The 218,078-nt window shown below is 47.3% G+C and overlaps 4 protein-coding genes across 19 annotated transcripts; 1 reads left to right on the top strand and 3 right to left on the bottom strand.

Annotated features, from left to right (window-relative positions):
- Positions 1–6,279: 6,279 nt before the first annotated feature.
- Positions 6,280–21,023, bottom strand: Naa40 (N-alpha-acetyltransferase 40, NatD catalytic subunit). 2 transcript variants are annotated; one of them, XM_052762038.1, is made up of 8 exons: positions 20,833–21,019; positions 14,947–15,042; positions 13,936–13,988; positions 10,644–10,739; positions 10,402–10,560; positions 10,153–10,236; positions 8,932–9,009; positions 6,280–8,690 (listed from the first exon to the last, which is right to left on the bottom strand). In XM_052762038.1, exons 1-8 carry the CDS (start codon positions 20,947–20,949, stop codon positions 8,549–8,551), a joined length of 825 nt encoding a protein of 274 aa, XP_052617998.1. In that variant the 5' UTR covers positions 20,950–21,019; the 3' UTR covers positions 6,280–8,548. The 2 variants fall into 2 exon arrangements, with proteins under 2 accessions (XP_052617998.1, XP_052617999.1); XM_052762039.1 differs by lacking the exon at positions 10,402–10,560 and having other exon boundaries at positions 20,833–21,023.
- A 27,640-nt stretch (positions 21,024–48,663) lies between these two features.
- Rcor2 (REST corepressor 2) lies at positions 48,664–56,004 on the top strand. Of its 2 annotated transcripts, XM_052713982.1 has the most exons (12): positions 48,666–49,151; positions 49,818–49,874; positions 50,147–50,227; positions 50,469–50,521; positions 50,610–50,771; positions 50,884–51,008; positions 51,097–51,166; positions 51,246–51,461; positions 52,819–52,896; positions 53,979–54,036; positions 54,168–54,397; positions 54,496–56,004. In XM_052713982.1, exons 1-12 carry the CDS (start codon positions 49,025–49,027, stop codon positions 54,808–54,810), a joined length of 1,572 nt encoding a protein of 523 aa, XP_052569942.1. In that variant the 5' UTR covers positions 48,666–49,024; the 3' UTR covers positions 54,811–56,004. The 2 variants fall into 2 exon arrangements, with proteins under 2 accessions (XP_052569943.1, XP_052569942.1); XM_052713983.1 differs by lacking the exon at positions 49,818–49,874 and having other exon boundaries at positions 48,664–49,151.
- On the bottom strand, positions 55,558–124,829 carry Mark2 (microtubule affinity regulating kinase 2). 13 transcript variants are annotated; one of them, XM_052713969.1, is made up of 21 exons: positions 124,416–124,829; positions 111,706–111,770; positions 70,584–70,763; positions 70,298–70,351; positions 67,547–67,595; positions 67,205–67,270; positions 67,014–67,084; positions 66,751–66,807; positions 65,884–66,120; positions 65,105–65,224; positions 64,900–64,999; positions 64,706–64,818; positions 63,549–63,681; positions 63,147–63,319; positions 62,847–62,944; positions 61,923–62,084; positions 61,142–61,399; positions 60,167–60,193; positions 59,276–59,443; positions 58,214–58,258; positions 55,558–57,619 (listed from the first exon to the last, which is right to left on the bottom strand). In XM_052713969.1, the coding sequence occupies exons 3-21, from the start codon at positions 70,716–70,718 to the stop codon at positions 57,259–57,261; spliced, it is 2,427 nt and encodes an 808-aa protein (XP_052569929.1). In that variant the 5' UTR covers positions 70,719–70,763; positions 111,706–111,770; positions 124,416–124,829; the 3' UTR covers positions 55,558–57,258. The 13 variants fall into 13 exon arrangements, with proteins under 13 accessions (XP_052569929.1, XP_052569928.1, XP_052569930.1 ...); XM_052713968.1 differs by lacking the exon at positions 111,706–111,770 and having other exon boundaries at positions 124,416–124,828; XM_052713970.1 differs by lacking the exons at positions 111,706–111,770; positions 124,416–124,829 and adding an exon at positions 90,393–90,525.
- A 33,019-nt stretch (positions 124,830–157,848) lies between these two features.
- Spindoc (spindlin interactor and repressor of chromatin binding) lies at positions 157,849–176,450 on the bottom strand. 2 transcript variants are annotated; one of them, XM_052713985.1, is made up of 6 exons: positions 176,152–176,450; positions 164,816–165,145; positions 164,591–164,740; positions 164,329–164,454; positions 163,963–164,163; positions 157,849–158,588 (listed from the first exon to the last, which is right to left on the bottom strand). In XM_052713985.1, exons 1-6 carry the CDS (start codon positions 176,279–176,281, stop codon positions 158,494–158,496), a joined length of 1,032 nt encoding a protein of 343 aa, XP_052569945.1. In that variant the 5' UTR covers positions 176,282–176,450; the 3' UTR covers positions 157,849–158,493. The 2 variants fall into 2 exon arrangements, with proteins under 2 accessions (XP_052569945.1, XP_052569944.1); XM_052713984.1 differs by having other exon boundaries at positions 157,852–158,626; positions 176,152–176,449.
- Positions 176,451–218,078: the final 41,628 nt, after the last annotated feature.

Genomic DNA, 218,078 nt, shown 5'->3' with positions numbered 1-218,078 from the left:
GTTGGGTGCGTCCTGGGGGCCACGTGGGGCCGACACGTTCATCCGACTTGACGAAGCGGCAGACGCTGTCCGGATTCCCGGGGAATCCTTTCCTCACGTGGCAGGGGCCCCCGCTTCTGTGGCTGACGAGCCAAGGAGCGGCTTGTGCCCGGGATCCGTCCTTGGCCTTGGGGACGCCTGGGGCCTTGGCTCCGGATCAAGTTTGTTTTTTTATCTTTTTTATTTTTCTGCCTCTCCGCTGCAGACATGGGAAACAAGGCTTCCAACCCTGTTAGTCCTTCCTCTCCGTTAGGCTGTCTTGTTGAAGCTTTAAAACCTCTTAGTTTAATGCCTTACATAAAGATTCCTAAGATAACTCGTCTATGTTCTAAAAAATGGCCAAAGTATGCTTTAGAAAACAACAAAAAATGGCCGCCGAGCGGCTCCTTAGATCCCGATATTTTACGGGAATTATCTAATTACTGTCAGCGCTCAGGCAGATGGAAAGAGTTGCCCTGTGTTATAGCATTTTTTCTTTCTCAGTGCTAAACCGTCTCTTCTGGATTCCTTCTCTCCTGCTCATATGCTCCTGGCTATGCCTGAACCGGAGGATTCTCTGACTCCGGAATCTCTGACTCTAGATCCTGCTAACGAACCTCCACCTATTCGACCTCCAGCTCCAACTCCTAGAACAACTGTTCCTTCTGCTCCCCTTCCAGATTCTTCTTCTAAAGCTGCTCCTTCCTCGGCAGCGGCCGGTTCCAAAGGCCCTGCCCTGGCTCCAAACTTCACTCCTCCTACCACCCGCTCTCGGGCTGCTAAATTGCCAGATTCCAGCCATCCAAAACCTTCCACTGTTCTCCCTTTGGGAGAGGTGGCTGGTGTGGATGGACTGATTAAAGTTCATGTTCCATTCTCTCTAGCAGAACTCTCTCAGATAGAAAGTAAGCTGGGTTCTTATACTTCTAATTCTGCTGCCTTTATTAAACAGTTTCAATATATAACTCAATCTTATAGTCTCACCTTTCATGATATATTCATGATACTTTCTAATAACTTACTTCCTGAGGAGCGCAGGCGGGTTTGAGAGCAGGCTAGGATTCACGCAGACGAAATTCATCAAACTAACCTCTCACACCCTCCAGGAACTGAGGCGGTTCCTGACCGAGAGCCACACTGGGATTATAACACCCAGGGTGGCTGTCTAGCCAGAGATAGGTTTATTACCTGTCTCCTGACAGGTCTCTGTAAGGCTGCCCTAAAACCAGTAAACTATGAAAAACTAAAAATGGTTATTCAAGATAAGGATGAAAATCCATCTCATTTCCTAGAGCGGCTCACCAAGGCTCTACTTCAGTTCACTAGCTTAGACCCAGAGAGCCCTGAGGGCAGGCAGCTGCTAATAACCCAGTTTGTCTCACAGAGCTTCCCTAACATTAGGGATAAACTTAAACGTTTGGAGAACGGCCCTCTGACTCCACAGGCAGATGTGCTGGTGATAGCGTTTAAGGTGTTCCATGGTAGAGATGAAAAAGCCCATAAAAGGAGCTGCCAGATGCTGGCAAGCACTGCCCGACCGGCTCCCCGAAAGCCATCTGGTCCCTGCTTCAAGTGTGGGAGAGAAGGCCATTGGGCCCAGGCTTGCACCACCGGCCCATGAAGGGCACCGACAAAGCCTTGTCCAAAGTGTTGCCGAAAGGGTCACTGGTCAGCTGACTGTCCTAATGTCCCAAGCGACATAGGAATGCCAGATGAAGATCACCCTCCAGCTGACTTTGTAGGCTTGGCTTACAGTGAGGACTGCTGCTGCCTGGTTTCCGCCCCGGCCACTCCCATCTCACACAGGGAACCTAGGGTAATTATAAAGGTCAATGGGTGACCCATCTCGTTCCTTTTGGACACCGGAGCTACCTACTCTGTCCTGAGAGAGTTTTGGAGGCCCACCTCTCCTGCTCGTCTCCCTATTGTCGGGGTTGGGGACAGCCTTATCTACCTCATCAGACACCACCACTCAGTTGCATTTTCAGAGGCATCCCTCTCACACACACATTCTTAGAGGTGCCAAGCTGCCCTGTACCTTTAATGGGGAGGGATCTTCTAGCTAAGGTAGGAGTGTCCATTTCTTTCGCTCCACACATTCGCCTCATCCCAGACGCGCCAGCAGCTCCTTTACTTCTCCTCCTAGCCACTCACTCTCCTGACTCTAACAATTCCTTTCCCCTACCAGTCTCTCAGGTAGACACAGTCTCTCAGGTAGACACACAGAGCCGGAGGCAAAAAGGACCATCAAAAATATCCAGGCGCCTTTTCTATGTCAACAGTATCTTGTCAAACAGAAGGTTCTTAGCCACAGCACGGAGGGTTCCCAGCCACAGCACGGATGGACAGCCGCAGAACGAGGGGACGGCAGAACTTCATTCCAGGACCTGCCCACCAACATCCCAGGACTTCACAAGATACCCTCTCATCCCCCTGCCCCCCAAGAGCCAACCAACGCCCACTATTCAGCTGGAAGCAGTCTTTGAGAGAAACGTCGCCCCCATACCCAGGCAACCACAATTTTTTTCTTTTTTAAAAAAGGAAGAGTCAGGGATGAAAGGTTTACAACACGCCCCCACGGTCGGGCGTGTTCTCATATGCCCAACAGACACTTCCACCTAGCCAGTTCCAGGTCAGGATAGCCATTTCCGGGTCAGGGCATCTCGCGTGACTAAGATCCGTGACGTTCCATTGGCTACGTAGGCGCGCAACGTGGCCATGTGATCTACGCGCTTGCGTGTAGTAGTGACGCTGATCTGTCCACGCCCAGCCTTTAAAATCCAGCGCCATGTTCCCGGTTTCTTCTTCTTCTTCCTCCTTCTTCTCCACACACGTGCTTCCCGCAGGCCTGTTCACTCTCTGTCCCTTTTAATAAAACTCTTGTTAGCGGATTCTGTCGTGTTTCGTGACATTTCCTTGCAGGGTAAGAACACAACGCAGCCGAAAAACTAACAAGGTGGATCTCTGTGAGTAAAAGGCCAGCCTGGTCTACAGAGGGAGTTCTAGACCAGAAAAGCTACATAGTGAGAGGTGTCTCAAATAACACTGATAACAACCTCGAGTCTACATACAGTTTTACCATTGATTGAAGACAAGGAAGAACTGGAACTACAGCTCAAGTCAGATGACAGTACAGCATGCACAAAGGCAGCCCTGGATTCTGTTCCCCAGCATTGTATCAACCTGACTTGGTGGTCCAACCTTGTAATCCCAGCATTTGGGAGGCAAAAGGAAGGAGAATCAGAAATTCAAGGTCATCCTTGACTATCAAGTTTCCAACCAAATAGGGACTTTGGATGGGTATCCTCCTTTTGTTTTTTGAAATTGTCCCCCACCCCCCAGACAGGGTTTCTCTGTGTAGTTTTGGTGCCTGTCCTGGAACTCACTCTGTAGACCAGACTGGCCTCGAACTCACAGGGATCCACCTGCCTCTGCCTCCCGAGTGCTGGGATTAAAGGCGTGTGCCACCACCGCCTGGCTTGTTTCTGTTTTTTGAGACATGGTTTCTCTGTATAACAGCCCTAGCTGTCCTGGAACTCGATTTGTAGACCAGGTTGGCCTTGAACTCAGAGCTCTACCTGTCTTTGCCTCCCTGGGATTAAAAGGCATGCGCCACCATGCCCAGCTGCTGCTTTTTTGAAGTTTTTGAGACAAGGTCTTACTATGTGGATGACTAAGCTAGCATCCAATTGACAGCAATCCTTCTGCCTCTGCCACCCAAGTGCTGGGGTGGATGACAGGAATACACACATTAGGCTTTGTCATTGTTAGTTATTGTTTTGTTTAATACAGGATCTCACTCTTGCAGTCCTGATTGGCCTGGAACTCCCTGCGTAGCCTAGGCTGGTCTCAGACTTGTGGTAGTCCTCCTGCTTCAGCCTCCCTGAGTGCTGGGATTTCAGGCATGAGCCATGTCCAGCTACAGAAATCCCTGTATTACTTTCCTAGCTGTGACCAAGGTAACTTAAGACTGAGTTTATTTGGGCTTACTGTTCCAGAGGGTTAAAAGCCATGATGGGCTGGGCGGTGGTGGCGCATGCCTTTAATCCCAGCACTCGGGAGGCAGAGTCAGGCGGATCTCTGAGTTCGAGGCCAGCCTGATCTACAGAGTGAGATCCAGGACAGGCTCCAAAAGCTACGCAGAGAAACCCTGTCTTGAAAGAAAAAGAAGAAAAAAAAAAAAAAAAGCCATGATGGTGTAGAGGAGCACGCAGAGGCATGGTGGCTGGAGCAAGAAGCTGAGCTTACATCTTGATCCCCAAGCACAAAGGAGAGAGCCAGAAATAGAATGGTGCCTGGCTTTGAAGCTCAAAAGCTCAAAGCCTGCCCCCCATGACACAATTCTTTCAGCAAGGCCACACTTCCTAAATGTACCCAAACAGCACCACCAACTGGGAACCAAGTATTCAAACTTCTGAGTCTATGGGGAACATTCTCATTGAAACCCTCTCACCCTCTAGTACTCTGGGTAATTTGTGCTGCCTGCAAGGATAAGGAGCACCATTCCTTACCTGTGATTGCCCAACAAGCTGACTGTTGGGGCCCTTCCTCACTGTGATAAGGGTTAAAAGGCCCTTACCTGAGATCCTGCCTCTGGTTCAAGGGCCCAAGCTGTTTCTACCACACCCCCTTCCCTGTACAGGACACTAGGAAGAGATGCCAGACCTTGAGAATGGGCAGGGGATCTGGTCCCTAGCTCTGATAGCCACTTCATACCTCTACTCTGCATGTCTGGTGGATAGACATCGACCAGAATGACTAGTGGCCATCTCAACTGGCCCAAGATACCACTGGACAGTCTGGAGAATCACCAGGCGTCCTTTACTGCAGTTTATAAAAGGCATGGGCCCAGCAAATGCAGAGGCCAATGTCACGGAAAAGTGCCTTTGCTCTTCCTGCCCTCAGTCACCTCCCAAAGCACCTGACCTGGAGCTGCTAAGGAACTCGAGCTGGCTCTAGTCTTCTCTTAGCCTGAATGGTACAGACACTGAACCCTAGGGCTGGCAGGAGGGGTGCCTGCAGGAAGCTTGCCGAAAGAGCTGATCGGTCTTTAGAATCCTACTCTGGCTTTCACTGAAGATGAGGGTAGCTGGGCCTTCCTACATCTACAGGAAACGGATTCCCTAGGCAGTGACAGCAGGAGACACCCGGATGGTTTCAGGATATACCCAATATGGGGCCAAACAATAGCCTGGCAAAATCCAGAAGGTGGAGGACAGGGTTTGGCTCACTGTTAGGAAGAGCTGGTCTAGGAACCTAAGCAGGCAAACAGGGCAGAGTGGGGCAAGGGACAGTGTCTCAGGGTCCTGGAGGAGTGTTTGCTCTTCCTGGGGAACAGCTATTGGGTGGAGCAATGAGGTGTCAACGCAGAGGGGCCAACAGTGTCTGCTCCTGCACCTGCAGGCACAGCTGTCTGGCTGGCACCCTAGGATCCAAAAGAAAGATGCTAGTGCAGCCATCTGGGACTTGGAAGCAGGGGACCCTGACAGTTAACCCCTTCAGGCCTGCAATGGTGATAAAAATCACCATCCTCACATGGAACAGTGCTTCCAGCTTTGAGAGCAATCACAGGGCAGGCACTACAGTTCTCTTCAGTGTGAGCTGGACCCCAGCCATACCCTTCCCCTGGTGTGAGCAGGTGTACCCAGTATCCTCTGGACCCTTAGTGTGGACTCCAGATCTGTCTGGGACCCCAGTGACTTTTTTTTCACCTACCACCACACCTGACCAAGAGTATGAAGACAGTCCCTCCTCTGTCCACAGGAAGTTCTTCTGAGCTCCAATTCCCCAGACCACCTCCTGCCTCTGAGCCTGTGCCTGGCAGGAGCCCAGCCTAGGTAACAAGCTACGGAACTCTACCAGTCATGCTGCAGAGGTCTGACCCATTCTTTAGGCCTTTTTGTCTGAGGAGACTTCAGAGTCCTTGTTGAAGACTGATGAGGAATACTCTGAGTATTGTAGTAAACACAGGGACAAAATTCATCCTTCAACTCACACAGGGGACTGAATTCATGTCTGGGTGTTGATGTCCAGAGTCACAGTGCTTGGCTCAGGGCCTGCTCCAGGATGCCAAGCAGACAGTATTTTGAACATCCCTGACCTCACCCTGCAGCTTCTGGGACAAACACATGCACTTGGGCTCCACTTGCCCAAGGCTTCCTTTTCAGGAAGGGCGTGGGGTTGGTACAACCACGTGCCTCCCAAAGCCAATGCCTGACACCCACTGCCCATGGCACCCAGCATCTGGATACCATCCCAGCATCTGAACAAAGTGTCTTTTATTAATGACGTACAAATAAAACTGATACAAAGAGAGATGTTTCCCCCCTTTGATTCCAGTGATAAGTTCTAGGAAAAAATATATAAAACAAGAAATTTATCTTCCAACTTTCTGCTAAAAGACAAAAAAACCCAAAAAACCTCCAGAAAGTGTTAAAAAGAACCATACACATTTAACAGCAACAAAAATAACCTGAAATGGGATAGGTTCACTAAAACAAAACAAAAACCTTTAAAAACATTTTAATGTGTCCTGAACAAAAACCAAGAGCCTGGTACAGCAGGCTAGACCTTCTGTTTCTCAAAATCATGAGGAGGGTGGAAGATGAAGTATGCCTGATAAATCATTGGGCTCAACACCCACAGGAGATCTGCTGGTCTTGGCCACCATCCCTCTGGTCCAGTGAGATCCTGAAGGGCCCTTTGGGATGTGGCCTGCAGAGGGTGAGGAGCAGGGCAGGCACTACGCACCATGAGAGCCCTGGTGCCAGGTGTCCAGTGACTGGAGACAAGACACTCAATTCACCTCACATGGGGCTTATACTGGGGGTTCCTTTTGGTCCCCCTAAGTGGGAGGTATCAGAAATTCATGATCTAAGACAGATGAGGATCAGGAGTAACTCTTCCAAGCATGTCCATGTTTCATGATTCTTGGAAGGAGCCTACCAATCCCCTCTGGGCAGCTTCAACTCTCACCAGGGGTACAGCCCCAGAATCTAGTAGGCCAGGCAAAGGTAGACCTATTCCAGTGTAAAGCTGCAAGGCCCTCTGCAAGGCAAGGCTGACAGGGCTGAGAACAGCACGGGGTGCTCAAGAGGACAGATCATGGCAAAAAAGGTCCCTCCATGCCCAGGCTACCGCGCAAGCAAGGATCTGGTTGAGAGGCGACTGCTCTGGGGAGACTTGCCAGGACAGCCAGGCAGGCAGGCATCAGGGGTGAGGTGAGCGGACTGAGGTCAGGAAGAGTCTCAGAGCAATCACAGGTAAGCTCTCTGTCATGTCCCAAGGCAGACCTCAGGGCGGCAACGGGGAAGTGGCAGGTGTGTGTTCCTAGGTGAGGATTTGGTTTTGCTTCCTTGGAAGAACATGGCCCAGAGGTCAGGATGAGTTCAAGTTCTAAGCCTGCATCTCTTCATCCTCTGAAGAGGAAGGCCTTCTGGCTCCGGCCTGCCACTGTAGGGTGACACCAGTAACAGAAAAGCAGCTGTGAGCCACTGAAAGGCATTCCTGATGTATCCTAGTGGGGCCAGGACAGTGGCACAAGTGCCTCACTGAGGCAGTGAGGGACAGGGCTAGGGAAAACAGGCTAAGGGGCCTGCTGCTGGCTGGGGCTCCTCAAACTGGGGGGGGGGGGTGTAACCCCCCTCCAGAGAGCTATCAGCACCAAGAGGAGGAGGAAATGGTAGACAATACCAGGAAGGAGGGGTCCATCTGGGGGAGAAGAGGGGCTCCCTGATGTTACTCCCCTTGAGACTAAGAACAGAGGTATCTGGGCTGAAGTCAGAAGTGTGAGAACAGGCAGGACTGTGACTTCCTTCTTGAGTAAAAAGGCTGAGTCAAGATCAGGAGAAATGCAGCAAAATCCAAAGGCCCAGAGACGCCGCATCCCTTCGGCAAACACAGAAGAGACTGACAGACCGCTCTTCCTGGTCTTCTCTGTCACACTGACAGTGATGGAGACACAGTCTCCCCCCTGAGACTCCACCCTGTGGCGCTCTGAGGACACGGAACGAACCCCTGCATCTTGGCATCAAAGAGCTACATGGTCTCCAGGAGAGTACTTGGTTCCCAGAGTAAAAATGTCCAAGGGCTGTTGTGTACCCAGATCTGCATTCAATCCTTTCTGGGGACCGGAAGACTTCAGGTCTTTCACAAAAGTGGGTATAAACATTCCATTTGTCCATATGGAGCATGGTGTGGGGCCCTGTCAGGAATCCAGCTGCAGACAAGTGGGGAACCTTCCATTTTAGGGGCCCAAGAGCTAATCAAGGAGGCAGCCACTGAACAAGGGTGGGCTCAGTGGCCAACCGATCACCCTTCTCACAGCACCCTCTCCCTCTGTGTTCCCTCCTAGCACTCTGCTTTTCCAGGAGGGGGTGGAAAAGCAGCAGGGGTCACTGCTCCCCAGGGTACGCTGGCTCATGCAGGGCTAAGACACCCACAGCTCCAGGGGTACCTGGCAAGTGGCTTAAGACCAGGGAAGAGGACAGGCCTAAGGAGAGTGACTTCACTTGCAAGTGGTTCTGGGAGTTCAGTGGCAACAACCACCACAGTGCCCGCCTGTGTGGGAATGCTGACTGTCCCCAAACTTGGTCCTCCGGCTCAGTATCTCGTAGGAGCAGTCCTCCCCACAGCAACCAGACATGCTAGGGGAAGAGTCATCGATTTCAAACCTGCAACACAGACAGGAGAAAGTGTTGGCTGCTGGCTTTGCTCCCAAGCTGCCAACTTCTACAGCAGTTCTGTGACCTGTGGAACAGGCACAGGGACCAAGTCAAAGGACACTGGCACACCATCTCGCAAACCCCAATCCCCAAACCACCAATGTATCGGGAGGAGGAGAAGCAGGCACCTGGGAACCAGCAGAGGGAGTACCCTAACCACCCAAGACCACACCAGAGCCTTGCTCCTTACTGCAGTGCCTCTCGGAAGAACTGATAGGCGCCATGATTGTGTTTAAATACAGTTAGCATCACCTTCTTCATCTGTGTGCTGAAAGAGAGCATCTTTTAGAAACAGAATCAAGGGGCTAGAGGGATGGCTCAGCAGTGAAGAACACTTCCGCTCTTCCAGAGGACCAGAGTTCATTTTCCAGCCGCAGGGTGGCTCACACCCACCCTCCTTCAACTCAAGATCCAGAGTATTCTGGCCTCTTCAGGCAATGCACTCACATGGCAGACATGCATATACACAATAAAGATATGTAAAATGAAATAAATATATATTTGTTTGTTTGATTTTTAAATGTATGAGTGCTCTAGCTGCATGTATGCCTTTATGCCAGAAGAGGGCATCAGATCCCACTAGAGAGGGTTGTGAGCTACCATGTGGTTGCTGGGAATTGAACTGAGGACCCCTGGATGAGCAGCCAGTGAGTCATCTCTGATGACTCTGAGCCATCTCTCCAGCCCCAAAGATATATCTTAAACAAACAAACAAACACACACACACACACACACACACACACACACACACACACACACACACACACACACACACACACGGTTTGGAGAAACATCTCAGGAGTTAGAAACACTGGTTGTTTTAATCTTTAGCCCTGACACAGTGGTGCATAGCCATCTGCAACCCTAGTTCCAAGGAATCTGATGCCCTCCTCAGGCCTTCAAAGGTACCAAGCACAAACACGGTACATACACACACACACAGGAAAAACACCCATACCCTCATAAAAATGAAAAACAAGCTGGAAGCCAGCGTTAGTGGTGCACGCCTTTAATCCCAGTACTTGGGAGGCAGAGGCAGGGGGATCTCTTTGAGTTCCAGGAGAGCCAGGGCTACCCAGAGAAACCCTGTCTCCAACAACAACAACAAAGCTCATCAACAAAACAACACGGAACAGAGCCTAAGTCAGGCCTCCTCTCTCTCTCCCTTCTGTCCTGCAGCCCCTCCTCCAGCCTGCAGAGGTCCTGGGAACCTGGGCACTGAGACCCTCCCACCACTGCAGGTCGTCAGTGCCCCAGTGTCAGGGATCTGCCCTATTTGCTCTCTAACCCGGAGCCACAGCAAAGCAGGGTCAGCCTTCTGACAGGGTCTGGATGCCCCTTCCTCCAAGAAAGCCCATGGTCAGAGGCTTCCTTGGTGCAGCTCTTTCCCCAGCTCTGCAGCCGCCCTTACCTGTTGGCCATGAGCTGCAGGATCTGAATGAGGAACTTCCCTAGGCCTTTCCGCCGTACCTTGCTTTCCAACTGCACTTCGTAGCTAACAAAGAAAGCGGAGGAGTGAGTGCACACGACGGTGCCCGAGAGAGGGTCCAGGTCCACAGCAGGAGTCTGCAGCTCCCAGGTAGCCCTCAGATCCAGACAGGCTCAGTGGGCTCTGCCACTTGGTCTCCTCCCTCTACCCACGTTAAGTCTCGATTCCTACCAGTACAGGACTTCATCCCCGCACTCCACATCAAATCGGAAGTGAGAAAAGGCAACTGGGATGGAACTGTTTTCCCAAGCAATGAGGTACCAGGCTCGGTCATCAGTCATTTCCTCCCGTTTCTCTCGGTCCTTCCAGCCCCACTCACTTTGCTCATACCTGAGGAGTTGGGGCAATCAGGACGGGGACCTTGGAAGAAAGTCACTGGGGTGCAGGGCTGCCCTCAGTGGGGCCATGCTTACATAGTCTGCATATTGGTTTTGGTGAGGTCGAAGGCCCAATCCACAGTGGCTGGCTCCAATCCAGATACTCGTTTACATTCAATGGAGACATTCAACCTGAGAAGCAGACAGAAGGCATCAGGCCTAGGGTTCTCATCAGGACACTGCTATTCTTCCCTGGAAGAATAGGGAGGCATGCCAGTCTCAGACACCCTAGAGTGAAAAGCCAAGTTTTCCAGACCTAGGATTAACAACTGTCATCACATGGCCACCACCCTGCCTCAGGGCCCATTTCCTGCCTCACCTGTAGTGTCTTTATCAGACTCACTCTGTCAACTGCTCTCCTTCTCGGCTACCTCTCTGCTTTCCCCTACCTGCTCAGTCTCCATTTCTAATAATTACCAGAAACACTCTGCTCCCTAGCTGTTTGTAGGCACTAGTCCTGCTAACTGTAGCTTTGCCCCTCCTCTCACTGGGCTCTCACAGGACCAGGCCTCTCTTAGCTACCTATCATTCCTTCACAGCAGCTGAGTGAGCTGGCCTTTCTAGAAGAGCCCTCACCCAGCCCAGTCCCACTGGCCTCTTCCTCCTGACACCCAGTGGGGACTGAGAGCTGGTTACACAGGCGGAATAGTGTATAAATCACTGCTCTAGGCACTAAGGTCCCTCTTTCCAATGAGATGGAGGGGAACTAGTCTGAAAACTCAAGCTTTTACAGAAGAAAAAACAAAAAACAAAAGAAGATCAGTTGCTGCTCTTCCAAGACCTGAGTTTGGCACTCAGCACCCACATCAGGCCATTCACAATGGCTTGTAACTGGAGCTCCGGAGTCAGTCTGGTACCCTGATCTCAGGACACTTGCATACATACCAACATACATACATACAATTGAAAATACAATGAAACAAATACTTAGTTATTTCACACTGAGTGGGGGGGGGGGCACACCTTTAGTCTCAGTACTCAGGAGGCAGAGACAGACAGATCTGACAGTCCGAATCCGTTTGGTCTACATAGCAAGCTAGTTCTGGCCATCCGAGGCTATATTGTGAGACCCTGTCTTGAAACACACACAAAAAAGGTTTGAGTGTATGTGTGGTGTGTATGAGTGAAGACTCACACAGAGGTCAGAGGGCAATTTTAGGAAACAAGTTTTCTTCTTCTCCGATGGGATATCTGGGGATCAGACTCAGGTCATCGAGTTTGTGTGGCAAGCACTTACCTGCAGAACCAGCTCATCAGCCTTTTTGTTTGTTTGGAAACAGGCTTCCTCTGTGTAGCTCTGGCTGTCCTGAAATTTACTATATAGACCAGGCTGGCCTTGAACTCAAGCAATAAGCCTGCCTCTGCCTCTTGAGTACCCGAATTAAAGGAATGCACCATCACCCCCAGGCAGTCCTTTTTTTTCAGATACAGGGTCTCACTATGTACCTCAGACTAACTTTGGATTCATGAGTCTTCTGTTTTAGTCTCCCAACTACTAAAGCGATAGGCACTCCCGTCTAAAATTAAGCCTTTAAGAACTCCCACATCAGCATCTCTCAGGAGCCTTTGACACAATCTTCCCAATGGAAGTTCCCACTGAAATCCACCGCCATCTCTGCTGAATGGCAAGATCTTAACCTCCTGCCTTGGAAGAGCCTTTCTTCACAAGAACCAACATGTTAGAACCATCCAAATCCAGCTCTGTACCTCTTGGCTAGAAAATACCCAAAGTCCAGGCCACTGTGATCTGCATTCTTTTATTTTTTTGGTTTTATGAGCCAGGGTCTCTCCATGAAGTTCAGGCTGGCCTTGAATCAGTATGCAACCCTCAAACTCATGGGAAGCCTCCCCGTGTCAGCTTCTCAAGTGCTATCGCAGGCAGGCATGTTGAAGAAAGATCACAGCTACAGGAACCATATGAAAAAACAAGGCACTAAAACAGTCGAGCCTGCTGGTGTGGCCTGCTTCAGAGCAGGTTCAGATTTCTGGAAGTCAATAGAAGCCCAGCACGTGAAAACACTAAGAAAAATCACAGAAGCGATCCCTAAACCATGCCATGACTTCCCAGAAATGGAATAACAAAGCTGCTACAAGAACTGTCACATGTCAGATCCCAGATGGGAAGAGGTAAGAGTAAGTGAATTGATTCATGATTGCCACATAGCTATAAAAGGCCATAAGGCTTCTGGAATCTACACAGCCGTCCCTCTCCTCCTCGTTTACTTTCTACCTGGGTATTAGCTCATCTTAGCACACCTCTTAAACTCTAGCATTACCCTATTTGACAGGCAAGAAACCAAGGCTTACAGTGCATGAGTGGCTTATTCCAGGGGCATAATGCAAAGTCCAGCCACTCTTCACCATAATGGAGAAACTGTAGCCTCTGACCTTCCTGAAGCAAGCCAGCACAGTACAAAAACACCACTCAGGAAGAGACAGGGGAAGAGTCTGCAACCCAGAAGCAAATGTCAGCTGGAACAGCAGTCACGACAGCCATAGTTACCATCAGCAGGCTCCATGGACCAGCGCTTTGGACCTAACCCTTCTAACTCCTCCTCCGAAGGAAGGAAGGAAGGAAGGAAGGGAGCATTAGACCCCGATCTTTTTCTCTCTTCTCTTTTACTCTCTGTTTTCAGTGTCTTACTGTATAGCCTAGGCTGGTCTCAAACTCATGATCCTTTTGCCTCTCCAAGCCAAGTTTTTAGAACCATTATAAAACTGAGGTAAGACAGGCTAAGTGATTACATACTGTATACTCAAGGAAAAAACACTTAATTGGGAATTAAAAGCTCCTTCGGATGTGAGGGCATACTCCATAAACTCAGAAACCTCATTCAAACTTTTGGGGCCTCAATTTCCCAATCATAAAATGGGACAGTAGGCCAACAAGTTTCCAAGTTTCATCTTATTCTTTTTTTTTGTTGTTTTGTTTTTTTGAGACAGGGTTTCTCTGTGTAGCTCTGGCTGTCCTAGAAACTAGCTCTGTAGACCAGGCTGGCCTTGAACTCACAGAGATCTGCCTGCCTCTGTCTCCCAAGTGCTGGGATTAAAGGCGTACACCACCACTGTCTGGCTTTACTTGATTCTTTGAACAGAGAAAATTGTAAGTCCTAAAGGGCTATCAGTCCTCACCTGTGCAACCTCAATGACACATAATCTTTGCACACCTACCAATTCCTACATCATTTTAACCGGGAGACAAAACCAATAGAAGGTAACCAGCCAGTTGTTACCTTTTCATAATGGAGGAAAACATGCAAGACTCTGGAGGAGTGAACGCCCAAGGACCCCCAGAAAATAATTATTAGGAATGCTAAGCACAACTCACCCATTGCGGTCATACTTCTTGAAGACTGGGAACGCCTCCAGAGGGTCTCCAAGCTGTGGAGAGAAAGCAGACAGAGATGAAGGAAGACACTGGTGAGGAGACCATGATGTCAGCTTTATGTGGTGGAAGAGAAGGGACACCACTAGCCTGTGGCATAATACCTGCCCTGTGTAGCTATCCCAGGAAAGAGGTCGCTGATCTGCTTGAGTGCTTCAGGAACAAGACTGCCAACTAACTATAACCTGTCCATCACCCCGGATAGAAAAGCACGGCCTTGAAGGGCATCCTTCAGAGGCACAGCTCTCTACCAAGATGGAGATTAATAAAAAGTGACCTAGTGGGTTGGAGAGATGGCTCAGGGGTTAAGAGTGTTTACTGCACTTCCAGAGGGCCTGAGTTCATTTCCTAACACCCATATAGGGCAGCTTACAACTTCCAGTAACACCAGCTCCAGGGGACTTTAAAGCTTCTGCCCCCCATGGACACCCACACTCATGGGCACCCACCCTCAACAAAATTAGGTTTAAAAGCAATGTGAAATATCGCATGAGGCAGGAAGGCCACCAAGGCCAAACCCTTTGCTCAGACTGAAAGCTCCCAGGCCCCCAGGAGCCGACTCCCAGCTGCTGCTTCTCTGACTATAGCCCCAGGACAAGGCCTCTGAAGCCTTAGGTAAAGCAGAGCTTATAGCACCCGGGGGTAGCCAGGAACCTCTGAAAGAAGGAAGGGTTAAGAACAACATGTGCTGTGTCTCATGAGGGAGATTTCCTCACCCAAAAGCAAACTAGCAAAAAATCTTCCCCAGTTGCATATCAGGAAGACCCGTAGACACTTCACACTCCCCACCCCACCCCCGCCCCGCCCCCATCTGAGCCAAGCACAGCCCTCCTCCCAACTCTGCCTGGGCATAGGCTGGTGTGTACAGTGCCACAGATCTGCCACTGGGTGGCGCCAAGAAGTCAAATAAAAAACCAAGCTAAAGTTGAGGGTAGAAGTGAGAAGGCGAGTTACCCTGTTGGCAGCATCCACTTTCGCACAGACAGCATCCATGGCTGCTCGCTCCTCCAACCGCTTCTGTTTCTTCTCCTTGGCCTTGCTGGACTTTCTCTGCCAACAAGGAAAACACCACCACTTGAAGGGCTGTGGCTAAGCCCCCAGAGGAACCCAAGGGGCCTTGTACCCCTTGACCTGGCCCTGCAACAGGAAACCTGGGTGTGTGGCCCAGCAGGGAACACTGTTCCCTCATGGTCCTGAGGTCAAAGTGGAGAGGTAGGGATCATTAGACTTCTTAGCTTCCTTCCAGGAAGAGCACTCATCTAGCTGTGTGATCCTGGGGAGTGACGACCATCCTGCAGCCTGTTGGCCCAGCATCCACTTTCAGGAACATTTAGGGGAGCTTTCTGGGATGTGAGGTGGCCCCAGACCACTGTCCCTTTATATCTTCTGACTCCAAGAGACACAGCCCTGTGGACTCAGGATCATATGCACATGAGGGCCAGGGCACATTGGCTTCAAGACACAGTACAGAGTCACTTCTGGAAGCTCTGCCCAGCAAAGGCCAACAAGTGGCAGGCACACCACGCACCTGTTGATGACAAAGCTGGACTGAAGGCCTCATGGGTTCACCTCAGGGCAAAGGTGCCACATGGTCAGCAAGACCAAGCTGCAGGGCCATGACAGCAGAGACAAGCAAAGGCAAGCTGTCCTTACCTGCATCTTCACCAGACCCTATTGGAAGGCTAATGTGGGCTTTCTCAAAACCCCTCCTCCATGGAGGGCAGCAGGGGAAGAGGGTGGTCTCATACTGTAGCTCAGGCAGGTCTCCAACTCAACAGTAATCGTCCTGCTTCAGTCTCCCAAGTCTAGGATTATAGGTGTAAGCCATGGCCCCAGCTTCTCATCAAAGGTGCTTGCTCCTCTTTCCCTGCCAGATCCTAGAACAAAAGAGCCTCATGCCCTCGACTGAGAGTAAGGCTTCCAATACCTGCCTGGTGCTGTCACTAGGGCTACAGAAAGGTGCTTACTGACAGCTCTTGTTCACCCTCCAGGGAGGACCTGGCACCCCTATCTCCTGACTCCAGCCCTACCTCTCCTACAGCTCACTGCAAAGAGGTCAAACAACATCAATGCCAATGTGACCATGGCACTGCCTGGCCCTAGGACAGGGCACTAAACAATCCACATTCACATGAATTGAAAACCAGCTGTTACACAGCTGGGCAAGTTCCAAAGCATAACTTCAGCCTGGTTGTTCTAAGAAACAACATTGCTTAACTCTTGCTTAGCAACCAGAAGGTGAAAGAATTAGACACAGAACTCATAAGATTCTTCTGGCAGGCAAAATGCCAAAGTGCCAGCACCATCTACTACTTCCCAGTAGTATGCCAGGAGCCAGGCTAGCTCTCATGTCTCACCTCCACTGAGAAAGGCATATAAAGAGTAGAGCAGAATTTTGCCTTCGTGGTGCTGGGGGTGGAACTCAGGGCCTTGTGCATGTCAGGCCAGTGATCTAACACCTAGCTACACCCCCAAACCGAGGCTGTCTTCACAGACATGCCAAAGGGAACAGAAGTGGCCCCTCTCCCAGACAGGCTTTCCAGTATTCATTTTTCCTCTGGGAATCTGGGCTTCAGGACAACACTGAAATTTGTTAACAAAAGACTTTCACAGAATACATGGTTCAAGGCTCAGAGTGGAAACCATCACTTACCTCTACCCATTAACAAACTGAGGCTCAAGGGAACATGACTCATGCACAGTTCCCCAGGGGTCAGGGGCCAGGCCACAGACGCAGTGTCTGTGCAGCAGGCCACCTGTCTCCCAGGGGCAGAAGCACATCTAGACTTCAACTCAGTCACCAAACAAAGACCTTCTCATATCCCTGCAGAGATAAAGCTCGAGGCCTCAGGTGCTCTCAGGCAACCACTCAGCAACTCATGTCTTGATGCCTATCTAGCTGGGAATGGATCTCCAACGGTGCCACCTCACACCCTACCTCCACGCTAAGGCAGGAACAAGGAAAAGGGAAAGGACAGACAAAAGTCTCCAGAGCTTCCCATCTATCAGACCAGGCTATGCCCCACCTACCACCCCGAATGACCATCTGAACATCTCCAGGGAGACTGGGATGCAACATACCTTCACCTTCACAGCAGAGAGAAGGCCCTTCTCCACCCTGCCAAGCCAACAGATTGTCAAACACAGTGTGGGGCGGGAGTAAAGGTGCTGGAAGGCAAGTGTGACTCCCAGGCCCCTAAAAGCATGAAACCCAGATTCCCTCCACAGCACCTCATTTCTGAACGTACGTAGTTCCTAAGACTTGTTATGCAGGCTGACTGGTGAGCCAGGCAACCCTCAAATTGAGGCCCAAGGCTGCCACCGAAGACTGAGATAATGAAAAGACCCCTTAAGCACTTGGCTGCCGGCACAGAGTGAGAGGTGGAGGCAGGCTGTAGCAGGCTGGGCCACACAGGCAGGGGCTCTCCCTCAGCCCCAGCAAGCACCAGTTAGAGTGGTCTCCCACTGTTCCAATTAGCTTCACTGCAGCCTCGTGGAGGTAAGGCTGTCCTGCAGGGACGAGGGAAACCTTGCCTAATTAAAATGGGAAATAAGCACAGTGAACAGTAAAGCTCATTGTGGTTAAGTGTCTTTCCCAAGGGAGCTTTATATAATAAAAAGAGTGGGATTTTGAGTCAAGAGACCTGGATTTGATTCTCAGCTCTTTCACTTGATAGCTGTGACTTTAGGCATGTTACCTAAAATCCTTTTGGTAGTTATTCAATTTGTCAAAACCTCAGTCTCCTCAACCATAGACTGGAGCTGCTATATAGATAAAATGGTCCTATACATCAGACAGTCTCCTTCTGACTGTACCTGTGCTAGGACCCACCCTCCTTCATGACAAGGAACTGCGTTACACTGAGCTGTACCTCCAGCTTTAGAAACGGTTTGTTTACAGGAACCACTACGCTGGACACTCTGCTAGTGCATTTGGGGGAGGGGGTGGCAGTAGGAACAGGATCTCCTATAGCCCAGGTTGGTCCCTAACTTGCTATGTAACTAAGGCTGACCCTGAACTTCTGCTCCTCCTGCCTCTACTTCCTGAGTGCTGGAGTTACAGGCTTCTGTCACTTCACCCAGTTTATATGGTACTAGGATCAAAGCCAGCACTTCATGCATGGTAGGCAGGCACTCTACACACAGCTAAGTATCCCTAGTCCCCTGCCACTGCTTTTCCAAAGAGCACGTGTTTGACAGCTCAGCTCTGACAAGAAACCTGAGGCTTAGAGAAGCTACTAACTCAAGTCATAGAGCCAGCAGAGTTCTGAGAGGTCTTATCAACTTCCCTTGGACTCAGCTCCACCAGGCAGGGGTGGATCTACTTTACTTACCAGTGTATGCAGCCAGTGCTCACAAACAGGACATCCAAGATTCAAATTTAGGCTCGAACTGTAAAGTGTAAGTCCCTCCCACGACATCCCATGTAGCTGTTTATGCTATGTAAATACTGCTTTCACTGGGTAGCTGCAGATCTCATCTCCCTTTACTACTCTGGTTAAAGCAGTAACTCTACACAGTTCTAAGAGGCCCAGGAATCACGAAGAGAAATGAGAAAACAAAACAAAGCAAAAAACAGCAACACCACACACAAGCGGCTGCTTCCGGAGATTTAGCATCGCTTAGATTTCGGTGCCAATGCTTCTGTCCAGCTGGTTTTGGCGATGAGAGAGAGATCTAACATCTAACTCAAATGGATGAGTAGCAGCTGGTGCACAAGAACCTTGGAGAAGCTGGCGGCGGCGGCGGCACATGTCTGTAATCCCAGCACTCGGGAGGCAGAGGCAGGAGGATCTCTGAGTTCGAGGCCAGCCTGGTCTACAGAGTGAGTTCCAGGACAGTCAAGGATACAGAGAGAAACCCTGTCTCAAGGGAAAAAAGAAAGAACCTTGGAGAGGTGCTCCACCTGGTGTGGCTCTCACTTAGCCTGGGGTAAAAAAGCAGGGTACTACCTCCTGTGGGAATGGGGGTATGAGGGCGGGGCCTGATGAGAGTAATCGGAGGGCTGCAGATCTGAGCCAGTGAGGCAATTCAAGTCTCTGCTGCTTTTTCAGGCCAGCAGGCACTCGGAAGGAGGCTGTTGTGAGAAACATCTCCAAAGTATGAGCAATAGAGTGGGACCCAAAAGAAGCAAAGTCTGCAGTGTATCTGGGTCCTACTACTTCATGCCACCAATGAGGAAGTAGAGAAACTGAGGCACGTTTCCCTTCTTGCTGAGGGCTTAGTCTGCAATGGCTGATTCTGGGCAAAGCATTAGTAATACTAAAAACTTGAATTTCATTTAGTTTCAACAACAGCTGGGGCCTAGGATCACTTACTAAAATCTAAGTTAAATATGCCAAGGTCTCTAAGCTTGATTTTCTTTATATTAGGTAACAGCAGTAAAAATTACTGCCTGAACTATGACAAATGCTTTGGGAGTATTTTTTTTTTCAATGCTGGAGATTGAACTCAGGGCCTCACCTATGCTAAGCACACACTCTACTACAGTTATATAACCCCAGACCCCCAAGGTTTGTTTTGACATGGATTCCCAAAAAGTGTTTTGACACAGGTTAGATTATTTTCATCTAATAAGCTGATTTGTTTGTGAAAAAAGAAAAAAAAAAAACTAGGTTAGTGACAGTAGGGACAAACCCAAGGGGATAAAAATAGCACCAATCTATTTTAGATCACTAAAGTGAGTTTGAGAATATAAGCAAAATAGCAGCCCGGCTTCTAAGGCGCCTAGCGGGCTATTCACATCCATTATCTTGTTTAATTTTCACCACTGTCCTAAGAGGGAGGTCATGTGCATCACACAGATGCAGAGAATGCGATCAAGAAAGGCCTCATCACTGCCAGTGTCATGCCGCTGGCCCCTGAAGATGGGGCTGCCACTGAGTCATCCGGTTCCAAAGTCAGGACTCCCTAAAGGTGCTGCAAATACCACAGAACCCTAATAAGCCAGGATCAGGAAGGGCCGGTTACATTTTTAGGAGTGTGAACTCAAATACGAGAGACTGTTTTTGCCCAACCCTAGATCTGCACATTCCAGGAAAGGCCACGGAAATGCATCTTCTTACTGCCAGCGCTTAACAGGTGGTTACTATGCATCCTGGCCGGGGCCATCACCAGTGGCTCCATCCTCCCTGCTCATCCGTACGTACACCTCCACCCTCTCTCCCGTTGCAAGCCACCTGCAGTGACTTGACTAAGAACAATCTAACCCTTCTAAGACCCACTTTACTGCAGCCAGGGGCTGAACCGGCAGGCCTCTGTGGGAAGGAAGACTATATTTTATCAGGAGCAAGAGGAAGCTGGTAACGACGGTTCAAGAGTGTAGCGGAACAGGCTGGGCTGAGGCTTGAGCAGCGGGAAGCAGATTCCACTGGGGGCTCCGGAGACGCGGGATGGGGTCCAGCGCCCAAGCCATTGTAAGTGTGACCTTGGCCGTGCGCCTTCTTGTCTCCTGGCCTCAGTTTCCTACAAGTCTGGATTGCAGGAAACCGCTGGGGACCCTGACAGCCAGATGATGAGTGACCTCAAGGAGCAAGAGGCTAACCTCAGGGACGCAAAGGGGCTTGGGTGTGGGGAGACCCACAAGGAGGTCAGAAAGGAAGGAAGGGGCAGGAGGGGCGCGGGGCGCGGGGGGCGGGAGGGAGAAGGGGACTCCAAGAGGATTCCTGGGCTAGGCTCAACCCTGGGGGGCCCTTACAACAGGCTCTGGTCAAGTGGGGGTCGGGGGTTACGTGAGGCTGGAGGGGGTCAGGGTCACGTGAGGGGGATTCAAGAAACAATGAGGACGCGGAGGATGAAGGGCAGCTGTGTACTTCCCATTACTTCTCCAGCCTCACTTACCCCCATGGTTGCGGCGGCGGCGGCGGCGACCCTCGGCTCCTCCTCGCACTTGCCGGTAGGGAGGCGGCAACGGCGGCGGCCCGGCGACAGCGGAGCGGCGGGCCGCGCACTGCGCATGCGCGTCACGGATCCCCCGCGCGTCCGAGCGGGCCCCGCGCCGGCGCAGAACCGGACAGGGGTGGGCGGCGAGCGCGAAGGCGCGCAGGTGGAGCGGTCGCCGTGCGCGCGGAGGGCCTGAGACCAGAAAGGCGGGAGGCGCGGCGGAGCGTCGCGCTAGGAATGACGCGCACGCCCCGGTCCCGCCCCTTCTCCAGGGCGCGTCTGTAGCTATGGAAACGACCACGCGGAGCAGAAGGGCGCGCGCTGGCCTGGAGCCGCGCGCCTCGTAGAGGTTCCGCGGGCGCTGGCGCGGGCCGCCTTCGCGGGCGCGCGGGCACAGTTAAGTCTCTGCAGGCGTTCCGCTTTCTAGAAGCTGACCCTCGGCATTGCATGCGTTTTCTAACCAGTCCTACTATACTCATTCATCCTGCTCTACATGCATTCACACATCATTAACGTGCACCTATACTGTGCTGAACCCAGAGGACACAGAAGTCACTGCAGTCCTATTTCTGTTTAAAGGGAAAATGGGCGTGCAACTACTGTGTAAGAGTTGTCTAAAAGGCTGCTGTTAAAATAAGAACCCCGGATGTCCTCGGTCGTATTCATTTCAGTCTGTGCAAACTCCTGGGGAGTGTGACCTCCGCATAACCTTGCATAGGAATCATCTGGGGAGATGGGGCAGTTTGCAAACCCCTGAGACTAACCCAGGAATCTAGGGTAGGAACGAATCAGAGATTTAGCTTTCTTGTGATTTTTGTTTTGCTTGGTTTGGGTGTCCCCCACTTCCCCCGGCTTACCCGCCGCCGCCTCATACTGAGGGTTAAATCCAGGGCTAGGAGAGTTCTGTCACTGAGCTACAACCCCCACTCCAGAGTCTTCACTGATACACAAAATTAGAGAGGCAGCGCTCCAGACTTAAACTTCATGGATTTTTCAGATTTTAATCGTTATCCTACGTTTATTGCTCAGGGCTAAGTTGTAGCCCTGGCAACCTTCAGTGAATGCCTACTGCACCGTAGACACTGTTCTAGGCAGCAAAGAAAAGAATGCCAAGCCAGGTGTTGTAGCTCACACCTCTAATCCTAGCACTGTGGAAACAGAGCGGGGGTGGATCCCTGGAAGTTTGAGGCCATATTGGTCTATATAACAAATTTCAGTCCAGCCAGAGTTACTTGATGAAACTGTCCCCAGAAAAGAAAAAGGGGATGAAAAGGTAAGAGAAGGAAGGGATGGCTCAGCGGTTAAGACCACTGGCTGCTCTTCCAGAAGACCGGACTTCACTTCCCAGCACCCAACATGTTGGCTCACAGTTGTCTGTAAGTCCAGTTACAGGATCTGACGCCCTCTTCTGGTTTACACGGACACTGCATGCACGTGGTGCATAGAAATATATTAAGGCAAACACATAACATAGAATTTAAAAAAAGCCGGGCCGGGCGGTGGTGGCGCACGCCTTTAATCCCAGCACTCGGGAGGTAGAGGCAGGCGGATCTCTGTGAGTTCGAGGCCAGCCTGGTCTACAGCGCGAGATCCAGGAAAGGCGCAAAGCTACACAGAGAAACCCTGTCTCGAAAAACCAAAAAAAAAAAAAAAAAAAAAAAAGCCGGGCGGTGGTGGCGCACGCCTTTAATCCCAGCACTCCGGGGGCAGAGGCAGAGGCAGGCGGATCTCTGTGAGTTCAAGGCCAGCCTGGTCTACAAAGTGAGTTCCAGGAAAGGCGCAAAGCTACACAGAGAAACCCTGTCTCGAAAAACCATAATAATAATAATAATAATAATAATAATAAATAAAATTTCAAAAACTTTAATGAGAAAGAAAGAGAAGGAAGGAAAAAGTACAAAACAGGAAAGACACTGTTGGTATTTTCTAGAAAGGAGATAATAAACCAATTAAACAAATAATCTACACAGAACATTATGTGACCTAGATTTCATGAAGGGGAATAAAGCATGTCAGGAAAGGGCAGAGTTTATAGTTAAAACTAGGATGCTTGGGGAGGGCATCATGAGGTGGTAGTTGAGCTAAGATATATATATCATCCTATAACTAGCACTCGGGAGGCAGAGGCAGGCGGATCTTTGTGAGTTCAAGGCCAGTCTGGGCTACCAAGTGAGTTCCAGGAAAGGCACAAAGCCACACAGAGAAACCCTGTCTCGAAAAACCAACCCCCCCAAAAAAAAGAAAAAAACAAAGAAAAACAAAAAGACCTGCACCACCATGACCCAGCCAGAAATTCTATTTTTAATATTATTTAAAACCATCAAGAGAATGTAGGAAAATGAATGAATCTCCAGCCAGCTCCTTACCTGGAGGCCAGGAAATGTGTTGCTGATGGTCACTTGCTAGCACTCTGGGGGCCGGACTGGGAGAGGGGGCTAAGGTATGGGTGGGTAGAGAGGACATCTGGGTTAACTCTTGGAGGACAAGGCAGGAGTCCAACAGGAAAACCTGGAGGAGGGAGGCAATAGAGGCTCCAGTCAACTTCCTGCCAGGCTTTTCTCTTCTCCTTCCCTGCATCCATTGTCATGGTCTGCTCTCTGTCCCAACTCAGCCACCATGTCCCTTCTGCTACCTTGCTACACCCTCTCCCAGGCTTCTGGAGTTTTCTTGCTTTTGGTTTTTTACAGTATTGGGTATTGAAGCCGGAGCATCATTGAATTGCCTTTGAGCTATGTCCCCAGTCCTAAAGCAAGGAGTCTAGACAAACCCACCCCCACCAAGCCACCTGAGAAGACCAACACCCTATTATTGTCCCCAAGGCAGCATTCTCCTGGATGTCTTTAAATGCTGGCCCTTTCCTTGTTCAGGGCTTCCTAGGTCCTGGGTCTGGCCAAAGCCTGCCTTAGAGTCACGAGCAGCCAGGCTTTAAGCCCACTCTCTGCTGCTTACTGGCTTTGTTTCTTAACATTTCTCATTTCTTTTTTTTCTTTCCCCTTTTGGTTTTTCAAGACAGGGCTTCTCTGTGTAGCCCTGGCTTTCCTACTCATTCTGTAGACCAGGCTGGCCAGGCTGGCCAGGCTATCCTCCAACTCAGAGATCTACCTGCCTCTGCCTCCGGAGAGCTGGGATTAAAGTTGTGCACCACCACTGCCTGGCAGTTACTTAACATTTCTTTGGTTTGTTTGTTTGGTTTGTTTTGTTTGGAGACAGGGTCTCTCTGTGTAGCTTTGCGCCTTTCCTGGAACTCACTTTGCAGACCAGGCTGGCCTTGAACTCACAGAGATCCACCTGGCTCTGCCTCTCAAGTGCTGGGATTAAAGGCGTGCGCCACTGCCACCCCGGCTACTTATCCTAAGCCTCTGTTTCCTTGTTTGTGAAAAGGACCACTGAAAGCAACCCTCTTCTTCCAGAGGTGGTCGTGAGGCTTAACTGGACAGCCGCAGGTCTGGCAGGGGAAGGCCCCTCCTCCTCCCCGGCAAACACCTCCCATTTTGAGGACGCTTTCTATGAATACCTCATTCACCATTCCGCTAGGGTTGAAGAAACCCTTCTCCATTCTTTCTCTCTGACTTCACAGACAGGACTTTAATCCCTGGTCTCCCCCATGTCTGGAGTGTGTCTGGCCACTCTTCCCACCTGCCCCCTGGATAATCACACTCTTTTTTTTTTCCCCCCTTGACACAGGGTCTCGTGTAGTCCAAACTGGCCTCAAATTTGCTATAGAGCTCAGGCTGGCTTTGAACCTCTGATCTTGCTGCCTCTACCTCTCAGGTGCTGGGACTTCAGGGTGAGCCAGCACACCTGAAGTCCCCCCTCTTCTTCCTCTCCTATCCTCTAACGCAGCCATTCCTCCAAATGTCTACAGCCCTCAGGCACTCGGTCATTCTCCTACTTAGTACTGTCTTCTGGTCCCAAGAACTAGAGAGGCAAGGGTGTGTGTGTGTGTGTGTATCTGTCTGTCTGTCTGTCTGTCTGTGTGTCTGTGTGTGACAGGAACCCCTCTTCCTGGAGGTACAGTGTGGAAGGAGAGTCATCATACAGTTATCAGGGGAGAGTCTCCCAACTTCCCAGGGAGAATCTGATTTTAGCTTCCTCACCTCTACACCCTGGGCTTCATCTCTGAACATACTAGTTTTCCTCAACTCTGCTCCTCCCTGCCTCCCACTCTGCAAGTTTTTCGGAAAAGCCACTCTCCTTTCTGTTTGCATCCCACCCGCTCCCACGCAGACTGGGCCAGTGAGCTTCCGGCATCCCCTCTTCTCGTGCCCACGGGAGGTTTACCAACTCCAGCTGAGATGCTCTTGTCATTCTGGCCCTTTCCACAACATCTGCCTCTATTATTCACTCTCTTTCTCCTTCACTCCAGTAACATGCACATCCCTGTTTTTGTGAGGTGAACATCTGGCTGGATCAGTTAAAAGCCTGTTAGGGAAGCTGCCTGCGCATGCCTGTAATCCCAGATGAGGAAAATGAAGCGAGAGAAGGGTGAATTCTAGCACTGAGGTGCACAGTGAAATCTTGTCTTTCATATCTAGTCCTGTCTTCATACCACGGGTCAGCGTCACGGCCCCTTTTTGTTTTGGCTTAGTTTGGGTACTAGGGTTTGAACTCAGGACCTCATGCATGCTAGACAAGGGCTCTACCATTGACCTACATTCCATGACCTCTTCCTGAATTCTGGATTTTATGCTGTACTCTCTGTCAGAAAGCCTTTTTTTCTCCTCTTTTGGTCCACCGTCTCTCATTTGCATGGATGACCTGGGTACCCTGCTGAGGGCTCCCACCACCCTTTCCATTTTCTCTATTGTCTATACATCTACCCTTGTTTTGGAAACAGGGTTTCACATAGCCCAGGTTGCCCCCAAATCTATTATGTAGCTGAGAATGAGCTTTAATTCTTTGTTTGTTTGTTTTATTTTGCTTTTTATGTACGTGGAAGTTATGCCTGTATGTTTATATGTCTGGTGATGGAGAAAGCCAGAAGAGAACTCATCATATAGCCTGGAACTGGAGTTACAGGTGACTGTGGGACGCCATGTCAGTGCTGCGAATTGGACCCAGGTCCTTTGGAAGAGCAGCTGGTGCTCTAAACTGCTGAGCCATCTCTCCAGCGTCAACCTTGAACTCTTGATCCCCCTGACTCTGCCTCCCAAATGTTGGGATTACAGGAGTGTGCCACCATTATGCAGGGCTGGCGGTCACATGCAGGCTTTCCTGCTTGCTCAGCAATTGCTCTCCCTTCTCAGCCACATTCCCAGGCTCTTCCATCCCTCTGCTGGCTCCCTGCAGCTGGGGATTGTACTTTTCTCTGCTGTGGCTGTTAGGACAGCAGATTCTATACACAAATTCCAGCTTCCCACTTATCTGACACTGAACTAGGTACCCAGTTCAATGCAATTTCAGAGAGATGTTTCAGATGCTAAGGTCGGCACCTCTGTCAGGTCAGCTGTACCTCAGGGATCCAACTGGTCCTTAGCAGACAGCAGGTGCTCAGTAAATTTCAATAGGAAGAGTGGTAGCAAGCGTAGGTGCTGTTGTGGGTCACCCAGGAGGGAGCAAACTTCTTAGATGAGGGGATACCTGAGCCAAAGCAGGGGGAGATATTAGGTCCCGGCATCAACTATCCCTTCCATGGTGATGCATCCTGTGGTAACCTGAGCTGGGTTCTCTCAGGTGCTATGGCCCAGGCCTAACCCTCTGGTACCTGTGAATGTGACCTTGTTTGGAAATAGGGCCTTTGCAGATTGTCATGATCTAGGCTTTTCTCTCTTGAGTTTATGAATTAAGATGGTCTCCAGTGTGGGACTTTTAAGGGGAAGAGCCAAGGGTAGGGTAATTAGGCCATGGGAGGCACTGTCTGGAAGAAATCAAGTCAGTTCTCTTGGGACCCAAGTTAGTTACTGCTTGTGTGTTGTTATGAAAGAGCAAGGATGACCCCAAGCTGGTCTCCCTGGCTTCCTGTCTTGACATGTGACTCTCCTCGAACAAGTCCCATGACCCTCATCAGAGGCCAAGTCAATGAAGCTACTGATCGTAGACTTTCAGCCTCTATATTAGTTAACTTTGGTCATTGTAACCAATGTACCCAACAGAAACAGCTTAAGGGAAGGTGACTTGATTGGTTCGTGAATTCAGAGGGTTCAGTACAAGATCCCTTATCCCATGTGCATGATCCAAACATGGTGGTGTAAGCATGTGGAGAGGCTGTTGTTTACTTACCTCTTGGAAGACAGGATTTAGAGAGAGGGGCAAGCATGAGGCCAGGTCAAGATATCTCCCCAGGGACACTAGAGGAAGTGATGACTTCCTCTAAGTAGATGCTACTTCCCACTGTCCACCACCTCCTAATAATTCCAGCATATGAGTCTTATCCCTTCATGAAGTCAAAGTGATCGAGATACCTTCATAGGTCAGGCGGTGGTGGCGCATACCTTTAATCCCAGCACTTGGGAGGCAGAGGCAGGTGGATCTCTGTGAGTTCAAGGCCAGCCTGGTCTACATAGTGAATACAGCCAGGACTACACAGTGAAACCCTGTCTCAGGAAAAAAACCAAAAACAAACAAAACCCTTCATAGACATATCTAAAGGAATACTCCATTAATTTTCCAGCTATTTCTTTCTTTTGAAAAATTTCTTCTCCTCCTCCTTCTGTCTTCTTCTTGTTTTTTTTTTTTTTTTTTTTTTTTTTTTGTTTTTTTGTTTTTCGAGACAGGGTTTCTCTGTGTAGCTTTGCGCCTTTCCTGGAACTCACTTGGTAGCCCAGGCTGGCCTCGAACTCACAGAGATCCGCCTGGCTCTGCCTCCCGAGTGCTGGGATTAAAGGCGTGCGCCACCACCGCCCGGCTTCTTCTTGTTTTTGAGACAGGGTCTCACTATATAGCCTTCACTGGCCTCCAACTCTGTAGACCAGGCTGGCCTCAAACTCACAAAGACCCGCCTGCCTGCCTCTGCCTCCTAAGTATTGGGACTAAAGGTGTGTACCACCATGCCCGGCCCCATGGTCTGTCTGTCTTTCTTTCCTTTTTTTTGTTTTTGTTTTTTGTTTATTTGTCTGTTTTTCAAGACAGGGTTTCTCTGTGTAGCTTTGGAGCCTGTCCTGGAACTCGCTCTGTAGACCAGGCTGGCCTCGAACTCACAGAGATCCTCCTGCCTCTACCTCCCGAGTGCTGGGACTAAAGGTGTGTGCCACCACAGCCTAGCTCCCTTGGTATTTTGCAGGGTGTTTACCCACAAACCCCACAGCTCCCCAGAGTTTTCTTGAGTGCGAGCAGCAGGAAATATTAGATAGAAGGATTTAGATTGTAGAGATAAACCGATAGAAAATACAGGATAGCCTCGAGAGGGCCTGGAACCTATTCCAACGGGCCCTGACTGTCTCTGCCCCAGGGTATTTATAGAAACGCCAAGGGGTGGAGCAAAAGACCTCCCCCCAGCATAGCCAAGTGCAGACCACCTCAGACACCTGCACTCAGACCTGTGGTCCAATCATCCTCTCTATGCGGACCTGCTGGGTAAAGCCACGAGGAACCTGAGAACAGGCTCCCACAGTATTTCTTAATCCAATTAAACTGACAACCGACTCTGGACGGACAGCGAGGGAGCCTGAACGAGACTGACCTAGGCCCTCTGCATGTGTGTGATAGTTGTGTAGCTTGGTCTGTTTGTGGGGCTCCTAGCAGTGGGATCAGGACCTGTCCTTGGTGCTTGAGCTGGCTTTTGGGAACCCAATGCCCATGCTGGGTTGCCTCGCCCAACCTTGATGCAGAGGGAGGAGCTTGGTCCTGCCTCAGCCTGATGTGGCATGCTTTGTTGACGCCCATGGGAGGCTTGTTTCTTTCTGAATGGAGACTGAGAAGTGGATGGGAGTAAAAGGGAAGTGGAAGGAGGGAACAGGAGAAGAGGAGGGCGGGAAAACTGTGGTCGTGTGTAAAATAAACGAAAAATTAAATAAATAAATGAATAAATAAATAGATACATTGACAATCACAATTAACCAGCACAGTTTCCATCCCCAGTGCCGTAAACAAACAAATACAGCCTCCTTTAAGTATGAACTAAATAAACTTTACAAAACACCAGCCAACAATAAGAAGAAAAAAAGTAACAACCTACCTCCACTAAACAGTAAATGGACAACTATATAGATGTGATTAAGAATCTTGGAGGTGGGCAGGCGTTGGTGGTACATGCCTCTAATCCCAGCCCTCAGAGGAGGCAGAGGCAGGCGGATCTCTGTAAGTATGAGGCCAACCTGGTCTACAGAGCGAGATCCAGGAAAGGCGCCAAAGCTGCACAGAGAAATCCTGTCTCAAAAAACAACAACAACAAAAAAAAAACCTTTCCCCTTCTTCCTGCTCCTGCCTTTGAGGTAGATTCACTCCCAGTCAGATCAGAGGACAGCTTCGGTGTCTACTCTGTTCTGTATTTGTGAGTGTATTTCCTCAATTTATATCTTTTTTTTTTTAAAGATTTATTTATTGTGTATACAATGTTCTGTCTCCATGTATCCCTGCAGGCCAGAAGAGGGCACCAGATCTCATTACAGATGGTTGTGAGCCACTATGTGGTTGCTGGGAATTGAACTCAAGACCTCTAGAAGAGCAGTCAGTGCTCTTAACCTCTGAGCCATCTCTCCAGCCCCAATTTATATCTTAATAAATCCCTATTACCCATTAAAAAAAATCTTGGGGGCTCGGGCGGCGGTGGCACACACCTTTAATCCCACACACTCGGGATGCAGAGGCAGGCAGATCTCTGTGAGTTCGAGACCACTGGTCTACAGAGCGAGATCCAGGACAGGCACCAAAACTACATGGAGAAACCCTGTCTTGAAACCCCTCCCCCCAAAAAAAAGAATCCTGGGGCACTGGAGAGATGGCTTAGTGGTTGAGTGGGCTGGAGAGATGGCTCAGCAGTTAAGGTCACTGACTGCTCATCCAGAGGACCCAGGTTCAATTCCCAGCAACGACCTGGCAGCTCCAAGATCTGATACCCTCACACAGACATACATGCAGGCAAAACACCAATGCACATAAAATAAATAAATAAATACATAAATAAACAGAATCTTGAGCTATGGGGCTGGGCAGTCATGGTGCACGCCCTTAATCCCAGCACTCGGGAGGCAGAGGCAGGCGGATCTCTGTGAGTTCTAGACCAGCCTAGTCTACAGAGTGAGTTCCAGGACAAGCACCAAAGCTACACAGAGAAACACTGTCTCAAAAAAAACAAAAAACAAAAAAACAACAAAACAAACAAACAAACAAAAAAGGCTTTTAGTCCTAACCCTCAGGAGGCAGAGGCAGGTGGATCTCTGTAAGTCTGAGGCCAGCCTGTCTATATAGTAAGTTCCAGAACAGCCGAGCTACATAAAAAGATCCTGTCTTTAAGAAAGGAAGGAAGAGCCGGGCGGTGGTGGCGCACACCTTTAATCCCAGCACTCGGGAGGCAGAGCCAGGCGGATCTCTGTGAGTTCGAGGCCAGCCTGGTCTCCAAAGCGAGTTCCAGGAAAGGCGCAAAGCTACACAGAGAAACCCTGTCTCGAAAAACCAAAAAAAAAAAAAAAAAAAAAAAAAAAGGAAGGAAGAAAAGGAAAACAATTTTTTAAAAAAGTACTCGTTCTTCCAGATGACCCAATATCTGTTCCCAGCACGCAAACCAGACAGCTCACTTCCACATGTGACTCCAGCTCCAGGGGATCTGACACCTTCTGGCTTCTGCAGCTACTTACACACACACACACACACACACACACACACACACACACACACACACACACACCCCAAATAAAAAGTAAATCTTCGCCGGGTGGTGGTGGCGCACGCCTTTAATCCCAGCACTCGGGAGGCAGAGCCAGGCGGATCTCTGTGAGTTCGAGGCCAGCCTGGTCTCCAAAGCGAGTTCCAGGAAAGGCGCAAAGCTACACAGAGAAACCCTGTCTCGAAAAACCAAAAAAAAAAAAAAAAAAAAGTAAATCTTTAGGTGCTGGAGAGATGGCTTAGCAGTTACAAGCACATAACATAAAAACAAATTTTGGGGACTGGAGAGAGAGATGTCTCAGTATTAAGAGCACTCAGCTCTTCTAAAGAGCCCAGGTTCAAGTTCCAGCACCCACATGTCAGCTCACAACCATATAACTCCAGTTCCACAGGACCTGACACCTTCTTCTGCTCCCATGGGCACCAGACACATGCCTGGTGCACTGATATACATTTGGGTAAAATGCTCATACACATAAAGAATAAAATAGTAACAAATTAATTTTTAAAAAAGGCAGAGACAAGACTGAAACCATGCAGTTTCCAGCCTGGAGACACCAAAGAGAAAGTACAGAGCAGGCCCTTCCTCATCACCTCCCAGAGGAACCAACCTTGCCCACACCTTGACTTTGGTCTTCTGGCCTTTACAAGCACTGGGAGAACATTAATAGCTATTGTGTCTGGTTTGTGGAACATTGCCCACATGAATTAATAAACTCCAGAGCTGTTTCCTAAGCTCAATTGTAAGATTCTCCTCCCTGGTCCCCGGCCTCCAGAAACCCTTCTAGTTCCAGATATCACATCTAGCCTGTGGCCGCCAGCCACTTAGGTAGCCCCAGTGCCACACAGAGTCTAGTGTTCCTGCCTTTACAGTCCCCTCCTGCACTGGATGGTAAAATCTTGCAGAAATGATGGCATGAGGTCCCTGAGATCAGCTTCCCTAGGGGAGCCAGCCTCCACATTCCAGCTCTAGAAAGCATCTCTGGTCATGTAGGTCTGGGTGCTAACTGTCCAAGAAGGGTGAAGAGCTTACGTCACAGGGGAACACAGCTGGACAGCTGAGGGACCACACTGGAGTGTGAGGAATAACTGAAAGTGTCCAGTTATTCCTCACACTTTCCAATGACTGAAGCCCTGGCCAACATTTTGATCTCGTGGAAGATCCCAAGTCATGACTACTCAGTTGAAACTGTTCGTGGAAGCCAAACGTGGTAACTGTGGTGGTTTTAATGAAAAGTCTTGGCGTTTGAACACTTGGTCCCAAATGGTGCTGTTTAGGAGAGGTTTTGGTGGTGGGATCTTGCTGGAGGAAGCCTGTCACTGGGTGCAGATTTTAAGAACTAAAGGCTTCACCCTACTTCCCGTTTGCTCTCTCTGCTTCATGCTTGTCGTTCGAGACACGGACTCTCAGCTGCCTACTCCCTACCTTTATGGCTGCTGCTTGCTCCATGCCTCTCCACAGTGATGGACTCTTATCCCTCTGGAACCATAAGCCCAAATAAAGGCTTTCTTCTATAATTCTTGGCCATGGTGTTTTTGTTTGTATGTGGGGTAGGGTGGGGTGGGGTGTTTTACCTGTGTGTAATCTGTCCACTACCTGCTTGCCTGGTGCCAGACAAGGCCAGAAGAAAGCATCGGGTCCCTCGTGACTTGGGTTACAGATGGGGCTGCAAACCATTATGTGGGTACAGGGAAATGGTCCCTCTCTTCTGGAAGAGCCATTAGTGCCCTTCACTGCTGAGTCATTGCTCCAGTCCCAGCCATGGTGTTTTAGGACATCACCGGAAAAGCAACTGATACAGCCTCACATACCTGGGAGGTGGAGGATCAGGAGTTCAAAGTCAATCTCTGTTGTGCAGAGTGTGAGGCCAGCCTGGCTGCATGACACGCTGTCTCGAGAGTCAGAACCAAGGACTGGCGAGGTGGCTCAGAGGGCAAAAGTGTTTGTGCAGCAAGCCTGATGACCCAAGGTTGATCGCAGAGCCCACAATGGGAAGAGAGAACCAACTCCGGGAAGTTGTCGGCTGACCTCCATGTTCATCCTGTAGCCCACACGCACACATCTCTCTCAAACACAAAAAAAAATAATTAAAGAGCTGGGGAAGGGGGGAGGCATACACACCAGGATTTGAGCCGGGTGGTGGTGGCGCACGCCTTTAATCCCAACACTCGGGAGGCAGAGGCAGGCAGAGCCTCTGTGAGTTCAAGGCCAGCCTGGTCTACAGAGCGAGTTCCAGGAGAGCCAGGGCTACACAGAGAAACCCTGACTCAAAAACAAAACAAAACAAACAAATAAATAAATAAAACAAAATCTGTCTCTGCTTTTTCCTGAGAAAAACTTAGGATACTTACACACACACACACACACACACACACACACACACACACACAATTAAAAATAAAATCTGCTGGGTGGTGGTGGTGTATGCCTTTAATCCTGGCACACGGCAGAGGCAGGTGGATCTTTTGAGTTCGAGGCCAGCCTGGTCTATAGAGGGAGTTCTACAGGAAGAGTTCCAGGACAGCCAAGGCTACATAGAGAAACGTCTTGAAAAGAAAAAAAAAGTTCAGGCCAGGCTGGCATCATAGTGAGACCCTGTGTCGACATAAGGAAGTAGGGCTAGAGAGATGGCACAGCCGTTAAGAGCACTGACAGCTCTCCCAGAGGCCTGGGGTTGGGTTCCCAGGACCCACATGATGGATCACAACCATCTGTGACTCCAGTCCCAGAGAAGGTCAAGCCCTCTCCTGGCCTTTGTGGTCACTGTGTGTACTAGGTGCACAGGTGTACAGGCAGGCCGGACTCTCAAGCACACAAAATAAATCAATCAATAAGTAGGAAGAGGGCTGGGGAAGAAATTCAGCGATAGATCACTAGCCTATCTATCCTGTGCAAGGCCCTCTCTTCCATCCTCAGGGAGTTAATTCCCTGATGTTCTCAACTGCAAGTTCCTCAGGCCCTGCCCCTGGCTCTAGAATGCTAAAGGAGGCGATAAGTAGCAGCTGGATTCCAGGACAGCAGTCTGCATGGCCTCGGGAAGATGTTACATTGTCAGGAGTCATGTGTTAGTCACTCTTTGTCACTGTGACAAAATACTGGGGGAAACAAGTTAAGCAAGGAGGATTTGTTTGGGCTCATGGTGTTACAGGTCTCTTTACGATTGGCTGGCGCCATGGCTTTTAGGCTTTGGTGAGAACATCGCCGCAGCGGCAGTGGTGGGGGAATGAACATGCTCATCTCCTGGTGATTAGGAAGAAGGGAGGGGAGAGGGGAAGAGGAGGAAGGGAATGAATGAAAGCCAGGGACAAAGTATATCCAATTAGGCCCGTGCCAGTGACGTCCTCCCTCCACCCTAGCCCCACATCTTAACACCGAGCTCAGCTGAGAGCTCAGCAGTGGGGTCACCATCCCTGCCCCAACAGGCTCTCAGTGGCAGCGGCTGGGACAAAGCCTTCAGCACAGAAATCTTTTGGGAGATACTTTATATGGTAACTATAACAACTGTGCAGTGTTTATCTAGTCTATACTTCCTTTTCGTGGGTGGAAACCAAGGCTAGAAAGAGGGGCAGCCACTTCCCAAGGTGAGCCGGGAGGGAGAGGTCCTGGTTTGAGACCCTTTAACTTTTTAAAATTATGCCATCATTTATTTATTTATTTATTTGATGTATTTGAGGCAGGGTCTCACTGTGTAGCCCAGGCTGGCCTGGAACTCACAGAGATCCATATGCCTCTGCCAAGTGCTAGGATTAAAGGTGTGCACCACCACACTCGGTGTCCTGCACCTTTTGCTAAAAGTTCAGTTTAGTATTGCTTTCTGTTTGTGTGTGTGTGTCTAGATATGCCACAGTACACATGTGGCAATCATGCGGTAACTTTGGAATTGGGTCTCCTTTCACTGGGATACCAAAGGTCCAACCCAGATTGTAAGGCATGTATGGCACGAGTTTTTACCCCTGAGCAGTCTCAGAAGCACAGCGTCTCCTGTATCCTAGGCTGGCTTCAAAGTTACTATGTAACAAAGGATGACCTTGAACTCCTGGATGCCCCTGCCTCCCCCTCGGGAGTCCTAGAATGGTTTATTTAGTTCTGTGTCCAGTTAACTCTGTGTAGAGACTATCCCCCTTTGCATTGGTTTGCTAGGTTGGCTAACAAAAGCCAAGCAGCACAGGCCGGGGGCTTAAACCACAGTCCAATGTCGTCCAGTTCTCGGATGTGAAGTCAGGGCACTGTAAAAAGAGGCACCGCACTGCCCCTCTCCTTGGGTCCTAGGGGAATGTGATCATGTCACATAGTGTGTTCCTTGTATGGCTTGGCTGAGTCCTACCACCACCACCACCCTTAGAAATTATCTGTCTGTCTGTCTGTCTGTCTATTCACCTATCTATCCATCCATCCATCTATCCATCTGTCCATCTGTGTGTTAGGGGGGCATGTGCCACAGTGTAAGTTTGGAGGTCAGAGGAGAGCTTGGGTCTCTCCTTCCACTATTGGGACTCTGGGAATTTAATTTAGGTTGTCAGACTTTTTTTTTTTTTTAATTTATTTATTTATTATGTATACAGTGTATATCCCTTCAGGCCAGAAGAGGGAGCCAGATCTCATTACAGATGGTTGTGAGCCACCATGTGGTTGCTGGGAATTGAATTCAGGATCTCTGGAAGAGCAGCCAGTGCTCTTAACCCCTGAGCCATCTCTCCAGCCCCGGAAATTTTCTTGATTGATGGATGTGGGGGAGCCTAGCCCAGTATGGTAGAACCACCCCGGGGCTAGTGGTCTTGGGTTGTATAAGAAAGCAGGTTGACCAAGCCATGAAGGGAAAAGCAATAACCAACGTTCCTCCATGGCCTCTGTTGCAGTTCCTGCCTCTAGGCTCCTGCTTTGAGTTCCTGCCCTGACTCTCCTAGTGATGGGGCATGACCTGAGAGTGGTGAAATGAAATAAGCCCTTTCCTCCCTCCGGTCATGTTTTTATCACAACAGAGCCTAACGAGGACAGTAGCATATGTCCATAATCCCAACCCTTATGAGGTTAAGGCTAGAGGACTGGAAATGCCTCAAAAGAACAGCAGACTCTGGGCTGGAGAGATGGTTCAAAGGTTAAGAACACTGGTTGTTCTTCCAGAGGTCCTGAGTTCAATTCCCAGCAACCACATGGTGGCTCACAGCCATCTGTAATGAGATCTGGCGCCCTCTTTTGACCCGAATGCATACATGTAGGCAGAACACTGTATACATAATAAAATAAATCTTTTTTTTCTCTTCTTTTTTTTTAATTAATTAATTAATTTTTTATTTAATGTCAAATGCTGTTTATTGAAGGAGGGAAGAGGTCTTAAATACAGGCTTACAGCACAATGGGAGAACCCTGGAGGGCAGAAGTTTGCTACCATGTTTTACAATCTTGCATCTAAGCTGTTAACGCCCATTATGCAGGATACACAGACAAGGAACTTCCCTTAAGCGTTCAGGAGGGTAGAACCTGGCAGGGAATTAGCATAGGGAGGATATCAAGGTCACGGTCAGCAAGCAAGGCAACAGTTACCCAAAACGGGGGGGCCAGGGACCTACAGGTCCCCCTTTTACTAAAAAATGAGCTTCTGACTTAGGTTGCATGGGACGTCAGCAGGTCACCTTACCCGTCATGGAGACACCTGACCAGGCCACACAGGCGCTCTGTCTTAGGTTGGTGAGCTCCCCCCAGGCATTACCCGTCTCTGAATACTCATTATCATACAGGCTCAATCGTGTGTGAGCTGCAGAATTAACTGCTGCCAAAGATCTCAAAGTGGCACTGGGCTTGCAATCTGTGTGTTCGACACAGAAAAGACCAACAGAGGTCCTATCCCACCCATAGCCAGTAGGCTAAAGGCAACTGAGCCATTCATTCCCTTCCTTAACGAGCTTTACTGCAAATTGGAGTCCTTGTAAGATGGTATCCTAAAAGCAAATGGAACTTGAGTTTATAAATTTATAATTTTCAAAGCCAATCGAGATGTATATAACTACTGAATTAAATTTATCATGCCCAATAGAATGAAAGATTAACTAACTGTGGTAGCTACTTTTGCTGACAGCGTCTCCAGTGTGCTAGCTGTGGTAAGCAATTATGAAATGGCAATCCCAGAAAAGTAGCAGCGGTGGCCGCCACTGCTATAACAGCAACAACGGCAGCAGCAATGTCAAATTCTCTTCTGGAGCATGTGGGCATCCACTGGTATGAATACAACTCCAGGAACATGAACCGCCAAGGCCCATTTTTCTTGATCCCAGCACAACTTAAGCTTCTGATCCTCAGGCATACATGTAGGCAGAACACTGTATACATTATAAAATAAATCTTTTAAAAAAAACAAACCGCCGGGCGGTGGTGGCGCACGCCTTTAATCCCAGCACTCGGGAGGCAGAGCCAGGCGGATCTCTGTGAGTTCGAGGCCAGCCTGGTCTCCAAAGCGAGTTCCAGGAAAGGCGCAAAGCTACACAGAGAAACCCTGTCTCGAAAAACCAAAAAAAAAAAAAAAAACCAAAAAAACAGCAGACTCACTCTCCTCACTCTCGCCCCTCCTGGGAAAGACAGGGTTTCTCTGTGTAGCCCTGGCTGTCCTGGAACTCATGCTCCAGGCTGGTCTCCAACTAAGAGATCTACCTGCCCCTGCCTCCCAATTGCTGGAATAAAAGACGTTCTCCATCACACCCGGCTGGAGGATACTGTTTGTTTGTTTTTGGTTTTTCAAGACAGTGTTTCTCTGTGTAACAGCTCTGGTTGTCCTGGAATTCACTCTGTAGACCAGGCTGGCCTCAAATTCACAGGGATCCACTTGCCTCTACCTCCTGAGTGCTGGGATTAAAGGCCGGCATCACCATGACCAGCTTGAATTCTTAATTCTCCTACCTCCAAATCCTAGGATTACAATAGTGTGCCTGGTTTTATACGGTGATAGAGATCAAGCTTTGGACTTTATGCGCATCAGACAAACTCTCATCAATGGAACTAAAATAACTAGCCCCAACACCAGAGTTTTGGAAGGAACCCATTTAAGCCATAGTCGGGAGGAAGCGTGGTTACTGGGGGATCAGCAACACTGCCCATGCCCACACCTGAGACAGTCCCTGCAATTCTGCCTGTCTGTTGGTTGTAGTGTGGTTGGGAAAAGGTTGGAGACAGTCCTCTTCAGTGGCAGGCCTGGGCTGGGGACCCACGGCGATGCCCAGAGGTGAAGATTTCCCTGAGGGATCCAGTAGTGAACCTGCAGGGACATTTAACCCAGCACAGAGAGGCAAGCTGAGGGATGATGAGATGTCTACAGGTGTGAGCCAGTCATTCACTTAACAAATGCTTCTCATCCACACCTCCCCGGGCCCACCTCCTCTCCGGCACAGTCTTAGCCAGTGGATATTGGCTGGCACAGGGCCCGGAGACTGCTGATGGGGACTCTGCTCTGCAGCTTGCTTCAGCAAGAAAGGCTGCCAGGAGGGATTAGTAATGTCTGCCACCGGCATGAAATGGGATGGCAGGGAGGCAGATGGAAGGAAAGAGGCCAGACACAGAACAAATGAGGCACAGAAAGACTGACTTTAAAGGGGACAGCCAGGGGCTTCATGAGCCGAACTGTGTCTTCTCCGAGATTCCTGCGTTAAAGTCCTAAATCCCAGCACCTCAGAAAGTGACCACATTAGTGACAGGCTGTTTTATATTGTGCGTGTTTTTGTTTTTTTATTTATTTATTTATTTATTTATTTTTGAGACAAGGTTTTTCTAAGTAGCCCTGGCTGTCTTAGAACTCACTATATTGACTAAGATGGCCTCAAACTCAGATCTGCCTTTCTTCCTCCCAAGTGCTGGGAGTAAAGGCTTGACCACTATGCCTAGCTTGTGTGTGTTTCAAAAGCATGCCCTGTTTTGATGTTTTAAATGACATTATTAGTGTGTGTGTTGCACAACATGGTCAGAGGACAGCCCTTGGGAGCTGGTTCTCTTCTTTTAACGATGTGGGTCCTGGGGAAGGAATTCAGGTTGTCTGCCCACTGGGCCATCTCATCGGCCTGGTTATGTTTTTGTTTCTAAGACAGAGTCTCAAGCCGGGCTGTGATCATGCACACACCTTTAATCCCTGCACTTGGGAGGCAGAGGCAGGCAGATCTCTAGGAGTTCAAGGCCAGCCTGGTCTACAGAGAGAGTTCCAGGCCAGCCAGGGCTACACAGAGAAATCCTGTTTCAAACAAACCAACAAACAAAGAGAATTCAAAGTCATTCTTCTATATAGTGAGTTCAAGCTGTCCTGGGCTACTTGAGACCCTGTTTCAAAAACAAACAAACAAACAAAAAACAATAGAGAAGAGAAAGATTGAGAGGCAGATAGAGAAAGACAGAGAGAATAATGACCCAGGGCTCTGGCTGTTTGGTATCACCTTTCAACCCCTCTCCTCTGCCAATGTCAAGCCAATGATCTGTAGGTGACCTGAGACTTGGACTTCTCACCTGTGACAGGGTTTCTGGGAAGGTGGCAGAAAGAGATAACTAGGGTAGGGCCCACTGCACACAGTGGTGGTGTTTATAAGTATTCAATTCACTTGCTTATTCATCCACTAATTTATTCAATAATAGTTATTGAGCACCCGCTGTGTACTTCTACTAATTAGGGTCTGGGAATGGAGTGTGAAAAACTAATAGGCACTTCAAGTTCATTCTTATTTCTATGATTATTGCAAGTCTTTGGCTTCAAGCAGCTCCGGGTATGTTGATGGAATAAGGGCAAGCTTGGCCCTGAGGTGACCAGGGACCTAGCAGTGTAGTCTGAGGAATGAGAAGGGTCCAGGCAGTTAGAAGCTGAGGAGCGATTTCTTGGGGAGGCAAAGCCCTCAGCAGGCCTATGTTGAGAATCTACTTTGTCTGTGTCCGTATTGCCACTGTCTGATCTTGGAAGCTAAGCAGGGTTGGGCCTGGTTAGCACTTGGATGGGAGAATCTTCCTTGTGTGAAAACCTTGCTGTGGAAACCTATGAGGAGCTAGAGGTGCTCGGGTGGGTAAGACGGCGGCCCCTCTGTCTGCGCTGCTGGTAAAGGGGTCAGTGGTGAGTGCTGAAATGGAAAAGGTGCAGATATACTAGGCAAGGTGACATCTGAGCTACATTTGAAGGCTATGTTAGCTGCATTCCAGGTACCTGCGCTCACACACAGAGCCTGCAGGAGCACTGGGGGGCTCCATGCTGGGAGTGACAGGTGGTCAAAGTGCTTTCAAGTGGCAGAGCATGGAGATTGCCAGCTGTGCTGGCCAATGAGGAAAAGGTCCAGAGGTTCAGTGGTCTTTTGGGTTGGCCCAAGGGCCCAATGTCACTAAGAAACCAATGTTTTTCCATCTCATCAGGGTGCCCTTGAATATGTTGCTTTTATTCTGTCCTCCCTCTTCCTCCTTCCTTCCCTTTTTTTTTGTGCACACACGTGTGTTCATATGTGCACATGTATGTGTGTGTATGTAAAGGCTAAAGGTAAAGGCTAATATGGCTCATCCTCAATTGGTCTCCAATTAATTTTTTAAAATTTATTTATTTTTATTTTATGCATATGGTGTTTTGCCTGCTTGTATGTCTGTCCACCACATGCTTGCAGTGCCCTTGGAGGCCAGAAGAGGGGATAGAATACCTAGAACTGGAGTTCTGAGCTGCTATGTGGGTGTGGAAATCAAACCCAGGTCCTTTGAAAGAGCAGTCTGTGCTCTTAACCTCTGGGCCGTCTCCACCCCTCCAACATATTTTGAAACCTGGAGCTAGACAGCAGGCCTCAGGGATCCTCGTGTCTCCCCTTCCCCAGCGCCAGGATTACAGTAGCCTACCACCTTACCTGACTTTTTGTTTGTTTGTTTGTTTGTTTGTTTTCCAAGACAGGGTTTCTCTGTGTAGTTTTGGAGCCTGTCCTGGATCTCCTCTGTAGACCAGGCTGGCCTCGAACTCACAGAGATCTTCCTGGCTCTGCCTCCCGAGTGCTGGATTAAAGGCATGCGCCACCACACCTCGACTTTACATGGCTTTTTTTTTTTTTTTAATGTGGGTGCTGGAGATTGAATTTGGGCCCTTATGCTTATATAGTCAGCACTTCACCAAATGACTTCTCCAGACCCCACCTCCCCCTTTTAAAGACAGTGTTTTCTCTGTAGCCCAGGCTGGCCTTAAATCCTGGATCCTCCCGCCCACTCCCCCATCCCCCCCCCCCCCCCCAGCCTCCAAAATGCTGAGGCTGCAGTTGTGTGCAAGCATGTGCTGCCAGTTGTTCGCCGTACTGGGGGTGGAACCCACTTGTGCACATGACAGATTCTCAGCCCTCCTTTTACTTGTTTATTAAAACAGGTGTCAATATGGATCCCAGCCTGGCCTTGAACTTACTCAGGCCCAGGCAGGCTTTGAGCTTTGCTCTCTGCCTCAGCCTTCTGGGTAGCTAACAGCACAGCCTGTACCAACAACTAGTTGACTTTTTCTTCCTTCCTGCCTTTCTTTTTGTGTAACAGTCATGGCTGTCCTGGAACATGCTTTGTAGATCAGGCTGGTCTTGAACTCACAGAGATCCACCTGCCTCTGCCTCCCAAGTGCTGGGATTAAAAGCTTGAGCCATCACCGCCTGACTAGGCTTTTGCTTTTTAAAAATTTTTCTTTGGTTGGGGATTTAGCTCAGTGATACAGGGCTTGCCTAGCAAGCGCAAGGCCCTGGGTTCAGTCCTCAGCTCCAGAAAAAAAAAAAAATTTCTTTATATACTATTTATTTATGTGTGTGTGTGTGTGTGTGTGTGTGTGTGTGTGTGTGTGTGTGTGTGTGTGTGTGTGTGTTGGCATGCATGTGTCAGTCAAATGACAACTTGCAGGAACTGATTCTTTTTCTCTGTCATGTAGGTTCTGGGGATCAAACTCAGGCTTGGTGGCAAGTGCATTTACCCATTGAGCCATCTCATCTGCCTGCTAGTTGGATCTTCTTGAGGCTCCAAGATGGCCACCAAGGGTGGGGATGTTGTTCAGTGGGGAGAGCACTTACATAGCATGTACAAAGCCCTGGCCAGCATGGAATAAACAGGCACAGTGGGGCATGATTGTAACCCCAGCACTTCTTAAGTGAAGGAAGGCAGCAGGATCAGGAATCCAAGGTCATTTTTTTCTACACATGGAGTTTGAGGTCAGTCAGCCTGGTATACACAATGGCCAAGTTTGTTTTCTACTGCTGTGATAAAACACCGTGGCCAAAAGTTATTTGGGGAGAAAAGGGGTTATTTCACCTGACAGGTCACAGACCACCAGGGAAGGAAGTCAGGCAGGAACTCAAGGCAGGTACCCGAGGGCAGGAGCTGATGCAGAAACCAGGGATGAATGTTGCCTACTGGATTGCTCCTCCATGGCTTGGTCAGACTGCTTTTTATGCCACCTAGGACAACCAGTCCAGGGGTGGAGCCATCCACAGTGGTTGGGCTCTCCCATATCAATCATTAATCAAGAAAATGCCCCCCCCCCCATATACCTACAGGCCAATATAACAGGGGCATTTTCTCTGCTGAGGTTCCCTCTTGTAGATGACAACAGCTTGTAATAAGTTGACAAACAAACACAAACCCATGGGGCGCTCTCTTTTGGGGTGTGTGCATGTCTGTGCCACACTCAGAGTGTCCAGATTGGAGGACAACTTGCCAGACTCAGGGTTTTTTGTTTTGTTGCTTTGTTTTTTTTTCTTTTGTTTGTTTTGGTTTTTTTTTTCTACATTGTGGGTCGCGTGGAGACTGAACTCAGGTCATCAGACTTGGCTGCAAGCTCCTTTGCCCATTGAGCCAGCTTGCTCTTTTGTTTTTGGGGCAGGATAATGAGAAGCAGGGGACTGACTTAATCAGGTCATGTGTTAGGAAGATCATTCAGCTGTGAAATAATAGACAGGTTAGAAGAGTCTAGAAAGATGGCTTAGTGGTTTGGGGGGCTGGCCTCTCTTCCAGAGGACCTGAGTCCCTTTCCCAGTACCCATATGTGGGTTCCCAACTGTCTGTAACTCCCTTCCCAGGGGAACTGATTCCTTCTTCTGACCTCCGAGGGTACTGCATGCACATGGCGCATAGACGAACATGCAGGCAAAACACCCATAAACATAAAACAGAAACAGAAATGGGATGTGGGGCAGATTAGAGGGGGAAAGAGGAGGCAGGGAGGTGGTGTGAGGCTGGGAAGTGGGGGAGGGGCACCAGCAGCAGTTTGGGAGAGTTAGAACCTGAAAGCAAAGGGGAGGAAGGGATGGCAGGCAGCTGGTGGCAAAGATGGTCAGCTTTGCAGTCTTGAGGGAGTCTGGGGCAGAGGGCTGGGCTGGACGTAGTGCTGGGGCTGCTCATAGTCTAGATGGGAACACTGGAGCCTGGGGAGCTGAGGGACTCTGAGCCCCAAGGACTAACCACTAAGACTTCGGAGACTGGTGTCCAGTGTGCCCAGGGCAGAATGACCCCCCCCCCTGCCCAATGTCTTTGGCATTTAGAGATAACCACACTGCTGGTGACCTTGGCAGACAGTTTCTGTGGGGTGGCACTGCTTGGATCGGGGAGTGAGTAGGAGGTGAGGACAAGGATAGAAGGGTGTGAACAACCCTTTCAAGAAGCCCAGCCTCGGGGCATGGAGGCAGCAGTAGCTTTAGCTGGAAAGGGAAGCTATAGTAAAAGAGGCTAGAGAGGGTTTGGTTGGGGTCCAGGGGCAAGGATGAGGCAGATTTCTGGGTTGAGGGGAAAGCATCATGAAGAAGTGGATGAGAACTGAGCACTGTGAGGCTAGGCAGAGGGGTGCCTGGGGCATGAGGAGGCAGAGCAGAATACAGCCTTGGCAGCTGATTGGAGGGGCTGCCCCTGGGGCACATGGATGGATGTCCAGGCTGGTGTTTGCAGGGTGGGTGAGGTACCTGGAGCTCCAGGTGAGGCTCTGGGGATGGTGAACAGACCTGTTTGGCTGGACAAGGCACAGGCTAGAAAGCCCTCCAGTACCAGGCTGGGCAAGATTTGCAGGAAGAACTATAGAAGGTTACTGAACGGGAGCAGGCCATGATGGACGAGGTATTGAAGAAATTGTATCCAGTTATGCGTTCATTATGGATTGACAGGATCAGACTGAGGCAGGGATCTAGATTGTTGGTAAGTCTAAAGGGAAGCTGCAGATTGTCTGATGTCACTGAGAAGGAGCTTCTTGGACAGAGGTCAGACCCAGGAGTCCCTCTGTGGGTCCAATAGACCAGTGGCGATGGCCTTAGGCTGGTCCGCAGTGTGTGGGCTACCTCATGCAGTGGTAAACTCAGGCCTGCTGGGGTGCCGGGTAGGTTGGATGCTGGCTCCACAAGGAAACCAGTATTGAGGGATGTTCCGCATCCCACCTGAGACAGTATTGGATCCTCTCAATAACGGATGAGGTGAAAATTATTCCCTTTTAGGAGTGGAGGAGCAGAGGGTCAGAGAAGGCAAGTCATTCACATAGGCCACACAGCGAGCAAGACGCAGGGCTGGGAGTCACCTCGGATTGGAGCTCCCTGGCTTGCTTTGGTCTGAGAGGTTCTGGGTAGCTCTGAGGTGGGACTTACTGCGGATGGATCTAAGGTTCAGTGACTTTCATGACCCAGGGTAGGTGGGTGGGCACCAAAGGCCAGGTACCCAGTCCAGGAGCTTGGATCCTCTTGGTGCCCGGCTTAGCCTGCTTGGGACGACACTCCTGCCCTGGCCAAGGTGGGTCTCCTCTGGTCTGGACTGCCACCGCCAGAGGGCGCAGCTGTTGCCCAGGTGAGGGGGAGGGGCCATCCACTTTTCAAAGCTTCTGGAACCCAAGCAGCCTCCTGGAGCTGGAAGCTGCTTCTCTCGTGGTCTGGGAGGCCTCTGTCACTTTCCTGTCTGTCAACCTTTAAACCCTTTGCTCTTAGCTCCCCGGACGCTTGGCTCTAGGTATCAGATTTCCCTGGCCCTGGGGGTCAGGAAGCCCAGAGTCCAACTCTCAGACTTCATAGCCACTTCTGCTTGGCCCAGAGCCTCCTTTAGCATCCGAGCTGAGGTGGTGCCAAACACTGGATTGCCACCCCTGTTACCTCTCAGCATTTTTTTGCACAGCGTGGGTGGGGTGGGTGTTGCTGGAGGGAGTGTTGATCACCAATACGGCTCAGGGATGGGGAGGAATTCCTGTCTGAGTAGTACCGAGGGGGCTCGGGAGAAGTCCCTATGTTTCTTCCATAGGACACCTCCCATACCCGCCTCCTCGGAAAGGGGACATTTCCCCTTCCCCGTTGCTACACCAGGTTTCTGCCTGGATCCTCCCACCCTCCTCCCTTCACTCTAGACCTACCAGCCTGCCTCCTTCCCCAAGTTTAGCCCCTTGGCTGTGGCCACTGAGGGCCTGGCGAGGGTCCCAGGCACCACACCACAGCAGCCAGCCTCCAGCCTCTGCTCCGGACAGTCCCAGTCTGTCTGGCAGGGCTGGCAGATTAGGGATTGGCTGGAGCTGCCCCCGCCTTTGAGAGGAGGGAGGCCCGGTGGCTCACCCAAGGTCACCCTTCCTTTTCTTTCCCAGCATCCCTGTCAACCCTTGTCCCTCTGCCTCACCTTGAAGAGGGAGGAGGCAAGATGCCCAGCAGGGTCTAGCACATAGGAGCCCAGCTAAGGGGAAAGGCTGGGCTCCTGATAGCTGCTGTTTCCCTCAGCAAATGCTGAGTGCCTGCTGTATGCTAGGCTCTAAGAACACAGCAGTGAACATGATGACAAGCTATCAAGCACATTTCTGTCTGTGAACTGAGTGGTAAATGAGTTGTTCTGGGCTGACTGGGCCAGAACAGACTTTCCTGGGGATCTGAGGGCCCAGGAGCCTTTCAGGGCCCAGGCAAGGGAGGCAAGCTTCAGGCCGAGGCCTGTATGGGGCCAAGCAGAGCCCTAGCTCCCTCATCTGGGAGAGCACGGGGACAAATGTGCCTGACTGTGGGCTTGGGCTTCTGTGAGGCAGCCTGTGCCCTGGCTTGCATCCCTGAGAAGAAGGCAGGGCGCTGTTATGCTCGCCATCCCTCCCTGCGGGCCCAGAGTGGAAGCTCATCCGTCAAAATGGCGGGGAGAGCATTCCCCGGGAGACCTGAGCTCCCGCCAAGCTTGCAGGTGGCCTCAGGGAGGTGAGGGACCGGGTTCTTGCAGCTTGCTTCTGTGCTTTCCTCAGGCTGCATGAGAGGAGGGGCTGGTCCCTGGCTGCCTCTCTCTGCGTTATCACACCCCATATTCCTGGCCACGTGGCACCTCTGCACCCCACATCTGAGGGAAGAAGATTCCTGACCTTAGGACTTGGGGAACTAGAGGAAGGTGGGTGGGACCTGGGGGTACTGCCGGGACTGGGTCCTGAGGCATAGCCACACCCCACAGCCCTAGGGCTGCGGGGAGGGGGAGCTGTCTCTTTAAGAGCTTCCAGGCTGCTAGGAGCAGATGGCCAGACCGGCCAGGGCCCCTTGTCCTTTGTGTGCCTTCGCACAAAAGAGGGGGCCAGCTGGGGAGGGGGGCGGCTGCAGCAGGTGGGGGGGGGGGTGGGGCCTTGCCCCTCCCCTGAGCCCTTGCAGCTCGGGGGTTGAAATTGATCATGTGGAGCCAGCCACCTCTCTGCACCCTGTGGCCCCCCACAATCGTCCCTAAACTCTTCTGATGCCCCCTCCTGGGCTGTGTCTCACCTCTTTGGCAGAAAGCTGACGACATCAGGGCTTCCAGACAGCACCCTTACCTCAAAAAAAAAAAAAAATTAATAATAATAATAAAACCTCCCCGCCCTGCCCCCACCCCAGAGTCGGATCTTCCTTTGGTGGGGGGTGGGGGTGGGAGTGGGGGTGGGGGGTGGGGGGTCAGAGCTGGCTCCAGGGATAAACGAGAGCAGAACTGGGTCCTAGTGTATGGGTGAAGTGGCTGTAGACAGACAGGAAGCCAGTGGCTTGGGCTCCTTGCTAGGCCCTGTGCCAGGGCACGTGGGACAGCCCTGGAGGAAGGAGACAAGAACTAAGCATGATGGCCTGGGGTGGGGTAGGGCCTTGGGCTAGCATCCTAGGTTCACCTATGGAAGGAGACAAGTGGAAGATGGGGGACCCAATGGAAGCCTTGACTCGGTCGCCAGAAGCAAGAAAGACGCCATCAAAGGACAGTGTGGTGTGCACACTGGTTACCAGCTAGGCAAAGGCATAGGAATACGAACATCTCCCTAAAGGGTAGAGGTGTTGGGGACAGGTATAGCCCCCTGCCACTCTTTCTAGGGGTTCCCAGAAGTCGCTTTGCCTCTTGGAACAGACCCCTTCAGGTCAGATCGTCTCTGGTTCATTCATTCTTTCTTTGTCCCAGATCTCCCCATCCTGGGGCTTGGTGCCCAGCTCATGATTAAAAGGGAGGTAAAAGGCCCTATAACTCTGGCCCGAGGTGTGGCGGGCAACGTGGCCGCTGACTGGGTGGCCCTATGTGGCCCGATGGTGCTGAAGTCGGGTGGGGTCATGTCTGCCTCTGTCGGCCGCGGGCAAGGAACCCCCAGGAACAGGACGCCCCAGCCAGGTCGTGGCCTGACCACAGGACCCCCGGCCAGGTCGGCCACAGCCAGTGGGTGGGGGCGGGGATCCCCGGTTGGGGCCAGGGCTGCTTCTAAATTTAGGAATCTGATTACAGAGTGGCCAAGGAAGGGGAAGGGAGAGGAGGGTACGAGTGCAGGCTCGGCTCGATCTGGGCATAGCGGGGTGTGCCTGGGTAAGGCGTGTCCAGGAGTCCGGGGCTCCCCGTGGGAGGGGCGGCGGGCGGGGGGCTTCGGCCTGTGTGCGCTGCAGCACGTGCCCCAGGCGGCGGGGACGGGCACAGGCGCAGCTCGCAGCTTCGAGCTGCCGGTGAGTGCGCTGGCTCTTTGTGTGCCTGGCAGGGTGGCTGGGTCTGGCTTTGAAAGTCTCTGCCCACCCCCTCCCCCAACTCCGTCTGTGCCTCCCAACCGGCTTCCCTGTCTGTCACTCTGCCCATGCCTGTCCGGGGGGAGGGGGATGCTGCTTCCAGCTGGGGTGACAGTGAATCCGGTGGGGAGCTCGCCCCCTTCAACCCAGACCTTGCCTTATAGCTTCCATGCCCATTCCTCTTTGGCACCACTGATTTGGGGCGCAAACTGCAGCAGTTAAGAGACACAAGGGTGACCCCTGGGGACCCACAGATCCAGCAGAAGTCAGGTTCTGGCCCAGTAGCTCTTGGAGAAATTCATCTCGCGCCTGTCCGGCCTCCCATCCGCTTTGGCCCCCAAGGGCGCATGAAAGGGGGGGTCCCCCTGCGGAAGGGGGGGGCAGGGAGTTCCTTGGCAGGAAGAGAAATGGAAGGAAAAGCTGGGCTCCACCCGGGCGGGCGGACAGGCGGCCTCTGGGCCCCCGGGGCAGACCACAGTAATCGGAGCCCACTAGTGTGTGGAGCCGGTGTGATTGTGGGTGGGGCTGACCCCGGGGCTTCTCCTGGGGGACACTGAGGTCTACCCACAGGGGCCAAGTCTGAGAGCTCAGAGACACGAGGGGCGCTCCCTGGGGGGGGGGGTACGCGGGCCCCATCCTGGTCCTGACCCCACCCCCTGGAGGTCTAGCCCCGGCCCTAGGCCCCGCCCCCCGGGCCCTCCCTCCCACCCCAGGGCCAGATGTTCAGCTGGCGGAGGCATCGACTGGGGGAGGGGTGCTGAGGCCGCAGCCGGCACTACTTCCCTGCCAGCAGCTTCATTGTGTGCGCGAGGAGCGAGCGGCGGCGGCGGAGAGCGGGCGAGCGAGCGGCGGTAGCGCGAGCGCGGCGGGGCGAGCGAGCGCGCCGGGGAGGGTGCGAGGCGGCGCCCGCGGCTGCGCTCCGCCCGCCTCCCGGCAACTCTGCTCCAGCGCCGCACGCCGTGCGCGCCGTCCCGCCGCCAGGGCCCCCGCGGGCTGGCGTGGCTGCCGTGGGGTCCGGCTGGGCAGGATTCCCCCACTGGGGACCGGGCATCCTCGGCAGAGCCGAGGGGCGCGGAGCCCGCAAGCGGCGGCCACTGCGAGGCAGCCCTCGCCGGCCGAACGGCGTGGGCAGGCGCGCGGCGCGGCTCCGGGGCTCCCCGAGGGCAGCGCGCCCCGATTCCTCCCGGGGGAGCCCCAACCCCGAGGGGCGCACGGAGCGAGTGTGCCCCCGGCCGCGCCGTCCTCCACGTACCCCCACTTCTTCACAAACTTTTCTGCCGTCCTTGCCCGTGGGGGTCGCAGTGAGCGCTAGGGCAGCCCTCCGGGGCCCCGACCTCTCGGACCCTAGCCACGCTGACCTCCCGCCTCTCGTAGCCTCAGTGGCGACCTCTCCAGGCCGGGCCGGGTGCGGCACTCGAGGCAAGCGCGGCAAGCTCCGACGCTCTCCAAAGGCTCCCGCGCCCCCCCGGGGCAGCCGGGCGGGGTAATGCCCTCGGTGATGGAGAAGCCCAGTGCGGGCTCCGGGATCCTGTCCCGAAGTCGGGCCAAGACGGCACCCAACGGCGGACAGCCGCACTCGGAGGATGACAGCAGCGAGGAGGAGCACTCGCACGGTGAGCCCGGTGGCCTAGGGTTAAAGGCGCGCTGGTCCGGGGAGGGGACACGGAAGGTGGGGAGGGGGAGAGTTGCAAACCACAGATGGTTTCTGCCGCTCCTGAATTGCAGCCTCTGCTTTCTCATGCTTGGGGCTGCCGGCATGGGCAATCTACAGCCTGGGCCGCTGGCCACCCACCTCCCCTTTGCCCTCAGTCGCTGAGGGAGCTTAAGGTGCCTCTCTTGGATGGATTGGGTCCCTCATACCTTGCCACCTTGCCAGGGACTGAGGTCTGATTGGGCCAGGGGCTGGAAAGACACCTCCATGCGGAGCTGTGAAGCGCATGTGGTGGGGAGGAGCCCCAGGTTCCCTGCAGGGACCACTCCAGGTCTAGGGGTAGCCCTCCAAGCCTCCACCCCCCCAGCCAGAACAAAGCACTTTGCTCTGGCCTGGGCTTTAAACTGCCCTCTTAACCCCCCTCCCCCCATGGCCATGACTAGGCAGGGTCTTTCTCCCAGTCCCCTCCGCCTTGGAGGGTTGCTGGGGGGACCATCGGGGAAAAGTGAGTCTCCTGGGTGGTGGGGGCCCTGAGTGGCCAGAAAGGAGAACTCTAGATCAGCTCCCTCCCCCGCCATGTCCTCCCCCCACTTCTCTGGAGTCTTGACTGCCTCCCCTGGCTCCACAGACAGCATGATCCGTGTTGGAACCAATTACCAAGCAGTAATTCCGGAGTGCAAGCCTGGTGAGTGGCAGGTCAGACACGGAGGAGGGGGGGAGGCCGATGGCTTGGCCGGCAGCCCCACCTGGGAACTCTTGGCTGGCTCCTGCTTGAGGGACAGGCGGTGGGCGGGGTGGGTGGCCCCGTGGCACTGTTACTTTTCCTGCTCTGCCTTCCTGTCTGGATCTCTGCTCCTCCTTCCCTTCTGGGCCTCACCTCCCAGCTTGACAGTGTTGCCCAGTGGTCTCCTGTTCCCGTGAGTGCCACAAAGCCAATTCTGCTCTTCTGACTTTCAGAGAGCCCAGCGCGCTATAGCAACAAGGAGCTGAAGGGGATGTTGGTGTGGTCACCAAACCACTGTGTATCGGATGCCAAACGTGAGTGGGGTGGGCCGTGCTCAGACTCAATCTTGGGAGCAGGAGCCCTGCTCTCCCCGGGCCAGCTCTTCCTTAGAAGTGGGCCGTTAGCCCCCTCTACGTGGAAGTCTGTGGTAGGAGCATTGCCATAGCCTAGGAGCTTGAGACCAGCCTGGGCAAGATAAAGAAGGGGGCTGCAGGCTGACAAGTGGTCCTTGCTTTGGGGGCTTACCCTCTGTGACCCCACTCCTTCCCCCTGCAGTTGACAAGTACATTGCCATGGCCAAGGAGAAGCATGGCTACAACATTGAGCAGGTGAGCTGGAGGTCCTGAGGGGTGGGAGTGGGACAGGGTAGAGCAGTCCTGGGGTGGCCGGGCCTGAGCTGCTTCTGTCCTGGGCCAGGCACTTGGCATGCTTCTGTGGCATAAGCACGATGTGGAGAAATCCCTGGCTGATCTGGCCAACTTCACCCCCTTCCCCGATGAGTGGACAGTGGAGGACAAGGTGCTGTTTGAACAGGCCTTTGGATTCCATGGCAAGTGCTTCCAGCGGATCCAGCAGATGGTAAGACTCGACGTCCGTGGCCCATTGAGTGTTCCTCAGCCCTTCAGTCCCAAACAGCTTACCTGGGGCCAGAGTCTCAGGTGGACTCCTGTTTCTGGCCTTGCCTCCCCAGCTACCTGACAAGCTGATCCCCAGCCTGGTGAAGTATTACTACTCTTGGAAGAAGACCCGAAGTCGAACTAGTGTGATGGACAGGCAGGCCAGGCGGCTGGGTGGCCGCAAGGACAAAGAAGACAGGTGGGGGTGGGGGTTGTTGGTAGGGGCAGGGGGCTGACTATTTTGGGTTGGGCCTTCCCTCATTTTCTCCCTGGCCCTGTGTCAGCAGTGATGAGCTTGAAGAGGGACGAGGAGCTGTGAGTGAGGGAGAGCCAGACACTGGAGACCCCAAGCGAGAGGTGAGGTCTCTAGCTGCTCTGCCCTGGCCACCCCTCACCTTGGCCTCAGACATACACAGTATTCTTTATTTCCCTTCAGCCTCTGCCATCTCGACCTCTGAATGCACGGCCTGGTCCTGGGAAGAAGGAGGTTCAGGTGTCTCAGTACCGCCACCACCCACTTCGAACTCGGAGACGTCCGCCCAAGGGCATGTACCTGAGTCCTGAAGGCCTCACTGCAGTATCAGGAAGCCCAGACCTTGCTAACCTCACACTCCGAGGTCTCGACTCACAGCTCATCTCTCTTAAGCGCCAGGTGGGGGCCCAAGGAAAGGGGGCCATGCAGAGGGGGTCGTCAGCTCCTGAGACCTGTGTTGGGGCAGCTGAGGTGTAAGGGAAATGGTGTAGTGCCAAGCTTGGCTCTGTCCCACTGTCAGGGATTCAGGATAACTTGACATTCTTTTCTGGTGTGTGTGTGTGTGTGTGTGTGTGTGTGTGTGTGTGTGTGTGTGTGTGTGTGTGTGTGTGTAGGCAGGCATGCACATGTACGTATGATAGGTGCATGGCACTTGTGCCTTGGTGTTCACGTGGTTCTTTCTTTCTGCCTTTTCATGAGTTCTGGGTAGCAAACTCAACTTGTCGGCTTTGTAGCAAGTACTTTTAGTACTTTTACCTGCCTGACTGGCCAGCTCCCTGGCCTTTTTTGGGGGGAGTGGGGAACAGGGTCTCATGTATTCCAGGCTAGTCTCAAACTTGCTCTGTAACAGAGGATAACTTTGAGTTTCTGACTCTCCTGCCTCCACCCCCCACCTCCGGAGTGCTAGGATTACAGGCATGTACCATCATGCTCTGTTTATGAAGTGCTGAGGATCATGCATGCTGGGCAAGCAATCCCAACTGAGCTACTCTCTAGCTCTTGTAGACTTTAAACATAGGCAGGTGGCTACCCTTGGCTACGTAGTGAATTTGAGGCTATCTGGGGGATATGTGAGACCTTATCTCATTTACTTTGTTACTATTTTGTGCGTGGGGCCGGGGCTCCCACATGCCATAGTGTGGAGGTCAGACAACTTGTGGAGTTGGTTCTCTCTACTAGTTAGGTCCTGGGAATCAGACTTGGGTCAGGATTGGTGGCAAGTACCTTTTAAGGGTATGCAAGATGTATGTATGTGTATATGATATGTATATGGGCACAGGTGCCATGTGCTCACGTGGTTCTTTCCTTCCCCCTTTACGTGAGTTCTGAGGATCAAACTTAAGTCATCGGGCTTTGTGGCAAGCACTTTTACCTGTCTTTTTCACCCCTCGGCCTCTTGGCAAGCAGTAAGACTTGGTCTCAAATAAGAAAGCTGGGTGCTGTGGCAATCACTAGTAATCCCAGCACTTGGGAGGCAGAGGCAGGAGAATTAGGAGTTCTCAGCTCTATAGCCAGTTTGAGGCCAGCCTGGGTTGTGGTTCCCTCAAAAAACCCAAAAAGACAAAAAACAAAACAAAACCAAACCCAATCAAACAAAAATGTCCCACCCACATGAGCAAATCACTAGTGTCCTACGATTATGGACTGGATGGTGGTGGCAGTCCCCAGTGCTCTACTGGGGGAGAAAGGACCTGGGGGAGGGGGCGGTCCTTCCTAGGATGCAGAGGTCCATGCTCCTTTCTCCTTCTTGGCCTAGGTTCAGAGCATGAAGCAGACCAACAGCAGCCTCCGACAAGCACTGGAGGGTGGCATCGACCCTCTCCGCCCCCCTGAGGTAAGGCTGTTATGTTTTTATTTGGGTACAAAAGGGGGTTTTCCCTAAAGGCAGGACAGAAATGAGGAGGGGGGTCTGCCTAGGAAGTATACTTTTTTTTTTTCGTTTTTTTTTTTTTGGTTTTTTCGAGACAGGGTTTCCCTGTGTAGCTTTGTGCCTTTCCTGGAACTCGCTTGGTAGCCCAGGCTGGCCTCGAACTCACAGAGATCCGCCTGGCTCTGCCTCCCGAGTGCTGGGATTTAAGGCGTGCGCCACCACCGCCCGGCTTTTTTTCGTCCCCCCCCCCCCCCCCCCCCCCCCCCCCCCCCCCGATGGTTTCTCTGTGTAGTTTTTGGAGCCTGTCCTGGATCCCGCTCTATAGACCAGACTGGCCTCGAACTCAAGAGATCTGCCTGTCTCTGCCTCCTGAGTGCTGGGATTAAAGGCGTGCACCACCACCGCCCTGTGGAACCATATGTTTCACATTTATTAACTTGGGTGGGGTGGACTCAGATGGGGTGGTGGGACCTGTCATAGTGCATGTGTGGAGGTTGGAGGGATGATTTGTAGGAGCTGGTTCTCTTTCCATGTTGTGGATCCTGGGGATCAAACTCAGGTCATCAGGTTTGATGGAAGAAGCCTTTACCTGCTGAGACTTCTAACCAGCCTCCACATACATATTTTAATTAATTAATTTTTGGTTTTCTTGAGACAGGGTTTCTCTGTGTACCCTTGGCTGTCCTGGAACTTACTCTGTAGACCAGGCTTGCCTCAAAATCTGAGATCCGCCTGTCTCTGCCTCCTGAGTGCTGGGATTAAAGGTGTGCGCCACCACTGCTCGGCGTACTTTTAAAGATTATTTCTATTCATGTGTAGGAGTGTTTGTCTATATCTTTGTAAGTGTACCACATGTGTACCTGCTGTCCATGGAGGCCAGAAGAGGGCACCAGATACTCTAGAGCTGGAGTTTCAGAGGGTTGTGAGCCTTCATGTAGGTGCTCTCCTGGAGAGCCAGTGCTCTTAACTGCTGAACCATCTCTCCATCCCCTCTCTCCCTTTACATATTTTCAGTATAATGGTTATTTATATTCCTTGTTTTTTAGGCCAATACCAAGTTCAATTCCCGCTGGACCACAGATGAGCAACTTCTGGCTGTACAAGGTGGGTCAGGCGGTGGCGAGAACTGAGAACCCTAGAGACCTCTTACCTTTCTTTCCAGGAGTTGAAGTGGAGGGGAAGTAAATAGTTCTGGGGGGCATTTAACAGTCTGCTGCCCTTCTTGATCCTCACAGCTATTCGTAGATATGGCAAAGACTTTGGGGCTATTGCGGAGGTGATTGGGAACAAGACTCTGACCCAAGTGAAGACCTTCTTTGTGAGCTACCGTCGGCGCTTCAACCTGGAGGAGGTGCTGCAGGAATGGGAGGCTGAGCAGGATGGGGCCCCTGCAGCTCCAGTCCCCATGGAAGAGGCCAGGCGAGGGGCTCCTGTGCCAGCCCCAGCCCTAGAAGAAGATGATGAGGTGAGAAGCAGGGGGCTCAGTCTTCAGAGGAGAAGGGAATCTCTGGGGCTGCCAAGCATGTGCAGGAGCAGCCTCCTCACCCTTTTCTCTCCCCTCAGGTCCAGATTACATCTGTCTCAACATCAGTACCCCGATCAGTACCCCCTGCACCGCCCCCGCCTCCGCCACCTACCTCGCTTTCCCAGCCACCTCCACTGCTGAGGCCACCTCTGCCCACAGCTCCCACATTGCTCCGCCAGCCACCTCCCCTGCAACAGGGCCGCTTCCTGCAGCCCCGGCTGGCCCCCAACCAGCCCCCACCACCTCTCATCCGCCCTGCCCTGGCTGCCTCTCGCCACAGTGCCCGCCCTGGTCCTCAGCCTCCACCTACCCTGATTGGAGCCCCCTTGGAGCCCCCTGCACCCTCAATTTGAGCCCTGGATCCTCCACTGCCCAGAGGCTCCTGAACCCCTTGGCTGGATATCTCTAGCATCACTAAGGACAGAAGGGACTAGGGCTTTTGCCAGGTCTTTCAAAGACCCAGAGCTGCCAGTTGGCACAGCTTGGACCTGTGGGTTCTGCATGCGTTCCTGGCAGCTGAGCTTGTCAACCCCCAGCCAGGGGCTAGAGCTCAGGGCCTGCAGGGACTCTGCTTCCTGGCTGTGACTGGAATGGCTGCCTCCTTGCCTGCCTGCCTGCCGAGGGCCTGGCCTCTGGGCCTACCCTTTGTGTGGGGGTGGTGACTTTAGCATGGGGTGGGGGAAGAGGGCAGCTGGGGTGATAGCTGGCCTCACTCACCTTTCCCTCCTTTTAGCAATAAGTCAGGTGCAGTGGGGAGGGGTCTGGGGTGGGGATGGCAGAGACCTGGTAGGAAGAATGTTGAGCAGCGTGAGGGGCCCACTTTGTCCACCCCCAAGCTTGGAGAAAGGAGGGTTGGGGACTTAACACAGACATGGGTTTATTTTTCAACATTTTTAAAAAAGAAATAAATGCAACCTCTTAATGTATGCATCTTCATGTCTTTGTGAGGGTGGAAGGGAACTGGCCACCCAGCACTGGCCTCCCCCAGGACCAAGACAGTAACCAATTCTTTCCTGCAAGGCAGGCAGGCTAGGCCACATCTTGCCCAGGGGCGGGCACTGAGTCCCTGCCGGCAGGGAGAAGAAACAGGAGGTGGCAGCTCAGATTCCAAACATTCTCTTTATTACGTGTTTGATCCAGAGGAGAAACTAAGTGCAGGGTAGAGGAAGAGGGGGCTAGGCAGGGAGGGGCCACCTTGCCTGGGTGCCCCGGCCCCCACCCCATTTGCTGGGAGCCAAGCCATGCCCTCCTGGCCCCCTTGGAGCACCCGGGCTGTTCCATAGGGCAAGAGGGGGAAGGAGGAGGAGCCCTTGGTCTGAGACATAGCCAGTGGAGCATGGGGCTGGAGGGTTGAGGTTGGCAAGGTCCCTTCCTGGAACCCAAGGACTCAACATGTGGCGGAGTCTGGCCTGGTCCGGGAGCCAAGGTGATGACCGGGTGGGAGGGGGGTGACACACGACACTGGGGCTGGGAGTGGAGTCATCATAAATCAAAAAAAAAATAATAATAATAAAATAAAAAATAAAACCCATCACAAAAAAAAAAAATGTACAACTCAGGTGAGGGCAGGGGTAGCCTCTGTAAGACTCCCCCAATTTCTCAAGAACTGAAACAGCAGAGAAATAAATTAAGGGGTGCAGTGGCCACCACCAGCCAAGCGCCTTGGAGGTCAGCAAGCGGGAGTCACTTTGCCCCACCCTATGGAGGACAGACTCCTGGACCTGCTGCCCGATCCAGCCTTCCGCCAGGCAGCCATGGAGGCCCTGGACAGTCTCCTGAGAGGAGGGGCAGCAGCGCCAGGAAGAAAAGGCAAGGCTGAGAGATGAGAACGGTGCCCAGATGAATGCCAAGGAAGGGGAAGCAGTGGGGGGGGGGGGGGTGGTGGTGGCGAGGGGCTGTGCTTTCAGACAAAGACGCCCAGAACGGAGAAGCCTGTGTCCCTGCTCCCAAGCGGCCCCCTGGGGGCTGAGAGCCCATGGCCCAGCCCCCTTCCCTCTCCCAGTACTGGGGTCAGCCCCGCCTTCCGCCGGAAAGGTGGGAGATGGCACAGACTTCTGAGGAGGGGAACAAATATCCCCACAGCAGCTCACGGAAAGAAATGCCCAGCTCTGGGGAAGGAGAGCAGAGGATATGGTATGGAGGGAGCCAGGGTCCCACCGCCCACCCTCGCCAAGGCTGTGCAGTACCCCCACTGGGCCCCAGCGTAAAGGCCTGTAGCCCAAGGGCCTGGGGGCAAGGGAAGGCCACCTCTGGTGGGTTGCTTGGAGGGGAAAGAAGTGGGGAGAGGGGAGAAGCCCAAAGTGGGCCTGGCGGAGGGCCTGCCCGGGAACTCCACCGCTCTTGCCTGAGAGTGTTCCAGCCCTGAGCCACCCTCCCGGGAACCCCACAGATCCAGTCTTGACTGTCCCAATGGGGCAGGAGGAAAGGTGGCCGCTGGGATTTTTTTTTTTCTTTTTTTCTTCTTTTTGGTAATAAAAATTTTCTTGGTTTAGGCGAAATACTCTGTGCAACCGCAGTACCGAGGGGGAGCCCTGCCCCCCCACCCCTTCCCCTTCCTTTGCCTCCTGTAGGGGAAGAGGGGAAGGAGGGACTTCTGGGCAGGGGTGAATGTGAGGGAGGAAGAACCATTTCCCTTCCCCCACAAACATGGAAGAAAAAAACTGAGAAGGGCCTGGAAGGGGACAAGTGCCAGCAGGGGAGACACACCAATTCATCCCGCAGTTTCTCCCGGGGGAATGCAGGGTTGGCCCAAGCAGCCAAGTCCACCGGTGGGTCTCTGCTGCCCCCCTCCCGACAGCCTGTTAAAGCTTCAGCTCGTTGGCTATTTTGGAGGCAATGTTTTTGAAGGCCATGGAGGTGCCCGATATCCGCTTAAACCGAACACCGTTGAGAGACAGCCGGGGCAGTTTGCAGACCTCCATCTCCCACTGCACAAAGTTCTCGTGGCCTGGGGTGCCATGCATGCACAGCAGCATGTACCGCTCGTGCAGCTCGCTTTGGCAGCTGTTGGCGTCCAGCACCTTGCGGATCTCCCGCATCATCTCGTTGGGCTCCATAGAGCTCGTGGTCTTCATGCTCCAGGTGAAGCGCAGGGAACGAGGCTTAGCCTCCCGAAATTCTTCCTTTTCCTTGTCATTGCCTCCACCGCCTACCACGTGAGGTCTGTGGAGAGGGCAGAGGGAGGCGTAAGATGGAGGCTGAGGCATCCCACCCATGAGAGAACCACCCTGGCAGACAGACCCTGAGGCCAGGGAGGAAAGCAGGAAGGAGTGCGGCCACAGCTAGAAGAGGGCGCAGCGGTCCCTTGTCCTGGCACATGGGACATGGGAGGCCTCTGGCCCTTGTCTCTCAGGATGGAGGGGGGGAGAAGAGCCCAGCTAGGGTAGGGTGACAGTTCCATGCTGTTAACTGGTTCTTTTCTTTGGGGGATCAGGCAGGAAACAAGTGCACTGAGCAGCACCAAGCAGACTGTCCTCCAGGAGGATGATGAGGCTGAGCAGCAAGGCCAGGAAGGGTGGGAACCTGGAGCACCCTGCCCTGTCAGGGCTCTGGTTCGTAAGGCACCAGGACCTGAGCAGGGCCCAGAACCACTGCAGGTAGGCGTGGGAAAGGGAAATTCTCCTAGGAAAGGGAGCCCCCAAGAGGGAGGCAGAGCAGAATCGCCAGAGAGAGCACCAGTGGCAGGAGAAAGAGGAGCAGGAGGCTGACAAGCCCTGGCTTGGGCAGGGCCGCCAGTGCTGGCTCCGGCCCTCTCACCTGAGCGTCTCCACTCGGTCTTTGCTTTCAGGTTCATTCAGGTTCCTCAAAAAACAGAGCGAGGGAGAGTTTAGTCTGGGACCTCTCGCTCCTTCCACCCTGCAGACCCGGGTGAGGTTGGGTCTGGGGACATGCCACCAGTCGGGGGGCAGGACCCAAACCCAAAAGCTACTTGCCAGTCATCTACAGGCCAACATGGCTTGGCAGTGCCCCACACAGGCAGCTTGACTGCCCCACTCTTGACAGGGAACCCCAGCAGGGGGCTGTCCCTCCCCACATTCCCAGAGATCTGTGCTGGTGGAAGGAGCCCCAGCTCTGGGGGAGGAGGGTGTGGTTGTGCAGGCACATGTACCCAGCACACAGCCCAGGACCAGTAGCTCCCCTTCCAGCCCACAGTCAGGCTCAAGATCGCTACTGGAATCAGGGCTGGGAGCAAATTTTTGTGCCAATAACCAGGGTGTCAGAACGCTGACAGAAGAGGGACTGTGAAAGCCTCTTAGAGGTTTACTGTGTCAGAACCTGGAGTTGTTAGGTAGACACCTGGGATAGGTGCCTGTGGCCCAGTGGGCAAGGCCACTGTGTTGCTAGTTCCCCTACTGCTGGCTGCCAGGCTGGCTGCTCACATAAGGCAAGGGCTGGGCAGGGCCCTAGGGAGGTGAGAAAGAGATCTGGCCCCGCTGAGCGGCTTCTCCAGCTCCTGCCAGGAAGATGAGTGTCTAGAGCTGGGATTCTGGGGGCTGCAGGGGAGAGGAGGGACAAGAAAGAGAGAGAGCAGCAGCAGCACATGTAAAAGGAGCAGAAGACACAAGACACAGATGCCAACAAGCACACTGTGAGCAGGGCCCGAGTGCAAAGGATAGGGCTCCGGCTGCTCTCTCCAGGCCCCTAGGGGGCAGGCCCTGCCAGCCATGCGGTGAGCTGGGGTCTGGTGGGTGGGTGGGTAGGGATGTCTCAAGATCCCATCTGGCCCATCTCGCCTTCATCTGGGGAGCCAAGGCACCTGCCAGGCAAATCCAGAGCTCCCAATCTGGCCCTCAGTCTGCAGCTCAGTACCTGGCGTACCTAGGCCTGCAGAGGACATGGCCAGGCTGAACAAGCCAGGCTCTATCCCAGGAAGGGAGATGCAGGAGCAGGTTGTGGGCCTCCTGCTGTTTCACCAGGGCCTGGCGGCAGAATGACCCCTGCCTGAGAATATCCAGCTCTTGGCTCTTTGGCAGGCTCAGGTGACATCTGGAGGAAACAGCCCAGAGGAGAGCAGCGTAAGCGCCCAGATGCTGTGCCAGGGAGGGCTGGGTCAGTTCTGCAGCACCTACCAGAAGGGGGCGCTGTACTACATCTATGAGGCAAAGGCTTTGGGGCCTGGAGGAGTCAGGCTAGCCATGGGACCCTAATGTCCCTGTAGTACTCCAAAGTCCTGTCATGCCATAGTCCAGGGGAGATAGGTCACAGCCCTGAGGTTCAGCAAGCCCAGGACACCCCAAATGAAACCTCATTCCAGATGTGCCTCAACCCCGTGAGGTGACTTGGAGCACATGCACACACAACAGGGAAAGGACCAGAAAGGGAGCCCAAGGTGACCAGACCTGGGTGGGTAGGACACCATCTTAAAGGGACAGTCCCTGAGGTCTCCTCTCCTCTCCTGAGGACATGCGCCTGCAGACCAAGGGAGGCCCCTCACTTTCAGAGCCATCTGCTCTGAGGGACTCAAATGTCCTCTCAGAACATGCAGTCGAAGTCCTGCCAGTGTGAAGGTGCAGGACGGTCAGCTTAGGGCTAAGACCCCAACAGAGAAGTCTCCATCCCTTTAAGATAGCAGACAGGAAGTCCACATACACAAGGTAGAAAGACAGGAAGCATCAGCCAACAGGGGAGTTAGTGACAGAGGCAGGACAAAGACACAGACAGACAGACAGACAGACAGACACACACACACAGAGTGGGCTCAACGCCTACCTTCTGGCAAACCTGAAAGACAGATTTCTAAAAAAAAACAAACAAAAAAAGACAAAATAAAAAAAGAAATAAAAAAAAAACCAATCAAACAAACAAACAAAAAACAAAAAACCAACAAGACGGTGTGTGGATAAGCAGGTGGGAGCGGGCTTTCCAGGCTCAAGGGTCTCCCCAGTCTCAGAAGAGCCGCTCAGCGAGTCCAGAGTCCTGGACTTCAGCTCTGTTCGCCCTGCGGCCTCGCCTGTGTCTGGCGGCTTGGATAGGTGAGGGACAAGCAGCAGGGGCGGAGAGGTTTGCTCTCCAAAGCCCCACCTGGTTCTGAATAGTTTAGACTCCAGGGTTGAATAGGGACAGAGTACCCCAGGAGATCCCATGGCTGAGCCACCTTAGGCCACTTGTCTCTGTGATGGGGGCTCAGGCTTGAGAAGCCTCATGAAGAGATTCCCCACCTGGGTCTAGGCCAGGAAGGCACTGGAACCCTGGCGCTGCAGGAGAGGCCACTGCAGCCCTCAGCAGCCATTTCATTTATGGGCTTTGCCCTGGGAAGCCCTGGGGCAGAACATAGTTAGAGCCAGACACAATCTACCTGGGGGACGGAGAACGGGGAAGGAGGTCAAAGGGGCAAGAATAGACTAGGAAAATCTTGTCAACCCAGCCTGGCTCATGCCTCATGACTTTGCAGCTGCGTCACCAAATATAAGTTTCCATGGGAACCCAGGAGAGAAGAGGGGGCTTTTATTTTAGCATCTGAGTTCACACTCCCCTAGAGAGGAGGCGGCATCGCCCATCTGCTTGGGGCCATCAAATTAGGGGTGCCTGAGAAGAGCTGGGGAAAGGCCTAAGAGGATGAGTCTAGGTGCCTAAGATGTTGAGGACAACCCTATTTCTTAGTTCTGCTGAGGCCCCAACCCCAGCTCTGCTGTCCCCACCCCAACCCCCATGCAAGTGGGAAGGCCTGGCCCCAGCCCCTCTCACCTGCGGACAAACTTGGAGGTGAACTTGCTGAAGATGCTGCCAGAGGCCCCCCGCCGGCCCTGGCTATGGCCAGAGGGAGAAGCTGGGGTCACACCGTAGGGCAGATTCTGCTGGTCCCGCACCTGTCGGAGCTGCCCAGCATGGAAGGTGCTTCGACTGGACACACCCCGGGGGAAATTAGTTCGGTCTGGGGCTCCACCACTGCTGCTGATGTTGTGGGCGGAGGGGGAGGCGACAGGGACACGCTGGGGGGCTGTGCTGTGGGAAGAGAGGTAGGGCAAAGGCACGTGTCAGGTACAGGGAGCCACTGTACTGAGCACACGCAGGCCCCGGGATGGCGATGGGGGAATGCTGGGGCAGAAGCAGCCATCACAGAGGACACAGAAGGAAAGGACTGACCACTGAGGACAGTAGTGAGATGGTCTGGGGAGGAGGGAAGGGAGACAAGGAGGACCCATGTATGCAAGCAGTACAGGCTGAGAGAGTTGGCGTGGACCTGCGTGGGGACAACGAGAACCCTCGAGAGCTGACTGTCCCTGAGGAAAGCTAAGAAGGTTCAGAATAGGACAAAGAGCCTTCCCTCTGGAGCTCAGGACAGCTTCCTGTGCGCCTGTTCTGAGGGGCTGGAGGAGGAAGAGGAGGATTACTACCGTTTGTGTCCTCCAGTTCCGGGTTGTTGCTAAGATGACAAAAGGCAGCAGGTCCCCTAGGTGGGAAGATACTCTGGGGCAGGGGTGGGACAGGCTGGGGACAAGTTCATTAGCTACCCCAGCACACTTGCCTGGGCCGAGGCACCTCACAGTTACTCTCCGTGGGGGGCAACCCAGAGGCCTTGTTGGGGTGTACGGAGGCAGACATGGATTTCTGGTGCTGGCGGGGCCGGGCCGCAGAGACTGCGGCAGAAGCAGAAGCCGTGGAGGCCCGGGACCCTGGCATGGTTAGGCTAGGAGACAAAAGCAGCGGAGAGGCCCGGATTAAGGGTGAGATAAGAGCCTGGGTTAGGAAGCAAGGGCAAGGTCAGAGCTGTAGCCTCAGCGGATGCAGGTCAGGCCTAGGGAAGGGCTCCAGGCCAGGGGGAGTTAAGGTGAGCCATTAGAGGTGGAGGACAAGGTGAGTAAACAGCCAGGGGAGCCAGAGCCTGGGAAGAGAAAACCAAAAATGAGGGAAGCTGACAAGAGGCTACCGTCTCGAGGCCACATGGGTCTCCGAGGAAATGTGAGAACAAGGATTTTCCCTCTATACAAAGAATAGAATACTGCTGAGGAGAAACTTCCATCAGTCTCAAAAGAGGTGGGACCAGGAATGTAAGACACCAAGCAAGGTGGTAGGCAAGGAGGGAACTCTGCTTCTGAGGCCACAAGAAAGCCCTCACTGGGGAGTCCTGTCCTCAGCTGGGACCCCAAACCCAAAGCCAGAAGGTACCTAGAGAGATGGGCAATTCTAGACTTTGTGTGGCGAAGAAGCAGGAGGATTGACGAACTGCTCACTGGTACCCTAGGCTTGGCAAATGTCAAGGAGCAGAGGAGGACAGGAGGAGGGGATGGCATGGAACAGGGACGGTGGATGGCTAGACTGGACAGGGCCAGGACAGGACTCCAGGGACACTGCTCTGGAGAAGCAGCAGATGAGGCTACTGACAGGACTCACTGCCCACTGTGAGAAGTGGCCCCCAAGAGCACGGGCACGGGGCAGTCCAGGTACTCACCTGTCTTTACCATTCTGGATAGAGGACTGGCCAAGGCTGGCCCTGTCCAAAAGTGGGGAGTTCCTGCTTCGGTTTGTGCTGGTGGAGAGGACGCTGTTCTGTGAGGAATGGAGGGCAAGAACTGTCTCACAGGAGCCAATGTCGTTCCCCAGGACCACCGGATGCCCCTGTCCCAAGCTGCTCTGTAGCCTACTTTCTACAGTAAGCTCAAGGACAGCCAAGGGCCAGGCCTCAACAAGGAAGACCAGAGGACAGGAGGGAGACCAGGACTGGGGGTGGGGGTGTTAGCTCAAGGCTTACTGTGGAGGGGGTAGGAGTGGTCTTCTTCCTCTCCAGGCCAGGCAGAGGGCTGGCAGGCACTTTGGCGGTGCTGCTGGCTTTCCGCCCTGTCTCTTCCTCAGGCCGCTTAGTTTCTGCATTGTTACTCTGAGGCTTCTTAGAGTAGGAATTCGAGGTGGGAATGGCAGGGACGGCTATGGGGCAAAATTGTGAAATGTGTAAGAGCAGTAGTCTGCCTGAAGACCCACTGTGTGCTTGGCCCTTTCTTACCATCACAGACCCATTTCACGGAAGTGGAGGCACGTTATTAACCTGCCCATGGCCAAGCTATTATGAAGGAGCTGAACCAGGACTGCAATGTAGCTGTTACCCAAAGCCCCAGGAGAAAGCTGTCCCTAACATGCAATTCCCAAGAGCACATACCCTGGTCGCTGGAGCGTCGCTGCTTAGGGTTGGCAGAGACACTACGCTGAACCTTGTGGGATGGAGACGGGGCACTACTGTTGGTCAGATCAGCTGAAGGCCGGGGCTTCAGAGTGATGGTGTCACCTTCCAGCTGCAAGAACAGAAAACATGGCTTCAAAGGAGAGTCAAAGTCCTGAGGAGATTCCTCCAGATGGGCATGCCTGCATGTTCCACCCTGCCCTAACACACAGAGACTTCATCCTCCATGTTCCACCCTGCCCTAACACACAGAGACTTTAGCCTCCATGTTCCACCCTGCCCTAACACATAGAGACTTCATCCTCCATGTTCCACCCTGCCCTACCACACAGAGACTTCATCCTCCATGTTCCACCCTGCCCTAACACATAGAGACTTCATCCTACATGACTAATATAGACAGGTGCCCTTGATCACACATGCTCTGACACAGACAGGAACACACACACACCAAAGACACCCCACAAAGTCACCATTTCCTCAGAGAGGGCTACTCATGCCTACATACCCAGAGACATATACACCCACAAGAACACACACATTCAGACTAAGAGACCCATCCCTTCCCACAGAGAAACTGGGGCTCGTACCAGGTGTCATGGAGGTACCTCTAAAACAGGTTAAAGTGATAACCAAGAGAGACCCCACCACCACCAGAGCAGGAGGCTGTGAGTACAGGTGGGCAGTTAGAACCCAAACTGGCAAAAGAACAATCCTAAAGCTTCCAGATCCATAGCCAAGACAGACCTGTGACACAAAGAAACATATCCAGATACACTGGGGGAGCTTCCTGTAAAACAGACATAGATACACATAGAAACCTAGAGATGGACACTTCCAGACAGACAGATAGATATTGGGCCCTACACAGAACTTCCAGCCAGACCACCTCAGTCCTTTCTAATCAACACAATGAGCCACCTCAACTCACCCCTCAGAGCCCAGGCCTGGCCTGGCCCCACCTCCTCCTCTTTCACTGAGGGCCTTATCCACCATGGCGGAGGCCTCATGTTAATTAAGCAGAGGGGATATGTATTTACAACACGGGCTTCCGTCCTCATCAGGGGCTAAAGGCTGGGTGCCACCCACAGCACAGGTGGCAGGCAGGTCAGGGCCTGAGAATGGAAAGCACGCACCTCAGAGCTCTTGTAGCCCAGAAGCAGATAGGTGGCCATCACTTCGTTGTACCTCTGGCCCACCAGCGAGTCCTGGATCTCTTCCCGTGTGTAACCCATTGACACCATCAACTCTGGTGGTTGGGGGAGGGAAGACAGTTAAGGCTGGTCTCCACCTGTGGGCAGGCTCCAGCTCCCAGCCAGCACAGCCTCACCTGTCCGCCGGGGGTCCTTGTAGTCAGGGAGTGGTTCCACATAAGGCTTTAGCTCATCGTCCTCGTGTCCCACGTTCATCCACCGATCTTTCATAATTTGCTGGGAAGAGAGGGAAGGGCAAAGTACAGAGGCGGAGGAAATTCAGCATGGGGGTCTCCATGGGAACCCCAGGATTTCTGGTCAGCTGGGTTCTATGCTGCTCACCTCTAAAGTGCCTCTCTTACTAGGATTAAGTATGAGAAATTTCTTAAGCAGGTTTTCACAGTCCGTGGACATGTAGAACGGAATTCGGTATTTTCCCCTCAGTACCCGCTCCCGTAGCTCCTGTGGTTAGAAAATGTAAGTCACTCTAGGCCAAGGGAACAAGTCTCACATCCAGGATCCAGAGAAGCAGACATTGGAAAACAGGATGCAGAAAGCCTGGGTCACAGCAACTCACAAGTGAGGCAACCAAGCCCTACACGCCATGCACCTCTTTAGAGTGCTTCAGAGGGGTGGACACACACTGTCTCTTCCAAGACAGGATTGAGACTCTAAGACCATTTTTTTTAAAAAGAAAAATAATGTTTATTTTGTGGACAGGGTGTGTGTGCGCTACAGTGTGAGTGGAGGTCAAAGGACAACTTGCAGGAGGTCAGGTTCTCTCCCTCTACTGTGTGGGTTCTGGGGAATCAACCTTTATCCACTAACCCACCTGGCTAGCCCCTTTTGGTTTGTTTTTGAGATCTCTCACTCTCCAGCCCAGGCTGGCATGAAATTCTGAATCTTCTTGCCCTGGCCTCTCCACTGCTGAAATTACAGGCATGTGCTACTATATCCAGCAGGGAAGACCATTTAACTGCTTTTTTCTCAGCGGGCCTTTCTCTGAAGCTCCGACTTGAGAAAAATGTGGACAAGTACAAAGTTATTGAGAGGGTAGAGATAAGACCAGAGGCCAACAAGAGATGAAAAGTAAAACGATCTAAGGTTGCACTTCACTCCACCTTGAGGTTCTGTCCATCAAAAGGCAGGGATCCGCTGACCAGTGTATAGAGGATGACTCCCAGGCTCCACACATCTACTTCAGGACCATCATATTTTTTGCCCTGGAAGAGTTCTGGGGCAGCATAAGGAGGACTACCACAGAAAGTATCCAGCTTGTTCCCAAAGGTGAATTCGTTGCTAAAGCCAAAGTCTGCAATCTTGATGTTCATATCAGCATCCAAGAGTAGGTTTTCTGCCTGAGAGGTAAGATATTAAGCGTCAGAGCCCCAGGTAGAGAACCCTGTGGCATCCATGCAGGCAGGGTCAAGGGCAATGGGATAGCCACCAGCAAGTCATCTCTAGTTTCAGAACTTTCTCCATCTCCAGGGCAGGGTCAGTCAGCACAGACAAGCTGGACAGGAGGAAGGCATAAAGCTGGGATCTGTAGGCCTAGGGAGCCTGGGAGCTGCACAAGGCTTCAGAGTGGGCCCATGCGTCTTGGTCATGCCTGCAAGTTCTTTGAGCGATGAGGAGACTCACAGGCAGTACCAATAGGAATACCTTGGTAACACAGACAACGTGTGTATGTCTAGAGAGCAGCTGTGATATCAGAGTCACATCCACACCCTTTCCTAGGTCAGCCACCAGGATGCCTGAAGGACCAGGAAAGCCTGGAGTATTCCCGCCATACCTGGCAAGGGCAAAGACTCTACGCTTGCCAGTGCTATGGTGGGAGCCTAAGTCTGGGTACAAGGCCATCCCTAAAGACTTCCAGGCCATCTAAAAAAGTAAAAATCAATGGCTGGAGTTTCTGGAATACTCAGAGCTTGACTGAAGGAGAACAGCCAGACCCACAGGAAGGCACAGGAGATACGAACACACCTTACCTTTAGATCTCTATGAACAATAAACTTCTGGTGACAGTACTGCACAGCAGACACTATCTGAAAGGAAGGAAGAAGGGTTAGCTTGGGGGTCTGAGAGTGAGCCACAGGATTGACAGAGTTGTCACTAATGATCTATTTTGAAGTTACCAAGCAGAGCTCAAAGTACCCCCTCTTCTAAGGCCACCTGCTCAGGCAGCCCCTCTCCTGTGCCAAACCCCAAAAGGGAGAGCTGGGCCTATAGCTAAGGGTGGAAAGACACCCACCTGGCGGAATTTGGCTCTGGCTTCTTTTTCTTTCATCCTGCCATGGGCCACCAGGTAATCAAATACTTCTCCTGCAAGAGATGAGATGGGAGAGCACAGTGAGTAGGGTGGGAGTGGAAGGTGTGGGCAGGAACAGGGAGGGGAGAAAGACGGAGGTGGGAAGTAATAGCAAGAGGCAGCATCAGACCTACCGCCACTGGCATACTCCATGACAAGGTAGAGTGTCTTCTCAGTTTCGATCACTTCAAATAACTTAACTGCAAGACCAAGGGCTGTGTTGGGACTCAGGGGGCACACGTCAACCCTCTGTGTCCAGACACGCTAAGGACCTCTTGAACCACCCAAATTACTCAGGGCAGCCCACAGTGCCAGGAGGCAGCTGAACTGTGAGCTGAGCCTTCAGAAAGCAGTCCGACACCCTTGAGGCCAGAACCATCCACAAGGCAATGTGATGTGGAAAGGAGGCGTGTGTAGATGCGGGCATGTGGAGCCTTGCTGAGAGGGAGGAAGAAAGAGATGACAATACTTCTCACCTATGTTGGGATGATTCAAAACCTTCATTATTCTTACTTCTCGGAATAGCTGGAAGAGAAACACAAGGGTTCGTCATGCCTGCTTGATGAACTTAACAGGTCCCCCAGATCCCCAGTGAGGTTTCTTTCTTCTTTTTAAAACAGACCTCCCCTGGCCCCCCGCCCCCCGAAGAAACCAAACCTAAACCCACAAAGAGAGGGGAAGAGCCGAGAGGGAAGCTGGAGCAGAGCCAGCTCACTACCTCAGTGCTCAGACTGTGCCCTCTTCCATCCCCATCTACATCCAGCCTCCAAACAGCAGTTCAGTGCCTCTGCAGGAGAAGCACCTGAGTCTTTGAATACTTGAGTATTCAGCACTGAGCTCCTCTGCCAGCTCAGAGTCCAAACCTTTGAGCTGGCCCTGGTGTCTAGAGAGGAGCTCCAAAGAGTCACCGTGTCATCTAGATGTCAGAGGGCCTGCACTGGGGGGAGAGGCCTTTCTCTCCTAAGCCTCTGAGGTAGCGACAGTAGAAACCACTCCTATATATAGCTGGTGCCAATTTTAATCAAATCCACCTCCACACACTCACGCTCTCTTTGTGAAACAAAATCAGGGCTCCAAACCATACATTTCCATACAGAGGATGACAGAAACCAACTTTTCCTCCCTGTGGGGGCCAGAAAACTAAAAGAAAGGTTTTGCAACTTCCCAGGCCTCAACACTTATACATGAACTGGGTTTGTTTGTTTGTTTTTGGGTGGTGGTGGTTTATCTGGAGTCCTAACCCAGAATGTAGTTTATAGAATACAGTAAAAATGGTTTTCCCCTTTAGCGGTGTCCCAGAGCTTTCATGGACTGGAACGAAAGGGGTCTGATCCACCTCCCCTCATCAGCTCCCAGGCTTTCTTGCTCTTTCTTCGTCCACTGGTTAGGATGGTGAGAAAGCACAGGCTCCTGGCCACCATCTCAGGGGTGACCACTGGTGGCCAGAGCCATTACCACCATCCCACTCTCAAGCATATTCTTTGGTCTGGAGGGGCACTCTTCTGGGACAGCCTGGAGCTTTCTGGGCTTGTCTAAAACCCTGAAGGGCCAATGTCTTCAAAAACTCAAACTTTAGGGAGCACTGCTAAGAAGAAATGTAAACAGAGTGAATGGCCAGAATGAGACTGGCCTTGCTAAGAAAGCACACAAAAAGGCTTTTTAAAGGGCTATGTTTCTGCCCTTGGCTATCCTCGGGTACACGGTGAGTTCAAGTCCAGCCTGGGTATATAACAAAACAAAACCAAAACTCTATTTGTCTGGCACTGGTACCCTTTCATCAATCAGGAAGAAGCAGGGAGAAGAACAGAGGCAGGGAATGAGTTGTCTTGGTTGTTAACGGCAACAGGGTAAGCCATGATGCTCCAGGCTCAAGGCCCACCCCATGCTAGTTTAACCTTTGCAGGGCTGGAACCAGTGCACAAGGCCAGGCCTCCTCGTCTTCCTCCATCCACTCTGAGCAGGAGGCCTGGCGATGACAGCGCTGCTTTGTTTGATAAAAACCTTTCAGGGCTGACAGATTTGTGAATCCTTCGATTCTAGCCGGAAGCATACACACCAGGGGAGGTCACTCTCTCCACCCTAATTCTGGGAGCAACTCCCTCCACAGCAATCCCTGGCTCCTCATCCTCTGTCTCCCATCCTTGTGGCTATTTACATGGTCATGTCCCTCCAATTCAGCCACTGTAATATGTTCATAAAAAAATCCCTTGGCCATAACAGACAAAGAACCATGTTTTAGAAAAAAGTGAACAGGGGTCAGGTACAGTGGGAAGGCCAAGGGAAATTTGACTAACCTGGGTAGGAGCTGATTTATTTTGCCAGTCTAAAGCCCCCTTCTCCTAAATACCTTAGCTCAGAAAAATGAGGGGGACAGTGTGCTCCCAATTCTGTCAGTCACTTGCAAGCTACTCCCCTTTTGTACTCAAAGTCGCCCTTTCTTTTCTCACACACATCATACCTTAAAGTTTCTTTGATAAAGGGTTTATGTCCCTACTTGGGGATTCTCCTACAACCTAAAGAAGACCCCAGTTAACAAGGTAGTTCAACTTCATCTAGCAAAAGGTGCATACTCCCCAAATGAGTATCCAGTAAGAAAGCCTAAAGATCAGGGATAATGAGGGGTGCCTTGAATCTGTGCACCTTGTCACTTGGTCTTCCGTATTTCTTCTCTGAAATGGAGCTGGCCAAGAATCCAGAGGCAGGCTCTACTTTTCCCTCCCTGAACCTCTAGCGGTATTCCACTGGATCACTTGGTGTAGCTGCATGTACTTCTAGTAATGCTAGAGATGGGTGTTTTTACAGAGGGCTGGACACAGGCCAGGAGATAACATGATCAGTAGGTCAGACAGGTAGGGCCAAGTGGCTGGAAAGGGGCAGACTTCAGAAGAGCCTGTGCCTATGGACAGGAGGCCTACTGGGTGGAGTCGACACAGGAAATCCAACCAGAGGCACAGGGGAGGGGGAGAAATTTTTTGGTTTTTTATTTGTTTGTTTTGAGACAGGGTTTCTCGGTATAGCCCTGGCTGTCCTGGAACTTGTCCTGTAGACCAGGCTGGCCTTGAATGCAGAGATCTGCCTGCCTCTGCCTCCCGAGTGCTGGGATTAAGGGCATGCACCACTACTGCCTGGCTTGAAGAGAGAAAGTTTTAAGGTAGTGGCCTTATGGGGTCAGCAGATCACTCATCAAAGAGAGACTTAGAAAGGGATGGGAGGTACTGGGCACTTACTTTCTGAAGGCTGGAGGAGTTCAGCTGAGTCTTGTCAATGATCTTCACAGCTACCTGAACATGAGACAAAAGCCTAAGATCACTTCCTTGACCAGGCTAAACCAGGACTTGAGGTTACTTTCTCCATTGGTTTCCTACTCTTTTTCATGCTTGGCTCCTAGCATACCTATCAGATCTCACTTCTGCAGAGAAACAAGAGGCTGGCTGTAGGAACAGTCTCAGCACTGCCTCTTGGCAGTGTCAACAGGATGGGAGCTGCTGCCATGGCCCCAACCCCAGTGCTCACCTCTTTCCCTGTCAGGATGTGCCGGGCCAACTTCACCTTGGCAAAGTTACCCTTGCCAATGGTCTTAAGGAGCCGGTAGTTGCCAATATGGGGCTGCTCGTCAGCAGAGGTGGCTGAGTTGCGGCCCCGCAGCATGTTGGATTTACTGCTGGGCTTGGAATCAAGGTGTCCCAAGGCGGGCTGCAGGGTGGAAACAGACAAGCCTTTACAGGCTGCCCCTCCAGTTCTGTCTACCATTACCCTCAGTTCTGAAAAAACTTCAAGACGCTGGGTGCAGGGGCAGACTCCACCAGACTGGCAGGCATGCAAAGAATCATAACACAGGAGGAAGAGGACAGGAGAGGGCATCACAACCAGTCTTCATGGCAAAGGCACACAACACAAGATTCAGGGCTAAGATCCTGTTCACATCAGAGCTCAGGACCAGAGCTGTATCTCATCAGCACCACCAACCCCCATTAACTCCCATTAGTAATCTAGCGGAGACCGCCCCCCTCCCCCCATCATGGTTGGGAGACCTTGTCTCTGACAGCCCTGTTCACACTGTGAGAATGCTGCCTCTCGGGTGCAGGAGCACATGGTCTGACCACTTCAGTCTTCCTCGTCACTCAGTTCTTAGCATCAACCTCTACTAGTCCTTCTTTACATTTGTTCATCGTTGTGCCTAGTGAGATTGGAAGCCCATGAAGACTGGCCTATAATATCCTTTATTCACTGGCACATCATATCGTTAACACCCGACAGACTGAACTATAGTCAGTGATCAGTAAATCACTATTCAACAAATGAATCGGATGACTGGGTCTGTGTAGTGCAGCGGCCTGCCCTGCTCTGCTCTCCTGTACACAACGGTTCAAACAAGCAAGTGTGAAGCAATAGCAGTTACACAGACTCTGCACAGGTGTATGGGCTGAATACAAAGTGCATAGTTCTAATGAAAACAGGTACGAAGATCTATACATTTTCCAAAGACTAGGAGTCCCAGTAATTCCTAGGTATACGCCCATGAGGAAGGAGAACACATGTCCACACAAATCCCTGTGCATTAATGGTCACAGAAGCATAATCCTCAATGCTAGAGGGGAAACAACTCAAATGTCTATCAGCTGTCAAATGTGGCCTAACAACGCAAGGTAATATGAGTTGACCATAAGAAGAAGAAAGGGGCCGGGCGGTGGTGGCGCACGCCTTTAATCCCAGCACTCGGGAGGCAGAGGCAGGCGGATCTCTGTGAGTTCGAGGCCAGCCTGGGCTACCAAGTGAGTTCCAGGACAGGCGCAAAGCTACACAGAGAAACCCTGTCTCGAAAAACCAAAAAAAAAAAAAAAAAAAAAAAAAAAAAAAAAAAAAAAAAAAGAAAAGAAGAAGAAAGGAAGCACTAATACCTGTTACTCTACCAAAGAATCCTGAAGAGACAGAGAAGCTGGCCATGAAGGACCATCTTATCTAACTCCATCTTTATGACTGTCCAGAACACATAACTCTAGAGAGGCAGATGCAGATTCATGGCTATCTAGGGGGTGGCGGGAAGTCTGAGAGTGACAAGTGAAGGGTGTACAGTTTCTTTTGAGGGCAATGAAAATGTTCTGAAATTGAACGACACAAAATAATCTAATAAAAGCCACTCAACTGTACATGGGTAGATGGTATGGTGTGTGAATTATATTCCAATGGAACTGTTAAAGGGAGTCTGGTTTCACCCCTACTTGAGCCCTGATTCACCTCTCATTGGACATCTTAACACACTGGGAAGCTGCTGCCACTGCCTGAGTCAGATCCAAGCAGAGCTGCCCTGGAGTCTTCAAGGAGGGGCAGCAGGGTGACTGGAGATGGAGGGTCCAGTTCCCTCCTCTCAGAGCCCCTCCTGATTCTAAGGGAAGACTTCAATAACTACAGAGGAAAAGCATGACTTACTTCAACCCAGGGAGCTGTCTGGGGTCCCTTCCCCAGCATGTCAGTTCAGGGCCTTTGTGCGGCAGCTGTGCACTTGTTTGGTCTTAGTTGCTAACTCAAACCCCAGAAGTACTTGCACATGGACAACTGTGAAGGCCCCCTTGACCCTTGAGGGAATGTCATCTCTGTTCAAATTCCTCACCATTTCTCATGTTCCACTGCTGCCAATCTGTAGTTCTCTACAGCAGAGCCTGGACAAGTAGATTTTTCAAGTTTCTGCTTCATGCCTTCTCAAAGGAACCCTGTGGCTTACACTTGTGAGGAGGCAGTTCTCTCCCCAGCTATTTCTGCTGGGTCAGTCTCTTGAATGACACCCTGAGTCCATCCACAGGTCTCAAAGGCCTAGCTTCTAAAGTCTCCTCTCCTTAGCCCCATCTTCCCTGACAAGCTGCCCTCAGGGTTCCCCCCACCCTCAGAGCACCAACACCTGGGAAACCTTGCTCTGCTTCAGCTGCTCAGTGGGTAAACTCCTTGGTAACTTTCTTTTCTGTGGTACTGGGGATTGAACCTGAGATTCCACACATGCTAGGCAACTGTTCTACCAATCTACCACCAGACCTTTTCCTTCACAACTTAAAAGACAATTATGGCTGGGCGGTGGTGGCACACGCCTTTAATACCAGCACTCGGGAGGCAGAGGCAGGTGGATCTCTGTGAGTTTGAGGCCAGCCTAGGCTACAGAGTGAGTTTCAGGATAGGCACAAAGCTACACAGAGAAACCCTGTCTCAAAAACAAAACAAAACAAAACAAAGACAATTATGTGAATGTGCATGTGCCTGAGTGTATGTATGTATTTGCACCATATGTAGGGATAAGTCTACTGATGTCAGAAGAGGGCACTGGATCCTCTGAAACTAGAGTTATAGGCAGTTGTAAACCACTATGTGGGTACTGGGAATTGAACCCAGGTCCACTGTTATAGCAGTACGTGTTGTTAACTACTGGGCCAGTTCTCTAACCCCTTGGTAACTTTTAATGCAAGTTCTGGTGACACCCTTTTTCCAAGTGCACAAACCAAAGGTAGTGGAAGCTTGGTAGGGCAGAAGCCCGAAGACCTGCAATTCTCATTTTTAACAGATGTGAGGAGCTGGGCCTTTTGCAGCTCTGAAGCACAAGCTAGGAAGTTCCAGCCAGCCTGCTGCTCCATCTGCTAGCCCCTTGGTGTTTCTGGTCTGGGTCTGGTCTAGTGAGGCAGGCAGCATTTCCCCCGGGCTCAGCAGTGTGCTAGACTTTAGACATAAGCCTGCCTGCCATGTGCCTGCTTCCTTAGGGTTAGGATTAGCGGTGGAGATACTAGACACAAACTGCCGGAGTTCAGATCCTAACTGCCACTCAGCTCAAGTTAACTTTCTTGCTATCAACATCTTCCTGAAAAGGGGAGAAGAGAACCACCCCAACATGACCTGTGCTGGCATTCATGCTGAGGGACTGTCTGGAGTACAGAATAAGGTTCAAGCCCTAGCTCCTCACCCACTAACTTTAGTTTCCTTATCTGTAAAGTGGCAATAAAACATTTCCTACTTTTCATGGGCAGATGAAAGAACATATGTCAACTGTTTTATTCAAAGTTAAATAAAGAGCAACCATCAGGTCAGTCTAGGCTACAAAATGAGACCACGGTTTTTTGGTTTTTGAGCAACGTCTCCAAGTGCTATTGTTAAGTCCTCAATGAATGTTTTGCACCCAATCTGAGCCTGCTAAGCCAACTATGGTCTCACAGAGATGTATAGGAGTAACAAGGGTCCAAGCTAAAACCAGTGCTAATTTCCAAATCTAGTGAAACGCAATCTGAGCTGTTTGCTGATTACCACAGGCTTTGTAGCTTAGGAGGAAATAAGGGGTGCCAGGCACCCAGGTGGGACAGCTGTGAAGAGCTGGTCCCCAGCACAGTGAGAAACAGCTCCCTGTGTAGGACCCACAGAAGTAAGCCAGCTGCTAAGTGTCTGCTCCCAGGTTCCCTGCCCTAGTCACCAAAGCCCTCCCTTCAGATCTGAGCCATCCAACTCTTAGGGCTCAAACCAGTACTTCTCTAACCTCACTATTTCTTTATGTCACGAGATATTTTCTCCAGCAGAGAAATGGGGACAGGGTGAGGAGAACCCACTGGGAAGAGCACAGAAAGAGGTCAGAAGGGAAAACTTTCAGCTGGCTGGTGGCAGTGCACACCGTTAATCCCAGCACTTGGGAGGCAGAGGCAGGCGGATCTCTGAGTTTGAGGCTAGCCTGGTCTACAGAGGGAGAAGACAGCCAGGACTACAGAGAGAAACCCTGCCTAATAAAAACGGGGGGGGGGGGACGGGGGGGGGGGGAGAGAAAGTAAAACTTTCTGCAGACAATGCTTCTTAAGCCACGGGCCTAAGGGAGGTAATTCCTGCCCTCCCCTGCTGCTGCTGCTGCTCTGAGGTAAGACAGCAGCGAGGGTGACTATTATGGAGAGAACTCCCCTCCTATGGTTCAGTCCAGGCCCATTCTTCCTGGTCCAAACAGGCGGTGCGGTGAGACCTAGCTGTCCTTCTGGACCACAAAGCAAGATCTGGCTAAGCCCTGCTCTCCTCACCATACCCAGCCTCCTGGTTCACAGCAGGATGCATAACACCAGAGCTCTGACCCATACCCTATCCTAGGCAGGCCCCTAGCATTCTCAGTGAAAGATCCCCTGTGGTTCTCAAGTGGCCTTCAGAGTTTCTAAGCAGACCTGATCTAGGAGAGTCAAAAGAGCTCAGGAATTAGTGAGGACAGACGGCAGAATCTTGCTTCCATTGGACCTGTAGAGACTTTTAGACTGGGAGTTCAGAACCTGGCTTTGGCATGCTGCCGGGCTTACCCGAAGACAGCCTCCACCCCAGAGGCCCAGCGCTGACTCAGGCAGGGCAAGGCCCCCCTGCCCTAATATTGGAGGCTGCTACCAACTATTCTCTTGAAAAGCTGTGCTCTGGGGCTCAACACACAGGGTTGGCCCTCAAGAGTACTTAGCTTCTTTAGGCTGGGAAGGGGCCAGACTGAATGGGTGCTGCCAGGCAGACACTTCCTGGCCAAAGGCAGAGTAAAAGCTCAAGTGAGGTGGAGTATAGAAAGGTATCCGTGGAACTCGCCCCAGGCCCCAGCTGGGCTCCCACTGTGACACCCCTTCTTCCATAGCCTGTCTCCTTGGTCTCTGGCTGCTGAGACAAAAGACCTTGTGGTATTTGCCCGCTTTCCTTTCCTCCTTCCTAGCCAATCCCTTTCCGACATCTGGATGCCCTTCCTGAGGATCTGACTACCTGGTGCTAATGCCCTACTTCACTGAGCAACTCTGCAAGGTCTTGTTTGAAGCAGAGGAGAAGGAGAGGACAGTCCCAGGGGCAAAATGGGGGAAACATACCCAGCCGGAGAAAGGGACAAGGGATACCAGCGACTTCCATTCAGCAGAACCTGTCAGGCAGCGAGGGCAAAGTACAGAGGCCGGGAAGAGCCAGGCCCAGGGCGGGGGCTGCCGGCTCAGCCAGCCACCCTTACTCAGCCGGCACAAGCCAGACGACACCTTCCACCACCTCCTCAGTGAAAAGCGAAGCAGCCAGGCCAAGTGGTTCCTGCCTGGGAACCTAGACTGTGTCGCAACCGAAACCACCACTAGCAGAGGGAGAGGGGGGAGGATTTGGCAAAGAGCTTCAGGGACAGGGTCTACAGCTTGGCCAGGTTGGGTGGCCAGCAAGTGTCCAGTTCAGGATGGTACATCAGAAGTTAGGTGGGAGGAGAGGGGCAGGAAGGGAGACCAAGAAGAGGCGGGTTTAGAACAACTTCCTTCTCCCTTCCCCCTCCCTCTGTCCCCGGAAGTGGGCTGCCCCACCCTCCCCAAGGTACTCTGCTGTAACAGCTGGAGAGAGTGAAGAGCAGACTTCAGACTGGGCTGTCATAAAGCCCTTATCTCACCTGCTGGAGCAGGTAAGACCTGGGGAGGGGCAGATCAGCAAGGCCTCTAACATGGCGCACACTGTGTGACCAAAGCAGGGTGGGTACAAGCAGACACTGGTAAGCTTACAGTGACAACCAGACTTCCCACAACCCAGTGCTCAACCTTAGAAAACGCACGGTGCACGAAGGCACCAAGCATTTCAGTGTAACTTCAGGGGCTCTAGCGAATACATGAAAGAGAGTGAAAGTCTTTCCCTAACTTCTGCCCAAAGGCTGGGAACAATCTAAATGTCCCCTTTCTTTCTAGCCCTGCTTCTGCAGACATTCACCTTAAGCACCAAAGAACGAAGTCCCTGTGACCTGAGTGTGGGCAAATCTCTCGTCCTGCCATTGACAGATCACTTGGGCCATGCTGTGAACCTCAGACCTCTCGGATGTTCTCTCCAGCACTCTAGGCTCTGGTCGTCCATTGAGCCGAACTATTACCCCCGCCCCCCAGTCCCACAGTTCTGTAAAGACTTCAAACTGGTTATCCATCAACCCTTCTGGGAACAATCAAGGCTTCCTCCTGTGTCCTCCAGGCACCACTGGGAGATGATGCTACTCAGGGAGGAGAGAAGTACCTGCCATACATCAAGCTTCCTTGTCCATTAAGAAACTGATACAGGTTACAAGACGTACCCAGGGTTCCCCAACCTCTCAGTGCAGAGCTGGGGTAGAGTCCAAGGGCAACTGCCCCTTTTAACATGACAGCACCTACTGTTCAAGTCAGTCCCCTTTCCTAGCCCCTCCTCCACAGGTAGCAGGAGGGGGAAGCAGCTCAGGGACAGTGGAGGCACAACAGAAAGGCAGGTTTCACTCAAGTCAGAGGCGAGTGCTGCTAGAGGGGCTGTCATGCAGCACCCTCCTCCTCGCACCCTCCCAGGAGGCTCTAGTTTCAGGAAAGAGTTGGCATGGATCCTGGAGTCAAGCTTGCCCTTGTCTAGGACTACCTGCCTTTCCATCCCCTGGCAGACTCAGAAGCCAGAATGATACCAAACAGCCTCACTGTCTCGGTTCTCAGGTTTTGCAATGTGACAGAATTATTTCCTCAATCAGTATGGGAAACAGCAGTTTTGTCAACTGAAGAAGTACCGAGCACTGACCTTGTAAGAGAGCAGTTAGGGGAAAGTGGGGTAAGATTCAGATGAAGTTATGGTGCTCTAACAAGTGCCCAGGCTCCATTCAGAAGCCTTCCTGACACTCTCTGATCCCAAGCAACTGTCACTCTCAACTGCCCAAAGTCCATATACCAGGAGCATTCTGGGTAGGAGAGAACACAAAAACTGTGCTTGGTACTTACCAGCCCCCCAAATTCGCTACGATAGTTTAACTAGGGAAGGAAACACCTACATTCTGTTACAACAAGGCTTCAAAGACATGCTTGCTTTCTCCAGCCAGGGTAAATGCCTCCTGGACTATGAATACCAGCAGATCATGCAACTGAAGCCACCAGTGTGGCTTACAACCCTCATCCCACAGCGACAGTCAAGATCCTGCCTGAGAAGAGCAGGCAGCACGGAGTGAGCTGAAAACCGTTCACCCCTTTCATGTCTGGAAGCCATAATGACCAATAATCCTCAGCCTTTGGTCTTCAGGGCCACTACAGACTCTCTCAGAGTATTAAGCATCTACTGTGTACCCAGAGCACCTACAAGTTTCTAGTCGCATCTCATCCTTGAGTCTGCTCATTGCTGATTTGTCTCTCTTGGGCTAGTGGTGTTCAGCAAGCCACTGTCAAACATCAACCTGTGTAGTAGCTAGGGCCACTTGCAAAGTCCACTGTGCTTGGGTACCTGTCTTCTTGAATCAAAGTGAACTGTGGAGAAGGTAGCCAGTCTCTGTCTGCTGTATAGAAGGGGAAGCATGAGAACAGGCAAGGCTCAGGAGCAAGCCATATCTCTGCTACTTACTAGTTGACTATGCCAGAGCAGGGTTATGTGACTCCTCTAAGTTGGAACCTTCCCCTCCTTGCTAGTACCTTAACTCCTTCCTTCCAGAACCAGTCAAAGAAACAGCCAACATACCAGTACCACATGGTGCCAAGGGCTGGGGGAAGCTCACATTGCCAGCCTTGCACTTCATTTGGCTCCTCCCGTACCAGTGGGTTATTGTAACCATGGAGACCAGTGAGTTCCTCCATATCACAGGAGAGCCAGGCTGCCAGCAGCCCAGGCTTTGGAGGATGGGGGCGGGGTGAGGCAGGAGGCAGCCAGCAACCTAAAAGCTTGACTGGCTTTACAGGGAACTGTGGGAGTAGACGGACACTGCCAGTGCAGCTGGGGTGCCTGCCAGGGCTCCCTCTTAGGCTCGCATCCTCCTCTCTGACTAGCAGCTGTTTGTGGTGTACTCTCTGGACTCTGGGCTTCCAGTCCCAGTTCTGCCACTGCGGTGTACGACCAGCAGTGGGGTCCTGGGACCTTGGTTGTCACATAGAGAAGGGAACAGAACTACACAGATGTACACACACTACAGGGAAGTGCTTCATCTAGTACATAGTGCCTTTCTTTAAGCAATCCAGGAAGGGAGCTCTGCTCCCTGTTCATCTCAAATTTGGACACCTTCATAGCCATTCCCTTCTCTGGACTTCGAAGCACATGACTTGCATTATTCATTTCTTCTTTTGTCCCCAATATCTTAACTCCTTTCAAGCTCTGCAAAGTCAGATAGTGTCTTGTTCACCTTCACATCCTCTTAGTGTCCAATAGTGCTCACACTTAACTAGGTCATATTAAAGTACCTGTAGAATAGAGCAGGGGTAATTGTTTTTTTAAGATTTATTTACTTTTTATGTACATTGGGGTTTTGCCTGCATGTATGTCTGTGTGAGGATGCCAGACCCCTGGAACTGGAGTTACAGATAGTTGTAAGCTGCCATGTGGGTGCCGGGAACCAAACCTGAGACCCCTGGAAGATCAGTCAGTGCTCTTAACCTCTGAACCATCTCTCCAGCCCCCTGCAGGTGTAATTTTTTTATCCTTACAAGTTACCCTCCCCTGACCCCTAGGGAATAAGACAGGGAAGAGGAAGGAAGGTCAAAACTTCTAACCAGAGAGCCATTTACTCCCTTTCAAATATTTGCTGCCCTTAAAGTTGGTAAGTTAGTAGCTGTCCAAAGGAGGGACTTTGGTTTGTCTTATTCATGGCCCAGAATGCCTAGCACAGTATTCAATAAAGTACTAAATAATTGTGCAGAGCGAAGAAGAAAATGAGTTAGGGGCTGGAGAGATGGTTTGGCAGTTAGGAGCACTTGCTGCTCTTACAGAGTACCCAGGCTTGGTTCTCAGCAACCACATCAGGCTGTTCACAACTGCCTACAACTCTAGTTTTGGGGATCCCATGTCCTCTTCTGACCTTCTTGGGCTTCTGCACACATATGGTCACAGATATAGATAAATAACATATAACTCTTAAAAAAAAAAAAAAAAAAAGCCAGCCAGTGTGGGGGAGGTGTGGTGGAATGTCTTTAGTCCTAACATTTGGGCAGCTTAAGACTGGTAGATCTCTGTGATTTCAAGGCTACTCTGGGATACAGATGGCATTCCAGGGAACCAACTAGGACTACATAATAAGATCCTGTCTCTTGGGCGGTGGTGGCGCACGCTTTTGATCCCAGCACTCGGGAGGCAGAGCTAGGCGGATCTCTGTGAGTTCGAGGCCAGTCTGGTCTACAAAGTGAGTTCCAGGAAAGGCACCAAAACTACACAAAGAAATCCTGTCTCTAAAAGCCAAAAAAAAAAAAAAAAAAAAAAAGATCCTGTCTCAAAGAGGAGGAGGAGGGGGAAAAAAAAACAAAGAAAGAAAGGAAATGTGTTGGGAGGAAACAGGAGATGTCGCTCTGTTGCTGAAATACTTGTCCAGAATATATAAAGTCCTGGGTTCCACTCAAAGCACAGTATAAAACTGGGCATAGTGTCATACATCTGTAATCCTAGCACTTGGGAGACAGAAGTATAAGCATCAGAAGTTCAAGGTTATCCTCCACTAACTACATACAAAGTTTAAAGCTGGGCAGTGGTGACGCACACCTTTAATCCCAGCACTCGGGAGGCAGAGGCAGGCGGATCTCTGTGAGTTCGAGGCCAGCCTGGGCTATAGGGTGAGTTCCAGGAACGGCACAAAGCTACACAGAGAAACCCTGTCTCAAAAAACCAAAAAAGAAAGTTTAAGACAAGCCTAGACTAAAAAAGGAGGAAAGAAAATACGTTGGGGAGCTGAGTGTAGTAATATACACCTATAATCCTAGCATTCAGAGGCTGAGGCAGGACTGCCATGAGTTCCAGGCTTGCTTGGACTACAGTGGATTCTGGGCTAGCCTGGTTTACCCAGCAAGACCCTGTCCTAAGAACAACAAAATGAGGGTAGTATACTGACTCAGATGGTCAAAGCGCTTGCTATCCAAGCCCTGACTATCTGGGCACCATCCTCCAGACCCCATGGAGAAGCCAGGCATGGTAGTTGTACATCTATCTACATTCCCAACATTCCTACACAAAGATGTGAGGCAGAGACAGGAAAATTGTCAGGGAAGCTTAAGAGCTAGCTAGCCTGGTATATGCTACAAAAAGAAACAATAAAGCACTTGCCTGGCATGCACAAGCCCCTGGGTTCAATACCAGCACTGTATAAACTGGGTGTAATGGCAGACACCTACAATCCTCAGAAAGTGGAAGCAGAAGGATTCTGAATTCAAGGTAATCCCTAGCAACAGAACAAATTCAGGGTCAACCTAGGGTACTTGATTCAAAAAAGGGGAAGAGTTGGGGTGTCTTCAGATGTCCAATGTTCTCAGCTTACAACCACCAAGTGGGTTCTTGCCTACCAATGGAAGGTAGGTATTCAGTCATTAATGGAAACTGGAGTTCACACAGACAGCCAGGGATCAGCAAAGCAGAGTATCCCATCTGCTCCTTGGCTCCCTGTTTCTCCATAGGGGGAATCCTTGCCTCTCACAGCAATCAAGGCGTCCCACTTAAGACAGCTCTTCTCTTTGCCTCTCTACATTCAATTCCTCCTGTTCTGCTAGGAACACAGCATGTGTTGCAGAGAGAATGCAATTCAATTTGAACCATTCAAAAGCTACTGAACAGGGAAGTGACAACCACTTGTATAAGGATTGCTGGGGACATCAGTATGTGCTATGTTGAGAGTGCTGCTGTGGTATCCCCTGCTTGTACAGTGCTCTGGTTGGTTACAAGGCCCTTTCAACCTTAGGGTGCTCACAAAACACACTGTCCCACTACACAGAGCAGCATTTCCACCCTGCCCCTCCCCAAAATACCTCCTGCTACAGTGAGGCACGCAGGAACTAAACACAGCAACGGCGGGGAGCTTAATGACTCACTCAGCACAACCAACTCCTCCCAGAGTCTCCCAACTTCTTCTGGGGCTTTGCCAAAGCAAAGCAACAAAGACGCTTGAGATTTAAAAAAAAAAAAAACCACCTCAGCATTTATGCAACAGTTTTTCTACTTGATACAGACTTAACCCTTTGCTCCTGCCCTGCCTGACATGACATCCTATGGTGGTTTCACGCCTAGGAGTACAACCAGCCCCAGGGTAGGAAGTAGGCTTCTAGGTCTTATCCAGTTCCAGAAGCTGCTGGAAAGTGCTGAACAAGAATCATGTCTCTTTCCACTTCACCTTTTCCTGAAAGAATAAAAAACGACAGCCTCCTACCCCTGCAAGTTCAAAGAGGGAGCTGACGGAGGAAGAAACAGGAAAACACCAGGGCCGTTCACCACCCTGTAAGTCACTGTGGCCAGAGGTCAGCTTGAGAAGGAGAAAGGTTTCAGAAACCACCCAAGGCTGTCACTGCTAATTTGGGCCTCACAACTGCCCCCAGAGCAGACTTTCCACAGTGTGGCTACTCCCTTGAAGGGACTGTTAAATATTCAACTGGCTGCTCTTTCCAGAAGCCAGGCTCCCTTACCCTGATGGGCAGAAGTGCTGAATGACCATCTTCTGCAACTAGCATGGAAGAGGGTCTGAGCCATGGAAGGAGGCCTGCCAGATCACAGAGTAAATTCACTACACTGGAGATCCTGGGCACACTTGTTACTCTGGGCTACACCAGTCCAGTGCCGCCTCAAGCAAGCGCCCTGTGAGGAAAAAGGGAGTTTCTTTTCTTCTTTGTTGTTTGGCATCAGGGACAATTTTATGCATGTACTAGCTGCTGGGACTACTGACTAAAGAGAACACTCAGGCAAGCACAATCAGATGCAGTGTGTTCCTCCAGAAATTCCCTACTTGCTACAAGTTCCCTTCTAGGAGCTGGGGTGGGGTTTTGGGGGAGCTCACTGGTGTTGTGCTGGCTCTACCATGAGCCTGAGGCTAGGTCCCTGTCCAGCACTGCTAAAAAGTTCCCTTCTGAGAAGGCTTACCAATGGTGGCAATGTTCTAGGCCAGCCCATGAACACCCCTATTGCATTAGTCCAGCTTGGGAATGTATCTCGGCTCTCTGAGCACCAGAAACATGGAGCATCCTAATCTCCCAAATCTCGGTGACACTGTGACACAGAGGGCTTGAACACGGATGCTTTAAAAACTCTTAGCATGTCTGGAGCTTGCAGTGGAACCCCAGAGAGGGTCTGAGGAGATAGGAACCCAGATGGAAATGAGCATTTTGAACATCTACTTATAGGAGAGAAGAGCTACTGCAAGAGAAACGTAGAAGCAAATTTCCAGCTAGAGTGAGGAAAGTGAACCTGTGACAGTGTCCTGACACACTTGGGACCAGTGGAGCTGCCTTCCCTATAGCACGACCACAGCAGGGGGTGCCTATCTGCCACCCTGGGCTGAAGGCAGACACGCTGTATCCTGTTACTAAGCAGCCACAGTGGGAGCAGGCATCTTGGATAGGCTGGTTGTCAGCAGTGAGGTGAAGACTGGAAAGTCCAAGCTTCCCAGCAAGACCCAGGCCCTCAGCTTGCCATTCTAGGCCTGGGGACAGAGGTGGCAGAGGGGTGGGTAAATGTTCAGCTACTGACAGCAATGGCTGTTCTGCTTCTGGAGAGGCCCTAGCTAAGTGTACTTTTAGCCTAGAAGCAAGGCATGCAAAGCAGATCACAGCTGTCTTTTACTACATGTGTCTTCTTTTGTTTGGTTTGGTTTGGTTTTGGTTTTGAGACAGGGTTTCTCTGAGTAGCTCTGGCTGTCCCGGAACTCGCTCTGTAGACCAGGCTGGCCTCAGATTCAGAGAGATCTGCCTGCCTCTGCTTCCCAAGTACTAGGATTAAAGATGTGCATCACCACACCCAGCTCTTAAGAGTACTCTTACTTACAGGCTATATTTTCAGAGCCCTAGGAAGAGATCTTAGGAAGCTATCCTGGCTTCCAAGAGAAGTGAAAGATGCAGAAGGGCCAGTTCAGCCCTGGTGAGGGCTGGTGCTGTGGGATGTTCTGTATGGCAATGTGTTGCTCTGATTGGTTGGTAAATAAAACACTGGTTGGCCATTGGCTAGGCAGGAAGTATAGGCGGGACAAGGAGGAGAATAAAGCTGGGAAGTGAAAGGCTGAGTCAGAGAGACACTGCCAGCCACCATGATGAGAAACAGCATGTGAAGATGCCGGTAAGCCACGAGCCACGTGGCAAGGTACAGATTAATGGAGATGGATTAATTTAAGCTGTAAGAACAGTTAGCAAGAAGCCTGCCACGGCCATACAGTTTGTAACCAATATAAGTCTCTGTGTTTACTTGGTCGGGTCTGAGGGGCTGTGGGACTGGCAGGTGAGGGAGATTTGTCCTGACTGTGGGCCAGGCAGGAAAACTCTAGCTACAAATGGCACCCAACGTGGGGCAAGAGTTTCCACCTAAAACCTGAGAAAAAGATTCTAAAATGGAGCTAAAAACAGCTTCCTAATTGTCTCTCTCAAATGAGCGGCAGCTGCCAGTCTGAACTACTGGTGGGTTCCTAGCGTGCGCGCTCGACCTGCAGTATGGTGGGAATGAGGCCTATGCAAGTGGCACATTAAGCTGCATGGTAGATTTAGCCTTTTCTAGTACAAAACAAAAAAAAGAGGTTTCTGGGCTACACGCTGCTTGGATAAAAGCATAGACCCACGATAGCTCCCAGAGCTGGTGGTAAATGTAGCCATGTTGGGAAGCTGAGGTGGGCGGAGCCAGCAGCCACAGCTGCTGCAGCTTAAAGCAATAGATTTCACAATAAGACAGATTCAGATGTAATAGTTTACAATGTGTGTAAAATATATGTAGGCTTGAAAGAGACAAAAAAGGTGATATATACAGTTATAGAAACAAATACATAGTTTTAAAAAATAAAGTCTTTAAAGAGACAGTAAAATTAATATAAAAAATAAGCCACATAGAGATGACTATTACACAGAGAATCTGGATTGTGTTGTCTTTGGGATTCTTAACTGCAGAGAGATATTTGATTGTAAAGGAAGCTGAGTTAAACCAGTATGTATATTTTAAAGATACCATGACTTCAAAATTTGGATATAAGGATATGTTGCTTTGGAAAGGAGACTCTGCTTTTGTTCCCACAGAAAGCCAGAGGCTATGGATTTGTTCCAGAGTAAGATACATCAGGTTTGACCAGCCAAGACCCCCTGAAAGGTCTCCGATGACACCATGGCCCAGATGATCCAACATCCAGAACCGTTTCAAGGCAACTGGCTCAGACGATACACCCTCATGGACTACTCCATAATCCTAAAATTTTCTTTGTGTCCCCATAAGATACAGCGTCCCCCTCCAGCAAGAAGTAGTAAGAGAAGCTACGCCCAAATTCCCATATTATATGTAATTTTACTTTGTTAAGGTTAAAACCTTCCTTTTTGAAAAAAAGAAAGGGGAAGTGCTGTGGGATGTTCTGTATGGCAATATGTTGCTCTGATTGGTTGGTAAATAAAACACTGGTTGGTCATTGGCTAGGCAGGAAGTATAGGCGGGACAAGGAGGAGAATAAAGCTGGGAAGTGAAAGGCTGAGTCAGAGAGACACTGCCAGCCACCATGATGAGAAACAGCATGTGAAGATGCCGGTAAGCCACAAGCCACGTGGCAAGGTATAGATTAATGGAGATGGATTAATTTAAGCTGTAAGAACAGTTAGCAAGAAGCCTGCCACAGCCATACAGTTTGTAACCAATATAAGTCTCTGTGTTTACTTGGTCGGGTCTGAGGGACTGTGGGACTGGCAGGTGAGAGAGTTTGTCCTGACTGTGGGCCAGGCAGGAAAACTCTAGCTACAGTGACAGCAATCTAGCTCCGGGCTTCCCAGCTTCTGACCGGAACCTGCAGGAGCTCCTGGTGTGTATTAGTGTGTGTGCTGGGCAACCCTCAAGAACAACTGCATTAGAGGTGTGCTGGGGAGAAAGGGGCCACTCTGGGGTCATCTCAGATGGACTGTTCACAGACTGACTGCAGGAGGCAAGGCAGCCAAGGCTGTAGCTGCACACCTCTGAATCTACTGAGAGAGCAGGGAAGAAGGGAGTGCCACAGGAGGAACGTGAGTGTCAGCCCCTGAGAGGAAGTTCTGATCAGCAGTAAGCACGCTGGCTTAAATACAGACCCAAAGAAAAGACCTACCTGAAATTACAACCAAGCTGGGCAGGAGGCCACTCCTGTACCCATCCTATCCCTCCAGCCATCCACACTACCCACCAAAGACAGAGTCTGGCAGGAATAAAGAGGCTTCTGAACAGCAGTCTTGAAAACAGTAAAATGAGAACTTACCAAATATTCAACTCCACCCCAAACTCTCTGAATAATCCTGGTCTGTATTAAACGCTCAAGACACACTAGCTATCATTACCGTAATTCCATGCTTTCTCGCTATTCTGTAGGTTGCCAAAAGATACAGCCTGAACTTCTTTACCCAGTAACTACCATAGATACTGTGCACTTCCAAGAGACGACTTTTCTCAAACAGGTCCAGGGAAGCTCTTTAGTCAAAGGCCAAGTTCTGGTCATCTCACACAACTCAGACAGGGACTTGGGTTTCTTAAAGAGCTGGAGAAGCTCAACTGTTTTATCCTTTCCATAAAAGGCCACGTTAGACTCCCCTGATAACAAGCACTTTAAACAAAAACATCCCACCCTACAAAAACTCAGAGTACATCACAGCTCCTGAGGCACAAAGTATTGCCGTCTTGCCAAGACTTTCTGGATAAATGGGTCTGGAAGCTTTGCAAGTTAACAGTCATGGCAGGAAATGTGACTAAAGTTTAAGACACATGTGCACAATCATGTAGCATGTACATACAAACACTGCTGCATGGATACACTCAGATACTTACTAAAGCTTAAGCTGCCTTTCAGCCTTGAGGAGAAGAACTCGTATATGTACACATGTAATGGTGAATGCTCAGCTCAGCTACACTTTCAGTTCCTGACTGTCCCTTCCAAGAGACATTCTGTGGTGGCCAGGCTCCCATCACCACCTGTCTACCACTAACAGGATAACTATTTGGGAAGATAAGATTCAGAGGTAGCAGGGCTGCTATCCTGTGAACGAGCTGGCACCTGTCTCAGGGACAGTTTCCTGAAAAGCTGCATGCCGTAGACCCTTAAAGACAAGATCGGAGAACAGGGGAAATAAAGAGATGCTGAAAGTAGGGACGCTGGGCTAATGCAAGCAAGGAAGGAAACACCTCATGGCTGCAGCCCTGCTCTATGGACACTGACATTTCCCACCTGGACCTCACTAAGGAATCACACAGGCTCCCATGTCCATTCCTTGGCAGACCTATGCTTCCTCCTGGCATCTCCCTCTTTCACTCAGTCAGCTCCATGAGGTCAAGTGACTGTGGCATCTAATGCCGACACTTGTTACCCCACGAAGAGATAACCAAGGTCATGTGAGCTGGACGGACACGTTCTACTGCACTTGTTTATAAGCAAGAGGATTAAAACAACCTGTCGGGGAGGGAGCAGAGGGGCAAACCTTGGACACAGGGCAAGCACTGGGAACACAGCATAGAAGCCTCCTGCCAAGTAATCTTTTGCTCAAATACAAAGAAGAAATCTCTTACCAAACACCAAACCAGCTACCTATGCCAAATACCACTGACACTCCAGTGACCTTGAGGCTCTGCTTCATTTCTCCTGAGCTCTTTATATGAAATGTTGATTTGGGTTTATCTGGGGTGAGGTGGAAAGCTAAGCAGATGAGTGACATAAAGATCCTAAAGAGTCCCAAATTGGTCAGGCGAGGCAGTGCACACCTGTAAACTCAAATCCCAGCACTCAGGAGGCAGAGGCCAGTGGATCTTTTGAGTTCTCAGCCAGCCTTATCTATACGTAGTGAGTTCCAGGTCAGTCAGGGGCTACACAGTGAGATCCTACCTCAGAAAAACAAAAAACCAAACAACACAACAACAACGAAACCCCGAACAGTCCTAAATTGAATAATACCCTCCCAACTCTCTAAGAAGCACGTGTGCCTAAACTTAAACTCATCTAAGGGCTTTACTATTGGGCTGCACATGCACCCAGCCCAAAGAGGAGATATGCCAGGTGTGTACTTTAAAGGAATTCTGTTTTCAGGGACCCAAACTCAGCTAGAAGTAAAACACCCAAACAGACCTACCTTCCAGTGATCATATCTTTCCCTAACCCATGTCAGAACTGCTAAAACCAACCAACCAACCAACCAACCAACCAACAAACAACCACCTTGAGGTCCAGCTCCAGGACACACAGGATTGAAACAGCAGAGTCAGGATCATTCAATGTGGCCGGGAGGTTAACCTGACAATGATGGTCACTAGCCAGACACAGGAAGGGTAGGCACTGGGCACACGGCCTTTGCTCCAGGCAGCCAGGCTGCAGAAGCTGACCTCTGGCTCTGCAACCACACTCCTCACCAGCTCCAGTTCCCATTGACCCTAAGTAACCACTCCTCCCACTCAGCAAGCTGGGGCTCTGCTTTAGGTACTCACAGCTGCCAGCAGGAAGTTGTTGCCAGTGGTGCTTTCTGGCTGACCACAGAGGTCAGCAAAAGACTAAGGTGTCACTGCCTCTGGACAGCCAAAGGAAGAACAGATACAGCCACTGGCAGCCCATGCCCCTCTACTACATTCCCTTTCCAATACAGGAGCAGCACTTTCCCAACCTGCCACCCACAGTCCTGAGAGGCAGGGAAGGTGCCTCCTCTACCCACTGCTGCCAAAGAAATGTAGTGTTGGCAAGATGGTTGAGAGGATAAGGGTACTTGCCAACAGGCCTGACGATCCAGGTTTGATCCCTGAGACCTATATGGTGGAAGGAGAGAGCTTAATCCAGCTACTCCTCTGACCTCTCTGCACACTTCACGGCACACAAATATCCCCCCACGTGTACCAAATACATAAAATTTAATAACAAATTTTATGAAGTTACTATTTTTAAAAAAGGAAGCCTGAATGTAACTAAGTCAGGAATAAAAACAGCCAGCTTAGCTGGGTGTGGTGGTGCACATCTTTAATCTCACTGCTTGGGAGGCAGAGGCAGGCAGATTTCTGTGGGTTCAAGGCCAGCCTGGTCTACATAGTAAAACCCTATCTCAAAAGCAAAACAAAACAAAACAAAAAAGCACCTAGCTTAGGAATTTAAAAAGCCTGGCTGAGGGGCACTGTCCTGCAAAAGGTTTCAAGGACAAATGACCCGGCTCCTAGCTTCCCGGGCAGCAGGGTATGTGGAAGTATTCCTCATTTCTCAGCATGCCAGAGAACACAGTGGCCTTGGGCAGACTGCTGGATACCTGGTAGGGTCACTGCTGCCTCTAAGGACCTTGGTCTCCACTCACAGGAGAATCAGTCTGCTGGCCCAAGGAGGCACAGAGCTCATATGCTCACTGTCCATTAGTCTCTTTCTGATCACTGCTGGCATGCAGAGCAGCGAAGCAGGAGAGCTGAGGCCCACTCAGAGCCGGTCACTCCAGTTTTACCTGGCAGCATGGCAGTGGTGGGGGCAGGAGGAAGAGGGGCGGGGGAATTATGATTCTTTATTTTCAAGCTCCACCCCAGAAGCCAGGAAAGGAAGCAGCTGTGTTTCAACTGCAGGACCTCCAATCTCTAGCCACTACAGAACCAATCAGCTGCCGAAGAACTCTGGGCAACAAGCACATCAAACGAGCTGGAAAAGGGAGGGGAAACCAACCTCGGCAGAAGTGGGCTGGGCTCCTGCCAAGAACTTTGAATGGTTCTCCTATCCAAACTAGAATACTGCAGGTGTATGCTCCCTGGGAAAAGGCAGACTTGCATGGCACACAGCATATCCCTGGAGGGAAACAGGTAAGCAGTCAAAGCTTCCTCCTGAAGCCTCCAGGGCAGAAAGGTGCATTCTAACCTTAGGTCTAACTCTGCTCCCAGGTGTGCAGCATGGTCATCTTGGTCATCTCAAGACAACACATCTTGGTTATCTCAGGTCAGGTCTGAGCACTTGTGACACTGACTGAATGATAAGAGGGGGGGAAACTCTTGTTAGCCGTTGTGTGGAATCCTGCCTGTAGCCAAGGGTAGAGCAGAAGCTATATACGAGGGCTTCTGCAGAGAGAGGAGGGTGCCTCTCTCCTTAGCACAGAATCCAAGACTGCCACAGAGAGGTGCTATTTGGTGACAAACAGGAATGTCTGTGGGGAATGGGGGGCAAGCCATTAGATACCTCCTCTTTTTCACCAACTGCTACATCACCCCCCTAGATCTTCTAATGGCACCCAAGGCCTGTGAGTGCCTCCTTATGAAAAAGGAAAGCAATCCTGATCTCTGGCTTAACAATGGTCCAGCATCTCCAGCTAATTCTGCTGCAAAGCCAAGTCTCACACAAGGATGGAAACCTCAGACAGCCTGCTGTCCACACACACACACCTGTCCTACTTCCCGTACAACATGGTTTGTGGTGGTAGAGGGAGCACCAAGCAAGCATTCTGTCAACAGGGTGCCCAGCACCAGGAATAGGAAATCACACCCCAAACACACCTTTCATATAATTCTGTCTCAGGCTGGTGAGATGGCTCAGCAGACACAGGTACTTGGTGCTAAGTTTGATGAGCCGTGATGGATCCCCAGGACCCGAATGGTAGAAGGAGAGACTCAATTCCTCCAGGTTCTCCTCTGACCTACATTGCATTCACACACACAAAATAAAAAGGTAAATGTATAAAAACAAAATTTTTACACATTTTTATCTCTGCCTTACCTCTCCCTACCCACAATTGATTTATGTATTTATGAGTCTATGTCTACCTGTATGTTTATATCTATATACATATACACTTAAAGTTGATTTCCAATTAGACTCACAGGTTTCCAAACTGCTCCTAACACTGCATGAGAGGCTAGCTGACTGCCTTTCCCTGACAGCAGCTGGGCCCCAGCCACCTGTCTTCAGGTTTACAAAGAAAGACCTCCAGGTTTTTGCTGTAGCTTCCCACAGCCTGGGTCACTTTCCCTCCATTCAGAAGGATGGGTCCTTCCTTCTGGTGAACTAAAGCCAGACATCACTCTCACCAGGAAGCTTTCTAGGCTTCCATCTAGCTTACTTCACTGAGTCTCCACCACGTCCTCCTAGACATTATTAGCTTAGACCATAGGAGAACGCTACTGCTCACTGGCTGGTCTCCTTTGCAACTTGTAGTGGGGTTATTTTGCTCACTAGTATATAAAACTAAAAGCAGCCTCAGGGAAGTTTCCAGGACTCAGTTACTTCTGTGTTCTTGATGTCTTGGCACAGTGGTGGCCACTAGCAGGCCCTCCAGAAATGCCTTCCGAAGTCAAAATGGAACGTTATGGGGTCAGATCTTCATGATTCCTCTTTACCCAACAGCCCTTAACACAGCTCTGATCCATGTGACCCTTTTGATCTGAGCCAGGGCTCAAATGCTGCTGCTGCCTACTTTTTTCAATCCATTCCCTAGGAACTTCTGGCACCTGGATGGACACAGTCCCTGGAGAGAACCTAGCATCTTTGGTATGTAGAGCTGGGGTCTGCTGCCCTTCTACCTGTCCTTTCCCAGATTGCTTCCTGCCACAGAAGTCTGCAGGCCTTCTAAGGAGTACTGCCATTAAACTGGGGGCTACAGGGACAAGCACCAAGGGCCCCAAGGGAGATCTATTATAGACCCAATCTACCCAAACACATTACATAACTTCGAACAAATCACCCTCCCTTGGGACCTGTTTCCACACTTGTAAAGGCTAAGGATCTGTCCTGAGTGAATGGAGTTCTTCACATCTGTGCTCAAGCTTTCTAGGTCTGGCCCTCAGACCAGAGCAGGAAGTGAGCAGGGGCTGCCTGTCATGAAGCCCACTTCCTGATCTTGGTTAACATCAAGTGAACCTGCCAAGGAGGCTGGTTCTCTAAGAAGCCTTGTCCAGCATGCTGTGGACACTAGGCCCACACACTGAAAAACTTTTGGCTAGGGTTAAAAAAAAAAAAAAAAAAATTAAAGGAAACATTCAATTCTAAACTCAAGGTGTTAGACGGGTGATTCTTTTCTTTCCAAAGATTTCATCTGCCCCATATACAAGCTCCTCATTCCTTCCAGCCAGGAATGTGGCCACAAGGCACAGGACAAGGCACTGTGGCCCAGTCTATTTCCCTCAGGCCTCCAGGCAATTCAGCCTTCAGTGAGCAGGGAGCCTTTGTGCATGCTCAGGGCCTGGCAGGCAAGCAGTACACCCAGCAAGCTGAGCAGAGCCAGCCCCCACACGCATGATTCCCACAGTGGCTGGCTCCTGGGTGGGGAGCTGCCCAACTGCAGTGAGCAGGTAATCCTTGAGGAGAAACTGATTTGGCAAAGCCCTGCAAGCAGCAGTTTCAGTCTCCCTGCCCAGAGTGGGGGAGGGGGAGCCAGGCCCAAGCAGACTTGTTTAACAGGTCCTTAGTTCTATCACCCAGCTAGAGCTTCTTCCTGTATTCAGACCAGGAGATGCAAAAGTCATCTCACAAGAAAGGAGAAAGGGTCATGTTCTCACTCTTGTCTATCTATGATGGTCCTGGACAACTCTGACCTCCTCACAACTACTGGTCCATCTAGAAAAACAACTCAGGGCTGGAGAGCACTTGCTGCTATTCTAAAGGACCTAGGTTCAATTCCCAGTACCCACACCTGTCTGAAACTCCAGTCCCAGGGGAGTAAATGACCTCTTCTGGCCTCCACCACACAAGGCACAAAGTGGCACACATACATGCAGGCAAAGCACCCATTCATACAAAACGAATGTTTTTCTTTTCTTTTTCTTTCTTTCGTTTTTTGTTTTTTGAGACAGGGTTTCTCTGCGTATCCTGGAACTCACTCTGCAGACCAGGCTGGCCTCAAGCTCACCCACCTTCCTCTACTTCCTGAGTGTTGTGATTAAAGGTATGTGCCACCATGACCTGGCTAAAACAAAGTAATTTTTTAAAAAATTAGAAAGGAACCCATCACCATCTCACCCAGAAGGTTCTTTTCTCAGATCCCAGAACCTAACCAAACAGAGCCAGGCCTGGTTAGTACTTAGATGGAAGAAAAGCAACTGATCTCTAATATGTGCAAAGAAGAATCTGGGTCCTTGACATCACCAGTCCTGAGCTGGTGTGAAATCGGTGCTTCCTGTGGCACACTCCTGAGCTTCTCTGCCCTATAAATAACCTGCAGCCTTCTGACCTGGAGCGCATGATATCTCCTCTGGACAGAACTCCCTCAACTGTTTGTCTATCACAGAGGAAAGGATGAAGCCAGTTAACCAGCCACTCAAGCATCGACAGAGAACTAATGCCAAGAACAGAGGGCTTGGCTTTCTGGCTCTTGTCCCCACTTCAGGAAGCCGGACAGGGATTCCTTAGTAGAGCGTTCTCTTCTGTGGTTTCCTGAGTTCTTATCTAGCAACAGTGTAAACCTCCCCTCATCCTTTCATTTTCAAAAAGCGTTTCTTTTGGGGCCAGTGAGACTGCCAAAGCCCACGACCGGAGTTCACTCCCTAGAACTGACCCTACAGGAGAACCAACTGCCTCCTGCAAGTTGTCCCCTGACCTTCACACTCCTCCAACTACTACAAATGTGCTTCCAACACACCCCAAAATAACTGTAATTATAATACAAAGCATTTTTAGTAATTATTATATTTAATTAACATACTGATTAAAACTTGTGTCTTAAGCCAGGCGGTGATGGCAAGCACCTTTAATCACAGCACTCAGGAGGTAGATGCAGGTGGATCTCTGTGAGGTGAGGGTAGCCTGACCTACAGAGTAAGTTCCAGGACAACCAAAGTAACCCTGTCTCAAAAAATAAAAAATACAAAAATTTAGGGCCTGGAGATATGGTTCAGCAGTTAAGGACACTAACTGCTCTTCCAGAGGACTAGGGTTTAATTCCCAGCACCCACAACTGTCTGTAATTCCAGTTCCAGGGGACCTGACACCCATGGCGAAACACCAATGCACATAAACAAAATAAAACAAAAACTTGTGACTTAAATGGCCAAAGAACTCAACAGAAAAAGGTCTCTGGTTTGTAAAGCAAGACAGGACCATTTCCCTCAGGGATACTACAATGAAGAATAGCCATATTGCAATTTTTATTTTTTGCAGTGATGAGACTCAAATGCAGAGCCTTCACCAAGGCACACCTCAGACTAGTCCTTAGTTTTCATCTCACAGCTAATTCATTAAGAGCTGACTGTGAAAAGCACCCACAGGCTCTGAAGAGAGAAGGGTTTTATAGACATACATGGGGGTGGGGTGGGGGGGGACAACGGACCAGTCTTCAAAGCGTCAACAGTCTAACAAGAAAGATATACAGACTACAACCCAAATTTAGAACCTGAAGTTATAGTTAGTCCATTCACCCAATTTATTAGTGGTCTGTGGCCTTTAGTTATTTTTCAGAGAACAGAGACAATCACAGACCTCACTTTGAGAACCACCAGTGCTGCCAGGATCTGCTTTAAACCTTGGTCCTTGACGAATCTGGACACACAGGCACTGAGAGGGTTCTGCTAAGAATCACTCTGTACCAATAAGAGGAAAGTAACCCAGCAATACTGACAATAATCGTGTCGCCTTCCTTGTCTTTCATCACTATCTGAACTTCAAAGTCAGGCCTGATAATAAGATTATGAAAAAAAACTTTTAAAAAAGCCAAAAACTTTGCTCTAGGGCTGGTGACACGGCTCAGTAGGCAGAGGTGCTTGGCGCCACGCCTGAGGCCTTCAGTTCAATTCCTGGACCCACAGACTAGAAGAGAACTGACTCCTGGGGGGTTGTCCTCTGACCTCTGCGTGTTCACTGCAACACAGACACAACACACCCACATGCACCCCCCCAATACATAAATAAATACATGTAAATAAAAAATTGCTCAGGATTCAGTCATGGAAATAAAGACAAAATAGGAGCTGGGTGGGTTGTCTTGGTGAATCCTGGGAACTCCAGGATCTGTATCAGAATCCCCATCACAGCCTGCACTGGCTGTGACTAAGCATGTTTACAGATTTTCCTTTTGTTTCCCAGTGGTCAATTATCAAGTCTGGTTTCCTTCCTTAACTCCTGTTGAACTGGCCCAGGTCACACTGTCTCACTACTGCACAGGTTTCCCTCAGTTACAGAGCTCTTCAGGAAGGAAGCAGGGAGAAATAAACAGAAGGAAACAGAAAGAAATAAAATTCCTGAGACAAACAGAAAATTTGATGCCATAAAGAAAGCAAGCTGCCCAGTGTGGTGGCACACATCTTTAATTCCATTACTCAGGAGTTAGAGGCAGGCTGGTCTCTAAGTCTGGTCTACATAAAGGGTTCTAGGACAGTCACAGCTATACAATGAGACCCTGTTTAAACGGACCTCCCCTCGAACGCCACAAATAATAGAACATGCTTTTAATCTCAGCACTTAGGAGGTTGTCTTAGGGTTACTATTGCTGTGATAAAACACCATGACCAAAGCAACTTGTACAGGAAAGGGTTTATTTCATCTTAACACTTCCAGGTTATACTCCATCACTTGTGGAAAGCCGGGGTAGAAACCTGGAAGCAGGAGCTGATGCAGAGACCACCAAGAGATGCATCTTTTTGGCTTGTTCCCCATGTCTTGCTCAGCCTGATACACCCCAGGACCACCTTGCCTGGGGATGGCATCACCAGCAGTGGTCTGGGCCCTCCCCTATCAATCTCTAATTAACAAAGTGCCCCAGGCTGGGCGGTGGTGGCACACACCTTTAATCCCAGCACTCATGAGGCAGAGCCAGAGGGATATCTGTGAGCTGTGAGTTCGAGGCCAGCCTGGGCTACAGACCGAGATCCAGGACAGGCACAAAAACTACACAGAGAAACCCTGTCTCAAAAAAACAAAAACAATGAGGACATTAGTAGAAGCAGTGAACACCAAGAGTTCAAAGCCAGTCTGAACTACATCACAAGTTCAAGGCTAGCCTAGGCTACACAAGGTTGTCACAAAAATAAAACAAAACAAAGAGATAAAAAGAAAAGTTGGGGTTGGGGATTTAGCGCAGTGGTAGAGCGCTTGCCTAGCAAGCACAAGGCCCTGGGTTCGGTCCTCAGCTCTGGAAAATAAAAAATAAAAAAAGAAAAAAGAAAAATAAAAAAGGAAAGTCAGGGCTAGGGACTACAGCTCATCGAAGGAGCACCAGCTTGGTATGCACTTGGGCCCTATGTTTGATCCCAGCTCCAAGAAAGGAAGGCGGGAGGGAGGGGAAAAGTCAAATATCACATGCTTGGGCTACTTAGGTTACATAATGAGACCCCATCAGGAAAACAGGCTGATGAGACGGCTTAGCAGATAAAGGCACTTAACTTGAAAGCCTGAAAACCTGCACTTGATCCTCAGATCCCATGCTGGAAAGGGAGAATCAGCCCCCCAAAATTGTCTTCTAACCTTCCTTCATATGCAGATCCACAGTACCACACACAAATCCATATATTCTTTAATAGTCAGTTAATTCAGAACCCAGGGATGTGGCTAGTTCTTCTATTTTCTGGTCTTTGTATGTGAGGGATATATGTGCACGGAAGCCAAAGGTCACCCTCAGGTGTAAATCCTCAGGCACTGTTTCTCAGACCATCACCTTGTTACTGTTTATTGAGACAGGGTCTCTCACAGCTTTGTTGCTCACAAATTAACCTGGGCTGGCTGATCAGAAAGCCCCAGGGATCTTCCTGTCTTTGCCCAGGTTGGGATTACAAGCACACCAAACCTCATCTAGTAGTTCTTTTGTGATTTCTGGAGCTCAAATTCAGGTCCTCTGACAAAACCATTTCCCCAGTCCCTCTTCTCTGATGTTAAAACCAGGATGAGCCAAGGGCATACACCTACTGTCTCCACTAAAGGCAGGAAGACCACTTGAACCAGCCTAGGTAAAAACAAACAAAATTTTGGAAAAGCTGGTGAGAAGACTGGTCTAAATCACCTCAAAATAAGATCCTTTCCTGGAATCGGAAGCAGGGATGTGGTGAGAGAAGATGGGGGTGAATGGCAGCAGCAGTCTGCCTAAAGCCTGTCCTTCAGCAGATGGTCTGCTTCTCTGAAACGGCTGAAGAAGAACATGACAAGGGAAGACTCCAAATGTAGACAGCTAAGTCAACAGCTAAGTGCTACTGTAAGACCCTCACACCACGATCCGACCAAGGGCAACAGCATCAGTGTGTGACTCTGTCACTAAGGGACTGGCTTTAACAGTCTGGATCTGGCAGCCTGCCCTCCACAGCAGTTGTCTGCGGTTTCAGAAGGCAGGGTGTTTGCTTCTGAAACACTGTCTTAAAATATATTTCAGAATAACCATCACCCATTCCAAGGCAGAAGGAGGGAATGAAAACCAAACCAAATAAAGGAATCTAATGCTGCCAAACAGAAAGGGGCACACCGGAGGGAGAGCAGGGTATGAAGAGACATTACTCACCACATTGCACCAAAATGGAAGCCAAAGTTACTCAAGACTACTTACTATTGAGCTAGAAAACAATGGGGCTGGACATAAAGCATGTACTTGCCTTGTATAGGGCCCTCAGTCTGAGCCACAGCATCACATAAAAGGCGCACCACCACCACCGCCTAGCACTTACTCTTTTCTTTAATGTGATGCTATGGCTCAGACCGAGGACCTGGCGACAACGGCACACACCTTTAATCCCAGCACTTGGCAGGCAGAGGCAGGCTGATCTGTGAGTTCGAGGCCAGCCTCATCTACAGAGTGAGTTCCAGGACAGCCAGATTGCTTCACAGAGAAACCCTGTCACAAAACAACAATAACCACAACAACAACAAGTTCCAGATCAGCTAAGGATAAACAGTGAGACTGTCTAAAACCCAAACAAAATAAAACCACATACACACAAAAGAAACTTGAGGACACAGAAGTGCAAATGTGAGATTAGTAAAGGAAATCCCTACACATCTTCATCGACTTACCCAGCCCAAATTCATTTATTTATTGAAAACAAAAACAAGACAAACCATCGGATGGTTCCACATACCTGTTTGTCTGCTGAAGCTGGTCTCTGTCACAGTGCATTTGGCCCTCCTAGGCAGCTGCAGTTTGTGATTGAAAGTACTTGCTGGTGTACACTGCTACAGAATGAAACATGCATGTATGGTTTCTCTCCTTGTAAATCTAACCTTGGCAAGGGTACCTTTTCTTTGAAGGTGCTAGCATGGGGTAAAGAGTTCCACAGACAAAAGGTCTGTCACCTAATCAATTAGCAGCTATACCTCTCTGCCAGCATGCTGTCGGTAATTAAGGCCCTGTGCTTATTTTCTCTGGGAATATAAGCACAGAAGGGCAGAGCCTCTGTGGACCTAACCCATTATGACAGCTTTTTCATTAGCAAGGAAAACACTGCCATGCGCTCTCCAAGGAAGGGTGGCTGCATCACTGAGGAACACCTGAAGACACCTGTGTATGAGCAGCAACAACCTCTGTAAGAGAATCTGCAGCAGATAGATGGGAATAGAAAGGGGAGATCTACTCACAACAAAGTCAGCTGGATTAGAAAGTCAGTGCTCCTTAAAATACTTCATGTGAATTTGGGCTTTTCCATTTTAACAAAACCAAGTGTATTCTAAAGAATTTTTTTTTTTTTTTTTGAATTTATCAGCTTCTAACACCAATGATCCTATCTTTCTCTGCTAATGGGATCCAGTGGGCTGGTTAAGCTATGCCTTACCAAGGGTGGCAGTTCAACTCTTTATCCCATGCTAGCACCTTCAAAGAAAAGGTACCCTTGCCAAGGTTAGATTTACAAGGAGAGAAACCATACATGCATGTTTCATTCTGCAGCAGTGTACACCAGCAAGTACTCTCAATCACAAACTGCAGCTGCCTAGGAGGGCCAAATGCACTGTGACAGAGACCAGCTTCAGCAGACAAACATGAACCAGAGCCTGAGAAAATACAAACAGGAAATGGTGGCACATTATACAAGGCACCAGGCTAAAGTGGTTCTAGCAGGATGGCCAGAGTTTGGCTCCCAGGACTGGCAAGTCCCAAATGCACAGTAGCATGGCACTACCAGCTATGGTGCTCAGAGCTCTTGGCAGTGAAGGCCAAGACCAAGTAGCACTCAGAGAGCTGTAAAGAGAGAAGCTGAGTTTGCATCCTACGGATAAAATTACACACAGTTCAACTCTGTATCAAAAGCTTCTTTTTCTTTTTCTTGTTTAGGGCAGGGAGGCTGTGCTTAAGGAAAAGGAAAAAAGAGGGCCAGCAAGATAGCTCAGTGGGTAAAGCCACTTGCAGTCAGGCTTAAGGACCGGGGTTGATTCCTGGGACTCCCATGGCAGCTTCAAGCACCTGTAACTCCAGTTCCAGAGCATCTGACACCCTCGTCTGAGTTCTGAGGGCATCAGCCATACATGAGGTACACAGACACACATTCAGGCACAATACCTTGGGGGGGGGGGCTTAAAAATAAAAGTTAAAAATTGAAAAATAAATATAATTTTAAAACATGAGGTCTAGTGGGCAGTGGGGCGGTGGTGTCGCACGCCTTTAATCCCAGCACTCAGGAGGCAGAGGTAGGTGGATCTCTGTGAGTTCAAGGCCAGCCTGATCTACAAAGCAGATGCCAGGACATCCAGGACTATTACACAGAGAAACCCTCTCTTGAAAAACCACACACACACAAATTAATAAATAAAACCCACAAGATCTAGAATCCCAGTATTTCCTTGTGCTACAGAGTAAGGCATTCACATCTAGAAATCACAACTGTCCTTGCTGTGAGGTCCTTGAGATGGGGAGGAGAAGGCAGCAAAGGAAAAGTCAGGGTAAAATGAGGATTATGAAGTGCCCACTGTCTCTAATGGAGCCAGGAACTGCCCATGCTGTGCCGTCTCACTCGTGCTACATTCCAGACAGGACAATGACAGAAAGAAACAGCTGTGAGTCTGCAACACACAGCTGCCCCATAAAAGGCGCTAATCCTAAGGGAAATACAGGTTGAGTAGCCCTCATCTGAAATGATGAGGACATAGTGCTTGGGATGTTTTTTAGATTTTGAAATATTTGCACATAAGAGCTATCTTGGGGGTGGGACTGAAGTCTAAACATGACATTTCATGTTTCTTAAAACAAACAAACAAAAAAACCCCATCTATTTAGCCAGGATCTCATGTAGCCCAGGATAGCCATAAATGACTATAAAGCCTGGGATGACTTTGACTTTTGAAACTTCTGCTTCTACTTTCTGAGTGCTGGAATTACAGGTGTGTGCCACGACACTGGTTTATGCCTAGTATAACATCAACTCAGAATTGAACCCAGAGATCTGTGTATGCTAAGCAAACACAACTGAGATATCTCCAGCACCCCTTTTTAAATATTCTTTCTTTGAGACAGTGTCTTGCTATATAGGCCCCAGTTTGCCCTCTAATTCATAACGCTTCAGTCTCAACTACTAGAGTTGGGGTCATAGGCAAGTACCACCTTGCTTGGCTCACATACTTATCTTCTATATAAACCTGGAGGTAAATTTTATTTTATTTTGTTTCATTTTGTCTTGGGGAGGAGGGTTTCCTGACACAGGGTCTTTCCATGTAGCCCTGGCTGGCCTGGAACTCCCCATGTAGACCAGATAGCCTCAAATTTGTAAGAGATCTACCTGCCTCTGGATCCCAGGTACTGGGAATAAAGGTGTGCATCACTGTGACTGCACTTGTTTTGTTTTTGAGAGAGGGTTTCTTTGTCCTGGGACTTGCTCCATACACCAGGCTGGCCTCCAACTCCGCAATCAGACTGCCTCTGTCTCTCGAGTGCTGGAATCTACCAGCACCCAGACAAGACAGGGTTTCACACAATCCAGTAGAGCCTCGAATCACAAAGTAGTTGAAGATGATCCTGTCTCCACCTCCCAAGTGCTGGGATGACAGGGTTAAAGATCATTTTATATATATATTGATGTGCCTGAATTTTAACTGCAACTTTTCATATGGGCTCAGGTTTCCCATCTGTGGAGTCATCTTAGTGCTAAAAAAGCTAAGAGCCCTCAGTGTTCTTGCAAAGGACCCAAGTTCAGATCCCAGAACCTATGCCATACAGCTCACAACTCCCTCTAACTCCAGCTCCAGGTGATCTGATTCCTTTTTCTGGCCTCCACAGACATCAATACATACATGGCATATACATAGAGACACACACATGTACTTATATAAATAAAAAGTAAATCTTTTTTAAGTTTCAAATTTGTTATCTTTCCTTTTCTAGGCTTTGAGACAAGGTTTCTCTGTCTAGTGAAGACTGACCTTCCTTCCTCTGCCTCCCAGGTACTGGTATTTCAGATGTACACTATGGTGCCTTTCACTTTGGATTGTAGATTTAAAATGGTAAACCTGCACTTTCTTCTGCATGGACACAACTGAAACCAGGAGAGGCAAGCTCCTCACACCTTACAATGGCTTGTTCAGGCAGCAGGACTCACTCTAGACCACCTAGTTATGGCGTTAGACCAGGGGTCTGACATCCCTTGGCCGATGTCCTTCATCTGAAGAGTAGAGAAAATAGTTCCCATAGAGCAATGGTTAATGGATGTAAGACAGCTAAATAAGTAATAAGGACAAAGTCAGTGCCCAGTAAATAAATAGTGGTTATTACAGGTGTAGTTAAAGACACATAGCCTCAGAGGCAAACCACCTAAATGAGTGGGAATGAGTAGGGCAATGTTTATTCTTCAAGTACTCATCCATTCCTTTCAAACCAAGTTTCCCAACAATCTGGAACAGAGTTCTGCATTTGGAGATCCATCCAGGAGGCATCGTTACTGAGTCACCACTGTCTTTGCTAGAAAACAGATTTTTGAAAGTGAAAGTCTCTATTGTCTCTACAGACCAATGGTCAAATAAAAGATAGTATATCAAGTTCAATTCTGAAACTGAAGAGAAAGCCATGGCCAGAGAATGTAGCCCAGTGGTAGAATACTCAGAATGTGCAAAGTCCTGGTTCAATTCACACCACACACACACACACACACACACACACACACACACACCCCATATGTAATTCTGAAAAGGAAAAACAATACAAAACAACAACAACAAAAACCTACTTTGTAGAGAGAGTTTATGGGACTTGCTGAATGATGGGAATGGAACTGTAGTCCTGCCAATCTATTTGTAGATGCAAATCAATGACAGAAATTTGGTTTTTCAAAATTATTCCAGAGCTAGTGAGGTGGCTCAGCATAAGGGCCAAACTTTGATCCCAGGTCCCCCATTGTGGAAGGAGAGAACTGCCTCCTGCAAGCTGTCCTCTGATTTCCACATGCACGCATCATAAATAAATATAATTTAAAATTATTCCAACAAGACATGATTCAATGCAAATGGTTAGCTTGGCCAGGCAGTGGGGCTCAGGCCTTTAATTGCAGCATGGATCTCTGCAAATTCTTGGCCAGTCTAGTTTACATACATAGCAAGTTCTAGGATAGCCAGGGCTATGGAGAGAGATCCTGTCTCAAAAAACAAACAAACAAACAAACAAACAAAAAACCCAAACAAAACAACAAAAAGAAATAGTTGTTAGTCCAACCGAAGTTAATCCCAGCACTTGGGAGTTTGGTCTACATAGTGAGTTTCAGGCTAGCTAGAGCTACATAGAAACAAAGGGTGCCTGGGGGTGTGTAGCTCAGCATGGGTTCAATCCCCAGTACTCCAAGAAAAGAAGGGAAGAAGTGAGGGAGGCTGAAGAGAGTAAAGTAAGAAAGAAAAAGGCACAAAGTATGCAGGCTCTGTAGCCAGGAACGGCTCAAACAGCTTGGTATGGGGTCTAGGCCCGATACCGCCAGACTCCAGGTATCTTAGGCAACCAGGCTCTTCAAGGATGAAAGGGTGCAATGCAAGCGCTGCAGTTTTCAACCTGGGAACTGACCAACAGCCAACATATAAACTTTAAAAACACCTGTTATAATGAAATTTAAGTAAGCCAAATGATCTTTTTAATGGAATTTTTAAAAGGCCAATGCTATGCACTCAAAGTAGAAAAGGAGCCAACTCTGAACCAAGTCCCCTAGGTCACTAAGAACTGACTTCCTCAGCTAGAATGACTGCAAACCCAGGCGGTGAGTTCCTGGGGGCAGGTCAGGAATCACAAACACAGGCTCACAATGAAGTCATATCAAATCGCCTACCATCAAGGGCCGTGCCGACTAAGCTGGTATTTGCTTATTTACCTACAGGAACGGGTCTCACACTTCCGTCTGGAATTCTTTGCACTCCTTCCACCCCAGACTCTTCCCTTTACACTACAGTATCCATGGCATCAAACAGCTTTTGTTCATGTGGCTACAGCTCTTCCTATTGATACCATTAAAATTAAAACAGGCCTTGCATATATCTCAAGGAAAGAGCACTACTTGCCAAGCATGCATAAGGCCCTGGGTTCAATTACCAGCACAAGAAAATGAAAGTAAAACAGAGGAAATGTTAAACTGTGGATTCATTTAAAGTTCATTAACCTTAATACAATTACAAATGGCATTTCTTATGAAAAGTAACTGTATTTTCCTTTTCTTTCTTTCTTGTTTTTTTTTTTTTTTTTTTTTGTTTTTTTGAGACAGGGTCTCTCTAGATAGCCCTGGCTGGCCTAGAACTCACTATGTAGACCAGGCTGGTCTCCAACTCACAGAGATTTGCCAACTTGTACTTCCCAGAGTGCTGTAATTAAAGGTGTGCATAACCACACCTGGCCAGTAACAGTATTTTCAACATACCAAAACCCAGGTGAACGAACTGGCCTTTCTTATTTTCTAAGATTTATCTATTTTATATGTATGTACACACAGCACATGCATGCCTGGTGCCAGAGGCAGCCAAGAAAGGGCGGTGGATTCTCGGGAACTGGAGTTATGGGTGGCTGTGAGCACCATGTGGGTGCTGGGAATCAAACCCAGATCCCTCTGTGAGAGCAACAAGGGCTCTAGGCCATTTGCCCAGCACCACTAACTGAATCAGAATTAAAGCTTCAGCATGAATGAACCCTAAAATATTACATTTTGAAATCAGCCAGACACAGGACAAATATATGATTCCAATCACATGAGGAACTTAGAATTCATAGGGATAAAAAAGGAATACAAGTTGCCAGGGCTGGAAGAACTAGAAAGAGAGTTACTATTAGTTAATAAGAGTAGATTCCATTTCAGACGATAAAAAAGTTCTAGAAATCATAGACTTACATAACAATGTGGATCCACTTAAATGACACAGGACTAAATAAAAAAAATCATCAAACCGAGTAGTGGTGGGCACATTCCTTTAATCCCAGCACTCAAGAGTCAGAGGCAGGAGGATCTGCTACTTCAAGGCCAGCCTGGTCTACAAAGTTCCAGGACATCCAGGGCTACAGAGAAACACTGTTTCAAAAAAACCAAAACAAACAAAACAACAACAACAACAACAAAGGAGCTGGAGAGAGGGCTCAGCAGCTGAAAATACTGCCTGTTCTTCCAGAGGACCCAGGTTCAATTCCCAGGACCTACATATCAACTCACAACTATCTTTAACTACAGCCCCACAGGATCAGACACCCTCTTCTGGCCTCTATGGGGACGACACACACGGTGTATTAACATTTATGCAGACAAAACACTCATACACATCCCCCCCGCCCCAAGACAGAAGAAACGTTTCTCTGTGTAATCTTGGCTGTCATGGACTTGCTCTGTAAACCAGGCTGGCCTCAAACTCACAGAGATTCTCCTGCCTCTGCTTCCCCAGTGCATGTGCAGTCTCAGTATATGAGAGGCAGAGATTGGATCTCTGGAATAAGCTGGCCAGCTAAACACAAAAGCCAGGCATGATGGAGACAAAGACAGGAGGATCTCTACAGCTGGGAGTCCACGTCCCAGTGAGAGACCTTGTCTCTGACTTCCACATGCACACATACACCCAAATATTATATATGGACACATACAGAAAAAAAGTTTAAATGAAATAATTATATGTAAACTGTGGTGATATATTGTATCCCCCAATATATTGTGCATCCTAATAAACTTATCTGGGGTCAGAGGACAGAACAGCCACTAGATAGACATAGAGGCCAGAAAATGGTGGCACACACACCTTTAATCCTGTCACTTGGGAGGCAGAGATACATTCTGATCTCTGTGAGTTCAAGGACACACTGGAAACAGCCAGGTATGGTGACATGCACTTTTAATCCCAGGAAGTGATGGCAGAAAGTAGAAAGATATATAAGGCGAGAAAACCAGGAACTAGAGCTGGTTAAGCTTTTAGGCTTTTAGCAGCAGTTCAGCTGAGATTCATTCTGGATGAGGACTCAGAGGCTTCCAGTCTGAGGAAACAGGATCAGTTGAGGAATTGGCAAGGTGAGGTGGCTGTGGCTTGTTCTGTCTCTCTGTTCTTTCAGCGTTCACCCCAATACCTGGCTCTGGGTTTGTTTTTATTAATAAGATCTTTTAAGATTCGTGCTATAGTAAACAGAAATTTTTTTTTTAACTTTTTTGTTTTGTTTTGTTTGTTTGTAGTGACAGGGTTTCTCTGTGTAACAGTTCTGCCTGTCCTGGAATTCACTTTGTAGACCAGGCTGGCCTCAAACTCACAGAGATTCTCCTGCCTCTGCCTCCCAAGTGCTAGGATTAAAGGTATTCGCCACAACACCTGGCTGAAATTATTTTTAATTTAAAAAAATATATATATATATATTAGTTTTTTCGAGACAAGGTTTCTCTGTGTAGTTTTGGTGCCTGTCCTGGATCTCACTCTGTAGACCAGACTGGCCTCGAACTCACAGAGATATGCCTGGCTCTGAAAAATATATTTTCTAAACTCCAATTTAATTTATACCACAGGAAGTGCACTTGATGAACTGATATGCAACTAAAACACACAGGCAAGTCTGGTGCTACTCAGTGGTAAAGTGTCTCTCTGGCATGTGCAAAGTTCTGGATCCAATCTCCAGCACTCAAAAGGCCCCAAGCCAAAACCTTTGCAACAGCATGGGGGAGGGTGGATGGGAGCTGATTATAACATACAAAAGACAGAAGACAAAGTTCTGATACACTGCTCCACAGAAGGGTGATTAATATTGAATGCTATAAATCAAATGGCTAGGAGGTGAATGTTCCCATCACTGAGAAATGACAAATGTTTGAGTTGGACAACCAAAAATATCCTGAGATCATTACATAATGTATATGCACTAAAATACACTCTACCCTATAATATGCATATGATTTTGGAGGCAGGGTCTTGCTATGTAGCCTAGCCTGGCCTCCATGGCAATCCTCTCTTGCTTTAACCTCCCACAAGCTGGGATTGCAGGCATGCACCACCACACCCAGCTAATGCACACACATTTTTATTCAATGTCTTACATTTATCTATTAAAATACACATTTAAAAATATTTTTAACTGGGCAATGGCATCCCACAACTTTAATCCCAGCACTCAGGAGGCAGAGGCAGGCGAGTCTGAATTTGAGGCCAGCCTGGGCTACAGAGTTAGCTTCAGGACAGCCAAGGCTATACAAAGAAACCCTATCTTGAAAAACCAAAACCAAAACCAAAAAAAAAAAACCAAAACAAAAAAAAACCCAAAAAATAAAAAAAAAATAGCCAGACCAGTTTGAGGCCAGCCTGGTCTGCAGAACAAGTTCCAAGACAGCCATGGCTACACAGAGAAACCTTGTCTCAAAAAAAAAATTTTTTTTTATATGTATGCATATATGCCTGTATTGGGGTATGTGCCCATGAGTGCAGATGCCAGAGGAGACTAAAGGTGTGGGATCCCCTGGAGCTGGAGTTATACACAATTGTAAGCTACCCAACATGGGTGCTGGGAACTGAACCTGGTTCCTTTGCAAGAGCAGTTCACACTCTTTCTTAAGCACTAAGTCATCATCTCTCCAATCTCTAAAAGCATACATTTTTAAGAGCTGGGAATGTGGAGTGCTTGCCTAAAATCCATAAAGCCTAACACTAAGACCCTGTCTGAAAAAGATATAAAGGGATGCAACTAGTTCACATCCTGCACAGTAACAGAACCCCACAACTCTAGGTCAAGTAATCCCCACCTCAGCCTCTTCCTGTGTTGGACCACAAGCCCATACTACCTCTGCAGGGAAGACAGATCATTTTATAAAGTATTTACTCACCCAGAATATGTTTATACAACCTACTCTTTTTAGAGAAACATCATGTTTTCCAAAACAACTGAAATTTGATAAAAACAAACAAACAAAAAACAAACCCAAAACCTGCCTTTAATATATTTGGCTTCATGACAAGTGACTTCTTATATCTATTTCTGCATTAAGTGTTTCAAAATGTTTTATGAAATGTGCAAAGAAATCCAACTTCATATAGACATACAGGAATTCAGCAACCTTCCAAATACTGATATTTTCTTCTTTGACTAGACTAAAACTCACTGAGTGAGAGCTTTAAAGGCTAGTCATGGGCCAGTGAGATGGTTCAGCAGCTACAGTGGGTGTCACTGGGCCTGAGAAACTGAGTTCATGCTTGGAGCCTCTGTAAAGGGAGACAGAGAGAACCAACTCCTGCAGGTCGTCCTCAAGCCTGTCCCACCCCACCCCTGCTTGAGAACGAACACACATGCATACCCACAATCACAGTATCTGTATCATGAGTCCAATACTCTATCAATGAAACTTCTGTACACATCTAAGCTAAAAGTCATGCTATCAGCTGGATGTGGTGGTGCATGCCTTTAGTCACAGCACTCCAGAGGCAGAGGCAGTCAAGATTTCTGAGTTCAAGGCCAGCCTGGTCGACAGAGTGAATTCCTGGACAGTCAGGGCTACACAGAGAAACTCTGTCTTGAAAAACCGGAGGGAAAAAAAGAAATCATGTTATCCTGCACTTTGTTTACAAACGTAATTTGAAAAACATTTTTATACTGAATTGTGTAGAATTTCCAAATGCTAATAGTTTTAACAACAACATTAAATCATGTTAACTTTATCATCCAGCTCATCAAAAAAGTCTGACAAATACAAATTTTCCAAAATTGTTTTTTGCTCTGTATGTAGTAGGGTCTCACCATGTAGCCCTGGCTAGCCTGAAATTTGCTTTGTAGACTAGGCTGGTCTCCATCTCAGAGCTATCCATCTTCCTCTGCTTCCCTAGTACTGGGATTAAAAGTTTGTGTCACCACCCTGAGATTTTTTTTTTTTTTTTTAAATTTACCTTTAGCCAGATGGTGGTGGTGTACACCTTTAATCTCAGTACTTGGGAGGCAGAGATAGGCAAATTTCTCTGAGTTTGAGGCTGCCTGGTCTACACAAGAGTTCCAGGACAGACAGGGCTACACAGAGAAACCTTGTCTTGAAAAGTTTTAAAAAATTACTTTTATTTTTGTTTGTATGTATGTGTATGCCACAAATGTCTAGCTACCCTTGGAATACAAGGATCCCCAGAGCTGGAGTTACAGGTGGTTGTAAGCTGGCCACTGAGTGCTGGGAACCTGACTCAAGTCCTCAGGAAGTGCATCAAGTGTTCACAGCTGCTGAGCCAGCTTGGTAGCACCCCAACCTCATTTTTTTTTTTAAGAAACAAGCATTTATTTCCATGTTTCTCAAAGTCAGCTGAGTTGGCTGCTTTGAAGGGATTTGTCAAAGAGAGCAAACCCCACACCCTCATCTGACTCCTGACTCGTCCTTGGCATTGATCTCGGTGGGGGCAGCAGCAGAAGGAGGGGCAGCACCATAAATGCAGATGGCTCAGCCCAGAAGGCCTGGACCTTTTCAGCAAGTGGGAAGGTATACTCAGTCTCCACAAAGCCAGGACCTGCTTGTACCCACTGATGATAGAGTGTGGCACTGAAGCAACCATCAGATAACTAATCCTGCACCCCAAATTTTAATTTGTTTGAAAACTTAACAAGCTCATTTTATTCATTTCTAAGAAAATGAATTTTCAAGTATGAATAACCAGTTTGTATATAAGTTGTTACTTCAAGTTAAAATGACCCATGTAGCTGGTTTAGTTCCATCACACACGTGCCTTTCTATCACAGTATGGCATATAACAGTAATGCTTTATGAATACTTTGCACTTCATCACTGAAAATATGAGAGATATTATTATTATTGTTGTTGTTGTTGTTTTTGAGACAAGGTCTATATTTGGTTGGGTTGAACAACCAAAAATATCCTGAGCAGATCATTACATAATGTATATGCACTAAAATACACTCTACCCTATAATATGCATATGATTTTGGAGGCAGGGTCTTGCTATGTAGCCTAGCCTGGCCTCCATGGCAATCCTCTTGCTTTAACCTCCCACAAGCTGGGATTGCAGGCATGCACCACCATACCCAGCTAATGCACACACATTTTTATTCAATGTCTTACATTTATCGATTAAAAGACACATTTTAAAAATGTTTAAGTTATTTTTAATTATATGTATTTGTGTATGCCTGTGTAGGGGTATATGTATATGAATGCAGGTGCCAGAGGAGAACAGAGATGTAAGATCCCCCAGAGCTGGAGCTATACGCAGTTGTGAGCTAGCTGTCCTGGAACTTGCTATGTAGACCAGGCCAGCCTAGAACTTACAGAGATCCACCTGCTTCTGCTTCTTGAATGCTGGGATTAAAGGGTCAAAGAATTAATGAAAATCATTTGTTGTCAGCTCTTCATCCAGGCCACTCTCATATGCAGATAGCTTTTCTTCCTGCTGAAAATATGTGGCTGAAATGAGCACTCTGGGCACTGGCAGTTTGGTGCTACTACCTTGAGGCTTGTCTTGACCCCAGTGGTTTTCCCTGCCACTACGTCTATACCATCAGTGTGAACGGAGATTAAGCTGTTCCAGGTAACTTATGAGATTCAAAAAGTCATCCATGTGCTGGGCGTGGTGGTGCATACCTTTATTCACAGGACCAGGGTGGCAAAGGTAGGTGGCTCTCTGAGTTCAAGGCCAGCCTGGTCTACATAGTGAGCCCCAGGTCAGCCAGGGCTACATACTAATAACCTGTCTCAAAAAAGAAAACAATATCAAAGTTATTCAGCCTTCAAATGTATAGCACTGCTGTGTCTGCTGCTGAGTAACCACACAAGAGAAACTACTCTGTGACAATTGGTGGGTGCCTATGAAGCACCCTGAGTACTCTGTACATCTGCTTGTACGTTAGGTGAAAGAAAAATTCTGCAAATAAGGAGCAGAGAGCTCAGTCATAGGATGTAAGTTCTGTTCCCAGCACCCAAGTAAGGTGGCTCACAACCACCCGTGACTCCAGCTCCAAGAGATCCGATGCTTCTAGCCTCCAAGGATACCTGCACTTATGTGCACATACCCACACATATACATAATTCTGCAAATAAGACATTAACCTGACTTTTGCGTATGCAGCTATCTCTTGCCAGATTCCAGTAACAACAGAAGTCAGCACTGCCCTGAGATCGCCTGACTTTTCACCTATTCTAGGCGGGCCAGCTATGCAAAACTGAGTAATGGAGGGGCCTCTCCACTCACAGCAAGGTGGTCACTTATTCTATACCACACCAGGTTTCAGGAACCTTTTGGTTTTTCAAGACATGGTTTCTCTGTGTAGCCCTGGCTGACCAGTAACTCTCTCTATAGACCAGGTATGTTGGCCTCGAACTCAAGAGATCTGTCTGCCTCTGCCTCCTAAGTTCTGTGTTCATAGGAGTGTACCACCACACCCAGGACTTTTCATCTCTTCTTTGAAAAGCTGAAGAATTTGGCTTTTAAAGCTCACAGAATATGGACTTACTATTCAACCTCTTTTATTTTAAACTCTGAAGGACTGATCTTGCTACAACACTGTAGCTTAACTGGCACCGTAATACTATACTAAAATATTCTATTGCATAAAATACACTATTAAAGCCTACAAAGCTGAAGACAGCTTTCATTATCATTTCTTTTTTATAGAAATTCTTTATTTATGTTGAGAAAGGGCCCCATGTATCTCAGGTTGGCCTCAAACTGACTCTATAGCCAAGGATGACTTTGAACCTCTGGACCTCCTCCCTCCATCTCCCAAGAGCTGAGATTACAGGTGGAAGCCACCTCTATTTGGTTTACAGAATGCTGGTAATCAAACCCAGGGCATTGTGCACACCAGGCAGGCACTCTACCAACTCAGCTACTGTACCCTGATCCTGGGTAGTTTTTTTCTCTCTCAATATCTTTAAATAAGAGTTACATGGATAGGTTGAATTAGCAAGTATTCTAATTACATTTTTATTTATTGGGGGGAGGAGGGAGGAATGCACACCATAAACTAGTAGTCAGAAGGCAACTTTCTAGATTTGGTTCTCTCCTTCCACCATGTGGGTCCTGAAAGGAGTCAATTTCAGGTTGCCAGGCTTAATGACAAGTGTTTTTGCCCACTAAGTCATCTCATTGGCCCTAATTTAATTTTTTTAAGTCAACAATTGATCCTTAAGTATAGGAGAAATATAAATTTTCTTCTACTTTAGGATAAAGTAGAATGAAATGCTAAAATAAATTAGAAATTAAAATGTCTAATTAGAAGTTTTTCCAAATGTCTTTATAAATAAGTTTCATAAATTGTATTTTATTTCTTGTTGTTTCCTCAGGTGCCAAGAAAATATAGAGATTCCAAAATAATGACTTATTAGGTAATAGCTCACTATTGGTTCATGGTAAATCATTATCACGGTAAAAAACTATCAAGGTAAACGGTAGAAAAGTATAATCAAACAGGGCTAGTAAGGACACAAACGAAGTCCAAGAACAAATTGAGTTCATTACTGAAAACTCCATATTTATATCTGAGACTATTACTCTAAAAGCTCTTGAAAACACAAGAATACAGGATTTTACCTCTCATGAACCATCAGTGCCGGGTCATCCTGCATCATTCAGCCCTCGGAAGACACCACTGCACACTAGTGAGGAGATGAGAATGAAGAATTCAGGGGCTGGGGACAGAGCTCAGTGGGTAAGACCACCTGCCATATAAGCCTGAGGATCTGAGTTCAGATCCCTGGCACCCATGTAAAAACCAGACATGGCTACCTATGTTTAGAACTGTACTATTCCAGGTTACAGAGACATGCAGATCCCAGTCAACCTAGCCAAAACACCAGGCTTTAGGGCTTCAAGGGAGAGACCCTGTCTCAAAGAAGTAAGGGAGCAAGTGAGAGCAAAATATCCAGTGTTCATTGGTCTCTGCCCTTGTTCATGGGCACACACCACACACACATCTGCATACACAAACTCTACACATTAAAAGAAAAAATAAGCCGGGCGGTGGTGGCGCACGCCTTTAATCCCAGCACTCGGGAGGCAGAGCCAGGAGGATCTCTGTGAGTTCGAGGCCAGCCTGGTCTCCAAAGCGAGTTCCAGGAAAGGCGCAAAGCTACACAGAGAAACCCTGTCTCGAAAAACCAAAAAAAAAAAAAAAAAAAGAAAAAATAATAATAATAAAATGCCAACGGGGATGGGGGAGTGGCCCACACCTTTAATCCCAGCACTCCAAAGGCAGAGGCAGGCGGATCTTTGTTGAGTTTAAGGCCAGTCTAGTCTACAGAGTGAGTTCCAGGACAGCCAGAACTACATGGGGGTGGGGAGGTGGCGGTGAGGGTGCAAGTACTGTGCTCATGTAACAATAAAAGTAATTTTGATCTGAAGAGATCTAGGTAATACCCAGGACTTCCAAACTACAATGAAAACCAAACTCAACACTGCATTATCCAAGATTAACAAAATTAAAAACAAGAACAGGGTCTATCTAAACACAGCATTCCTGATAAGTCAGAGGGAAACGCTCAGAACTGGCTTAGGACTCTGTCACCAAGGAAACCAAGATGCAGTCCCTAACATTGTCAGGTCCACAGGCCTAATTTTACTAAGCAAGAGAGCTCCAAAGGCATGCAAAAGAACTTGTTTTTCCTTTTTCATTTTATTTATTTTTCATTACTATTTTCTTTTTGTGAAATAGGGTCTCTTCATTTAGTCCCAAACTGGTCTTAAAATCCCAGTCCTCTGCATGAACCTCCCAATGCCTGGTTTTCTTCCTTCCTTCTTCTTCTTCTTTTTTTTTTTTTTTTTTTGAGACAGGTTCTTGCTATGTAGCCCGCAATCTCCCTGCCTCAGCCTCTGAAGTGTTGGTATTATAGGTGTGTGCTCTGATGCCCAGCAAGGACTTGTTTCTTAGAACAGCAAATCCAGGGCTGGGCATGAGGCTCACTGCTAGCGTGTGTTCCAAATGCTCAAGGCCTTGGGTACAATCCTCATACTGAGAACAGTAAATCAGCAATTCTTTAACTGTACAGAAATCAAAGCAATAGACAGAGGACAGGATTCTATGACTAGCAAAGCCTCTTTGCTGGGCTAGTGGGATGGCTCAATGGAGAGGTATTTGCCACCAAAACTGACAACCTGAGTTTGATCCCCAAAACCATGGTGAAAGGAAAGAACTGACTCCTCAAAGTTATCCTCTGACCTCTATAAACACTGTGGCTTGTATGCACACATACACACATTAACTTTAGGGTTGGAGAGATGGATCAGTGGTTAAGAGCACTGATTGCTCTTCCAAAGGACTCAGGTTCAATTCCCAGCACCTCAGAAACATCTGTAACTAGTCCCAGGGGTTCCAAAGCCTCTTCTGTCTTCTGGCCTCTAAGGAGACCAGGCACACATGTAGTTTGGTCATAAATGCAGGCAAATACCCAAACACATAAAGTAAAATTACACACACATATATAGTCACACATACACACAAACAGCACTCACTCCTCCAAGAGAGATGGTCCATATCTATAATCCTATCAAAGTGGCTTAGGCCAGATGATCTTGAGTTTAAGGACAGCTTGGAGTACATAGTAAGACCTGTAGCCTAAAAGAAAAAAAAAAAAAAAAAAAAGCCTTTCTTCAGAGAGGTAAACAGGTAAAGAAGAGTGGGAACCGGGCGGTGGTGGCACACGCCTTTAATCCCAGCACTCGGGAGACAGAGCCAGGTGGATCTCTGAGTTCGAGGCCAGCCTGGTCTACAGAGTGAGATGCAGTGGACAGGCACCAAAACTACACAGAGAAACCCTGTCTCGGAAAACCAAAAAAAGAAAAAAAGAGTGGGATAAGGAGACAAAAACCTGAAATGACAGGAACACGGATGGACAAGATAAAGGAGAGAGTTCAAACACACCAAACAGTTAAATAAATAAATAAGAAATGTGACAAGTTGGTAGAGGTATGAAGAGGAAATATAGAGACAAAAGAACTGCCCAATGATCTCTGAAGTGATTGATGCTGTTACCTTCCTTCCTGGCCATGGCTTCAATGTAAAAATCCCAGCAACTCGCTATTCTGTACATGTATTCAGGCTCCAGAGACACCAAGAAACGAAGATAAACAAGGAACCAACGTAGACCACAATCTCAGCCTAAGATTGAGAGTCCACAAACTCACAGGTACAGCTGAGAGAGGCTGTGCCCCTTCATGCATTTGAAAGAAGAGGTAACAAGAATCTCCACTTGAAGGCTGCTCTGCTAAGGAAAATGAAACCCTCAACTACCTGCCGAATTCCATGTGGTCTGTAAGAGAAACGGAGAGCTTTCTCTAGTAACCAGAGTCAACAGGGAACAGAGAAAGGGACAGTGGTGAAGGAAAGCCCTGCATGCAGGGTTAGACCTTGGGAAGGGAACGACCACAGGACACACTACTCCTTTAACACTGGGATCCTAATTCTTAAAAAATCTACGGTCTGGTAACTTTGGGGTAGCCTTCCAGTCATTAATGCATTAGCCTGCACATTCACCACCACCACCACCAATCATGGCACAGAAATATGGACAGGCAGTTGATAGTGTTGTTTTCCTTTTATCAAAATTGCCTACTATTGAAGCTTAAAAAAAAAAAAAAAAGGATCCAGACAGTAGTGTCACACACCTTCAATTCCAGCACTTGGGAAGCAGAGGCAGGTGAGTTGAGGCCAACCTGGTCTACAGAGCGAGTTCCAGGACAGGCAGGGCTGTTACACAGAGAAACCCTGTCTCAAAAAACTGAAGGGGAGAAGAGGAAGAAAGAGCTGAAAGAGCTGCAGGGCATGGGGGAAATCATACATAAAATCCCAGCACTTGAAAAGTTGACACTGGAGGATCACATGTTCAAGGCCAGTCTGAACCTCTCTGTAGAGACAGACCCCCATCTTTTTAAATAAAAGTGCCCACTTAGACCAAGCTGAGCTCAAACTCATAGAAATCCCTCAGCCTCCCCAGATATAGAGATTATCAGCACATGCCACTATGGCTAGGCCTCTTTTTTCTTTTAAAGTGGGCTCAAAATTACACCAAGTGGGACAGGCATGGTGGTACATGACTTTGATCCCAGCACTAGGGAGGCAGAAGCAGACAGATCTCTAAGTTCAAGACCAGCCAGGGGCAACATAGTGAGACACTGGTTAAAATTAATTAACGAATTAACTAATTAATCAATCTAAATAAGTACTAGCTGCTCTTTCAGAGGACCTGAATTCAGTTCCTAGCACCCACATCAGGTGGCTCACAATCACTTGTAACTCCAGTTCCAGATTAGACATCATCTTCTGGCCTCTCTGAGTAGACGTGTACACACACACACACACACACACACACACACACACATACACAGTTCATGAAGCTATCCAACAGCACTCTATTTCTTTCAGACAGCTAACTAATTTTTTGGTCTTTTTGTTTTTTTGCGACAAGGTTTCTCTGTGTAGCCCTGACTCTCTTGGAACTCACTCTGTAGACCAGGCTGGCTTTGAACTCTCAGAGATCCACCTGCCTCTGCTTCCCAAGTGCTGGGATTAAAGGCGTGTGCCACCATGCGACACCAGACAGCTAATTAAAAGAAAAAGTTAAAATTGGTAGAAAACACACCTGTGGGACGTCCATGACTGGAAACACTGGGAAGAACAAGATCTCTTCAGCCAATGGCACAGACTAGATTCCAGCATGTGTCCTTCTGCCACCTAAGCTATAAGGATGTCCTGAGCTGTTCGACCAGAACAGCAGTGACACTGATGGAGTGTCCCACACACCCTCTACTCACTTTATGTGTACCCATAGCTTACAAAAACACCTACAAGATAGCTGTTGTTTGGTTTTTAGCGACAGGATTTTGCTGTATAGCCCAGGCTGGCCTTTGACCTGCGATCCTATCGCCTTAGCCTCCCGAGAGCTGCATCATAGGAGTGCACCTTTAGCTACAAAACCTGCTCAGAATTACAGCAGAACCATTTATGGAATCTGAAAATATACTAGGATCTTGTCTTAACTCTGTTAGAAGCTCACCTCAATGCTATGCTACATCAAGCAGGCCAAAGGAGCATATTTCCTGTGACTAGAGAATCAGTCATTTTGAACTCCTGTGGAGGGCTGGAATGTAGGTCAGAGTGCTTGCCTAATATACAGGAGGCCCTGGGTTCAATCCCTAGCAAGGAAAAGGAGAGGGAGAGGAAGGAGGAGAGAGAGGAAGAGAGAAAGTAAGAGAGCTCAGTAACAAGCAACAGCCCACGACTGACCCCAGCACTGCATTCAGTGACACAAATGGAGAGGTGGAAGACATGGCACTAAGGGAAGGTGTGAAAGGTGGGAGGAGAGGCGCTCACCCTGCAGCTGGGGTATCAATAACAGAAGGACTCTGGGCAAACAGTTCTCAGAACAACAAGCAGATTCAACCAAATTACCAAACTTCCATACCTCAGATTTTTTGCTTTTGAGGAGACTGGGCGAGCAGTCCTGCTCCCCCTCCCAGCACTGGTTACCGAGTCTACTCCCTGAGAAAGACTCCCTATGACATCCAGATAACTGAAGAGGGGAGGGCAATGGCTAAGTGCCAAAGACCAAGAGCTGTGCCCTCTAATCCTCCAGCAGTGTGGGGCAGTCCCATGGCTCACACTCCAAGAGTCTGAGGTCACTGAGTTTAGTGTCCACATCCCAGGGCCAGGGTTCTGGATTCCAATTCCCTTCCACACCCCAAAAGAAGATCCAACCACACACTCCAAACTCTTCCTTCTGACCAGTCTGACTTTCTGGCAAATGAGTGGGAAGGGGCCCAAGAAAACAAGTTGTACCTTAGAGCTTCCAGGGAAAGTACATAAAACAGACCAGTCGCTTTGAGGATCAGCATAGGTTGAGAAAAAGCCCCCTTCCAGAGGAGGAGATCCAATTCCCAGGCTCGTTTGGGCAGGAGGTTGTTTACAGAGGTTGTCCAAACTCACTCAGCAGCTCGATCAGTCAGTCTACTGGAGGCAGACCTCTGTGTTGCCAACTTCCCAGAGAGGACAAGGGAAAATAGGCTGGCTCTGCGCAAAACCAGCTTGACTGGTTCTACAGAGCAACCCAGCGCCTGCTCCACCCACCTCACATTGAAAAGAAAAGGCCAAAGGGTGGCTAGGAGCAGTCACTAAATATACCTCTTTCCTTTCTTTCTCCATGTCTACCTCAACTGCCTGCTCTCAAGAACCCTCAAGGCAGTATGAGCATCCATCTCCACCTCTCTCCTACCACCCATGCCTTATACTTGGATTCACAAGCCTCAATTTAACGACTGTACACTAGAGGAAACCTTTTCTGCTGGTTTTACCCTGCAGATGAGAAATGTTAAGTGGTATCTAAAAGTAAACGTGAGTACAAACCCAAAGACAAGACACCTGTGGAAAGAACCTACAGACACCAATGAACTATCAGCATGTCAGACAAACAGACATGCAGATGAAGGCATCCAGTCCATGTGCACCCCAAAAGGAGGAGCTAGGGCACTGAGTAGGGCAAGCAACAGGGAAGCCTCCTCTTTCTAAGAGATAACTGGAAACCAAGGCCAGATTCTTTTGGTATTGTTTCAAAACTGGTGGTTCCGTCCCAGTCTAAAAGCAATGGCAGGGAGCTGGAAAGATAGCTCAGAGCACATACTGCTCTTCCAGAGGACCTGGGTTGACTCTCATCACAACTGCCTGTAGCTACACAGTGGTGGCACATGCCTTTAACCACAGCACTCTGGAATCAGAGGCAGATGGATCTCTGAGTTCAAGGCCAGCCTGGTCTACAGAGTGAGTTCCAGGATAGCTAGAGCTACACAGGGAAATCCTGTCTTGAAAATAAAAAACAAACAAAACCAAAAAATCTGCCTGCAACTCCAGTCTAAGTATCTGATGCCTCCAGCCTCCTACAGCACCTGCACACAACCCCACAGAGAGATACATACATACACATAACATTTAAAAATAATAGAGTAGCCGGGCGGTGGTGGCGCACGCCTTTAATCCCAGCACTTGGGAGGCAGAGCCAGGCGGATCTCTGTGAGTTCGAGGCCAGCCTGGTCTCCAAAGCGAGTTCCAGGAAAGGCGCAAAGCTACACAGAGAAACCCTGTCTCGAAAAACCAAAAAAAAATAAAAATAAAAATAAAATAAAATAATAGAGTGTGGGGCCAGGTTGTGGTGGCACACGCCTTTAATCCCAGCGCTCAGGAGGCAGAGGCAGGTGGAGCTCTCTGAGTTCCAGGCCACCAGCCAGAGATATATAGTGAGAACCTGTTTCAAAAAATAAAAATGAAAAAAAGGGGTTGGTGGGGGAGATACTGAAGAGATGGCTCAGAGGTTAGGAGCATTTGCTGCCCTTCCAGAGGATGAAGGATCCATTCCCAGCACCCACATGGTGGCTTATAACCACCTCTAACTTCAGTCCCACAAAGGACCCAATGTCTTCTTCTGACCTCTTTAGGCACCAGACATGCAGGTGGTACACAGACAAATATGCAGACAGATACATATACACATACAATTAAAAAAAAAAAAGTAAGTCCCCATCAGAAAAAAGACTCCATTAAATACTAATAATTTTTGTTTTTGTTTGCTTGAGAGAGTCTCTCTACATAGTTCTAGAACGTGCTATGTAGACCAGGCTGACCTTAAACTCTCAGAGATCCACCTGCCTCTGCTGGATTTGAAGGTGTGAGCCACCATGCCTGGCTATAATAGTAACTTTTTAATTAAAACGACAAAAGAAGGCTGTTCAGTGGTATTCAAGGGTATCCCAAGAGGCTGTGGTCCCACAGTGCCACTGTGCTGGGTTAAGCAGGGATAGCCTGAAGCCTCCAGTGCCAGCACGGGAAAGGCTGAGTTCCTCCCCCAGGAGGTTTGTAAAGGCTTATTCTTCCTCGTGCTGAAACAGAAGAGGAAAGCACACAGCTAACATTTCAATGACTCACAATCATGTTTGATGAAGGCTTGTAGAAAGCCTAGAGAGAACCCAAGCTTCAAGTGCAAAACGTACAAATACTGGAATCTCCCTCCCATGAAGAGAAGGAAACTTGGTCACCTATCCTGTTTGTCGTCTTGCTGAGATTCCAAGGAAGGGCCAGGTTGAAACACCACCCTTTCCAATATTACTCTGAGTTTTTGCTTTGATAAGAAAGCATCAAACCTGGCAGCAGCAGCATAGCCAGAAGAGAACAAACCAAAGCCTTCACATACACCCCTCAGAACAGAGGTCAGGCAGCTGGGCCCACAACTTAACCAAGCATAGGGAAGCGACTAAATCTGGGCTTGGGTACAGCAGCAGCAATCCTTATCAGGCAGCCTAAGAGAAAGAAGATGACCAGCCTTCTGGCCCTTTCCATCTGCTGAAGTTACTACATCCCACTCCATTAATGGGCTTCAAAGTGCTGCCAGGGGAGTCCATTTAGCACAGACACTATCATGGGGCCAAAGGTGGCGCCCAACCCCCATCCCACTTGTCAGTAATGTGCCACAAAGTCTGAGGCCTGACTGCACTATAACCATAAAATATTCATTCAAGCCAACATAATACATATGTAGGAATACCATGGAAGCTCCTGGGGGTGGAGAAATGCCAGCTAGGTGGCTAAGTGCTCCATGAGAACCAGTTCGTGAAGGCCTAGGTTAGTCCTAGTCAAATGCCCACTGAGAATCATGCTGTTCTGTCCAAAAACAGTCTAGCCAGAAAAATGCTGACCCCTGAGAAATCTCATCATGCAAACCTCTCAGGTAAACAAGATCATCCATCCACCTCTTTCTACCTCACGGATAGCAACTCTGCCTAAGATATGTATGCTCGAGATTCCCAGCCCAGGCTGTGGTCACAGTCTGAAAGACGCAGCTATCCCTATGGAAACTTGATTTCAATCTGAAGCAGACCAACTACGAACCACTTACTTGTACCATCTGTTTAGCTAGCTCCCCAAATCCACAGAATGGAGAAGCATTATTGTAATTCACTAGAGAGTTACTTTTCAAGTCAAAGGATATAATGTCACTGTCTCCATCCCTAAGGCCCAGCAGCATCCTCACCTACAAGACAGAAGCCCCATCAAGAAGCCCCACCATCAAGAGTCAAATCACAAAATCCCACATCCTCAAAAATGAAGTCTTTGGTCCAGTGTTAGCCAAAAAGGAAGTTGGAATCTCACAACGTGTATATGGAACGACTTGTTACCCCCAAACCATCCTCACACCCACCTCAATGGAGATTGAACCTCCAGCCTTGTAGACGCTGGGCAAATGCTATACCACTAAACTACACCTCCAGTCTTTTTTACTTTGGATTTTGAGAGACAGGGTCTCACTAAGTTGCTAACCTTGAATTTATCCTGTAACTCAGACAGATCTTGAACTTGTGACTCTCCTGCCTCAGCCTCCAGAGTACCTGGGGTTCCATGCCCCCACAACTGGCTGGGTAAGAGGCTCTTTTGTTGTCACTTTATAAATTATTATTATTATTATTATTATTATTATTATTATTATTATTATTATATTTATTTAGAGTGAGTGAGAGAGAGAGAGAGAGAGAGAGAGAGAGAGAGAGAGAAAACAAGCATGTGTGTATGGAAGTCAGAGGTCATCTTGCCAGAGTGTGTTCACTTCTTCCAAGTATATGAATCTCAGGGATCCAACTCAGGCCATCAGGCTTGGTGGCAAGTGCCCTTACCCACTAAGCCACTTCACCAGCCTTCAGCAGTATGATTTTAAAGGATTCTGTAACTTAGATTTGCCTTCCTCATCAGTCTCCCAAACTCCTCTTCCTTGAGAATATATTCTGCCACCCACTCTCTAGAAGGGTTGGGGCAGCACTATCATCTGACTGATGGGTAGCAAAAGGCTCCTGTTTTCTATCAGGTACCCTTTGTTTCCAGGGTCTGAAGCCATGTGTCCCCCCCCCCCCCCCCCCCCCCAGGGATTAGGGAAAGCTCTAGCATGGGCAGGTGGACTCTGGAAGTTGTACCCTTCTCCACACTTGACTATTAAGGCTGCTGCTGGCTGGAAGACAAACAGTCATCTTGCTGATTGCTTTCAAGGCTGCCAAGCCTCCAGGCAGCAGAGCCATTTGGAAAAGCAGCTCACAGAAAGCTCAGCTCAGACTTAAGAAACCCCAAAACTACTAGCCCCAGGTCACAATCCTGCAAAAGGAAGCCACTATGATGGAAAATGCACATCTAAAATCAGGTGTCACCAAAATTATCTTCAAGATAGAGCTTGGCTGTCTTTTATCTCCTACTTCCACTGTTAGAAACAGGGTTGACAGCAAACAGGCGATCTCCTGCAACATAAGGTTTATTTTTATGCTTCAGCATGTTCTGTGTGTGTTTCAGATGTGATCAAAGAGCTCCTAGAAACAGCTTATCAGTCACAGTTTTAAAGAAAGGGGGAGAAAAGGCACAAGAAGATACTGGAACCGTCAGCTGGAGTTTGTTTACCTGTTCTCTGGTAAAACCAGTTTAAATAATTTAAATCTAAACAAGGTGACAGTGGAGAGGGACCAGACCAACCAATTCCTTGCCTTCTATTTCCTAACACTGCGGCTACTACAATGGTTGAGCTTCCACACTGGTTTTACCATTTGCAATAGGATTGAGGGAGGGTGCTCAGTTTCACCTGGTAGCAGGGTCTACTCTACACAAGTTGGATGCCTGAGGAGCTGTCTCTTGTCTTTTTTCTTTTTCTAAAGAATACAGGGTTGGGCTGGGGGTGCCACTCAGTATAGAGCATTTGTCAATCAGGAGCACAGCCCTGATCCAATCCCCAGCATCACTAGAAACAAAAAGAAACAGCTAGGCACCTGTAACAGGTGTGCATTTAGCTTTTTCAAGTCCACGTTTCCACGCAGAGGAGGAAGAATATAAAGCTGACACCGAGCGGAGAACCAGGAACTGGCTCAATGCAGCTAAGTTCGTGAAGAATCGAGGCAAAGCTGAACAGGATGACAATGCAGCCTCTGCTCTGGCCTAAGTTATCACAGAGCAGCTCACAGGTTAGCTGGTCACTGATGTCACTCTCCTGCAATCAGTGCACGTGCACCAAATCCAAACTCTATGATCCAGCAGTATGTGAAACACATTCTAGTACACGGAACAAGAAAAAGAGCAAGTGGACCAATAATGCATTTATATTTAATAAACAGCACAAAGAAACCACACTGAGGCCACTCTCTGCTCAACACAATGCCCCCAGAGCCTCTCTGGCTCTCTGAAGAACAGGCAGGCCAACCACTCCCCAAATGCCTGAAGATGCCAGTCAGTCACTTGGCCTCCTCCTCCTTGCTCATAAGCAACCATCTGGGAAAGTTCTCCAGTTAGGCAAGGTCTACCTACTAAAATAAAGGTAAGAGGAAAGGGGATGTACAGAGCAACCTCACAAGAGCTTAGAGAAAGTGTTCCCCAGGAGAGATGCAACTGGCAAGCTCCTCAATTTCCAAAGACCTCTGTCCCAGGCAGGACCAGCTGCCAAGCCCAGTGATGAAATAAATCAGCCACCCCTCCCTCTCAAGCCCTGCTTTGCCCCAAAAGCAAACAAACAGTCCATAGGGTAGTACGGATCTACCATGATAGCAGAAAACTCTGTCCTGATGCCTCTTTAGTTCCTAAGTGCCCAGGTAACAGACAGCAAGAGGGTAACAAGGCAGAAAAGTACAGTTAGGAGATAAAGAAGGCTTTTCAAAGAAGGAAGTTAATGCTAAGCAAATACAGCAGCAGCTCTATCCTACCTGGCTACAAAAAACAAACAGGGAACAAGAGGGAAACAAACACAAAAGGTGCTGGAGGCAAAGTATGCTCCTTTTTCAACACAAGTCTGTGTTTACTAAAATTCACTCAGAAATGTATGACAGGCAAGAGACTGTCCAAAAAGCAGGCAGCAAAGGACACAAGAGACAGTGTAACAAAGGGGAGCAGTGGAAAGTGGATGCCTCAGCTCAGAGGGGAAAGGATAACACAGAAAAGGCAAAGACTTGGGTGACAAATAGCAGTGATTGACAGGATGAAAGGGAAAGTATAGGGCCAGCGGCTGACCTGCAGCATAAGCAGCTAGCATGCACCCTGGGAACGGCAAGGACTAGCCAATAGGGAGGGAATAACAGAGCCTAAGAGGTGCAAATAAACATGAAGAGGGCAGGAGGCCCATGTGGACATGAAAAACAGCACTAATTAAGAGGTATACAGAAAGAAAGATGGGGGGAGGTTGAGCAACAGGAAGTAGCAAAGAAGGAGGAAGATACTATGATACTATGAGAAGTGACGGGCACCGGCGTGGAGAGAGAATCAGTATCCTAATTTGTATTGCAGTGTAAGTAGGCAGTAACGCAGGGACTGATGCCGCTGATGCAGTGCGCGAAAGACTGAGCAACAGGTTATGTTAATACAGCCAGGCTGAAACACTGTCTTTCCCATGACGGAGGGAGAGCCCAAGGATAATCTGCGAGACCATTCGGACAGCAGGCCCAGGAACTTAAATGTCAAACCCCAGGGGGAAGAAACAGGACCGATCCAAAGACTCTGAAGGGAGCGGTGGCTGGAACCCCAAAGGCAACCTGTGGGAAAACTATGCGCATGACAGCTGTATGGGAAACACGGAAGCGACACACGCCAGTGCCAGGAGCCAGGGAGCTCCTGCCGAAAAGAAGGGAAAGTGATGAGCAAAGAGTAGGCGAACGATTTGGAAAGGTGACGAGGGTGGAGCTGGTGGGTTGCAAGCAACAGGGAGAGCCCAATTTGGAACAGGAAAGGAGGATAGAAAAAGCTGGAAAAGTGAAAGGAGATAGGGACCGAGCACACACTCCGGGGCAAGGACCCTTGAGGGAGAAAACCTTGGACTGGGAGAGCCGGTGCGGGCAGAGGGGATGCAAGGCTAGAGTGATGCAGGAAGAGGTGGGCAACAATCCGCCACAAATCGTGGGGTGTTATTCGAGGAGCAGGAAGGTGGCTGCTTTAAGCGTGGGTGGAGGAAGACCAGAAAGGCCCCTGAGAGAAAAGGGAAGAGAAGGGGAAGCTGGGGAGATAGCACGGAAGAACGCAGGAGGGCGGTGAGAGACAAGGGGCGTTTGGCAGAGGCACAAGTGTGCAGCTCAGTCAGGACAAGGTGGGGTCCCAGGTCAGGACTCGGAAGAGGGATGTGCGGGGCTAGAGCCCGGGGCCAGATGACAGGACAGCCTAGGCTTGCAGAAGGCAGTAGGAGCACGAGGAGAGCAGAGGGAGGAGGCTCCGCAAGGTGCAGGGGCCCAGTCACAGAATTGGGGGAGCCCTAAGGGCTCCTTACCTGCTCCGTGTCCCTTTCGTTCAGCGTGGGTAGGGGGGTCCGAGCGCTGGACATGGCGCCGGTATCTCAGGGGAGGGAACCGAGCTTGGAGGAAGGGAGGAAAGGGAAGGCTTGAAGCCCGGCCGGGCGGGGCTTCTCACAGCAGGAGCACCCGCTGCATGGGCCCCGGCCGGGGGTGCGGGGAGGCCGGGCGATCGCTCACGCCAGCCCGGGGATGCGCCGCTCGGGCTAGGCCTCGCCGGCTCCGAGCGGCTCCGGACCGCACCCCCCCGACCCCCGGCTGGGCTGTGCCGCCTTTCGGCCCGGCTGCGCCGCTCCGCCTACTCTCTGCCGCCGCAGCCGGCCGCCTGCCTCGCTCCTCCCCTGCCCTCAGCCGCACTGCTCCGCGTCCGGCACACAGGCAGCCGCCGCCGGACCTGCTGCTCCCAACATGGCCGCCACCACCGCCAGCCCTCGGCTCTTTCCGCCGGCAAGAGCCGGAAACATCCGAAACAACTAGGAACGGGAGGGGGACGAGCCTTCTCTCGGCCCAGACTATGGGTGAATTCCGGAAACTACCGAAGAAGGTAATCCCCGGGGACGCGCGCACCTCCTCGATTCCGAAGACCAAGCTTCGGCTCTGTTTACGGAAATCCACGAAGAGACTCTCCTCACCTCCAGAGCCAACCAACAGCCACGCCTACCGGCCTTTCTCCGCCCACTTGGAGCTGGCTTTCGGTAGTTTCCGGAAACACCCGAAGAGTCTCCGCGTGTGCTAAACCGGCCACGCCCCCGTTCCGTTGCTCAGCCCGGGCGGTAGTCAGCCATTTCCGGCAACACCCGAGACCTACCGAGGTTAACAGTCTATCTCTTCGTTTCTTTCCGTCAGTTTTCGTTTATTTTCAAACCTTGAACAGGTGTGGGTCACCTGTACCTGTGATTGACTTCTTAGAAAATACTACTATTAGCTGTTCCTGTGATTGGTGTCTTTTGATCCTAATGCAACTTCCCATCTGCATGTTTGTCTCTTAGCTCATAAAATCCACCTTATCATTCCTTTCTATCAACATGTCAACTGCCAAATGTATTGTCACCCTATTACCTGTCTCCTGCTTTGTACACCTGCTGTCTTTCAACTGTCTTGGCTTCTAGATATACATTCGACATCCTCAAATTCATTCCCCTTATTGCTCCAAAAGGCCTGGGAGGCACCAGGTCAGGGTCCATGAAACTTGACAGTGGACAGGCACACAAACATGCACCTTTAGGATACAGCTCTGTCCTGAGAAAATGCTTGTGTGATCTTGGGGTGTGGGATCACATAACAGAGGCCGGCAAAATGGCTTAATGGACCTGAGTTTGATCATGGGGACCCACATAGTGAGAGAACCAAGTCTAAAACATTGTCCTCTGGCTTCCATGGGCAGGATACCCTAATAAACTAAATAAAATGTAATTAAGATAGATATGTATGAGTTGGAGAGATGGTTCAGAAGTCAAGAGGGAGCACTGGTTGCTCTTCCAGAGGACTGATATTCATGTTCCCAGCATCCATATGGTGGCTAACAACTGTTCATACCTCCAGTTCCAGTGGTATGATACCTTCTGGCCTCCACTGGACATACAATTGCACAGACCTACATATACCCATACACACAAGAGGTTTTTAAAAATTGAAAAAAAGGAAGGAAGGAAGGAAGAAAAAGAAAACATAACAGGCTGGAGACATGGTTCATCAATTAAGAGCACTTACTTTTTTCCCACAGGACCTGGATCAGGTCTCAGAACCCTCCTGTAACTCCAGTTCCAGAGGATCTGATGCCCTCTGGCCTCTACCAGCACCTGCATGCAAGTGGTGCATATAAACACATAAAGGCACACATATAAACATACAAATATTTTTTAAATCACATAACATTTATTTTTACTGTTGGTTTTGATTTTGTGACATGGTTTCACTAAGTAGACCAGGCTGGCCAAGAACTCATAGAGATCTATCTTCTATCTGCTTCTGCTTCCCAAGTGCTGGGATTAAAGGTGTATACCACCATGCCCAACCATGTTTTGTTGTTGTTTTTGTTTTTTTAAACAGGGTATCATGTAGCCCAGGCTGGCTTTGATATGCAACCAAGGGTGCTTTGAACTCCTAAGCCTCCTGTCTCCATCCTCTAAGTACTTTGATTACAGGTGTATACTATCACCCCTGATACCTTTTCATATATTCTACAAGGCAAGTCAGGAGAGACCACTTCATTTTAATTATTTCAAATCTCTCTTCTAAGACAAAGGAACTCATGGTAAAAGAATAGGTGTTCGGCCGGGCGGTGGTGGCGCACGCCTTTAATCCCAGCACTCGGGAGGCAGAGGCAGGCGGATCTCTGTGAGTTCGAGGCCAGCCTGGGCTACCAAGTGAGTCCCAGGAAAAGGCGCAAAGCTACACAGAGAAACCCTGTCTCGAAAAAACCAAAAAAAAAAAAAAAAAAAAAAAAAAAAGAATAGGTGTTCATGAAAATGAGGATTCCTGAGGTTGTAGGATAGTGGGAGAGTGCTATTTAATACCCATAGCATGCAGGAGGCCCTGGGGTCATTCCCTAGCATCAAAAAGAAAAGACAGACAACCAAAACAAAAGGATTCCTCAAGCTGAATATGGTGGTCTGCCCTGTAATCCTGACACTAAAAAACAAAGGCAGAATAGATGGTTCGAGGCCAGCCTGGTTTGCACAACGCGTTCCGGGACAGGCAGGGCTACACAGTAAACTGTCTCAAAAACAAAACAAGCCAGGTGATGGTGGCGCACGCCTTTAATCCCAGCACTCCAGAGGCAGAGGCATGAGGGTCTCTGAGTTTGAGGCCAGTCTGGTCTACAGAGTGAGTTCCAGGACAGCCAGGGTTACACAGAGAAACCCTGTCTTGAGAAAACAAAAAAAAAAACACCAAAACAAGTTGCTGGCTAGGTGGCTCTCAGTTAAAAGCACTTGCTGCTCTTTCAGAGGACATGGGTTTGGTCCCATGGTGGCTCACAACCCTCTTCTGGCCTCCACAGGCACTGCATGTGTGTAGTATAGATACAGACAAGCAGGTACAACTGGTACCCAAATATTATAAACAAACAAATAAAACAAATAAATAAATAAAAACATTCCTCAGCAGGGCATAATGGTGCATGCCTTTAAACCCAGCACTTGGGAGGCAGAGGCAAGAGGATCAAGGTTAGCCTGGTCTACACAGGATAGCCAGGGCTACATAATGTCTTGGCAGGGAGTCGGGGACAACAAAACCTCACAACAGCACAAGTGGGCCAGACCCCTTGAAGACGTTCCTTTCCTTTCCTGGGCCTCAATTTCCCTATTGATAAATGGATTTACTGAATTCAACAGCTCTGAAGTCTTTTTCAGCTTTGGAGCAGTCCTGACTCTTTACAGGAAGTCCATGTAGCAACCTGAGTCTACCTTCACTTTCCTTTGGAGTCTCCCTAATCTGTCCAATCTGTGCCCAACCCTGAGGCACAGACTTACTTAAAACATGATGAGACTTTTGTATGTGTTATTTTTATCTATAACTTGATTACGGTTTTCAAGCATGGACTTTGCAGATGACAATGCACTGTCGGAGTCCCACCAAGCAGAGGCAATAGCCTAGGCTGACTTCTACTTCAAGCTACTCCTGCCCCTGGTTCCACAGAAGTTAAAACTTGCCCACTACCCTCCCCCTAAGCGCAACAGGAGGGATGGAGCCTGGGTCCCTGAATGTAAAGAAGCTTCTGGGGTTATAGGGAAAGTACTAATTGAACCGCTGAGAGCTGACTGGCACCCATGATCTGCTCAATTACGGGGAGAGTGGGACAGATGCAGAGCGGTTAAGAAAGGATTTCCTAAGGCAACAGGTCCGCAGGACTAATCAATCCATCGGACTACAGGAAGCTCCCTCACGCTCCACTCTGGCTCCACACAAGCACCAACCCTGGGGAAGAAGCTGGGGAAATCAGAGCTGAAGAGTTGTGGGAAAAGGGATGGCGTCCATGCCACGCCCCCACCCCAAATTTAAACATGAGAATGATCTGCCCTCTGGTGGCCAAAGGGAGCTACACTGTCGATCCTGTGCCAGATGTCACTTTGAGGACCAAGGTCTGAAGAGCAGGGAGGAAAACAGAAACACTGAAGGGTAAAGGCAGACACATTCAGGGGGCTCCTACTGACCTTAAATAGACTCTGAAGGGTAAAGGCAGACACATTCAGGGGGCTCCTACTGACCTTAAATAGACTCTGCCTCCTCAAGATTCTACTCAAACCCTGACCTTCCCCTTGATCAATTCCCTTCCTCTCCTCCTCTCACGAGGCTGCCAAACCAGTCAACCCAGCCTCTGGAGAAGCCAGAATAATCTTCAAGTCCAATTCCAGAGACATCTGTATTCATCTAGAACACTGTCCTCAACTCCCCAGAGGGCTTAAGTCAGGGTCACTTTGTGAGCCAGTGACCTATGTGGTCACACACAGTCCTGTACTCAGAAGAGTATTTAATGTAAGATTTAATGTAAAGCTGTTATTGTTTTTTGTTTGTTTGTTTTTTGTTTTGTTTTTTCAAGACAGGGTTTCTGTGTAGTCCTGGCTGCCCTAGAACTCACTCTGTAGATCACACTGGCCTCGAACTCACAGAGATCTGCCTGCTTCTGCTTCCTTAGTGCTGCGACTAAAGGTGTGCGCCACCACTGCCTGGCCAAGCTGTCATTCTTATGAAAAAAATTTAAGCTAAGAAGGCTCCTGCTTGTTTTTGTTTTGTTTTGTTTGTGTGTGTAGTATATGTATGCATTTGCATGGTTATGCTCATGTGCATGTGAGTGCACTTGAACACACGCCAGAGACAAATCAGCCAAAGTTCAATGTCTTTTCTCAGTCCCTCTCCATCTTGGTTTTTGTTGTTGTTTATAATTATTGATTTGTGTGTGTCCATGTGTAGGTACATATCCCATGGAGTGCATGTGGAGGTCACAGGACAACTTGTGGGAGTTGGCTCTCCCTTCCACTGGAGTGGGAACTCAAGTCTTCTGGCCCGAAGACAAGTGTCTTATTCGCTAAACCATCTCATCAGTTTTCCAACTTCATTTTGTTGCTGTTGTTGTTTTTGTTTTTGAGATAGCATCTTACTATGCAGCCCTGGCTGTCCTGGAACCCACTATATAGTCCACAGGCTGGCCTCAAACTTACAACAAGTTACCTGCTTTATAAGTGCTTGGATGCTTGGATTGAAGGCTATGTCCAGACTAACCATATCAGTTTTTCTTTCTTTCTTTTTTCAAAAAAAGATTTGTATATGAGTATTTTGTCTGCATGTCTACATGTATATCTGTCCACTACGTGCATACTTGGTACCCTCAGAGATCAGAAGAGGGTGTCAGATCTCCTGGAACTGATGCTATAGATGTCATGTTATAGATGGGTTATGAATCATTGTGTAGATGCTGGGAACTGAATTCAGTTCCTCTGCAAAAAGCAGCCAGTGCTCTTAACTACTGAGCAGTCTCTCCAGTCCCTTGCTGTTGTTCTGTTTGTTTGCATGTTTGTTTGTGTTCTTGCTTTGAGAGAGTCTCTCTGTGTAGTCCTGGCTGTCCTAGAACTCATTATATAGACCAGGGTGGCCTTGAACTCACAGATATCCTCCTGCTTCTACCTCATTCATTGGAACCGGGGTTCAAATCTGCTAGGTTGGCTGGCCAACAGTTCTAGGGACCTGTCTGTCTCAACAGGTGCTAAGGTTACAGATATGCTACCATACCAACTGGGGATCTCAACCCAGGTCCTCATGCTTGCATGGCAAACATTTGACTAAGTTATCATCTCCCCAGTACCAAGCCACTCATTTTCATTCTACACTGTGCCCCCACAGATTATGTAGGTGGTCCTGGTTGTGAGAGAAACTTTTGTCCTGCATGCCAGAGTTGGCTTAATCTGGCCTCAAATTGTCTGAATAATACCCACTCTTAATAAGTATCCCTGGTAGAGAGGTCTGTTGTGGGATAATCTTTTTGTACACTGTGAAGAAGTGTCTTTATCAAGCACCTACTGATTAGTTTAATAAAGAGCTGAATGGCCAATAACTAGGCAAGAGAGAATAGGCGGGACTCCCAGGCATGGAGAAGAACTCAGAGGGTTAGAATCTAGGCGCAAGAGAGATGCCAACAAGACCCTGAAGTAGTTGGACATACAGAATGAAAAAGAGGTAAAAAGCCACATGGTAGAATGTAGATTAATTAAAAAACTGGTTAATTTATGTTGGGAACAAGCCTAAGCTAAAATGGCCAAACTTTCATAATTAATAATAAGTCTCAGTGTCATTACTGGGGAGCTGGTGGTCCCACAAAGTAAAGTCCAACTACATTTGGCACCCAACATGGGGCCACATATATCCACACAGGGCCTGAAAAGGCTGGAAAAAAAAAAGTTCTGAACATGGAGTCGGATGTGGCTTCCTGGTGGCCACAGTCTCGTGAGTAGGCTTGGTGCTAGCAGTGTACAGAGGCATGGCTCCTTTAAAAGGCTTTGCAGTGCAGCAGAACACTTGAGCAGCCTCCCTGGGTAAAAATGCCTGCAGCCTCTGTACACAACAACTTTCCAGAGCTGGGATGGTTAGGGCAGCTGGGACATTTAGTCTCAGCTCTCACAGCTGCCTGTGGACCCAAAGGGGGCAGAGCCAGCCTCCAGCACCATGTGCTAAGCCAGTTTAAGATTTGACTCACATGGTCAGAGGAAGCTGCAGGCTCACAGAGAGCCAGGTATAGCCTGAAAAAGCCTCTACATAGGTACAGTATGCTTAAAGGTATGCTTAGATGCTGAAGAAAAAGAAGAAAATGGGTATAGATAGTCATAAAAAATAAATAGTTTAAAAATAATAAAATCTTTTTAAAAAGAGTAAAGTAATATAAAAAGAATAAGCAACATAAGGATGGGAAATAAATAGGGCAACAACAGTGCTTTGTTGACTTTGAATTTTTAAAATGCTGATGAGCAAAGGACAAATGCTGCAGAGACAATGGATTATAATAAAAAAAAAAACTGCGAAATTTAACCAGTCTATATATTTTAAGGATTTCTTAACTTTAAAATGGAAGTCAGAAAATGTGTTGCGATGGGAGAGAGGTTATGCCTTCGTTTCCATGGGAAACAAAAAGCTATGGATTCCTTCAAAATCAATAAAAAACAAATTTAATCAGGGGTTGCGGGGAGGAGACCACCTGAAAATCTTGGCTTCAAACATGAAGAAAGAAACCAAGAAAGACTACAGGACAGGTGGCAAATATGCTGATCCCTCTAATATGGGAACAGCTCTGAGACTGGATGAGACATGATAAATCTTGTTGGGCCGGGCGATGGTGGCATATGCCTTTAATCCCAGCACTTGGCAGGTGAACCTCTGTGAGTTCAAGGCCATCCTGGTCTACAAAGTGAGTTCCAGAACAGGCTCCAATCTACACAGAGAAGCCCCATCTCGAAATGCCGCACGCACGCGCGCACGCGCGCGCGCACACACACACACACCCACACACACACACCCACACCCACACACACACCGCCCCGCCCTGCCCGCCACGGCCGCTGCCGCCGCCGCCGCCTCCAAAAAAAAAAAAAAGTAGAAAAGAAAAAAAAGAATCTTGTTGGTACAGAGTCCTCATGACCTATTATCACATGCCATCCTTTCATATGACATGGATGGAGATTTATATTATGGTTTGGTTATGCAGTCCAAATGGACTTAGAAAGTTGGCAGATGCTTTTACCTGCTCAAACAGAGCAGAGAATCGTCGTTAACTGATGTGTACTCACTATACATTCCATGCTTGTGTTAATGCAGTGTACCAGCTGGTTTTGTGTGTCACCTTGACACAAACTAGAGTCATCAAAGAGGAAGGAGCCTCAGTTGAGGAAATGCCTCTGTGAGATCCAGCTGTAAGGTATTTTCTCAATTAGTGATCAATGGGGGAGGAATCAGCCCATGGTGAGGGGTGCCATCCCTGGGCTGCTGATCTTGGGTTCTATAAGAAGGTAGGCTGAGTGAGCCATGGGAAGCAAGCCAATAAGCAGCTCCCCTCCATACCCTCTGCATCAGCTCCTGCCTCCAAGATCCGGCCCTGTTTGGGTTCCTTGTTGGAGCCCACTGGGTTTCCTAGTGGCTGTACCCAGCAGGACTGCATAAGAAGTTGATTGGACCACAGACCTGGGTACCAGGTGACTGTAACTAGCAAGGGGGAGGTCTTTTGCTCCACCCCTTGGCATTGTTATAAACAGACCTTTGGAATAAAGTTCTGGGTCTGTGGATAAGGATCCAGATCACCCAAGTCTATCCTGTGTTTTCTCTCTTTTTTCTCTCTCTCTATTTTGAACTGAGTCTCTTATCCCTCATCCCTCAAGAGTTCCTGGGGTAAATAAGTGTGGGGGTTGGTCCTCTACAGTTCCTGTCCTGACTGCCATCAGTAATGAACAGCAATGATGAAGAGTAAGCCAAATAAACCCTTTCTTCCTCAACTTGTTTTTTGGTCATGGTGTTTCATCATAGCAAAAGAAACCCTGACTAAGACAAATTGGTACCATTAGCAGGGTATTGTTGTGACAGACCTGACCAAGTATTGGGGAGGATTGAGGAAGGACTTTGGAATTTTGGGCTAGAAAAACCATTGAGTGTTGAGACATCAATGCTCTGGGAACTTGGAAGATAAGAATATTGAGAGAGGTGCAGAGGATGGCGGCCTGGTTTGGAAAGTTTCCGAGGGAAATTTAAAGACTCCATCAGGGCTTTTGTTATTTTGAATTATGATGCTGTGGTTCTGGTTAGCTGGGGCTGAAGAATCAGCTATGATTAACAAGATACCAGAACTCTTAAAGTGTAGACAGAATTTTCTGTCCCACCTAGTTCTGCAGCCGTTCAATCCCAAATAAACACACAGAGGCTTATTATTAATTATGAACTGTTTGGCTTATTGCTCAGGTTTATAACTAACTAGCTCTTACACTTAAATTAACCCATAATTCTTGTCTATGTTTAGCCACGTGGCTTGGTATCTTTTTCAGGCCAACGTTCTCATCTTACTTCCTCTGCATCTGGCTGGCGACTCCATCTCTCCTTTCCTCTTCCCACCTTTTCCTAGTCTGCTCAACCCGCCTACACTTCCTGCCTGGCTACTGGCCAACCAGCATTTTATTAAACCAATAGGAGTGACAAATCTTTACAGTGTACAAGAGCATTATCACACAGCATGAAAGGAAAATTTTGCTTTGCTTGGGTACTTGATGTTGGTTGGTTAAAGCTAAGAAATTAGTGGTGATTAAGAAGAGACCAGCAGGGCTGGAGAGATGGCTCAGTGGTTAAGAGCACTGACTGTTCTTCCAGAAGACCTCGGTTCAAGTCCCAGCACCCACATGGCAGTTCACAACTGTCTATAACTCAAAGATCTGACACCCTCACACAGTCTATATATACGCAGCAAAACACCAATGCAAATAAAATAAAAATAAATAAATTTTTTAAAAAAGAGAGACCAGCAGCACTGAGGTGGAATCTTCTGAGAAGTGTTTCCTGAGAGCACAGAGAAGCTGTGTTCCGGAGGCGGCCAAGGTTGTTCCTTGTGCTGGCAGCTGGACTTGGTAATGTGTAAGAGTCACCCAGGTGGTACTGGTTTTAAAGGCATAAAGGGGTCATGGAAAGCACCTGAAGTTTGGCACTGTGAGAGGCCAGGAGAGGCCATTGGTCAAGGTGCAGCCTCAGTGGCAGTTGAAGGCCCAGGACTGAAGGGGTCATGAAGAGAAGCTGAGGCTTGGCACCATGAGGAGAGCCTATGAGAGGCTATTGATGAAAGTGCGGCCCAGTTGCAGCAAGGGACCCCAGCATTTGGAGACGCCAGTACCATGGGATGACCACCAAGAACAGCAGCAGCAGCAGCGGTGGAGCATGGAATAGAGCCAGCCTGAGCCTAGAAGACAAGTTGTGTGTTCTGCAGAGGGCAGAGCTGGAGAAGTGATCCAAGACCTTTGCAGGAGTCCAGAAGATCATGAATGGATCCCAGACATTGGACAGTTGAATTTGGTTTAAATTTGACTGTGATTGTGCCCTTATTTTTCCCTCTTGAAGTAAGAACATATTTTCCTGGAGCCCACAGTTGAGAGACTTTGAATTTTTTTTTTTTAAAGATTTGTTTATTTATTATGCATACAGTGCTCTGCCTGCATGTATCCCTGCAGGCCAGAAGAGGGCATCAGATCTCATTACAAATGGTTGTGAGCCACCATGTGGTTGCTGGGAATTGAACTCAGGACTTTTGGAAGAGCAGCCAGTGCTCTTAACCTCTGAGCCATCTCTCCAGCCCCGAGACTTTGAATTTTAAAAGATTTTGGTTTTTGAAAGAGATTCGCTGTGAGGTGATCCTTCTGTGGATGTGTGTTGCTCCCATTGGTTAATAATAAAACTGGCCTATGGCAAGGCAGGATAAGGTTAGATGGAACAATCAAACTGAGGACATGGATGAAGAGGGGAGGAGTCGAAGGAGACTTGAGCCACCCACCCAAGGAGCAAGATGCCAGAGGACTGGTAAAGCCACGGCCACACGGAAATACATAGATTAATAGAAATGGGTTAAATATAAGAGCAGTTAGCAATAAGCCTGAGTTATCGGCCAAGCATTTATAATTAATAGAAATCTCTGTGTGGTAATTTGGGAAGAGAGTGCCAGGTATTTGGGAACAGGCGGTCAGTGTTTACAGGATTATTTTAAAGGAACTAAATTTTAATGTGTTTGAATGTGTAAAGACAGTGGGACTTTTAAAGTTATTTATGTTCTTAATGAGATCTTGGGGATGAATAAGAAAGGAAGGGTTATGTCTTTTTTTTTTTTTTTTTTTTACCTTTTTAGAGCTTTATTGGGAGAGAGAGGGGGGGAGAGAGAGAAAGGACAGACTGAAGGAGAGGAGAGGGGAGAGAGGGAGGGAGGGAGAGAGGGAGGGAGGGAGAGGGGAGAGAGAGAAGGAGGGAGAGAGAAAGAGAGAGAGAGAGAGAGAGAGAGAGAGAGAGAGAGAGAGAGAGAGAGAGAGAGGACAGATGAAAGGAAGGAGCGGAAAGGAAAGAGAGGGCAGGTTATGTCTTAATAGTGATGTGTTTGTATGTCAAATTGACAAGGGGTCAGTTGTACTGGCTTGTTTTGTGTGTCAACTTGACACAAGCCAAAGTCATCAGAGGAAGGAGGCATAGGTGAGGAAATGCCTCCATGAGATCCAGCTGTAAGGCATTTTCTCAGTTAGTGATCAATGAGAGATGGGCCAGCCTATGGTGGGTGGTGTCATCCCTGGGCTGTTGGTCCTGGGTTCTATAAGATGGTGGGCTTAGTGGGTCAGGGGAAGCAAGTCAATAAGCAGCTCCCTTCCATAGCCTCTGCATCAACTTCTGCCTCTGGGAACCTGCCCTGTTTGAGTTCCTGTTCTGACTTCCTTCAGCGATAAACAGCAATGCTGATGTGTAAGCCAAATAAATCCTTTCCTCTCCAATTTGCTTTTTGGTCATGTGTTTTGTTGAAGCAATAGAAACTCTAAGACATGTAGATATATGTTACTTTTAAATGTTTGTGTGTTTTCAGAAAAAAAAAAAAAGATCAGACATCAATGAAGACAAGTAGCGCAGGTGATCCAGCCTTGCAGAATGCCTTTGTTACAGTTTCCTCAAAAATCTGTATCCAGAACAGCTTCAAAGTGGCTACCTGAGAGGGTCCAGACTCACAGACTACTCTAGTCCTGACTTCAGATAAGCCCTGTACTTTTTTTTTTTGTTTTTGTTTTTCGAGACAGGGTTTCTCTGTGTAGCTTTGTGCCTTTCCTGGATCTCACTCTGTAGACCAGGCTGGGCTCAAACTCACAGAGATCCGCCTGCCTCTGCCTCCCGAGTGCTGGGATTAAAGACTTGCACCGCGGCCACCACCACCCGGCAGCCCTGCACTTTTGCATCACACAAAGATGGACAACAAATGATACAGCTAGCTCTCCCAGGACTTGACCATTATCTCAATTTTATCCGGGTGCCCTAAAGATGCCACCACCCCCAGACAACAGGGTGTAATTTTAAGAACACAACACCCATTCCCAATAGGTGGGGTGGGTGGTTTTTGGTTGTTTAATGAGTTATGGATGTTTATCATTGTTTTGAGGGTGTTGGTTACAAGTTGTTACTGGTCATGGTAAGGGAGGAAACTAAACAAGTGAGTGTTGTGGAATATTAACTAGGCAAAGATGTGTTACATTTGTTTATGCTGCATTTATTTAATTATGTAAAGATGTGGCACTGGGAGGTGGTGGTGCACACCTTTAATCCCAACACTCAGGAGGTAGATGCAGGTGGATCTCTGTGAGTTTGAGGCCAGCCTGGGCTACAGAGTGAGTTCCAGGAAAGGCTCCAAAGCTACACAGAGAAACCCTGTCTCAAAAAACAAAAAACAAAAAAAAGTGTTGCTGTTTCACTTTGCCTGCCTAAGGCAACTATGTGGTCTAATTAAAAGCTGAACAGCCAATAGCTAGGCAGTAGTGGGATGATCGGGGCTGGCAGGCAGAGAAAATAAATAGAAGAATCTAGGCTTGAAGAGTAGAGAGAATGAGGGAGAAAGAGAGATACCCTGGGCTAGACACAGAGTAGGACATACAGAAGGAAAGAAAGGTAAAAAGCCCTGAGGCAAAATGTAGACGAAGAGAAACAGTTTAAATTAAGTTATAAGAGCTAGTTGGGACAAGCATAAGGTAAGGCCGAGCATTCATAGCTAATAATAAGTCTCCATGTCATGATTTGGGAGCTGATTGGTGGACCAAAAGCCTGCTACAAGGGAGGTTGGATTCAAGGATCTCTTTCTGAAAAGAAAAAAAAGGGGTGGGGGGGAATATAGGAATGATAGGAAAAAAGGGTAAATAATTGAATCTACTTTTAAACTAAAAAAACCAACTACTAAGCCAGGCGTTGGTGGCGCATGCCTTTAATCCTAGCACTCGGAGGCAGAGCCAGGCAGATCTCTGTGAGTTCGAGGCCAGCCTGGTCTACAGAGCGAGTTCCAGGAAAGGCGCAAAGCTACACAGAGAAACCCTGTCTCAAAAAAACCAAAAAAAAAAAAAAAAAAAAAAAAAAAAAAAAAAAAAAAGCCAACTACTAGTCTCAAATATTTTACATCGGTATGGATTTTTGTATATTGATACAAATTAAGGTTATTTTGTTATATTGTATATATGTTTCTACTCTTGTTTAAGATATTGTACCTATGTAGCTCATTTAAAAATGTAATGTAAATTTACAGTCCTTGAAAATTATTATTACAAGCTATTTAAGATAATTAAGAAATGCAGGTTAGCCAGGCAGTGGTGGTGCACCCTTTTAATCCCAGCATGAGGGAGGGAGAGGCAGGCAAATATCTGTGAGCTCAAGGCCAGCCTGATCTACAGAGTGAGTTCTAGAACAGTCAGGGCTGTTATACAGAGAAACCCTGAACTGAAAAACAAAACAAAATAGCAGTTAGTCATCTATAACAATCAAATTTGTGGCCATGTTAGGTATGTTTTCAGTGTGAGAGATGGTCTTCAAATACTTCAGAGACCTACAGAATATGGCAGTTAAGATGTTTTAATAACATAAGGCTTTTCATGATAGTGAGACATGTCTGCTCCTGGCAGCACCAATTCACTTCGAAAGATGATGATGAACATTGAAGAACCTTCATATGGAATTTACTTTCATTGTGGCAAAGTTAGCCAGTGGGTAAGAAATTGCCCTTGCCTCAACTGCTGACAGTATGTGGTCGAAATTGGACAAGCAGGACACAAAAGAAGCCAACTGCCAAACTTTGCCAAGATAAGGTAGGACAACCCTTCAAAATTCCTGCTTCACAAAACTCAGGTATTTTAGGCCTATAGGGCCAAAGATGGATGCTCCAATGTTGCAGAAGAAACTTGGGTGACTGTCCAGGCAGCCAGAAGTTTCTGCTGTTTCTATAGTTTTGGAAGTTGCTTGCTCTGCATTTACTCAATGTAATATTTACTCAAGGTAATTTGTATCCTTCTGGGATCTTTGATGAAGTTAAAGATGAGATAGTTATAGTTACAGTTTTCCTTGTTACCAATTTAAAAAAAAAACTTATAAAAGAGATACAAAGTTTATAAGGTTGAGGGACATAAAAGCTTAAGTTGTTTAAGAAAATATTTTGTTTGTTTGTTTGTTTATTTTTGGTTTTTCAAGACAGGGATTCTTCATGTAGTTTTGGTGCCTGTACTGGATCTCACTCTGTAGACCAGGCTGGCCTCAAACTCACAGAAATCCTCCTGGCTCTGCCTCCCCAGTGCTGGGATCAGAGGCGTGTGCCACCATCACCTGGCCAAGAAAATGTTTTAAGGTGTAAGAAGATATTTTTAGCATGGTAATACAAGTTATAATAAAAATTGGTTTAGGTATAAAACTTTGGCTCCCCAGTTTTCTGGAGGCAGAGGCAGGCAGATCTCTATGAGTTCAAGGCCAGCCTGGGCTACAGAGTGAGTTCCAGGAAAGGCTCCAAAGCTATACAGAGAAACCCTATCTCAAAAAGAAAATTTTTTTTTTGGACTCACCAAGATAGGATAGATAACAGAGTAATTTCTCTGAATTTGCCAAATATAAAGGGACTGGACATTGTGATGTAATTTTGTTTTGTTTTGTTTTGGTTTGGTTTTTTGAGATAGGGTTTCTCTGTGTAACATCCCTGACTATCCTAGAACTCACTCTGTGGACCAGGTGGCCTTGAACTCACAGAGATCCACCTGCCTCTGCCTCCCAAGTACTGGGATTAAAGGTGGGTACTGCCACCACTACCTGTCTGTGAATGTAATTCTTACTTGATAATTTTTCTTATTGTATATAGTTTTACTGTTTTAAAGCTAAAAATCTTTTCTTTTTATTTAGACAAAAAGGGAAAAATGTTGTGGGATAATCTTTTGGTACACTGTGAAGATGTGTCTTTGCCAAGGTGCCTTCTGATTGGTTTAATAAAGAGCTGAATGGCCAACAGCTAGTCCGGAGAGAATAGGCAGGACTTCTGGACAGAGAGAGGAACTCAGGGTTAGAATCTAGGTGAAAGAGAGATGCCAGTGAGACACAGAGGAAGTCAGATATAGAGAATGAAAGAGAGGTAAAAAGCCATGTGGTGGATGTAGATTATAGAAACAGTTGTAAGTTATAGTTTAAGTTAGAAGAGCTAGTTGGGAACAAGCCTAAGCTCAAGTGCTGTGGGATGTTCTGTATGGCAAATGTGTTGCTCTGATTGGTCAATAAATAAAACACTGATTGGCCATTGGCTAGGCAGGAAGTATAGGCAGGACAAGGAGGAGAATAAAGCTGGGAAGTGGAAGGCTGAGTCAGAGAGACACTGCCAGCGGCCATGATGAGAAACAGCATGTGAAGATGCCGGTAAGCCACGAGCCATGTGGCAAGGTATAGATTAATGGAAATGGATTAATTTAAGATGTAAGAACTAGATAGCGATAAGCCTGAGCCATTAGGCCAAACAGTTTAAACAATATAAGTCTCTGTGTTTACTTGGTTGGGTCTGAGCGGCTGTGGGACTGGCAGGTGAGAGAGATTTGTCCTGACTGTGGGCCAGGCAGGAAAACTCTAGCTACACTCAAGGCCAAGCTTTCATAACTAATAATAAGTCTCAATGTCATTACTGGGGAGCTGGTGGTCCCACAACGGAAAGTCCAACTACAGAGGTCTGCCTCTCCTACAAGACCAAGGGGAAAGCACTCAGTACCACATCTCTGTTAGGGCTGATCTTTTCCTTCACACCTTCCTCAGCTTCCACAGGTATTGCAAGATCCAGATCAGATGTCACCAGGTGAGTAGCTGACTGAAGCTACCCAGTTCTTATTAAAGGTCATTGTTGCCACCTCTCCCTAAATCTTCAAACTCACCTGACAAATCTTCACTGAGCAGCAACTATACACCCGGCACTGTTCAGGGCTCCTCAAGTATGCCAGTGAACAAATGAGACTAAGCTCTGTGGATCTGGGGGCAAATTTCCAATTAGGAGAAGACAAACAACAGGCATAATCAGCATTAAGTAGTACAGAAAACAAAGCCCACCACCACTGCCACCACCACCAAAGACTCAGGGAATATTTCTGAAAAGGGGACAGAAAGAATGTGAGTCGGAGGATAGGGAGGAGAGCTGTGAAATGCTGTCTTTTGGACATGACAGGGCTGTTTCACTCACAAACTCACACAAGACCTGCACAAGATCAAACCAATGATGTCAGTCAACATCCTAGTAGGCAGCACTAGTTGGAACCATGGGGTTACGAAAGGAAAGGAAGGAAGGAAGGAAAGTTGGAAGGAGGCCTGTTAGGGATGCAGGGGAATGGGAGAGGGAGAATGGGGATGGATATGATCAAGATACATTGTACACATGTAAGAGACTGTCAAAGAATAAATAAAAGTCCAAAAGAAAATAAATAGAAGAAAAATAAGGAAGCAGGGAAACGAATAAATGCCTGAGGCCCTGGCTCAGGGGGCAAGAACCCTTGCTATACAAGCATGAGGACCTGATTTGAATCCCTAGCACCCATGTGAAAGGCAGGCCTTGGCCACACATGCACCTGTGTCTCCAGTACTGCATTAGGGCAGAGACAGGGGTGTGGCATGAAATCCTAAAGGTCTTTTTTTTTTTTTTTTCCCCAGAGCTGAGTACCGAACCCAGGGCCTTGTGCTTGCTAGGTAAGTGCTCTACCACTGAGCTAAATCCCCAACCCCATCATAAGAACCTGGAACCAGATATTGGGGTACATGCTGAAAGATCACAGACTCAAAGGAATAAGCCACTGGAGAAACTTCTCACCACTACTGAATTGAATCCTCAGGCCAAATCAAAGGCGAGATCCTATCTCCACAAATCCTCTGACTGAATGCTTCTGAGTCCTCAGTTGAAAGGGGTCCTTGTTCCTGTCTCCTCACTTCTTATATGCCTTCCTCCGCCCAGCCATTTCACTTCCTTCCTAGCGTTGGTGTTAATGGTGTGTGTGCTTCCCAAATACTGGTAGCAAAGGCGTGTGACTCCCAAGCACTGGGATTAAAGGTGTGTGCCACTACTGGCTGCCTGGGTCTGTTTCTCTCCTAGACTGAATCCATCTCATGTAGTCCAGGGTGGCTTCGAATTCACAGAGATCCAGACGATCTCTGCCTCCCGAGTGCTAGAATTAAAGGTGTGTGTCACCACTGCCTGGCCTCTATGTTTAATCTAGTGGCCTGTTCTGTTCTCTGATCCTCAGGCAAGCTTTGTTTGATGCACAATACATCACCACACAGGAGAATTGCTGAGAACTGTCCAAGAGCCTAGCTCCAATATCAGTGAGAGACCCTGAACAAACTTAAGACCAAGCTTTCATAATTAATAATAAGTCTCTGAGTCATTATTGGGTACTGGCGGGCCAAGAAAGTCTGACATCTCCCCCAACACAGACACACAGATGCATAGGCACAGACACACACACACACACACACACACACACACACACACACACACACACACACACACACAATAAACAAACAAACAAACAAACAAACAAACAAAACCAGAAAGAACCAACTAAAATGAGTCAGTGTTTCAGTCAGAGAATAGGAAGCAAGTCGCTCATGACAAGTGGTTTGTCTGTTTGCGTAGTTTGGGAGGGGCTCTGCCCTGAGCTTGCTACATGTAAGCATCATCACTGAACCATACCTTTAGCCCCAAATGGTAACATGAAGTTAGCAAAAGCTTCACTGAGACAGTGATGTTTGAACGAAGACTTCAAGGAAGCTGACTGTGGTAGCTCATGCTCAAAATCTCAGTACTTGGGAGGTAGAGGCAGGAGAATCAGGATTCAGTGCCATCCTTGTCTACATAGAGGATTAGAGATCAGCCTGGGCTGCTTGGGACTCTGTCTCAAAAAACAAAACAAAACACAACAAAAAACAGCTGGTGGTAGTGGCTCATACCTTTAATTCCAGTACTTGGGAGGCAGAGATTGTCTGGATCTCTGTGAGTTCAAGGCCAGCTGGGTCTACAAAGTGAGTTCCGGGACAGTCAAGACTGTTCCACAGAGAAACCATGTCTCAAAAAACCAACCAAACAAACAAACAAAGCAAGCAAACTTTAAGGGGATGAGGGCATGAGCTCTATAAATATTTGAAGGAAGGACATTCCAAGCAGAGGGAACAGCCAGTACATAGTCCCTGAGGCAGGAGCATACCTGGCCCTTTTGAAGAACAAGAAGGCCAATGAGCCTAGAGCCCTGTGCTGGTTAATATTTGTTGCTTTGACACAGCTAGAGTTATCAGGGAAGAGAACCCTCAACTGGAAATGCCTCCCCCATCAGAAGATGGCCTGTAGACGACAGCAGGGCGTGGTGCCATCCCTGGACAGGCGGTCCTGGGTTGTATGAGAAAACAAGCTGAGCAAGCCATGAGGAGCAGGCCAGTAAACAGCGTTCCTCTATGAATTCTGCTTCAGTTCCTGCCTCTAGGTGCTTGCCTCGAGTTCCTGCCCTGACTTCCTTCATGATGGAATGTAATGGGGACATGTAAGCTAAATGAACCCTTTTCTCCCCAAGTGGTTGTTGTTGCCTTTTTTTTTTTTTTAATCACAGCAGTAGAAAGCAAACAAAGGCAAGCTCAGGGGCAGATGGTAGAAGAGGCCAGAAGGTGATGAGGAGCCAGGCTGGTGGGTACCACTTTGTCTTTGCACTGGGATCTGTGGTTGTCTAGTAACATGATGTGACTAGATTCTGGGTTGAGTATAAAGGAAGAGATCTGAAAAAGCAGAAGCCTAGAGACCAGCAAGCAAGAAGGAGGATTTGACACTCAGGGAAAGAGGCTAGCAGCTGGGAGCAGGCAGTGGCAGTGGGAGTGAGGCTAGGCAGGTAAACAGATAAGAGGAAAACTGGATCCCTCTCTTGATAGGCATGTCTCGGGCTGATCAGAAAACTCTGTGTAGCTGAGCATCCTTGAAGTTGCAGGTAGATTGTTGCCGCTATATCTGAAGTTGAAGCACCAGGGCATTCGCCACCCATGTGTACAAGGGCCCAGCATCCTCATGAGATCTGTGCTGTTAAGGCATCACTTCTATTGTGACTTTGACCCCACATCCCTTCCATATGTTTTTTTTCTAGAGGACAATGGAAAGAAATACCTTAAAAAGGAGATCCAGTCCACCATGATTCCAGAAGGAAAAAAGGCTTCCTTATCCAATGAATATGCCACCTACCTTGCAAATATAAAATACTTCTTTAAAAGGGCCAGTGTGACTGCTCAGTGGGTCAGGGTACTTCCTGCCAATCTTGATGACCTGATTTGAGCCATATGGTAGAAGGAGAGAACTGACTACCCAGGCTGTCCTCCAACCTGCACATATATACACGGCATGTGTGCATACACATAGAAATAAATAAATTTTATATTAAAATATCTTTTTGAGCCAGGCATGATGCACATGACTTTAATCCTAACACTCTGCAAAAGGAGGCAGATCTCAGTGAGTTCAAGGCCAGCTTGGTCTACATAGTAAGTTCCAGCCCATTCAGAGCTACATAGTGAGACCCTTGTCTCAAAAAAAACCCAAAAAACAGAAAAAAAAAACAAAAACAAAACAAAAGGCCAGGCAGTTAGTGGCGCATACCTTTAATCCCAGCACTCAGGAGTTAAAGACAGGCAGATCTCTGTGAGTTCGAGGCCAGCCTGGTCTACAGAGTGAGTTCCAGGCAGGACAGCCAAGGCTACTGAGAAATCCTGTCTTGAAAAAAACCAACCAAACAAACAAACCAAAAACAAACCAACAAAAATCTTTACAATCCATAACTGTAGTATTGGAGGGAAGGCCCAGCTGTTAAGATCACTGGCTGCTCTTCCTGAGGTTCCAAGTTTGGCTCTCAGAATCCACATGGTGGCTCACAACTGTGGTTGTATTGTGTTCCCCAAAATATTGTGCACCCTAATAAACTTATCTGGGATCAGAGACAGAACAGCCACTAGATACAAAGGCTAGAAAATGGTGGCACTCATACCTTTAATCCTAGCATTCCAGAGGTAGAAATCCCTCTGGATCTCTGTGAGTTCAAGGCCACATTGGAAACAGCCAGGCATGATGACACACGCCTTTAATCCCAGAAAGTGAGCCTTTAATCCCAGGGAGTAATGGCAGAAAGCAGAAAGATATATAAGGCGTGAAGACCAGGAACTAGAAGCATTTGACTGGTTAAGCTTTCAGGCTTCTAGCAGCAGTTCAGCTGAGATTCATTCTGGATGAGGACTCAGAGGCATCCAGTCTGAGGAAACAGGATCAGCTGAGGAACTGTTGAGGTGAGGTAGCTGTGGCTTGTTCTGCTTCTCTGATCTTCCAGCATTCACCCCAATAACTCGCTTCAGGTTTGATTTTATTAATACGACCATTAAGATTCATGCTACACACAACTGTCTCTAACTCCAGTCTTACGGGATCCAATCCTTTTTTCTGACCTCTGAGGGCATGAAGTATATACAGGGTGCACATACATACATGCAGGCAAAATATTCATATACATAAAATAAATCTAAACAAATGTGAGCGTGTATGCACACACACACACACACACACACACACACAATTCATTCTCCACAGCAGAGCACCACTGGGTGCTTCCCACCTTGGTGCAACCCACTCTGAGAATTTTTGCTTTGTTTAACTTTGCTAAATAAACAACCGTTTAACTATGTCTCTTGACTATATTCTTTCTTTCCAGAATCCCAAAACCGGATTGGTGATGCAGCTTAGTTGATAGAGTGCTTGCTTGGCATATAGGAAGCCCTGGGTTCAAATCCCCAGCCCATCATAACCTAGGTGTGGTGGTGCACACCTTCTGGCCCATCACTCAGGACCAGAGACAAAAAGACCAGAAATTTAAGGCCACTATTGGTTTCATACTTTGAGGCCAGCCTGGACTATGTGAGACTAGGTCTCAAAAGAAAATGAAGTCGAGAAACTAAGAGACCCCTGTAACAGGAGTCGTCAAGATGTGATGAGCTCCAGCTGGGCTATGCTTGGGAGGAAGCACCACTGGATTTTGTGGTAGGGCAGCTGGGGAATGGGAGAGTGGTAAGGACCATTCCCAGATTTTTCACCTGAACACAAACAACAAAACAAAACAGGAGGAAACCGACCACCCATGGCTGTCCTTTGCAGCAGCTGTGCTGGGATTAGGAAAGTGAGAGTCAGGATATCCTCAGCTCCAGCTCAGGACAAGGGACCTAAGAACTGATTGGCCCCAGTCCCAGCTGGCAGGAGGCAAGAAGTCTTGACAGGCAAGAGTGTGAAGTAAATGTCTTCTGCTTGTCTCTGTTACACTGTCATTGTCCTCGGCACTCAGAGGATCAGGGGACAGACCTGAATTGACCTCTCATTCACAGTCAGCTAGCTGCCAGGCAGGTGGCTTATGCCAGTAATTCTAGCCCTTAGAGAGGCTGAGACAGGAGGATTGCTGTTAGTTTGAGGCCAGTCTGGCTTACATAGTAAGACCTTGTCTTAAATGAAAAAAAAAAATAAAAAGAGGGTGGGGGTGGAAGGGAGGATGCTGGGGTGTATAGCTCACTTGGCAGGGTATCTGCCTAGCCTACATAAAGCCTTGAGTTCAAGCTCCAGTGCTGGACAACCAAGACACAGTGGTTTATGCCTGTGATTCCAGCATTTGGGAAATACAGGCAGAAAATTCAGAAATTCGAAGTATCCTGAGCTATGTATCAAGTTGGAGACCAGCCTGAGTTACACAGGACCCTATATCAAAAGGGAACAGGGACTAGTGAGTTGGCTCTGCAGATGAGGACATCTGCAGCCATGCCTGATAACCCGAGTTTGAATCCAGTGGGACACATGCACATATGAATGCACACATAAGTACACACGAGTAAGTAAATAAGTAAGTAAGTAAATAAATACATACACAGGTTGTTTTGTTTTTCAAGACAAGGTTTCTCTGTGGGGGGTCCTGGAACTTGCTCTGTAGACCAGGCTGGCCTGAAACTCACAGAGATCCACTTGCCTCTGTCTCCCAAGTGCTGGGGTTAAAGGCATGCATTACCATGCCATACTAATAGATAGCTTAAAAAAAGATGTATTTATTTATTATGTATACAGTGTTTTGCCTTCATGAAGGTCTGCACACCAGAATTGGATACCAGATCTCATTACAGATGGTTTTGAGCCACCACGCGGTTGCTGGGAATTGAATGCAGGTCCTCTGGAAGAGCAGCCAGTGCTTTTAACCTCTGAGCCATCTCTCCAGACCCCTAAAATTTTTAAAGAATAAAAAAGGGAGGTTCAAGAGAGATGGTTCAATGGTTAAGGGTTAAGAGCACTTACTGCTCTTGCAGAGCACCTGGGATCAGTGTGCAGCACCCACATGGCTACTAATAACTCGTAACTCTACCAGATCTGGTGCCTTCTGACCACTAGAAGCACCAAGCAGGTACTCATAGGAAGAAAACAACAACAAAACACTCATACACACAAAATAAAATCTAAAAATTCTTTTTAAAAAGAGTGTGATAATGATATGATTTACCAAAGAGTCTGAATCTCTCAGAGATACAAAGAAGTACTTCCAGATGAAATGATGTTTGTAGTGTGCCTTAAAATAATCTGAAGAGTCACACTAGATCAGCTTAGAGACCTATCCACAATGGATGGATGAAGAAACTAGTGGGTGCAGTGGCTCAGAAACCTTTTCTACACAGGTCTTTAATTTTTTACTCTGTTTGTGTGGCAAACATATCCATTCTAAGATATTATCTTCTCTCTGCATGAGAATTCCTGGAGAAGAATGAGTAGAAGGTAGAAGGACTAGGATATTGCAGGAAGATTAGGCTCAAACCAGTTGCCAAAGCATGCACATACTGTACTTCCTTAAAAGCATGCACATAATGTATATACTTCCTTATGAGCCAACCTGGAGTCTGCCTGAGGGCCTAGCAACAGGTGCTGTCAGAGGTCCTGATTGTGCCTAGCCAATGAAGGGTGACCACACAATGTCACCAGATCGGGACACAGCCTGGGTGTTGGGAGGAGGCTTTCCCCATTACTGAATAGGTCTGCTGTTTGCCTTTCACCTGACTCCAGGTGTCTGTGTTGTTGATGCCACGCCTTCTCACCCCTTCCCCAGAGGAAGCCTTTAGGACCCAGCAACAGGATACAAGCAAGCTCTGGATCCAAGCAATCCACGTGTGCATCCTGTAATTTTTTTTTTCTACCAGAGTCGATTCTCTCTCAGCTTCAGCTGATAATTTTCTTGGACTTAATCACCTTGTAAGGTTTGAAATAAATTACTTAGTTCTTGAGTTGTTAATCCAAGTGTGGGCCATAGCCAGTTACTATCTCCCACTAATTTTTGAAAATCATTAAGTGTTCACAATTGATCTCTCCTGATTTGTACCTTTTGTGGTTAAATTTTTTGTAAACCTATCTTTTTTATTTTATTTTTTCTATCATCAGCTTGATACAGTACAAATTCTTATCCTAATAGTGAAATGTTTCACTGATGCTTGCCCAGTGATTGAGTAAAACCAAAACTTATTATAAGCCACAGTCATCCTAGGGTCCCCCCTGCTATGTAGCCTCCCTGGATCTGTGGGTTGCAGTCTGATTGTTCTTTGCTTTATATCTAGTATCCACTTATAAGTGAGTACATACCATGTTTGTCCTTCTGGGTCTGGGTTACCTCACTCAGGATGATATTTTCTAGTTCCATCCATTTGCCTGCAAATTTCATGATGTCATTGTTTTTCTCTGCTGAGTAGTACTCCATTGTGTATATGTACCACATTTCCTTAATCCATTCTTCAGTTGACGGGCATTTAGGTTGTTTCCAGGTTCTGGCTATTACAAATACTGCTGCTATGAACATAGTTGAGCATGTATCTTTGTGGTATGATTGAGCATTCCTTGGGTATATGCCCAAGAGTGGTATGGCTCGGTCTTACAGTAGATAAATTCCTAATTTTCTGAGAAACTACCATACTGATTTCCACAGTGGTAAACCTATCTTATATCCTAGGTAATTAATAGACTCTCCTCTTTGTATTTTTTTTTTCAGAAGCAGTTTGTAACACCCAGAAAGGCAATATTTTCTTTACTTCTTCAAACATTTTTTCCAAAGGTATCTGCATTTGAATCAGCTAGTAAGATATTCATATAATGGTAAATTATAGATTGAGGAAACTGTTTATGAATAATTTCCAATGGCTGTTGTACAAAATATTGACACAAGGTGAGGCTGTTTAACATCCCTTGTGGGAGAACTTTCCACTGATACCTTTTAATGGGCTGGGAATTATAACTAGGCACTGTGAAAGCAAATTTTTCTCTATCTTGTTCTTGTAAAGGTATAGTAAAAAATATGTCTTTTAAAATCAATAACTATAATAGACCATCCTTTAGGTAATAGAGAAGGCAGGAGAATTCCAGGCTGTAAAGAGTCGATTGGCTGAATCACTTTATTAATAACTCTCAAATCTGTTAGTATTCTCCATTTTCCAGATTTCTTTTTAATGAAAAATATAGGAGAATTCCAAGGACTTCAATATGTTGAACATTTAGCTGCTCCTGGACCAGCTGGTCTAATGCCCGTAATTTTTCTGATGTCAAAGGCCATTGTTCCACCCAGACAGGTTTGTCAGTTAACCATTTTAAAGGTAGGGCAGTTGGTTTTTTGTTTTGTTTTGTTTTGTTTTGTTTTTCAAGACAGGGTTTCTCTGTGTAGCTTTGCGCCTTTCCTGGAACTCACTCTGTAGACCAGGCCATTCTCAAACTCACAGAGGTCTGCCTGTCCCTGCCTCCCGAGTGCTGGGATTAAAGGAGTGCGCCACCACTGCCCGGCTGGTACTTTTGAAAGATCAGCAGCTGTTGTGTTCTGTTTATGTATAACTTGAAGCCTGTGATCACTCTTGAGAATACCTTCTAATGTTTTTCTCAGAAGCATTTACTACTTTACAGTTTGTTTCAGAGATTGGAGGAATGTTGATCTGTGTTTTCCATTGCTGTAATAAATCACGTCCCCATAAATCCATTTCTATGTCCGCCATATATGGTTTTAATTTCCTATTTGTCCTTCTAGCCTTATGCATTCAACTATTCTGGATTTTTGTTTTACCTGAAATAAAGTTCTAATCCCAAGAAACTGAACATTTATGTCCTGAAGAGGCCAATCTGGATGCCAAGATTAAGGTTACATCTACACCCATATCGACCGAACCTTCAATTACAATGCCATTTATCCATATTTTTAGCTTTGGTCTTTGGTCATTTATAGAAGTTTGCCAAAATACTTGTTTTGTGGTTTCTCCTGAAAATTTTGTCTTATCTGCTGAAGCTGTTCTGTCATCCAGAGCAGTATGGTTTTAAACAGCAGGCATTAGGTCCTTTAATTCCACTGTGGAGGTGTTTCTTCCATGCTGACAGAGAAGGATTGAACCAAATTTGGCATGGGGGCTCAGGAGAGGCTCCCCAAGGTGCTTCCTGATTGCAAAGGTTTACCTTGTCTGTCCCTTGCTGATCTGCATTCATTAGTCCAATGTCAGCCTTTGCTACACCTTCTGCATACTCCAGAAGGCTAGGGCCTTCTGTTTGGATTATTCCTAGACAAAACACTGTTTCTAGGAATGCCTTGCCTATAATACCTTTTTAGATGACTTTGTTTACCACAATTAAAACATCTGACATTTTGATTTTTAAAGTTTTTGGAAATCACCTCTACTATCCAAGTATCATCATGAGAATGAGATTCAATATTGACTCTATTTCAGATCCATTCATCTATGGGTATTGATCTTGTCTTTAAAGTCCTGGTTACCCTTTTGTATTGTGAATTAGAATTTTCTTTCTTTCTTTTTCTTTTTTTTTTTTTTTTTTTTTGTTTTGTTTTTGAGACAAGGTTTCTCTGTGTAGCTTTGCGCCTTTCCTGGAACTCAATCTGTAGACCAGGCCGGCCTCGAACTCAGAGATCCGCCTGGCTCTGCCTCCCAAGTGCTGGGATTAAAGGCGTGTGCCACCACTGCCCAGCGTGAATTAGCATTTTTAAAAGATTCAATTAATATTTGTCTAACTTCTGGAATAGCAGCACCACATCTGCCTGCAAACCACCATGTTCCCTGTCATGATGATAATGGACTGAACCTATGAAACTGCAAGAGTCACCCCAATTAAATGTTTTCTTTGTTAAGAGTTGACATGGTCCTAGTATCTTCTTTCATAGCAATAATAACCATAACTAAGACACATCATGAGTAAATAGTAGTAGCAAGAAAGTATGGAGAGGACAGACCAGATCCAAAATGGGAGACCCCACTGCTATGTTCTGCCCTGTGTGATGTGGTTCTACCAGCCAGTCACTGTTTTTGTACCCTCCAGAAAGCCAGCCTGAACCAGGTACAGAGATGGCAAAGGAGGCCAGAGCTAGAGGGCAAGGTCACCCAGGTCCTAGGAGTTACCTTCTGGAGAAAAGCGGGGCTTGGCTGCCAGTCACTGTCACTTGGCCAAGATGATCACCTTTCTATACCTATAGAGTCCCTGCAGCTGGCCCTGCCAGGCCGAGTATGATTAGGTGCCAGTACCAGTACACAACAGCTCAGGCTCTGCAGAGAAGATGGTCTGTGTAGTCTGCCTACCAGCTCCCAAATAACCACACAGAAACTTCTTAATTATGAAAGCTCAGTCAATAGCTTAGGCTTGTTTCTAACTCACTCTTATAATTTAAATCAACTCATTTCTATTCATCTATGTGTTGCTATGTGACTCCTGGCTTTTACCTCTTTTCTTGCATGTCTGTTCCCTTTTGTCCGCTGGCAACTCTGCCTTCTTCTTCCCAGCGTTCTCTCTGCCCCGAAAATCCTGCCTAGTTATTGGCTGTTTAGCCAGTGCTGGTGTCCATGTCAGAGGAATAGTAGGTGGCAATTGAAGTTCAGCCCACCAGGAAGAAAATCCCTGACGGGTGAATCTCGGATAGGCAAGGACCTGAGACCACAGACTCCAGAATGTCTTTTGCTTCTGCTGTGACTTCACATGTTTGCCGCTCCAATCTTTCTCTGGTATCTGGTATGGTGTGAATGGCTGTGGGGAGATCCCCACTGCCTGTAATGTAGTGTGTTTATCTCATGGAAACATCCCGTTCTACTGGGCATTTTTACCTGTGATTATGAAGATGATTTCTTAAATTGTACTATCTAATTGATAATAATAATGTTAGTTTAAATAGAGTTTTGATGATAAAAATATATAAACAAGGAAGTGTCACACAGCTAAAACACATGGGTTTCTATTGAGGAGCCATATAGACTGTGGCTTAAGTTAATGATTAAGAAAAACAACTGAGTCCCAGTAGCCCAGCTGGTTTAAATTTTTCTAATCTTAATGTTGGGAGATGTGTTCACAGGTTTCAGAGTGCATCACAGCTGAAACAAAGCTTTGAAAATAACTTAAAGTTAGACTAGATGTTTTTGTCAAATAGCTTTGAGGTAAAAAACCCAAGAAGACAATCTAAAGTTTTAGAAAGGCACATAATTGAGTAAGGAATTTGTTAAGGTCAGGTAACAGATACAAAACAGCCTAATTATTACTAGCTGACATACTTTCCTTGCTAGGTTTGGTTGGTGATCAAAGGGATGATTAATTCCTTATACCCATTTTTGCCTTCAATCTCCTGATATAAAAAACTATTGATGAGTGGGTATGCACCCTAAAGATTTAAAGCAGAGCTGACTAGTTGTTTTTCATGTATAAAAGTTTAAGTTTGTGATTCCTGTAAGATTCCTTTTAAGATTACCTTTCAAGATAAGTAATAAAATGATTGATTGGTCCTCTGCAAAACACAGCCTGCCAGTAAAATACTTTGCATGCTTACATTGTTAATCTATAACAAGTTGCTTGGGCATGAATGTACGTGGATTCTTGGGATAATTTGTTTCTCACCTGTAATATGTAAAATATTTAATCCTATAAGGGATGTGGATAATGTGCTGTTTTTTTTACTTGTATTCATTGTAATCATTCACTTGAAAAACAGAATGTAACCATGTTGTAATTTTTATATTGCTTGAAAGATTTTGCTGGGGTATATAAGCTGTAAGGGAAAAAACAGAGAGGAGAAGGGATACATCAAGAATGGGAGAGTAAGAGAATAGAGGAGGAGGAAACCATCAAGAATGAATTAGGAGGAAAACATCGAGACAGAAGGGACATTTCTGGAGACAGGTAAAAAAAAGAGGATATAGAACACGGAATGAAGAATAGGGAATCCAGAAGGGAATCATTGAGACAATGTGAGTGTCATTTCCCTAGCCCTCTTTGAGCCCTGTGCTGCTGGAAGCTGGTCCCCCAGGCAGCGATAAGTGTACAAAAAGATTATTCCATCACAGGTCTGGGCTTGGGGTTCTGATCCTTTTACTAGCCTGGGCAGAAAAGTCATCATGTTCCTCTCCCTCTGCCTTAGTTTCTGCTGCCTGTACAATGGGCACAATATAGGATGATTCATGACAAAACCAGGGTAGGTGTTCTGTATCCCAAGGATGCTAGCAGTGTCCGTTTCTGGGGTCCTTCCCTAGTGTAGTGTTTGTGGAGTCTGAACCTCACAGAGTGCTCATCCTGTCACCTGCTGTGACAGATGTGGGGTCCTAAAACTTGAGGTATTAATTCTGGTGTTGGAAAGACCAAAGGCCCAGTCTTCATTCTTTGGAGGCTGGCACATTTCTTCCCAGAAAGCAACTAGGGCATTTGGTAGTGTGAAGGCCTGAAGCTGAGTCATTCTAGGCTCCCTTGCTTATTTGGCTGCTGGGTGGTGAGCTGGGTGAATGGTTTTAAGACGGAGGTGGACAAAGGGACGTCAAAAGCACATCAGAGACCCATCCTATCTTCTGTGAGAAACTTTCTGTTTTGAGACATCTCACTATGTAGATCAGCCTGGCCTTGAATTCAGAACGCAGTCTGCCTCTACCTCCCCAGTGTTGGGATTAGAGGTGTGTGTGAAAAATGGTTTTTTTTTGTTTGTTTTGTTTTGTTTCCTATAAAAATCTAGGTAAGGACTTCCTCTTCCCCTTTGCACTGATTAGTCAGTCACACTGGACTGCGGAGTGGAACTCCTAACTGTAGAGGCAATCTAGAATTGTATCTAGGGTAAACGTTAGAATGAAACAGTTCCTTCTCACTGTATCCAGGGTAACATCAAGTTTCAGTAGTTTTTTTCATTGTATCTAGAGGAGTAACATTAGAATGTAGTAGTAATTTGTTGGAGGTACTTAGACCTTGAAGAAATCATTGTAGAGAACAGTGATTGTTTTCTGTGATTTATAGAGTTGTTTTTCTGAGGGAGTTTTCCATCCATTGCATGACTTCAGTCACAAGACTATCCTGGCACACCTGGAGTGTCTTGTATTATTTACTGGCCACGGCAAACAGGACACAATAAGGACTAAGGATGCAGGGATGTGATGATTTCCTTCAGAGAACATACAGAATGACCAAAGGGGCTTTGGTATGAGGAATTTGTTTTACCCCCAAAAAAACCACCTTTGTGTAACAATCAATAAACACGCTTCTGAACGGCTGTTAGAGGTTTAGTCCATCAGAGGCTGGACCTCCCTGCCGCTACACAGCCTGAATTACAGTCTTTCTTTGATCATCTCTTGGTTTAGTCCATCAGAGGCTGGACCTTCTGGCCGCTACACAGCCTGAATTACATTCTTTCTTTGATCATCTCTTGAAACACAGAACATGACTCCCAGCTGATGTAGGTGAACGCTGTCTCCCTAAAACCCCACCTTGGGGAAGTTGGATACACAGAGGAAAAGGCTGGGCTGCAGTGGGACAAAGGACAGGAAAACCTCCTGTTGAGTGGTTTTAGCTTCTTCAAGGAGGGTCCTCCTTCCCTCTGTCGACCTCCTATGGCTAATTACAAACCTTACTCTTCGGCAAGTTAAACCCTGTCATTTATGTGTGCAGTTGTGTCCTTGATGCACAGAACAGAGAGAAGTGTCACTCATTTCATTAGACGCCAGGCTCTGTGACTATAAAGTACTATTCAGGAGCTGGAGAGAGAGCTTATCAGGTAAGAGCCTTGACTGGCTCTTCTAGAATGCCTGGGTTCAATCTCTAGCACCCACATGAGAGTTTACAACTCTCTTTAACTCCAGATCTGATGCGCTCCGGTACCAACTATGCACGTGGTACAGAAACATACATGGAAACAAAACACTCATACACATAAAAAAAAAAAAAAATCTAGCTGGGCAGCGGTGGCGCATGCCTTTAATCCCAGCACACAAGAAGCAGAGCCAGGTGGATCTCTGTGAGTTCGAGGCCAGCCTGGTCAATAGAGCGAGATCCAGGACAGGCACCAAAACTACACAGAGAAACCCTGTCTCAAAAAAACAAAACAAAACAAAAAACAACAAAAAATTAAATTTTTTTTTTCAAGATTATTTAGCAGTTGATATTTTCATCATTTAGGTGTGGCTGTTTAGAATTTTAGGGCTGGGTGGTGGCTGCAACCTCAGCAGTGGAGGCAGGAGAGCTGATGGTGCAAGTCTGAGGCCAACCTGGTCTACCTAGAGCTAAGAAATGAGTAAAGGCAGAGACAAAATAGCTCAGTGGAGGACCTCTGTGGCTGAACGGGACTAGAGCTGTAAATCACAGAGCTGGAGGCCCCAGATGCTCCGATTAGCTCCTCAGCCCCACTCTCTCCATTTTTCCCTGGAAGCCACTTGCTAGCAGGGCAGCACATCCCAATTCTGCTAACAGACACACCCATGCCATTCATATTCTTGGTAGCATACTCTATAATAAACTCAGCAAACTATATAAAAGTTTGAGTTATGTGAGACCTCATAGCCAATTTCAAAAATTTGTGTGTATGTATGCCATGCATGCAGGTGCCCACGGAAGCCACACTATCAGGTCCCCTTAGAGCTGGAGCCACAGGTAATTGTGAGCTACCTGATGTGGGTACTGAGAACCAAACTCAGGTCTTCTGGAAGAGCAGCAAGTGCCTTTAACCACTGAACCACCTCTCCAGCTCTACTTACTTGTTTTTAACTTCTAAAAATTACTTTTATTTATATGTTTGTGTATGTGCACAGAGATCAAAAGAGAGCATCAGATCCCCTAGAGCAGAATGCACCACTGGATGTGGAAGAGCTGTAAATACTCTCAACCACGAGCCAAGCCATTAGCTCTTACCCGGGTTTTGTTTTGTGGAAGTGTCTTCACTACACAGACCTGGATGGCCTGGAACTCTCTGTAGACCAGGCTAGTCTCTAATGCCTGTCTCTCTGCCTCCTGAGTACTGGAATTAGCGGTGTGTGCCACGACAGCTCTGTCTCAGTGAAGGTGCGCAAGTGCCATGGTTCCTGAGTGCCAGGCACATAAAGCTCAGAGGACAACTTCCAGAAGTCTCCTTTCACCATGAGTTCTGGGAAGGGAAGGAACTTGGGTCATTAGATTTGCACGGCATGTGCCATCTTACCAGCCCTCTCATATCAAATTAACCAGCCAGGAGGGGGGTCTGGGAACTCTCAATGAGTTGGTTTTAAGTATATAAGGCAACCTCAAAGACATTAAGCCCCTCACCCTGAAGGGTCAGTTTTTTTTTTTTTTTTTTTTTTGTTTTTTGTTTTTTGTTTTTTGTTTTTCGAGACAGGGTTTCTCTGTGTAGCTTTGCGCCTTTCCTGGAACTCACTTGGTAGCCGAGGCTGGCCTCGAACTCACAGAGATCCACCTGGCTCTGCCTCCCGAGTGCTGGGATTAAAGGCGTGCGCCACCACCACCCGGCTTGTTTTTTTTTTTTTTTTTTTTTTTTTAACTGTTGTAACTTAACTGTTAGAATGGGCATAGTGGAGAACACCTATAATCCCAGCACAGCACTTGGGAGGATGATCATCAGTTTGAAACAGCTAGAATATCTAAAAAAAAAAAAAAAAGCCAAGAACAAAAAGAAAAAAGAATTGAGTCATTGGCTACACGAGAAAAAGGTCACACAGGATGCACACCTAGAGACCAAGATGGCATTTGATGGACATAATCAATAAGAGCACCTATGTGCCAGGCCCTACTCGGGGCACCAGAAATATCAAGTTAATGCAATCTGGTCCCTGCCCCAGAGTTCACAGTCTAGGACAAATCAGGCTCTTGTCCAACAAAGGGGCATTTCAGTCATTTTACAATACAATCTTTGATAAGTTTCCTCAATACTTTGTGATAGCCACAATGTCTTAAAAGTAAGTTGGCATAAATGTACACAGTCACACAATTGTAGGACAGAAACCACCTACAATTCCAACACAGTGCTTTCTGATAGTGAACATTATTGGCACAAACTGTGCCAATCTGCAGAAACACAGACTCAGGAGTCCTGTGGTCCACCTGTTCTCATACATGGCTGAGACATTCTGGACACAAGGCACCTCTGATTCCCACCTGTCACAGCCTGCCCTGGACAAGAACCCTCTACATTCTTGGGCTCCTGCTGAGAATATCCGATGGCTGAAAGGGCCAATCCCTATTAGTTCAGTATGAGATCTCACAGCACACCCTGACTCTTCCCAACTGAGGTGAGTCTTCCTTCTTTTTTCTCCCTAAGTCTCTGTAATTTACCAGGAGTGGCCAAGCAGCCAGCAGTGTGGGGTGGCCCCACTTCACTATATACCTGCTGGGGATTCTGAACATGACAGTGGAACCTACGATTTGAGATTCAGCATCCTGGAAGGTTCATTTTGCCCCAAGTGCAAAAGCCCACAGATTAGGTCTGCATAGGGCTCGCTCAGGAAGCTCAAAATCTGCAGAGACCTAAGGCAGACTTGGGTTGAGGCTGGGGCCTAAGGGTGAGCTGTGTAGTAGATGGTACAGACCTATAAGAAAGCAGGGATGTGCTACCTCCTCACAGGGGAAGTGTCTATGCTGGCTGGCTGGCTGGATCAGGCCCTAGTAACTTTTTGTCTTTTGGTTTTGAGATAGGGTTTCTCTGTTTAACAGCCTTGGCTGTCCTGGAACTCACTCTGTAGACCAGTTTAGCCTCAAACTCAAGAGATCTGTCCGCCTCTGCCTCCCAAGTGCTGGGATTAAAGGCCTGTGCCATCACATCTGGCTCAGGCCCCAATAATTCTTACCTCCCTGGGTGTGAGTGTCCCCAGCTCCGTGGTAACCTTGCTTGGACAGAGGCCTGCCAGGTAGGTCAGAAGGTCAAATACAGAAAACGTGGTAAGAGGAAGAAGTAAGGTGTCTCTCAGTTGACTGACACCAAATTAGAACAGTTCCAGAGGCCCAAGCAAGCTCTGCTCTAGGCTCACGGCTGGCTTGCCTGGAACAGGGGTCTCTGGCTCCCACTTAGGACTACCTTTCAGTTTTCCTGCCCCTCAAGCTGCTCCCTTTTCCCAGTGATGGCCCAGACAGAACTTTTAATAAAAAAAAAAATAATTTATTGTCAACAAAGGTAATATATACAACAGGATAAAAGATGCAAGAGGACGACAGGTGAGGGGTGGTAAAGGGAGCCCTCGGCAGGGATGAGGCGGTAAGAGGTAATGGAGGCCTCCTGCTGTAGGAGCCAGAAGTGGGGGAGGAGAGGTGTCCCCCGAGGTAGTGGGACTCAGTTCAAACCCCATCATGACCACCTCTACATAAGGCACTGTGCCAGGGGAGAGTGGTGGGGAGCTGAGGAAAGAGGTGTGGGGTCAGAGGGTAGGTCAGCGAAGGATTGGGGAAGGTGTTCTCCACAGGCCCAATGCCGCATCACCCAACAGCCTAAGCCACCTCTGCCTAATTCAGTCTCGGCCAGGCATTTCTAGTGCCCCAGTGTGACAGTGATGTCACCCCTCCTCTGAGGTCTCCTGGCACCTGGTTTTAAAACTCTCCATCAGGTGGCCAAGCTGGGCAGATCTGAGATTTAAGTCAAGGGGGGATACTCCCTCCCACCTTTCCTTCCTCCCACCCCTCCCCTGCCCAGGAAAGTGAAAACTTACACCCCATTTCCTGCCTCTGGTTGTCCCTTAACAGTGGCACCGGATTCTGACAGAACCGTGGACCAGTCTGGGTTGTCACCTGTTCCCACCCCCTTGGTGCCCTGGGGATGCTTGGACCAGTCCTGTAAGAGGCTGACGGCAGGCGGCTCCTCCATCCGAACACGGATAACCTGGAGATCCAGTGTCCCACGAAGCCCCGGAGGGGGAGCTGGGAAGGGATGGGAGCAGAGAGTACAGTCAGGGCCTTCCAATGGTCCCCAAAACTGCAAACCACAGACTACCAGGGTTTTTCATTTCCATAGCCCAAGAAAAAGCGTAAGGCTGACTCTTGATTGATCAGCAATGACTAGCCTCACGGCCCTTAGGCACAGGGCAAGCACTGAATGCAGCTTTCTTTGTGTACTTGGCATGTGGGGACATAATGCCATGATGCTGCTCCCCAACTTCTATCTTCAAGATTGCACACAGAAGTGATATAGTGGAGACTGTCTAAAGAAGTCTACCCATGGGGACTGGAGAGGGCTCAGTGGTTAAGAGCACCTGCTGCTCTTCCAGAGGACCTGGGTTCGAGTCCCAGCACTCATGTCAGGCATCTCACTTCTGCCTATAATCCAGCAAGAGGGGTGGGGATCTCACTCCCTCTTCTGACATCCACCCCCACATACACATTGCAAACACTTATAAGATACATACAGATGTCTGGATAAATAATAAAAGTAGTCTACCCATGGCTTTGACCCCACGGGCTATGGGAGTGACAAGGCAGAGCACATCACACAGACAGCTGGGTTAATGTCCCAGCAGCTTTGCTCTTTAGCACTCATCCAGGCTCCACGTCCCTGGAGTTGATAGGTGTCACACAGGCAGGGGTCTCAGCATGAGGAAGGTACAGAGAAGAGCAAAGCCAGGCCTCCAGATAGGACAAGGTAGAAAACACCAAAAGTGTTCTCCACTTGGGCCCACGCAAGTGGTATTACACGGCAAAGCAATCCTAGCCCTCGAGGCAGGCCAACCTGGAGGTCAGGGTTATTTATTGTCAAGATCAACTGCATGAGACTGCACCCCCCCAAAGCCAGGCCCACACCTCTAATCCCAGTATTTGGGAGGCAGAGGCAGGTGGATCTTTCAGTTCAAGGCCAGCCTGGTCTATAGACTGAGTTGCAAGACAGCTAGGGCTACACAGAGAAAAAACAAAACCAAACTAAAAAAAAAAGTCAAACAGGAAATGGTAATCAAACTGTGCTAATTGCATAAACATATTCAGTAAGTTTTTTTCTTCCCAGGAATTTCTTTCCATTCAATTTAAGACAGGTATGATTTTGCTGGAGTTTAAAATTAATCATGAGAATACAAGTTAGGCATGGTGGCGCACACCTTTAATCCCAGCACTCAGGATGCAGAGACAAGTGGATCTCTATGAGTTTGAGGCCAGCCTGGGCTACAGAGTGAGTTCCAGGACAGTCAGGGTTATGTACAGACGGTCTAAAAAACCAAAGAAGAGCTGAGAATACAGCAAGCTCAGTGGTAGAGTACTTGTCTGGACCATACATACTATGTTCATAATCCCAAAGTTCAAGGCCTGCCTGGGCACCTGAATGAGACTCTGTCTCACGATAAAAAGTAAACAGAGCTGGGCATCAGCTCAGTGGCAGAACACTAAGGTGAGCTGAGTGTCTTATCTGGAGTAAGCAAACATTTCTTCATGTCTCCCCAGGAAAAAAGTTAAGGCAACATTAGGTCGGAGTAGTGGCAGCTGACAGAAGAGTAAACTGAGGTTTGCAGATGGACTGATGTGGTGTTGGGAAACAGAAAAGGGTAACTGGTAGTTTGGCTACAGCAAGCCGAAGGCTGCAGTTTACTAGAGAAAAGGAAGCATCTTCTCCTGCCCTATGTAGACCAGACAGGTCACAAACTCAAAGCAATCTGCCTGCTTCTGTCTCTTGAGTGCTAGGGTTATTTGTTTGTTTGTTTAGACGGCATCTCCCTACATAGCACAGAATGGTCTCAAACTCACTATCCTCTTGTTTAGACGGCATCTCCCTACATAGCACAGAATGGTCTCAAACTCACCATCCTCTTGCCTGAGCCTCACTAGTGCTGAGATTACAGTCAGTTGTCACCATCCTCTGCTGACAACTTTAATCAACCCAACAGAGGTAGTGCCTGGCTACCAGTAGAGTTTGGAAGAGAGAGGGCCAAGCTGCAACCCCACAGATGTCATCTCCTAGATATATATAAACAGTGCTGAACCTGGAAGTGTTATGACCACTGGGACCATCACAGGGCTAAAAAGCTTACATTCTAGAATGGGGGTGACAGATACGATGTGCTACCAACTGTAGGAACCAAGAATGAACAAGGAAGCAAGGGACATGAAAAATACCAGGTATGATATACATCCGTAAACCTGGCACTTGGGAAGAAGAGGATGAGGGCCTACAAGGCTACATAGCCTGTTTCAGGTTAATTCAGAGGATGGAAACAGAGGCCTGACTACTGGCTTTACCTTTATGGCAGTCAACAGATGTTGGCAAAGAACAGACTTCAGTTTGTTATGAATAAAGTCTGAGCTCAGCAGCCTCGAGACAGGCAAGAGGCAGTGAGAGTAAAGAGTCCACCTTGGGAATAAATGGGACATAGCCAGAGGGATGAAGGGGTCAGGAAAGGAAAAACAGAAACTTTGTGTGGGCTAATAGAAGACCTGGAAGAGATGATTACCAGAGAGAGAAAACCTACTGCTCTTGAGATGGGAGAAAAGCTAATGCCTGCGAGGGGCTTCTCTTGAGAGGGGAGAAGTAGACTTGGGCCTAGATGCTAAAACAGAAAAGAGTGGAAGGGACTTGTGTAGCAACGTTCTCTCAGATTGAAACATTCTATCCTGCAGGGAAGCTCCTTAATCAGCAAGGTAAACAACTCAAAAAAGTTTCAGGAAGTCCCAGAAACTGATGAGATTCACTAAGCTCCACCCCTGCAAGAGTAAACAATAAAAGCTGAGAGTCCTTTTCCGGAGAAACAAAGCTGAGCTGCGTAATACACTGGCAGAGAGGCAGAGCTTCAAAGACGACTTTCAGAGGAGTATAAGCTGCCTGAGATCAGACTACTTGCCTGGAAGAAGCAGGAATCAACCAAGCTACCTGAAAGAGGTTTAGCCCAACTCAAGCACCTGAAGAGGACATTCTCCAACCTGTTGAACTGCCTGGAGGCAGTACAGTGTGCTCCAGGTTCCCAGCTTTGTGAGTAACATGTTACCCATGCTGGAGTGGGCTTTGGTGATGCAGCTGTCTGAGTTATTTCTGCTCCTGTAAGTTACCCCTCATCCATATTCCTGTAAGTAACCCAATAAACTCACTGGACTTCGGTGGTCTCCGTATTTTGGTCTGTAGTTGGTTCCCTAAGCGGGTGAACAGATGTATGTGACTTACAACTCCCCAAGAACAGTTTTGTCACACACAACAGGACTGAGTACCAAGCCTGCAGCTGGATGTCTGAGTGCGCCTGGGGGAAGCACAACAAGCTACAGCCTGCTGAGTGAGAGACCCTAGCCAAGAAACCGTATGTGCCCAAGACCTAGCTTCCATCCCCTAACCCTTTACTTTTGCAGTGTATAACCTTAGCCTCAGGAGGCTGAGGCAGGAGAATTGAAAGATCAAGGCCAGCCAGGGCCACAGAATGACTCTCTGAAGGAAACAAAAAACTAGTGCTAGAGAAATGACTTAGCAGTTAAAAGCACTGGCTGCTCTTGCAAAGGTCTCAAGTTCAACTCTCAGTATCTACACAGTAGCTCACAACCATCTGTAACTCTGCAGGGGACTTAAAACCTTCCTCTGGCCTCAGGAAGCCCCAGGCATGCAGCTGATGTACAGACTTACCTGCAGACAAAACAACCATACACATTGGGATTTTATACACAAGCTAAACAAGTGTTCCACACTAGCAACCCAATCTTCCTTATTTTCTGGTTCTCCTGTAGTGGGATCTGAACATTGAATTCAGGTTGTCCAGTTCATACAGCAAGTGAGCCGTCTTTCCAGCTCCTGGCTTTTCTTTTGAGGTGTGGTCTAGCTACTTTGCCCAGGCTGGCATCAGACACCTGAGCTCAAAGGCAGTGGCTAGGACTATAGGTATGCACCATTACAGTACTTGGCTCAGTTACGTTACCCTCTCAATAAAACAAAATCATACGGCTTCCTTCCCATGCTCTGCTTTTATGAGCAAGACACAGGAGACGCTCAGAACTTAGTGAAGGGTCCAGGAGCTGGAGACTCAGTCACCTGAGTTAAGCACCAATTCTTCCAGGTGACAAGGAGGCAGAGGGTCAAAGGGCAGAAATAAAAGGTCAGGAAAGCGAAGTCTGATGTGATAGAGACCAGGACCCTAAGGCCACAGAAAGCAAGCTGGGAGCCAGTGGACCTGCTGACCTGAGTGCACTCTCAGGACCCACAGCGGAAGGAGAAGACTGATTCCTGCAGGCTGTCCTCTGACCTCCCTTGTACACCACGGCACGTGCCCTCCCATAAGTAAGTAAAATAAACATTTTTAAAAAGCTTAACCAAAATAAATAAATAAATAAAAAGAGGAAGAAAGCAAGCTAAGAGGAGGGGGAGGATCAGGAGTTCAATGCCAACCTTTGCTAAGTAGTTTGAGGCCAGCCTGGGCTATAGAAGACCCTGTTTCAAAAAAACAAAACAAACAAACAAACAAACAAAACCAAAAAGCCAGGCATCATACGTTTTTGGGTTTTGGCTTTTAAAGATAGGTTTTCACTCTGTAACCTAGGCTGACCTCCAACCTGTAGCAATCCTCCTTGTTAAGTCTCAAACTCAACCAGGTTCTCCCAGTATCCCCCAGTCCCTACCTGTTACAGGGTTGGGTGGCATGCCCCACCCTCTACCCCTTTTACCTTCTACTCTTTGGCTGCCACACCTGGTCCCCTCTCTCCTCTCCCCCTTCTCTTCACATGGCTGAGGGGCAAATCCACTCTGGATGCTCCCTATTATCCACAATAAACTTCGTCCGCCACCATACCTAGGAGCAGTCATGTCCTTCCTTTTATTTTATTATTGTTTTTTTCATTCACTCCTGTCTCAGACTTCCAAGTGTTGGATCATGCTTGGCTTATGCTTGGCTTATAAGGTATTTTTATAAGGACCAAATGAATTACATACCAAAGTTTCTCAGTCAGTGGGACAGGTTACAAACAAGCTGTCAGCAGAAGCTCACTAAGACTGTTGGACTATGGAGCATCTGATTTTCTACACCTGTCTATGGTCCCCCACACCTGTTTAAATGGCCGAGTACCTCACTTGGGCCCCTGTATCACCAGTGTGAAGTGTGATCCAGGGGTCCAGCTGGAAGCAGCCTCATGGATGAAGTCAAGCACCAAGCTTTGAGAGGCCTAGCACAACCTAATGACCACCTCTAGAGCCGCTTAGCCCAGGGGCCAGCTTCCTCAGCATTCCAATCCCTGTCACTGGCCGTCTCCACCCTGGGCTCTGGCTGTGACCAGGGACTCAGCTTCCTGACAGCCCCCCCAGGAGGGCTCACCTGAAGAGGGGTTTTCTGGCTGAGGCAGGCTCTCTGCTGCTGCTTTGCTGTCTTTAGGGGAGTCCTTACTGTCTGTGGTCCTGAGCTGCGTGTGGGAGAAGAGCTGGAGGACAAAGCCAGGAGGGAAGCTGCCATCAGTGAAGTGTCGGACTTCGGCTGGTGCTGCAAACGTCTCTGTGGGTGACTCAGGAGATGGGGGGTCTGGAAGAAGGCCATGAAGAACTGTGAGTAGAAGAGGCCAGAACCCAAAGGCTAAAGCCTTAAGCTTCAGCTGAGCTGCATGCAGGTGCCCTCTGCCTGTCCACTTCCTCATGGACTTTATGCTACAGTGCTACAGCCAGGCCCAGCGCCCCTAGATCCTCTCACCTGGGTCAGGGTCCAGGTTTTTGGTCATATGCCTGTTTCTCTTCTTTCTGGCAGGCTCCTCCTCAGGGGACTCCTTCCATCTCTGACCACGGGGCTTTTTATTTCCTGGCTCTGTGACAGGGGCAACTGCAAAAGGAAAAGACCTTAGCACTTAAAGGCCACCGTGCCTGAGCTCTTTAACCTCAGATTCCTGAGAACACCTGCCCACCCCAGCCCATAGCAATGGGTCTCCCACTGAGCCTCAGCTCCTCTGTTGACTGACCAGGCAGCTCAAGGGGGCGGAGTCCTCTGGGCCGGAGCCTCTTAGGGAGGGATGGGTTGTCCTCGGAATCCAAGAGGACCACGATCTCTGCTGGCATCCTGGCAGGGTCCGGGTTGCAGTTGGGGTCTGGCTGGCCATCCTGGCCTGACTCTGAGGGGGCAAAAGCCCACTGAGCTCCAGGGCCCCTACAGGCCCCACTTTTCCCTCAGCCCTCACCCTCACTACCTAGGCTGGGCAGAGATGGCTGGTCAGCTTGAATGTCTTGCAGAAGGGCTACCCCTTCACTCCAGGCTTCCAAGATGTTGCTCTTCTCAGAGGGGCTCAGGTCCAGGGTATGGGGATGCTGCTCCAGGATGTGTGTGCGAGCAGTATCTGCTGATGGGGACCGGATCTCAGCCCCACACACCATGCACAGCGCCCGTCCACTGCCTCCTGGGCTGTTCCCCACCAGGAACTCCTGTTCCCATGACACTTGCTGCTTGGGTTCCTCACAGCTTTCGACACCTGCTTCCAGCAGGCTGGGCCTAGGTGGTGGCGTCTTTTCCTGTTGGGTTACTGTAGAAAGGGGAAAGTGCTGTGAAGATGCCAGGGTTGGTGATGCTCAGAACACATCTGTGTGGGGTGGGTGAGGGGACTCTTGTGCAATGCTCCACCTCCCCACTAGATTCTAACAGACCAGTAAATAAGACCACAGCCAGGATGCCCGCCCGGTATTGCATCTTCACCTTTAAATCTAGTCATTAGTCCCACTCTACGTGTTTCTGGGGCTACTGGTACCCTATGTCTGTCTTGACCTCCCTGATTATCTGGCAGATATCATTCCAGTGAGGCTTCTAGATTTCCTTACCCAATAGTCAACTGTACCCATATCTGATTTGTAGGCACAATGCACAGTTCATTCTCAAATAATCCAAGCTGACCTCAACTTTACTATGTAGCTGAAGATAATTTTAACTCCTGATCTTCTTGCTTCTAGCTCCTGAGTGCAGCATGTGCCATCATGCCTGGTATTTGAGGTGTCAGGGACCAAACCTAGGGCTTCACGTATGCTAGGCAAGCATTCTACCCACTGAGATATAGCTCTAGCCGTCTCCCTTTAAATTATTAATTAGTGTATGTATAATCGGGGACACATGTACCAAGGAGTGCATGTGGAGGCCAGAGGACAGCCCTGTGGAATAAAGTTCTATTCTTCCACCTTTACATGGACTCTAGCAATAGAACTCAGGGTCATGCTGAATTACCCAGGCTGGCCTTGAACATGCAATTCTCCTATCTCAGCCTCCTGAATAGGTAGCATGGGGCTTCACTACCAGATTCGGCTTTTCAGTAGTCCTAGTTTGCTTTTTGTTTTCTGTTACGATAAACACCAAGACCAAAGCAACTTGCAGAGGAAAGGGGTTACAGGTTACGGTCTATCGTGAACAAAGCCAAAGTGGGAAGGATTCAAGGTAGGAGTCTGAAAGAGGAATGTTGCTTTGAAAACTTCCTCCCTCAGCCAGGTAGTGGTGGTACATGCCGTTAATCCCAGCACCTGGGAGGCAGAGGCAGGCAGGATGCCAGGGCTACACAGAAAAACAATGTCTTGAAAATCCAAAAAAGCAAGCAAGCAAGCAGACAAGCCAGCCAGCCCCCTCTCTAGCTTGTTCAGCTTGTTTTCTTATATAGCCCAGGGCTACCAGCCTAGGGATGGTGCCACACACAGTGGGCTGGGCCCTCCCTCCTGCTGTGGATGATTGATTGATAAATAAAACACTGATTGGCCAGTAGCCAGGCAGGAAGTATAGGCAGGACTAGCAGAGGGGAGAATTCTGGGAACAGGAAGGCTGGGGCTGAGGAGAGGCTGCCATCTGCCACCATGAGAAGATGTTAAGATACCAGTAAGCCACGAGCCATGTGGCAACTTATAGATTAATAGAAATGGGTTCATTTAAGATATAAAAACAAGCCGGGCGGTGGTGGCGCACGCCTTTAATCCCAGCACTCGGGAGGCAGAGCCAGGCGGATCTCTGTGAGTTCGAGGCCAGCCTGGGCTACAGCGTGAGATCCAGGAAAGGCGCAAAGCTACACAGAGAAACCCTGTCTCGAAAAACCAAAAAAAAAAAAAAAAAAAAAAAAGATATAAAAACAGTTAGCAAGAAGCCTGCCATGGCCAATCAGTTTACAAGCAATGTAAATCTCTGTGTGTTTACTTGGTTGGGTCTGAGCGGCCGTGGGACTGGCGGGTGAGAGATTTGTCCTGACTGTGGGCCAGACAGAAAAACTCTAACTACACCCTCCCACATCAATCAAGACAATTTCCAAGAGACATTGCCCACAAGCCAGTCTGAAGGAAGCAATTCTTCAGCTGAGGTTCCCTTTTCCAAGGTGACTCTAAAAACTGTGTCAAGTTAAGAATAAAAACCAGTTAAATTCACCCCTTCATGTCTTCAAAATCAGTACCATATGGGAGATGAGTTTTACACACTGCCATGTTCAGTTTCCAGCTTGAGATGCAGCCTTTGCCCTCTCTGGACCACCAGATTTTGTGTGCTGACCCTGAGGAAATACTTCTCTGAAAATTTTATCACAATAATGCCATGCTTTTATTAATTACTGTTGATTTTTTTTCAGCACCAGGTAACCAACGTCCATTGTTCCAGTTTCACTTGCAGATTCTTAAAATTGAAATATATCACACAAACTACCCTGATAAGAGTCTACTTCCTGCTAGGCAATGGTGGCACACATTTAAATCCCAGCACTCAGGAGGTAGAGGCAGGTGGACCTCTGAATTCAAAGCCAGGCTGATCTATGGAGTGAGTTATAGGACAGCCAAAACTATAGAGAAACCCTGTCTCAGAAAAACTAAAAAGTCTTTACTTTCCCTGAAACTTAAAAAACCACCCAAACCTTGATCAGCTGCATTTCTCTCAATTTCCTGCACCAAGAAAGGGTTTCCTTGAGTAGCCCTGGAATAATCCTTTGTACACTGTGAATATGTATTACTCTCAATGGTTAACAAAGAACTGGCTGGCCAGTAACCAGGCAGGAAGTATGGCAGAAAAACCAAACTAAGGATGGTGGGATGAAGAAGGGCAAAGCCAGGAGTCTGAGCAGACACAGAGAGAAGGACATGCCATAATGAAAAAAGGTACCAAGCCATGTGGCAAAGCATAAATAAGAAATATGGGCTAACTTAAAATGTAAGAGTTGCCGGGCAGTGGTGGCGCACGCCTTTAATCCCAGCACTCGGGAGGCAGAGCCAGGCGGATCTCTGTGAGTTCGAGGCCAGCCTGGTCTCCAAAGTGAGTTCCAGGAAAGGCGCAAAGCTACACAGAGAAACCCTGTCTCGAAAAACCAAAAAATAAAAAAAAAATGTAAGAGTTGCTGGGCGGTGGTGGCGCACGCCTTTAATCCCAGCACTCGGGAGGCAGAGGCAGGCGGATCTCTGTGAGTTCGAGGCCAGCCTGGGCTACCAAGTAAGTTCCAGGAAAGGCGCAAAGCTACACAGAGAAACCCTGTCTCGAAAAACCAAAAAAAAAAAAAAAAAATAAAAAAAAAAAATAAAAATGTAAGAGTTAGCTGGTAACGAGCCTGAGCTATTGGCCGAACATTTATAATTAATATTAAGCCTCAGTATGTTTATTTGGGAGCTGCTGGCGGGATAGAAACTTCTGCCTACAAATGGTATTCCAACATGGGGCTGGAATTTTCACATAAGACCCAAGAAAGCTTAAAAAAAAGGTTCCAAACACACAAAAAACTGGGTAAAGCGCAGCTTCTTGGTAACTATTTTTTCTTGGTAAGATCTGTTTTCTAGTGGCAAGCAGAGGCAAGTCTCCTTTAAGAGACAGCTTCTTGGCTCAGTGTTAGCAGCAAACACAGGTGTGAAAGAGGCACTGCCACCAAACACTTAGATGGGGTTTATGAGCAGTGGGTGATGCACTTCTTGGTGACAGCGTGGACCCAAAAACTCCCCAGAGTTGGGGGCAGTAAACGTGGCTCTTGTGCCAGTACCTCCACCATGAAGTTTAGCTATCAGGGAACCAAGCGGGGTGGAGCCAGCCGCAAAACAGAGGTGGAGTTCCTAGCCACGCTGCTTAGCAGTTTAAAGACTCATGTGGTCAGAAAAAGATTACAGATATGGATGGAAAAAACCTCTAAAATGGGTTATAGTGTATTTAAAAATATACATAGGTTGCCGGGCGGTGGTGGCGCACGCCTTTAATCCCAGCACTCGGGAGGCAGAGCCAGGTGGATCTCTGTGAGTTCGGGGCCAGCCTGGACTCCCAAGTGAGTTCCAGGAAAGGCACAAAGCTACACAGAGAAACCCTGTCTCGAAAAACCAAAAAAAAATATATACATAGGCTTTAGAGAGAAAAGAGAAAGTATAGATAATCATAAAAAAGAAATATAGTCTTAAAAGCTGGAGAGATGGCTCAGCGGTTAAGAGTACTGACTGCTCTTCCAAAGGTCCTGAGTTCAGTATCCCAGCACCCACATGGTGGCTCACAACCATCTATAATGAGCTCTGGTGCCCTCTTCTGGCCTGCAGCCATATATGCAGACAGAACACTGTATACATAATAAATAAATAAATCTTTAAAAAAAAAAAAGAAAAAGAAAAAAGCCACATAAAGATGAGAAATACGCAGAGAGTCTGGATCCTGTATGTTATTGTGTTGTCTTTAAATTTTTTTGGCTGCTAAGAGACACTGAATATATAAAAACTGCTAGACTGAGCCAACCTATATATTTAAAAAAATATCTTGAGTTCAAAAGCCAAGTCAAAAGGTGTTGCTTTGGGGGAGAAGACTCTCTGAAAGTTCTGACTATAGATGAAAAGAAATCTACAAAAACTACGAAACGGGACTGGATAGATGGCTCAGAGGTTAAGAGCACTGGACATTATTCCAGAGGTCCTGAGTTCAATTCCCATCAATCACATGGTGGCTCACAACCATCTATAATGACATCAGGTGCCCTCTTCTGGCCTACAGGTATACATACAGGCAAAACTCAGTATAAATCATAAATAAATATTAAAAAAAAACTACAAAACATGTAACATACATTTTACCTGCTTAAATATAAAACAAAAAATCATCTTTGGCTAACTTGTGTACAACATACATTCTGTACCCGTATTAATAAAAAAATGTATGCTACCTTTAAAAGTTTATGTATTTTCAGAACAAGGAGACCAGACACCAATGAAAACAGATGGCCCAGGTGATCCAGCATCTGAAAATGCATCTTTTACAATCTCCTCAAAATTCTACATTAAAAACAGATTCAAAGCTGTGGGCTGAGATGGTCCAGCCTCTCAAACTACTCCAGCTAAAACCCAATAATTATACTGGTTTTATCAAGGTTCCCCCCAAAACCCACAAACAACAGAAAGTAGTCTACAGAATACTTACATTCCCAAAATATTGGTTATGGATGTTTGTTATCATTTAAGGGAGGGTTGGTTACAAATTGTTATTGGTCATAGTTAAAAAACAAAGGCTAAACAAAGGAGTTAAATTCAAAGATCTCTTTCTAGGGAGAAAAAAGAAGGATCTGATATAGGAAGGACAGGAAAAAAAGGGTAGATTATTGACTCTACTTTAATCCAAAACACAGCTATTAATCTAAAATATTTTAAATTGATATGGATTTTGGTTTATTGACACAAATTTAAATTTATTTTAGCTATATTATATGTTTGTTTCTACTCTTATTTGGGGTATTGTATTTATGCAACTCATTTAAAATGTAATGCATATACCAGGCGGCGGTAGTGGCACACGCCTTTAATCTCAGCACTCAGGAGGCAGAGATAGGCAGATCTCTGTGAGTTCGAGGCCAGCCTGGTCTACAGATTTCGAGTTCTAGGCCAGGCTCCAAAGCTATAGAGAATCCCTGTCTCAAAAAAAAAAAAAAAAGTATAATTAAAAATACAGGTTAATAGTCATCTATAATAGTCAAATTTATAGTCATGTTAGGAATGTTTCAAGGTCATACACACACACACACACACACACACACATATATATATATTTAGACACATGGTCTTCAAACACTTCAAAGACCTACATATTAATATGTTTAATAACCTAAGGCTTTTCATGACAGTGAGACATGTTTGCTCCCGGCAGCACCAATCTACTTCAGAGAAGATGGTGGGCATTGAAGAAACTCCATATGGAGTCTGCTTTCTTTATGGTAAAAGCTGGTCATTTGGGCCAATAAACTGCCCTTGCCTCAATTGCTGACAACTATTGTCCAAACTAGACCAGCAGGATGAAAAACAAAGCAACTGCCAAACTATGCCAAGACAAGGTAGTAGAGTCCCTCAAAATTCCCTGCTTCTCAAAAATGTTAGATATACCAGGCTTGTAGGCCAAAGTTGGACACCCCAACATTACAGAACCACCTAGGGCAACTGTGCAGGCAGCCTGATGTCCCTGTCATTAGGTAACATTTGCTCCTTCTGGGGTCTTTGACAGAGTGGAAGATTAGATAATCATAGTTAAAAGTTTCCCTTAGTTACGATAAAAGGTAAATTAGGCATAAAACTTTAGAGTCACAAAGAGAAGTTATATCAAGAGTATTTTCTCTAAACTTAGCAAATACAAATGGACTCAATATTGTAACTGTAATTCTTAATAAATGTTTTGTTATAGTTTTACTATGTTAAGGTCAAAACCTTTTTTAATTAGACAAAAAGGGGGAAATGCTGTGGAACAATTCTTCTGTACACTGTAAATATATATCACTCTCATTGGTTAATAAAAGAACTGACTGGTCAGTAGCCAGGCAGGAAGTATAGGCAGGACAACCAAACTAAGGATGCTGGGATGAAGGGTGGAGTCAGAGGAGTCATGAGCAGATAGACACAGAGAGAAGATTGACATGCCATAATGAAAAAAATGTACCAAGCCACATGGCAAAGCATAGATAAAAAATATGGGTTAATTGAAAATATGTTAGCTGGTAACAAGCCTGAAATATTGGCCAAGCATTTATAATTAATATTAAGCCTCAGTACGTTTATTTGGGAGCTGATGGCAGGAGAGAAACTCCCGCCTCCACTAGAACTCAACAGATTGGCCTGCCTCTTCTTCCCAAATGTCCTGCACCACCACGCCGAGCTTCTCTCAAATTCTTATCCTTTAAGATCCTGCTACAGTTCATTAAACTCTGAGCACTTCCTAGCCAAGTTCCAAATGGTCAGGTTCACCACAGCAACATCCCACTTTCCTGGTACCAATTTCTGTCCAAGTTTGGTTTCTGTTGCTGCGATAAACACCACAACCAAAAGCAACTAGGGGAATATGCTGGCTAGTTTTATGACAACTTGACACAAGCTGGAGTTATTAGAGGAAGCCTCAATTGAGAAAATGCTTCCCACAAGCTGTAGGCAAGCCTGTAGAGCATTTTCTTAATTAGTGATTGATGTGGAAGGGTCCAGTGCTTGTGGGGTGGAGCTATCTCTGGGTTGGTGGTCCTGGGTTCTATAAAAAAGCATGCTGAATAAGCCACGAAAGAGCAAGCCAGTAAACAGCACCCTCCTCCAGGTTCCTGCCCTCACCACTTTTGATAATCAACTGTTAAACAGAACGTGAGTGAAATAAACCCTCCCCTCTCCAAGTTGCTTTTGGTCATGGTCATCACAGCAGTAATAACCCTAACTAAGAAAGGGAGGAAAGGGTTTACTTAAAGGTTACAGTCCATCATCCAGGGATGGCAAGGCAGGAGCTTGAAGGAGAAACCAAAGAAAAGGGACTTACTGGCTTACTCCCAGGCTCCTTCAGCTACCTTTCTTACACAGCCCAGGCTTACCTATATCAGCAATCAAGTAAATGCTCCACAGATAGGACTATAGGCTAATCTGATGGAGGCAACTCAATTGTGGTTCCCTCTTTCCAGATGGCAAAAGGACTAATCACAATATACATTCTTGTGAGGGTGAGGATGCTAAATTTGATCATCTTACTGTTACCAAAAGAACTGGTATGCAGGGAATGGATGCCCTGCCTGTTCCTCTACAGGTTGAGGCCTCTCCCAAAGGTCAACCTCTTTCCCTGCCTCTCACAACCAGCCTTCCTTTTTTCCAGGGTGCTCCTGAAGTATTTGCAATGAAGGTCATGCCCCTTTGGCTTGTGCTATCAGCTCTCTGTAATATAAGAAATAAAAGCTCCCACAGAGCAGAAACTCTCAGTTCAGCATCAGCCTGGCACTCTTCTGAAAAGTGCCTATGATCCCTGGGTACCATAACCCTCTCTCTACCAACTGAGACTCCTTCATACCCAGGGCTTTAGGAAGAGATAGCATCTAGAAGAGTTTACGTCCCAGAACCTTTCTCCCATGTGACAGGTCCCCAAGTTTCAACTGGCCTAAACCAGGTCTTGTGAGGTCACCAACCCAGACAGTAATTCTTCCAGTCAGTCAGTCAGTCACCTTTCCCATCTTGACTTTTACAGGCATTCAGGGAACCTGTCCTCCTTGGTTCTCTTAACTTGACTGTTCCTCCTCCTGTCACTCTGAAAACTATTTTCAACTTCCTGCAGGAGCTGCAACCTACCAGCTGACCATGCCACTCTCCTCTGCTTTGTTTCCTCCAGAGCACAGCACAACACCAGCTCTTGATAGATTTCTGTTTCGTGTCTAAACCTCAAGCACAACAGTACTAGGTATCAATGACAAGGGACTGGCCTCCTCCTTCAGGCAATTTTCACCTGTTCCTTGCTGACAACTCCTGTATTTTATTTATTTCAGTGGTATTAGGGATTGACTGTAGGGTTGCATACTTGTTATTTAGCAAGTGTGCTACCAATGAGCTCTATCTCTAGGTAATTTTTTTTTTAACTTTTTGAGATAAGATCTACTGTCCAGGATGGCCGAGAATTTGTGATCCTCCTGCATCAGCCTTCTGAGTAGCTCAGATTACAAGCCTGATCATCAGGCCTGGCAACACTTATGTATACCCCTGGCAAGGCACTCACAAAAATTCTAGGTGTAGATATCCAAATGCTTAGCTAATCACTCTGCTAGAGCCTGTAAGAGACACTGTGAATTTAACCATATTCAAAGACCTATCCCAATCTTCCAACAAGTCTACACCTCAGCTCTGTCTGTCTCAGTAAACTGGTAGATAATCCTTCCACTTTCAAAGAACAAAACTGTGGTGGTTTGAATGAGAATGGTCCAAAAGATTCATGGATATAAATGGTCCACAGTTAGTGGAACTGTTTGGGAAAGACTAGGAGGTGTGGTGTTGCTAGAAATTGTGGGTCACTGGGGGTGGGACTTAGAGGTTTCAAATGCCTCACGCCATTCCCAGTTAGTACACATGCTCTTTCTCTCTGCCTCTCCCAGTCAGCTCCTGTAGTCTCTCTGCCTTGTGCTTGTGGATCAGATGCAAGCTCTCAGCCACTGCCCCAGCACCACGATTGCCCGCCTGCAGCCCTGCTCTCAGTTGTGATGGTCATGGACTCTAAGCTCCCAATTAAGTTTATCCCCCCACCCCTGAGACAGCGTTCCTGTGTAACCCTGGCTATCCTGGAACTCCTCACACTATAGACCAGGCTAGCCTTGAATTCAGAGCTCTACCAGCGTGTCCTCTGCCTCCCAAGCTCTGGGATTGAAGGTATATGCCAACAAAGCCCACAGACAAGTAGCTCTGGTCTTTTTTTTTTTAAACACTCACAAAAAACAAAACAAAAAACGAAGAAACAAAGTCTCACAATAGCTCTGGTTGGCCTACAACTCCCTAGGTAGACTAGGATGGCCTCAAACTCAGCAGTCCGCCTGCCTGCCTCTGCCTCCTGAGTGACAGAATTTAAGGTGTGAGCCACCACACTGAGCCCAAACAACAAATCTTTGAACTCATCCACTTTCTCATACCCCAGATCTTTCTAGAAACTTGTGCCTAGGCTGAGAGGCCTCTAGAATCTTTGCACTTTCTCTTCTAAGACCTCTTCCTTCTGTTCTTTTTTATGATTTTTGTTTTTCAAGACAGGGTTTCTCTGTGTAGTGCTGGGATTAAAGGCATGTGTCACCACTGCCTGGTTTAGAAACAAAATTCTTACTACATACCCCCACTTCTCTATTCCACTTTCATGTTCCCTAAAAAACTGATTGCTGGGCCAGGGAGATGGCTGGGTTGATAAAAGTTCTTGCTGCCAAACCCGATGAGCCAAATTCAATCCCACATGGTGGAAGATTTGACTCTCAAAAGTTGTCCAGACATCTTCATGATGCATACTGTGACACACAAACCAAGTTAAATCGAACTCATTGCCACCTAACACACTATAGTTCAATTTACCTGTTGGGATTTATGTTCAAGAGAAGCCCTGCTTCAGCACCGTTACCATATCTCCACCCCCCACCTCCCAACCCCCCTCCCACACGCGCGCGCACCTGAAACAATGCTTGGCATATTACTTGCCCAATAAATAAATACAGTTGAATGAATGAACCTCTGTAGATGTCTATTTCCTTCTAACAGTGATGAGGCCACCTTGGCAGGGAGTTTGAGTGGATTAAGTGTGAGCCTTTGACAATAGCAGAGCAAGCACTCCATAAACCAGCACAAGCAGAAAATAACCTGTGTGATGCAAACACGGGGAGGAATGTGGCCTTTATTTCTCGAATTTTCTAACCCTCCCATCTCCAAAAGGGAGGAGTGCAGAATTCCTTAAGTTCAAGAAGCACAACGAACGACTTAGTTCTCGATCTCTTTTGGGTACTGTCTTGCTAAAGGGAAACACGTATTCCACCATAAGGAAATATTTGCATTTTCATGACTAATAGTCTTCCACAAAGGTAGCTCTTTGTTTTCTCCTTTGGACCAAAGAAGCAGAGGAAAAGAAAGGGGGAAGAGGAGGGGAGAGCAAGTTATTTCCAGATTGTCTCTCAAATACCTCCTCTGGTGAATAATCTCCATATAGATGGCTTAGGCTCCCCCCCCCCCGCCCCCCAGCAAGTCCCGCTTTTCTCAAACTGGGTGCTGCTTGTAGTTCCATTCAACGGCCGGGTTCTAGAACTGACACCTGTGGCTCTGGCGAGAGAAGGTCTGGGGATGAGGAGAGGACTGTTTCTCCATGGCAGGGCTCTTAAAATTCTCCTCTCGGGAGGTTACCAGCCGCGCTAGCCTTTGCCCCCGTTATCGCTACGGCGACCAGCCTGGGGCCTAGAGGCCTGGTCGCCCCTCGGCCTAGGACAGTCAGGCCGAAACGGGGAGATGGCGGCGTAGCACAAACCACGGTCCTGGGAATCTAGCCTTGACGCTGGGCCCGCGGGGGCACAGGGAACCGGAAGACCCGAAGCGCTCGTTCGGTGTGGATGGAAGTCTCCAGACCCTGAGCGGGGGAGGGGAGGAGGAGGGAGGGGGCTCCGAGAGGCCTGGGATTCCAAACCCGAGTGGGGGAGGAGCGGAGGCGCGCGCCCGCCGTGGACCCGACCGGGAAGGGCCCGCCGGGGCTACAACGCTGGCCTTGGACCGCGCCCGGGGACCAGGGACCGGGAACCGGGGTCCGAGCCCCTGGCCGCCATGCGGAAGTGAGGTGTCCCCCCCCCCCACTTACCTCGGAGCATCGGCTCAGGCCGCGGGATCACGGCAACCACCACGGCCTCCTCGTCGTCCTCCCCTTCCTCACACTTCAGCGTCACCTCGAAGCAGTCCAGCGCCGCGGCGCCCTCGGCTCTCAGTGCCATGGCGAGGCGGAGACGGGCGACCCGATAGCGGAGGACCGGAGCGCAGGCCTCGGCGCGCCGCCGCTGGCGGCCGCCTCCCGCCCCGGACCACGCAGGGCCCGCGGACCGTCTAGCTCACCCGCCTCCCGCCCGGCCTCCCGGCCGCCCGCCCGCCCGGCCAGCCACGGGCTTCACAGCGTCACGACCCCAAGCGGGGAGGGCTCGATCCGGGCGCCCCCGGACCCGCCGTTCCCTTTTATGGAGGCTCATTGTCAGCGTCCGTCCGGCAGCCCCGCCTCCTGGCCCGGCTGGCCAATCACGTGAGGGCTTTCCCCCAGCTCCGCCCCAGGCACGCGTCTGGGCCAGAACCCCCGGCAGCGCCGAGTCCGTGGCTGCTTTACGCCGCGGAGAGGCCCGGAGTCGCCCTTGGGAGGGGCGCCCGCAGCTTTGGGAACCCAGCAGGGCAGTCCCACCTGCCGCTGGCGGAGTGGGCGCTGCCGGGCGGCTCGACATCTTGCTTTTTGGCTTTCCCTTGACTAGCTACCGGGAAGGCATCCCGACGAAAAAAGAGCGGTAGGGGTGTGAGTAGGACCTAGGTTCAGAATCGTGGAGACAGCATCTCTTCTAATTTCCTTTGCGCCTTGTTTCTTTTTGCTAGTTTATACGCTCTCGCGAAAAACAACAACAAAAAACAAAAACCACAAAACAAAAACAAAAAAACCACTTTGGATCCTCCTAAACAAAGATTCTGGATGATAAGAGGACTGGAGTGGCGTGTAGGTGTGTGTGAACCTCTTCCTGGTGGATATCATTTCCGTTTGAGTCCAGAGAGTGTGGCCTTTTTCCAGGACACAGCAAATCCCTTGAGAACCTCCAAGACCGGGATGCGGTTGCCATGGCGCTGCTGCCTGGCATTGTGCTCTGCGTGGAGGCTGTTACAATGGGCGCTTACTCTTCTATGGAACACCCCATCACCCCATCCCCCAACCCACCCCCACACTAGATTTCAGCTGAAAAACAGCAAAAACGTCTGGCACTAAAACTTCCGATTTAAAGTGCCACTAGGTCAGCCCAGAAACAGTAATTCGGGATGATCTAGAAGGCCAGGGAACAGAAAAAGAGAAATACAGTGTTGCTATACAGTATTGTGTGTGAGCCTTGGGCATGCCCAGCACTCCACCACTGTATCACCAGCCTTCATTTTGTTGACATAATGACTCGCTTTGTAGTCAGCCTGGCCTGGAACTTGTGTAACTCCAGTTGGTCTGGAACTCTTCCGGTTTCCCAAATGCTAGGATTAAAGTGTCCTGACTGGGCGGTGGTGGCGCATGCCTTTAATCCCAGCACTCCGGAGGCTGAGGCAAGCAGATCTCTTGAGTTGGAGGCCATCCCGGGCTACAGAGTGAGTTCCGGGACAACCAGAATTCTCAAAAAAACAAAACAAACAAAAAAAGAAACAGTAAAGTCCAAGACGGTCAAGACTAATAGAGACCCTGTCTCAAAAAAAAAACAAAAAAAAAAAAAACAAAAAAAAACCCCCAAACAAACAAAGCAAGGCCTAGAGAGATGGCTCTGCAGTTAAGAACATTGGCTGTTCTTACCAAGGTCCCGAGTTCAGTTCCCAAGAACCACAGGGTGGCTCACAACTATCTATAATGGGATCCTAATCCCTCTTCTTGCCATGCTGGGGTACATGCAGATAGAGCACTCACATACATATATCTTTTTTTTTTTTTTTGATTTTTCGAGAAAGGGTTTCTCTGTGTAGCCCTGGCTGTCCTGCTTTGTACACCATGCTAGCCTGGAACTCACAGAGATCCGCCTGTCTTTACCTCCTGAATGCTGGAATTAAAAGCATGCTCTGAAACCACCGCCTGGCTAAATTGTTCCTCTTGTAGCCCATAATGTTGTAGACTTAAGAGAACGTAGTTGTTGCCAAGGCAGGAATCACTAGTTCTGGCGTGCGCCACCACTGCCCAGCTAATTCCAACACATTCTTGAAGAAACCAAATCAAAAAGCATGAACATCACAGACAGGAAACTAGCCCATCTTCTTCTACTGAGCTGTGACATCTACTGTGTACTCAGTGCTGATCAAGAACACCCCAAAGAAATGGGAATTTCCACTGTTGGTCTGCTGCTGAGACGGCGGGGTGGAGCCTTGTCAGAAATCACAAGTCTACCTGGAGTCTTTTCACTGCAGGAATTTGTCTTTGGAATGTGAGATTCCTAAGCTGGGGCAGGAGGAACTGGAGGTGAAGAGGTGAGGATGAACTGCCTTTGTTCCAGCAACAATTGCTCCAGGCCACTATAATGTGTGCGTAGTTCGGGCCAAAGCTGGAATGAAATATTTCTTTTGAGCATAGTTTTTATTGTTGGTATTTCAGGCTTTTGCTGAAGATTTTAAGTTGATTCATCAAGGGAAGGGGTAGACGTCACATCTAATGTAGTGACTTCAGCCAAAGCCATATGACCTACTTTGTGACTCAGGTCTGTAGCCCCAGCTACTTAGGTGAAAGTTTCTTCTGCTTGAGCATGTCAAAGGCCTGTGGACCCAGGGGCTAGACAGATGGCTTAGCTATTAAGAGACCTTGCTGCTTTTCCAAAGGAACCTGGTTCAGTTCCCAGTACCACAACTATCTGTAACGTTAGTTCCAGTAGATATGACATCCTCTTATATATATTTTTTTTAAATTAGAAAAAAAAGTAGCTGGGTGGTGGTGGCGAACACCTTTAATCCCAGCACTTGGGAGGCAGAGGCAGGCAGATCTCTGTAAGTTCAAGGCCAGCCTGGGCTACAGAGTGAGTTCCAGGAAAGGCGCCAAAGCTACACAGAGAAACCTTGTCTCAAAAAAAAAAAAATAAATAAAAATAAATAAATAAATAAAATGGGCTGGAGAGATGGCTCAGCAGTTAAGACCACTTACTGATCTTTCAGAATGTTGGACCCCAAAGTTTAGGGTCTCAAGTGGGTGCCCCAAGAACCCAGACTCCAGTCCAGTTGATGCAACAGCACGAGGAATTTATTAAGGCTTCTGTACAGAAGGGCTTCTCTGCTCCCAAGAGCAAGAGTCGCATCTTACTGCAGTCCCATAAGGACTTTTAAAGGAAAAACCCACAAAACCCACAAGATTACAATTCCCATACAATTTCATGGCCTGATCACAGAGTGGATACAGTCACGTCAGCATGTACATTCTTCCTGAAACCTCAAGGGGGGTATCAGGGCGGGAGTGGAGTTTACACACAGGTCATAGTGGTCCTTCCTGGAACACCTGCAACTATCCCAGTCACAGTTGAGCACATCTCTTAACAGAAATCTTTTTACATTGTTATATTGTTACAGGGGTGATTGAGTAGTGGCTGAGTCAGGTGGCCCTTGGAACTAGATTTTTAGTTTCTCATTTCCTGGTGCTTGAAGTTTTTCTCTTCCTGAGGCTTGGGGGTGTAAGCCTGAAGGGCTAGGGTCTTTCAAGAAGACCTGAGTTCAATTCCCAGCACTCACATGGCAGCTCACAGCTGTCTATAACTCAAGTTCCAGGATATCTGGCATCTTCTTCTGCCGTCTGTGGACACCAAGGCCAGACCTCTCTTAGTGGCACACGCCTTTAATCCCAGCTCTCAGAAGACAAAGGCAAGTGGATCTCTATGAGTCTACAGAGTGAGTCCCAGGTTAGCCAGGAACACAGGGTTACACAGTAAGAGACTCTTTCTCTCAAAAAAAGGATGAAAGATATCAGTTATGGGTCAAGAAGATGACTTCCTAGGTAAATGTGCTTGTGTTATGCCTGTGTCATGAGCCCCCGAGAGACCATCAGGAGTCCGAGTTCATATGCAAAAGCAAAGAGCCTTTATTGCAAGCTTGAGCTTGGGCTCTCTGTCCATTCCTACACAGCAGTTGGATCAGGGAGAACACTGAGCTCAGTTATGGCAGGGTTTTTAAGGAGTAAAGGATGTGGGGTAGGGGAATTCCAGATTCAGATAGGAGTTGAACTCCTGATTGGGCAGGAGTGAGGTAACAGAAGTCTTGTCAAACAGTGATTGGTACTGACGTTGCTACAAGAAAACTGGCAACCTATGTATAAGTGATATGAGCTATCCTTAATGTTCTAGAGCATTTAGTACTTGTTTGTCTCAATTCTGATTCGTCTCTCCCAGAGTACAGTTTGTGACTTTTCCTGGTTGTTGTAACGATGAGGCCTAGTCCCAGCATTGTTAGTCTGCAGCCTGTCATGGCTGTGTTAATGTTGTGAGGCCTCTTCACTTGGGTAAGCCTGACAACCTAAGTTCCATTCCCTGTGGAAGGAGACAACCAATTCCCAAGAGTTATCCTCTGACCGAAACACTCTCTCACAACTATACACACACTAGAATGCACACACACACACACACACACACACACACTCTCAAAAATTTTAAAAAGAAATTGAATATGACTGAATATTAAGAAAGAAATAGGCCGGGCGGTGGTGGCGCACGCCTTTAACCCCAGCACTCAGAAGGCAGAGGCAGGCAGATCTCCGTGAGTTCGAGGCCAGCCTGGGCTACAGAGTGAGATCCAGGAAAGATGCCAAAGCTATACAGAGAAACCCTGTCTCGAAAAGCCAAAAAACAAAAAAACAAAACAAAAAAAGAAATAAATACTGATGGACTGTGAATGATGGGCTTATGGTAACTTTTACACTTTCAAGTTTTTTTTTCACAGTCTGATATTTTTATTTTTATGATTAGACCTCATTTATTTGTTTATTTTGAGACGGGGTCCTGTTATAGAGTCCAAGCTGGACTCAAGGCAATCTTCCTGTGTCAGCCTCCCAAGTGCTAGGAAGTGCACAACTGTGCCTAGCTAACTGGACTGTTTTTTTGTTTGTTGTTTGTTTTTTGGCAGTTCTGGGTCTAAAACACAAGGTACCAAACATGTTAGGAAATGTTTGCCACTGAGTTATAATACAATATTAAAACAACTCTATACATGATTTCCTTTCATTTTTGTATTTTTTTGGTTTTTTTGTTTGTTTGTTTTTGTTTTTCAAGACAGGGTCTCCCTGTGTAGCCCTGGCTGTCCTGGAACACACTCAGTAGACCCGGTTGGCCTTGAACTCACAGAGATCCTCCTGCCTCTGCCTTCTGAGGGTTGGGATTAAAGACCTATACCATCATGACTAGCTTGGCTCTTTCCTTTTACCGTGTGGATCCTAGGGATGAAATTCAGGATACCAGGCTTGGTAGTAAGCCTATTTACCTGTAAAGCCAACTTGTTGGTCCCATTTCCATTTAGAAAGTTTATTTTCATTTTCTAGAGATTTGTTATTTTTAGGTATACAGATATTTGCCTGCATTTATGTATGTGTACCATGTGTGTGCCAGGTGCCCTCTGAGGCCAGAAGAGGGTGACAGATCTCCTGGAACTGGGGTTGTGAGTCACCATGTATGTGCTGGGAACTGAACCCAGGTTCTCTCTGAGAACAGCCAGTGCTCTTAACTGCTGAGCCATTTCTCCGGCCCCTCATTTCCTTTTTTTAAAAAGACATTGCCTAATGCAGAAGTTACAGGAAACAAATGAGAGCAGCCGTCCTTGCCTGTGCGCCAGCATCCGTCTCCTGGAGCACAGACTCCAAGTCTGTGGACAAAGCACTAGCCCAGATCACATGGACCTGCTGCTGTGGTAGATTACACTGCAGTCCACCTGAGGACTCTAGGGAGCCTTTCCTTAGGAAGTGAATAGTGTCCTACCTCCTTGACTTTGGCCTTGACCGTTGCAACCTGCCTTGGCCAGTGGAATATGAACCTTCGTGGAAAAAAAAGCTAAACCTGCCAGCCCCAACCCTACCCCCCATCGCCCTGCCCCCCTCCTCCAGGCTTTCCTGCGTTGGTTTGGCTTCTTGTGTTCATGCTCTCTGTTGTGTAGCAATTGCCTCCCAGAAGACACATTCCACTTTGGAGCCTAGCTCCAGGTGCTGGATAGTTTTGTATCAACTTGACAAAAGCTAAAGCCATATGAATGGAGGGAGCTTCAATTAAGAGAATGACTCTGCCTGTCAGAGGTGGCAGAGGCAGGTTGGATCTCTGAGTTCGAGGCCAGCCTGGTCTACAGAGCAAGTTCCAGAACAGCCAGAACTACACAGAGAAACCCTGTCTCGAAAAACAAAACAAAGCCGGGCAGGGGTGAAGCAGGGCTATAATCTCAGCACTTGGGAGGCAGAGGCAGGCAGATCTCAGTGAGTTCGAGGCCATTCTGGTCTACAAAGCAAGTTCCAGGGCAGCCAGGACTATTACACAGAGAAACCCTGTCTTGGAAAAAAAAAACTAAACTAAACCAAACAAACAAAATAAATACAATAAAAAAAATAAATAAAAATAAATGCCTCCATAAGACCAGGGTTTGTGCATTTTCTTAATACAGTGGTTGATGGGGAGGGCCCAGCCCATTGTGGGTTCAGCATCCTTCAGCTGGTGGTTCTGGGTTCTATAGGAATCCATCACCATCAGAGCAGGCAGACATGGCAGCAGGAACAGCTGAGAGCTCACTTCCCCAGCTATAAGAAGCAAGCAGATAAAGATCAGCTGGGGATGGCAGGTGGCTTTGAAATGTACATTTCTTCCAGAAAGGCCACACCTCCTAACCTCCCTAAATGGTGACATCATCTGAGGGCCAAATATTCAAATGCCCAAGAATTTTGGGGACATATCATTTAAACAACCACACTAATTCTTCACCCATACTCCTGTAAGTCACCCAAATAAAACCCACCAAGTTGGACCTGGTGGTATCCTTACTTTGGTCTGTCATTGGTTTCCTATCTGGGGTAAGTAGACATTCATTCATGTCTCTTCAGGAATAGTGTCACTCTATGGTGATATTTTATTTGTGCTGAAATGTGATTTTATTGTGTTCCCCAAAATATTGTGCACGCTAATAAACTTATCTGGGGTCAGAGAACAGAACAGTCACAATATTAAACATAGAGGATAGGCAGTGGTAGCACACGCCTTTAATCCTAGCATTGCAGAGGTAGAAATCCCTCTGGATCTCTGTGAGTTCAAGGCCACATTGGAAACAGTCAGGTATGGTGACACACGCCTTTAATCCCAAGAAGTGAGCCCTTAATCCCAGGGAGTGATGGCAGAAGGCAGAAAGATATATAAGGTGTGAAGACCAGAAACTAGCAGCATTTAGCTGGTTAATCTTTCAGGCTTTTGAGCAGCAGTTCAGCTGAGATTCATTCTGGATGAGGACTCAGAGGTATCCAGTCTGAGGAAACAGGATCAGCTGAGGAACTAGCAAGGTGAGGTTGGCTGTGGCTTGTTCTGCTTCTCTGACCTTCCAGCATTCACCCCAATAACTCGATTCAGGTTTGATTTTATTAATAAGAACTTTTAAGATTCCTGCTACAGTATGTTAATAAATAAAGTTGCCTGGGGGTCAGACCTAATAGCAAGCCATTTAGCAGAAGTCTGGCAGTGGTAGCACATGCCCTTAATCCGATCACATGGCAGGCAAAGTCTTTGTGTGTTCAAGGACAGAGCCAGCATGGAGACACACGCCTTTAATCCCAGTACCAACCACAGAGACCTGGAGGTCTGTATAGACAGGCAGTGATGAGGAAGTCATGTGGTTGGGTTTAGAACCAATGAGAAGGCAGAACAGAAAGGCAATAAAAAGATGGGTCACACAGGAGAATCTCTCAGGGGAAGGATGGCAGCGACTGGTAAGCTAAAGGCTATTCACTAGTGCTCTGACCTCTTGGGCTTTTAACTCTTTATTTGGCTCTGTGTTTCTTATTTAATAAGACTGTTTAGAATTACATCTACATCACTCAATATTGTCCATCAGAAGAACTTGCTCCTGGGAAATGCAAGAGGTGCTTGGAGCAGACTCAGAACCTGCAAGTCCAGCTGATCCCAGTTGACTCATACTGACTCATAGACCTGTGACCTAGAAGTAAATGCTGTTGTAAATGACTGAGTTTTGGACTTGTTTGTTACATAGCATTGCCATAACAAAAGGTTATTAATGTGCCAGACACTGAGTTTTCTCCCACATCTCGTTTTTTTTCTGATTTTTATTTTTTTTAGTTGAAGATAGTTCTATTATTAGGGGAACTATGTCTCCTAGTTTAATATTGGGATGTTTCCTAGAACTCAAGACTTTCAAGTATTTAAAAATAGCTTCATCATTGGCCAGGTGTAGTGGCACACACCTTTAAGTCCAGCACTTGAGAGGCAGAGGCAGACGAATCTCTGAGTTTGAGGCCAGACTGGTCTATAGAGTGAATTCCAGGACAGCTAGGGACTACACAGAGAAACCCTGTCCCAAAAAAAAAAAAAAAAAAAAAAAAAAGAAAAGAAAAAAAGAAAAACAAACAAACAATAAAAGCTTCATCAGGCTGGAGATAGAGTTCAGTTGACAAGCACTTGCCCAGCATGCATGAAGCCTGAGTTGGATCTTGTATCAGTTACTGTCCTATTGCATCAATAAATACCAGGACCCAAAAGCAATGTGGAGAAGAAACGGCTCTTCACAATGCATCACATCATGAAGAGAAGTCAGTGCAGAGACTTAAGCAGGAACTGAAGCAGAAACCACGGAGAAATGCTGTTTATTGGCTCAGTCACTGAGTCATGCTCAGAGTCCATCAGCCTAGGGAGGGTGCTGCCCATAGCGGGCTGGCCCCTCTCACATTAATTACCAATCAAGACAATCTTTCACAAACACAGCCACAAGCCAGTCTGATCTGGACAATTCCAGGCCACTCTAAACTGTGTCAAGTTCACCATAAAAACTAACTCACACAGATTCCCACATTAAGTTGTTACAGGGTATAAGTCTATAATCCCAGCACCCAAGAGGTAGAGGCAAGAAGATCCTAAGATCAAGGTCATCCTTGGCTATATAGGTTTAGGGTCAACATGGGTACGTGATACCCAATTTCTTTTTCTTTCTTTCTTTCTTTTTTGCTGTGTTTTTGTTTATTTGTTTTGTTTTGTTTTAGAGGCAGGGAGACAGGATTTCTTTGCATAGCCCTGACTGTCCTAGAACTCACTCTGTAGCCCAGGCTGACCTCAAACTCACAGAGATCTGCCTGCCTCTGCCTCCCAAGTGCTTGGATTAAAGACGTGTACCACCACTGCCAGATGAGACCCTATTTCAAAACTAAAAATGGAGGATCTTGGTAGATGGCTTAGTTCATAAAGTCCTTGATACACAAGCATGAAGACCCACATTCAGCCCCAGGCATCCATATAAAAAAGCCAGGTGTGATGACAGGTAATACCAGCACTGTGGAGGCAGAAACAGGAGGGTCCTTCCACCATATGGTTCCCAGGTATTGAACTCAGGTGGTCAGGTTTGGTAGCAAGTGCCTTTACCCACTCAGCCATTTTGCCAACCCATTTGATGTTTGTTTTTGAGTTTTTGAGACAGGATCTCACAGTGTAGACTTGGCTGGTCTGGAACTCATTATGTAGACCATGGTGGCTTCAATCTCCCAGAGATCTGCCTGATTTTTGCCTCCAGAGTACTAGGACTAAAGGTGTGTATTGACACACCCAGAATTGTTGGATGTATGTATGTATTTTATAAAAATTTTTTAAAAGTGCATGAGTATCAAGTTCCATTTGCTTTTGGGATACCATCTTACAAGGACTCCAATTTGCAGTAAGGCTTGTTAAGGAAGGGAATGGCTCAGTTGCCTTTAGCCTACTGGCTATGGGTGAGATAGGACCTCTGTTGGTCTTTTCTGTGTCAAACACACAGATTGCAAGCCCAGTGCCACTTTGAGATCTTTGGCAGCAGTTAACTCTGTAGCTCACACACAATTGAGCCTGTGTGATAATGAGTATTCAGAGATGAGTAATGCCTGGGGGGCACTCACCAACCTAAGACAGAGCACCTGTGTGGCCTGGGCAGGCGTCTCCATGACGGGTAAGGTGACCTGGTGATGTCCCACGCAGCCTAAGTCAGAAGCTCATTTTTTAGTAAAAGGGGGACCTGTAGGGCCCTGGCCCCTGTTTTGGGTAACTGTTGCCTTGCTTGCTGACCTTGATCTTGATATCCTTCCTATGCTAATTCCCTGCCGGGTTCCACCCTCCTGAATGCTTAAAGAAGTTCCTTGTCTGTGTATCCTGCATAATGGGCATTAACAGCTTAGATGCAAGATTGTAAAACATGGTAGCGAACTTCTGCCCTCCGGGGTTCTCCCATTGTACTGTAAGCCTGTATTTAAGACCTCTTCCCTCCTTCAATAAGCAGCATTTGACATTAAAAAAAAAAGTGCAAGAGTATTTTGCCTGCATGTATGTATATATCATGTGCATGCCTGATACCTGGAGGTTAGAAAAGGGCATTGAATCCCTTGGAACTGGACTTGTGAGCTGCTGTGTGGTTGCTGGGAGTTGAATCCAGGTCCTCTGGAAGAGCAGCCAGTGCTCTTCATTGCTGAGTCATTGCTCCAGCCCCTCATTGGATGTTTTTAATGTATTCCCAGAACTGTGCAAGCGTCACACTCTAGTTTTATTTTGTTTCCAAGATGTAAAAATATTGTATATAACATCAATTCCTTTTTGTAACTCTAATGCAATACCTGGCATAAACAACTGAAAAAAGAAAGAAAGAAAGAAAGAAAGAAAGAAAGAAAGAAAGAAAAGAAGGAAGGAAGGAAGGAAGGAAGGAAGGAAAGAAAGAAAGAAAGAAAGAAAGAAAGAAAGAAAGAAAGAAAGAAAGAAAGAAAAGACGCCTTTTACTCATGATTTCACAGGTTTCATAGTTGTTTGGTCCAGTGCACTTGGGAAGAACATGGCAATGGGAGTGTGGTGGGAGCAGGGCTCACTTTTTGACTGACAGGAAGTATAGAGTGAGCTGTAAATGTTGTGAAATATTTGTTTAACCATGTGAAGATGTGTTTCTGTTTTACCTTGCCTGCCTAAGGTACCTGATTGGTCTAATAAAAAGTTGAACAGCCAATAGATGGGAGGAGATATAGGCAGGACTTCCAGGCAGGGAGAATAAGTAGGAGGAGGAATTTTAGGCTTGGGGAAAGAAAGAAAAAAAGACATCAGGCAGAAGCCAGGGGCCAGCCGGCCAGACACAGAGGAAGCAGGAAAGTAGGACATACAGAGTGAAAGAAAGGTAAGAAGCCCCGAGGCAAAGCAGAGATGAATAGAAAAATAAATAAATTAAAAGAGCTAGTGGGACAAGCCTAAGCTAAGGCCAAGCTTTCATAATTAATAACAAGTCTCTAAGTCTTTATTTGGGAGCCAGTTGGGGGCCCAAAGAAAATTCCAACTACATGTGAATCTGATTTCAGAATATTTTCTCTTTTCTTAAAGGAACCCCACAGCCATTGGTGGTCACTTGTGGAACTTCACCCCATGGCCATTACCATCTTGAAATCCAAACAGCTGTGATTACCTACAGGACACCCTCACAAAATCAGGCCTGTAGACTTTATCTTGTAGAAGGAGAGGCTAGCCAGGCCATGAGGCCCGTACCTGAGATCCCAGCTACTCACTCATTCCTAAACCATCCTTCTGTTGTTTGTGTTCCTACACCAGAGGCACGGTCTCTGGTGGTGCTAGAATGTGGATGGGGGTCAAAGGTAACTCTAATAGTTTGAATAGGAATGACCCCCATAGACGCGTGTGTTTGAATGCGTGGTCCATAGGGAGTGGCACTATTAGGAGGTGTGGCCTGTTGAAGTAGGTGTGGCTTTGCTGGAGGAAGTAGGTCACTAAACTTGTAGGCTTTGAGGTCTCAGAAGCTCAAGCCAGCTCACTTCCTGCTGCCTGTGGATTCGCATGTAGAATTCTCAGCTCCTTCTCCAGCAACATGTCTGCCTGCATGCCACCATACTTTCTGCCATGATGATAATGGATCAAATCTCTGAACTGTAAGCCAGGCCCAATTAGATGTTTTCCTTTATAAGAGTTGCCGTGGTCATGGTGTCTCTTCATAGCAATAAATCTCTAACGAAGACAGTAATTTGTTATGTGATATTTTGTTTGTGTTCTGACAAATAAAGCTTGCTTGGAGTCAGAGGGTGAAGCTAGCCACTAGTTAACCACAGAGGTTTGGAGGATGGTAGAGAGAGGGATAGGAAGTGATAAGGTGGGGCTGAGACAGGATCTCGGCCCTTTTGGACTGGAGGAATGGAAGAGGAAGAAAGCGACTGTGGCTGCTCTCCTGCTTCTCTGGTCTTTCAGGTTTTACCCCAGTATCTGACTCCTGGTTTTTATTGATAAGATTAATTAGATTTACAGTTTATTTGGCATCTAACTTTTGGGGCACGAATTCACCAGATAGCTGCTTGCCCGTGACTTTATAGCCGCTGGCATCTGCCAAAACTGCACCACCAGCTAGGTTTTCCCTTTCTTCCACAAGCCCTCTGAGCAGTCAGGAATTTTCCTGTTGCAGGCTCTCTACAGCAATCTCCCAAATTCCAGACTCCACCGGCCCCTGGGCTCCAAACACTGCTGGTGTTAGCCCCCCACCACCCGCCAGCTCTGCCTTCAGGCAGCTCTGTGCTTTCACTTCCCACCAGTCATGCATGCTGCTTTCACACGTTCCTTCCTGCAGGTAGCTGGCTCTTTGGCTCCTTTTCCCCTGTGAGTTGTGGGTTTTCCCTGGACCCCCTCCTCAGGCTGCTGACACGTGATCAGCCGCAGCTGTCCTCAGCCAGGCTGTGTACTGCTTGTGTTCTCTGCTTAGACATACTATGCAGCAGTCTGCCTCACACTTCACTGCTATCATCAGCAGATTAGGTGAGACAATTGGGAATTCTTAAAGAAGGGAATTAGTTAAAAAAAAAAAAGAGAGAGGGATATTTTTTTCCACATTAAAAAATGAGAAACACTATTATGATGGATGGAGTTAGGTCTCTGTATGATTACACAATGGATGCTTTAAAAATGGAACAATTAAATGAAGGGATAAGTAACTTAGATGGGATTTACATAATGTCCATTATAATCATTATCAGTTTGGTAATTCTTGTTTTGTCCCTAAAAAAGTTGGTTGATATCAGTGTCAAATATGAGAAGTTGACTGATAAGATACAAACCTTAGAAAAACTTGCTATTCATAAAATACAGGCCTTAGAAAATGTTACTACTGATCATATGCAATCCTTACAAATAAATACTAAAGAAAATAATGCAATTTTGACTGATAAGTTACAGACCTTAGAAAAACTTATTAAAACAGATAACAGATATTTAGACAAAGACAGAGGAACTTAAAGGAAAACCAACTTCACCATTACATTATAAAATTAGAGAGGAACAGCCCAAGGTTATCAAACAACCAACCTTAATTTATCCAGTCACCATACAGGAACAACTGCCAGATGACAGGTATCCCCAAGTCTATAAAAGCACTCACTGGACTACTGTGGAAATGTTAGATTTCAGGAAATTTAAGGAAGCAATAATCTCATATGGTATGCATTCACCTTTTGTGAAGCAGATGTTAAATTCATGGTCAACTAGTAACAGAATTATTCCACAAGACTGGAAGACTTGGTTACAGCAGTATTGGAACTTGGTCCTCAATTACAGTGGAGGACCTGGTGGAATGATGAGGCTAGGACATAGAACAACAAAGTAGGGCTAGAGGTATGGAAATCTCCCAAGACCAACTTCTTGGAGAGGGCAATTATGCTGATGTACAAAGACAATCTCTATATGATGACCACACCCTGACTCTATGCCATGCAGCAGCTTTGAATGCTTGAGACAGAGTTGAAGAACTCAGAAAGAGTCATTTACTAAATTTATATAGGGCCCAAAAGAAACCTTCACTGATTTTTTACAAAGATTGGTTTCAGCTATAAATCAAATTATACCAAATTCAGAAGCCAGACAAATAATAATTGAATCTTTGGCTTTCAAAAATGCTAATTCACAATGCAAAAGAATAATTAGGCCTTTAAAGTAAAGATCATCACCCATAGAGGAATGAATCTGAGATATAGTCAATATTGAATATCATGACCATGATGATGCTTGAATAGGAGAGGTGATTTCCAGAGGTTTGAAGAAAAATTGAAATGTCAGGTGTTTTAATTGTGGCAAACAAGGTCATCTAAAAAAGAGATAGTAGACAGGATATTCCTAGAAATGATGTTTCTTCTAATTCAAACTGAAAAGCCCTTGCCTTATGGAGTATGCCGAAGGTACGGCAAGGGCCAACATTGGACCAATAAATGCAGATCAACAAGGGACAGACAAGGTAACCTTTTGCCATTGGGAAACACCTTGGGGGACCTTTCCCAGGCCCCCATGTCAAATTTGGTTCAGTCATTCCCTGTCACCATGGGGGAAACTCCTCCCCAGAGCAATTAAAGGACCTAATGCCTATTGTAAAAAAAAAATCACACTGCTCTGGATGATAGAACAGCTTTTAAAAGATAAAACAAAATTTTCAGGAGAAACCATAAAGCAAATATTTTGGCAAACTTCTATAAATGATCAAAGACCAAAGCTAAAACTATGAATAAATGACATTGCAATTGAAGGTCTTGTAGACATAGGGGCTGATGTAACTGTTATATTTTTTAAATTAAATTATTATTTTTATTTTATGTGCATTGGTGTTTTGTCTGCATGTATGTCTATATGAGGGTGTCAGATCTTGGAGTTAGACAGTTGTGAGCTGCCATGTGGTTGCTGGGAATTGAACCTGGGTCCTCTGGAAGAACATTCAGTGCTCTCAACCTCTGAGTCATTTCTCCAGCCCCTTAACTGTTGTATTTTAAAAAGTGGTACAAAGAAGTCAAACCATACAACAGGGCTTACATGGGAGGTTTATTGAGGGGAAGGGAGAGAAGGGGGCAGAGACTAATCCCTGGGGATGAGAGCAAAGGAAGGGGGGGGGAGACTGCCTTTTATAAGGGAATGTAAGGAATGCACACAGGGGGTGCACTTAGTGGCTGCAGCTGAGGACATATCCTGTCAGGACCCTAAGGGCAGGCCAATACAGATGCCTAAATGCTAAGTAACAATAACTGCACAAGAATCTTGGCATCCAAATTGGCCTCTTCAGGAGGTAAATGTTCAGCTTTTAGGGATTTGAACTTTATCTCAGGTGAAATAAAGTGCAAGATGGGTGAATGTATAGGGCCAGAAGGACAGAAAGGAAAATTCAAGCCATATGTGACTATTATAGCAATGGATTTATGGGGACATGATTGGTTACAGCAATGGAATACTCAGATTAACATTCCTCCAATTCTCAGAAACAAACCATAAACTACCCAATCTTACAGGACAAGCAGTTGTAGAAAGATCTAGTGGAAGTCTAAAAGATATGCTTAATAAACAGAAAGAGGTAGTAAAGATAAAGACCCCCAGAAGTAGATGGCACAGTGCTTTACTAACTTTACATTTTCTAAATGCTAATGAGAAAGGAATGACAGCTGAGGAGAGACATTGGATAATAGAAAAAATTACTGAATTAAATCAGCCTGTATACTTTAAAGATGTGATGACCTCAGAATGGAAAGCAGGATACATGTTATGTTGGGGAAGAGGTTTTGATTTTATTTCCACAGGAGAAGAAAAGCTATGGATACCATCAAAATTGATAAAGATTAGATTTGAAAAAGAGAGACCTCTTGATTAGAAGAGGCAATACTTCATCAAACAATGTGACCATTCAATCTAAACTAACTTAAAGGCTAACAAATGCTTTGATCAGATATAACTTGCCAATAGGGAAACTCCTGAAAGTTTGGGTTGGGGCAGGGTTTTGTTTTTGTCTTTCCAGGAGAATGAAGGCATCCAGCTAAGGAAACTAAGGACCACTGAATGAATGAGACACCTGAAGAAAAAGGAAGAATCATTCAGAGAAAATATCCCAAGAAAAAAAGTAAATTGACCTATTGGTATATCACATTTCCTACAGGATAAAATTTCATATATCTTCCCAAATGTTTGTTTCTGCTGTTCTCTACAGACATATAAGTCCCAGTTCAATTAAAAATTAAAGCTGGCTTTGGAGTTGTAGTGTGGCAAGTCCAAAATCTCTGTCTCATGTCAGAAGAGCCAGCTGATATGGGACAGAAGAAAAACTAAAATTAAGGGACTGGTCTATTGCCACTAATCTCATAATTCTTTGATTTTTATTTTGACTCTTAAAATTTTTCTTAAGGTATAATTATTATCTCAAAATTTATAAAATTATATGTATTTTCAACATTTTGTCATGATATTAATGGTCATATAGAGAACTAATTCTAGAAAAGGGCTTTATCTAGCTTTCTGTACATGATTTTGGGTTTGAGTCTGTACAAGTAACTAGGAGTTATGTTTTTGTATTCTGTTTGTACATAACAAATTATGGTCCTTTAACCTCTTTGATATCTGCTGCACATGACATTTAAGATGTTTTCTGCAGTGAACCATGACTATGCCTAACAGCAACCTTTGAAGTCCCCCAAAGGAGGATGGGGCCACAATGACAGTTCCATCTGGTCTATAATAATGTCACTAAGGTTTGGATCAGCTTTGGACTACAAACTGCTCAGGACAATTTTGGGTTGGATAGCTGAGATGGTCCGGCCTCAAAGACTGCTCCCAGGACTTGACATAGCTCTGCTTTTCCCTGTTACACTGGACAACAAATGGTACAGCTAACTCTTCCAGGACTTGACAATTATCCCAATTTTTTCAGGGTCTTCTAAAGGTGCCATCACCCCCAGACAGCAGGAAGTAATTTTAAGAACATGATGTTCACATTCCCAAGAGGTGGGATGGGTGGCTTTTGGTCATTCAGTGGGTTATGCTTATTTGTCATCATCTACAGAATATGGCATTTAAGATGTTTTAATGACATAAGGTTTTGTTTTTTGATTTTTATTTTTGTTGTTGTTGTTGTTTTGGACAATGAGACATGTCTGCTCCTGGCAGCACCAATCTACTTCAGAGAAGATGATGGGCACTGAAGAAACTCCATATGGAGTTTACTTTCTTTGTGGCAAAAGTTAGTCACTGGGCAAAAAAAAAATCTTCTTGCTTTGACTGCTGACAGTATGCTGTCCAAATTGGACAAGCAGAATAGAAAAGAAAGTGATTGCAGAACTTTGCCAAGACAAGATGGGACAGTCCTTCAAAAATCCTGCTTCACAGATAAGTCTGTCAGATATTCTGGGCCTGCAGGCTGAAGATGGATGCTCCAACATTGCAGAGGAACCTTGGGTGACTGTCTAGGCAGCCTTCTGTCATTTCTTAATTTTGGAAGTTGTTCATTCTGCACTTCCTGTTTACTCAGGTAATATTATATTCCTTCTCAGGTCTCTGATGGAGATGAAGACTAGATCGTTATAATTATAGTTTTCCTTGTTAACAATTTTAGAAAAGAAACTCACAAAAGAGGTGTATAAGGTTGAGAGACATAAAAAGACAGTTTTGGGTTGGCAATGCAAGAATAGAAATAGAATAGAAAGTGAATTAGGTACGAAACTTTGGATTTACCAAGATAGGATAGATAATGGAGTATTTTCTCTAAATTTGTCAAATGCTAATGGACTAGGCATTGTTAATGTAATTATTGCCTGTATATATTTATATTTAGTTATTATACCTATTGTATATAGTGTTTTTTTTTTTTTTTTTGGTTTTTCGAGACAGGGTTTCTCTGTGTAGCTTTGCGCCTTTCCTGGGACTCACTTGGTAGCCCAGGCTGGCCTTGAACTCACAGAGATCCGCCTGGCTCTGCCTCCCGAGCGCTGGGATTAAAGGCGTGCGCCACCACCGCCCGGCTGTATATAGTTTTTTATGTTAGTTAAAACATTCACTTTTTATTTAGACAAAAAGGAGAAATGTGTGATATTTTATTTGTGTTCTGACAAATAAAGCTTGCTTGGAGTCAGAGGGTAGAGCAAGCCACTAATTAACCATAGAGGTTTGGAAGACTATAGAAAGAGGGACAGGAAGTGGTAAAGTGGGGCTGAGACAGGATCTCAACCCTTTTGGACTGGAGAAATGGAAGAGAAAGAAAGCGACTGTGGCTGCTCTCCTGTTTCTCTGATCTTTCGGGTTTTACCCCGGTATCTGACTCATGTTTTGTTTTTGTTGTTGTTGTTGTTGTTGATAAGATTAATTCAATTTATAATTCAGTAACAAAGTGGACTCCATCTATGAAGTTTTCTGGAGGTCATCACTAGTGCTGGGGTGGGATTTTTTTCCATTATGTAAGCTGTTTTGGGGTCTGTATTACCTGTATTACTATAAGTACCCCCTCACCTAAACATCTTTTATTAAGCCCACAGAAGCTCATGGTTTACCAAAGTGAACTTGAATGGAAGTGTTCCTTTGGTGTGTTGCCAGTTCCTCTCTGGTTTTGTGGTGGTTTGAATGAGAATGGCCCCCATAGGCTCATATATTTGAATAGTTGGTTCCCAGTTGGTGGAACTGTTTGGCAAGGATTAAGAGATATGGCCTTGTCAGAGGTGTGTCACTGGGGGTAGGCTTTGAGGTTTCAGAAGAGTCATGCTATCCCCAGCGTACTCTCTCTGTGCCTTGTGGTTGTAAGTTGAGACGTGAGCTCTCAGTTGTCCTTCACCATCATGGACTCCAACACTCTGAAACCACAAGCCAAATCAAATAGTTTTTCTATAAATAGTGTTGGTCGTGGTGTTTTATCACAGCAATAGAAAAGTAACTAAAGGGTGAATAGATGTTCGTTCAAGTTTTCCAAAAAATAAATAAATAACCTCTTGTGATGGAAGTTGTTGTGTTACTTGTCTAAAAATCTCAAGATTTTATTTAGTTTTAAAATTATGTGTATGTTTCTTTTTTTCCTTTTTTTTTTTTTTTTTGAGACAAGGTTTCTCTGTGTAGCCTGGTTGTCCTGAAACTTGCTCTGTAGACCAGGCTGGCCTCAAACTCAGAGATCCTGCCTCTGCCTCCTGAGTGCTAGGATTAAAGGTGTGCGCCACCTCTGTCCAGCTGTGTATATTTTTCTGCATGTGAATGCAGGTGCCTGCAGAATCTAAAATAGAGTGTCAGAATGTAGGATACCTGCTAAGGCTCATGCAACCATTGGGCTTTCTAGTCTGTCTGTATCCATGTTTGCATTCTAGAAATTTCATCAAATGGAACCATAAAATTTGTGGCCTTTTGTGACTTAGCCCATGATGGACTTCTTTTAATTACCACAATATTTTCTAGGTCTGTCCATATTCTTTCTTAGTTTGTTAAAAACAAACAAAACAAAAACAAACCCATAGCTTAGGGGCTGGAGAGATGGTTTAGTGGTAAAGGTCACTGACTACTCTTTCAGAGGACTGTTTGATTCTCAGTGCCTATGAGGCCACTCACAACCTTCTGTAACTAGTTGGGGGGGGGGTCTGATGCCCCCTGCTGGCTTTCTCAGGCACCAGGCTCTCAAGTGGTGAATAGACATACATGCAAGCAAAAGATTCAGACACAGAAAATAAAACAAAACCACTGAGTGCTGGGACTATAAGCATACCCAGCAGTGCCCCTTTCATGCCACAGTTATGATCATTTGGATTGCCTCCACCTTTTGGTCACTGTGAACAGAGCAGTTTGTACACTCTTGTGTGCAGTTTTGTTTGAACATCTGTTTTCAGTCTCCTGGGCATATGCCTGGAGGGAGTTTTTTCCAACTTCCTGGGAAACTGCCAGGTCATTTTCCACAGTTGCCGAGTGATGCTTTCCCACCAGCGGCCCAAGTGGGTTCCAGTTCCTCTATAACCTGGCCAACACTTGTTACGTCCTTCTTCGGTAGAAAGTCACCCTAGTGGATGTAACCGTGATGTGTCACGGTGGTGTTGATTTGTATTTCCTCGGTGACTACAGTGGTGGACACTTCTTCACCATTTCGTGCTTTCTTTTTACATGTTAGTTTAAATATTTTGCTCCCCCCCCCCCCCCGCTCCCCCCCCCCAGAGCCAGGGATAGAACACAGGACCCTGTGCATGCTAGGTAAGCTCTTGACCACTAGGCTATACTCCAGTCCTTGCTCTACTCATTTTATTTATCTTTTAAAAGCAACTTCGTTTCTTTTTCTTGTTTCTGTCCTTTTCTTTCTTTCTCCTCTACAAACTTCCAGCAAGTTTTATTTATTTAATGTGGTGGTGGGGAGTCACGTGCACGTGGCAGAGGTCAGACATACAGAGTTGTTTTTTTCCTTTCACCTTGTGGATTCTAGGGATTGAACTCAAGTCATCAGCGTTGGTGGCAATCGCCTTTATTCACTAAACCGTCTTGTTAGGCCCCTTTTGTTCATTTTTGTTTGTTTGTTTGTTTTAGAGCTGGGCCTTAGGCTTGGTAATGTACCCTTTTAATCTCAGCACTCCAGATGGAGCTCTGATTTTGAGTCTGGTCTATAGAGCAGATTCCAGGATAGCCATAGCTACATAATAGAGAGACCTTGTCTCAAAATGAATATATAAATAAATTTACTTTATTTTGATTATGTGTATGTTTGTGGGAGGAGTGTGTGCGGTCTTTATGTATAGAGCCCACAGAGGCCAAAGGAGGCTGCTGGATTCCTAGAGGTGGAGTTAGAGACAGCTGTGAGCTGCCATGTGGGTGCTGGGAACTGAACCTGGGCCCTCTACAAAAGCAGTCAGTGTTCTTAGCCTCTGAGCCATCTCTCCAGCCCATAATTTATTACTTTTTGAGAACAGGCCTTATGTATCCAGGCTGCCTCCAATCTCTTGGAGCTGAGGAGGGCCTCCCACTTCTGCCTCCTGAGTGCTGAGCCACATGTGGTTAATGTTTTGCTAGGGACTGAACCGAGGGCCTTGCGCACACTAGACAAGCCTCTGCAAGTTGAATGACATCCACAGTACAAGGTTCTTTTTGTTTGTTTGTTTTTGTTTTTTGAGACAAGGTTTCCTCTGTGTAGCTTTTGAACCTGTCCTGGAACTGACTCTGTAGACCAGGCTGGCGTCGAACTCACAGAGATCCACCTGCCTCTGCCTCCTGAGTGCTGGGATTAAAGGCGTGCACCACCATCGCCTGACCACAGTACAAGTTTTTAAAAAATAATTTATTTGGGAGCTGGAGAGTGAAAGACCCCCACCAAAGGCCCAGACACAGTTCCCCCAGAAACCCAAAAGAGCTGAGGAAAGAGATATCTTAAAAATAAACAGAACTGAGTCAGTTCCCTCTTCCTGGAGAGGGTGAAGTCAGGTGTTTTCAAAAGAACAAAGTCAGGATGTCTGGTGGTGACCTATTAACCACGAGATGCCTCTCTCCGGAGATAACATGACCAGACCCCAGAGATGGGTTATAAAACTCCTGACAGGGCAAACAGATAAGCTGAAATAAGACAAAGTCCAGGCCTGGGAAAAACTGGACCAATCAAGGATGGACCCGTACTAACCTCCTCTCCTCTAAGAAATTTTATGGGTTTTGCCTATAAAAACTAACTCCCCCAAGAAAGAGTAACTCTCCTCCCTGCCTCGAGGCGTCAGGTGTGGTGGGCGGGGGTTCCCTGCTAGCTTGAACTAAGCACGTGCACCGAGTCAATAAACCTTGCTATTGCATTCTGGACATCTTGAGTCTCCGGTGGTCTCTTTGGGGGTCCTGATCTGGGCAGAACAGAGAGATGGTTCAGAGGTAAAGAGCATGGGCTACTCTTCCAGAGGTCCTGAGTTCAATTCCCAGCAAGCACATGATAGCTCACAACCATCTATAATGAGATCTAGTGCCCTCTTCTGGTGTGCAGGCATACATGCAGGCAGAACACTGTACATAATAAATAAAAAATGATTTATTTATTTTTATTTTATGTGCATTGGTGTTTTGCCTGCATGTATGTCTGTGTGAGGGTATCAAATCATTTGGAGCTGGATTACAGACAGCTAAGAGCTGGGAATTGAATCTGGGTCCTCTGGAAGAGCAGCACTTAACCACTGAGCCATCTTTCCAGCCTCCACATCTCTCCAGTCCCTCAGCACAAGTTTTTAATGTTGATGTAGTTTGTCATTCTTTGTTTGCCTGTGTTCTCGGAGTTGCAGCTTCAGGCTCCCTGTTCATGGAAGACATCGTAGTCGGTTAATTATGGTATTCTTTCTTGCTGACCCGGGATGCATCCTACGCTGCAATCTCCCTCAGCACTATGTTATAGGCTTTGTGCTGGTGCAACTGCAAGCTCTGGGGACAAGCTGGGAGGATTCAGATCCCCAGCAGTGCTGCCCACTGTATCAACACCTCCACCAGGAGATCAGAATCCTGGGTGCAGGAGGGAGAAGATAATGATGATGACTTTTTCCATGAATTCTCTTTCCAGGAGCTGGATTTAGTTGGGGCTCAGGCAGATCTGGGAATTCAAGAAATGAAGTAAGGTGGGCATGGCAGCACATGCCTCTAATCCCAGCACTCAGGAGTCAGAGGGATCAAAGTTAGCCTCAGTACATATCAAGTGTGAAAGTGTGGACTATATCAAACCCTATTTCAAACAAAACAAAGGGGCTGAACAGATGGTTCAGAGTGTTGCAGGATATTCGATCACTCTGTGAACCCCGAGTTTGCGTTTATTAAATAAAATTAACCTTGCTTCAGGAGGCAGAGCCAGCAACTAGCTGACAGAAAGCAATCATAGAGAGTCAAAGGGAGTCTGGAAGACAAACTGAGAGCCGCACAGGAAGGAGTAGTGAGGGACTTTGAGTGTGGAGGTCTTTTTTGGTTTGGTGGAGAGGCAGGAGGTGCCTATGATCAGCTAGTTGCTCCTCAACCTCTCTGAGCCAGCATGTTTGAATCCCAGCCCCTGACTCCCGAGTCTTGTTGATAAATAGAATGATAGAGATTTAGTTAAAAACTACATTTGGTGGCAGTGGTAGAAGGTGGTTCCGGCAGGACATAAAAGTCCTACAGGGCCACTGCCTGAAAAGCAGGCCAGTAGCTGTGGAGCCAAAATTACTGGCTGCAACACAGTAGATTCAGGTGCAGCCACTGGCCAATGGAAAAACAACATCAGGGATTGGTTAAGGCACTTGCCAGACAAGTGTGAGGTCTGGAAACTTACATAAACACCAGGTGGGCATGGCTGCCTACCTGTAATTCTAGCTTTACAGGGAGCTCTAGAGCACATTGAGAGACCCTGCCTCAAAGAATAAGATAGAAGAGATATTGAGGATGACTCCCGACATCCACCTTAGGCTTCCAGGTGCATGCATACTCACACAAGTGTATACATACACACAAAGCATATCACACACACACACACACACACACACACACACACACACACACACACACACACACACACAAGAGATGGAAAAAGAATAACAAAACAGATGAAACACACAGGAAATCTTAGTGTTTCCCCTTGAAGCTTACTGGCCATTCCTTTATCAAGTTTTTTTCCTTTATCTGCAAGGTTTTTTTTTTGTTTTTGTTTTGTTTTGTTTTGTTTTTTTGTTTTGCTTTTGAGACAGTCTTGCTACATATTCCAGGCTGACCTAGAGTTTTCTAAGTAGCCCAGGAAAGCCTTGAACTCACCTGTCTCTGCCTCCCAAGTGACTGGGAGTCCAGGCATAGATCCCTGATACCAAGTGTTAAAAACAGTGCTACGTAGGTTTTGTCAGCTTTACACAAGTACAACTCAAAGGTACTCGACCCAGGCCTAGAATCTCTGGCCTCCTGCCCTGGGGCTTCTGTGACTGCAGCATGAAATTGACCACAGGCATGGGAACTAACGGATAAACGCTTCTCTGTATTATATGTTTTGAAAAATGTTTACACTTAGTAACATACTTATGTTTGCATATGTGTGTATGTTTGTTGTTCGGTAATCTTTTTGTGCACAGTTGTGGGGAGGTCACGGCACCAGGAGCGTGAGGTCACGTGACATCCAGTCAGGAAGTGAGAGAGAGGAATGCAGGTGATGGTTTCTTTCTTTTTTCTTCTTTACGGAGGTCAAGACCCAGCCCACGTCCAGGATGGTTCTCTTTTCATCAGTTAAACCTCCCTGGTTATGAAACCATGCAAAGCAGAAAACACTTGTACTTAGTACTTAGGAGATGGAGCTAGGAGGGTCAGGAGTTCAAGGTCATCATCTACATAGCAATTCTGAGGCCAGCCTGGGCTACAGGAGAGGCTATCTCAGCTACCCTATCTGAGCCCCCTCAAAAGAAAACCTCCTTGGAGGTGACCTCACAGATAGATCCTGAGGCACATTTCCTAGGTAATTCCAAATCCAGTCAACTTGATGATGAATATGAACTAGCACAGCTCCCCACTTGGTACCCCCAAAATGGAACTAAAATAGGAAGTGAAGATGCAGAACAGACACAAGCAAGAACTGCTAATTCACATGGTGATGCATGCCTGTAATTCCAGCACTCAACAGTGCAGAGACAGGAGAATCACTGCAAGTTCAAGGCCAGCCTGGGTTACATAGTGGCTTCCAGGCTAGCCTGCTTGCCGCCGCTGCACACAGCTCAGGAATCTGCTATCTTTATCAGGCATATGAGAGTGCACACTAACATCTGCCAACACTGAGTTAGCTAAATTCCCAAATGCAATGTACGTTACAGAAGGAGCAGTGATTGCAGTTCTGGCTCCCTTGGACATGCCCTCACAGCACACAGAAAAGCAGCGTGGGCTGTAGTCTCCAAAGAGTCTGTCCACATCCAGCTTTTGGGTCACCCAGTGAGTGCACGTGAGAGCTTCCTCCCCAGTCTCTAAGGATGGCAACTCCTCTTTTCCTAAGGAAGACTCCACCCCTTTGCACAGGAGGCTTTGCTTCTGGGTTCCTTCCTGCATCCTGTTGTCTAGAGCTGGATCCTGGGCTTGAGCAGGAAGGGCATGGATGTTCACTTCCTGCCAGGCCGGTAAGCACTGGGTTATTCCCACTGCCAAGACCCAAATGAGACTAGAGTGTGGTGGGCCCGTTAGTTTTAATAGTTTTAACACAGTTAGAAAAACACAGGTCCTGGGGTCTGCTGGTTTCCTTGTTAGGTAATTTCTTTTATTTTTTTATTACATTAATTAGTTTATTGTGTGTGTGTTTACTCACATGAGTGTCACAGAGTGTAGGCAGAGGTCAGAGGACAACTGAAGGCAGTTACCATAGTTTACGCGTGAAGGAAGGTCAGATAACAACCTGGGGGAATCAGTTTTCTCCTTCCATCCTATGGGTCCTAAGGATTGAACTCAGATCATGAGGCTTGGCAGCGAGAGCCTTTACCCACTGAGCCATATCATCAATCCCTAGATGACTTCTTTTAAAAAATTATGGGCTGAAGAAATGGCTCAGTGGTTCAGAACACTGGCCACTTTTCCAGTGGATCAGGGTTTGAGTTCCAGCACCCACAGTCAGATCACAACTCTGTAACTCCAGTTCCACGAAATCTGACATTGTCTTCTGGCTTCCTCCAGCACTGCACACATGTAGTGCATAGACATACAATACATGCAGGCACATGCACAAGACTATTTCTTGGAGTCAGGCGGTGGTGGCACATACCTTTAATCCTAGCACTTAGGAGGCAGAGGCAGGGGGATTTCTGTGAGTTCAAGGCTAACCTGCAAAGGGAGTTCCAGGACAGCCAGAACTACACAGAGAAACCCTGTCTCGAAAAACCAACCAACCAACCAACCAACCAACCAACAAAACAAACAAAATATTTCTTGGGGCTAGAGATATAGCCCAGAAGTTAAAGAGTACAGGACCCAAGTTCAGCTCCCAGCACCCATAGAGTGGCTCACAGCTATCTGTAAATCCAACTCCAGGAAATCTGATGTCCTCTTCTGGCCTCTTTAGGCACCAGCATATATGTGGTACACAGACATATATGCAGGTAAAATACCCATATACATAAAATAGTTTTCAAAGAAAATGAGGTGGGAAGTAACTAAGAGGCCAGATTCATCCTCTGGCCTCCTGTGTGTATGCTCTCAAGCATGCACTTGTGCACACACACACACACACACACACACACACACACACACACACCATCATAAATTTTTTTCTAATAAAAAATAAACATTAACCAGGTAGTTGTGGCACATGCCTTTAATTCCAGCACTTAGGAGGCAGAGGTAGGCAGATTTCTGTGAGTGTGAGGTCAGCCTAGCCTACAGAGCAAGTTCTAGGACAGTCAGGGCTGTTACACAGAAAAGCCTTGTCTCAAAAAAACAAAACAAAAAATAAACATTGTTTTTCTTTCCCTCTTCTGCTTTTTGAGACAGGGTCTTACTATGTAGCCTTGACTTGCCTGGAACTTTGTGTGTAGACCAGGATGGCCTTGAATTTGCAGAGTGCTGGGATTAAAGTTGTGCACCACCATGCCTGACAAAATTTGACTTCATAGTATTGTGTTGTATGATATGTGCATGTGTGTGAGAGGGGAGTGCAAAAGCCACATCTTGCCCAAAAGATGATGTTCCACAGGTGTAGTAATGCACAACTGTAATCCTAGCACAATCTTTGGGAAGAAAAGACAGGTGACTCTCTTCCAGTTCCTGGCCAGCCATGGCTACAACATTCCACCCCTCATTTTAAATACCATATTGTGTTTCTTCTTCTTCTTCTTCTTCTTCTTCTTCTTCTTCTTCTTCTTCTTCTTCTTCTTCTTCTTCTTCTTCTTCTTCTTCTTCTTCTTCTTTTTTGGTTTTTCGAGACAGGGTTTCTCTGTGTAGCTTTGCGCCTTTCCTGGAACTCACTCTGTAGACCAGGCTGGCCTCGAACTCACAGAGATCCGCCTGCCTCTGCCTCCCGAGTGCTGGAATTAAAGGCGTGAGCCACCACACTCTTCTTCTTCTTCTTCTTCTTCTCCTTCTCCTTCTTCTTCTTCTTCTCCTCCTTCTTCTTCTCCTCCTCCTCCTCCTCCTCCTCCTCCTCCTCCTCCTCCTCCTCCTCCTCCTCCTCCTCCTCCTCCTCTTCTTCTTCTTCTTCTTCTTCTTCTTCTTCTTCTTCTTCTTCTTCTTCTTTTCTTCAAGACAGAGATTCTCTGTGTAGCTCTGGCTGTCCTGGAATTTGCTCTGTAGACCAGGCAGGCCTTGAACTCATAGAGATCCACCTGCCTCTGTTTCCTAATTGCTGAGATTAAAGGCATGTGCCACCGCTGCCCTGCTCTTACCTCATTTTCTACACATCCTGCTTCCTCAGTGGCTGTCTGGTGTCACCTCTGACTCTACCCTTCTTCTTTCCAGAGTCCTCTGTGTCTGGCTGTCCTGCCTATACTTCCTGCCCAGCCACTGGCTTGTCAGCTTTTTATTAACCAATGAGATTAATACATATTCACAGTGTACAAAAGGATTATTCCACAGCATTTCCCCCTTCCTGTCTAATTAAAAGGAAGGTTTTAACTTTAACATAGTAAAATTATATACAACAAAAACAGTTATAAATAAGAATTACAGTTACAATATCTAGTCTATTTGTATTTGGCAAAATTAGAGAAAATACTCTATTATCTATCTTATCTTGGTGAATCTAAAGTTTTATACCTAATTTGCTTTTCATTATAACTAAGGAAAACTGTAACTATCTAGTCTTCAACTCCATCAAAGACCCCAGAAGGGTGAAATGTTACCTAATGACAGGAACGTCCAGCTGCCTGGACAGTCACTCTGAGTTTCTCTGTAACATTGGGGCATCCATCTCTGGCCTGAAGGCCTAGTGTAACGGACAGACTTTTTGAGAAGCAGGGAATTTTGAAGGAGTGTCCTACCTTGTCTTGGCAAAGTTTGGCAGTCACTTTCTTTTACAACCTGCTTGTCCAATTTGGACAACGTATTGTCAGCAGTTGAGGCAAGGGCAGTTTCTTCTTGCCCTAATGATTAGCTTGTCACAAAGAAAGCAAACTCTATATGGAGTTTCTTCAATGCCCATCATCCTCTTTAGAAATAGATTGGTGCCACCAGGAGCAGACATGTTTCATGTTGAGAAAAGTCTAAGTTACTAAAACATTTTAAATACCATATTGTGTAGGTCTTTGAAGTGTTTGAAGATTATCTATCTGAAATATATCACTATCTACCTAGAAAACCTAACTAACATGACTATAAGTTTGATAGACATGGGTGACTATTAGCCTATATTTCTTTATTGTCCTGAATAGCTTTTAAGTACTAAAACTTCACATTGCATAATTAAACAAGCTGTATAGTTAATACCTTCAGCAAAAACAACAACAGCAAAAAACCCAAAGGTACAGTATAAGAACAATAACCTTAAATTTGTATCAATATACAAAAATATCTTAAACAGAAGTAGAAACATATATACAGTATAATAAAAATAAACTTAAATTTGTTGTATCAATATACAAAAATTGATACCAATGTAAAATATTCAACTCTAGTAGTTGCTTTTTTTAAAAAGTAGATTCCATAATTTACCTTTTTATACTTTTTATAACTTTTTCTTTTTAAAATGAGATCCCTGAATCTAATCTCTTTTGTTAGCTTTTTTCTTGACTGTTATAACTTGTAAGCAACCTCCCTTAAATGATAATAAAATCCATAATCCATTTTTGGGGAATGTGGGCATACTTCTATAGACTGTTTCCTGTTGTTTGGGGGTATTAGTAATCTTTGGTGGACCCTAAGAAAATTCAGGATTATGGTCAAGCCCTGACTGGAGTATTCTTTGAGCCTGTATCATCTCAGCCAGTAGCCTTGAAGCTATTCTGGATGCAGAATTCTGAGGAGACTATAACAGAGGCATTTTGAGATGATGGATCACCTGGGCCATCCATTTTCATCAGAGTCTGAAAATACATAAACTTTTAAAGGTAACATACATATCTGCATTAATACAAGTATAGTCTGTGCATTGCACACAAATAAGCCGAAGATGATTTTTTGTTTTATGTTTGAGCAGGTAAAATATACATCATGTGTCTTGTAGCTCTAGGTTTATTTTTTTTATGTCTATAGTCAGGATTTCAGGGGGTCTTCCTCAGTCAAACCTGATTTTCTTCAACCTGGAATGAATCCACAGCCTCTCATTTCCCATGGAAACAAAAGCATAACCTCTCCCCCAAAGCAACACACCTTTTGACTTAAATTTTGAAGTCAAGATATTTTCAAAATATATAGGTTGATTTAATCTAGCAGTGCTAAACAATCCAGTGTGTCCTGGCAGGTAAAAAATTTAAAGACGGGGCTGGAGAGATGGCTCAGAGGTTAAGAGTACTGACTGCTCTTCCAGAGGTCCTGAGTTCAATTCCCAGCACCCACATGGTGGCTCACAACCATCTGTAATAAGATCTGGTGCCCTCTTCTGACCTACAGTCATACATGCTGTATACATAATAAATAAATCTTAAAAAAAAAAAAATTTAAAGACAACACAATAACATACAGGGTCCAGACTCTCTGTGTATTTTCATCTTTATGTGGCTTTTTAAAAAATATTACTTTACTCCCTCTTTAAGGACTTTACCTTATTAGTTTGAAACTATTTTTTATATAGCTTTTTCTTCTCTCTTCCAAGCCTAAGCACATTTTTAAACACACTGTAACCTATTTAGCGGCTTTTTTCCCATCTGAATCTGTCTTTACTGTGTATCTATAATCTTTTCTGTCTGCATGAGCAAAAACCCTACACCTGCCATGCAGTGTGCTGGTGGAGCTCTCAAGCCTGCAGGCAGGGTCAAACATTTATAAGTAATATTAAGCTTCTGAGCCAGTTATTTGGGACCGGCGGCCGGGATTGGGAAACATCCACCTACAATGGACATAATTATTTAGAAGGTAATTTGATGGGCATCTAATGTCTCCACAGGAAAACAGTAGCAGTAGCTCATGACTTCTTACGACTTCTCCAGGTCTTCGGCCACATTTGTAGTACCAAACATGAGTTTCTTCCAGTAGAAATCAGAAAGCAGTTGGTTACTCCCATACCAGATTGGTCACAACTGTACCAGCAGACACATGGTAGATTGGTAGTGTGGTATTCAGGACTCACACTGAGTAAGACTATTGATGATAATTCTCCCTCAGCAGCCTGAACAGCACCTTCTCTCAGTATACACACTAGCCGGAAGGGAGGAAACTCCCATCTCTGTGCTCCGTAGCCAGTTCATGCCCTGGCTACTAGAATCTGCTTGTGTTTGTTTGAGATAGGGTTTCTCTGTGTAGCCCTAGCTGCCTTGGGAACTGGATTTGTAGACCAGGCTGGCCTCAGACTCATGTAGAGATCCACCTGCCTTTGCCTCCAGAGTGCTGGGACTAAAGGCGTGTGCCCATGCCTGGCTTGTTTTTCTGTTCTTTTAAATAGGGTCTCTCTACATAGCCCTAGATGTCCTGAAACTCACTTTGTAGACCAGCCTGGCCTCAGATCCTCCTGCCTCTGCCTCCCAAGTACTGGAATTAAAGGTGTGTGCCACCACATCTGGTTCAGTTTTTTTATATTCATAAAATAATTTGCTGACTTTTCTCCAGATTGGGTTTTTCTGTGTAGTCCTGGCTGTCCTGGGACTCAATCTGTAGACCAGGCTGGCCTTGAACTTGGAGATCCTCCTGCCTCTGCCTCCCGAGGACTGGGACTAAGGGCATTGTGCTATCATCACCTGGCTGCTAATTTTTTTTTTAAAGTAGACTGAACCTAATCTGTGGATAAAGTTGAGAAATAATATCTTGGGCCAGTGGGATGGCTCTGTGGATAAAGGTGCTTGCCACAAAGTCTAACAATATGAGTTCGAGCCCCAGGACTCACAGGGTAGAAGGAGAGAATTTAGTGCTGCGAATTGTCCTCCTACCTCCATATGCACAGCATGGCGTACACACCCCCTTACACACATAATAAATTAAATTAAATCAAATTGATGGGGGCCAGGTGGTGGTGGTGCATACCTTTAATCCCAGTGCTTGTTTAATCCTAGCACTTGGGAGGCAGAGGCAGGCAGATCTCTGAGTTCAAGGCCAGCCTGGCCTACAGAGTGAGTTCCAGGTCAGCCAGGGCTACACAAAGAAACTGTCTCAAAAAGCCAAAAAGTCAAAAAAAAAAAGAAAAAAGAAAGAAAGAAAAGAAATTGATGGAGGAAATAGGTTGAAGTTTGGCCAGAACTGGTAAGAGAAAAACTTTCAATTTCTCTGCCTTGATTGTAGCAAATTTAGGATTACTGGACGATAAACGAAACTAGGAAATATACATGCATTGATATAACTTGGAGATAGGTTGTCAGATCTGTGAGGTAATGGCTCCTCTCACCTTACCCCAGACCAGTATTTCTGAACCCTCTTAATGCTGAGACCCTTTCACACAGTTCCTCAAGCTGTGGTGACTCCCAACCATAAAATGACTTCATTGCCACTTCGTAACTGTAATTTTGCTACTGTATGAATTGTAATGCAAGTATCTGTGCTTTACCATGACCATCTTAGGAGACCCCTGTGAAAGGGTTGTTTGACCCCCAAAGGGTCATGACCCGCAGGTTGAGAACGCTGCTCTAGACAGTCACAGTCTTAGGACTCCTGCCCCAGGCTGTACCAGGCTTTTTCCTTCAGGCCACCAAATAGCTCCCAAATCATGACACAGAAACTTCTTATTAGTTATGAGTGCCCGACCTAGTTTAGGCTCATTTCTTGCTAACTTTTTTTAACTTACATTGACCTGTTTCTCTTTATCTACCTTTTGCCTCGGGGCTTTTACCATTTTTTCTCTATATGTCCTACTTTTCCTGCTTCTTTCTTGTCTCTGTCTGGTGGCTGCCTGGCTGGCAGGCCCCGGGCATCTCTTTCTCTCTCTCCCTCGTTCTCTCCTCTCCCTTCTTTTCTCTTGTTCTTCTCTTCTATTTATTCTCTCTGCCTGCCAGCCCCACCTATCCTTCTACTGACTAGCTATTGGCCATTCAACTTTTTATTGGACCAATCAGGTGCCTTAGGCAGGCAAGGTGAAACAGCAACACATGTTTTCACAATTAAACAAATGCAGGATAAACAAGTGTGACACAGCTTCACACAGTTAAATATTCCACAACACCAGGCCTATTCTCACCTTCAGCAGCTAATTTTCTACAGAAATTTCCAGATTCAGGAGAATCCAACTGGGGGCCTGGAATAGCTATGATGTGGCCCAACACAAAATAGTAAACATACTTAAAACATTGTGTAATTGATTTTTTTTACCTTTATGTATTTTTATACATTTATTGAGTGAGTGAGTGTGAGTGTGTGTGTGTGTGTGTGTGTGTATTTGCACGCATGCCCAAGCCATGGCACATGTGGAAATAAAAAGACAACCTGCTCAAGTTAGTTCTCTCCCTCTACCGTGTGGTGTTAGAGACGGAACTCAACTGGTCAGGGTAGTTAAGGATTAAAAAATTACCCTTATTAACTTTGTGTATGGGGGTTGGGATACATGTATCATACCTCACAAGAAGGTCAGAGGACCACTTCGTCAGTTTTCTACTTGGGTTGTCAGGCATGGCTGTAAGTCCCTTTACCTCCTGAGTCATCTCATCTGCCCCCAGAAGTTCTAGAATTTGAAATCTAGAATGATACTATTTATGAGGCTAGAGACATGGCTCAGCAGTTAAGAGTACATTCTTCAGCCAGGAGTGGTGTTCCCAGGCAGAGGCATGCAGACCTCTGAGCGCTTGAGGCCAGCCTGCTCCACATAGTGAGTTCCTGGCCAGCCAGAGCTACATAGTGAGACTGTTTCCAAAACAAACAAACAAACAAACAAACAAAGAGTACTTGCTGCTCTTGTAGAAAATCTAGGTTTTGTTAAGTTGTCAGCACCCATATGGTGATTACAGTCTTTGAAACTCCAGTTCCAAGGGTTCTGGTGCCCTTTCCTGGCCTCTAAAGGTTCTTCATGTATGTGGTGCACAATTGCAGACAAAACTTCCATACACAGAAAACTAAGATGTTTTTTAAAAATCATTTGGGCAGAGTGACAGCAATGTTTTTAAGGTTTAATGAAAATTGGGGGCTGGAGAGATGGCTCAGCAGCTATGAGTGATAGACCCCCAAATCTAGGGTACTACCTTCTCGAGTGGGCGCCCCAAGAACCCAGACTCCGGTCCAGTTGATGCAACAGCACGATGTTTGTTGTTGCGGCTGTACAGTCGGGCTAACTCGGCTCCAAAGAGCAAGAGTCGTGCCTATTGCAATCACATGGGTACTTTTAAAGGAAAAACCCACAAAAGCCATAAGATGACAATTCCCATACAATTTCATTTCACAAGATCATGGTCTGATCACAGAATGGGGACAGTCACGTCCGCATGTACATTCTTCCCGAAACCTCAAGGGGGGTATCAGGGAGGGAGTGGAGTTTACACAAAGGTCACAGTGGTCCTTCCTGGAACACTTGCAACTATCCCAGTCACAGTTGAGCGCATCTCTTAACAGAGATCTCTTTACATTGTTACATTGTGGCAGGGGTGGTTGAATAATGGCTGAGTCAGGTTGCCCTTGGAACTAGTTTTCTTTTTAGTTCCTTATTTTCCTGGGGCTTGGGGGGTGTAAGCCTGAAGGGTTAGGGTCTTTCAAGAGCACTTACTGTTTTTTCAGAGGATCAGATTCCCATCATCCACATGGTGGCTCATAACCATCCCTAGGCACCTACATGGTGGACCTACATACATGCAGGCAACACATTCATGCACATTAAAAAAAAAACAAAAAACAAGACACAGCTGGGTGGTGGTGGCACTCCCCTTTGATCCCAGCACTGGGGAGGCAGAGGTAGGCAGATCATCTCGGAGTTTGAGGCCAGTCTGGTCTACAGAGTGAGTTCCAGGACGGTCAGGGATACACAGAGGAACCCTGTCTACAAACAAACAAACAAACAAACAAAAAACAAAAGACACCAGAAAAAAAAAAGAATGAAAATTTGTGCTGGAGAGATGGCTCAATGGTTAAGAGTGCTAGGAGTCAGATTCAATTCCCAGCACCCACATGATACCTCACAACTGTCTGTAACTCCAGTTCTAGGGGGTCTGATGCTCTCTTCTGGCCTCTGAGGGCACTAGACACATGCATAGTGCACATACATGCTGACAAAAGACCTAAAATAAAATAATAAAAGAGAAACTAGAATGGCTAGGTATGGTGGCCCATGCCTTTAATCTCAGCACTCAGGAGGCAGAGGCAGGTGAATCTCTGAGTTTGAGGCCAGCCTGGTCTACAGAGTGAGTTCCAGGCCATCCTGGGATACACAGTGCCACCTTGTCTTTAAAAAGAAAGAGAGAGAGAGAGAGAGAGAGAGAGAGAGAGAGAGAGAGAGAGAGAGAGAGAACTGGGTAGTGGTGGTACACACCTTTAATCTCAACACTCAGGAGGCAGAGGCAGGCTGATCTCTCTGAGTTCAAGGCCAGCCTGGTCTACAGAGTAAGTTCCAGGACAGCCAGGAATACACAGAGACACCCTGTCTTGAAAAACTGAAAAAAAAAGAAAAGAAAGAAAGAGAGAGAGAGATACAGAGAAAGAGACTGAGAGAGAGAATTGTTGATTGATTTAAAAAAAATTTCTTTTGGGACAGGGTATCACTATGTAGCCATGGTAGACCTGGAGCAAACTCTTAGAGATCCACCTTCCTGAGCCTTCTGTGTGCTGGGATGAAAGGTGTGCCCCACCAGGTCTTGCACTTACTTATTTGTTTGTTTGCTTGTTTTTTGTTTTTTTGAGACAAGAGTTTCTCTGTGTAACAGCCCTGGCTGTCCTGGAACTCACTTTGTAGACCAGGCTGGCCTCAAACTCACAGAGATCCACCTGTCTCTGCCTCCCCAGTGCTGGGAGTAAAGATGTGCACCACCGTGCTTGACTCTTATTGTTGTTTTTTGAAACAGGGTGGCTGTCCTGGAACTATGTAGACCTACTCTACATACTCACTATATTGACCAGGCTGGTCTCTAGCTCAAGAGATCTATATACCTCTGTTTAAGTTGGAAGCTCTGCTCCAGCCTCACCCTCCCCCATTCCAAACCCCACCCCCTTCTCAGAAAGCCTGACAGGCCAAGCTTTGGCTCCTCCCCACAAGCTGCTCAAGATCTCGTCTACAGGGTATTTAAGCTCCAGTCCATAGACCTACCACGTGATGTCTCTTCTTACCCTGAGATCACCTGGGAATACTTTGCTCAGATTAAACCTGGTCTTATTAATTTGCCTTGACTTGGCTTATTGAATCAGTAAAGAAACCCATTACCAGGGATTCAAAATACTTATCACCTCTGCCTCTAAAGTGCTGGGATTAAAGGGATGGACCACCAAACCCAGTTATTTTATTTTTTTATGTTTGTGTATGTGTGTGAGTGTACGCACACTTATATATATGGCTATACAGGTTCATATAGGCTTGCATGGTGTCCAGGGTCAGGCAAAAGAGAGTCAGATCCCTCAGAGCCAGTCACAGGTGTGTTTGTGCGCATGTTTGTACCATGGCACCATGTGGAGGTTAAAGGACAGACTGTGGGGATTGAACTCAGGTGGTCAGGCCTGGCAGCAAGTGCCCAGGGATGTCTGGTTATTATGTTTTTCGGTGGTGGCAAGCTGAGTATCTAACTCAGGCCCTTCTACTGCTGACTAAACCCCCAACCCCTGACCCGGGTCTTGATATTTTTCAGCAAGCTCTCTTAACTGCTGAGGAACCATCCCTCTGCCCCTGTTGATCCATTGCTATTGTTTTTAATTCAGGGGCAATGAATGTGTGCAAACCCAGAGGGCAACGTGGGGTACTGACTTAGGAAGGGCTAACTTGGGAAGAGCAAAGTAGGAGCTGTGATTGCCTGATAATTTTCTTCTTCTTCTTCTTCTTCTTCTTCTTCTTCTTCTTCTTCTTCTTCTTCTTCTTCTTCTTCTTCTCCTCCTCCTCCTCCTCCTCCTCCTCCTCTCCTCCTCCTCCTCCTCCTCCTCCTCCTCCTCCTCCTTCTTCTTCTTTGGCTTTTTGAGACAAGGTTTCTCTTCCTGGAACTTGCTCTGTAGACCAGGTTGGAATCTAACTCACTCTAACTCAGAGATTTGTCTGCCTTTGCCTCCTGAGTGCTGTGATTAAAGGCATGCCCCATCACAATCTAGTGATAATTTCCTTTCAAGATGATTGTAGCGCTGTCTGGGTGGTGGTGGCTCACGCCTTTAATCACAGCCCTTGGGAGGCAGAGGCAGGTGGACAGGTGGATCTCTGTGAGTTCAAGGCCAGCCTGGTCTACAGAGTGAGTTCCAGGACAGCCAGAGCTGTTACACGGAGAAATCCTTTCTCAAAGAGAGAGAGAGAGAGAGAGAGAGAGAGAGAGAGAGAGAGAGAGAGAGAGAGAGAGAGAGAGAGAGAGAGAGATGGTTGTAGCACATATGCTATTTACGTGTATGTGTGACAGAGACAGGGAGAGAGAGAGAGAGATTTGTCAATGTTTTTGTTTTATGAAACAGATTAGATGGCCAGGATGGCCTGGATCATGATCCTCTGTCTTAGGTTCCTGAGTGCTGGGATTACAGTTATGGGCCACCATGTCTGGTTATACGCTTTTGTCGTTGGGTTATTATTATTTCTTTTTGATAGAGCCTCATGTATTTCAGGCTGACGTTGAATTTATGTGGCTTTGAATTTCTTGCTTCTACTTCCCAAGTGCTGGGATTACAGGCATGCAGCACCATGTTGGGTGTATGAGGTACTAGCGATGGAGTCCAGAGCTTTGTACATGCTGGATGAGTACTATTCCAACTGAATTCTATTTTAAATTGTATTTACTTATTTTTTAAGTCTTTTTAGGAGGAAGCAGGCTTGGGTCTCTTTCCAAAGCATTATCTGTGCTTTGGACAAATCGTCTCCTTTCTCATCTGCTGCTAGCCCTCCTGGGCTGTCACACACCTTACCCTGCTTTGAACTTTCCATTGAGTTAACGTCAGGAAACAATTTGCCTGGTTTCTCTTTTCTTTTCTTTCTTTCTTTCTTTTTTTTTTTTTTTAAAGATTTATTTGTTTTATTATGTATACAGCGTTCTGTTTGCATGTATCCCTGCAGGCCAGAAGAGGGAGCCAGATCTCATTACAGACAGTTGTGAGCCACCATATGGGTGCTGGGAATTGAACTCAGGACCTCTAGAAGAACAGCCAGTGTTCTTAACCTCTGAGCCATCTCTCCAGCACCCTCTCTTTTCTAAAAACAAGAAATTTATCAACTACTTTATTTCCAAACATGTGTGGGACTAAAATTCTTGCCTTCTTCCCCATCACAACACTTTCTGTTTTGGCTTAAACTTGGATCAATCATAGCCCAATCTGGCTTTGAGTTTGCCATATGGTCAAAGCTGGTCTTGAACTGCATGCAGATTCTTTCAACTCCTAAATACTGGGACTAAAGGCATGAGCCATGATCACCAGGCTTGGATAGAATCTTTATGTCTGGAATTCTTCAGGAATTTTACAAGGGACAATTTCATTTCCAGTCTATACAGAAAGTTCCTTTGAGGGCTGGGGTGTAGTTCAGTGGAAGGAACTTGCCTAGAATGTTGGATTTTGGTTTCTATCTCAGCAACACACACACACACACACACACACACACACACACACACACACACACACACACTTGACATTTACTGGCTATATATATTGACTGGTTGGAGGGGTCAAAAGGCTGCTTTCCAAAACTAGCATTTGTTTCTGAGCTCTGGGTATACTGAAAAACAGACTAGACTAGTGTTTGTGTGCAGTTTGGGTCCGGTTAGGTTAACATATTTACCCCCTTCAAGTCTCTCCTTTCACAGCTCTTCTGGTTTAGTTCTCAGCTGGGGCCTTCTTTTCATGGTTCTGCACAAGGAAATGTCTAAGAGAGGAAGTATCCTCTCTCTTTGAGGGTCTCTGGCACTGTGAGGCTTGTGAGCTCATAGCCCTGGCTGGTGACCCTAGCGGGCAGACCAAGCTCTTGAGGCTGAGAATAGAAGAGAAGAGGCAAGGTGTAAAAACTGGGAGGTCTCTGAGGCAGGAGAGACAGCCCAGAAGTTAAGAGTACTTGTTGCTCTTGAAGAAGACCCAGGTTCAGTTCCCAGCACCCACATGATGGCTCACAACCATAACTCCAGGTCCAGGGCATCCAATGTTTTCTTCTAACCTCCTTGGCCACCAGGCATGCACATGGTGCACATATATACATGCAGGCAAAATAAACACTCATACATGTAAAATAAATCAATCTAAAAAGTTGGGAGATGTGGTGCGATATTGTGTACCCTAATAAAATTTACCTGAAGATCAGAGAACAGAACAAACCACTAGATTAAACAGAGGCCAGGCACTGGTGGCACACACCTTTAATCCTAGCACTTGTGAGGCAGAGATCCATCTGGATCTCTGTGAATTCAAAGCCACCCTGGACTACATGAGATTGACTCAGTCTAGGAGAGAACAGAACCAGGCAGTCAGTAGTGGCACACACCTTTAATCTCAGTGCTGGGAGCACACATGAATTTAATGGCTGGGCGGAGAAAGGTATATATGGCGTGAGGAGACAGGAACTAAAGGCTTCTTGACAGAAGTGTCCCTTTCAGCTAGAGGCTTTATGGGCTGGAGCCTTTAGGGTGAGGACTCAGAGGAATTCAGTCAGAGGATTCGTGGAGTTGGCAAGGTGAGACATGGCAGTAGCTGGTTGCTTTGTCTCTCTCATCTTTCAGCATTTACCCCAATATCTGGGTCTGGGTTTTTATTAAAAGACCATTTTAGCATTTGAACAAAATCTAGTGTCCAACTTTTGGTGCACGAATTCATGGAAGAGCTGCTTGCCTGTGACCTTGCAGTTCCCAGCTCAGGCCCGAGCTGCACGTGGCCGGAACCCCTAACCTGCTGGCTAAGTTTTTGTTGCAGCCTCTCTGCAAAAAAAACTCCATAGATTTTTGGGCTCCAACAACCACAGGAGTTAGTCACTTTTGCACACTTCCCTCATGAAGATGGCTGGATCTTTTGCTTCTTTCCTCTCCCTGTGGGTTTTGGCTTTCCCTGGGCCCCCTCCTCAGGCTGCTGCCACACCGTCATCTGAATCATCATTATCAGCAGACTTGGTGAGTCAGTTAAGATTTCTTTTTTTTTCTTTCTTTCTTTCTTTTTTTTTTTTTGGTTTTTTTGAGACAGGGTTTCTCTGTGTAGCTTTGCACCTTTCCTGGAACTCACTTGGTAGCCCAGGCTGGCCTCAAACTCACAGAGATCCGCCTGGCTCTGCCTCCCAAGTGCTGGGATTAAAGGCGTGCGCCACCACCGCCTGGCAAGATTTCTTAAAGAGAGGAATTAGTTAAAAGAAAGTTTTTTTCCTCCACAATCAGAGATGGGAAAAATTAATATAATCAAAGTGTTTGGTCTCTGTTTGATAACACATTAGGCAATCTGAAAATGGAACTATTAACTGAGAGGATAATTAATGTAGATGAGATTTATGTAATGTCAATTATAAACATTATTTGTTTGATCATTTCTGTTTTATCATTTTAAAAGTTGGTTAATATGAGTGCCAAGATAAAAGTTTTAGAAAAACTTATTAAAACAGATCATAGAGATATTCAGACCCAGACAGAAGAATTTAAAGAACCAATCTCAACATTGCATTATAAGGTTACAGAGAAACAGCCTAAGGCTTTCAAATAGCCAACGTTAATCTATCCAGTAACCTTACAGGAACTGCCAAATGACAGATATCCTCAAAGCTGTGTAAGAGCTGATTGGACTTCTGTGCAAATGTTAGATTTGAGGAGATTCAAAGAAGCAATAGTCTCATATGGCATCCACTCATCTTTTGTGAAGCAGATGTTAAATTTTTGGTCAAATTGTAATATAATTATCCCTCAAGACTGGAGAGATTTGGTTACAGCTATTTTAGAAGCTGGTCTCCAATTACAATGGAGGACCTGGTGGAAGGATGAGGCTAAGACCATTGAACAATGAAGTAGAGCTAGAGGTATGGAAATTTCCCAATATAAACTTCTTGGAGAAGGCAATTATGCTGATATACAAAGACAATCTTTATATGATGGCCACACCCTGGCTTTATGCTGCAGGGCAGCCTTAAATGCTTGGGACAGAATTGAAGAAGTAGAAAAGAAAATTGAGTCATTTATAAAAGTTATACAAGGCCCAAAAGAAACCTTCACTGATTTCTTACAAAGATTGACTTCAGCAGTAAATAGAATGATACCAAATTCAGAAGCTAGACAGATAATAATTGAATCTCTGGTTTTTGAAAATGCTAACACACAATGAAAAAGGATAATTAGGCTGTTAAAGTGAAGATTAGCACCCTTGGAAGAATGGATCTGAGATACAATTAATATTGAATATCATGACCATGATGATGCTTTGATAGGAGAGGTGATTTTCAGAGGTTTGAAGAAGAATCAAAATGTCAAATGTTTCAAATTGTGGTAAACAAGATCACCTAAAAAGGGACATAAGCAGGGCATTTCTAGAAACAATGTTTTTGCTAGGAATAATCCCAATAGAACACCCCTCCCTTCTGGATTATGCAGAGGGTGTGGCAAAGGCAAACACTGGACTAAGGAATGTAGATCAGCAAGGGACAGACAGGTAATCCTTTGCTTTTACCACTGGGAAATGCTCTGAGGGACCTCTCACAGGCCCATGTGACAAATTCCATTCAGTCCTTTCCTGTAATCATGGAGGAAATTCCTTCCCAGGGCAATTAAAGAACCCAATGCCTATGATAAGAAACCATACTGCTCTGGATGATAGAACAACTTTAGAAAATAAAACAAAAAATTAAGGAGAAGTTATAAATCAAAATTGATAAAGATTAGATTTAGAACCTCCCCAAAGTTAGGGTTGGGGAAAGGTTTTGTTTTTATTTTTCAGGAGAATGAAGGCTAAGGAATCTTAAAAACACTGAACAAATAAGACATCCAAAGAAAAAGAACAAATCATTCAGAAAACTTGTCCTAAGAAAAGATTTTCTGCAATGAACCATAACCATGCCTAACAAATGACTTTGAAGTCTCCAAAAAGATGATGGGATCCCACAACAATGATTCCATCAGGACAATGATAATGCCATTGTGTAGCTAGAGTTTTCCTGCCTGGCCCACAGTCAGGACAAATCTCTGTAACCTGCCAGTCCCACAGCCACTCAGACCCAACCAAGTAAACACAGAGACTTATATTGCTTACAACTGTATGGTCGTGGCAGGCAGGCTTCTTGCTAACTGTTCTTATATCTTAAATTAACCCACTTCTATAAATCTATACCTTGCCACGTGGCTCGTGGCTTACCGGCATCTTCACATGCTGCTTATCATGGCGGCGGCTGGCAGTGTCTCCCTGCCTCAGCCTTCCACTTTTCAGAATTCTCTTCTCTGCTTGTCCCACCTATACTTCCTGCCTGGCCACTGGCCAATCAGCATTTTATTTATACAGAGTGATATCCACAGCACCATTAAGCTGAAAAACATCACCCAAAGATCAGTTTTGGATTATAAACTGCTCAGGACAGTTTCGAGATGGGTAGCTGAGATGATCCAGCTTCACTGACTTCTATAGCCAGGACTTGAGACAACCCCTACACTTTCCCATTACAGAGAGATTGGACAAAAAATAATGCAGCTACTTCTCCCAGGACTTGACAATTAACCCAAAATTTTCTTTTCGGGATCCCCTAAAGATGCCTTCACCCCCCAGACAGCAGGAAGTAATTTTAAGAACAGGATGCTCATATTCCCAAGATGGGGGGTAGGTGTTTTTTGGTCATTTAATGAGTTATGGATATATGTCTTTGTTTAGTGGTTGGTTAAAAATTGTTATTGGTCATAATCAATCTCATTCTAAAAGAAGAAAGGATGATATGATATAGAAATGTATTATATGGAAATGATAGGATAAAAGTGTAGATATTTGAATCTACTCTTAAAAAAAAGATATAGGGCGGTGATATTTTATTTGTGCTGAAATGTGGTAATGT

This window comes from Peromyscus californicus, unplaced genomic scaffold (assembly GCF_007827085.1).
Source record: "Peromyscus californicus insignis strain IS unplaced genomic scaffold, ASM782708v3 Scaffold_4__1_contigs__length_199733344, whole genome shotgun sequence".
Classification (NCBI taxonomy): Eukaryota; Metazoa; Chordata; class Mammalia; order Rodentia; family Cricetidae; genus Peromyscus; species Peromyscus californicus.
This window is presented reverse-complemented; position numbering and strand designations above follow the sequence as displayed.

Coding starts and splice junctions, on each gene's coding strand:
- Spindoc (XM_052713984.1), bottom strand. CDS start 176,281: ATGGCACTGAGAGCCGAGGGCGCCGCGGCGCTGGACTGCTTCGAGGTG. Junction 165,146..176,151: donor GCCTGAGCCGATGCTCCGAG/GTAAGTGGGGGG, acceptor CCCTTTCTACAG/TAACCCAACAGGAAAAGACG. Junction 164,455..164,590: donor CCGCCCCCTTGAGCTGCCTG/GTCAGTCAACAG, acceptor TTCCTTTTGCAG/TTGCCCCTGTCACAGAGCCA.
- Rcor2 (XM_052713982.1), top strand. CDS start 49,025: ATGCCCTCGGTGATGGAGAAGCCCAGTGCGGGCTCCGGGATCCTGTCC. Junction 49,875..50,146: donor AATTCCGGAGTGCAAGCCTG/GTGAGTGGCAGG, acceptor TCTGACTTTCAG/AGAGCCCAGCGCGCTATAGC. Junction 50,772..50,883: donor TCCAGCGGATCCAGCAGATG/GTAAGACTCGAC, acceptor TTGCCTCCCCAG/CTACCTGACAAGCTGATCCC.
- Mark2 (XM_052713968.1), bottom strand. CDS start 124,469: ATGTCCAGCGCTCGGACCCCCCTACCCACGCTGAACGAAAGGGACACG. Junction 64,819..64,899: donor CAAGGACCCCCGGCGGACAG/GTGAGGCTGTGC, acceptor CCCAACCACCAG/AGTTGATGGTGTCAATGGGT. Junction 63,682..64,705: donor TGGGCTACAAGAGCTCTGAG/GTGCGTGCTTTC, acceptor CTGTTCTTGCAG/CTGGAAGGTGACACCATCAC.
- Naa40 (XM_052762038.1), bottom strand. CDS start 20,949: ATGCGCAGTGCGCGGCCCGCCGCTCCGCTGTCGCCGGGCCGCCGCCGT. Junction 10,740..13,935: donor AAGAAGTATGACCGCAATGG/GTGAGTTGTGCT, acceptor TCTGCTTCTCAG/GTTGAATGTCTCCATTGAAT. Junction 10,561..10,643: donor AAAACCAATATGCAGACTAT/GTAAGCATGGCC, acceptor CCAACTCCTCAG/GTATGAGCAAAGTGAGTGGG.